The 215,000-nt window shown below is 40.3% G+C and overlaps 1 protein-coding gene across 4 annotated transcripts; it reads left to right on the top strand.

Annotated features, from left to right (window-relative positions):
- Positions 1 to 67,838: 67,838 nt before the first annotated feature.
- Positions 67,839 to 210,002, top strand: PRUNE2 (prune homolog 2 with BCH domain). 4 transcript variants are annotated; one of them, XM_034774233.1, is made up of 19 exons: positions 67,839 to 67,937; positions 68,923 to 69,125; positions 73,393 to 73,556; positions 85,200 to 85,352; positions 89,111 to 89,205; positions 141,021 to 141,179; positions 143,157 to 149,802; positions 150,275 to 151,109; positions 177,117 to 177,196; positions 178,389 to 178,589; positions 186,070 to 186,246; positions 192,137 to 192,239; positions 196,883 to 197,014; positions 197,177 to 197,263; positions 199,296 to 199,394; positions 201,425 to 201,460; positions 202,010 to 202,048; positions 204,385 to 204,432; positions 208,933 to 210,002. In XM_034774233.1, the coding sequence occupies exons 2-19, from the start codon at positions 69,115 to 69,117 to the stop codon at positions 208,964 to 208,966; spliced, it is 9,099 nt and encodes a 3,032-aa protein (XP_034630124.1). In that variant the 5' UTR covers positions 67,839 to 67,937; positions 68,923 to 69,114; the 3' UTR covers positions 208,967 to 210,002. The 4 variants fall into 4 exon arrangements, with proteins under 4 accessions (XP_034630124.1, XP_034630121.1, XP_034630120.1 ...); XM_034774229.1 differs by lacking the exons at positions 67,839 to 67,937; positions 68,923 to 69,125; positions 73,393 to 73,556; ... (2 more) ...; positions 141,021 to 141,179; positions 202,010 to 202,048 and having other exon boundaries at positions 143,288 to 149,802; XM_034774230.1 differs by lacking the exons at positions 67,839 to 67,937; positions 68,923 to 69,125; positions 73,393 to 73,556; ... (3 more) ...; positions 201,425 to 201,460; positions 202,010 to 202,048 and having other exon boundaries at positions 143,287 to 149,802.
- The last annotated feature ends 4,998 nt before the right edge of the window (positions 210,003 to 215,000 follow it).

Below are 215,000 nucleotides of genomic sequence, written 5' to 3'. Positions count from 1 at the left end.
AAGTTTGCCTTTTAAAAGCCTAGGAAATTACACACAAGAAACTATGTTAAAAGAACATTAAGTTTGCAAAGTGACACACTCAAAAGTAAGGAAATGCCAGAATTAAAAGTTCCTGTGCAATGTGAATTCAGCTCTTGTGTGTATGCATTAGGATACGGACTTTATTTATATAACCACATAATGTGGTGTTTTTATTTTTTAAGCAGCTCAGGCATTTTAGGCTTATGGTTTTAGATTCCGAGGTCTTGCATTTGATCCCCACTGCTGATGACTCACCATAGTGAGCACTTTATAAGTGCTGACCTGTAGAAGGATTTAATCTCAGTGGACTGACCCACACAAAGAATGGTATTACACAAGAACAAGAAAAATAAACAGCTTCTTCCAAAAATATCAAGTACTTTTCAAATAATTAACCAACCAAAAGGTCCCCCAAATCCCATAGTATCAAGGTTTTGGGACTTGTAGGCAGAAAGCAAAGTCAAAACTTACTATTGGGATCAGTGCTCTGTCTTAAATCATTTAGTTTCATGAAATATCTTCTAGATAAGGGAAATGTACATCACATAATTTACATGGCTAGTCAGAAATTACACTGAAAGTTCATTAAATCTCATCTAGGGAATTTAAGTGAACTCAAGTAAGTAAATTAAGTGCTGAGTTAATTAAGTTGTTAATTAGTTAATTAACTGCTATAGTTTTAAGAGCTGCCATTAACAAACTGACAAATTTCAGTTTAATTTCCTATATATAGCAAGTCTTTATGAAACTGTAAAGCTTGGGGGCTTAATTCCTTCTACAGAGTTTAGAACCAAACACTAACATATTCATAATAGGATTTTTATTATTCAGTGGCAAGGGTAGTTTTTAAAACCATTTAACTAATTGCTTTTTTTTTTTTTAATAATGCCCTTTTGTAGTGCACTATTTTATTCAAAAATAGAGCTTCAGACAAATAAAAAATGAATACAAGATAGTAAAATTTCACCGTTGAACTTCATTAGATATGTACAGAAGAATTTGCTTCTTTAGAATGAGATCGCAGCAGACACTTAAGGAAAATTCTGCTTTTTGAGTGCTGACAGTGCATGGTCATTATGTACTTTTATGGATTGAGCACCTGTGCAAACTACTATTGTTTGAAGAGCTAGACATCCAGGATTTGTTACTCCTAGCTCAAGCTCACGTGATATAGCAAACCTTTCCCCAGGCATATATTGTTTTTATAAATGATTGATGACCTGGCCATGATCAAAAAATGATGGCTAGGCTAGGACTGCCTTAATGTGGTGGTGACCCATTCACAAAGAAGTTATAATATCCCATAATATAATGGTTTGAGTTAAAAAAAATGTAGAAATTAATGCAACCATGACCACCACATTTGAACTTTGGGGAAGTTTGGCTTTAAAACCAAATTTAGATCCCAACCCTGCAGCTTGGGCCTATTGCTAAAGTTTCATTTCAAAACAAAAGAAAATCCTACCCTACTGACAGGCAGAGATGTTAGAACAGGGGTCGGCAATCTTTCAGAAGTGGTGTGTCGACTCTTCATTTATTCACTCTAATTTAAGGTTTCACGTGCCGGTAATACATTTTAACGTTTATAGACTTAGAGAAAGAGACCTTCTAAAATCTATAACTAAACTGCCATTGTATGTAAAGCAAATAAGGTTTTTAAAATGTTTAAGAAGCTTCATTGAAAATTAAATTAAAATGCAGAGGCCCCTGGATCGGTGGCCAGGACCTGGGCAGTATGAGTGCCACTGACAATCAGCTCGTGTGCCACCTTCGGCACACAGGCCATAGGTTGCCTACCCCTGTGTTAGAAGCATGATTTTTAAGCACAAGATGCTGGGGCAGCCTGAAAATCTTCCGTTGTTTGGTTAAAAGTGTAAGACAGTGAAGCACTGCAAGTGTGGGGGCAATGTTTTAATATCCGTGGCACATATGTGACTTTTTTGGGTGGGAGATGAATGATCTCTCAGTACATTCATGCCCGCACTCTTTCCACCTTGCTTCGTTTGGTGAGTGCCCCAAAGGCCAGCTCTGACATGACAAACATGGAGAAAGGCTCACAAGTGAGGTCACCATTCTGGGTAAAACTTAGATTTAAGGTAGCACAGAGTTAGATCCATTTGTCTGGGATCTAACAGCATGCTCTACATCACAATATCCTCAGCCAGCAGACTGACAGCCATATTTCACTATAGTATATACCTTGAAATGGGCTTGGACACTAAACAGGATATTTGATTGCACATACTGTTGCCTATGTCACACTATAAGACATTCAACTCACTCAAAGAATAACTGCATGAACTCCTGAGCCTGTATAGGATTAACTGGTTTGAATTTTCTATACATTGTTATGTCCAAACTCTGGAAATCACACACATTGGAAATAGAAAGACCTATTAGGTTTACCACCTGACCAATGCAGATTGTTTCCTACAATACATTTTCAAGTGTTTTCTCCAGTCTAATTTAAATGCCTTAAGTAGCAGGACTCCCATTACCTCCTTTAGAGGCTATTCTAAATTGTATAGATCTCACTGTCCGAAAGATTTTCTTGATATTCAGCCTAAGCTTCCTTTTATTTTATCGCACTACTCCAGGCTGTTCCCCCTTCTACCATACTAAAAAATTCTTTACAGTATTTGGTGCTTATACCCTTCAAATATTTGTAGATGGTTATCATGTAGCACCCCTTTAGCCAGGATATTAAAATACCCAAATATAGGTTTTTTTTCTCACAAGTCATTTCCTCCATCCCCCTGATCACTTTGGCTGCTTTTTCTAAGTTGCATCCAGTTAGTCTACACCTTGCTGGTAATGAGTTGTACAGAGCTGAATAGAGTAGCCTCTGTGTGGTCATCAGAGCAATTTATGGGGGAACTACTACCTCTCGACTCCATAATGAAGTCTTTGCAAATCAAAGCACTGAATTATTTTCTGATATGATATCATTGCCATAAAAGTACACTTATTTTCTTTAGTACTTATACTCCTATAAGCACAGGTTAAAAAGTGACTAGCTCGTCATTAGTAATGACATGTCTTTGATTCTTATACATTGGGCAAAGTAAGATTTGCTGCTAGCTTTTAGGACTGCAGAAATACTCACTCATTTATACCTTAGATTCTGTTCAAGAAAAAGAAATCCATTCTAACTTTAACTAATCTGACAAACTCTCTTCCCATCTGGAATAGCTATTTATTTTATCATCCAAAACCAAACCAAAAAACAACCTCCCTACCCACAATCCCTTAAAAATAGTTGCCCATTCCTTATTGCAATAGTTTTGGGTGCAGCTGCTGTTCGTAATGCAGCCAGCAGAGGAAGCACAAGTTAACTGACAAACCTTGTTCCTGGAAATTCATTAACATCATTAGTGTACTGACAATCACTGTTGTTCCAGTCTTCTCCATTTTGTTTTGAAGTTTAATACAAGATAAAAATGTTAAATAACTCTTGATTCTGGATATGGGGAGCAGTTTCTCTTTTTAAGAAGCTGTATGTGTTTATTTGCAGGTAAATATACACATAGAATACAAAGGTATGCATATAGGTTTTAAGTGCAGTATTGTGATCTATAAGGAAAAAGGCACGTATTTGGTTCTACCTAATATACACAATATTTGGTGCTATATTTTTATATGCAAGTGTTTAGTGTAATATTGTTGTATGCTGTTAGGTCCACAAGTAACTGCTGTATAGTTTTTATACATAGATAGTTACGCAGACAGGAAATTGCTATGCAATCTTGCAGGTATTGTTTAGCTAACTTCATCATGATTTTCAGAGGTGCTAGGAACACACAGCTTCCTTTAGTTTTAATGTTTTTTGTAGTGTTGGAAAAGTGCATCCTAGAACACGATAGATTGGGTTTTTCATCAAAACTCTTATTCATGTGTGACCAAAATGTCTCTCTCGCTTTCTGGGAAATCCCAGAAAATAGATACATGGTGCTGTAATAGATCAGATGAGTAAAGCCCAGTAAGGCTATAGCGCTGACTGGTAAGGCCAGTCAAAAACAACATAAAGGTGGTGGCAATGTGTTTTGGAGGATGCCTGGCCAGATGTCAGATATAGTACCTTGCAATTCTGCTTCCTTTTAAAAAAGCAAACAAAAACAGTATGTGCTGCCCATTATTCAGAGCTGCACAGATCATGACATTTGTCCTTTAGACATGCCTGCTTTTCTGAAGCATTTCAAAGTCTTCGATTTCAGAGAGTGTTTACTGAATAGGACAGAGAAGAATAGATATGCAGTTTCTTTATTATGTACTTCCAAACAGTTGATGTGGTTTTGGGCCATTGTGAATTTGTGTATTTACCTTTGTGGAATCTACAAAGGCCAGTATGGTCAGGGAAGGGCTGACTTTTATATATACCCAAGCTCTCTGTGTGGTACAAGGATATATCCAGTCTATTAGGTAATCTGCCTGATAGAAGTTGATGTTTGGTAGAATCAATCCCCGAGTCCTTTGCCGCCCAAAGCGTTTTGTATTTGATTCTTTGCTATTTCTCTCTCTCAGTGAAAATGGAAATGTATGAATCAAAAGATCAGAACAAGTCTGTTGGGAGTATCAGGGATAGGTAGTGGAAAAGGCATTTTAATTGCTGATATTATATGTTCTTAATGTTGGCAGGAGAACTGACAATCAATCTGTGAAAGTTTGTTCAAATAATGGGGGCAGTTGTATCACAGAGTCATTATGTCCATGTGCATTATTGTTCCTCCCTGCAAACTCAGATCTGCAGTAATCTGCACGGATCTTTCTCAGCATAAAGGAACAAAATCTATGGAGTGCTACGCAGGAAGTTCATGCTTGTCAGCAATACAATTGGTTCTGACTGCAGACTGTCTTCAAAGCCACACTGCGCCCACTCTGCTCAGCCCTGATCGTTCTTAAAACAGTAGCTCCACACTGGCCTGACAACTCTGTGGAACTAAGGAGTTAACATTCCCATTATTCGGGGGGAATAAACAGAACAGGACAATTATTGTGTGATCCATCCCCTGTCATTCAGTCCCAACATCTGGGATTATATTTCCCTTTCTCAAATGCTGCTGAATGTATCTAACTGGTTTCCATTTTAAATACATTTCAAACATTCTTGCTTCTCTGATTTATTTTAAACTAAGATGTTTATCTGTAAGCAAAATAGGGACAAAACCCTATGATTCTGAGGTGTGCAGTGTAGTAGAAGTTGGTCCAATAAAATATATTACCTCGCCCACCTTGTCTTTCTAATGATTCTGAGGTAAACTTTCTAGAAAGGTACCTTAGGGGTACAGAGGTGAGACTTACCACCAGGCACCGCCTCAAACCAGGACACAGCATTGCAGGGGTTCTTCTATGCTAGCACCCATCATTGTCTGCCATTTTGGGTTTGCAGCAGCCTATAGTCTCTGCAGTCCAAGCCTCTGGCCAGGTCACCTTTTAAGTTTAATCCACATCCAGACAGGGGGAAAAAAAATGTCTAAGCCTTTATACCAGGCTTTCAGCCCCCTTCTGGGACTCATCAGCCTCATTGAGTCCCAAAGCTTGTACTTCACCTCTTGCTGGTGGAGGGCCAAAGGAACCCAGGCTCACTCTCTTCTCTGGGTTCCAGTCCAGTACTCATTTGTGAGCAGCTAAGGAAAGCAGCTTACAATCCTGACTGCTTCCCTAGCCTGCTCTTACCTCTCCCATGCTTGTCAGCATCTCTCACAGGTCTGTGGCCTCCACTATTCCTGCTCTGGAGTTCTGTCCTCTCATATAGCTTCTTCTCCTAGGCACTTCCTCAGGGCCACTCCCAGCTGCTCAAGAGCTCCAGACTCTCCACCCTACTTTACTGTGGGCCCTCCTTTATGGAGCTCCACCCTTCTACTCAGCAAGGCCCAGTACTAAAGTGGGCCTGATTCCCCACACACTCAGGTGCAACCTAGTAGGCTAATTAGGCCCCAAGACTCCTGTTAACTCTTTATTTGCCAGTGTGGAGCACATGCCCCATCTCAGGTACAAATGTTGTCTCCTTCCATGTGCTGCTGAAGAGAAAGAGAGAGATTTGAGTATGAACCTTTCCTGTTTGTTGTTCTCGTTGAGGTCACATTATTTCATTCCTGTCTAGCTGCAAATACAATGCACATATTTTTTTATGGTTAAAAGAGTGAGTTAACTTTTTAAGATTGATTTTCAAAAGAAAAATACCACAGACAAATGATACAACATATACATCCCTACATCCATGAGCTCTCTCTGACTTCTATACCTTCTAATGTAGTAAAACCAAAGTAAAAAGATTTGGGACTAAGACTTGCGGGATCTAGTAAAACACGTACAAATATAAAGACAAAAATATTCCAATCCGGGAGATGGAGAAAACATTTCTTGGGATGCCTCTAAATAAATTCAAGTCAGATTCATGTCTAAAGAATTACCAGAACTCATAAAAGACATCCTCAAGTAGTCAGAGTGTTAAGGCCCAGGGAATTATAGATGAAATCTCCACGGTATTTGCCAGAGCAATAACTATATAAAAAAGTTTTTTTTGTTACCATGTATCCAGTTAGGTCACACACACACAAATAGACCAATAGTGCTGGTGGAAGAATGCAAAATATTTTTATTTTGTTTATAATTTATTTTTCACTGAAATTTTGAATTTTTGAACAACTTTGAACACTAACAGATGGTAAAAGAAAAAATCCACAAAAAATTAAGGATATTTTTGTAAAAAGTTTGTTAAAATTTCAAAACTTTTAACATATTCGCCCAGCTCAGATAGTCAAATATCAACTCACTCTTCCTCCTACTGACAGTTTAAGCAGCTTGGCCATGAAGAAAGTAGTGGGTGCAGCCTCCCAGCCAAATGGAGTCAAGGGATCTGCATGGAAGAGGTGCTCTAGTCCCTACCAGGTCAGCCCCTTTTGTTCTCTGGCAGCCTGGCTTTTTCAGGAACTATGTCAACATTGGGCACCCACTCATATTTGTGGAGAAAAGCTCTCTCTGTGGGAGTGCAGGCAATGGGCTTAAGTTAATGTTGCTTCTAGCACCAATACGTTAGGCGATGATACTTGCCACAAATAAGTGTGTGGGGATGTCACAGGCAGTGGCTGCTACAAAGTTCTGAAAACCTTGAGTCTCAAGCCCTGAGCATTCCAGCAAAGGACCTTTTTGTAGGGTCTCAGCAAGGTGGGGCAGAGGGTGATGTTTCAGAACTGGCACTCCACCACTTCTGTCATCCTGTCCTGCCTCGCCAGATGTGCCGGATCTTTGTCCCTTCTACTCACGGAAATGGAGGAAACAATCAGGCCCTAAACAATTAATCTGGCAACGTCACTTGTAATGCTGATGCCAAATGCTGGCTTAAAAAAAATCCCAGAAATTCTAGTTTTAAGATGTTCAGCCTGTGCCTTTGAATCAGACTCTAGATGTGAACTTTGTGGCTTAGGCCCATGACTATTTTATTACTCCAAAGAAAAAATCAGCACTATATGTAGTTAGGTGAATAGTCCCAGGATTGCTCTCTATGGTTTTTCTTTCTCACCATATAATACTGTGATATACGGTATCTGTCCATTTTTCCCAGGTGTGGATTGTTCATCCAAGTCTACTGCAATGGAAAATAAACGCCATAGGATGTGAGATGAGAGCTGTGATGATTTGGAAAGTCCAGTGCTCCTAGAAATCTGCAGCCCAGAGTGGATTCTGCAGGTGCAGAAATATAAAGAGTTATACAGTGGTACTGCAACAAAAGTGCCTCAGAACTAAACTGTGCCATAGAATTCTCTACTGCCCTCCTCTAATATAGTGTTCCCTTACAACAATTAGAAGCTTTGAAATTCTGCAGTTTCAGGGGGCCTTATGATTTATTGATCTCTTCTGCTTGGGAGGGAGATTGAGCTGCTGTTTCTGTGAAAGACATTCATGCTGCTCTTTGACCAGACACTTGAGGGCATTCCATCTTTAAAAGATTAGACTAGCTCCCTTCTGGCTAAAGAGTGGGTCCCTTTCTGTATTTCAGGACCCTCCTCTTTTATTGCAATTAAAGGAGTTTTTGCTGAAAAATATTGGGAAGAGGATTGGGCCTAAAATGTCTATGGCCCACTTTCTGCACACTTACAGTGGTATATAGCAGGCATTAACTCAATTTACACCTGTGAACTTGATAGGGTTGGCAACTTTCCACTCGCATAAAACCAAACTCCTTTGCCCTGTCCCAGCCCCACCCCTGCCCTGCCCCTTCTCCAAGCCCCCACCCCTGCTCACTCTATCTCCACTCCTGTCGCTTACTCTCCCCACCCTCACTCACTCGCTTGCTTGCTCATTTTCACCAGGCTGGGGAAGAGTATTGGGGTGCAAGATGGGGTGAGGGTTCTGACTGGGGGTGCGGGCTATGGGAGGGGCCAGAAATGAGGAGTTCAGGATGGGGATCGGGCTCTGGGCTGGTGGGTAGAGCTGAGGGGTTCAGAGTATGGGAGGGGCTCCAGGCTGAGGAAGGGGGTTGGAGTGGGGAGGGGGTATGGGCTCTGGGCTGGGGTTGCGGGTTCCAGGGTAGGGCCAGAAATGAGGAGTTCAGAGTGTGGGAGGGGTCTCTGGGCTGGAGGGTGAGGGCTGTGGTGTGGGGCTGGGGATAAGGGATTTGGGGTGGGGATGGGGCTCTGGGCTGAGGGGTTTGGATTGTGGGAGCGGGCTCGGGGATGGGGCAGGAGGGTTAGGGTGCAGGGGGTTTGAGGGCTCCAGCTGGGGTGCAGACTCTGGGATGGGATGGGGATGAGCGGTTTGGGGTGTAGGAGAGTGCTTTGGGCTAGGACCAAGGGGTTCAGAGGGTGGGAGGGGAGCAGAACTGGGGCAGGGGATTGGGGCATGGGAGGGGGTCAGGGGTGCAGGCTCCGGGTAGCACTTAACTCAGGCAGCTCTTGGAAGCAGCGGATGTCCCCCCTCCGGCTCCTATGTAGAGGCATGGCCAGGCGTCTGTGTGTGCTGCCTCATCTGGAGGCACCACCCCTGCAGCTCCCATTGACTGTGGTTCCCGTCAATGGGTGCTACAGAGCTGGTGCTTGGGGGCGGGTGCAGCGTGTGGAGCCCCCTGGCTGCCCCTACACGTAGGAGTCGGACGGGGGGCATGCTGCTGTTTCCGGGAGCTGTGCGGAGCCATGGCAGGCAGGGATCCTGCCTTAGCCCCACTGTACCGCCCACGGACTTTAATGGCTTGGTCAGTGGTGCTAACCGAAGCTACCAGGGTCCCTTTTCAACAGGGCATTCCGGTCAAAAACTGGACACCTAGCAAGTTGAACTAGTGTAAAACCAGTGTGAATGAGAGGAAATCTTTGATCAGTTTCTTGTAAACAGAGGGGCAAGTAAATTTGTCTCTTCTTCCAGCTAATATTCCCACCGGTAGAAGAACTCTTGAGTATAGCTTCTAAAAGGGAGAGAGAAGAACAAAAACTTCTTCCCCTGGAATTGATATTCTAACTACATTAAAAACCTTAGATTTCGATCATAAATTAGGTTTTGTTTGTATAATTGTGAAGTGCAAATTAATCTGAATCAGCAAAATACACACATTTTCTGTTCATATTCATTCTCAGAAAGAAGGGAAATAAGCTCAGGCATATCCAGACTTAGTTAATGTGTAAAAGAATAAAAATTCTTTTGAGTCTTAAAAAGCAAATGTGTTTGCAGTTGCGGCTTTGAGGAGATAGCTTTGGGGCGGTTATCTTTTTGCTGTGGGACCTGGGTAGAAATCTCACTAACCAAGAACTCCTGATTTGGGACACTATTTATTTTGTTTGGTTGAGTTGAAAGAGCTTTAACAGCCTTGCAACAGTCTTCCTAGTGAAATTAAAAGGAATATTTGCCTATTTTGCAAAGTGCTTTGTCCTATACAGAGATATGGGGGATAACATCAGGGGAGAAATGTTCCTTACCATCACAAGTGGGTTGGGGGAAATAAGGTCCTTCTTGTCTGACAGACAATTGCCAGTGGTGGAGACGATTCATAGATTTCAAGGCCAAAAGGGACCATTAAGATCATCTAGACTGATCACCCGCATACCAGGTCATAGCATAGGGCCCATCAGGTGGAAGAACACTTCCTAGAGCAAGCAGATAGGAATGGCTGAGGCATAGTAACACCAAGCCCCCCCAGCAACCCGCCACCTTAGTTGAAAGGTAGGAAACACAAAACTTAAAACACTTGTTTAAGTGATTTGGTGGATCAGGGTGAGAGTACTCAGTACCTTACAGGATGAAGCCCTGAGTGGGAAGCATGTAGCACTAGGAATTAACTCTGAAATTGAAAATGCTTTAATTTTAAATAAAATGCTTATTTGAGTCTGCTACGAATGGCAGACACTGTTGAATAGTGACATCACTGGTGCGACTCCAGAGGTAGTGAAGAGAGATAGAAGAGATTCAAAATCAGATTCCATTATTATGCTGTAATATCAGTAGACTGTCATTGTTAAGGCCCAAAAATGTGGAGTGATGCATAATACTGCACTGACATTGTAAAAGCATGTGTGACATTTGAATAATATATTTACACCAAATATTAAAACACCACCCAACGCTCATAATATCACTGCCCAGAAACAGCCTGGCACGCTGTTTTGTATAGTGACTTAAAAAGCACAGTAGACATTAGTAAACATTATATGTTTTGTTTAAATATTAAATTTTAAAGTGCACCATCCATTTTTAATGAACCAATTAACAAACCATTTCTTTCTGTGCAAATGTAAGGATAACAAGGAAGTCAGCAACCAGGATGTCAGTGGCAAGGAAAAGAAAGGCTAACATTATAAAACAGAAACAGAGCCTCTCAAAAAAAAAAAAGAAAAAGCTTCTAATTAAGTCTGAATATCATTTTATAGAACAGAAGCCAGAGATGGTTCAGTATGATTTAAAACCTCTCCATTTCTGAAATGTCTCTGAGCATTTAAATGCTCAAAGAAGTGCCACAGAGAGGTTGCCCCCTCAATCACAAGTGTTGTGACTTAGATGCTTGTCTTTTGCAAAAAGATGAGAATTATAGAAAAAAAATCTAGTACATTATAGAGATTTAGCTTTCCCAAATAAAGTGACTTTCCAAAAGGAGAGTTGTCACAGATACAGTTTTGTAAAGATGTTGTTCCAGACTGTAGTTTCTGACAATGTATTAGGCCACTCTGTATAACTTTATAATATAAGGTTGTCATCAGTATGCCATTGAATTCTCTGCTCAATCTGCAAAGATCTGGAAGTTCACTTCTGGAGATATTCAATACAATGGAAAGGCAGCACATTTAAAACTAATATATATATTTTATTTACACAACATAATTAACCTGGAAACCGACTGCCTCCAGATGTTGTTGAGACCAAGAAGTTGACATGTTTTTAAAAAAGAATTAGATATTTACATGTATAAGAACATCCACGTACATCAGATGTGGAACAAGAGAGACTGGACATAAACCCTCATGGTTCAAGGCATATCTCAGCTGCTAAATGACATGGGTTACCAATAGAGCTGGTTAGGAAATGGGAATTTTGGTGAAATTATGTGGGATTCGTTAATCTAAAAAAAATTGAACTTGAAAATGTTCAAGCAGCTCTAGTAAGCTTCCTCTATGGACTAGTTATTCTGTAATCATCTAATCTCCAGTGGCATTTCTTACAGCATCCTCTGAAGTACCTGATGCTTACCACTATCAGAGACAATAGTGGACTAGATGGCCATCTGCTTCCCGCACTTCTTGTCATCATCTATTTCTACTGGCTAGTGCAGAAGGAGGATGGGGCAATAATATCATGGTCATTACATGTCTTCCCTTGAGGGGCACCTAGTACAACTGTGGGAGCAAGATTCTCCTGGTTTCTGCACAACAGGAGCACAAGGATCTTTGAAAGCTATGGCTTTTTTTAAAAAAAAATAAAGTTAGCCAGTGTAGCAAAAGATACTAGAGAGTGTTGTTTATGCTGTGAGTACCCCCCACAAAATGGCTCTGAGAAAGCAGGGAGAATGAGCTGTTCCATCTTGCCACCTGAATCCTGCCTAGACTGCCATCTTTCTCTGAACTTCACCATCATTTTACTGGTTCTTCTCAATTCCTCTGAGTCTAGGTATCATTAAAACCCTGGCCACACAGAAGGCTCATCTCCCATAATCTAGGTACTCTTTCATCCCATGTCATTATTTATTACAGGTGTCTAGCACTTTACAGACATGCTGGAAGACGAAGTTTCTGCACAGAAAAGCTTGCACTATAAATGAGACAAAAGACAAAGTGGGAATTTTTTGACTCTATTAGTTGAATTTAATTTAAAGAGGAAAAGACAGAAAGAAAAAAAACTTCCAAAACCTTACACATCTGCCTTTAGAAAAATTGTACAAATGTTACTGTAATTAAATGGGCAGTGTTCCCATCTGGTTTAGTGTTTTGTTTATAGGGGCCGTGAGAAAGTTCTCACTACTTCTTTTCATTGTCTTTTGTCTCTATAGGGCAATGTCTCTGCTAAGAGTTATCCTCTCTAATGCAGACACAATTAAGTATATGTGAAGAAAGATGTTATGCCACTAGAGCCCTCCCTACAATTGAAATGGTTTGGCTGACCACGCTTTGTTATGATGCAGATTACAGCTGAAGTGGATGCTAACATGTTGAATAGAAATCAATAGCTGGATACAGTATCATTATTATATTACAAGATCAAATAAGTCAGTTACATCTTCAATACATTTCAGTTATTATTAAGTCAATGAGCATGTTAATAGAAGAACAGAACTGGAATGAAAGAAGGAAACTTGTTAGTAAAACTAAGCGAATAATTCACAAGGAATTTGTTAGATTATTTAGTCTCTCTCATCAAAAAATATCCATGCGTAAATTGTGATTTCCTCAAATTATCTCATTTGAATTTATTCAAGAAAAATCTCTATGAATTTTAATTTAAGGATTTTTCATGACTGTTTGAGAGAGTTGTGATTGGTCAAATAATGTTGTTATGGCAAGAATCACTATGGTGCTGCTATACATAGTCTTACAAGATCCTCTTAGTGGGCTAGTTTGTTTTTTGTCTTGGAAGCGTGTTAGTTTTCTGATGTAGTATTGTTTGAGGAGAGCTGTGGCAAGCAACCAGGGAGTTCTCTCTGCCTTACTCTCTATAATTGAGTCAATTCTTGTGACAGAGTTGCTCCCTGGGAACTGGTCTTTGGGTTAAGATCCCTGAAAGAAGGGATTGCCTGTTTGCTATTTGTGACTACCTCTGTTCCAGGATTAATGTGTAAATAAGACAAGCTGCAGTAAGATTGCCAGACTCCACATCGCTTTCAATGGGAAGGTCACCTGTAAGGCCCTGACTTCTACTATCACTTGGTAGTGTTGAAATTAATGTAATTGGAGAGCAAAACAAGAGTACCAAAGTGAATGTATGCAGCTTTAAAATAGAAGGTGTGCATACTTGTACAGCAACTCCTCACTTAAGGTCATCCTGGTTAACATTGTTATGTTGCTGATCAATTACAGAACATGCTTGTTTAAAGTTGCGCAATGCTCCCTTCTAACGTTGTTTGGCAGCAGCCTGCTTTGTCCACTGCTTGCAGGAAGAGCAGCTGTTGGAACCAGAGTGGACTGGTAGCCCCCCATCAACTCCCCTAAGTTCCCTGTGCAGCAGCCGCCCAGCAGGCTATCAATTGCTGGGCAGTTCAGGTGTCCCTCCCCCCACTGCCATGTGCTGCTCCTGCCCTCTGCCTTGGAGCTGCTTCCAGGAGCCTCCTGCTTGCTGTACAGAGGGGAGGGCGGTGCTAATGTCAGGGTGTCCCTCTCCCCGCTCCTCCACCTTATCCCCACAGAGCCGGGGGGGGGAGGGTAGGGGACATGACAGGGTTCATGAGGGAGGGAGATTGCTGGCAGCAGCTGTTGTCTCAACTTGATGATCTATTTAAAAAGGCAGTGTACTTAGAGTGGGGTCCGCGTACTTAAAGGGGCAAAGCGCGTCTCTTTCATACACACATGGTGTGTGTCTATGTCTCTCTCTGTCATGCTGTGTCTCCTCCCTCCATTCCTGCTGCCTTGTAGAGTGGGAGGCTACATTAACAACAAATGTATTAACCCTTGAGGGCTCAGCCGAGTGTTAGTTCTGCATTTAGCAGTAAGCCATTCCCTGAGAAATATCCCACCCTCTGACTCCACCACGTCAACCAAGCTTTACAATCATCATTGCTGTGTACAGTTTGTGTACAATTGTTAGTTTAAAACTTATACTGTGTGTGTGTTTATGTATATATAAATATATGAAAAAATATAGTCTTATCTGGCGAAAAAAATCCCCTCCCCCCACCCTTTACATTAATTCTTATGGGGAAATTGGATTTGCTTAACATCGTTTCACTTAAAGTAGCATTTTTCAGGAACATAGCTACAATGCTAAGCGAGGAGTTACTGTACATGCAGCTTTGAAGTTGGCTTTCCACAATTTTGTTGTTGCTTTGTTTGGCTAGTAAAATTAAACAACTTGAAGCTCATAGAAAGTGAAGGTGGGCATGAAGGTGGCCAGTGAAAAATTAAAAGTTCAAATATTACATTCACTCAACTCTTCGGATAAGGACTGAGGCAGCAGGGCCTTTAAAAAGAATTATCAAAGTTGTTAAATCCCCATAGTTGCCACAAACAGAGTGCAATGAGATCATTTGTATATTTTCAGCTCCTACATTGCACACAAGTACGGTATGAAACGGATCAGAAATAGTGGTGTAGCAGTTAGAGCAAGAGACTGGGGGCCAGAACTCCTTGGTTTTATTCCTGATTCATCCATTGACTCATTGTGGTTACATCTACACTTCGAGCTAAGGGTATGATGCCCCGCTCATGTACACATACTCACGCCAATCCTGATAGAGCTAGTGCAAGTAGAAGTAGAAGTGTAGCCATGGTAGCACCAGCAGCAGCAGAGGCATGGCTTAGCTGTGTTGAGTACAAACCTTCCTGAAGCTGGTGGCTACGTGCACAGCCCAGCTAAGGAGTACCTCCACTGCCTGTCCTACTGTGGCTACACTTTTACTTGCAGTAGCTTGAGTATGGGTACACAAGCAAGGGAAAATCACCCCCCCAAGTCTGTAGTGCAATTGTAATCTTTGAGCAAGTCATTTCACTGTGTATCATTTTAACCATGTGTAAAATGGATAGAATACTTGCCTGTCTCACATGGTCTTGTGAGGCTTAAGAAATTAATATTTCTACCGCAATTTGAGAACTTCAGATAAAAGGTGTTATAGAAATATTTTCTTCTTAGATAATGTATCTAAAAGGAAATGGGGGGAGGGGGAACATTAGCTGAGTGGTGCCATACACCGATAAGAGGTACTATATATTTTATATGGAAGGTATTACCACTACATTAGAAAGGAAAAACATATTAGTTGAGTGGTTTGACAATTTCTAGTACTAGATCCTTCCCCCCTTTAAAAAAAATAGGAGAAAAAATTTATAAGTAAACATTATGCAGCGTTATTGCTAATTTAGGCCCTGATCCAGCAAGCCTATTCTTCACTTTAATCAAATGAATAGTTGCTATACATGTGAGTAAATGTAGGCATATGCTTATGTGCTTGCAGGATCAGAGCCTTAATGAGGATTTAAGAGGCATCATCAGTAATCAAGCTAATGTAAGAAACTAAGATGCAAGTCTCCAAAGTGAGTTCAGGAAAACTAGACAACTGATTTTAACAGCCAAATTTTCTGTATCTTAAATGTATAATGTCTGTGGTGCAATGACAGTGGAAGCAAGTTACCACCTAATAACAGCAGAAGCAAGTTACTATATGAACAGAAGTAAAACAGAGTTTTGATTGGCAGGTAAATTAGAAAATTCTGACTTTTGACAGAAATAACACCACCTCTTTATTTGAATTACATTTTTTTGTGTAGAACACTTGCAAACAGCATTTTGCTAGAAAATAAGTTAGCTCTAGTGCTCTGTGGACAGCTTAAAGCTCTAGGCAATTTCTGTTTAATTGGCTCTCCAAGGTAGAAAATGAGCATTGATGGGGAGATCCCTGAACACAATGTCCTCCATCCCTACCTTGGACAGATCCATGTGAAGGAGAGATAGAGGAGAAGAAAATACAGTCTAACCACAGAAGTGGATAGATTAATTGCCAAGCAAATTCCTTCTGGGTTTCTTGAAGAGGTTGCTGAGAAAAAAACCTCAATAATGCATTTTTTTTGGTATTGTACTATACTACATTTGCAACAAACAATGCTAGTCATGTACCATTGCTAAAGGGGGGAAAAGTTCTGTTAAACCCCTCATACAGCTGTAGCATTTCAGGCAGCTCTAATTTCTACTTTTCCCTAGTGGTTAGTCTCACTTTCCGTTAACAATGGTTCAAATGACACAAAAATGCATTTCCACAAGGATTTATTAACTACGAGAAAATCAGAAAGAAGGAGGAGGAGTCAGTGAAAGCTAACCTTCCTGAATATCGTGATCTAGGGACTCACCTTGCACCCAATACAGAATGTGCTGTAGAGTAGAGCACAGAATCAGTTTATTTGTGACAACACAATCCAGGTAATCTCTGTTCTTCCACTATTATTCTCTGTTTTCAAGGGAAAGTACTCTTTATGAGAAAGTATTTTTTGTAAAATTTTAATCAAAATTGGTTTGGACATTGACTTAACCAAAACAGAAGATGGACAGCTTTTAATGGCTTCTGTAATGGTTTTAGCTGTCTTTTAGCAAAATAAAAAAGCCTGGTTTTAACTAAACTCAGAGGTCACAAATGTAACCATGATGAAGAGATGAGCCTTTAAATTTAACTATTTCTTACATCAACTAGACCTGCTTCACCACTGAAATCAATAGAATTAGTCTAGTTCCAAAATGGATTAAGGCAGAGGAAAATCAAGCCAATTGAGTGTAGCTGAGAGATAGGGTTCCAGAGGTCAGCATGGACATATGGGGATTACTTACAATAGGCTGTGGGGGGAGGGGGAGAGACTAAAGAGGTAGATGAATTTTAGAAGTACCTAAACAGCATCAGCTAAAATATAAGTTTTATACAGCACAAATATACAAAGATAGAATATTATGAGGACCAGATCATGAAGAATTTGTTGTGAATATTGCGATAGCACGAGAAAAGGTATCAGATGCCATACACTGTGCTTCTGATATTAATCTGGTTATTGCTGGATCATAAATCTGGATCATTTGTAAGAGTTCATTTGTTCCTGCTGCTTCCTGGTTCTCCTGTAAGATGGCACAAAAGAGAGCTTTTGTTAAACTAAAACTTCTGCTGAGAGCCTATTTTGACTGCTCTAGAGTGATGTCTACACTTGGAGCTAGGGAGGCAAATCCCAACTCATGCAGACACACTCATGCTAGCTGTCATAGGCGAGTGCGCTAAAAACAGTAGTGTAGCTGTGGTAACATGGCCAGTGGCGCACGTCGACATGAGCTAGCTGTCTCAAGTACATGCACACAGGGCCCAGGGGGGTTTGTACTCAGGATGGCTAGGCCATGCCACTGTTCGCCACTGCCCCTGCTACACTACTATTTTTAGTGTACTAGCTCGATGAGAGCTAGTGCTAATATGTCTGCATAAGCTGGCAATCACACCCATAGCTCTAAAGTGTAGCTGTAGCCTCAGAACTGCTTCCTGTGTTGGTGTTCTTCCATCTAACAACAGCAACAAAAAAGGCCCTCAAAAATACTTTCTACTATTACTACATAGAAAAATGTATTGGTTTCTAATCAAGAGGCTTAATTCTAAGCCCAAATTTTGCTGTTGGGCATCACACACAGCTCCCATTGACTTCTGGCCCATTGCTTCAGCTCTTATCCATGCAAAACTACCAGTGACTCAATACATACAAAGGTAGAGAATTGGCTCTTTAACACAAAGAGTCAGAGTCCAGTCTCCTCCTTTAAAAATAGCAGTGCCTTCAGCTGAAGAATGATGGCATTTCCAGTGCTGCATGGGGAAGCTCCTACAACAGCTGCCTGCACTGTATTTGTACTGTGTGTAAGTAGGGGAATCTGAGTAAATATTGTAATTAGGAACGTAATAGCACATTTTGATTGCCTTTAATAAGTAATACCAACATGAATCTTTTCATAGTAGTGACACTAATGATCATTAATAGCCAAGACTGTTAGCTTTACACCATGAATTCTTCGCTGAAGAGCCTTATGAGTGCAGAATACACTGCTATTGAAGCAGAAAATAAATGGAAAAAAAATATCAGCAACACTCATTATCCTGCAATAATCTCCAGAAATCTATATCATAAATGAAAAAACCTGTTGTCTCTTTTGGTCTTTAAACAACAATAATATGAAGAAACCACATGGGCACAGTAGGCTTTCACGTAACCATGTTTACTTTCTATATGCAGACATGCAAGGCCTAGCAATATATTATAGCTCTGGCTAGTTTCTAAAACAAGGAACAGTGAATGCCACTAGGCAGCTCAACTTTTTAAAGAGATACTACCAAATCCCTCCCTGGCACGGTGGCACGTGCCTGTAATCTCAGCGACTTGGGAGGCTGAGGCTGGCAGATCACTCAGGGGTTCTGGGTTGCGGTGTGCTATGCCGATCAGGTGTCCGGTACCACTGACAGCCTGGCCAGCGGAGTGGCTGAAGGACTGGCTAGAACAGTGCTCTTTCTGTGAGGGCTGATGGACCGATAGATCAAGGTAACTACCCAATTCCTATAAATGGCATACACTTTCCCCTTTAAAGTGAGAGAACATAAAAATATTACAAATGTTTTATCATTAATTATACAACATGCTCCAAATTAATTCTGAGGGGTAGATTATGACTTCTCTCTGGATAACGTCTTGTAGGCATCACAGCAGTATCTGGATCAGAGTCTGTATTTTCTGGGGTAGCTGTATCAGGAACATCTTCCTGTTCTGTAGTGTTATGGTCACTTGTGTTACCCCCACCTACTTTTACTAGGACTCAAGGCATAACCGAGTTGATTTAGGTACCCCTACCCTTTCCCAGTTCTTAGGGCTCTGAGCGAAGGGCACCTTCCCTTACCCAGTTCCTAGGGCTCAGGGCGTACTCACACAGTAATATCCTGAGCCTCTATTTATTAACAGTTACCAAAACAGAATACACACACTAAAGCATACAATACTCACCACTCCCAACAAGGTAGATGAACTTTTCCTGCTGGCCAGTCAAGATCAGGTCATCCAGGGACTCCAGCTTCTCAACGGTGTAATTGGCCGGGTGTTAAATCAATCAGCTGTGATCTTGGGACTGTGTCCTTTTTCCAAAGGACTTCCTTTGGGATCCCAGGTTAGTCAAACTTGAGTCCTGCTTAGCTGTACCTTAACCAATCGTTTTACTAAAGTGCTACAAGACAGTATTTTTCACCAATCCTAGCCCATTATGAAACAATCTTTACCCTATCAGAATCCACCACGTTAGTTAATTTACACCTTGCAAAATTGTTTCTGTCTGTTGCATAACTAATCAAAGAACCAGACAGAGACCATACAGATAAACAATCGATTAATAGGGATTATAAAGCAAAACAATAAAGTAGAGATTTCACCTCTAAAACTGTTGATAAGTGATTCCTTGCAAGACAGACAGACGGCTATCAAACAAAGTTTTCTTTAAACATCTTAAGAGTCCTTTCTTTATCTGCTGGTAATGGGTACTATTAGGACAGGATCTCCTCCTTAACAGACTGATATTATGTTATTTTAAATGTAATTTAGTTGGAATATGAGGATGTGACTTTCTGCTTCTTGGCTCATGGCTGTTGCTCTCCTAATATGGCTGCATAAAAAAGGCCTCAAATGCGTTAATCATTAATTATACAACATGCTCCAAATTAAGTTTGAGAGGTAGATTATGACTTCTCTGGCGAACATCTTGTAGGCATCACAGCAGTATCTGGATCAGCATCTGTATTTTCTGGGGTAGCTGTATCAGGAACATCTTCCTGTTTGTAGTGTTAGGGTCACTTGTAGTAGAAACAGGGACATGAGGCTCACTGGTACTGTCACATATCACTGCCTGTGGTGGTATTGTAGGCTCACTAGTTTCAACAAGCATCTCTGGTGTAGAACATCCTGAGGAACTTGTGCTCAAAATCTGGTTTTATGTCTTTTCCAGGACATTTAGTGCCACTCAGTTTATGGAATCCTGGAGTGATTACATCACAGTCTCACTGCTCTATTACAGATCAAAGTGTATGCATACTTTTGTAGGTTAAAATTTCAGCTTGAGGAGACATATCTGCATTAGCTCTTATTGAGATATCACACTAAAGATGAGCATAGCTGCTGTGATGCAAGCGAAGAAGTGGGCTGTAGTCCACGAAAGCTTATGCTCTAATAAATTTGTTAGTCTCTAAGGTGCCACAAGTACTCCTGTTCTTTTTGCGGATACAGACTAACACGGCTGCTACTCTGATAAGCGGTAGGAGGGGGTAGCCAGACTGAGTACATAGCCATCCAAGATACTAGGTATGTACTTGGCCTGCTAGCTCCTCATCTTGCTTGTGCCACAGTGGCTACATTCTATATTTAGACTAATAGCTCAATAAAAGCTAATGCAGGTATGTCTCCTCATGCTGGAATTTATACCTCCAGCAAAATGTGTAGACATATGCAAAGACATTTTCTCCTAAGTGAAAACTGCACAGCTGGGTGTAACTATCTGATCACACTGTTTCTTAATGTCCCTCTGTAGATTGGACATTACCAAGTCCAAGTCTTGGATTACATCCTAGAATCATCATCACTGCTGTCCAATTTGTAACGCCATACACTGCATTCCTGGAGGACAATAGAAAGTTTGCAATCTTGTGTTCTAGGCTGCCTTTATACAGAGCCATAGCACAAATTGCTTATTTGAATGTCTGGATAAATCTTTACACTATTTCAATTGCAGCAGGCTGATAGCTAGTGGATGTAATATGTCTGACATCATTTCTCTTGACAAACACTTGAAGATCTTCAGATGTCAACTGAGTTCTATTGTCACAATCTTTCAGGAACTCCATTCCTTGAAAACAAGTCTTAATACTTTCAACACTATGCTGAATTAGCTGAATTCATGCAGAATGAGCATCTATTGCAAGAGTGGCCAACCTGAGCCTGAGAAGGAGCCAGAATTTACCAATGCACATTGCCAAAGAGCCAAAGTAATACATCATCAGCCCCCACATCCCCTCCCACCCACTGGCAGCCCTGCCAATCAGCGTCTCCTCCTCCCTCCCGATCAGCTGTTTTGTGGCATGCAGGAGGCTCTGGGGGGAGCGGGGGAGAACGAGGGCACGGCAGGCTAATCAGGGCTGGCTTTGCCCCAGACTCTCCAGGCCATAGCGCAAACTACCCTGTTACAAAAACACTCACCTGTTCTCTCTTGTCTTAAGTAAGAGTGTAAGGTCTATAAGGCAGGTGTAAGCTTTGGGTGGGCTAGAGTTCACTTCATTGCCCTTTTCCAGTGCTTAAAAAAACCCCAACTCCCATAGAAAAGCAGCAGAAGATCCAGAATTCAATCTTTAAGGATTGCACAGGGTCAACCTCCCCACATTCAAGTCCTAAAAGGAATGAAAAGTACCAACTTTATAAATCTTAGGATAAAGAAACATAACAATAATAGTTAATTTTTACAACATAACATGGCTATTTTTATAATCTACATTCAGTAGCTTCACAATTATACATGAGCATAAATAAAGAAAAAAATTAAATCTAAACAGGACAGTCCCCACAGAAACACAGTGAGAAGAAACTCAGAGCTCCCAAAAGCTTTAGGTTGAGTTCACCTGAGTTTAGAGTCTTTGATCACCAAATCTAGACAGTCTGCTGAGTCAAAAGCAACATCGTCCCTCCACTTGCTTTTAGGAATCTTCAGTTGGAATCCATGCAGACTCTTCCTCTGCTGAAATCACTGTTAGCCAGTCAGCTAACTGATTAACCAAGCTCAGTTAAATAAATAGATTTTTAAAAAATCCTGTTACAAGAAAATACAAAACTGAGAATAGCAAAATATAAACAACTCTTTCCCCATTATCACATTTAAAGAGAAGTTGGTGAATCATATTAGTTGAGACAATTTAACTAAATCAGTTTTGCTAAAATCAAACATTTGAAGTATACAATTAAAATAAAATAAAAGTATTTTCCCTTCCCATTTCCCCTTTCTATAATTAACACTGTCAGGGCTTCCCTGTTGCAGGGTTAACAATATCACTAACCTGCTGCATAATGCTTCAGAATTTGGAAAACAGCCTCCTTTCTGCGCCTGGGCTCAGCTTCTCCCAACCCACACAGGGCACATGGCCCTTTGTGAAGCAGCTGCCCTGACTACTTGCTCGCATGTAGTCTGAGGCCAGCTAGAGGGAACCTATTGAGCATACCTAAAACTACCGCACCCAATTCCAGAAACTTCTGGATGTGGACTGCTAATTGTGCATCAGCCTAGCAACAATGACCCAGATACAACTCATTCCTACCTACAGGAGCGCCACCAGCTTTTCTGCTGCCCTAGGTGGCGGAAGGTCCCGCCCAGAAATGCCGCCCCCCACAGAGGCAGCAGAAGGTCCCACCGCCAAAATACTGCCACGGTCGCTGCCCCCCAAATTGTAGCGCCCTAGGCGATCACCTCAGTCATCTAATGGGTTGCGCCAGCCCTGCCTACCTACCCCCCAATAGATCGCTTAAGGAGATATCTCTCTATAAGGCATGTGGATAACACAGGCATTGTACTGTCCCATGTATTTGTGGAGCAACCATTACAATATGGTCTCAGTCCATATTGTATCCCTGACTGGGCCTTGAAACACTATAACAATACAAATTAAAACTCATACTCAAATGTTTACTTATGTTGACATATGCTTACAATGGAATTGCCCAGTGGATTTCCACATGAATGTTACCACCTCTCCAACACCCCTGGGAATTAGTAAGGATAAGAGTTAGGCCCCAGATACAAAGCTCAAATATGAATCTAAACTTTCTCAAGGTTTGAATAACTAAGAAATGGGGTTCCTGTTTGTGCTCATCTCTAATAAGGAATCAAAACAGATCCCAAATATTTTCTTATGTAGGAAATAAGGAGGACTAGATTATGGAAACAATGGAAAATAACAAAGACCAACATGAAGTGTTTGTAACGTCCTGTACCATGTAGTATATCTGGGAATATAATTCTAAATATACTTTATGTACTTTCGACTGGAAAATTACAGTGGTGATGCAAGAAGCTTTTTACAAGATCATAATGTCTAGGCATTCCATTTCTACATAATCACTAGGGCTATAATTCTCTAGGACACAGACAGTAAATGTTATTGCAGTCATTGTAAATCCTTGCATTGTTTTAGTTACAGCTAAAGTTTAAAACAGAACCTTTTCCCAAGACCTATGAGAAAAGAAGGCATGCCCTTCTGACTTGCTTTCACTTGGAAGCAAGTCATCATTTATATTTGCACATTCAGAAGCACAAAAGCATAAAAAAAATATACCCATTGATCTTAGTTTCTCTCTCTGCTTGATTACAGGATATTTTGTGAACAAATCTGTTATACTTTGAATGTAAACTCAGCATTACAAAAGAGACTGTTATAATAATTTAAATAAATCAATGAATGAGATTCAGGGGTAAATTCTCATTTTGATTCATCCACATAATTCCCATTGATGTCAATGGGAATTATGCATACATATCAAGGGGAGACTATATCCCTTAGGATGGGCCTATGAAAGGATTACTAATTTACTTTGTTTAGGTACATCAGAAAGATGAATGAATAACTAGAAATAATAAGAGGCCTGGTTCTCCTCTCATTTACTTCACTATAAATCAGGAGTAACTCCATGGCCATCAATGGTGTTGTATTAGTGTACATGAGAGGAGAATCAGGCCTAGGCTCTCCATCAAATACTATCTATGTGCAAACTTCAGTACACAATGAATAATTAATAGAATTGTTTGCATAAATGCATCATTTAAAATGCAGTTTCAAGAGATTTACATATTCAGAGTATATGTTTACAAATATTTTCCTTCAGTTCTCTGTCTGGTCAGTGCTCTACCCTGGCAATCTACAGCAATTCACTAACAAGCCAGGACTCACACACCTACACATTAGAATAAAGCAACATAGAGTGTATCAGGGCCATCTGTGGTCTGCAAGTAGGAGGATATGAAGAATGTTTTTGCAGTACCTTTTGAGAGACCACTAAGGGAGCCAGTGGGAGACAAAAAGGGTAGGGAGTAAAAATGTGTTCACCTGCTACATCCACAAACCCCTCACATTCAAACAAGTCTCTTAATGATGCGTGCAAACAGATATCTGCAAAATTATTTAATCTGAAAGTGCAAGCAAATGGGAGGTTTGCGGACAATGTAAAAATGCAGCTTTGCATCCTCTGAGAAAATTCAGTCTTCATTGTCTAGTAAATCTTCAATCAAGTACTATATGCCTCCCCAAACCTGCATTCTATCTCATGTTTTGAAGTACTCATGAGACAGATTTCTACTTTAAGCATTCATTCCACAAACTTCAGTTTTCCTGCTAAACTACATTGAATATTTTCATTGGTTTTGTTGAAAGGAAATGTTTGTGTTACGCTCAGCCTCAGTTTCCACAAGACAGTATTGATTACATATTGAGACAAAGTTTTAAACAGACCTCAAACTGCTAGGTCTCAAATTATGCAGCCATCTCTATGTTGCAGTTAAATCTGTTTCAAGTGTAAGACACAACTGTAACAGTAAGATTATATTTTGCAAAATATATAATCACTTAAAAGGTCTATACTTTCTAAGTGGCAAGTGAAAATCTAGAGCCAAAGACAGGGTCATTAAAGTAATGGGTTTCAAATTAAAAAAAAAACCAAACACCACTAATAAATGTAGTAATATCCCCTCTATTCTACTGTGAAATTTTGTAGTATGAAGTATGTTTTTTCTTGAATACTCTGTCCTTTTCAGTGATTGTTTCTGAGAGTCATGCTCTTTGGCCTATACTACAAACCATTAAATATTTTAATGTTGATTTATCTTTAAAATTTGTGTGGTTGGGGTGCAGTTCAGTTTTTCTGTTCCACACAACAAATTAGAATAGGAGCATATTACCATGTAGGATATATAATTTGTGACAGACAGATCAATAATATCATCTGCAAAATATCATGAAAGAACTATTAAACCAGGTGGTAGTGAAGTAGAGCCCACAGAAAAGGTTCATGTTAATGAGGAATTGGATGCCGTTGGATTTTACTGAAATATTTTCAATAGGCTCTAAAATAATAAAAGGGAGAAAAATTCCCAGACCTCAGAGTACCAAATTTATTAATAATCACCACTTACTAACTCTACAGATGAAGCACAATTGATTGGGCGTAATAATTGTGATGACTTCATATTCAGGTTAGTTACCTATAGTAAGGGATATAAGCCAAGGGGTACTAGTGGTCAGAGCAGTAGAGTCAGCCAGGACTTCTGGGTTTTATTCTCAGCTTTGCTATTGACTCACTTTGTAACCTTGAATTAGCAATGTCCATTGACTTCAGTGGGCCCTGGATAGGGCCCTCAATCCCTTTGCATTTCAGTTTGTCCCTCTGTAAAATGGGGGCAGAACCATAGGTGCTGGTGCTGGGGGTGCTACGACCTCCCTGGCTTGAAGTGGTTTACATCAAATACACTGTTTACCCTTTGGTTCAATGGCTCTCAGCACCCCCACTATACAAATTGTTCCAGTACCTCTGGGCAGAACTATTAAGCTACCACACATGAATTAGGCTGAATTAATTAACCTTTGTACATTGACTGAGGGCGCCACCTGAGAGATGCGGTATAAGTAATTATTATAAGGAAAGGATGCTCTTGTATTTAAAGCACAGGACTGGAAGTTTGGAGTAGTAACCACAATGTCCTTAGATGTCAAGTATCAGAGGGGTAGCCGTGTTAGTCTGGATCTGTAAAAAGCGACAAAGAGTCCTGTGGCACCTTATAGACTAACAGACGTATTGGAGCATAAGCTTTCATGGGTGAATACCCACTTCGTCAGATCTGACAAAGTGGGTATTCACCCACGAAAGCTTATGCTCCAATACATCTGTTAGTCTATAAGGTGCCACAGGATGCTTTTTGTCCTTAGATGGTTACCCATTTAAATCCCCATGTCTCTTATCAGACTAAATCCTTGTAGGCTCTAATCTATTGTTCCTCACTGAGGTAAGTTTATTGTAATGTAGTGGCCACGAGGCAACGTGTGTGTCAGGGGCACAGCAACACTTCTGTGTAATTCTGTTTTAAATCACTCCTCTGGAGCAGGCACATCCGACTATGAGCTATTTGAGTGCATTGCCTTGTCCAGACAGCACTTCCATTCCTTACCCAGCCAATAAAACCCACTGCAGTGCCAGCCAGGCGCTGGAGACACACACACACACACACAGTTTCCTCAATGCATCTTTGCTGCAGAGTTCCCTGCATCCCCTCACTTTGTCCTCACTTTTGGGCGCTGTCCATGGTTGCAGCACTTGTCTGCTTGACGTCAGCCAGCCGGAGACGCCCGTGCTATTGGCAGAGGAGCCAGGCCGACCTTTGGAATTGTGCGCGCCTCCCGCCCCTCTCAGTCCCGGGCACCCCTGTCTTTTCCTCCCACTTTCCAGAATAGGGAGAGGAGTTGGCCGGGCAGCGCTGCGCTGCACTGAGGGGGCGGGGGAGGACGCAGACAGCAGCAGGAGCAGCCCAGGCAGTCGCAGCTGGAAGGAGACGCCCCAGTCAGCCCAGAGGCTCTGTGCGTGGAACTTTGCCCTGTCTGCTAGGATTCCTTATGACAACATGGAAGAATTTTTGCAGCGCACCAAATCCAAGCTGGTAAGGTATGGAGGAGAGTTAAAAAGGGAGGGCAACAGAGGGTCTTGTGGCATCTTTAATTCTAACAGAAGTATTGGAGCATAAGCTTTCCTGGGTAAATGCCCACTTCATCAGACGCAAGACTGAAAAAAGAAAAAAGGGAGGGGGCAGCAAAGCTTTAGGTGACTGTTACTCTGCGGGTCTGTTTGCATTTGTGCGCTGCACACAAAATCCCTCTGGGCAGCTTTTTAGTCCATGCAAAAGGGTAATCTGCTAATAACAGTTAATCAGCAACCTGAGCAGCTGGGGCAAGACATAACGTGTGATCTTTGACTGGATCACATGTTTTGTTTTTCTTTTGTTGTCTCACCTAAAATAAACGAATTGTAACCCTGCAGTTAGCACTCTTTCATCATTTTATGGCGTGTTCTAAACCATATTTGATTTGCATATGGAGAATAACAGTAAATGGGACACTTCAGGAGGTTATTTATGAGTTTGTAAAGTGTCTTTCATATGCATCAAGTTGCCGTAAAAATGACCAACACATAGAAATATATCGAAAGTAGAGGAGAAAACATTCTATCTACTGTGCAACCTCTATGATCTGAATGTCATTTGGAACACGGAATAAGTTTGGGTAATCAAGATTTCAAATAATCAAAGGAATTTGCAAGGTAGTCAGGGGGTGTGACCACCTTGGGTAATAGTGTTTTAGATACCTGAGGTTGTTTATACACATGAGCTCATATACATAGGGTCAGATCCTTAGCTGGTGTTAACGGATGTCACTCTATTGAAATCAGGCAGTGGAGCTGCACCAGTTGATGATCTGGCCCCAGATATGTACTATATATGCATCCCCTTCTTCAGACTGTTCACATGCAGGTAAGGATAATGTTACCCATTGGGCCGCTAATACTGGCGTCCTTGCTCAGGCAAAATTCCCATTGAAGTCATGGGAGTTTTGCCTCAGTAATTTATTGAAATCAGGCCCTGCAGGCTTGTATATTTTTCCTGGACTGTTATCATAAAAGAACAATAAACTTCAATGTTGATACTTCCAGTAGCAGCAATTTCCTGATTTCCAGACATGTTTTGAAGCTTTGGAGAGAGAGAGGGGCACTATGACTGGAGAAAACCTCCCTTCCTACGCCCACCACACCCTACTTGTAATAACTTGGATGTTGTTAAACTGTCTTTTGCTGTCATGTATCTAGTTAAAAACAATGCTTTAATTTGACAATGAAGGCTCCTTCTAGGAGGTGTAGCAAAGCACAAGAGGAAATTCTTAACTACTGATCCCCTTAACCTTAAGCACGGTGTGCAGGCAAGCACTAAAGTCTACATCAGGAGTGTCTACTTGATCACATGGCAGAAAATGTGCAGTTGTATTATCATAACTCTGCCTGTTAAAAGGTTGTTTAAGTGTTCTCCTTGTTATGCTTTTGGGATGCATTCTAACCATCAGAGAAGTGAAGTTCTGGAACAGCTTTCCAAGGGGAGCAGGGGGCAAAAACCCAACTGGTTTCAAGAATGAGCATGATAAATTGGTGGAGGGCATGGTATGATGAGATTCCCTGCCATGGCATATGGCCCATCTGCAACTGCTATTAGCAAATATCTCCAGCTGCCAGAGATAGGAGACTGGATGGGGAGGGTTCTAAGTTACTACCAAGAATTCTTTCCTAGGAACCTGACTGGCGGGTCTTGCTGACATGCTTAGGGTCTAACTGATCATCATATTTGGAGTCGGGAAGGAATTTTCCCGCAAGTCAGATTGGTGGAGACCCTGGTTGTTATTTTTTTACCTTCCTCTGCACTATGGAGGATGGGCCAATTGCTGGTTTAAAGTAGAGTAAATGGTGGAGTAACCTGAAGTCTTTATTGATTTGAGGACTTCACTAACTCAGCCAGAGGCTATGGGCCTATTACAGGAGTGGATGGGTGAGGTTCTGTGTCCTGCAATGTGCAGGAGGTCAGACTAGCTCATCATGATGGTCCCTTCTGGCCTTAAAGTCTGAGTCTATGAGCTCCTCACTCCAGTGCACCTGTGTTTTGCTTAGATACAGTGGAGATTCAAGTGCTATATATTTACTTTAAGGGTCAGATTGTGCAATCCTTACTTACAGTGAGTAGTACCTTAGGCCATAACAGTCCCATTGTTTTAAAGTGATTACAGTAGAATGGCTTGCAGAGTACCACTCAGTTAGTGTAAGAGTGGCAGAATCTGTCTTTAAATGAACAATTGCTTCAGATTATACAGGAAAGCTTATTACCGTGAGCGCTTCATCGTTCATTTGTATCTGACACCAACCACAACATTAGTCAATGCTGGTTTTCTTTCATGGCAGAAGTTCTAGCCTGTATGATACGATTTAGTCACAGAGGTCATGGCAGTCATGGATTTTGTGACTTTACCGGACCTCCGTGACTTCTTCAGCTTCAGCTGTCAGTGGCTGCCGTCAGGGCTGGAGCCAAGGCGTGCGCTCCCCCCTTGAGGCTGCTGCTGGGGCTGCGTTCCCCCCCCCTTGGTTTCCACTGTAGCTGGGGCTATTCACACCTACCCTGGGGCTGGAGCCAGGACTGTGTATCTCCCGCTTCTCCCCCAACCCCCGCCTGAGCCTACGACTGGAGTTGGAGCTGGAACCGTGTGCCTCTGCCCTGCAGCTGCCACCCCTCCCAGGGCCGCGGCTGGGGCTGGAACTAGGGCTCTGCCCCCGTCCCCATGGCAATGGAGCTCAGGCTGTCAGTCCCCCAATGGGCCTCCAGCTGTCTTCCCCCTCCACAGCCCTGCTCCCTGGTTATTTTTAGTAAAATCACACACAGGTCACAAGTTCCTGTGAATTTTTGTTTATTGCCTGCGACCCGTCCATGACTTTTACTAAAAATAATCATGACAAAATCTTAATCATGGACAGGACTGTCCTATTTCATGTTTTCAAATAATATAGTATTATGTAGCACTCTATAACTGCCAAAAAGTAAAAATCTCTACACAGCATCCAATTATATTAAAATCTCCATTAATATGTACTTTTAAAGAAAATAAATTTTACTGTTCTTATTTGATATGCAGTGTCCGATTATTCTCAGTAATGCTCAGTGCAGAATTTTTAGTTACAAAAATGCAATCCAGGGATATGTTTATGTAGGATTACAAGACAACCTGTTACTCTAAGGCTGAAGGAAAAAAATACTAGTGAAAAAAATATTAAGGGCTGGGACAGTAATGATCCTGAAATGATCCACATTTATGGTCCAGTCCTGCAATTCTTTCTCAGGCAAAATTCCACTTGAAATCAATGAACATTTTGCTTAAGTGAGTGCTGAGTATGTCAATGGCCCTGGTCTAGGACAAATTCTGGAGGTGGGGCTGAGGGGAGGGGATCAGAGGTGGGGAATAAGTGACATATGCTGCTACAGTGGTGCTGGGCTTCATCAGAGGCAGATTAGGAGTTTTTGGACTCTCAAACGGTCTTGAATCCACAGTGCAGAAAGGTGGCAAAAAGCCACAATTTACCCTTTCCTGTCCCGTGGCTGTCCTTCTATGATCTGGCTCCTGGAAGGGCAGTACTGAATTCAAACTGCTAGTTTTGCTTTCTCTTTAAGGATTATTATATTATGGAAAAAAGAACCTCAAAAATACACAAGTGAAGGTCTCCAACTAGAGAACAAGTTAAAACTAGTCACACCACTTAACTTAGGGGGGGATTTGAACTCTACTGCAACACAGATATTGGTAATGGGCCAAACCATCCCCCTACATGTGGACGGATTCTCTGTAAGTGGATCACCCCTACCAGATGCAAAAGAATGACTCAGGTGCTGCTGAGGAACTATTTCTTCCTTATTCAGACACTATAGAGGGCTGTCCACATTGTGTGGAGTCCATTTTGGAGAGTGGGAGTATGGAGTTTCAATAGACCAAGAGAGGAGTGAGGGGATGGAAGACAAGACTGAGGCTGGGTCTACACTACCCGCCTGAATCGGCGGGTAGAAATCGACCTCTCAGGGATCGATTTATCGCGTCCCGTTGGGATGCGACAATCGATCCCCGAATCGACGCTCTTACTCCACCAGCGGAGGTGGGAGTAAGCGCCGTCGACGGGAAGCCGCAGAGGTCGATTTTGCCGCCGTCCCTACAGCGGGGTAAGTCGGCTGCGATAGGTCGAATTCAGCTACACTATTCGCGTAGCTGAATTTGCGTATCTTAAATCGAACCCCCCCCCCCGTAGTGTAGATGTAGCCTGAGGAATAGTTTCCTAAAGGAAGTAGTGGAAGCCCTGTCCTTTGACGCTTTTTAAAACTAAACTAGACAGAACACTATACACTTAACTATACTCTTCTATAATGTGGAGTAGAGAACAATTTTGCATTGGCTAGGAGATCGATTATGCAGTCTATTAGCCTTCTGTGTTTCTAAGCAAAGCCACACAGAATGCCAGTATGTAGCACTAAGATAAAAATAAAAAAAGTACTGTATTTCCCTATTGATTTTCCTCCTTTGTAGATAGCACCGATAAATGTTTTCTTTTTTGTTATAACTAATATGTCTTGCACTTGTCAACTGCTTGCACTGGCATTTTCAAATAAATAACATTCTTCTGTTCACACAAAAATGAATGGAAAGGGAAAAGGTACTATGAAAATCTTTGTGCACTCTCCCTTTGAAGTGGAAGGGTGAAGTGCATCAGAACAGTTGGAGCCTGAGAATGCACGAGAAATCCTAGCTCCCAGCCTCTCGATATTGGGACATCTGCATGGTTAGCCTGCTTCACTTATCATTATTTTGCAAGAGCAACATGAATGTCCAAAGGGATTTCAACTGCATCAGAGCCCAGTTTGCTAGGGGAGCATGCTAGCACTAGCAACTCATTCTTGGTTCTGCCCCCACTGCCAGCCAGTTATATCCCTGAAATACCAGGATACAAAGGACATAGAGGCCTGCTCCTGGCTTAAGAGAATCCATTTGTGTACATGCTTTTTTTGTAGCCTCTGGTTCCTTCTTTCAGTGCTCATAAGCCACATTTGACCTGTATTTGTTGGTAAGGCTTTTGCAGTTGTCATGCAACACAGGAGGCATAGAGGCCTTTATCAGTGGGAATATGTATGGTTGTAGGGATACTGTTCAATATGGCATTTCTGCTGGAAGACAGCTGGGGTTGCTCACATATGGTTCATGGGTGTGCCACAGAAAAGTAAATTTTTCTTAGTGGCAGGAAGTTTGATTTGCAGCATAATTTATATATATGCAAATGTGTGCACACACACACACACACATATTGAAGTGGGAGGACAAATTCAAAGTCTAAACTACCTGTCATTGTGAAAAGGTACAGAGTCTTGTGCCAATAATATTAGAATGATTGTTAAGCATTTGAAGGATGTCATATGTCCTAATGAGAGTTTAATGTAAGACTGCAGCACCAGAAATGCAGTGGAAAGAGTGGCAGTGAAAGGTTTAAGGACTTTTTAAAAAATGACATCTGGAAGATGTCAAACAATGTTCTCTTTTCATTTTGTTCATAACCATGTTTTGTTTACTTTGTCATTTGATGATAAACATACAGTATGTAATAGCTCCACTGTGCTGGCCCTGTTCTTGTCTGTGCAATTACATCCTGGCTACAGTATATAAATTCCCCTGAAGTTTTAGTTCAGTATTCTTAAACTTCCTGTCCTAAACTGCTGTTAAAGAGCTGTTATGTTCCACCCAAGAGGTAGCCACATTTCAATGATTCCTGTAAAAAAAACTTTGAATGCTGTGGTATGAAAGATTTGTAATGATTGATGCAAAGCTGACAGATTGGGTTATTCTGAATAGAAATTATAAATGTTTGAAAAAATATATTGGAGTTCAGTGAAGGTGGTTAATTGTTTGTTCAAATGCTTTAATTTTCAGTACTTTTAAAGGGCAATGTTACATACACATAATCAGGACACCAATGCTTTTAAATGCATTAATATTTGTACAGTGTTTTCAAAATGTAACAACTATATAGTGCCATGTAATGTTTATTGATAGTGCAGTTCCTTCTCAGACAGAAATAAGTAATTTTCCAGAAGTTAATAAATACTATTAATTTACTTTGTCCCTGTAAAATTACCGTAATAAGTCTCCAATTCAGCAGTGTACTTAAGCATGTGCCTCACTTCAAGCAGTAGTCCCCTTGAAGTCAATGCCAAATGCTTCAATTGCTGAATCAGGGCCTAAAATTCTAGCAAAATCTACAAGAAACTGAACCTTGCCCTATCCTGGGTCTTGGGCAGAGGAAGTTTGGGGGAAGAAGATTTTAGCTTTGGGGCAGAGGAAGGAAAGAAGAAACATTTCTCTGGTAGTATAAATAAATAAAAAAATCCAGTCATTTGAATTTGCTCTCTCTGGCCCAATGAATGCTGAATTATTTATATAAAGTGGAACAGCTTCAACAAGAGACATTGAGCATCAGAGAGAGTGGCTGTATAGCTAAATGGTTGGGGCACTCACCTAGGATGTAGGAGACCCCCCCATTCTAGTCCCTCCTACAATCAGGCAGAGCCAGGCCTTGAATTCGAGTCTCCTGCAGCTCAAATAAGTACTGTAGCCACTAGTTTATTGGCTGCTTTAGGGTGGACCGGGTCTCTGTCTCCCTCAAAATTCCATCCTGGACCTGCGAAAACCTTCCTAACAAAAGTTTTGTCAAAAATAATATATTTTTGCAAAAAGTTTTAGGTCCAACAAATTGGCATTTTTTGACATAAGCATTTTGTTGAAAAATTCCTGACCAGGTACAAGTAGAAAGTATTGAGGCAGATGAATTGGTGGGCAGAGGAAAGGAGAGGTTTATTCATTGCATGGATCTGCCATTTATTACATGGATGTCATCTTCATACATGTGTATATTTTAATTCCTGTCCATATTGAAATCATAATGCTATCTTAAAAGTGTTCCTTAATTCAATTGTTACACTCAATTGTTTCCTGTAAGCAGTATACACAGTGATTTTTGTCTGAGAACTGTATTAGCCAAACCATCCTATAGACCACCTCCAAAAGCTAAAGTGACTATCAGGACAGTTCTGGGTTTCCATGTAATGACCCATTGTTCTGGGAACTTCTTTTGGAACAACTGAAGTGGCCTAGTGTTTCATTTCAATCAAAACATTTGAGTTTTTTATAACTACAATTTTTTTAGAATTTGCTCTGTGTTTACAAAAAACAGTCCAGTGGAATGAATAGTCATGTAATAAACAACTTTTGGTGTGAAGAGAAAGCATTGATACTATTTGTACTCATTTAAGGTGTTCAAAGTGAATTTCTATGAGTCTTGTTCAGTGTTACATGACAAACACATTCAGAAAACTAAGTTATTGGAAACATTCTCGATTCCAAGAAATATCCAAGTGTCATTAATTGGTCAAAAACTGGCAGCAGAAACACTATAATACATTAAAAAAAATTATGATTATTTTGCTACCTTAAAAATGTTGCCACAAAAATATCTTGGGATCTTGATTTTGAAAATATGGTCTCCTTATGTGGAGCAGTTCTATAGCACAGCTCTCAGACTAAGCCTCCCTGTCCATAATGATCGGAGAAATGCAGCTAGATCTTTCTAGAAACAGCTGTGTTTAAATGTTGTTGTTGTAATCAGCACAGTTCTGATCCCTATGTGGGAAAGTCTTATTTTTTCCTGCAGTGATTGGCACTCTCTAAAAAACTAATCTAGACTGGCTACCTCTCTGACTAGGCAGTAGACCATCACATTGTAATAAGTCTCTTTCTTTCTAATAGCTAATCTCATTGTATAATGATTTATTACTGAACAACAACAACGAAAGTATAGCCACCTGAGAAGTTTAATACATGCTTGAGTTTTGCCAGGTAGCAGTTGGAAAAAAAACAAACCTCAGCAGTGCTGAGGTTTTATGTAGGGATCCTCTGAGTCACCTGATTAGCTACTATTATGCTTTTGTGTTCAATAGAAATCAGTCAATTTTTTTTCCTAGAGAAATTTGAATCATACTATTCAAATCCAGATTTTATTCCCCGCCCCCTCCCCGCCCCAATCTCAAAGTTATTTAGATTCATTATTCTGGCTTACTTTTGTTTTCTGGGTTTTTTTAATTCAGGCAGCAGAAAAGAAAATATTTTCATCTGACTTCGACCGTTTGGTGTTGAGAAAATAAGCAAAATTTCCTTCTTCTGTAAAGTTTGACGTATTTGTTCTTTCACTGGACTTGGTCTTAATAACAGATGAGATGGTCATTATGATGGACAGTTCATTTGCTAAGCCAAAATACAGTAATTAGTTCTCAAAGTTTACCTGTTATAGAAAAAAAATAAAGTTTTACTTTAAAAATGAAGAAGTTCTGTTTACTTCACAAAAGGATTATGATGTAGACTGTGCCATTCAGGCCCAGTCTAGAGTAGGGGCTGGTCCACTATTGTCCTGAGGAGTGCAGAATCTCTGCCACCCCTTAGCAGGATGCAGTGTGTTCCCCTCTACCTGTCAAAGGGTATTTACAATAGAAAAACAAGAGAATTTGCGTCCAGTGTTTGACTGGTTTCAGCCGAACAAATGGAGAACTGTTCATTAGAGTACTCACTGTATGGTCTTACATACATAACACATCATTAAGTAACTGGACCTGAACTCTTAAGCGCCTTTCCCCTTCACCATACAGCTTGCAAGGTATGGAAAGTAGAGAAATAGGAGAAATTTGAAACATCTTCTATTTCCTAGTGTAAGCCAGGTTAGTGGGAGGAAAAGAAAAGAGAAACATCCGACCCTGCCATCCAAGCAGCCAGAGTAGGATGGGAAGGAGGGAGTAGGTAGTGTGTTGAAAGTCATAGAAAGCCACTAATAATCATGATGTCACACTGTTTCATGATCGTGAGTGCCAACCTCAGAGCAGACTGTCAAAAAGCAGCGCAGAGATCCCAAACTGGCTGTATGTTCCCTAATTAGATTTCACCAATTCAGTAACAAATGTGAACTCCTGAAGCACTGCCTTACCATGGAACCACAGATAGTCCTTGGGTGTTCCAATCTAACTTGCCACCCAGGAAAACTGGATTTAGTGATAGCTGGTTGCTATACACCAAAAAAAATCACAAAATATTCAGGTTGCTTCCAGTCCCAAGAGACCAGTCACTAGCCCCAGGTCAATTTGTACCTTAGATCTCTCACCAGAGAGAATGCTTGCAGTCAATCCTGTAATAAACCAACTAAAGATTTATTAATTAGGAAAAAGAAATGAGAGAGTTATTATAAGGTGGACACATATACACAAAAGAGTTGTAATAATCTGTCTGATCTGAATGTCTTTTAGGCCTAACCCAGGTTGACCCTGGGGATCTCTGCTTCTGTTTCATGGCTCCGGCCCTGACAGAATCCAAACAACAAATGAGAAATGAAAACTTTTCTTTTCAGCTATAATTTCCTTCTTTCAGAATTCAAGCTGATGGGAAAAGCCCTTTTGTACGTAGCCCCTTCATGGATGTGAAAGGGAAATTAACAAAGTCTTTGTATTGTGATGTCCCACAATGGCCCCTTTAGTTTTGATAGTCTTCTTGATGAGCAGGGAAATATCCCCCCAACAGGTTCACAGCAAACACTTTTTTTACAGTTATAAAGCAAAAACTTAAATATTACCTTGTAGTAGGTGATGAAGATATTATAAGTGAGATTATGAATTTCTTATAAACTGCTGCATGCATCAAAGTCTAAACACTGTAAACACATTGTTTTAAGTTCAATACTCATCTTAACCATCCAAACACATAGGTGAAACAAGCTGCTTTCCAGCAATGAATTTGTCCGTGCTCAGCCGAGATCTAAAGCCTTGTCAAGTGCTGGCACCTTGTTTGCCAGCGTCACACATGACATCACATTGCTGTGTGTTTTCATCATGTGTGATAATCTCACACTGCTAACTTCATAACACTATCTCAGGACCCTATAGCACAATTATTTTGTGAGCATCTGCAACTTCATATAATGGGCCAGCTTTTCCAGGCAGATTATTGCTACTATGCCAAAAAGAGTGGCATAGATAGATTTATCTGTCTGAAAACCATCCACCCAGTGGTTCCACATAGAACCAGAGTTCCCCCCCATGCTAGAAACGTGTGTGTGTGTGTGCATGCTCATGGAGTGTTTGGGGGGAAGAAAGAAAGGTGGGGGCATTACTGTCTGCCCTTGGATTCTATATTCCCATGAGGTTGTCCCTGATTGCATTCCAGGAGTGTAGCAAAATGCAATCAAGGAAGGAGAATGGCATTCTAGACCTTTCAAACCCACATTAATCACTGTATCCTCCAACTGAAATTCATAAATTTAAGTTGCAATTTTTAAATGTACAAAAATCTCCATTTCCAGTGTTCAGACTGAGACCATTTGGTGGTGGCCTGATCACCACATTTCCCTAAAAATGTCATTAAAAATCAAACCTAGTCATTGCTTCTTTAAACAAATATAGCAACTCCTTGCTTAACGTTGTAGTTATGTTTCTGAAAAATGCGACTGTGACGTTGTGCAGTCTATATGGTTTTATAAAAACACAATAATAAGTGAATATAATGTAAATGGAATAGTTTTATAAAAACATGATAATAAGTGAATATAATGTAACTGGAATATGCTTCATGCAAAAGGTCTCTTGTAAGGTATCATTACAAAGCTTATAATCTACTGAGTGTGATCATCCTATTTGTATAAATGTACCACTCTTGTATCTAAAACTAGAAATATGAAATATAACTCTGAGGGCCTATTGTAATTATGCAAAGTGTGGGCCATTAATGGTGGTTTGGAATCTTGATGACTCCCATTAACCAGGACCATTGTCTGCAGATGGCTCTGTTTACCTGTGAGTCTTCCTGTATATGTGTGTGCCGGCAAGTGGGTAATGAAGTCTTGCAGTGACATGTGATCATGTCACCTGATCTGGAATCCATCTTTAACCTGGTGCTTTTCCAGTGAGGGCGGGTGGAAACCCAGAGGGACAAAGGGTTCCTGCCTTATGCAAAAGATATATAAAGGGGTGGAAGAGAGCCATCATGAAGAATCCCCTAGCTACCACCTAAGCTAGAACAAGAACTGTACCAGGGGAAAGAATTATGCCCAGGCCTGGAAGGTGTCCAGTCTGAGAAAAAAAAAACTTACTGAAGCCTCTCTGAGGGTGAGATTATCTGTATTCAGTTTGATTAGACATAGATTTGTGCATTTTATTTTATTTTGCTTGGTGACTTACTTTATTCTGTCTGTTACTACTTGGAATCACTTAAATCCTACTTTCTGTATTTAATAAAATCACTTTTTACTTAGTAATTAACTCAGAGTATATATTAATACCTGGGGGAGCAAACAACTGTGCATATCTCTCTATCAGTGTTATAGAGGGGAAACAATTTATGAGTTTACCCTGTATAAGCTTTATACAGGGTAAAATGGATTTATTTGGGTTTGGACCCCATTGGGAGTTGGGCATCTAAGTGCTAAAGACAAGCACACTTCTGTGAGCTGTTTTCAGGTAAACCTGCAGCTTTGGGACAAGTGATTCAGACCCTGGGTCTGTGTTGGAGCAGACGGGAGTGTCTGGCTCAGCAAGACAGGGAGCTGGCGGGGAAAACAGGAGTAGGGGTAGTCCTGGCACATCAGGTGGCAGCTCCAAAGGGGGTTTCTGTGATCCAACCCGTCTCAGCAACTTTAAGCAAAACAATGTTCAGTGAATCCAATTTCCCCATAAGAATTAATATAAATAGGGGGGTTAGGTTCCAGGGAAATTTTTTTCACCAGACAAAAGACTATATTATATATATACACAGTATAAGTTTTAAACAAACAATTTAATACTATATACAGCAATGATTATTGTGAAGCTTGGTTGAGGTGGTGGAGTCAGAGGGTGGGATATTTCCCAGGGAATGCCTTACTGCTAAATGATGAACTAGAACTCAGCTGAGCCCTCAAAGGTTAACACGTTGTTAATGTAGCCTCACACTCTACAAGGCAGCATGGATGGACGGAGGGGAGACAGCATGGCAGACAGAGACAGAGACACACACCTTGTGTGTGTGTGAGAGAGAGAGATGTGCATTGCCCCTTTCAGTATGCTGAACCACTCTAAGTACACTGCTTTTTTAAGTAGATCAGGAAGTTGAGACAGCAGCTGCTGCCAGCAAACTCCCTCCGTCCTGAGCCCTGTCGTGTCCCCCCTGTTCTGTGGAGATGGGGTAAGCAGGGGGCAGGAGCAGAGGGGAGAGGGATACCCTGATAGCCCCCCTCTCCTCCTTCCCCTGCACAGCAAACAGGAGGCTCCTGGGAGCAGCTCCAAGGCAGAGGGCAGGAGCAGCACATGGCAGTGGGAGGAGGGACCGCTGAACTGCCGGCAATTAATAGCTTGCTGGGTGGCTGCCGCACAAGGAATTTAGGGGAGCGGGGAACTGATAGGGGGTCTGTTGGTCCACCCTGGTTCCAGGCCCCCACCAGCCAGCTCCAACGGGCTGCTCTTTTTGCAAGCAGTGGACAAAGCAGGCAGCTGCCAAACAACGTTATAAGGGAGCATTGCGCAACTTTAAATGAGCATGTTCGCTAATTGATCAGCAAAGTAACAATGAAACAAGGTTAACCAGGCTGATGTTAAGTCAGGAGTTACTGTAGTCATTAAAACCTAGATACTTCTTTGCAGACCAGCTAATAATTACCAATCTGGACTTAACAAGGAGCTGTAAGAACAGACTCTGCATGTGTGCTCTTTGCTTCCCCTCAATCAGGAGAAGTTATATAGTGACAGAAGTGTATAGTAACCTATAACAAACTCTGTTTAAGAAATATTAGGGTTGTGGCAGAAACCAAGGAAATTAAGTTAAACTTTCATCCTTAACCCAACCCATAGTAATAAGCCATAGCAGCACCAGTGAGAGTCACATGAGCCCTCCTGGTGCAACAAGAGAAGTTAAGGATGGATTTCTTTGCTTTTTATAGTTTGTGTCTCATCTTTGAAGATATTGTAGGCTGTTGTTTGCATTCAAGGCATTTTAAAGTGAAAACATCCTGCACGGAGATTTTAAATGTATGTTATTGACTGATTATACTGTAAGAGCTCTGGGCTCTTTTTAAGTGCAGATTATTGAACTAATGGATTGTAATAGCTCCAAATTGGATAAATAGTGCCCTAAGCTTCCTTCAGACAGACAACGTGGATCCTTGTGTGTCTTGGCTTTGCTCACAGGATTATTTTGTGAAGCCAGTAGGAATTTTGGTGTCTGTAAGGATTGGTATTGGGGTATAGACCCTTTCATACACATGTGATCAGATCACAGTCAGACCACACAAGTAAAGTGTTGTTATCATCTGATGGCTGTTTTGCACATGAATTGAGTTTAGTGGTTTCATTTCAGTTCCTAGTAGGCAAGAGACCATACCTCAGATACTAGCAAAATTGCACCACTGTTGTCAATTTAAATAAGAGGTCACAGACTCAAGACTGATCTAGAAATGGAGATTCTGGCCCCTGCTCCCCTTTCTCTTGGCACAAAGGGGCAGTAAAGCTGGCCTAAGTGGACAGCTGAAGATTTCCCAAGCATGGGTGAAGCCCTGGGGTAGAACCAGCATAGCAGGCTTTGTGCCATCTTTCCCTTGCAGCCACTAGTATAAGGGATATAAGGGGAGGATGGCTGCTGGGAGGGGGTATGGTCATGAGGTTGCTCTAAATTGTTTCAGGCAAGCCCCAGCTGGCCACAGGACCAGGAATTGCTCACATAGCATAAAGTCATCTTTGCCCCCCTCTGCAGGTTTTGTTTGGTATAACATATGGACATTTTGTAGGCATTCTGTTGCTAACATGAATATTCAGATATTTTAAATAGGGCTGTTTTACATTTTTTCCAAATTCCCCTTCCCTCTGCCCCTTATTTTCAGCCAACTCTAGTTTTAAAAGTATTGATGCTGTAAGATGTGGAGTTCACAGTCTGCAAAGGGGAATCAGTGGACTTGTAGATTAACGCTATCGAGTTTATTCTCCTCCTGATATATGTGGGTTCGATTATAAACCAAAGAGAGAGTACTCTGGTTGCAATGCGTAGATAATGGATCAAGTTATGGACATAAAGTCTTTCTACGCCCCATATGATTGTGACTGACAAGGACTGCCATCTGGGGCGTCCCCTGGTGGCCTATGTAAATGAGTTTGTTGGTTTCTGCCCTTAGTGGCAATTGGCACTAATTGTCACCTTTGTTGAGACTTAGCCAAGGGCTGAATGGAGATGAAGTGTGACTTTCCTAATCAACTTCATAGACTCAGATTTTAAAGCCAGAAGGGACCATCATGATAATCTAGTCTGACTTCCTGGAAATTGTAGGCCACAGAACCTCACCTACCTACTCCTGTAAATAGGCCCATAACCTCTCTCTGAGTTACTGAAGCTCTCATAGCTTACTGTAAAGAAGTTACACAGAATTCACCATTTACACCAGTTCAACCAGCAAGTGACCCATGGTCCATGCTGCAGCAGAAGATGAAACCCCCCCACCCCAGGGTTTCTACCAATTTGTCTGTACAGGGTGCTCTACTCACTGCTGGTATGGCACCTCCTCCTGGCCATTCTGGGGAATAGCTCATCACAGGTCAACACCCCTTCCTGCGGTTGCACGCTGTCCTTCCAGCCTCAGTCTCTTTGTCTGTACCCCTCTCACATCTCAGGAGGTGCTGTGGCCTCTTAGTGAGAGCTTTCTGGCTAGGTCACTATTGTGGTTTCCCCTTCTGGGGTTGGAAAGTCTCTTTTTACACACAGGCTCAGGCAGTCTCCCTACCCACTGTCCTTCTGGTGCCACTTCCTCAGTGGTTGGTTGGGGAACCCGGGCCCACCCTCTACTTTGGCTTCCTGCTCAGGGACCCTCTAGCTAGCAATCAAAGTGTGTTCCACCCTGTACCTTGCTCCATTTCCCTGAGTCCTTTCCTAGCCATCTGGCTTTCCTTTCCTTCTCTGGGTCTGCTAGCTTCACCACTCCTTCCTCCCAAGAGCTGCTTCAGGGTATACATCTCTGCAGCCTCCAAATACTCCTCCCTTTTCCCAGGGAGTGACTGCAGCCTTTTCGCATAGCCCCCTCTGTTGTCAGCTTCCTGGCTTATTCCTGCACAGGTGAGCTTCTTCTAATTAAGGCTTCTCTCAGTCTTAATTCCTAATAGATTAATTATCCCACGTGGCCTCCATTAACCCCTGCAGGGTGAGTGTGAGGTGGACACCTCATCACACTGACCTGGGTAAAATTCCTTCTTAACCCAAAATATGGCGATCAGTTAGACCCTGAGCATATGGACCCAGAATCAGTCACCTGGGAAAGAATTCTCTGTAGTTATGCAGAGTCCTCCCCTTCTAGTGTCCCATCACCGGCTGTTGAAGATTTTTGCTACTATCAGTCACAGATCGGCTACCTGCCATTGTAGGCAGTCTCGTCATACCATCCCTGCCACAAACTTATGAAGCTCATCGTACCATACCCTCCATAAACTTATCAAGTCTTGAAGCCAGTTAGATTTTTTGCCCCCAACTACTCCCCTTGGAAGGCTGTTCCAGAACTTCATTCCTCTGATGGTTAGAAACCTTCATCTAATGTAAAACCTAAATTTATTGATGGATAGTTTATATCCATTTGTTCTTGTGTCAACACTGGTGCTTAACTTAAATAATGCCCCCGCCCCCCCGTATTTATTCCTCTGATGTTTTTATAGAGAGCAATCAGCCTTCTTTTGGTTAGCCTAACAAACAAGCCCACCTCTTTGAATCTCTGCTCATCAGATAGGTTTTCCATTCCTCTGATCATCCTAGTAGCCCTTCTGTGCACCTGTTTCAGTTTGAATTAATCTTTCTTAAATATGGGAGACCAGAATTGCCCACAGTATTCCAGATGAGGTTTCACCAGTGCCTTGCATATTGGTACTATCACTTCCCTGTCTACTGGAAATACTTCTCCTGATGCATCCTAGAACTGCCTTAGCCTTTTTCACGGTTGCATTGCATTGGTGGCTCATAGTCATCCTGTGATCAACCAATACACGAATCTTTCTCCTCCTCTGTTGCTTCCAGAGAGGGATTCTCCAAGAAAGGATTGAGGCATGCAGTGCAGGGAAGCCCTCTGCACTTTCTGTTCTGTGGATGAGAAGACTTCAATCTCCAGGTCTGTCAATACAGCATCTTTCATCAGGACTAAACACATACTCAAAAGTAAAAGGTAGAATAAACTAGACCCTACATCTCTGCCCTTTCAGACATGGGCTTTGCATTTCAGAGAAAGGGCCTTATATTAAGAGGTAAGGAAATAAATGCAGTCTTTTAAATTATTTTTTAATTTGGTTTGGAAGAACCTTTTATTGCTTACCCTCAAAATGAGCTAAATGCTGAAATAAATGTACAACAGTTAAATTTCTGCAAGCTCTTCTCCCATAACAAAATTAGGTCTAATATTCTATGAAGTCATCATTTGACATGCTCTGATATGTATTTTCAAAGTTGGAGATTAATGAGTATGTCATTAGTAGAGATATTCAGAGCCTCACGGGTACCTGATAACACATTTAAAGTCAACTGACTGTCACTTAACAGGAAGTAGAGCCTGGCTACATCCCCCAGGGATCCATAAAGAATACACATCTGTGACTAATATAACAGATGACTGGGTGTCACCAGTACTTTATACAGCAACAGTTGAAAGATCATTTATCTTGAAGTAAAAAAGTCAACCTTCATGATAAGCAGGTCAGATATGACAGTCTTGGGTAGCTAGACAGTGAAATACTTCCTGGCCCAGACGGACTATGTGGCATATTGTTTTGAAGCATGTCACATGGTCATGCTTGTCTTGTGAGGTGCCTAGCACATTTCAGAGTGCTTGAAAAATAACAGCAGTAGTAATACATGTTGGTAAGTTGGTATAAGTGTGACTTGTGTGCCAAAGGGGTAGAAGGGTGGGATTGTAGCAGTAAAAGCAATCAATATGGAATAAGAATGTAACACAGAAGTGCAGCGGAAGGGGGTCAGGGGAAGGACTGCTTTATCTTACATTTCTTGATGTTCCTATTTATAGAATCCCTACTTTCCATCCATTCTGCATGAATGTTACACTCATACTTACTCATATAACACGTTTGGCACCTCTGAATTTGGCTCAGTGCACCAGATTCATCCTGATGTACTTCAACTGACAATTGGAATTACACAAGGATTAATAAATCCCTATGTATCGATTTTAAGCTCCCTAGAGTTGGGATTGAGTCTTTTTATTATATAGCACAATTTCATTGAAAATCTGGGTGCAGGATCCTATTTCTCATAATTTTTCTCCTAACACAGGTGGGCAAGAAATATTCACATCGCTAGTTAATAAAAATAAATACAAGGGAAAGAAAACAATCAGTCTCGTTAGTGATTATTTCTCTAAGGGACTTGTTCTGTCAAAACAATCACATAATCCAAAATACTTCTTAGGAATGATGGGCCTGATTCCGATCTCACACCTGTGAAAATAAAGAGCAGCTCACTTAAAGTCAATGGAACTATTCTAGTGCAAAACAAATGTGAATGAGATCAGAATCAGGCCTACTGTATGAAAATAAATAAAAAGAAGACGTGGCAAATAGCAGGATAGTATGTGGGAAATGACACTAAAATGATTTGCTGAATCTGGAACAAGCATCTTGTTTCGTGTGGGGTTCCTGGTTCTTGCAAGAGCCGAAGTAAACTGGGAAAAGGCCATCAAGAGTATCTCCTTCTCGCTCTCTATCTGGATTCTATCTGTGATTGCCCGCTTTGCATTCTGCTATCGTTGGAGAGAGATTAATTTTGACAACCAAGGTTTATATAATTGCAAATGTTTCTGAGGGCATTTAATTAACTAAAATCAACATGCAGAAAAAGTTTAAAATGGCTCAAACCCATTAAGGTTTAATAATTAGGCTTTTTCCTAGCAATGTTTTGCAAACACACCTATAAAGCATGAATACTTCTAATGGGAGACCACAAAGAAATGTAAATCAAGGAAACCAAAATGTGTGTTGAAAAGGGGATTGTGTTTCCTAATATCCTGGGGTGCAGTTCTTTCTTCTCTTCCTTCTCTTTTATAATCCTTTTTCTTCTTTTTAGCTTCTGTTATTGTGCATAGGCTGAAAAATGGATTTCGCACTTGGCTCTGCAGGAGGCAAGATTGGGTCACATTTTGATTTCTTTTCATAAGGTATTCCTTAGTTTAGCACCTAACACTAAACGTTTCTGCTCTCTGTCTCAGAAAAATCCCAGACTGGTATAGTGTCAGCATCCTCTCTGAGTGCAGTGTCCTGGAGTGTCACTATAGGAGAGATGATCACTAAGGTAGTCTGATCCTAGCCATATTGAGGGCTTTAAAGATTAGGACCAGAATGTTGAACTGGACCTACTAGTGAATGGGGAGCCAATGGAGGACACAGAGCGCTGGTGTGATGTGCTCACTGTGGCTAATTTCACTTTACAGGTTTGCTGATATGCATTGTACAAGCTGAAGTTTGTGGGTGGCCTTGACTGATAACCCAAGAAAAGAGCATTACAGGAGACAAGGAAATTAGTTTTCTCCTCCCCACTGTCAGCAGATGGGTGGCAGGGCTAGAAAGAGGAATGGGTGTGTCATGTCCTTTCTGTCTCCTACCCCAGGCGTGTGCACTTCTGGATCAGGAACCAATTGGGGGGTGGGAATGGGGCAGGGTGGAGTTAACTCTTTTTCTCCAATAATGGCAATACAGAGAACCAGAGGAAGATTAGACACCAAAAGACTGTTGGCACACATTGTAAGTTCTTTGGGGGCAGGGAACATCTTTCTGTTATGTGTTTGAGCAGTACCTGGCACATAGGGCCCTGATCCCTAATTAGGAAACCCTAAGCACTACCACAATACAAATAACATTAAAACCTTTTAAACTACAGCAGAAATAGTCCTTTTATTTTCTAGAATAATAAACAAGGGCTCCATAAATGGACAGACTCCCACCCCATTCAACATAGCAACCATACATACACCCCCCACACACAGTTGATTGGTCCATAGTTCGTAGACCTTCCTGGCCTTTTCTCTATTCATAATTTAACAAAACTCACAAACCTTGGCCTTAGCTATATCCTGGGCTCCACGCAGGGCCTTACATCCAGACACTTTAAGCTTATTTACAGTGTTTACTAATGAGTAATGTCTAAATTCTCAGAGGCACAAAAATATTACTTGTAGAAATGTTCTATATCCTCTTTAATGTATTGAAAGACATGAGTAGTCCATCGATACATCACTCAATCTTGTCTGACCTTTCTGTTCACAAACGTCAGAAAAAAGAAACCGTATACGTATCAGGCAACTTTGGAACTGTTTAAAGTCATAATAGTCAGGGCCGGTTCCAGGGTTTTTGCCGCCCCAAGCAGTGCGCAAAAAAAAAAAAAAAAAAAAAAGCCGCGATTGCTCCAAGCGGGAGTGAGGGACCGTCCGCCGAATTGCCGCCAAATAGCTGGACGTGCTGCCCTTCTCCGGAGTGGCTGCCCCAAGCACCTGCTTGGCAAGCTGGTGCCTGGAGCCGGCCCTGATAATAGTGCTAGATTATTGCTGAAAAAAAAGTCTTGACTCTTAATACTGTTTTGTTTCTTCTTCCCTGGTCCTTTTAGTATTTTTCTGTCAACAATTGCTCTGTCAGTGTCATTGTTTGTGTCCATTTCTCTGTGTATTCATGTGTTTGTTTCTGTCTGTTTTTAATGGCCATGTAAAATTGTTTCTCTTTCAGTCCCATTCCTTTGTCCTTAAATCTTTTTTCCCTTTTGTCTCATTTTAGTTAGTACCTCATTTTCTGTCTCCTTGCTTTCTTTTCCCCACTTTATCAATCCTTCCCATCATTATCTTCTTCTTTCTTTCCCAACATGTTTAGAGACACATTGCTGCAGTTAAAGCAGCTTGACTCTCATGACTTTAAATTTCTGTTGTGATCACAGGGCAGCAATAGGAACATCAAGGCTTGCTCACTTGAACCCCTTTAGTAGTAACACAAGACTTTGTTTTCCTTTGCTTGGTGGTCATTAAAGAGATACTTGTCAGCAGATATCATTACTGGGGAATAGGCTCTTTTCCAGTCTTATTTAGAACACTTTGTTTTGCAATTTAATTTTGATAAGGTTTTGTAAACAAAATTTAAAATGTCTATCATTTTATTATTAGAATAGGTCACTCCAAAGTATGTGGAAATACAGGTTTATGCTATAGCCACTTGCCAAGTGCTAAAGTTACTTAGTTTCCTCTGTTGTGCTTCACATAAGGTTTGAAAACTCAACACCTACAAATATTGTAATATTCTGTTATTCCTTGATCAGTTTCTTAAACAACACTCGAGTGCCTGTGTTAGGGCTGGATTTTGGAGTTGAGTTGAAATGTTCTTCTGAAGTCTCAAGAATATAACTTGTTGCTTCTTGTTTGCAGAAACAGGCTGCCCCTTCCCAGCAATCAGTGGGGAAGGAGCTTAGGGGAAGGCCACAGCCCTCAGCTGGCAGGTGTGGGTGTCAGGGCCAATGCAAGGGAGTGTGTATGGCTGGGATGGGGGCTGCTGTGCCTCTCAGGTCTGCCACCTTTCCATTGGGTGGAGGTGGGGGAACAAGCTAACAGATTGGATTTTGCTGGCCCTCCCCTTGTCTATTTAAGCGTACCTGGGCGTTTCAAAAGCCTCTTATTCAGGCCATCAAACCCCCACCCCCCTTTGTATAGCATTGTGTTTTGTGTTATTTATGACACTGCAGATCTGACTGATTGCCTGCTTGGGGATCAGGAAGAAATTTTTCCCAATAGAGCAAGCTAACATGTGGTCTGGTGGGGTTATTTTGCCTTCTTCACAGCATCATGGAGGCAGTTAGATCATAACATTAAGACTGAGAAAGGATTAATATTAAGAAAAATGATACTGTTTTAGCATGTTGCTGCTTGAGGCCAGTGTCCAGTGCAGATAAGGATAAAAGGGACCAGCTCCTGGTGGTAGATGAGACCTGAGATTGTACTGGTTGTCCTGAAGTCTTTGAGGGACTGAGGTGCTCCCTTGGGAACCTCTACCCCTCCATGCAGGGGAGGTGAAGAAGATTCAGAAGTGAGCTGAGTCCTAGGGATGGGCCCAAGCAGGTCTACTCCAAGTTACCGGTAGTATGGTGGGAATCCTGAACATTGCACTGGACCCAATGAAATGCCTGTCATGAGAGACTGCTCGGTGAGGCATATATTGCCCCTTCAGTATTTAATATATAAATAAAATTGCAGCCTGCTGCTTAAATTTATCCTATGTGTCTGTCATTCATTCACCTGCATATACTGATAAATAGCTTGGTGATTGTCATTAGCCATGCACAAAATTGTTGTAAATTAGAGATTTTTACTGGTTAAGCAGCCTCTTTAGTATTCTTTAGAGGTGGAGTTCACCGGAGTAATCACTTGAACAACAAAGCTGGTGAGAGAGGAAAGGACATAGTATCTTTTCCAACAGAGAAGAGACAAGAGTTGCATAAATAAATAGGATGTTTGTCCTATTATTTCCACTAACATGACTCACTGTTCTGGTGCAAGATTGAAAATATCTTAGAGGAATCAGAGAAAACCTAATACTGCTACTTCTAAAAGCTGTCAACATTTCTGCTGTGTTCTTGTCATGAATTTATCTAATGCAAGGTTCAATATGAGCTGTAATTTGTATTAAGATCAATATTGTGGTAAGTTGAGAATCCACTGCACTTAATATGTCACCATAAGAGAAATTTGAAAAATCTGTGGACAATAATACAAGCAACTAGCACCTGATAAACTGATTCTATACTGGCACTGTTTTTTGTTTTGTTTGTTTGTTTTTTTGCTGTGGGGAAAATTTGTGCAGGGTCTCTAGACTTTTGTCTTTTACAGTAATTAAACTGAAGCCTCTGATGGTTTAATTAGTCTTGGACACTGTCATGTTTTAGTTAATGCATAGCAATAATTGGTGAAGAACCTGTTGTTTAGACTTGAATTCTATTTGTATTAGACATCCTATTATTCAGATCCCTAAATCTGATTAGCATCTGTTCCTGAGATATGTCTTTATTAAGAAAATTTGCCATTTAAGTGGCTCCACTGTATTCTCCAAATGCTGTTTCTTCGGTGGAGCATTATTGAAAAGGTGACATTAAGGAAAAAAGAATCTACACCTGATTCTGTTTAAACTATGATGCAAAGATCTCCTTGTCCTTGGGTATTTCAAAGTGACATTTAAAGCCAGGATTTATTTTGGTGCTAAGCACAAGTATCACTTTGCATCCCTGATGTTAATTGATTGCGCAATCCAGAAGTCAGGAAATTAAAATTTAAGCTCCTTATGGTAATGTTAACTCAGACACATTGCACATCCCATATATTTCAAGGTATGCACTTAATAACAAAAACTTTAATATGCTAATGTACACATTGTACTTTAGAGATTTTTTTTAAATTGGAAACTTTCCATGTAGATATTATAATGCTAATATAGCACTACAGTTAGTATCATAGCTCCCTAATATTGGCAAAAAGTACTATAATGCATGTGTGTGGGCTCTTAAAAATGTATTGTAGCAATGGCCTGGATCTACAAAAGGAGTTAGGTGCTGAAGTCCTTGTTTCAGGCATCTAAGTGCTAGTTTTGGTTCCACTGTGATGCACAAAACTTCTGCCTAACCCCTGTAGCCACCTAAACTCACTTGACACTTACATTTTCAGAGTAAAAGTTTCCTCAGTTTCTACGTCTGGGCATGTGTCCTGCTGCCTCCCTCTAGGCACCCAGGCACCTATTTCCTAAGCCCCAGAGTGATTCACAAACTGGGGATGGGAAGAGAGGTGTTCAGCCATCTAGACTGTCCACTGGATCAGGCCCCATTTAAAAAAAAAAAGGCAAGCAGAAGGAGGAGGTGCCCATGTGTCAGCTCCTGCCAGGAGCTGGTAGATTGGAAGCTGGTAGGAGCTGCCTGGCCTGCTTGGGCCCCTGGCTCTCCACGCTGTCTTCCATGAGTTTTCGAAGAGAATTGGCCATGGCTCAGATATCTCCCCAGTCAGGTCCTTGAGTATTCTAGGATGTATTTCATCAGCTGACCTGAAGATATCTAACTTATCTAAAGCTATGTCTACACTACATTTTATGTCAGCATAATTTATGTTTTTCAGGGGGTGTAAATAAACCACCCCCCTGAGCAACATACGTTACACCGACATATGCGCTCATGTGCACAATGGTATGTTGGTGGGAGAGCTTCTCCCATCGACATAACTTCTGCCATTCGCAGAAGTGGTTTTATTATGCCCATGGGAGAGCTCTCTCCCATGGGCATAGAGCATCTTCACCAGACATGCTGCAGGAGCGCAGCTGCATCAGTACAGCTGTGCTGTTGCAGCACTGTACACGGAGACAGGCCCTAAGTAATTTTTTACTTGTTCCTTCCCTATTTTAGCCTCTGATCCTACCTCATTTTCACTGGCATTCATTGTGTAGGACGTCCAATCACTACTAACCTATTTGGTGAAAACTGAAACAAAAAGGACATTTAGAACTTCCTCCATTTCCACATTTTCTGTTATTGTCTCTCCCCCTCATTGAGTAATGGGCCTATTCTCTCCTTGGTCGTCTTCTTGCCTCTAATGTATTTTGTAGAATGTTTTCTTGTTCCCCTTTATGTCTCTAGCTAATTGAATCTCATTTTGTCCCTGGCCTTTCTAATTTTGCCCCTACATGCTTGTGTTGTTTTTTTATATATTCATCCTTCGTAATTTGACCTACTTTCCACTTTTTGTAGGACTCTTTTTTGAGTTTCAGATCATTGAAGATCTCCTGGTTAACTCATGTCTTCCTATGCAGTGAGATAATTTGCTCTTGTGCCCTTAATAATGTCTCTTTGAAAAAACACCAGCTCTCTCAAACTGTTTTCCCTTTAGACTTCCTTCCCACGGGATCTCACCTACCAACTCCCTGAGTTTGTTGAAGTTTCCTGAAATCCATTATCTTTATTCTGCAGTTTTCTCTCCTACCATTTTTTAGAATCATGACAACTATCCTTTTATAATCACTTTCACCCAAGCTGCCTTCTGCTTTCAAATTCTCAACCAGTTCCTCCCTATTTGCCAAAATCAAATCTAGAACCGCCTCGCCCCTAGTTGTTTTCTCCACCTTAGGTATGCAGGGTTAAGTATGCTTCTTTCTGTGAATATGGCCAGCTCTGGCCAGTGCAGAGGAGACAGCCAGCGATGGCTCCGCTTACTCACTCTCTCTCTCCTCCCTGCTCCCTTTGGGACACCTGTCTCTGGGGATGCTGGGGGGTACTTAGAGAGCAAGGATGTCAATTCTTTCAACTCAGAATGCCAACTACACTAGGCAGAATCTAATCCTCAGTAAGAACTATTGTCTTGATTTTCCACCATGGCACTGCAATAAGTTACTAGACCCTCTTCGTCTACATGGGCTGCTAAGATGCCAGACACACACATCTTTTTAGACAGAAGCATCATATACTCTTAGCCACATTTCTGACCAAAAGTTGCCCTGTTTTAGTCTCCCACCCCTCTGCCTTTGTGTGTTGCAATAGAAAAATCTCTAGTAAATTAATTCCCATATTGTGTTCCTGTTGTGAGCACATGTGAACATTTTTGTTGATATTATTGTTTTTACAATAGTGGCTTTACTTTTTCATCTCATTAATATTAAAATCACCACAGACAAAAGTTTTAGATTGCCACTGTATATTACCTTTCAGTGAATTTAATTAAAGTAATGTGTATTTGTCCTACAATATTATCATTCCCTAATCATTGTACTGAGCAAGCAGTGCAGTGACAAGGTAAGTTCCTTTGTTTTGTTCCATATGTCTGTGTTCCAAATTTTCCAGAGTTTTAATTGGTTCCCTGTTGAATAACATTTACCAGCATACGGTATGGAAAATGCTGACTGTATTTGTTATCCTATATTTTAGTACATTAGTGGCAATGGATCACTTTGCCTCTAAATGTGATTATGAGATTATTTAATGCAACTACAGTGAACTTAAAAAAACACACCCCATAGTGTGCCAAATGGTATTAAAGTCCATTTTTAATAGTGTAAGGATGTTGCAGGAGTGGGGGGGCAAAGTCTGGTTCCTAAAAGCTTTTACCTAGTATTTATGTTGAAATATATTTTGTATGCAGTGTTGTTGCAGCTGTGTTGTCCAGTTGGTTAGTCTTCATAAATTGATGATGTGGTGTTGTATAGTGTCCATGTGGTGGGTTACGGTGCCACGGCAAAATATATTTTGTTAGTTGGGAGCAGTTTGGAAAACACTGTAGAGGCTTGCTTGTGGTTACAATGAGAGGAATGTGTACTGCTGGGAACATGCAGGGCCGTCTTTAGGATTTATGGGACCCTACGCAGTATTATTAAACTGGTGCTCCTATGCCCAACTTGCTCTTAGCAACACAAACATAAGCTTACAGTATTGGAAAACTTACCAAATGCACTTTATTAAAACCAGTTTAAACAAATTAAGCACATTATAATGCTGATGGATATGTCCCTCTCCCCATCCCCCCAATTGCTGGCACACACCAAGCTTTGTATGGAGCAGATGCTGTGGCAGCCCGGGTTCGCAGTCCAGAGTGGAGGGACGAGGCAGCAAAGGATACCGAGCCGCCCTGCTGGTGGGGGGGATAGGGCAGGGGGAACTGGATGTTTCCCAGGGGTGCTGGTGGAGGGGATGGAGCAGGGGGAACTGGGTGTCCCCCAGGGGTGCTGGTGGCGCGGGATGGGGCGGGGAAACTGGGTGTCTCCCAGGGGTGCAGGTGGGGAGAGGGAGGATGGGGCAGGGAGAACTGGGTCTCTAGTTGCTCTGTGGGGCCAGGGCCAAGGTGGCTTATCTGGAACAAGGAGCACCCACTGGTTGGGGTGTCCGTCCACTGGGTGCCGGTGCCACCTCCTGCCGAGCATGGTCCGGGAACCCCGTGCTCTCAAGCCTCTGCATTTGAATACTGGTGGGACTGGGACGGGCACACGGGGTGAGGGGGGAGCTGGATGCACAGGACCCTTGCACCAGTGCTGCCCCAGGCCTGGCAGGGGCACGAGAGCGTAGGGAGGAGGCGGCCGCATCCCGGGGAACCCAGCTGTCCGTGGCGTGCGGTGGCGCAGCAACCAGAAACCCCTGGGCCTGCCACTGAGCCTCCCTGTCACACCGCCAAGTGGTACGAGCCTCTGGGGGGAGGGGGTGGGGCCGGAGCCCTCAAACTGGCAGCCGGCTGGCCAAGAGGAGCAAGTGGGCAGGGGGAGGGGAGAGGGAGAAGGCAGCCCAGGGCTTGCCGTCCGAAAGCAGCCAGGGGTAGGGGCTGGGCTGGAAAGGAACCAGTGCTGTGGCCACTTGGCTGCGGTGCGCATGGAGCATCGGGCCAGCGCACAGCACCCTCTTTGGTGTGCTGCCCTGGGCACCCGCCCTAGCTGCCCAGCCCTGGTCCCGGTGGTGCCCCAAATTTTCTGGTGCCCTACGCAGCCATGTATGCCTAAGCACAGCCCTAGGAACATGAAAAGCAAAGAAGACAAAATATATGGTGCCTAATCCTTTATGCCAGTGTTATGTTATCAGCATTAACTCCACTGACTACAGAGGAGTTATTCTGGTGTTATGCTTTGTAAGGGAGTAGAGTATCAGGTCCTAAATCTGTGGTGTCCCACTTTTGATACACCAGCTCCAACACTGTTTTGATAAGGGACTTCTAGTACAAAAGAAAACTGGGCTGACTGAAAAAGAGAGCGTCCTGTCAGATGTAGTGTAAGCTAAATTAGTGGTGACTGAAGGAGTGTGGGCTACACACTTGTCACAGTTAGACCATTACATTCTAGGGTTTGAGTTAGGGCTCACCTGTGCTCCTGTCAGTGTGGGAAATGTGTTTCCTTTTTCCAACACATTCCTAAGTCAAAAACAAAATAGTACAGGTAAAGCTCTAATTCTCCAAAGGGAAGGGGGAACTACCAGAAAATTTTTGGGTGCAGACCAACCACGAAAAGCTTTATCCAAAAAGATGAAATTTTCAGATGCGTGTGAGCGTGTAAAAACAGACATAGTATTTTTGTGTTCAGGGGCAGTGGTTTTACATGCATATGGATTGCTTATATATTTGTCATTTTTAAATGGTTATAAAGCATCCAGGGGTTATGAATATATAAGTGCAGAATGTTCTGTCTTTCTGTTTGTGCATCCTTTATTTATGAAGACGGACATTTCATTACAAGAATGAAACACACGGACAAGTGGACAGAGTTATAAAAAACACAGCACTCGGGATTAGTTTATCAGTTCCAATATATTTCCTATTAATATTAACAGTAGTGATTTTATACATATATTATTAATTCATTTGGAGAATTAGATTATTACCTGCTCTACAGATGTTTTGGTTTAGTAATTTGTTGGAAAAAAGAAACCTCTTTCTTACAGCAAAGAGTCCTGTGGCACCTTATAGACTCAGACGTATTGGAGCAAGAGCTTTCGTGAGTGAATACCCCACAGTTACTCTTCTGTGCAAAAGGTGGAGGCAGCAAATGGAGGCTAAGCACTCTTTAGTTATTGATAAATAATATAACATATTTTATTAAAATAATGGCATTCATGACTGCAGTTTTGGAAAAGCAGTAATTACCTATCTTTTCCAGTACAGCATTTTCTAGTATACCATAATTTCATTAATGTTGCCATGGTTGGAAGCCTATTTTCTTTTTCATACATGCCCAGTTTCCATGGGATATCACCCTGACATACAACTCTCACAAAGACACTTGCACTCAAGAGTATTACAATATATCTCCCCAGTGAAAAAGAAAAGTTGCCTATGGTAAAGAGAGTCTTTTGGGAAAATCCTTCCAGGAAGTGGGGTTTCTAGCGGGCCTAAAGGGAGTTAGGGGAGTCATGCTAATTAATTTCTACATTTTTTCAACCAGGAAAAAAGAAATTATTAATAAAATAATATTAATATAAGATAATATTGGACATATCCAGAGCCATCCATGCTACAGACAAAAAAGGGAGGGAATTTTAAAAATTAAATTATGTTAAAATGTTCTTTTTAAAAAAAAAGCAAATTTAAAAATTGACTTCAACAGCTCAGTCATTTGCTCTACCAACAACAATGATTTTTGCCCTCATCTATAAGTAATATGTTCTGGTTCATTATATTTCACCTCAATTCATTCACAGGTATGGGGAAGCAAACCTGAAACCCAAGCTGGGGTCAGTGCAATTACTGATAATCCCTTTTCACTCCACTATGCATCCAACATAATTTTGAGTATTGTTAATGATGAATATGAGACAGAAGCTCACATAGAAAATCTGTAGCAAAATGAAATGTAACCATGCATATTATCTAATTGTGTGTGCGCATGCATGCAAAATATGCAATTTCGCACACATATATATTCCAAACAACACACACACACACACACACACAGAGTACATATATTCAAATAAAAAAAAATACATTAAAAATCTTAAGATTGCCAGGTAAAGCACTCAGATCAGAAAATGACAATGTTAATACTGCCTGTACAATCTTAACTTTGCTCCCCAGTACAAATACATTACAATATAGTCTAATTACATGGTTACATACTATTTTTTCCCAAGGACCCTGGCCTCAGTTCTGTGTGTGACCACATGTTTCATGTACTACATACCATCCAAACCATGACTGAATAAGAAATGTTTGTTTGCTATAGGCTTTATTATGGCTCTCAGGCATGCAATGTCTGAGTCTTGATACATTTATCATTTTATTATTTATATATCTTGATATTTTATTTTTAGATGTTAAGTGACTATCTCCATTTTAGAGTTAGAGAACTGAGGCACACAGTACCTTGCTCAAGGTGGGGAATCTGTGGCATAGGCAGGAAGAGAACTTGTACTTACTGCATCCAAAACCAGTACCTCTTTGATAGAGTCCTCTTGACTCTGAAGTATTACTGATTCAGGCTTAAATAATAGTTCTACTGAGAACATTTTCCTTGTTCAGTCATAGAAAATATATCCTGCTTTTGTCTTGCCAGGGAAAGCAGTTAGATATCTTTATTTGGCCTGAGATCATTTAAATGGATTTTTCTTTTCTCTTCTGTTGTCACAAAAGTTTTTTTTTTTCCTTTTTGGCTAAAATCAAGTTAGGTTAATAGCTGACTGACTTCAGTGGGAGTTGTTCCCAGGTGTAAGTGCAGAATTGGGCTCTAAGAGACAACTTTTCAGACACTGGTGCCAAAGTTGCGCCCACAAAATTTGTACACACACCTACAACGTGATCAAAATATGCAGTTGCATATATATGTCCCTGTTTTCTTGAGAAATGAGCAGTTTTGGATGTCAGGTGGTATTAGACACATGATGGGTATACATGCCAAGTCCATAAGCAGCACCAGGTCTGAAAATCTGTCCTGAATAGTAAATTATGGAAACACTCGGCAATTGAACATTTCACATTTAAAGATTAGAAAATATCAAGGAAAATCTGTGCCAAACCAATTGATGGAATAGATCTGATTTTAAAGGAGCAGACAAAGTTTTTGAGGAATGTTGTTAGTTCTATGGCAGTTCTCTTGATATTTAAATAGTTTCTGTGCTTTATTTGTGCTTTCAAGCATCCTTTTTAGGGGGGAATGGCATGCAGAGATCATTTTTTAAAATCTATTTTTTCACAATGTGGGTAGTTGCCGTGGTGAATAAGTTAGACTGCATAGAGGTAGAATCCAGAAATAGGAAGAGCTGATTAGCATGTAAACAAACTCATCAATCACTTCAAATGCATATTTTAAATCTTTGGAAACTATTTCTTGCATGGAAGTGAAATTTACTCTTGTGCAGAGGGCCAGAACAGGGCCTACGTGTAATGCTGATTCCTTGGATGGACTGTCGGCAGTGGGACCTGAACCTGGGGATTAGAGCGGACCAGGAAAGGGAATTTCCATTTTTCAGGAAATTCCAGGTTGTCAAAGTTTTGCTTTGATCTGCATGGGGATGTAATGTTGACATCACAGAATTTCCAGCAAAATGGAACAATTTAATTGAGCTCCACCAGCCAGGCAGTCAGGGGTTGGCTGACTCCCCAACTGCTCTGCCAGCCAGCCAGCCAGCCTGGTTTCATTAATGAAAATTCAACAGACTAGATGGAAAACTGTTCCATCAGAAATTTTTCAACCAGTTCTACTCTGGATTTTAAAGTATGAGCCTTTACTGTCTGGGCTAACTGACCCAGATCTGCTAACAAAGCCTATAGCAGGCTCATCAACTTTTTGCATGTAGTCCAGCCACTACTAAAGGGAGACAGAACTCCGCACTGAATGTGTTTGTTACATATTCACCACTTAAGCCCAACATAAGTCCTCTTTTCATGGCCAGTGGCACACAGGCCTTGTACTAGGCTCAACTCAAAAGCCCTCAGGCCAATGGAGTCATGCTGGCTGACTGCTATTCTGAGACAAATTCAGAGAATATTCTGAAATTACTGCTCAGGGTTGTGCTCATGGATCAGAAGGTAGAACTGAGCCCTTAATATCCAGTGGACAAATTCTCTGTTGAATGGTTTAAAGTCACATTCTGTTCACATCGCTTCCTGGCTCTTTGAGCTGTGGCGCAAATGTTGTATTAATACCCTGTTCCCAAAGGGACAAATCCTGTTCCAAGCTCCCAGCAGAGGCAGCCAGGTTTAGCGCTGAGGATTCTTCCATGGGGGCAGAATTCAATTATCTGGGCCATACTGTGGCAGTAGAACTGCTCCATGATCACTACTCCAGCATCAGGACTGGAGTAGTCTTCACAGACACATCACCCGCCATGTGGTTGCCAGTGGGCAGTGACTGTGCAGTATCTCACCTACTGGCCATATTCCCATCATCCCATGCACTTTCCTCTTCCAAAGAACTACTGCATAGAGACATGCAGAGAATCCTCATAAGGCTGCCCTCTGTACTCTCTAAATCTTGCCCCTGTCCCAGGGAGCATATGTTGCAGTGGTTCTATTGCAGGCAGGGTCCACCACATGCACAGAGTGCAGAGTAAGATTTGGGCCAATGGGGATGAAAAACTCCTAATTCAAAATGCGAGGTTATGGTATTTTTTTTTTGTTGGGGAGAGAGTGAGAGGAACTTGGGCAAGAGTACAGGTCTGGAGATTGTGAACATAATATATGATTTTCTTTTTATAGTAGAGGAAGTCAGCTCACAGCAGCCCCTTCTATGTAGGAGCATTTCAACCTTGTATTAATACAGTAAGGAGGAAAGGAAGATGACGTCTTGATTGTAATTGAGATATCATGATGTGATTAGCCATTGTTACAGTATATATTAGCTGAAGTTATTGCAAGCCTGATTCAAAGCATATGTAGGACATATGAATGAGTCAGCGGCTTGCTATAGATAAGAATGAATAAAAAAGGTTTCTTACCACAGTTGTCTAATGTCTTATTTGCAGAGGACAAAGCTGAGTCGAAAAAGAAGTGTTACAGTAAAATACCAGAGTGCATCTTCTATTTGGGTACCAGATTGCAGGGACAGTTTATTATTTAATAATATACATAAATCTCAAACTGTGTTGTACTTTTTGATCAAGATGGGCTTAATCCTCAGCTGATGTAAATCGGTGTAGCTCTGTTGGCTTAAATTGAGCTATACTGATTTACACCAGCTGAGAATGTGACCCTGTGTCTAATTAATTTCATATTTCACACCTGGAATACCAAGAGTCAGTCTTTTAAAAGTGAGTACGTTGTTACAGTGTGACTATTGCACAGAATATATCTTTTATAAAGCCGTATAGAAACTCATTAATTATAACAGAAATCTGTGGGCTCCACTCAGAGGGACAGAGATTTGTTTAGAAATGCAGATCTCACTCATCTAACTAAGCTGCTTTCAGGTTCTCAGAATTACTAACAATTGAGTATGGGTCTGCATTATTACAAGGGGGCTCTGCTAGGCAGAATGGATTCCTTTACAAATTTTGCTGAGCTGGAAGAGGAAGCTTCACATTTGACCTCCTTACTTTTCTTCTAGCTAATTGACTAGCCCCAGGACATTGCAGGCTAGATTTGTATGTGGAGGAAGAGCTGCTGTTCTCTGAAAGTATGTCTACACTGCAATGTAAGCCTAGGGTTCAAACTCAGGCTCAAGCCTAACTCTTCTTCCACCTACATACAAATTGTGCTAAACCAGGGCTCAGACCCCGGGTCCCAGGACCGCATAGGAGTAGAGAGTCTGAGAGCCTGAATCAAGTCAGGACCCAGGGTTCAAGCCCTATTGCTTTGCACTGTAGATGCACACCCACCAGACTCATGCTCTGGGAGTCCACCAAAAGTATCCCACAATTCCACAGGTGGACTTTCTTTGCCCTCTGGACAGTCAAGTTTGGTGAACAATCAAGTTTTCCTACACTGCACCATGTACAAAGGGCTAGAGTGATCACATTTTAGGAGGGCGGTAGGAAGTCTGGGATATGGACAGTTGGACTCAGGACCACATAATGCAGCGTAGATTCTGGAGGTTGGGACACAGCGTTCAATAATTCCGAACCTGGGGTTACAAATGAGTGTAGACACTCCCGCCCTAGGTTAACAAACTCAGTGTCTGCTAATTCAAGTTCTACTAACCCTGGGCCTATGGCACTGTAAAGCACATCGGGTATTCTTATTGAGAATACAATGGCAGTTCAGCAACTCCTGACTAAAGAGTAAGCACTGAAGCAGCCTTTCAGAGGAGCTGTACTCAGGAGAGAAAATGCTGATGAAAGCAAGCACTGGGGCTCTGCAGGAAGAGCAAAGGCACTTCTTAGCGCATCATAAGAGAAGAGAGCATGATCATTCCTATCAAAACAGCAGACGTGAGGAGAGGTAGGCAGGACTGTGTAGCTAAACTCCCCAAGGAGTATAGGCCTTGTGGAGTCTTCCTGTTAATGAGGAGTGATCCTCTGAAAGCCAAGAAGCTAGCTAAATCACATCAAAAGTGAACACAGGCTGGCTGTATCATGTTGATTGTTGACCTGGAGTATCTGCTAGTTTCTGAAGAGGCTGTGACAAATTAACAGAATGGATTTCTCAGAAAAATCTTTGGCAGCAGATTGAGGTGTTACCAGTGACAAGTAATACCGCAGGTATGGTATGGTTCTGAGTGCATTAATACAAATTTTGACCACTACTATTTGACCGTGATGCTCCAAAGGGATAGTATCTCTTTGTTTACAATGTACTGAAAATGCAGTATGAAGTTGTCTTAGGGAAGCAGTACCTTGTGCATTGATTCTATTGTCACAGACATATTAGAAGATTAGGCCCTAAATGCTAAATTTTGAAGATAAAATTATATTTTTAAATTTTGCAATCAGAAAAAATAACATAGTCTCTTTACTATAATCTCAAACCTATTTGTATCATTTTTTTTTCCAGATTTTAATTGCCTATTAACATCTTTTCTTGAAACCAGCAGAATATAATTTAGCTTTAAACAGTGAAAATTTGGCTATTTCTGGAACTATGTTTGATAATTTATAATCTGTCATGAATTCATGTTACTTCCCTAAGTAACCCAGGGATGATATTGCATTATTTGTCAATAATCATTTGCTAAGACAGTGATGTCATTCCAGGAAATACTGCCTTTTAGAGATTGTGTTTCAAACACTGCATCCTCAGCAGAACAGATCCAAGGTTAGAAACAGCTGACTGAATGATCACCAGCTAAATTGTACACATGCAGAATTGGAGAAAACCCCCAGGATTTTTGGCTCCAAACCACAAACTTTTCCCACTTGAACTAAAGAAAAAGTGTTTTGTCACTTAGCGCTAAATAGTAAGTTGATAAGCACCGAGTAGCACTAAAGCTTATATTGTACCATTTACAAAATGCTGCTGCTAGAGGTCTAGGTGATCACGTACATGTGAACAGGTCTGATATTCCATACATCAGAGGACAGTATGAAACAAATTCTAACTAATATATCACACTGATAACATGCTTTGTGTTCTGGGAAATCAAATGAAATAACAAAGGGTCATTGTGTTTCTGTTGCCTGTATGTTATTGGTTACACTGGAGAATGTGCTACTAAGAATTATTTTTGTATATGCAAATGGCGCAGTGAGTTACCTGCTCAGTTTTGTATCACATATGAGTAATTTTTGTTTGTTTTGGCATGAAGCAGCATTTGACATTTTATGGGAGGGATTAGGAATTAACTCCCTAAGTCAAAGCAGCCTTACTTGCTAGAATTTAGATGCTGCTGGAGGGAGCATGGGAGCAGGCAGAAACCTGACTCCCCATATGAGCTATAAGGTGTTATGCTAATTTGTGATTTGATTGATAGAAAACTATTTAAATGGCCTTGTGATTGTTCCTTATATTTTACTGTTCTTTTCTCTCCCCTTTAATCCTTTTAAAAATGTAAAAAAAAATGTTTATAGGAACCTTTCTTGGTTCTTCAGTGGAATATCCCTGCCTCTCAGTTTGCAGCATTGACTGGGGCCTCCTTTCCTCTGGGCTCTGCCTGATCCTCATATGCGGTGAGGTGCAGGCTGAAAGGCTACAAACTCAGGCTGCAGTCTGGACCCCAGCCCAGAGCTCGGACTCTCAGCCTGCTAGGTCCTAACAGCAGCTGCTACTACAGCCTATGCAGATGTAGTTGCACATCCTCCTCTAATCCAGGAGCAGGAAAGCGCAGATCACAGCAGGAAATAGGGGTGGGATTTTGTGCCAGATCTCTAGCCAGTCAGAGCTCTGTGTGGGTGAGGGGCCAGCTTCTTCTCCTGCCAGCCAGGGCTCTGGGGCCAGCGCCAAATTTCACAGCACCACTGTTGGTCTGGGGAGTAGGGCTCCACACTCTGCAAGAGCATCATGTGACCCAAAGTTTCTAATCTTTGTATTTGCTTCAGTTCCAAAGATTTGATTCTTTTGCATTTTGCTTGGATGTATTTAAATGTGTGGCCTTAAATACAGAAAGTTACCTGTGGAGTGGGTATTAGTGGTGAGTTCTCATAGTTACCTTTAGTGCAGCTGGTATATGTATCTACTAATTGTCTGATATACAGTATCTAATGCGCTTCTATAAGCTTGTGGAGGTAGCCAGGAAGAACTATTACAAATCAGTGCTGCTGCTTTTTTCCAAGAGCATCTTGGCCTACTGAGATCAGGATGCTTTAATGGATAAGGATATTTATTCTGAAAATGGAGAATTTCATATAGGAACATAAAAATTAACTTAGCTTTAGGTTAAGATCTACCTTTTAACAATAATTAAAGATGACTTGTTTTTTAATGATTTTTATAGGGGACATTGACAGGCAGAACTTTTATTCCTATAAAGTAACATTTTAATATCTATTTACTGGACTTTTCATTAATAATTAGTTTGATCATGCATAATTCAGCTAATACAGAGTGCCTCTTTAAAACTACTGCAGACACACTATTTTGCAATAAATAATCTTTAGGATGGAGAAACAAGATGAGGTCTCAAGCCTTCTTCTCAGAGTCATTGTCTTTTTACACTTTTAGAAAAAATGAAGTCATATGATAATTGGCTCTCCATAACTGAGAATAGGCTCAAACTATGAATGGGGAGTTATACACCAGGTCAGACTAGTTGATCTAATGGTTTCTTCTGGCCTTAAATGCTATAAATCTATAAAATAACATTGGAAGGTCTTTTGGATATACATTTTTAAAGGAATGTTTTCTGATCAAATGTGATAAAAATATAGGTTTTGTGAAAACAACTCTTTTGCAGACCCCCAGGGCAATTAGAATGTTTTCATAAAATAAAAAAATAAAAATAAAAAATGGAATGGAAATGGTTTTAAAAGTCAACTGCCATATTTCTGGACACTGCAGCATTGTTTTAAAGTATGGGAGCCTGAAAGTTAAAGTGAAACCTACTAGTCTATTCTCTGTGGTTCATGAAAGTGAAACAAATGGTGAACAAGCAGCAAAAATAGTGAAAGTTATTTTTTAAACATTCTTTCATTTTTAATAGTTTGGGGTGTTATGAAAAACATAAATAAGGACATTTTAATGTAATTATTTATTAAATATAGGACTTTTAACCTGACTTTGTCCTTTAAAAATCTGGAGGTATGTTCAGGACAGTGCCTGAGTTTGTTTAGGAACATTTCTTTACATGGGATTCTTGGTTCTTCTGGCACACAATGAGGGGCAGTGAAATTCCCACATAAGTGGCAGTATGGAAGAGGATTAGAGAATGGGAATTTAGGAAGGAGATGTTACCGTTAACTGCATCTCAAGTCTTAACCCTTCTTGTCTGTTCAAGTGGATCCTCTCCCAGGTCTCGGGCCTGTAGCCATCACCTCAAGGTAGAGTCATGCAATTCTTCCACACTCAGACTGGGCTGCAGTCCCCTGTGATCAACTGTGATTACTTAGCTGTCCTGGTTTGTCTTCAGCTCCTCCAGTTGCATCCCCTCCAGGACAATGACAATGGTAGCCAGTGACTACATTGCCTTCTTAAAGCAAAGCATTATTTATTTAGAACAAAAGCATTTAGGAGAAAACAGATCTTAAAACAATACACAGTCTACATGCTTGTCTGTCTTTCTCTAAGGCATACCATTCCTGGTCTTTTCTCCCTCTGCAGAGCCTCTCTTTCTGTCAGCATGTCCCCCTTGACAGCAGTTGATGTCCCCTCCCCCCCCCCCCCCCCGCTTTCTCTCCCGAGAAGAGAATTTTACAACTGTTTAAAGTCTGAGAGAGACAAGGTGGGTGAGGCAATATCTTTTATTGGACCAACTTCTGTTGGTGAAAGAGACTCGCTTTGGCACTCCACAGAGCTCTTCTTCAGATCTGAAGTTCTTTCGATCTCTTTGTTCCCAGCATTCCCAGCAGAACAGCTGTGTCACTTAGTTGGAGACAGGATATAGTCTGCTTGAAGCGAATACTTTTCTCATTGTCTTGTAACTGCCCCTGAAGTGTTGTTCCAAGGTTGCTTATCTGGGGTCATTGTGTTGCTTCCCTGCTTGTTTTTCCCATTGGCCGCTACTGAGTTATATCAATACATTCCTACAGGAAATTCTAATAGCCCACCATAGTTGTACAATAATTTTATCTCCCTACCCAAGTCATGTATAAGGTTCACAAAATTATTACATCTCAGTATTCTTAGACTATTACATAGTAATACTATGTCAGTCACAAGAGTGTTGAGGAGAAGATGGGTAGATAATGGGATCGGGAAATAAAAGCAGAGTAAATGTGGGCATGTGAAGAAGGCAAATGTTGGTTTAGAAATTTGAACTCTCCTTGTCCTTTAAAGCAACTACAAAGACAAAGGATTATTGGAAGCTGCTATATTTAGGTTTTTATCTCACCTCCCCAATCTGTTTCTCTTTGGAACTGCAGCATATCTTTATAGTAAAGCCACTGCTAACTAGTAACATGGTATTTTGTGTGAATTTTAGTGCACAGGAAAGGTGCCACGTTGACAATGCTGAAGTTCTCTCTCTCTTTATTTTATTTTTATTTAAGAAAACACGATGGTGTCTGAGCAATCATATGGAGCTGAAGTTGGAGCTGGAGTTTAATCTCTGTGCCAATTCAAACCTAGGCCTTTCTGCTGGGACCGCCACTGTGGTTGCTTGCTTGCTAGTGTCACATTTTTAGGATGTGGTCGTGTGTTCACTGGAAAATAGACCAGATCAAGAAACTCATTTTATAGAGGCCCATGGCTGCCATTAGATGGTAGCAATTTCAGATACTACTGGTTGGATTGGATTCTAAGAGGTGACGGGCTCAATATCCAATTATCAACTCCCCGATCCATTCAATCTCTTATTGTTTTTGTAGAATACACAAATGGCACAAAAAGAACCCAAAGGCCAGTATAACACATTTGTCAAGGAGCTAAAGAAAAAGAATTTCAATACATTTCAGTTTGTATTAAAGAAGCCATGAACTCATGCGTTTTTATTTAGTCATTAGGACGGCACTGAAATTGGCATTATTTGGTCATCCTAAAAATATTTTGAGCAAGGGCAGTTTGAGAAAGGGGATAAGTTAAAAATTGGGTGTGACACTGGTAGACCAGGTGCCAGCTCATGCCAAGGCCCCTAGGCCTCACCAAACACTGACAAATGCATAGCTGGAAACCAGTCTAGTTCAGCTGTGCGTTAGCATTGATAAAATAGATGTTAAGCTAATAAGAATGTGTTTAGTGTTTAGACCTGATAAAATGTTTGTAGAATGCTGCATGCATTGATCTCACTTATATCTTCTGTAGCCCATGGTAAAAAGTTATATTGAGTGTTTGCATTGTAAACCTCTGTAGTTGTGTAACTCACCAGACAGAAAGAAGAATTAATGTAAAATGCTGGTCCACTGTTCCATTGTGAAACATCAAAGGACAAAGACTTTGTTGATTGCCTTTCCACCAACTCCCAGAAGAGGAGACAGGCACCAATACTTGTTCCATCAGTTTGAACTCTGGAGAAAGGGAATAAAAATCCCTGGCCAGACGAACTGTATTATGTTGCTTGGAATTTGGAGAGGGCAATATTTCTAAGCATAAAGAAGGGATTACCAAGCTGCTTAGCTTGGGTTATCTCTGAAGTACATAGAAAGCTTGCATATCGCAGGAACTTATTACCTTTTGGAACCTTCTATTACCTTTTAGCTTATGCCAACCTAAATATGTAAGTGTCAACACTAAAATTTCACTCCTGCTGCCGTAACTGTCCTGCTACACTGACTTAGGCAATGTCTACACTACCACTTGTGTCAGCAAAATGTATGTTGCTCAGCGGTGTGAAAAAACACACCTCCTGAATGACCTAAGAAGTTTAGCTGGCATAAGTGGTAGTGTGCGCAGCACTATGTTGACAGGAGAGCTTCTCCCACCGCCACTGGGTGGTTTAATTATGTCAATTGGAGAGCTCCCTTCTGTTGGCATAGAGTAGCTACACAAGAGATCTTACAGTGGCGCAGCTCCATCAGTACAGTTGTGCTACTTAAGCTCTCTAGTGTAGACATAGCCTTAATAATGCCACCTCCACAAGAGACAGAGAGTCCGTGTTGATGAAGTTAGGTCGGTGCAGTGTTAGTGTTGCTTACATTGACAATTACTGGCTTTTACAAGCCATCCCACAATACCCCACACAGACAGTATAATTGGTACAAGCACTCCTGGTGAGGAAGTACACTGCTGACACAAGGATCAAAATGTGGACACGCACAAGTGATGTAATTACTGTGCGATGCCATACATTAGCTTAACATAGTTTTGTACTGTAGACATGCCCTAAGATCGTGACTCATTTGTGTGTGTATGTTTACCCGCTTTAACCTTGTAAATAACTCTTATTTCTTTTTCTTAGTAAGTTTTTAGTTAGTTTATTATAGGTTTGGCTACAAGCATTGTCTTTGGTGAGAGATCTAAGGGACAATTGAGCTGAGGGTGAGTCACTAGTCCTTTGGGACTGGGAGTAACCTGAATATTGTGGGTTTTTTTGGCATAAGGGACCATCTATCACAAAGATAGGGGGCAAGATAGACCGGAGTACCCTAGGGGACTGTCTGTGACTCTATATTAAGGCTATTGTAGTGCTTGAGGAGTTCACACTTGATACTTGGTTGGTGAAATCTAAGTATAGAACACACAGCCAGTTTGGGGTTTGTGCCCGGTTTCTTCACAGTCTGCCCTGAGGTTGGCACTCATGCTCATGAGCAGCTCTAGACAGCTTGACATAGAGAAATATTGATGATAGAAAAGATGTATATTTAATTCATAGGTGTCTGTACTAGACAGTTTTTACAACTGCATTGTTCAGAAAGGTATCTTGCTTAAGTAGTTTCCTTCCAAGTGCATAGGAGATTGGGAACAATTGACCTGGTTTTATTACCCAAGGGTATTTTGAATCATTGTGTTCTACATAATGAAAAAAGAGCTGTACCTCTTTTTTCTGTCCTGGTAGAGTGAAGATTAGACATTTGTATTTTTTTATTAAGAGGTAATTGAGGCAAGTATGCTAATTATAGCCCTTTATACGAAGATTAGTTTTCACTTGAGAAAGTGTAGAAAATTAACTCAAAATAACAAAATGCACTTCAACCTTCAGACATGGAAAAGAACCTGTTTAATTGTGTATGTTTGGATGTGAGACACATACCTTAGTGTCAGTCAGATTTGTTTCTCAAATTAAGATGCACAGCTCATTAAAAGCAATAGGCTAGAATGTTTCTGTACAGTTGGCATCTCATTAATGATGTGTTCAAGGAAAAGCATAATTCACAATCATCTGATGTGTGTGGGGGTGTGTGTATGAATTGTGCATGAACCTCTCTGAAATACTTTGCATTTACACAGCATGTTTGGCATTTCCCTGTCTATTGTTTGGAAGGGACCCGACTTTACCTGATATTGAATGCCTTTAATTCCTATCGCTGTCAGTGGGAATTAAAGACATGCAGCACCTCACAGAGGTGTGCTCATCTTCTTGCAGGATCATTGCTTAAGGCTAGTTTCATGTTTTAAGTTGTAAATATCAGGCCAAGTGGCAGAGGAAAACAGCTACAACCAGAAGAACTTACCATGCTTTGTGATTCAGGAGTCTGTCAAGTAGGTCTTCACCCCTTGCCCCGATGCTGCTTTTCTCACTAGGTATGTGTAGTGTTTTTAGCATCTCCCCACTCACACTGGAAGCTGCTTTTCCCATTATTCTACCTACACCATTAATTTTAGTGGGAACTGACTCTTGTGATTTCAGTCCATAGGGTCTAAACCTGGGTCCCCTATGCACTCCAAGCTTATATTGACTTCATTGGGAATTATGAGTGCATGGGGATTGGACTGACCCCATAATGAGCACATTTATTATGCTGATTGAGAAGTTTTACAATTAAGCAAAACATTTAGATATTTCAATTGGTAAGTTAAATGTCTGCATTCCTTGCTGTTTTTCACAGTCACCTTTTAAAACAGTCTTATATGTTTCAGAACCGGAGCAAACGCCTTGGGAGAGTCCATGTTGTTCTTGGGAATAAACCATGTGATTTGGATTCTCTCATTTCTGCATTAACGTATGCCTACTTCCTAGACAAGGTAAAAAGAAAAATGAGATCCTGACTTATTTGTTATAGATGTAATAATGTTCAGCAAATAAAAACATGCATGTACAAAATTAGGATCTTCTCCCTTTGCAGTCAAAGACAAGACTCCCTTTGAGTTAAGTGGGAGCAGATGGCAGCCCTTTGTTATACCTAAGTAATGATCTAGAGATTATCTACATACAAGAGACGAATGGAAATAGTGAAAACCCGAAGAACATCTTAATGCAGTTTAGGTGAAATTCATTGCCAGCCCATGGCCTATTCATTGCTAAAATCTGATTTAAGTGATGCATATAACTCATGCAAATCCTAATCCTTTGCACAGGGTTGAGTTTCATATTAAAATCTTTGATACAAATAACATATCCATTGTTATTCTTTTTGTTCATTAGACTGTTGATTCACAGGAAACAGAGGACAGATTACTGTTATTTACTTACTACTTGTGTCACAGTTGCACCTATAAGACCCCTTTGCTCTAAGCACTGTACATATGCATAGTAAAAGTCAGTCACCACAGAAAGTGAAATCTTGACCCCTCTGAAGTCAATGGAATTTTATGGGGTCAGAATTTTTTCTCTTGACTTTAGTGGGATCACAATTTCACCAAGAGTGATTAAGTAACTTTTCTATGGTTATACAAGATATGTGTCATAGCTGGGAATCGAACTAAGATTTCTTGATTTTTAGTGCAACGGTTTAACCATGAGACCAAACTAAGTTTGAAAGGTAAACATTGACTGCAGGGGATGGGGATTTAGGCACATGCTGAAAAAACAGAAATAGAATTTTTAGCAATTCCCCCCACTCATTTTTCCAACATCTCTACTACAGCTACATAAAGAGGAATCAGCAAAAAGGAATTAGCTGGGGGAAAATAAGGTTTATTGATGGGCAAAAATTCAGACAAAATTGTCCCAGTGAAAGTCAGTTATTGTTTTACACCATTCTGACAGATACACATTCTCCTGTTACAGGTCAGTCCCCCGGATGTTCTATGCTTGCCCGTGCTGAACATACCAAGAAGAGAATTCAGCTACTACCCAGAAACAAGGTTTATTTTGGAAGAGCTGAATATCCCAGAATCATTCCATATCTTCCAAGATGAAATCAATTTGCATCAGCTGAATGATGAAGGGAAATTGTCTTTAACGCTTGTTAACAGCAACATGCTGGCAAGGTATAGTGTTCTGTGTACGATAAAGTGGCCATGTTAGATTGAGCTGTTTTAAAGGTTATATTTTAAGTAGTTTTATGACTATAAATGCTGTCTTAACATTTTCTGTTCTATATCTGTGACACAGTGTGGAATCACAGAAGAGATAGAAGACCCAACATTATTTTCCCTTCATTATGACCATGGAATACAACATGCTACACGTGTTAATCTGTTTGTTTCACTTTTCTGATGGACCATTTTATGTATTTTGCTAAAAGCCTTGGATGTACCTTCACAGATCTCAGTTTAGACACTACTGAATTAGATTTATAATCCCAGAGTTTTATGTAAGGTCTGTAAACAGCAGGTCACACTTTCACTGCCGGTTAGCCTTCTTCCTTTAGCAAGGGCTAACTATCACGTTCCTTCAGAGATAGCCAAATACTTGCTCAGTTGCTTTTAACATTCCTCTAAGAACAGATTAGAATTTAAGAACAAGGGGAATTTTCAGTCTAGAAAATGAGGTATCTAAAACAGGCTAACCCTTAAACACAATACATGCTCTAAATGCAAGTTACAATAAGCCAAATTCTCCCCTCAGTATCGATGCAGCCCCACTTACTTGTGTGTGAGTATCTGAGGGCAGAAATTGGCTCAGTATTCTTAAATTATAAATGCAATAATAAAGACAGTAGCAGAAAAAACACAGTTACAAAGCCCATTTTTGCCTTTTTTTTTTGGTCTAAAATAGATTACCCCACCTTTCTGATGGATTTTTCTGGCCCTACTGAAGTCAAAGAGAGTTGCCATTGACTTCAGTGGGGTCAGGATTTTCACCTGATTCATCTGTAAGGCTCCCAGCTCTATTTTCATTTTTTTGGGACTTTAGCCTTTTGTTGTAGTTGACTAAAAAATCTGTAAGACTAGTGTTCTTAATTGTTTTAGCTAATTGACTTTTCATTAAAACATATCTTATATTCCCTCCAAGCTTCAGAAATACTTCATATCCTGGATATATTAAGAACAGATCCATAGAAACAGAAACTTCCCAGTACGGCACTCAGATTCTAAGTGAGGAGGCCATATAAGCACGTAGAGAGATAGGGCATTAAACACAGCATGCTTAGTTCTGCCCACACTTGCATCAGTACAGATGGGACAGATTGTACCGTCAGTTTGGTTATTCATTTGGCATATACATTCCAGTCAAGCGAAACCACGGTGTTCTTATCAACGATGTTCATTGTTGCTTATTGACAATGATGTTCGTTTGGTTATGGACAACTATGAAATGGGACACTGCGTAGCACCTAGGAGAAATGAAAAAAGTTTGTGGGAATTTTTCCAAACAAAGATTTAATTAATATGTAAATACATGCCTTGTGAAAAGTGCAGCTCCTTTGTCTTGACCCTTTATAGATCAGGAGAATTAGACATCAGTTCTAAAGTGTAAGAACATAGACTCTTGTGTTACTGAATCAAAATTTCAGATTTGTATGCACACGGCTGGAGCACATGCGATGCCTGATGCATGCAGTTTGGAACACTAGGTTTGTGACCAGTGGGCCCTTGGTATCACCTGAACATAGAGCACCCACTTCTTTATGGATAAGGTTGGCAGTTTCATACCTCTACAGTCTCTACTGGTTGTCAGTGAGTTTGGTAATGTGAAAAGCAACCCTGGCTAATATAGAGGCTTCCCCTTTCATCTTTGATAAACTGTCCATCAATTTTAATAATATCAATAAGGTACATGTACACAAGGCTTTTCATCCCAAAGGATTCTAAACTGCTGTACAAACTTATCCCTATATATAGTTTTTATATAAGTTTAATTTCCCCCCCAAACGTTAGGCATGGTAAATCCACAGGCAGCATTTATTTAACACTACACGGAAGCACTACACAATCATTTGGGACAGGAAGTGAAAAAGATTATTGTATCTAGTTGAAACTGTAGGGGGAACTACCCAAGTTGGGTTTGGCCAGGGCACAAGGATTAACACATCATGTTACAAAAAAGTGCCCCGGGCTCCTTAATGATTAGATGTGCTCAGGAGCTCAGGTTGACATCTCATCCGAAAACATGGCCTCTCTGCAACACACAGATCCTTAATATCTTTGGTCCAGTATAAACTCAGAGGATGCCCAGGGAAGGTTATAGTGACTTTAGGCCACCTTTGCATCTTCCCAATTCTGGGATGGTTAGTGGCCCCAGCATAATGCAGACAGCCGTGGGGCCTGTCTGTTACAACAGCCTGTCCCTGACTGCCTAAGGGCCAGAAACTCGGCAGCCCTATATGCTGCAGCCTGTATGCCAGGGTTTGGGAGAATGGTTCCTTGGAAAATGGCATTATTCCTGTTCCGGGTAAATCCTCCCCCCAGACCAAAGTGGAGCTTTTAGAGCTCCTTGGCGCAGCTCTGGCCCTTGTAAAGTGGCTGGAGTTAGGGTGAGGCTCTCAGAGTGAAAAATGCCACTTACCGGGTCACCAGCCTCTCTTCTTCGCACCTTCACCAGTGCATTTTTCCTCTTGCTTTAAGATAAACAATATTGTATCTGTGTTAGTGAGAGGAAAAAAACAATCCCTTTAAATATGGAAAGCCTGCTAAAATGTGAATTAAAAATTTTACATAAAACTCCAACTTCTTTAACTTCGTGGCTGTCAAGTCTTTGCATCATGAATGGGCCACCCAAATACCCAGAGAGAGCCTGCTTCAATACAGAAATAAAATCCCCTCCGACCACACATCCCTAGTTGTCACCTACCACCCCAAACTGGAACTCATACAGGGTATCATCAAACAACTACAACCCTTACTCAATGGAGACCCCATCCTGAAGAATCTTTCCTGAACCTCCTCTTCTGGCCTTCAAACAACCCCCCAGCCTCTCCAAGGTCATCATCAGAAGCCAGGTCCCCACAGACCAGGACACACCAATTCAAAGCAGCACCAGACCCTACCAGAACAACCAATGCAAAACCTGCAGACATATCTCCATTGCTACAATGATAAACACCCCCCACAACACACCTGTCAAAATCCATGAGTCCTACACAACATGTGTTGTAGCTCATCCAGTGCACTACTTGCCCCAGTAACAACTATGTGGTTGAAACCAGACAATCACTACGTGTGGTGACGATGCAGGAAAGGAAACAGAACGCTAGGTTTGTGGTAGCTGAAAAGCTTTTTTACTTTTAGGAATTTTTTTGGGGTTTTTATTTTTTATATTTTTTTGTTTACAACGCTTCTCATTGGTACAAATTTTGCGCATAGAAAAGCTAGGCAGTATACATGTACATAAGATAACGAACTTATTTTTTGAGCGCATGAACACTAGCTGCGAGGGTACAATTAAATTAGCTAAATAAGTTTTTTAAACACAAACGCTGGATTGAAGGTCACTTTTGCTTCGTAGCTATGGGAGCAGTTTGCCGCGCTTGTGGACTGGCGATTTGGGAGCTATGCATCTCTACAACTACGCTTTTGACTGAACTCACAGAGGAAAATGATGAAAGACAAAAACACCCTATCCTTGGGTGAAAATTTTCCCAAACCGATCACACTATATCTGACCTATCAGTCCTCATCTTCAAAGGAAACCTGCACAGCACTTTCAAAAGACGAGCATGGGAGCTTAAATTCATAACTTTGCTAGACACTAAAAATCATGATCTTAATAAAAAGACTGGATTTAGGGGTTATTACAACAATCTGTAACCCTTTAAACCCCATCCCTTTTTTTCCTGTGACTACAGGGCTGTTAATGGGTCACTTCACTTTGAACAGTCTCTTAGAATACATACTAACTACTTATGCTAAACTATCTGTTTGACCTTGTATTTAGCTGTGACATTCTAAAAGTACCTTTCCCAGACATGAGGAAGAGCTCTGTATATCTCAATTGCTTGTCTCTCTCACCAACAGAAGTTGGTCCAATAAAAGATATTATCTCACCCACCTTGTCTCTTACAAGCATTCAAGTCTGAGTACATACTAAATATGAACCAGTAGTTATTTTAAAGAAGCTAAGAATCTATCACTCTACAATGGTGACTTAAGGACATTGTGGTCAAGGAGTTAATGAATTTTTTTTATTGTTTCATTCACAGTAGAATTTGAATAAGAATGACTAGAATGTAGCATTGTGATAGCAGCTGTTATTTAAAAAAATAATTTGTACTATTAACCATAGCAAAGTAACTGAAAAAGCTACACTGGTGTGTTTACAGATCAAATAATTAGAATTTTTGTAATTTGTATTTTTTTAAAATTTGTGTGATAGTGATGATAAAAGTTTGGAATCAGCAGTTGTCAAAGTCATCAATCCAGATGAGCGATGTGATGCCAACTTGGGGTTACAGGCGTCTTCTTCCTCTTTAGTAGTAAAAGAAATTCTTCAAGAGGCACCAGAGTTAATCACTCAGCAACTGGCTCATCTCCTCAGAGGTGAGAGATTACTCTTTATATTAAATACTGAAAGATTTAATGGAGTGTTGCAGAATTTGATCATGCAGAAAGAGTGCGATCCATTCTTTGGTTAACAATCCCTTTAAAGACCACGGGAAGCTCCATAAAAGAAGCAGGGAGTAAAGAGTTTGTTAAAGAGTAACATTATATTTAATATTAAAAATGTGCATTTAAAAACAGGCATGAGGGGTCTTTACTGTATCACTAGAGAGGAATATTAAATGGAGCTATCTGAATATCAGTTGGGTAGATGGAATAGCTCTTATAGTTCTAACTTTGTTTCCAGGGATTGTGTGGTATTGGCAATGAAGATACTCCTACCCTGTGGTGTACAATGAATATGGCTCAAGATCCCATGGTTGCATGTTAAAACTTCTCCTAATCAAAGCCATGTTTATTTAATCTTGTTTTGGTGGTATAATGTGTAACTTTCATGATCTAAGAATGCCATAATCAAATTGCCATGACACTTTCTTCTCAGTTTGCCTCATTTGTGCACCACAGTATTAAACAGTGGGGCTTCAGTATAGTCACAAATGTGTCTCAGTTTTTCTTTTTAGCTTGTTACATTTGTCAGCATCTTCAGTTTTTGCAGTCACTGCATTTAAATTTGTGATATCTGTTAGATAGAAAGGTGAAGCTGTAAAAGAACTGACTGTTTCCCATAAGTTAGTTATGTAATTTTATCATTCCGGCTTCAGAACATATTTTAAAAAATAAGTAGTTTAAATTGTGAACTCATAGTTGCTACATTTTTTTTTCCTGAAAAATTAACTTAGACAAATGTCAGAACTCCAGTGCTGAATTTTTGCATACACCTAAGTTTAAGAAAAGATAGGAGTTTATTTTACTCTGTTCTGTTCTGGACCTCATAACATGCCCTTCACCATAGTATCTGAGTTATTGAATTTATACTGAGACACTACAAAATTGGTATTTTTATAAGGCTTGTTCATGTTTTCATGAGGAGAGGGTGTTACCAGTAATACAGAATTTGGCCAAAGCTCTTTACATGTTTCATAACTAATGGTCCCCAGTAAAGCTGCCATTAAATATTTCGCTGTCTGCAGATCTCTGTAGAATAGCTCTATGGGAAACTGTGCCCTCAACTAACCAAGTAAGCATAATCATTTATCTTTGTGACAGAACCAAAAAAAAAGGCATTTGGGGGATTTATGTCAAGAGGCCTCTGTGACAATGCAAAGTGACTGGAGCTAGTAGGATATTACAGATAATAAAGCCTTTATGTAGTTCATTATTTAGAGGTAGAATTATAGCTTATTATTCAAACACTTTAAATATATTTGCTATAAAAGCTAAACATAGACAAGATTTTTCTTTTGATGCAACCATAAGGGCCCAATCCTGCAGATACTTGTTACTGTGTGTAGTGATTAACACCATAATTAGTGCTGTTGAAATCAGGAGAATTATTCATGATTGTAAACATTATTATTTGGTAGTAAGTGTTTGCGGAATTGGGCCCATGCCTAGTAGAATTACAGTTATCTATCATATTAATACAGCTTCAACAACCATGGTATCTAGTTACTCTGTAGCTAGTTAATGGTATAAAAAATCGTAAGGTACTGAATTAAACAGTACAATAAGCTCTGATGTGATTTTTAAAAAAAAAAAGTTTTTAGCAGTTAGGAAACCACATTTACAAATTCAGGAAAAATTAGTAAATACCAACATCTCTTAATTTTAATTTTTAATACATTGTCCAAGCTGTTAAGACTATAAATATTTACAGATAGTAGACGAAACTCTGTCCTTACAACTTACCCAAATCCTAAATATACAGCTGTACTGTTATGAGAGTCTTGCCTTTTGCAAGAGGACTGTTAAATTCTGGGATCTCAAATCACTGTTGGGAGTAGCCATGGAGAACAAGTCAATCAATTACAGTACTGAAAATGTAGAAGATTTCCTACTCATATACAGATACCAAAATGATTTGCTCTTCATGGCCATTCTGACTTTGTAGCTACCACCAAAGGACCATATTCTGGGGTGAGGAATGGCTGTTTTGTGCTGCACCGCCAGTGGATATATGCTGTAAAGCTGACATATCTCACTCTAGCAGGATTGCCCCAGGGCATAGGTGATATTCCAGTGGTATAAAGCCAGTATAGAAGTACCAACACTACTATTCCTCTCTTTTTATACTATAGCGTAAAATAATTGTATAATTTACATGGAGCAATTTTTGTTGGAGTTTAGGTTCAGAGAGCTAACGTGAAAGTCAAAGTGCTATGAATTTGGATTTGATTTCATAAAATTGCTGAGCAGAAATATCAGCACTGAAGTCAATGGGAGCTTTGACATTTACTTTAGTGGGCACTGATTCAGGCCTTTAGAATGCATGGAGGGGTGATTTTGCAAGGTTAGTAACATGATTCAAATGCGTAGGTTTAGAGATATCTTTTCAGTTGTGCTGTGCCAGTTGTGACAGTTTCATTAGGTGCCATCTCAACAGACTTCTTTGGAATTCTGAAACTTTGGCTCACAGCCTGTTAGCACTATTTATTAATTTTAATAATAGCTGAAAGTATTTAAAAATACTCTGATGTGTACTATTATAAGTTTGAACAAATTAGACATGCTTTTGAATGGAAAAAAGTGAGAAGGGAAGAAAAGGCATATCCATGCAAAACTCAACATCATTAATGTAGGCAGCATTAATATTTAAGGTCTTTTTTAAGCTGTATGCTTTCCTGATATCTTTGTCTCTTCTTCAGACACACTGTAAGTTAATTCTACCCTTGGGTCGTAATCAGAACCTGCTCCAATAGTCAAAGTACTGCACAATCATATCTGCCTTAAGTCAGTGCTTGTTCTGACTCTGGATTTGTGCCAGAAGCAAACAATTATAAAATCTGCCAGAGTCTTGGGCCTGTATTACTTTATTTCCCCAGAGATGTTTACTAGGGGACTGTTGCCAAACTCAAGATCCATTAAATTGCTGAATCATTACATTTTTTGTTAGAGCCAGCTGGCAAGGAGTGGTTCAAAACACTGATTGTCAGGTACCTTGAGTCAATGCATTCTCGAAAATGCCTCCTTCTGTTTGTTTGTATAAGGCCTTGAAGGATGCCACAAGATGCAGATTGCAACATGTAACTACTGGCAATTTTTGACCAAGATGAACAACAATATTTATGGATACTTAATTTGATTTTTCTGGATATGAGCTGACGAATTAATACTTTTCAGTGCAGTGCTGATGCAGTTTGGCTTTCAAAATTTGTTTGTTATTTTAGCAACTCACACCAGTAACATTTTTTTTAAAAGGTCCTTTTTGGGAGTTTGGGAAAGGTGCCAGCATTTATCAGATGGATGACTCACACTTTTCTTAAATGGTCATGAAGTCCAAGTGAATTGCATCCCTTATTATACATATAATATGAAAGAAAAAGGGGAACATTTTCAGCTCCACCAAACAATGATTTTTTGGCCTGATAAGATGTTTTTCCTACTGTGTCTAGAAACAAAGCATTTTCTGGAAGGCAACTATTTTTGCCAGCAAGATTGTGTAACATTTCAGCTATGAATCTTTTTTATTAACTGCTGATCATCAATAAGGGCTGCTTTTTTGCTCTATGTCCAGTTTTCATGAAAGGTTGCTTCTTTCCCCACCCCCCTACCATCCTTTCTTTTTCAGCTTAAAGATCAAAACCTAGGTGAAAAAGGGAGGCTTCTGTATTTTCACTGCACTGTTCTTTTCAGCCACAAACTTATCATGCAGGAGATGCCTGTGCTGTTTTTAATGTTTTCCCAAAACAACTTCTGCCTTCATTAGATCATGTTGAATATTAATGCACAGCAATTGCTTTTGGCAAAAGTGGTACTTTTGAACTGCTTTGCAAAAAGAATAAAATGCCCATCATTTTTTTAAAGTGGCATAGCATATTATCCAATGTCCTCTCCCCTCACCCCACCCCCAAAACCCAGTAATGCCGTGTGATGCACATAGTAAGTAATATTAACCCTTGGATTATATATTGTATTTTATTTTGTTTGTGTGTCAGTGGACAGAAGAGCTTCTGGAGTCCTTTCAGGAATCCAGTGGGAGTTGCACTAGCTCTCAGTAAAAACAAGTTGTTGGCAGGAGGTGTTCTTAGCTGATGGATCTCCTTCACAACAGATACTTAAAAGAGTACATGACTAAATGGACTGCTGACTTGTCTCAGTCTGGGAAAGCGATATACTGGGGTCCCACTGAGCCCACCCATTCCACCAGCCTGGGCTCCCTCACTCTGTCCTGAAGTGCCAAGCTCTCAAGCCTCCTCCAGCACACAAATAGGTAGGGCCACACCCAGCTGCAAAAGATACAGACACTGAGATCAGCTCTGCATGGGAAGACAGCTCGGGGATTGCTCAGCACTCCAGTGCACACTCCCTCTGGAGCGTAAACCCAAAATTGTATTGTCTTGCGCTGTACAGAAATCTGTACAGCGTAAGCTCATGAAAATTGCCCCCTCCCTCAATGTGGAGGAAGATATGCACAGCTTCCCCCCGCCATTATGAATTGCACAAACTGGATTTTAGGGGAAAAAAGGCAAGTGTATTAACTACAAAGGATAGATTTTAAGTGATTATAAGGGATAGCAAACAGATCAAAGCAGATTAGTGAGCAAATAAAACAAACATGCAAACTAAGCTCAAAACACTAAAGAAACTGGTTAGAAGTAGTAATTTCTCACCCTAAATATTGTTTTAGGCATTTCTTTCACAGGCCAGACACCTTTTCTGGTCCAGGCTCAGCTCTTCTCCCCCTGCTCAGTCCTTGTTTCTTAGATCTTCTCAGCAGTCATCCTGGGCAGGGATTCAGTGAAGAAGGAGCCCTGATTAACTATTGCTTGCCTGCCTTAAATAGGATTTACATATGGTGGGAATCCTTTGTTTCCCAGTTTGGTCTCCACCCCTTTTGTGGAAAAATAGTAGCAGTCCAAGATGGGGTCCAGTACCAGGTGACATAATCACCTGACCTGGCAGTGTCAAAGCAGCATCCCAGAAAGCTTCTCAGGAAGGAGGGAGATTAGCATCTTCAAAGTCCTAATGGCCCATCCAGGCTGATTGCCTATTGTGTGGTGGGCATTCCCCAGGTGCAAACTCTTTAGTAATTTATACACAGTCAATATTCCTAACTTCAGATACAGAAATGATACATGCATACAAATAGGATAATCATAGTCAGTTCATCATAACCTTTCCAATGATACCTCACATGACCCATCTTGCATAAAACATATCTTAGTTATATCATATTCACATCAAAATATCTCTATGAAGAATATGGGGCCTAGTGTGCCACAGTGTTTTTAGCTGATGGATATCCTTTACAACAGATACTTAAAAGAGTACATGACTTAAATGGACTGCTGACCTGACTCAGTCTGGGAAAGTGGTAATGAAAATGCCTACGATGAAGAGAAATGAGGTGATGCAATGTTACTTAGGACAAACTCTGAGTTCATTGTTTTTCCAAACTGTGGAATCTTAAACCCCGTAAAGAAATTGAGGGATCCATATCCCACTAATATGCAGGGATTTTGTGTGTATGTCCTATTCATGCTAACAATCACATTGTCTACATTGAAGGAAGAATACAGCCCTGTGTTGACACTGGGAATTGCAAATGTTCCTACCTTAGTTTAGAAGACTCTTTCTCTCTTCCTTTTTTCTTAGCAGAAGAGTTAAACAACAGATGACTATGACAAAAAAGCTTTTAAAATTGGGTGCCTGTTCGATTAATTACTCCATTAATGCTATAAGGCCTACATTTCATGTTGGGATGAGAATGCTTATTCCTCTTAAAACCAAAAGTGGGTTTCCGATCAGAATGTTTTGCACACAACCAGAATATCTCAAGTTGCAACTATTGAGAGGAACCTAGCAATCAAGTGTTCAAGGCTGCTTTCAAATAGCCAGGTGAAATGCATATCTGTACTCTTTCTTGCACCCATGTTCAAACTCTGATTTTAAAAATATGCAATAACTCACATGTGTGTATCCTAATGAGGGTCTAATCAAATTCTAAGAGAGCTTTCCCAATGGAAATTCATAAGAATATATCATGCCAGTGAAAACCAGATAGAGGGACATAGCAGTATAGAATCATAGAATATCAGGGTTGGAAGGCACCTCAGGAGGTCATCTAGTCCAACCCCCTGCTCAAAGCAGGACTAATCCCCAAACAGATTTTTGCCCCAGATCCCTAAATGAACTCACAACCGTGGGTTTAGCAGGCCAATGCTCAAACCACTGAGCTATCCCTCCCCCATTATATGTAGTGTTATCGTCAAACAATCCTTCAAGCTCTTTTAATTTGGGAGCTAAAGGTAAAAACGTTTAGAAACATTAGAAGTCCCTATTTTAAAATATATTTCTAAGGATTGGCAGATTAATTTAAACTAGCTTCATGAATGTTCAGAAAATCATTTTTACAATGCTCTATAATAAAACTGTTCTTGAACTGAAAAATGGAATTGTCACTGATAAGAATTTTTATTATGAAGATTCGTTCTGATTTAAGGGGCTTGATTCTCCTTTCCCTCACACATGTGTGTATCAGGAGTAATTTAGTTAAAGTCAAGGGATTTATGCCAGCATAAGGCTGGTGTGAGATTAGAATCCAGCTGCCGTAGTGTCTTGAGGTCAGATCTTCAAAAGCCCCTAGGTCCCATTGATGTCAGTGGGCATTAGGGGCCTAATTATTTTGAAACTCTGGGCCCTAGATTTTCATTTACCTGAACTCCACTATTTATTTAAAAGAAATAGAAATTGACTGTGTGAGAAACACAGAAAAAATATTTTGCTCAAATTGCAAGAATCAAAATTTATTTCCCTTTTACTGTTTCTGTATTGCCTTTGCCTTCATCTTTTTTTTTAGAATTACATAATCCTGCACTTATCTCCTAGTTTAACTGAAAACCTGGATTGATTAGACAAAAGCTGTAGTATAATTATTGCTCAATCTGTAATCAATTGTAATTAGACTATGTGATATATTAAAAGAAAATTAGTAAGATGATGTAATTGTACTGAAGCATAACTTGCTTGATCTTAGTTCTTTCTATACAATTAGGTACACAAATCTGGGTTGACTTTCTAGCAATCTTTAATTCTGAATTGATGAGCTTGTATGGTTTTATATCTAATACCTGTTACTTTATTGCACTTTCCAGTACTTTGTGCTCTGATTTCCTCTGCTTCTTAAGTATTATTTTTTAAATCCATTGGTTAATGTTTCAGATGACACATATAATAATAACTATTCCATTTCTTATATTAAAAAACCCCAACCAACTGAACCATCACTAAAGATACAGGCCTACATTTTGAAAAATGAATAAAGCTTGTGGGTGCTTCAGCTTTTGGATACCCAACTTTACATACCTGAAAATCAGACCCCTTAAGGTGTCCAAAAATTGGGATGCCTAAATCACTAGCAACTTGTGAAAATGTGGGCCGCAGTATATACACCTCTACCCCGATATAACGTGACCCGATATAAAACAGATTCGGATACAATGTGGTAAAGCAACACTTCGGGGGGGGGGAGTGGGGTTGCACACTCCGGCGGATCAAAGCAAGTTCAATACAACGCGGTTTCACCTATAATGCGGCAAGATTTTTTGGCTCCCGAGGTCAGCGTTATATAAGGGTAGAGGTGTATTTTTCTATACAGTCTGTTTCTTTTATGATTTTTAATACTACCACACAGAGAGGAATATTTAAAATAATGAGACTGACATAAACCCAAGAAAAGTAAGGGTATTAAGACATAAGAGAGAAATTCTGGAAATTCTGAGATAAGAAAGAAATTCCATCCTGGATTCACCCTACAATAAATATTATAAGTGTCTGCAGTCTCTCCAGGGAGTTGTAAGTTACAATAATTTTTATGGCCCTGCGTATTTTCAGGTTATATGTCTCCATATTAACGTTAGGCCATATTCATCCCTTGAACTAATATGTGAACTAATCTGTTTCTCAGAGAGATTCACGCCCTACTTCAGAGTACTACTCCCACACCAGCATTTGCCTGCTAGTGAGGCCTAAACTTAAAGTTGCAAAATTGTTTCCAGTAGCAGATCATCCTGCTTTCATTCACTTATAACTTTTTGAAGAAAGTTACTATTGAAAATAAAACATTAATCTATCCAAAGGTGATGGTTGTAAAGTTTGAGGAAAATCCTTTCATTGATCAAAGGGTGGAACCCCCCGCCACACACACACACTTTTCCAATTTAAAAACATTCAAACTATACTTTTTTGACAGGACTAGGCCAAAAACAACCAAAATTTGAAATTTCAAAGAATTTGACATGCAAATAGTCCTTGAGGAGAGGAGTGTATTTGCTAGGTTGGAAAAATCTTTGCTGCTTCACAGGGACTTGAATCCCCCTGCCCCCATACGGCACTTACCCAGCTCTGCAGACTTTTACATTGAAGTGGGGGGGGGGGGGGGGGGAATTCCACCCATTTTACAGGCTTGTGGTCTAATGAACAGGGTACTGGAGTGGGGGTCAGGAGACCTGGATTCAATTCCTAGCTCTGCCATTAACCTGCTTTGTGATGCTATGTAAGTCACTTAGCTCTCTGTGCATCTTGTCTAGTTAGATTATAAACTCTTTGGGATAGGGACTAAGGCCTGGATCCACAAAGGGACTTAAATGTTGCAATGCATTTCAAGCACCTAGAGAATCACAGGAACAGCACAGCTATCCACAAGTCTGAGTTAGGTGCTTAGGCTTCCTGTACAATGGCTGGGGAGAAATTGGCGCTTAAGAATGTGATCCACAAAGCCAGCAATGCTAGGCAGGGACCCCCTAAGCTAGCCAATGGGAGATGCTGATGAGAGGTGTGCGGCCTAAGCCTTTCCCAGAGATGGGCACCAGAGTCTGGGCCGCTAGCAATCCACAATCAGGAACTCCTTTTCCAGAATCAGATGGCTTAAATACCTACGTGGGTTTTTGTGAGAATGGGTTAGGTGCCTGATTCACTGCACACTACCAGCGCTGGAACTGAGGGGTTGGAGAGGATCAGACCTCCCACTTTTTAACCAAAGAAATATATGTGCTGTGGGAAAAACATAATCGTATTGCTAAAGGCCAACCTGCACTATGTACTCCTGAGGGAATTCTGTGCCGCTGCACAAGTACAGAATTCGTGTGCCCTGCAGATTCTCCCCCCCCCACCCCTGCCCCGCATAATAATAGATTCTGCTGGAGAGGCACTGCAATTACACCTTTTGCCCACTAGGGGCTGCTGTGATGCCAGAAGTGAGGGCAGCTGGCTCACCACTGGAGCAGCCCGCCGTGGAGAGGGAGGGGGCACTTTGGCCTTGTCCTCCCACTTCTACAAAGATTCTGGTGCCCTTGCTGCACACACAACAGCCAGAGAAAGAGGAGGTGGTGGTAGTCCACTGGTTAGAGCACTAATCTAGGATGAGGTTCCATTCCCCCTCTACCTGATGGGAAGAATGGATTTGAATAAGGGACACTCACGTCTCAGGAGGGTGCCCTAACCACAGAGCTATGGGACAGTCTAACGTTGGGCTCCCTCAGTCTCTCCTGTTGAAGTTGTTCCACTATGTATAAATAATTAAAGAGTCATTGAGCCCGAGAGAGAGTGAGAATGACCCTATGAGTCTGGTTAGAGCACCCACCTGAGAGGTGGGAGACTCAAAGTCCAGTCCCCCAACTCCAATGACTAATTATTTATACACAGGGGCACTCTGAGCACACCTACTTGATTGAGCCCTGCATACAAGATAGGCAGGCGAATGTATGTCTTCCCCTGTTTTGTGGATTGCTCAGGGGCTTAGGTGGGAGATAGGTGTCTAGATGTCTAGAGTGAGGCAGCAGTTTGCAAGCCAGGAAGAAACTTAGGCGCCAAGTGAGTTCAGGTGCTACGGGGTTAGGCAGGAGTTTTGTGAATCGCAGTGGAGCCTAAAACTGGGATTTAGATGCTTAAATCTGGGGGTTAGGTGCCTACGTATCTTTGTGGATCTGGGTCTAACTGTCTCTTCCTATGGGTTTGTACATGTCCTAGCATAATGGAGCCCTGATCTTGGTTGGGGTCTCTATGAGCTACCGTAATATAAATAATAATGCTGAAGCATAAGATTTTATTATTCTTAATTTAGCATGAATAATTGGCAATGAATGTTTTCTTTGGGCATATTAGCAAATGGAACAAAGCCTTCTGGGAGTTAAAGGATGACCTTGAATCCTTACCCCGCCAGCAATAACTGTCACATCAAGGATGGAATTTGGAAGATGGTATGCACTATGTAATCCTCTGAAAATACATCAACTCTATTTAGGTGTTGTAACAGAGTGCCAATTGTGCTGCAATTATTTAATGGACTCATTTTTTTAACTTTGAAATTAATGTGTCGTATTTGGCTGAACGTGCTGTGCTTTCATCTAGAAATACATTGGCATGGAGTCATCTAGAGTCGATTACACTGGAATGACTACTGACTGACTTAAATCATAAGTTTAAGGTTATCCTCAAAGTCCTTTGTGAAGTTGTTACTTGTGTGCTGTATTTGGGAAGAGTTTTGTGTTGTATTGGTAATAAGAAGGGCCATTAGAATTCCTTGGGCATAGAAATAATGGAGTCAATAAATATGATAAAATCAATCATTTGCTTAAAATGCTTAATCTAGATTTGCTTAATTGTGGTTTGGGTGATATTGTGTACGTATTTGTGTACTTATTTCAAGGTTCTGCTTGCTGTATTTTAGCAGTCACACTCTATGTCCATTGATACTGACATCCTGTGTGGGGAAAAAGAAGGGAGATCAGCTACCAGACAGGATGGATTTGTAAACAGGTGGCTCCTGGAAAAAGCAATTACTTGTACTTAAAGAGATGTTCACTTCAAAAAACTTCATGCTCATATTTGGGACCTATCATGAAGTCAATGGGAATGTTGCCGTTGGCTTCCTGGGACAAGATTGGGATTGTTATGGTTTAAATATAACAAAATCCTATAGAAATAGAAATCATATGATAAATTGAAGTAGCTTTTCCTAATATGCTAGATTTATCAAAATAACAAATTAACAGTGTAGATTTTTAAAGAATTTGATATTTTGGCTGCTTAGAAAATGGAAATTTGGCATGTCAGTTTGTACTGGTCCTTGTAACAAATATATGAAGGCTATATCTTCACTGCAGCGTAAGCTTGAGTTATCTACACTTGAATTAAAGCATCTTGAGTAAGTGTAGCTCTAGTGAGAGTGACCACACTGGGAAATAACACTTGAGCTACACAAGAGTGACTGGATTACTTGATGGGGTGATTGTTAGCAGCTGATGCATTATGCTAAGTCTAGCTGTAACCTACAAATCTATATCCCCGGACAGGCCAGCCAACTCAAATTAAAAAAAAGCACCAACACATGCCAGTTAAGGCTCTGTGTGTGCAGAGAGCACTCAAGTTATAATTTGAGTTAACTCTACAGTGAAGACAAGCCCAAAGGAGGAAAGGGCTTTAAAGGGGGAAGGGGGAACAAGGGTACAAGTAAAGAATTGTAGTTTCTCTAGTACCTTTTCACTGTTGTACAGAAGAGGTTGACTTTGCTGTTTCACATTTCAGGAAGCATTCTCTTCAAATGTATGTCTGTGGAACCCGAAAGAATTACAGAACAACAGGAAGAAATACTGTCAATTCTAGAAGAAAAATTTCCAGAGCTGCCGCCTCGAGAAGACATTATCTCTGTTTTCCAGAAGACCCCATTTAAGGCTCAAGGTAATGCAGTTTACTTCCATTCCTCAGGCAGCTTGGCATTTTTGTCATGTGGCTACATCTAGACAAAATGGTTCATTATGTGAGATGACGGTAGTTGAAATAAAAAATGTCTTCATTTGTATTAACATGATGGTTACTTTTAAGTTAAATGACTGACTTAAGGTGGAGCATTGTCAGCGCTACCTGAGGTTCTGAACGAGAAAATTAATATTGTCTAGTGGGCCCCAACACAACATGGTGGGCTATAGCCACCGCTCCAGCCATAGGGAGGATACTCAGCTACAGCTCAATGCCATCTTGGGGGTGGATTTTACCTTCTGAACCTACTTCACCTGCATAAAGCTCAGTTTCTTGGGCTCTATGCTGGTGAAGTGACTTTAACCCTAAATAAAGCTTGAAATAGCAAGAAGTTATTTTAATAATGGAAAAGTATATTTCTTTTTCATTGTCACTCAGAAATGAGACTGAACCATTTTTACTCCATGCCTCCAAAAACATTCACTATCTGGGTTTCAAGGTGCTTTAAAGCTGGGCTTGCTACCCTGGCCGGGGTATAGGCTAGTGCTCCCCGGTGCTGCTTTCAGGCAGGTTGGTAATCCACCCACTTTGTAATGAAGACACAGGCTAATTCACTTGAGCACTGATAGTCCTTCAGTGCTTTCCTTCAGTTCCTGCCATGTGCCCAGGTCTACAGAGAAGTTCTCCCACAATCCAGAAAAGCATGGAGGCTGGGAGAAAAAAGTCTTTTCCCAGCTGGATTAGAGAGTGCAAGTCAATGCAGCCTCTCTGTGAGAAACTAAGTAAAAATGGCTCCTGCTGAGCGGGCTGACCTCTCTGATTGCATGAGCTAGGTTCAGCCAGTCAGGGGCAAAGGAGGAAGAATGTGTGATATCCACCATATGGCGTGGCTCAAGTGATCTGCCCTAATATTCAATATCAAACTTGAAATACATTGTAAACAGCAGTGGGATAGAATTTCTGAACGTTGGGCCTGGTTTTCCTAAACACACTGGTATAAATCAGTAGCAGTGCCATTGAAATCAGTGGAGCTATATTGAAGTGAAACTGGAATAAGTGAGGGCAGAATCAGGCTCATTGTTCCTTATGTGTTATTAGCTGTGCTCCAACATCTAGGTAAAGCAATATACAAAACAAAAGACACATACAAAAAGCTTCTATTAAGAGTTCATGCATATGAACAAAATTCAGTGAAACGTTGTCACTTCATTGATACAATATAAAAGCGAATAAAGCTTGTTTTCAGTGGTTTCTGCAGCTTGACTAAAGCAGCTGACATGGTTCTAGTGCTTCCCAGCTCTGTCACGTACAGTCTCTGTATACACTTTAAGAATGTCAATAGCCTTTTTTTGTTGCCATGTCGCATTGCAAACTCATGTCCACTTTGCTTTTCATTATTACCCCGAAATCCCTTTAATCATCACTGCTTCCCTAGGACATCTCCCTCCGATTGAGTTAAAAAAAATTTTGGATTATTCCTCCCAGATGTGTTAGCTTTCTGTTTGCACAGTTGAAATAAACTGAATTTTATTTTCATATTTCTGGTCCCTTTAGGTGCCTGATGAGTGTTGCCAGTTTAGACCAATATGCTCTTAGATCCTCTTTTAGATCATTAATGAAAATGTTAAATTATATTTAAAAGGCCATATACTGCCTGTGATCACGAGCACTATTCATATTTGACATTCATGGCCCCGATTCTACAAAGACTAATAAATGTGCTTAACTTTGCTCATTGTGTGTAGGCTTATTGACTTCAATGTACTGAAGTCAGTGGCAAAACTCCCATTGACTTCAGTAAGGCCAGGATTTTACCTAACAGGATTACTAACAACAATGTATCAAGTGAAGTCTGCGTGTGTGTCTATTTAGGATTGGGATCCATGGAGTTTCATGCACAGAGATAAGACCATAGTTGGCTGTTAATGAAACTACACTGTAAAAAAAAAAAAATTAGCCACTTTGCTACTACTCTTGGAAGCAGCTTTAGTATGGCCACGGATGCATCATAATTTTAAGTGCCTCTGAACAGGGACATAGCATACCAGCTACATTGTTCTGTGTTTTATCAATATTGTTTATGATTTTATTACAAATTACATAGTTAGCATTGCTATGTTTTGTGCTCTATGTGCAGATAGGTGGGGATGAGATTCTGAAGTCCTTTGCAAATCAGATGAAAGTTTTGCCTTTTATAGGGGGCAGGGCCAGCTCCAGGCACCAGCGCAGCAAGCAGGTGCTTGGGGTGGCCAACGGAAAGGGGCAGCACATCCGGCTCTTCGGTGGCGGGTCTCTCAGTCCCTCTCGGAGGGAAGGACCTGCCGCCGAAGAAAGAAGCTGTGGTGATAGAGCTGCCGCCGAAGTGCCGCCGATTGTGGCTCTTTTTTTCCACCACTAGGGGTGGCAAAAACACTGGCACTGGCCCTGATGGGGGAGGGATAGCTCAGTGGTTTGAGCATTGGCCTGCTAAACGCAGGGTTACGAGCTCAATCCTTGAGGGGGCCATTTAGAGATCTGGGGCAAAATCAGTACTTGGTCCTGCTAGTAAAGGCAGGAGACTGGACTCAATGACCTTTCAAGGTCCCTTTGAGTTCTATGAGATAGGTATATCTCCATATATTTTTATATTTGTATCTAGTTTGTTAGGCAGAAGTGGAACAATTCAACAAAATAGCAGTTCCAGGTTTCATCTAAGAAGCAGCACTCATTTACAAACCTGAATCCATAGGTGTACTGGTTATTTTGGGCACAATGAGGAGAATAGATATTCTGCTTATTAAAGACTCTACTGTCTATATATAATTATTTTTTAAATGAAAATATCAAAGATTTTGAATACACATGAGAAACTGCCAGTTCATCTTGTCAATAGATTTCTAATTGAAGAGAATCTAGCTACTGCATTCATTGATGAGCAGTTATGATTTATATGGCTGTTTCACTCATGAGTGGCTATTTGGCTACATTATCTGAGTTATCAGTAGGGATCAACTGACCATGTTCCTGTGCATCATGAATTATTTAAATATAGTTTAGAGAATGTTGCAGCCTTGTAGCTGGACATCTCCCATTACAGTAAATGAAAGCTATATGGTTAAATGAAATATTTTGAAAATTCACAACATTCCTGGCTCCTATATAGAGGAATCCAGATCCCACAATTAGTCACCCACTAGATGATGATGATAAAATCTCCTGTGTCAACAATACACATGTTAATCTGTTCCTGAGGGTTATATTAATCTTTAATCCCACACAGAAACATCCATTGGTACAATGTTAGTTTAAGGAAGGTCAATGGTAGAATGCAATCTGAAGTTTGTATTTACAACATGTACCTTAATTGCTTCAGCTCTGAATGATTTGTTACAACAATTCTATATTAGTGCCAAAAGTCTTATATCCATGATCTGAAGATTAAAGATTATGTGCACTCGTTGACAAGTAGTATTCAATATGCGTCCAGATCAGAGCCTTTACAACTTCATCAAGGGAAACTGAATATATGAGTATCTTTGTCTTTTAATTCTTTTGAACTTTGTTTGCTCTGATATTAAAGTAGTAGTGCCATACTATTAATATTAATTTAAATTACAAAATAATGTTAATTTTCTGATGTGAACCCATAAAAGCCAGAAGAGTTAACATTAAGGCTAAAATTCTGGTCTTAACTCATCTTGTTGCATTTGACTAGCTCTGAAACTTGTATGTATTGAACAGTTTTTCTGTATCTCAAACAGGTTTAAATATCGAGGAGGCTCTGTTGAAGGATCTCAAGGAGCTGTCAGATGGAGAAATTAAAGTTGCAGTTAGCACGGTGTACATGACCCTTGAGGTAAGAGGAAACATAAATAGAATATAGCTGCTAAACCACCAAGCTGCAGAAGGGGGCCTGTTCTTTCACATAGATTTTCAGTTACTTGTTTTCTCAGGATAGAGTATAAGCAGATTTTGTCAATGATGTAATTAATTTTTATGAATGCCGTAGTTATTTGTGGTCTGACTTTCATTACTATGCATCTGAATATCTTTTCAAATAAAAGTAATTTACCAGGATGCTTTAGAGCGACAGCTGCAGAAAATTGCAATGCTTGGATCATAACCCACCCTTCCATGCAGTGGGGTTAATAGTCTCTTCACTCCTTGAGAAAAGTGTCCCCTTGTTTTTTTACTTTTATGTACCTGCTTTGAATGTTGTGAAAACAGTCACGTTGGTCATAAATTATAGAAGTTCCAGGATTGATAAGAAATCCTTTCAATTTGTTTATTAGATGGCTGCTTGTCTGAGGCATTTCCTGTGTTAGCAGTACGGGTGAAAGTCATTTTTTTGATTGCTGGTTTTCAGTGTCACACTTCTGAACTGACCCCATTTAAGCTGGAGTGCTCTTAGTTAAATGTGTGCATAACTATTAGCTGTTCAGTGTTATGCATATTTTACAGATGTTCTTTCCCCTCTAGTGTACTGTTTTTAATGAATATTGTGCTGATATCACTTTAGATTTAGCTGTTATATGTGTAGAAGTACAGATCAGAATCATTCAGGGCCAGGTTGAGGCTGGCTCTTCACAGGTGGGAGAGAACAAAGGGACACGCGAGGAACCTCCTTCCCCGTAAGCCCCTGTTCAGGGACTAGCCACTATGTGGGTGGGAAGTGCAGCAACTGAGCGTGACTAGTCCTGCAAGTGGCATTAGTCACCTCAAAAGGAGTGGGGTAAGACACGAGCCTAAGGCAGCTGTTACATTTGCTCCTATTTCTCCTGGGGGCTTTTACTACATTGCAGTTCCTTCACGTACCCCATCAGTGCAGGTGGTCACTTTTAGTCCCAGCTCAGTCCTCACACACTGAGCAGGTGCATATAAAGCACACCTCATCCAACAGCATTGTGTTTTGTATTACTGACTCCTCTATCTGGTGTTAGCCAAAATGATCCTTTACATGCAGATAGGGTGACCAGATAGCAGGAGTGAAAAATCAGGAGACTTCCCCTCCACTCCCAGGAGGATAGTTGCCTATATAAAACAAAGCCGCTAATATTGGGACGGTCCCACTACTGGGACATCTGGTCACCCTACATACAGAGGGCCAATCTGGCCAAACACCCAAGACTGTATTTATGCTGCATCACCAACTCAAACAAGTAAAAACGAGCGTTATGGGTACCAGTGAATGAGCCCCCTATGTACCACAAAGATTGACTCTCAAACTCTGCAAACTTCACGCCTCGCTGACTATGAGACAAGCAGAGTTAAGCTGGAGGGAAGTGGGGAACAGATGTTTTATGATTCGGTCATGTTTTATTCTTTCTCCCTTCCTTTGTTATTTTAAATAGGCTGCCTGGGAGTAGCCGTCATGGCTCTCTTATTGGTAGATGAATGTTGCAAGTAGATGATGGGGTTTTACCCCTCCCCAATCACCAAGGACTTGATTTATGAGCTCCCACAACTCCACTGAACTCAATAGGAGCTGAGGTGCTGGGCATCTTTCTTTCTGTTGCCAAGCTTCTTGGGTGCCATGAAGTATGAATTAATCTTTGGCCTTTCAATTTTGTGGTCTTCTTCATGCTCTCATTGTAGTGACACTGTCAGAAAGGGAAGAGCCTAGTGTCTTAATGGTGTGAGCCCTTCAAACGTGTCCCTCACTGAGTGATGTTTAGTCAGTTGGAGTTAGGACATGTTGGGCATTAAGTGTGCTTAGGTACAGAGTATTTTGGTATAATATCAAATAACCTAATTTACTCTAATTATGGCAGTTGGGCAGTATAGAATGGGAGAGTCCATGAAACACAGCATTTTGGGGTACAAGAGAGGGATCGTTCCCCTTGAAAATAGAGGTTAGTCTTCATCTTTGCAAACACCACAAAGCCTATGGAAATTCCAGGGATAGCAGTTCCAGAGGCTTTGGTCTGCTGGATCTAGTCTGTAGCTTTGTACTGTTGAATATCATCCTGGTGTATTTAAAATGTCAGACTTGGATTTTCTTTCCTGACTTATTCAAAACACTTAAATTTTTGACATACTAGCCAGTACAATTAATATCTAGTATGATTCAAGGTATGTAGCTTTGAAATCTCTTCACAGAAGATATCTTGATACAAAACATGCTAAAACATGCTTCTCTGAGCAATTATAATGTCTAGCTTACTAAATAAGTGATAGAATGTCAGTAGTGTCAGTGATAGTAATTTACATGCTGGCACAGTATTCAATCAGTTTAAAAAACTACATGTTAGAAAGTCAAGAAATGAACAGTTAAAGGGTCCAGCCACTTTCTCACTGCCATACAATCCTCCATCATCCTCCATCACTCCACCAAACTTGCATGGCCTACTCAACTTTAACTTTGGTCCCTAAAATTTGCAAAAATATACAAATGTCAAAATAACCAACAACAAGATGGTTGGAAATGCATTCTTTGAATAAGAAATGGGATTTTATAATCTTCTAATAATTTATTTTAACCGTTGTCTATCATTTTGCTAATTTAGACGAGTGGTACAAATTAGGCTTATAATGAGTAGCTAGCTTCAGTATTAAATTAAGAGGCTTTTGTTACTTCCTGAAAGAGTATGTGGAATGCAGTTTCTGTGCTCTACGCAGGACCCAGATCTAACATCCAGGTAGCACTAACGCAGCTCAGATGGGAGATGGAGGATCTTTACTTCTACTTTGCACAACTATATTAAGGCTAGTCACATTCTAGCCTATAATTTGTATCCCTTTCTTCTACTACCTACAAAAGACATTTGACCGCAGCAATGTTTTTATAGTTCTAAAAGCAGACAAGTTTCAGAGCTGGCCTCAGTGAATATATTGTATCACATTTGACTTTAGAATACTGTTGTTCAGGGAACACCAAGATTTGATTCTCAAGCAGTGAAGTGGTTCACAAGACCATTGTTTGAGGCATAACTAAATGGAACTATCGAGGGGAAGGAGATTCAACTGCATATGCCCAAAACAATCAATTCTTAGTGATTTCCATGAGTTAAATGATCTTTAATCTGAATCCATCAAGTCACTGATATTACCAGATTTTTTGACTGAAGTTACCTGGAAGTGATTCCTGGAAGTCATTCCTTCTAGTTCTTCTCTTTTCAAAAGAAACATGCTGTAACTGAAGTGGCATTGCTCCAGCCTCTCTGGCTGGAGATTAATTTTTGCGGTGCTGAGTTACTACACTCTGTTCAAATACTTCCAGAACTCGATCTGGCTTACAGAAGCACACAGGACAGTTGTTGGCTTGTTCAGATTCACAGCCTTGTCAGGTATAGAGCAATCTGCAACAGCACCAGTAGAGACGGGGATGGATTTGCAAAACCATAGTGTACTGCTCTGCCTGCCACACCTCCAGCAAGCAGAACTCTGTGTCACATAAAATAGGAATAATAATTAACAATAGGCAAAAATCGGAAAACCTGAGTCTTTTACTTCAGGCCAAATCCTGAAGACATGAGTCTTTACTCAGGTAAAACTCATGTTCACCTTCCTGTGAGTTTTGCTTGTATAAATACTTCCAGATTTGCTCCAGTAATAATGATGATAATTCCTACTACTTAGCACTTATGCAGTGCTTTCTGTGTTCTAAGTGCTGTACAGACATTAACTAATTAAATATCAATGAGGACATGAGACACAGCGTTTGCTTTGCTTTAATGCCACAGATGTTGCATCTATAATGTGTTTGCTTCTTTAGAAAACTAACAGGGTCAAACTGTTCTTCCAGCCAACAGATACATAAGAGCATCTTTTGATGAAGAGTTTTCTTAGGCCTGATTATTTGCTTTGGTTTCATGATCTCTCCTGATCTGTTAGGATTTGTTGATTCTGATGGTTACACAGCTGCTGCTGCTATTGCTACTAATAGTGATAATAACATGATTATATCTACTGCAACCCGTCAGGAATAGTGTGTCATTCACAGACGCATGTTTATTGCTATAGTTGCGAAGTGTCATGAAGAATGAAAATGTCACACCTGAAACACTCAGGCTTTAAATGGGTTAAATGAGTATTTAAGAATGATAAAATCTTTTTAAAATCAATATATCAAGTGACGTTGATATTCTAATAAATGAAATACCTTACATAGTCTTTCATATACCCATAAAAAGTGTGCTATCTTTTATTATTGGTTTTACAGATCTATAATGAAATTAGGGTCTGTCTCAGCTCCTGTGTTTCTGAAAGGAAGGATGGTTTTATGGATAGGCACTGGGCTGGAACTCAGGATGTTTGAGTTCATATCCCAACTCTGCTATTGACATCCTGTGCAATCTTGAATAGGTCACTCTGCCTCAGTAAAATGGGGATAATAATACTTCTTTACCTCCTAGATGAGTTGTGAAGATAAATTCCGCAATATTTGTGAACTGTTCAGCTACTATGGAGTTAAACCCTGATTTTTCTATTAAAAATATAGATGCTAATATCCCTTGTTAGCGAAAATGTTCTTTGGTTTAGGAGGAAGGTAACAGTGGCAATAATTCAATAATTCCTTCAGTTACCAACTAATTCACTATTAGTATCACTTGTCAATATTTACATTGCAGTAACACTGAGAGGCCTGAAAAGTATCAAGGTCTATGATTCTTGGTGCTATACGAACACATAGGAAGGCACAATCTCTGCTCCAATATGTTTACAATTTGGGAAGACAAGGGACATATGAGGGGTATGAGGGGTTGGAATACAATCAAATATATGCATTTTATGTATATGTGAGTATATTTACCGCTGGTATTATATTAATAAAGTGTTACGTATCCCCATCTGCCCAGCATCAATTTTCTGATCTCTTATAGGCATCTTGGCAGAGATGGATCTTGAGGAGAGTTTTAAAGAAATACAGGGTAGTATTAAAGGAATAGTGGGCCTTACTGATCAATTCAGGGAAGGCATTTCATGCATACAAATCAGGATTTGTGTGGGGAGCTGGATGTACACAGCTTTGCATTTTTCAGATAATGTTCTTTGTGTTTGGGGTTTTATAGATTTAAATTACAGTGAAGTTCTAGGTTAAAACAAGAAATGAACAGAGCCATATCACACACAAACTAAATCCTATTTACATGCATGGCAGCATTTGTTCAAGATAGTGGCAACAGAGAAGTAACATGGCCCAAGTGGCTGTTGTTTTCATTATTTTTACTGGGAAGTTTCTCCAAGTCATGTTGGAGATTATTCATAGGGTATTGTAGCAAAACTGAGTGCTTGCACTGCTGTTAATTTCTGTTTTATTATGTTATACCCCGAGAGTATATTTTGCTTGTTCTCTGTTGGAATTCCCTTGGAAATGAGAAGCATCTTCTCAATGTGACTTTCCGGGAAAGTCATTTTTTTCTGAGAGATGAATAATACTTTGTGAATTGAACTTTCCATTCTCCTCTTTCCTCAAGATGCAATATAGTGAAGAAGACATGCAGCTTTCATGGAACCCCCCTTTCTTTATAGTTTCTTATGAAAGCTTGATGACATTTTTGCTGGAGTCTGTGGTCCAACCGTTTCAAAGCTGTGGGCCGGATGCTAGTTTGGACTGGAGGCACCTCCATAGGCCCATTACCAAAACAGAATTCCAGAGAGATGACTCTGAGGATCATCATTGCTCGCTGGCTACCTCATCAGCTACCTTTACCTTCCTGCTGCTGGAGAGAAGTGCTGCATGTGCTGGAGGGAGACTGGCTCTATAAGATGGCCTCTTCCGCATGGCGTGACCTCACATGCAGGACACCATTTTGTCTCCACATGTGGATTGTGCAGCATTTCACTCACTGCAATACTCTCTATGTTCTGGGCAGCTGCTGTGGGAGTGGATGCCACAGGAGTTCTGGGGCTGGATGGAACTGTCCTGCAGGCCAGGTTCAGCCCGCAGGCAGTCAGTTGAACCACTTAATGATAACACAACTAGCAATATCTTTAAAGAGAAGAAAAATAACATAAATAGAGATTCCTAGAGGAGACTTAAGGAAGCCAATTAAAAAATATGGCCAACAGGTATATGAGTATCTGGTCTTGATCAGTATATGTGAGAGAAACTGAATGCTGATTGACTGATGAGATAGTTGTCTATTAAGGTTCTTATATCACATTCCTCACCCTGATATCTGAGCACACTTATAATTTTGTAAAGTGTTCTTTACATAGGGCAATCCCCACATGATAGTGTAGCTGACTCTATACTTCCCGCTGCTGGCCCTCCTGGTCAGGGTGGGGTGTGTCCCAGGAACGGAAGAGGGGGTGGACACAGCACTTTGTGCTCTGCTGATCTTGGGCTGGTGGAACAACTCCCTAAGAGGCTGTTACAGCCAGTATAAGTTAGAGCAGCCTGGAGGCTCTTATAAATTTCACCTGGATTTGAAACAGCCCTCAGTTGTCTCAAGGATTGGAAAGGGGAAGGACAGAAAGGTGGCATAACATCACCTATGCCTCCCCTCCTTTGATTCTGCCAAACGTTGGCCAGACTCAAGGATCTAGCCCTAGATTTTGATCTCCTAACCAGCCCAACTTGTGTCCAAGAGAAGGAAAACCTCTTGGTTAAATTTCAAAATATTTTTTCAAAATAGCATTAGTAGTAGTACAGTGTATACATTTGCAAATTTTTTCTGGCAGATTTGTATGGTGTTTTGTGTATTAGGAAGACAGATTTTTATTTAAGTATTACACAATATACCTTTATAAAAATCAGTAACTCTCTGAGCTGTAGCATGGCAGGCATTTTCAAACAACTTTTAAACTAGTTGGTTACTACATAAATTATAATATATTCTAATTTTATTTTATTTGAAGGATTGAACTTCCATTGTCTGTTTTTGATGATCACATCACAGACTTGGCAAACTTTTATTTTCCAGTATAAATATACACATTATGTTTTTGAAATGGTGTCAGATTGGTACATGGATTTGTTTTTGATGCTAAAAAAGCAAGTAAACATGTTAACATTTAATCTTCCAGTAATGGAATTGGAAACAAAATTCTCAGCAACTTACAATGCTGTTCAGAGATATTTTTCTGATGCCTGTTGTGAGAAGTTAGGGTATGTAAAATAAATGATGTATGGAGCTGTAGGAATGCGACTTTTGCAGGCTACCTTATGTCTAAGGAACATTAAACATAGGGTTCTCGTTTAGCAAATAAATAACCATTCATTTCAATGGCTGCATAGTCTGGACTTTTGTGCATATTTTTACAAAGATGAGGAGAGGCCATTAGGGATTTAATATAAAATAAATCGCCAAGGGGTCTTCTTGTAGTCATAGTCTTTCTGCCACATGGTGTGTTACTAATGTGCATAAATGGGCTTAAATGAATTTGTTATCTGTATTACATTTGCAGTATGTATATATTTATATATTATTTTTTAATTGTGTTTAAAAATAAAACATTAAATACATCTTTTGTGTGTATTGAAAACATTGCATTTGTAAATAAATCAACCTTAATTAAGTTTTTTTTTAAATGTCAGTGTGTGAGATCTGCCTATAGGTGTACGTATATACGTGTATATAGATACACACATACAGAGCTAAATGTACTTTAATTTTCTATTCCAGAAGTATTCAGAGAGTTAAGTCATTACATTACAAGAATGAATAGAACAGTCAAAGATCCATTAATGAAAATACCATAATTACGCAACTCTACCATTCTGGAGGATGGTGCCTGTGCTATTGATGCCCCAGGTTGGATGAAGAATCCCAGTTGTAATGAATACAGATTGGTTCTAGATGCTGACCAGCTAGGCAAAGCATGTGGATTTTCTTTTGTGGTTGTCTATCCTGCTCTACAAGTGCAGAAGGGAAACAGGTGGGAATGTGTATGGGTCATCCCAGATTGTTTATTTATGACCTTAACTGATTATTAATTGAGTGTAGGAAAGCAAAAAGTGTCATCAGTAATGGTTATAGTGATTAACTCCATCCCTTCTAGTCTTTAAATCAGGATTAGATAGCCTTTTACAAAACATACGATAGCCAAGACAAAAGTTATGGGCTTGATGTGGAAATTACTGGGTGAAATATTATGGCCTATGTTAAGTAGGAGGTCAGACTAGGTGATCATATTTGTCCCTTCTAGCCTTAAAATCTATGAATAACAATGACCAGTCTCAGGGAACGTACTAGTAAATTCAAGTCATGTTGAGCTTGAAGATGGTGCATAGTATTTTGTAAGGTATATTTGCTTATTTTATTCTACAGCTACCACCATTATACACAGTATAAGCTGGAAAAACAAAAACAAGATTTGTACTGCTGGTGTCATTTAAGAATGCACTTGGTATACTATAATGTCATTCATAATAATATTTTCTTTGTTTTCCCCGTTTCTTTCAGTAGCAGTTTATATTAAATGAAGTTTCAGTGACCTGCGCTATATTTTGTTTGGTATCAGATCTAAATCTGTTTCTGGCATATGCTGTAATTAAGGGAGTTTTGCCCATACTATTTCTTTGCTAGTCAATCTCAGTTTAAAATTCAGATAGCTGGTATGAATTGGTTAAATAAATAAATAAATTTAAAAAAGATATAATCTTATAAGTGTCCCCTTACATTAGCTGGCTCTAATCTAGTTTTCTACAATAGGCAAATATTTTTTGTTTTTAAATATATCTGCCATTTAAGAAAGTTAGTAGGTTTTTCCTTTCATTAGAAGTTTACAAGAATATTTGTTTCTAGGGGTGTAAAGAAAATAATACTGTTTGCTTATAGAATATGAACTCTTGATTGTATGATGTTGAGCAAGTGTCTCTCTCATACATACATAGTTTCTTCAGTTTCATTTCGGTGGCAAAGAAAAGGCTCATTATTGGACTTCATTCCTGACTTGTATAAATTTGACTAATTTATCATTTTTGTACCCTTCTTGCTTTTGTCAGTAGCACTTCAGCTCAGCTGTTCATGGGGCATAGACATTGACAGCGAGAGGTGCTATTTTGAGAAATGTTTAGCATAAAAATATGTTCATATGATGTATCATACACTTTTCTTATCCCTATAGAAATCTATAGCCTGGATATTCAATACAAAAGCAATTTTAATATGTGAAAATACATTGTTTGAACATATTGACTGAGAACCTATTAACAAAAGTTGTTGTAGATTTAAATTTGATCTTGTACTACATAGTATTCATTTTGTTTCTTGATATTTTGTGGGAGATCATCTAGGCAGGATGTTAAACTGTTAACCCACCAATGTTACTAAATACCAAATTTAAATAAAAAAGTAGAGTCACTTTCTTGTATTATAAGTTGCTGAAATGTTTGGATATGCATGTGGTGTAATATAAAATTACTAATGAAGACAAATACATATGCTATTTATTCTAGCTATAAAAAGTTACAGAACCTCTAACTGAAGTAGAATATTACCAAAAGGAACTGATTGGTCACTAAAAATTCTAATCCATGATTTCCAACTTTTTATTAAGACCTAATTTACAAAAATCCTCTTACACCATGCAATAGTTATTTAAAATAGAGATATTTTGTTGGGGATTAAGGCCCCCCATTCAGCAAAGCAATTAAACATGTTCTTACCATGTTCTTAAGTCCATCCCTATTTACCAATGCATGTTCAAAAGTGCTTTGCTGAATCCGAACTTAAATAGATGGCAGTTCACTTGTAATATATACAGTAACCTGAATGATAACACACTACTTATACACCTTCTGCTAAATCTTAGGGGCCTAATCTGCAATCCATATTCTATCCTTAGACATAGGAACATAGGAATTTTCAAACTGTTCAAACCAATTGTCCTATGTAGGTTAGTGATGTACTCCCAAAATCCGACGACAACTTTAATTCTGATTTACAGGAAACACTTGTCAATTCTTTCATCATTAACATAAGGATACGTCTGACTATTTAAAGTTTATAATGCATGTATATATTTCAGGGTTCCCCTCATGGATCCCTTAAAAGGTGCAGGGAGAATTATCTCAACATCTGTTGTTGTAGTTTCTTCTCATCTGCAGCCGCCTGCTTTCAGGCAAAACACTGAAGCACCAGTCAGTAAAAGCTTTCTCTGATAGCATCTTTTCTGTGTTGGCTTCAGTGATGGAGACTCAGACATAGTTTTTTCAATAAATAATGCTATTTATGAATGATATATTATTTTCTTTTTGGTCCTGAATATTATCCTGTGTACGAGGTAATTATCCCTAGTCAGTTGTGTAGTACAATTTGGATCTGTTCACTAGATCTGGAGATATGAAGGAACTATGGGCACTTTTCAAAGTTTCAAGGACTCTTAATATTTCTTTTTTCTGAAAACTAATTGCTCTGATTCCTTAACATTCATGAAAAATACTTGTCATTGAAGGTTAGCCTGAAAATTTTGAATGTCCCTAATTTTCTTCTTTGCGGAAGTTGGTTGGTATCAAAAGCATCCTTGGGCTTTAACATTGGAGAGACTGTCCACCTTTCTACAAGGTGGTTCTTGCCACATTAGACAATACCACCAGACCCTGTTGTTTCTTACTTCTTCATTCTTACTTACAAGTGAAAATCACAGGGCCATCCTCAGATATAAATGTGCAGTTCCCGTTTACTTAAATGGAGTTTTATGTGTGTATTTGATGACTTATGGGAATCAACTGCATAGGTATTTCTCTTTCTAGGTACTTCTATGGCCCCCTTCATCTTCATACCTAAACACCTCTCATTTGCACTGGTGTAAATCAGAAGTAACTCCATTGATGTCAATGGGATTACACCCATGTAAAGCCAGAGTGAGTGGGGAATAGGAGTCAATGAATTTATCCTTAAAACACTCCTGTGAGGTAGGGAAATCTTATCTGCATTTTACAGATGAGGTATTGAGACACAGAGAGACGTAGGATGAGATTGTGCAACTTTTACTCACATGGGTGAATGCTCAGTCTAGGTTGTGTGAAAAAGTGCTCGTGGAGCATGAATAAGAGTTGCTCAGTGGAGCAGGTCAGTCTGATAGCCAGCTGGCCTACTGGTCAGGCAGTGGCTTTTCAGTATGCCCATCCTGGACAGAGCCCTGTCAGGTCCTATACAGCAGGCCTCAGTCTCTCCTATGTGTCCCTTCTTCCCCCCTTCAGGTTCCTTCACAACAGAGGGGAAGGGGAGCAGGAGATGAGGACGCATTCCACTCCACCAGATCCCAACATAGGGCCCTAAAGGGATGTTGCAGTGTCCGGACCACTTGTTGGTCCATCCCAAGTTACATTCCCCCAGGGTCACTTCCTATCAGGTGTGGCTCCTCCATTTAGGGTGTGGTCACAGTTTTAGTAATATTTGCTTCACCTGCGGGGTACAATATCCCGTTTTTCAGGGCCTCTTGAGGGTTCACAGCTCTGGTACAGCCTGTAACACCTTCCCCCCTGTCACTGGCCTACCACTGCCCTTTTAAATTGTCATATCACCTGGAGCATACCTTGCAGCTGTTGAGGATTGGGGGCTCCCTGGCCCAATACTGCTCCATGTCTTGCTTGGTTTTGCATAGGGTTTGTAAACCCCTCACCCTCAGTCCAACCCTTTTGTCCAGCATCACACGAGATGTCTGTGCTAAAACAGGAAACAGAACCCAGTTCCCTGAGGGCCTGACTTGTGCCTTGATCACAAGACCATGCTTCCTCTTCTGGGGCTTGGTTCCAGCCAGGCCTTAATGGGTGGGATTTTCACAGTGCTCAGTATTGGCCTAACTCTTCTCACACTGAAGGCTATAGGAGTGTTAATACTGTCTTCATTAGGAACAGAATTAGGTCAATGCTGAGCACTTTTGAAAATTGGAACCTGAATTCTAATTTTGCCATCAAAAACCAGTAACTGGGTGTCTATTTGCTACTATTTGTGCTTACATTTGTAATGGGTGCAAAATTACAGAAATAAGTAATTGGAGGCATGAAACTGCAAATACAAAATGAAAAAGCCCTTTTGGAAGTTTAAACCTTGGTGTTCAGAAAGAGAGAGACTTACATACATTGTATAATTTTGACTATGGTCACATTTGACAATTTAAAAATTGCTTTGTATTTTTTTTTAGTGAGGTTTCCAATTAATTAATCTTCAGAAATGACAAAACCACCAGTAAAATTCTTAATCTTCTATTTCCATATGACTGAGCAGCACCAGGAAATTCACTCTCCACTCTATTACTAGCTTCACAGAGGGCCCTAACCTGCAAAAAATATGCTTGGCATCTTTGTACAAAAGTTGATTTTTTTCAGATTTTTTTTTTCTGAATTGTTCTCTACAGCATGTAGAGTACTAGGCAGAAAAGATGGTAGAATAGATTACCTGAAGTGGGAATCATTGTATCATATCCTCAGCTGCTATACATTTGCATAGCATCACTGATTTCAATGGCTCTATGCTGATTTTCCCGACCTGAAGATTACTTTATCTAATAAAAAAATGCAGTTATGTGTTTGAATGAACTCTGATTATAATAGTGAACTACTGTTCCTTGAAACGAAAGAACTGTGCTTTATAGCCTGAAAGTCCTAGTACTGAGCCTGATGCAAAATCCATTCTAGGTATTTGGTTATGCCCTGTATGGACTTGCCTTTTTTTTTTTTTTTACTTAATTTTTTTTTTCATTAGCCATTTCCTTTTGTATTTAGAAACTTCACTAGCAGTATTGTTTCTCTGCACTTGTGGCTTAAAGTGACATTCCACGTAAAGGGAAAAGAATGAATTCAAGAATAAAAAAGTGATTTCTCTTTCACATCTCTCAGTTCAATATTTGCCATATGGAAGGCTCAGCATCAGTCTCTCAGCAGGCCTAATTTATGGCAAACTCACATAGACTGAACAGAAGTAAAGATGATACAAAGAAAATACCACAAAATTAATATTTTATCTTATTTTACTGTCCCAAATATATTCAGGGTAAGTCCATACAGTTGGGATATGCAGCTGTAGTATATACCATAAAATACAGAGTTTCTAAAGACTAAGGTCTCACACAGAAGTGCCGCCAGCTTTTCTGCCGCCCTAGGCGGCAGAAGGTCCCGCCCCGAAATGCCGCCCCCGACAGAGGCGGCTGAAGATCCCGCCGCCGAAATACCGCCACCGTCGCCGCCCCCCAAATTGTAGTGCCCTAGGCGACCGCCTAGGTCGCCTAATGGGTTACGCCGGCCCTGGTCTCACACATATTTCTTGCCATGGGACTGACTAAAGCTGGTGTGACAATGTGTGAATTATACTTCACTGTGCCAGTTCGGCACACTGCCAGGCCTGCATTTAGGGGAATAGTTACACCATAGAGAGTAGGTGGTAGGAGATGGTACCACTTTCCTTGTGGAAAGGGGAGCTTTATTTTTTGACTGGGGTACCACCAGCTGAACAGATGAGCTGATTCTGTCATCCTCTGCCAGGATCTACAACAGCAGAAGCCAGAATAAACCCCAGGTGGTTTTTTTCTCCTATTTTAAAACAGAAAAGCTATATCATTGACATTTTCAAAGGGTCCTATTTTCTTTGAGATTCTGCTGCCTTCTGCAGATCCTGTGATGTCTCTGTACAAAAATTCCCACCATACATGTACCTCTCTGCACTGGGGGCCTTTGTTGGGGCTACTATCCTTCAGACAGAGGAGAAGCGGAATCCCATTGCAGCTTTGTCAATACCATTCTTCAGTCTATCAATGGGGCAGACTACTGTGGACCAACAAGAAGCACTCCCTCCTCCAAAAGGCTGCATGTTTTTCCTCAGTGTCCCCAGCACAGTGAGCCGGAGAAGGGGAGAGGGAAATGACGTAGGGTTAACCACATGGGATATCAGAACAGTATCACTACACACTGCGCTGGCAACTTGCCTTAAAGTTTCAAGCTTTTAAAAAAAAAAAATCTAGGAGCAGTTAAGAAATATGTACATTCAACTGTACAAAGAAACTTGCTTCTACTTGAGTGCTTTCAGTTTTGCTACATAAATGGACACATCTATTTGACGTAGACCTATGTCCCTGTAAAGTTACAAAAATAAAATACAAAACTAGGCATGGCTTGGGCTCCCTCTTTATTGGTTCTGCAGCAACAACAGTTTACGAACTCCCTTTCCAGAGGTGTTCTGACCAGTGCTGGTTAGGAACTTAGGCATCTCCATGCCAGATCAGACCAGTGGTCCATCTAGTCAGGTATCTTGCTTCTTTGTGTCCATGTGCTTCAGAAGAAGGTGCAAGATAATCGTGTATTGGCCAATGATAGAAAATTTGAATCTTGGTCAATTAGGAGTTGTCTTGTACCCAGAAGCATGGAGGTTTGTATCCCTTAACATTTAAGTGTTTTAGAAAAATCTCATTCTAAATCCATAAATGAATTGGACTCAATTGTCCCATCAAATCCTACAGACACATTCAATAATAGTTTAATTTCAACCTATTAAAAACTCTACTTGCAGCTTCATCTGCCAACTGGAAAAGAGTTAGGGTTTCTTATATATTAAGGGATAAGACATCTCACATGTAATAGACACTCATTTATTGCATTTGAAACCAGTGAGCAAGTACTAGGTGCTAAATCCAGAATATATCTTCGACCCATTATTACAGATTCAAAAGGCAAGCATGTTTTCAAATGACACTGTGCGCTGCCAATGATGTATCAACACTCTATGCCATTATTCTTCTCTAAATGTGATAATAATGTGATGTGTTAACATAAAAAAAAAGTTTGACTCCACAAAAGCAGCTGGAAGTGGACAACCGCAATATGCATAAATCTAATTCCTGCCATTAGTTGCACACTGATATATATTGTTAAAAGTTCCTCATAGTTAGGATTCCTTTTAAGCAAAATACTTGCACTGGAATGCAGTTGGTGTGGTACGTGAATAAAATTGGGAATATTCGTTTTTCAGTTGCAATCCAGAATTTGTATTTTTTTTCATCTCTCTGAGACATTGAATGGGTTTTGGAACATATTGATGAGAAGGAGCATACATTTCAGGTGATAATCAAGTCCAAAAGCTTTTTATGCCAATGATTTCATAATCTTTCCTTGTGTTTTATTGGTAAGGAAAGGCCAAATCCTGCACTAGCCAGTATTGTGATGGGGAACAGGAACACAGCTCCCCAGTGCATAATATGCTACAGGGACCATGACATCCTGGGTAAGATTCCAAAGGGGTTGGTTAAGGGTTCTACATTGGGGTGTGGATTACTGCTCCTCTGAAAAGGAACAGCGTACATCATGGCCAGTGCCTGCTGTTGACACCACCATGCACACTAGCTAACTTTGCAGCTGTCCATATCCTCTAACCATCAGACCACACCTACTTGGGGCTGTGCTGTGCAGGCCACCCTGATATCACGTTTCTCCTCTCTCTCACTATCTGTCCAGTTGCTGCATAGTGGGAGAAACTTTCTATGCCCTTTGCCTCACTACTGCACCCAGTGGTGGGTTAATGCACAGGCTCATGCCCAGAGGCCCCAGCCAATTTGGGGGTTCCCCCAGGAGCACTTGAACCTGTGTAGAAATGGAGGTTCACCGGTGCTAGAACTGTGGCCCCACCCTCTGCTCCTCCTCTTCCCCCCAAGGTCCCACCCCCTGACCAGGCTGGAAGCCGGAGCTGGGCCATAGTAAGAGCAGCCACTGTGGGGAGCCCTGGCCCTCCGCCTGCTCTGGGCGGGGTGCCCGAGAGCAGCCCTCAACCCATGTCCTCAGCCCCGAGGGCACTCTGACCCAGGCTCCCCACAGCAGCTCGCCCTCCCCCCCGGGGGGGCTCTTACTACTGCCTGGCTCCAGCTTCTGGCCTGGCCAGGGGATGGGGCCTTGGGGAGGAAGAGGAGGAGCAGGGGTCAGGGCCTCCTGGTGAGGGAGGGTTAAGGCCCACCTCAGCCTCCTACTGGGAAGAGGTTGGCACCACTAACAGGGGCTGCGCTTCATGGCAGGGGAGTTTATCACCTTATCAGCTCTCCTGCCGTGAAGCGCAGCCCCTGCCACCGCCACTCCGCGCCTACCTTAAGCTACTACACCCATGTTAAAATGTGGGCAGACATGGCGCTCACACTTTTAAAAGTGAGGGGGTTCCTGGGCTCCCTGGGCTCCTGGGGTGTGGAGGGTCCAAATGTTCTTTGTGCCCAGGGGCCCAATAAATCTTAATCTGTCTTAATTGCACCCCAGTGTATGCTTGCCACAAGGTGCGTAATGAGCATAGTTTAATTAGTATAACAAATATTCTTTTTTAAATGTTATATATGTTGGTTTTTAAAACCAAATATATTTAACAATAACTCCAGGGAGGGCATGTGCAAGGCATGAGATAAGCTGATTGTTGCACACCATCCACTGCATGTTAGTCTGGTGTTTTAAAAATATATTACTATTTCGACAGTGAGTCAGGAAAAGAGTCCATGGTGGAAGTCAGTGATGACTGGTAACTGAAGGGAGTGAGCTTTATGCAGGAGAGTGAGTTTGCAGCGTCTGCAAGGACAGGGAGGCCATTTTAGAGGTAGGGGACAACATGAGACAAGGCACAGAGTCCCCTGTGAGAAAGGAAAGCAGAGGAGCATCAAGGCAGGCTGAAATGGCAGAACATAGCACCAGGGGAAGAGTGAGGGGTAACAAGAGATGAGGTATGACCCAGAATAGACACAAAGAGCAGACTTATGGACTAAGAAGGTACCATTTTTACATTGACACTTTCTCAACATAATTAGATATTAAATTGCACTTGCGAAAATATTAGTATTTGCACATCAAACTGTGCCACTGAATTGTCCCTCAATGCATGATTAAAATCTTGGTTTGAAACTCTATCCCTTGTACTGTAAATGAACGTGATCTAAATAAAAAAAGATGAGGAACAGTAAAATGTAGAAAACCACTACTTTTAGAGATAGGATGACTAGTTCTGAACACTGTATGTGAGGTAAAGAGACATCTATATTGATAGAGATAGATGGATATGTAATGCCTTGTATAGGCAGTGTCTTTTCTCACAATGCTTTGATTTGTTTCCATGAAAAATGTTGGACTGTCTCACTTAAATGTCACCTACATATCTGGATAAACAGGACATTCTGCAATGTGAAGTGTACAGAGGTGTTTGCTCCATTTTCTTTTTGTCTTCGATTCCCTCTCCCGCCCTTTTTCTTTTTAATCCTAATAGGTTGGTACTTATTAACCCTATGCACTTGTCTGTTTGTGAGCCTTCTCCTGTGGTGGTTTTGAGCTTTCTCGGAAATGGGTTCAGTCTCTAAATGGTTTTTGTGTTGCAAGTGAGTTTTGAAAGGACTAAAAGAACCTGGGGTGCCCAACAAAAAAACATTTTGCCTTCTGGAGAAAGTGGGATGTCTATTATGGTCATATGGTATGTAAAATTAATGACAATTCCACAGATTAAAGAAAACTGGAGGAAAACACCCACTATCCAAATGCAGAAGGGAGTTTTATACTGAATCTGAACTGCATGCAATAGTATTTGAGACATAAGCACAGGAAATACTGTTGAAGCTCTTCATAAAAGTTTAACTGAGAACTTTTTGCTTGTTGCTGTTTAATTAGGCCAAGCTACACAAAAATCTTTGGAAAATGCTCTTTTTTGGTCAAAAGATTAGAGTAACTTTTTCTTGAGGAAAAAATCTTAGTAGTTATGCAGTATCTCTGCAGTGCTGCTTCAGTCCTGCTCTCTTGTTAAGTTTTGTAGCTACTTCTGAGGTTATATTTTGTAAAAATGTTTCTCTTCAGCTAGTGAAAGTTTGTTATTTGGAATGTTAAGTGCAATTATATTGACATATGGTGATAATGTGATAAAGCATAAGGGTTAAAGGTTGAAGGAACCATGGCTTGGCAATTAGCAATGTAAATGAAACATTCATTATCTAACATGCTGAGAAGTTGATGAACTGTACAATAAATCTGAGCCCAAGTCACTACTGAGATAAGTCATTTCAGACATTACAGTATTTATGAGTATCCTGGACAGTGTTTTGAATTTCCTGATGAAATATCTTGTCGTATGGAAATATTTTATCCATTAGTTTAGAGTAACTCTACAGTAAAAAGTCACAAGACCCTAAGCTATGCTGCAAGCAATACAATGTGGAACAGGAAGAAATATGAGCGACATTAAAGCTCGCATTGTCTAGACAATTTTCAGGATAAAGTTATTGGGAAAGATTCTGAACTCAACTACTGCAGTGTAAATTGTCTCAAATGACTTAAATTGACTTAACTGAAGTTATTTCATATTACAGTGGTGTAAGTGAGATCAGAATCTGACCCATTGTGTGACGTGTCGTAAATGTTCAAAAAAGTTACATATACTGCACATAAAATAATTTTCAATAATCACACAGGAGGCAAGCTAGTTCAAGGGAAGGCACTATAAAGATGAGACTGACTGCCTTCCAAAGTTGGCAGTAGTTAACAATTTATTTATGCCTTTTAAAATATTGTACAGGAACTAGAAACTATGGGTGCCTCTTCAGTGTAGCTATTCCCATTTACCAGGGCTGCATTTGGCTGTATATAAATGGCACAATACAATAAATAATATTCCAAGAAATGCATAGATATATTTAGTAGAAATAGCCTACAAGGACAGGGAGACCTGTGAACACAAAATTAGAGTGAGTTTTCTTTGCAATGAGTTACATAAATGCGCTTGATTAAAAATAAAATGGGTGAAAAGAGAAAATATATTTGGCTCAAAATTATTGAAGAACAGTTAATCTCCTTTCCATGGCAACATTAAACAGGTAGCCTTTAAAGTTATACACTGTCTATACTGCTTCATATGTTTTATATCTATGTTGGACTGCAACTTGTTTATTTGGACAGTTTGCCCATTCTGTAGTAGCCATATTTCTCATTATCTGGACAAAGTGTTTGAGTGGGTGAATATTAATTTCTTTGAGGAAGAGCCATGTTCCACACACTCTTCATTTTAGTTGTTTGAAATACATTAATAATAAATAATGATAATAAATGATCAACTTTATATTTATATAGCACTTAGAATTCTAAACCAAATCCTGAAGTTCTTACTTAGTACTTACTCAAACACCCTTCCCTCACATCTAGGTCTGTATTTAATCTATGTCACTCTCACTTCATTCATCAACAATACCTCTTTGTAGAAGGGTGACAGCTGTTTAACAATACAAAGAGACCTGATGCAATATTTCAGATTAGGAAGTGAGGAATACAACTGAAAATGCAAGGAGCACATAGGCAGTCTATGGGTATCCCCATTAAAATTTAGCTGGGAAAAGAGGGCTAAGAGAGACAAGTCTCTTTAGATCTGAACCTGTAAAAGTACTTTATCCTTTCTATTGATTGCTTCTGAAGCCAATTTTCCTTTTTTCTTATGCTTCTTTATAGGTTCTCTTTTGTATTGAAAACGGTTTTCAATTTATAAATAAGACCAAATGAAAGTGTTGGAAACTGTAAAAGACTTTGTTGGTGACCGTACCTTGTCATGCTGATCAGTATCATCTCAGTTACACTGTGCTCTCTCCATCTTTCTACCTGTAGTCTCTTGTGCTTTATTTACAATGATAGTTCTTTAGGGGCAGGGACCATCTCTTTGTTATATGGTGATAGTATCCCTAGCACAATGGGGCTGGTACTTTTAGGCATTACTGGTAATAAAAATAATAAATCATCATAATATATACAAGTAGATAAGAATTGCTTAGTTTGGACACCCTCCACATTACAGTCACTAATGTGTTCGTCCTCACAACTAACCCTGTGAGATAGGGAAGTACTAATATCCCCATTTTACAGATGGGAAACTGAGGCACAAAGAGATTAAGGGTCTCATCTAAGCATCAGAAGTCAATGGAAAGACTCCCCTTGACTACAGTGGGCATTTAATCAGGCCCCCCAGTTACTTGTCTAAGGTCACCCCAAAAGTCTTTAACAGATCCAGGAAATGAATCCAATCTCCTCCTGTAATCTCAAGACCATCCCTCCTCCTTTCTGTTGGCTGAGCTATTTTGGATAACCAACTGTATGATATGTTTTAGCAAATATAGTCTAAGTAAACTGTGTTTGGAAGAAGAAATGCTTGATCTGTCACTCATGGGCTAGATCCTGATCCCTGCTGTGGTCACGTGAATGGCCAGAGAACTGCTGTGCTCCAGCAGTCATTAATTTCTGGAATACCCCTTGGGGCCCATTGCAGCTGGACACAAGTTAGAGCCAGTCCTAGTACCAGGCGGTTAAAGGTGCTCTTCCCCCACCTTGGGTCCTGCACTGAGCAGAACAAAGCCAGATCTGAGGATATGGCCTATGTTACTTTATGGGTCATTTTGAAATCATGATTAAAAATGGGGGAGAAAACAATTCTGCTGTAACTTATCACATTTATGTGATGCACTTTTTCTTTAATTGACTTGGAATTTTTTACTCAGGGCAAGATCCTACACGGTGCTTGGCATTCATTCCACTGACTTAAATGGGAGTTGAGGGTGCTGAGCATCTCGAAGGAGAACTCAACTCCTCACAGCATCAAGCCCTTAGAGATACCTTGAAGAATAGGACTTTAGAGTGTTGCCCTTATATAAATAGATTTGTTTAGACTGGTTCCCCTAAAAGGCTCATAATTGTAGGGAAAAGTATTGCCCTCAAGTCTGAATGTTGTGCTCGCTAAGTTTATAGGCTCTTCCTTTCAGCCCCTGGCGTTGATTTCTGTCAGTTTCCTCATCTTAGAACGTAGCTTGTGACTTACTGTGGGGAGAAGTGCAGAGTGCTTTCCACTCTCACCAGACCCTCCCTTTTCATTCCTTATGCGTTCTTGCTTCTGATTCACTTGAGCTTGAAATTTCCTTTTGATTGTGGACGCAAACTTCCAATTCTTCTACTCTGGGTATTGTGGCAGCTTGATTAAAATGTGATTACAGCGGGACAGAGTTTCAGTCAATGGACTGGCCAACACTGAAGCCATGAGAAGCTTAACCTCAGTTTAGAAGTCAGCCGCTTCCCTTCTTCTGTTTGTTATCAGCATATCATGTTATCTAATTTCGTGAAAAGTCCCTGAGCACACATCTAGTGAGAACTAGAACGAACTGTCAAGTAAAAGGCAAATAAGATATAAGCGGTAAGATTTATTATCTCAGTTTGTGAGGAATCTGTCTATTCAGCAGCTCACCTAAATGTTATTCATGAAATAATATTTTTAATTAAAGTGTCTTCAAATGTAAAGACATTGTAAAGTGTAACTACTCTTAGTTAATTTTTATTGCGTTTGTTCACTTGTAAAATTGTGAATTATCTTGAATCCCACACATGGGTTTTGTTTATTAGGTATAATAATAAATCTGAGTGTCATGCTGTTAGTATTGTGCTTATATAAAGGCTACCCTGTACTCCCCCCACACAAAGCTTTTTAATCAAATTGGGGGAGCAGCCTCACATATTCTTTATTTTACTACACACATGGTAATTGATCCCATATTTTGACATTTCTATGGCTTGTAAAAGCCATAAAAAGCCAAGTTCTATGCTCTTAATACTGTTTCCAGTGACTTTTGATAGTGCCTTAGATAAATCAATAACTTTTCCTTCATATTTACAGTATGTAAAATACTGTAAGCAGGGCTCCATTAAAGCAAGTCAGGCCTGCCCCATGAAACATCCCACATGGGGGTTACCCTAAACCTTGCCCTGCCTGGGTGGTAGTGGAAAAAGCCACCCAAACACAAATAATTTGCAGGGTTGGTTCAGCCCCATCATCATACTTCTTTGGACAGATGCACCCCAGACTATCACTCCCTGTCTATTCTGGAGGAGAAATGTCATCCCAAGTACTCTTCTAGTAACTTAACCTTTTAACAGCCCAATAAGATGAATGGGGCAGATCAGATCTCTTAGAGCTTTTTGTTTCATGTCATCTGCAGACTTGACATCACATGAGCCATCTTTTCAAGGTGTTCTTCACAATGATGACAGCTAGAAACAATCTTTTGTAAATGAAAGCTGAACTTCTCATGTAATCACATGAGCATAGGGGCTGGGACCCCGGGCTCATGACTGTGAAGCCTGTGCATTAATCGAGAATTAAGTTTAGATAATAGAGTTTCCTTAGGAAATGAAGTATCTGTTTCTTATAGGAAAAATTGACAACCTTTTAAGGGTAGCAACTATAGGCCCTGCAATCTGATCTAACTGGTGCATTTGTCTTTGTTGCATTTCATTTTGTTGTCCATAGCCCAGTTCTCCAACTTACCAAGATCCCTTTGAATTTTATTTCTCTCCTCCATAGTGTTTGCAACCTCCCCTAGCTTTGTGTCATCTGAAAATTTGATCTGTGTGCTCTCTATTCCTACTTCCAGGTCATTAATAAAGATGTTAAATAACACAGGACCCAGAACATATCCTTGTGGAACCCCACATGAGACTTCCTTTCAATCTGACATCATTCTATTAATAGTTACGCTTTGTTTGCAGTTGTGTAACCAGTTATTTAATGGTACTTCCACCAAGCCCATGTTTCTCCACCTTAATTATGAGAATGTCATGTGGGATTGTGTAAAAAGCCTTGCTAAAATCCAGGTATATTATGTCCACTGCATTCGCCCATCCACCAAACCAGTTATCTTATCAAGGAAGGAAATCAAGCTGGTTTGGCATGATTTGTTCTTGGTAAATCCTTGCTAGCTGCTTGTTATCACCCCTTCTTCCTCCAGGTATTTGCAAATTGAATGTTTTATACATTGCTCTAATAGCTTCCCAGGTATCGAGGTCAGGCTGACTGGTCTATAGTTTCCTCAGCTCCTCCTTTTTCCCATTTTTAAAGATGGGCATATAAGTGATATATTCTTTACTTACATGACATTTAGATTTTGTGTTCCAATTTCTTTCTTATTATCATCTACATGGACCAGAGGCTGCTTCTGGTGTAAAACTTGTGTGACTCTATTACTTTTAATGGAAGAGGCAAATGCTTTTAGTTAATTCAAGTGTTTAGGAAGAAAGGGTGTTGTTGATCTTTTTAGCCCTGCTTCATACAAAGCAAACCCCCTCAAAATGTCTAACTTCTATGATGCTTATATGAAAAATTGCAATAAGGCAAGTGCAGGATAGTGGGAAAGAGAGTTGATGTCTCACATGAAAGATGTGCACGGAGGGTTGCTCTGGAATCTCCACAGGCTAACCTCAGACTGTCTGCAGTTCCCAGGAGGAAACCCTTGAAACTAACTCCACAGGTGAGCCATGGTAAAATTGTCATGAAATACAGTCTCTGTGCCTATAGATGGAGAAAAGCAAATTTAGCAGCACAATATCCTTGACTATGGGTGCATGTGGGACAGAACATCAGCAAACCTTTGAGTCTGCGTTTCTGTGTCAAACCCGGGCGTTTGTTCTCCAGTGCTGGTGGCCCACAGAAGGATGGCTGGCCCTCCCTAATTCAAGATGCTTCTAAACGTATACATGGCAAAGAAGAGCCCAGAGGTCTGTCCATAAGTGAAAGAGCAAGACTAGCTGCCTTTACTAAGGGCTGCTGCTTCATAAGACACATAATCTGTTCTCTGAGATTGGAGCTACTGCTGAGAGAAGAACATTGGAGAGAGCAGGAGGAGAAGAGGACTAGCAGGGTGGGTGGCATGTTCAGGGGAGTAAGGACCCAAGCAATATGGGAGAGCAAGAGGAACAGGACCGATGTGAAACAGAGATACAATAGTAAAAAAACCCCCTAATTATATTAAAGGCCATTAAAAATACCTACATACTTTCCTAATGTTATTTTTCCATGTAAGAAATTGCTGAAGTTATGTGAGCAACTGCAGTAAAGACTTTGTTTTGTAATCATGAATGGGAGGGAGAGGTGGTCTGCAAAGCTAGGAGTGAAATAGGAGGTGAACTACGATCAAGCAAAGAGGACAGGCCCACAGACAAGCTCTTTACACAGGTTTGTTCCACTCTGAAAAAGTTTGAGAATCCTTGTTTTAAAGTGTCAGGTATTTCCCTGTGACCTGAGAAAACTAAGTCATTGTCACGGCTGAGAATTTTAGACAAGTCTTCTTTTCTCTGGAAAGTCAGAGCCACCTAGTGTCTAAGAGAAAAAATATCTAAAGCAGTAAAATGTACACTTATTTTTTCCAGTTTGGTCACATCCTGAAAGACCCTCAAATGTTATAAATAAGAAGTTGTATGCAATATTAATTAGATCTGGATGTTTCTGGAAATAACTTGTCCATGAACATATATAGTAAAATAAAGACCATTAGCCAGAGTGCACCATTAATTTTTATTTACAAATTTATTCCATACACACAGTGCTTAAGAGGCAGAGGGAAGATTGGGTAAAACAATGGCTCTTTCTGGGCCTTCCTCAAGAAGTGTTTCCTATTCTTAAAAATCCTCAATATAATTACCAAATCTCTCCCTCTCAATTAATAGTTAACTTTCTTTCCCAATTATCTACTCAATTACTACCTAAAAAAAAAAAAAAAAATCACTTGTATTAAAGTGTGGTTCTACTCTGAAAAGTGACTCCATGAAAATGGCAAGGTGGGGTTCCATGTTTGTCCTATCAGTGATTTCAGGTCAAGTATGTTCAGTTTTTAAGTTAATTTTTTTTCTTTAACTGCCAACTTGCTAATTCAGTTCAGGTTCTGAAAGGCAAGCAGGATACTTTCTATCTAATGCTTCCCCGCTATTGATAAAGGTTCTGCAGGCCAGATGACCTCACTGATTTCTAGTTATGCCCTGGTGATACTTGTGTTATTTCATTGTCTTCAAAAGTCTTGGACAGATGTACCTATTTGAAACTTAGTCATGTCTGAGATAAAAAATGCAATAGAATTTAGCCTGCTGTCTTTTACCTGTAGTGGGTGTTCAGGGCTAACTGGAGGATAAAAACCAACAAAACCTTCCTTTTGTCAGTCAAGAGATATTAACTAATGAATTTAGCTTGTAATGTTCACTGTCAATTTAATTGAAGTGGAAGTTGGTCAAGTCTCTTACACACAATGTGAATAAGACAGCATTTATTTGTAAGTTGAAGCAAATGATTATAAATGAATTGAGAAATATCTCCTGGGATTGGACATAAAGGTCTTGTAAACTGAAATTTTTATAAACAAACAGCTGTTGGGAAAATACCATTATGCTGTAATAGCTGCTATTAAAATCCATTAGCAATCTTGATGGCCTCTTTGAATTTGATGCATCATTTGCTCTGAACAGCATTTCTTTCTAAATATTTTTTACCAAAAATCTTTAGATTAAATAAAACAGTGGCAACAGACTAGGAGATTAATACCAATTATGTACTTTGCTTGCACCAGCCAATCAAGCTTTGAAGAATGCTGCATATTCTCCAGTTTAAATGTCACTGGGCAAATATAAACAAATTGATTCGAATAAGTGTAAGGTTTTCTCCATCACTGTGGGGCTACTGGCAAAAATATAACTTCCTACATAGATCAAATATTTCCATATTAAAACTGAGTTTGTAATTTAAGGGGCAAAAAACAAACAAAAAGCAAATAATCCTATTATTTTTAAATTATTGCAATTTACTCAGAACTGTCACCTATTCCTGCCTACAGATTCAGATAACATATAGGATGCCAACTGCTTTCAGGGAGGGGCAGGCTACAGTTCATGTTTATGCCGGAATTAGTCAGATTTCTAATGAGATTTTGAAAAATGTGCAGTCAAATATAATACAGCAACGCTCCTCTTACAGGAACAATTGAAATATTAGAGTTAAATCTAGACTATCTCCAGAAGCAGTTATATATTGTTTATCATTCACTGATGCTTCAAGATCACCATCTGGTGGATGAGAAAGTGTAGCAGCCTAAACCTTAATTTCAACATTTTAAACATGGGATAATCAGTTCTTGCTGAGTGTACTATTTACTTCCTGTCTCTATGAGTATATGATGTTTTATTTTATTTTAATTTTATTTGATAGTTTTATAATGTTTATTCTACTGCTCTACAGTGCTCTGAATACCTTGTCAGAGAGTTCTTTATAAATAATGTTTGTACTTACGGACATTCGCATGTATAGACACACACACTATATTTCTCATCTGTTCATTTTTCTCTAATACTATCCTTCTTTCCAGAATAGTTTTTGCTTTCTCATTCTGCCTCATTTTCTTAGTTCTCTATCTACTCATTTTCTCCCCTCAGTATTTTCTGTCTTTAACTTGGCCCTTTCTCCTTTCTCTTTCCTTTCCTCTTCTCTTTTCCACTGCTACCTTCCTATTTCCTTTGTTTCCTACACCTGTTGTATCCTATATTTCCTTCTTTTCTTCCTTTCCATTTCAGACTTCTTCAATTGCTCCTTGTACCCCATGCTCCAATAACTTAACTCTCCCCCCTGTCTGTGCTCTAAACTACCTCCAACAATTTCTATTCCCTGGCCCAAACCCAGTCTTTGACCAAACTCTCCCCTCCATTTCCCTAAAACTCTTTTTCTTGACTCCCCACCCATTTCTCTATTACTCCCCTCAACAATAATGGAATACCATGGTCATGAGGGAGAAGAGTCTCCCTCCTGCCCTAGTAGTGGCTCATTCTTCCATGGAAGAGAAGGAGGGGACTTCATAGTATTCAGACTGCAAGTTCCTCAGGGCAGGGACTGTCTCTTACTACTATGTATATGTACAGTGTCTTGCACAAAAGGCTGAGGAGTTACTATAATACAAATAACTTATGATAATTAATACTATGTCCTCTTCCTCCTGCATTCCCATGGTCCATTCTGGAGAGGCAGTGAGGGGTCAAAGTATATCCTCACCCAGTTGCCCAGATGAAAGGGAGACTAATATATCTTCCTTCCCCTGCCTGTCAGTAGGGCTGCCAGATGTTCTTTACTATTGGGTACCCCTATTATCATGCAAAGAAAATCCAGAATGGCAACAGCACAGAGCACATTCCTGGGGGTGGGAGTGAGTAGGAGAGAAATCAGTATTGTTTTAACATCTTAAATAGCTTAGCACTGCTGAAGCAGCTGCCAATACATTGTGATTTCCCCTCCTAGCAGAGGTCCCACACTATTGCTGGTATTTTTGGTCTCTTCTGGTTGGCATTGAAGTTGGCCAGCTGGGTGATAAGGAGGCAGCTGCTCTAAACAGCACTGCGGAGCTGCCTGAAGCTGGAAAGTACTTCATGTTAAGTTATTTCAATATTTTTCAGGATGTTGGGGTGGGAAGAATACGGAGGAAGATACTTGGAAATTACTTGCTGTGCCAGTTGTTCACTTTTAAAGAAAATAAGCAGTAATATTTTTATCATGAATTGCTTAAATAATGTACATCTTTAATATATATAAATATGGCTATAATTCTATCATGTGACCCTGAATTTCACCCTTATTGTGATAAGTGTAATTACAATATATATCCACTTAGAAAAGCTACCTTAAAGACTGATAAGATGCATTCAGAAGCCAGGAAGTACCAAACATTTCACATATCTTTTATTTTAAAATCCTTAGGATTTAGATGGTGTACAATTAAAAAACCCACAAACTGAATGACAAGAACACAAAAATATTCACTGAACATCATCCATGTTGTCCACTGAATGAGGCAGGGGTTCTGAGACAAATATAGCATGTAGTTATGTAGTTAGGCTATGGGTCTGATTCACTATTGCTTTACTCCAGTTTTGTGCTGGCGTAAATCAGTGGAATTGCCTCACTGTGAAACCAGAGGAACACAATGGTGATTTAGGCCACCTCTCATAATGTATACACATAAGGGTGCAGAGTTAAGGTTGTACAGCCTTAACATTTTTATTTTCTGGCTTCTTAGTGCTTTGCTTTGCAGCAGTGTAACTTTCAGGTATGGAATTTCCTGCGTCTTTTAAGAAGTAAAAATGAAAAATAAAAGAAATTCCCCCACGCACATGTAACTCTTTGGTAGAAAGCAATAGAACGCTCTGTACTATGGTCCTAATTTAGAAAACACTGAAACACCTTTGTAACTTTAGGCCGGCATTTAAGCACTATTGCCTTCAATGGGATTTAAGCACACATTGAAGTGATTTGCTGTATCAGGAGCTACAAGTGTTGCTACCTGTTATGAACACATTCCTGCTTTGTGCACTGATCCCTCTATTTTTGCTTAGCCTTGTTACTATTTATGCATGAAAACAATTTTAGAATTTGAAAAATTATATTTAAATATTTGGGGTTAAATTCTCATCTGGCTCCATTGAAGTCAATGGAGGTCCATCAGAAGAGCATTTGGCTCTTTACTTTGTTTAGTGAAACTTTCCATTTGATTCATTCACAAAATATTCTAGCCTTTTCCTTAGATCAAGAAAAGGTTTGAAGGATAACTTTATATACAGCATCAGAGTGTATTGTGTATGGCTATGTACTGCAGGTGCACTTTAAAAGTTACCGTATATACTCGATCATAAGCCAGCTCGTTTATAAGCCGACCCCCCCCCCCAAGATGGATAAGTAAAAATGGAAATTTTTTATCACCCATTCATAAGCCGACCCTATAATTCAGGGGTCAGCAAACTTTGGCTCCCGGGCCATCAGGATAAGCCACTGGTGGTCCGAGATGGTTTGTTTACCTCAAGCGTCCACAGGCACGGAGGTAAACCTAAGTAAACAAAGTGTCCCGGCATGCCAGCTGCTTACCCTGATGGGCCGGGACAGCAACTAGTGGGGAAATTTTTTTGGGGGGAGAAGCTGGGAGTCAGGGGAGTAACCCCTGTGACTACCCCCCCACATAACCCCATCCCTAGCTCAGGACCTCCACACTCTCCCCATCCCATCCCTTCCCACCTTAGCTGGGGCAGGCCAGGGGAGGATGTCTCTGGCCTGGCCGGAGCTGCTCCGGAAGGCTGGGCAGCACAGCCGCAGCCTGCTCCGGCAGGCCGGGCCGGGTGGCGCGGCTGCAGCATGTTCCGGCGGGACAGGATGGGTGGCGCGGCTGCAGCATGTTCCAGCAGGCTGGGCCAGGCGGCACAGCCACATCGTGCTCCGGCACCCGGGCGGCACGGCCACAGCCTGCTCTGGGGGGTGGGGCTGAGCGGCACGGCTGCAGCCTGCAAGCCCCAGAGTTGCAGCTGCTTCGGAGGCTGGGGGGAGAGCAGTGTGGCCAGAAGCGGAGAGACTCTGGCCCTGACTCTTCCCTTCTGTCTCTGTTGGCTGTTCTGCCTTTCCTTGCTCCCTCTGTTGGGGGGAAGGGCTGTGTCCTATCTCTCCCTCTCTATACCCGTTCATAAGCCGACGCCCATCTCTGGTGCCTCCCTTTTTTACTAAAAAAATTTGGCTTATGAACAAGTATATACGGTAATCTCTGTGTTAAGAGATATTACAGGTTTGAGTGGTATTCTCTATGTTTAAATTGGGAAATGATGCTATACATGATACTAACTGTAGAATGGGAATGAACTTTATAAATGTTCTCTGTATAGTGTGCCTACACATTTATTCATGTAGGAAATGATCCTTGGGACCAGCCAGACAGCACTTGACTCAGGACCTAAACAGTATGAGAGGTTGGCTTTAAGATGTTCTAATCTATGCCAGCTAGTAAAGAGCCCCTGTAATGATGCGGCATCTGGCGAGACACTACTGAGAGTATCAATTCAGGACAAATTGCTTAGAGCAGGGCAGTCACAGCCCAAAGCTGGGTGTCCTTTATTACTAAGGCACACCAAACCAGCCAAACAGAGAGGACTTTGGTCTCACCCCACTGGCTAACCATAAGTCATACAAGCAATTCCCTTAGACACTCCAATTTCCCAGTATCACCACCAGTACCACTCGTTATGGGGACGAATGGTTATGAAAACCAATACCTCAGTAAAAGAAAAAAGGTTCTCCCGATCCCAAAAGACCAAGCCCCAGACCCAGGTCAATATACAAGTCAGATCTTACCCACAAATCACACTGTTGCCAATCCTTTAGAATCTAAAATCTAAAGGATTATTTATAAAAAGAAAGAAATATAGATGAGAGTTAAAATTGGTTAAATGGAATCAATTACATACAATAATGGCAAAGTTCTTGGTTCAGGCTTATAGCAGTGATGGAATAAATTGCAGGCTAAAATCAAGTCTCTGGAGTATATCCACAGCTTGGATGAGTCATTCAGTCCTTTGTTCAGAGCTTCAGTGTAGCAAGGTTCCTCCAGAGGTAAGAAGCAGGATTGAAGATAAAATGGAGGGGTTTCCAGGACCTTTTATATTCTCTCATGGGCAGAAGCCCCTTTGTTCTCCTGTGCAAAATCACAGCAACAAGATGGAGTTTGTAGCCATCTGGGCAAGTCACATGTCCAGTCATGACTTAGTTTGCAGGCGGCAGCCATTGCTTACATGCTACCTTGAACATCTCAGGAAGACTTTGCATATGTGGATTGGAGTCTTCTAGTTGTTTCTTGATTGGGCACTTAATCTGCAAATTCCTTTCTCAAGAAACTGACCAAATGCTTCACTAATGCTATTTAGAATCAAACACATTGAGATACAACTACATAGCCAATATTCATAATTTCAACTACAAAAATGATACACATACAGATAGCATAATCATAACCAGCAAATCATAACCTTTTTATAGACAACTCACACGACAACCTTTGTACAATATTTGCTGCAAATATATAACAGCGGTTGCAACAATGATCTATACAGTCACAGTTTATGTCAATAGCGTCACAGCCCCTAAAGGCTGTTAGATCATCTAACGACTGCTGGAGCAGTCACCCTTGACATGAACACCCCCCCTTACGCTGGTGGAAGTTTCCACCAGCCACGTAAGCCAGCTTTAGATCTGCTTTGTGCTGTTGTGGAAATACCAAGTGGACCTAACATGTACCAAGATCAGTGTAGTATCATCCTTGGAAGCTGAATGGATTGGATGTTGAGCCTATTTGGAGGTAAATATTTTGTAAGCCACTCTAGTAAAGAAGTTAAATCTTGAGCTTGCTTGTAAGTTTCCATAAATAGCTAAACTCCCATTGGGCTACTATCATTCTTTAGCAGAGAAAGAGGGATATTCTCCCCTAGCCACCCACATACACATTCTCAGTTATAACCATTGGGTGTTACATACAAGCAGCAAGTGGCGAATATGGGCCAGATTCACCAGTACACTCCAGCTACTTTGTGCCACAGTGATAGCTGGTCAGGTAAGCCAGGTTTATCACTTTAATGCCACTAGAGCAGTGTATCTGGCCCTGAATCTCAAATAAGTTATCTTAGAAACTCTGGGACTTAGACACATTGTTTTGCACGTTGTGTATCCATTTATACCTGTGCATAGTGAGTGCAAAACCATACCGTTATAAAATATACAGTTGAATAAGTTGTAGAACAGTGGAAAATTAGGCTTTGCATGTTGATAGCTTTCAGTTCAGTACGATTGAGCCAGATTCTCTCCTTATTAATACCTGTGCAATTCACTCATTAAGTGACTCCGCTTATATTTTGTTTGTAGAACCGTTGATTATTTCAACATTTATTCTTTCTGCGTTGGTCACTTTCACCGTATAAAACAAACCCATATGTCATTGCTGAGCTTTCACCAAGTGTAGCTGAGTGCATGGCATAGGATAAGCATCTGCAAAGAACTTTTTTTCTTGCTTGGGTAGATAATGACTTTTATATCTCATCTGAAGGAACTGACTGTTTAACAAATGAGTTGCTGAAGGCATATCTTAACTCGCGTAACCATGAGTGCTTATTAGTATCCTTATCAAAACTTCAGTGAATTACAAAGAACTGCTAGCTATAATCCTTGTAAACAGATTGGAACTTTTTTGGTGGCTGATCCAAAATATTTGGTAGTCTCTGTCCAGTTCCTAATGGACAGGTGCCCACATCACTGAAACAGTCATCATAGCCCTTTTAGACTAGATCCAACTCCATTGAAGTTAATGGAAAGATTCTCCTTAACTTTAGTGGGAACTGGATCAGAACCTTGGACAGCCTCAGCAGAGAGGTCAAGAACTGAATGAGCATGGAGAATGAACTACTCTTTCACCTCAGAAGTTTTCCAGGTCAAGGTGCCTGTACATTGACAAGAAAATGTGATGATGTCTATTTTGCTGCTGCCCATGCTGAATCTATAATAGTAGGGTTCAGTTCAGTGATGCCAGTTCAGCTCATTTTACGGGAGGCAAATGTGCTAAAAAAGAAGATATACTATAATTATATTTCTCTCTCTTTTGGATAGTGTGAGTGGAACATTGTTTTGACTATCTGGTACTAAGGGTTGAGATAATATATTGAGGTAAATTACACACCCACTCTGCTTCATGGATTAAGAATTTATTTATGGGATCTCACCTTGTGAAAGTTTGTGGGGTTGGTGTTCCATAAAAGTGGTATATTTTGCTAGTCGCAGGCCTCCAGAAATGGTATGGCTACTGACAATTTTTAGCTGAGTGAGCTGATCATGGCAAGAAGTACTTAAATAGTAATATGGACCTGTTCCAAAGCCCATTGATACTAATGAGTCTTTCCATTAACTTCTATGGGCTTTGGATCAGGCTGTATTTGCCTAGGAATGCAACATGAGTAAGTAATGGATTCAGGGAGATTCAGACAGATGGGGCAAGTAATGATTATTTGCATTGCAGTAATGCCAGAGACCCTAGTGAGGTCTGGGCCCCATTTTGTTGGATACTGTGCACACAAGTAGAAGAATATGGTCCCTGTCCTGAAGATCTTACAGTATAATTTAAGAGAAGACAGTATGAACACAAGGACAGAATAGGGAAGATAGGAGAAAGATAACAGTGACGGACAGGAGCACATAGAATCATAAAATGTCAGGGTTGGAAGGGACCTCAGGAGGTCATCTATTCCAACCCCCTGCTCAAAGCAGGACCAATTCCCAACTAAATCATCCCAGCCAGGGCTTTGTCAAGTCTGACCTTAAAAACCTCTAAGGAAGGAGATTCCACCACCTCCCTAGGTAACCCATTCCAGTGCTTCACCACCCTTCTAGTGAAAAAGTTTTTCCTCATATCCAACCTAAACCTCCCCCACTGCAACTTGAGACCATTACTCCTTGTTCTGTCATCAGGTACCACTGAGAACAGTCTAGATCCATCCTCTTGGAACCCCCTTTCAGGTAGTTGAAAGCAGCTATCAAATCCCCCCTCATTCTTCTCTTCTGCAGACTAAACAATCCCAGTTCCCTCAGCCTCTCCTCATAAGTCATGTGCTCCAGTCCCCTAATCATTTTTGTTGCTCTCTGCTGGACTCTTTCCAATTTTTCCACATCCTTCTTGTAGTGTGGGGTCCAAAACTGGACACACATGGTTGTGTAGACTAGCTATATGCACAACCTGAGGATTCAGAGACTTTCAAATGGTTAAATATTAGATATAATTAACCAAATAAATAGAATGGGTATCAGCAATTCCAGCTGGCCATCCAGTAACAGGGAGAGTGACAAATTTGGAAATGGTGATATGAAACTTGTGAGCATTACCAGGTGTCCAAAGGAGAGAATATGTACTGGGAAGTGGCAGCATTACTGGAGTGGAGAAAGAGACTGTAGAAGAAGAAAGGCTATGTCTACACTTGATACTAAGCACAGGCACTGACTCAGATTTGAGTGTAAGTCCCTGTTCCATCCACACACAAATCAGTTTGACTCAGGTCAGCAAGAACTCAGAACCTGGGTTGTACAACCTTGCTGGGGCTGGAGGAGTCAGAGCCAGAGTCCCACTTTGACTAGGGTTTAAGCCCTGTTGTTTTGCAGTGTGGATGCAGCTAAAACCATAGACCTGAGCCAGAAGGTCTGTGTAGTGCAATATGGGTGTGCTAGCATGACTGAGAGACACAGGTCTAGCAATTGTACATCCAGTTTACAATGCAGTGTGGACACTTAAGTGTGGGCTTGAAAACACTGAGTCCACAAGCCTGGTCTTGCAGACCGGGTTTACAATGCAGTTCTGGAGGAGAATGTGTGATTGGAGGAATGAAAGATTGTGGGAAGGAGTCAAACAAAATGTGAGATAGAGTGAGGAGAGAGAAGGAAGCAGCAGTTCCTTGAAGATAGGGACTGGAAGGAAGGTTGCCAGAAGAAGTAAGAAAGTGTGAGGGGCTGAGATTGGGGAAACATTGATGGCAAAATTGTCAAAAAATACCCTGTTAAGCAAAGAACCTTGAGAGCAGAACCTCTTCCCGACCTACCATTATTGCCCTGAGTAACTTCTTTCAGGTAAATGCCAGCTGATAATTTAATGAAGGAAATATGACATTGTTAGATACAATCCCCAGTTTGGTTCTTTTAGGAGGGATTTTAAATTGACATTTTGGGACAAATTCTGAGATTAATTCTAAATTGGTGTAATTTAAATGCAGACTGAGCCAAAAGAATGTGAAAGGTATGTAAATCTGCACCCTTACAGTTGGCTTTACATTTGGCACTGTGGCTGCATTTCTCTATAGGAAACAGCATAATTGATAATGAAAAATTTGTCAACCACAGTTGTTTCCTTTGTTCCATTTTTTCTGGATATCCAACCATTTCATGCTAAGTGAAGTGATGTACATTTACATGTTGTTTATTCTTATCACTTAACTATACAGAAACTCTCATATCCTAGATGTTTATTTGCTGAACTTTCTGCTCTCTTTCCCTGAGTTCCCTCCTTCCCTCTCTAATGCCCAGAGGGTAGCTGCAGACTGCCTCACTGCAACCATTTCTGTTGCCCGCATCCTGGTTTTATACTAGCCCAGCCGCTACTGCTCAGCTGAGCTCCATCTTCCAATCAGGGGTTGCTACTCCAGTCTAAACCCGGCATGTGTGGTCATCTCACTAATTGGCCCCTTTCTCAGCTTCCTTCATCCTTTCCGGACTGGTATGGGGTGAACACCCCATCATACTACAGAATAAATGTCTTCAGAGGTAAATGCAATTGCATTTTTTATAAATATGCTCTTTGCTCAGAAATGAACTGATGTTTTATTAACTTGAATGAGCATGTTTTTCAAAGATTTGAAGACACACTCGATGTACATCATTTTTCTGGCAATGTATGTCCGATGGCACCCATTGTGCAAAGAACTTCATCCATAGTATATCTAGCTTCCTCCTGCCAAAAATATTTCTGCAGTGGTCCAGTCCTGCTGTTCTCAGGTAAATGTCCCACTGAAGTTAAGGGGGAACTGCATCCCTAGTATGATGATGATGATCTGTGAGATATAGCACTTTAAAAAAAGAAAACTACAGATATTTGCATTATCATTTTTGTAACTACCCTCCAATTGCAGCCTAGGGGAGAAAATTAAAAGTGTCTGTAAGAATCCGTATTAAAACAGAGCATTTTTAAACAGTCATGCCCTGCATTTCTTGGTTATGTTTAGGAAGAATTAATGTTTCGAGATAATGTCTGTTCTTTCACGGGTTTGCAGTGGTTAAATCAATAGTTAATGAGGTTCATGATGTAATTCGAGACTCTAGTTTGTTTATGCTAGACCAACTTTATACATACTCCAAACAAATTATCTCTTATAATCACCAGCCTGAAGATAAATCTCTAAATGTTTTTCTGATGATAGTGCTGTGGTTGGCAGGTGTTAAAAGTGCCTCCCAGGGACAAAGATTGAAGATGGGCTTGTTCCCACAAATCCTTCAGGCGAGGATGTTTAGCTCTCTATCCTGTCATCTGCGGAGGAGCCTTGTATGGTGCCCTGCTAATGAAATCTAATAGGCAAAGGTCATATATCTTTGTGAAGAAAAATGCAAAGCTGGTGAGTGATGAATGTGCTCTGTGGGGTTCAGTGGACGAGGCTCAGGGATAAAATCCATGTTTAAATAGTATTGCAGGCTGTTTGGCATATCTGTATTCTTTAGGGTTTAAGTACCCTTTATAATCATCCTCTTTACCTGGTGATATGTCTGAAATAAATATGAAAATAACTTTAGCTTGCATGCAACTTATTTGCTTAAATGAAAAAAAATAAAACAGCCCCCCTAAGCGATTGAAGAACTGTGAGTTTTTAGAGTGATAATGAACATGGGAAACTACAGTATGTAAAGTACCTCACGTAAATGAAATAAACAATTTTAATTTGTCCTGTTTATAAAACATTGAATTAAAATGTAATGTCTCTGCAGACAAACTAACTGTAGAACTGCACTATTTAGTGTAAAGATACTAGGCTGATACTAGGTTCAGCCATCTGTAAATCAAAACCATCAGATCACTAAGAAATTGAATTTAAATGAAATATTCAGTATCAGGTTGCATATAGAGCTGTGGAAGAATGCATGTCAGGCCCTTTAAGAAATCTTTAATCTGAAGTTAGAAGGAATTAAATAAACCAGATATTGTTGAATCACGACTGTTTTTGGAAAAGTTACCAGTTCATTTGCCGTAGTTATACTGCTGAGCTAAGAGACAGTTCAATAAATCAACTCAAGCTTGATGGATTCTACAAACCATTGCAATGAGTGTGTGGAAGAGGAAAGAAATGTCTTACTATTCCCTCTTTGACAAAAGGGTATGCAAAGAGCCTGAATGGATGAATGGTTGATTAATTTTGCCAGAAATTTTCTTGACAGCTAGAAATGTGTTTTTTTATTACCATATTTGCATGCAAGTTATTTTGTAAGGTATGAATTATTGCATATGCATTTACATCTGAGTGTTATCTGGTTAAAATGTACAACTCCTGGTCAGTATGTATATTAGTGATGTCTCTGTACAGCTTTGTACACCACACCCGGAAGGATGGCCCATGCTAATTTTGCCTATTATCTCTTGCTACTCTGTCAACAATGAAATCAAATATTACACTTGATTCAGCACCTGTCAGGTTTGTGTTTTCTCAATAATATTTTAAGTGGATTTCCTGTAATAAAAGAACTGAAAATTTGGATACAAGTTCTTAGCATATTATATAGCAAGAAAAATGTAATATAAAGAATACTGACAAGGGTATAAACAGATATAATTGCTCTTTTCAATGGCAGGTGGGCCTGTACAGTGCTTTAGCAAATCCCTGACATACACTTTCTTCTATTATATCTTTATGTCCTGGATGTATAGAGCTAGATTTTCAAAAGAGTTACTTCTTTTTTTCCATATCCAATTTGCCCCCGTACAATTTGTACCCATTTTTTGTGCCCTCAATATGAATGGTGAGTGCAAATCTGAGTACTTGTGATTACAGTTCCGTGATATAGACACAAATCAGGCAGTTAGCAGTGAAAATTCTCTGGTTTGCTCCTGTAATTTATTTTTCAAGGACAAAGTTATACACACAAATTTTACAGGCCCAAAATGCACCTGAAAAAGGGAAGCTGGGCTTCAGCCTATGGGGAAGTGTAAACCTTAAAAACTTAAAGCTACAAAAACATTTGTAGTCAAAGTGGCAGTTTCATTTATTAGTGTAGGAATAGATACAATGTGTTGATTAAAAAGGAACAGCCTAAAGTCATTAACAAGTGGAAGATTTACCAGCTCTTGGGCAAATCAATTTTTTTTTTTAAATGTGGCAAGCAAATATACAGCAAACAGAGTTTCCCCTCTAGCTCACCAGTTCAGAATCATACCCATCCCTACCTTAACTCCTGAACTTGTACCCAACTTTGCCTCTGCTGGACTTAATGATGCCAGTCAGTAAGTGCCATCGTGTTATACCAGTGCATACCATCTCAGTCTGTATACCACTGACAAATGTCAGTTGCTGTTTATTTAATATTAGATGGAGTAATCATTTCTTGTTTGTAGTGTTGTTGTAACAGTGTTGGTCCCAAGATCTGAGAGAGACAAGGTGGGTGAGGTAACGGAAGGGACGAGCTTTTGGCCTTCACAGTGTTCTTCCTCACATCTGGGGTAACATTTTGGTTACCTTCTCCAATCCTGAGGAATAGTTCTGTGAAGGTCAAAAAATTGTCCCTTCCACCAACAGAAGTTGGTCCAGTAAAATATATAACCTCACCCACTTTGTCTCTTTTAATCATTTCTTATCTGTCTTGCAGTAACAATAGGAGTTAACCAATTATTTCTGCTTCTGCGTTTCCGCTCTAGCAAAATTCTTTGAGCATGTTAAGTTAATTTGTGTAGACTTTCAAAAAGCCTTTAACAAAGTTTCTCACAGGAAGCTATGAAACTACTCATATTAGTAAACTTTCTGTACTGTAATGTTTCAAGGATTGGGCTTTAGGACTCTGAAAAGGGTAATCAGTCAATGTTCTAGTCTAGCGTATATGTTGCCTACCCATAACAGAAGGATTCCTTCCTACCTCTGGAAGAAAATGCACAATTTATGTAAGTCTATTATGGTGGAGGATGAGTCACTTCTGAATTGTCAGGCGTGGACCACTGCTGAAGGCAGGATGTTCCACTGGATGGATCAGTGGCCTGAACCAATATAACAGTTCTTATTTTCTTCTAACATATGGAAAGGCTCTACTCCTATTACCAAATCCAAAGCATGGCCAAAATATGCTGGCTGCCCCAGACAACTTTGAAAATGCTAGTTGATATAACTGAGATTAGGTTTTTTTACCCGTATTACTTTTTTTTCAGAATTTTGAAACTTTTCAGCTTATGCACTCCCAGAACCTTTTCTCGGCTTGTGCTACATGCATATAAAGCACAGACATTTTAAATTAGTTACAATGATTTGTTAAAAAAGACAAATGGAAATAGACAAACCAGAGTTTTAATCCATACTCTGTGTGAACAAACAGGAAATGTATGTCTCATGTGGAGAATGTAATGCATCAGCGAAACTGTTCAGCCACACCTCCATTGAACACAATGTGATAATTCCATTGGTTATACTTGAATTCTTGGTTTACTTTCATTGTCTCATTTCCCCTATGCTTCTCTGAAAAATTATTCTGCCTTGCATAGGCAGGATGATTCTTGCTGAGCCATGTAACCATCACCAATCCACTTTATTCTTGCAACATAGCTCTGAATAGGAAGAGCAAGAATTTATCCTTACAATTAGTGTTCAGCAGAGACACTGGGGCATTGTGCTTTTTAATTGTTCTGTATCCAATTCAAATTCTACTTCAGGATATGGGACCTAACGTTTAAATTCCTTAATTGGTTAAGCTCAAGGTACAAGGTGCTCAGATTCTACAGTGAAGATTGTGCTATCGGAACTTATATAGAATAGAATAGAACAGAAGTAGCTTTCTCAGATACCACCTCTCTTTGCTTTAGCACCTTCACTTGATCTTTTCCTGGAAGCTTAGAACGGCAGCTATAAAAAGAGGAGCGGAGAATTTAGGTCCTTTTTTGGGGCAGACATATTACTTTTATTCATATACATGGTACTTGGATATTAGTGGTGGGAACAGCAAAACTGCATATAGGTAGATTGGTACATACGCCAGATGAACATAAACCTCTCTTACAGTCTCCAAAAGAGGAAAGGATTTTGTATTAAGCAGATGCACCAGTGGTGGATACCAAAGAGGGCTAGAACAACAAATGCATTTATGCACTTTAGATCTATTCCGATAAATATCTGTATTATTTCTCTATACTTTTTTTTTTTCAATTTCATGACCTTACCTGAAAACTTGTATAAAAATGGATTGTCTCTGTTTTCAGGAGGGGGCTTTCGGTAATTAGTCTGAATTTACAACAAATGGCACACAGACTGTTAGCTCTGCATGTGTGCTATAACATTGGTGTTTACCCTATTATATTGCAATTTAAGTATGTCGTAAAGTTTATCAGTGAGCACACAAAAAGAAACAAGAAAGCAGAAGTAGTGACCATGAAATACAAAGAGGGTCTAATGAGATAAAGCACGTCTCAACTTGTGGATCATTATGGTTAGAAATAATTGCTTTTATTGAGAAAATTATAATAGAGACACAATTATATTCCTCACTTTTACTTTGTGATGGTTGGGTATTTTTAGCAAATGAGTTGTCAGCAGAAAGGCTTCATTAGACTCATCAGGATATCTGCCCATGAATAACGAATCCCAAACTGTACTGACAGTTTCCTTGAGCCAAAATGATGGAGCACCTCTGACAAAAGCCATATTGTGCTCTCCATGTGAGAAGTGTGGAGAACAAAAGAGACAGTTTGTTCTTAATATGGTCAGGTTAATATTGACACAGTTAGCTCAGAAGACTCAGAAGTGTGTGTAATGTACATTTACGGTGATCACTTGGGTAATTGACTGTTGGATGTCATAAATCAGAAGGTGTTACTAGAGAGGGAGAAATTACAATTCACTTTTGAGTATTGTTCAGAGGTTTCTTGTCAAGTAAAATTGTTCAGATTTGCAAACATGACCACTGTTAAATAGACAATATTCCTATAACCACTGAAACATTACCTTGCACAGAGAAAAGATTGTTTAATGGTATTGGTAAAAATGAAACGTATGTAATCCACTTACTGTAAGTTAAAATAAAGACACCCAATTATTGAATTTGTTAAGCCTAGAAGTGCTTCAAAATTATTCAGATTTCTTATACTCCAATTTACTTTGGGGAATACATTCTAAATTACATTGGGTAAATGACCTGGAAAAGAAAACAAAATATTCTTTTTTAAAGTTGACAGTTCTCTTTTGTTATTCATGTCATTTCAACATGTTATAGTAATATGAACCTTCTTATATATACATTATGTATACAACCTGATATGACTCACAACTCACACTTTGAAGGAAATGGTTTGGAGTTTGTTGTAGGAATGTTAAGATATTGGCTTTTCTTGCAAAGATCTGATCACTACACCACATAGTTTGGGACACTTATTTAAAATTATACTGTACCTGTTCACAATAGTTTTGCCTTTGTTACAGGAGTAAATAAAGGACAGCATGAAAACTAATAAAACATATACATAGTGCTTTACAAGCTGCAGAGCGCTGTGCAAACAATTAATTTTTAAACAAAAGCTAAAATACTAAAGTAAAATTTTTTTACCAAAAAGTAATAGGTAATTGACCTTACCCATTGTTTCATTGTGTCCTCATTGTATTTCTTATAATGCTATTTCATTAACTCAATTAGCATATTTTTACAGTGTTTATAATGAATTTTGAATGTGACAGTTAATCTTGTGAAATCATTGGTAGTCTTCCATTTCTGCAGGAAATAATATATTCCCAGTTAACATTTGCAATAAATGCAGTATTCTACTGATGATTATTTACTCAGCTATAGAAAATTTGTTCTTAAAGGTTCCATAGTTCCAATCTGCCATGAATTGTCTAAATTTTGTGATACTCTGCCATTTGGAAGAACCTGACTCTTATGATGATGAGTAGTAGAAAATCTTTTTTTTAAGAGGATATTTATCTTGCTCGTCACAAATGAAGCCTATATTTTATGTTAGCTGGAATAATTACAGAAATCTATCTCAGAGCACAACATGTTGTTTTAGCGACTTTATGGACACACTTCACTGAAGTGACTATTCAAAAGCACTTTGTGAAACATATATCATTATTGATATACCAGCATTATACAGGAAACTTTAGAAACTTTTATGTACTAGCAAGCAGCCTTTATTAAATATTTGAAATAATGTTAGCTACTGTCTGGTAATACTAATGTGAGCGATGTTGTCATTTTGTTGGCCATATGGTTTAAATCTTCCTGACAACACAGAGTGAATAAGGAGACATTGGTTTTATGTCTACTCTGAAGAATGACACTATCAGCAGCACAGCATCCCAGAGACATCCTTGGGTAATATTCGAGGGAGCATGGCTGGGTTCCTCAGCTGGTATTTGAACTTGAAGCCCTCTGACTCAGAAATAAGAGAACTGCATCATGCTGAGCTACCATACAGAGTACTAGTCGTATTTGGCTGTTACATGACAAATTTTCTTCATGAGGCAGGAATCTCTTTGTCTTGCCTCAATCACCATGGAATCTATTGGAACGAGGGTTGCAGGTTTACTTTGCGAGGGATTCTTTATTTTGTGAGATGGGAGTGACACTGGTGGTTGGGGAAAGTATTCTGAGGAAATGAATGAGGTTATGACTGTTCACTATTGAATAGGTGTCCCTTCCCTTTGTCTCAGTGGGTTTTAAATCTCAGGAACTTGTTGTATCCATCAGTGTTCTCAGATTTTTGAATAGCAGCCATAGCCAGAAATTCTTTTTCCTCTTATCAGCTCAGCTGTCACAGAGATTGTGCCCTTTCCTCTCTGATGCAGACTTTGTCTGAGTTTTCTATGTCTTTATCATCTCCAGGCTAAACTAATGTAACCCACTACCCAACCCCCCCTGAAAGCTTCAACTAGCACAGACTGTGGCTGCTTACCACATCAGAGGGACAGTGAGAAGTGAGCATATTACTCCTCTTTACTCTACACTGGCTGCCAGTCCACCCTGGGTGTAATTCAAAATGTTAACTACAGAGCTGGCTGTTCCTCATTCCTTGTATACTGCTGTGGTAGGGAGAGATGCTATGCTGCTCTCTGAATTGAATCAGGATACCGCACTGGTGGTTTCAATATAAAAAGCCAACTGCATCTCCTTTGTCAAAGCCAACTTCTGAACAGCAAATCGTGATATGAAGGCTGACTTGGGAAAATACTTAGAGGTATATACTCTTAGGAAATATTCACTCAGTTCATGACACATCCCCAAATACCTTATTAGCTTTACTCTCTGGGTTGTATCCTCCATCTCTTCATGTTCACCATCACCAGGTACTGAAGACTTGGAGGAAGATTCTCAACAGGGAGTTTGGCACTCTTGAAAATCCCACCTTGTGTGTCTAAGCATGTTAGGTACTTAACTCCAGTTGACTTTCAGTGGGAGCTGAGCACCTAGCTCCTCTTTGTGCCTTTGAAAATCTTCCCCTTAGACTATGCAGTCACACACACACACAAATCAAGGTTAAGCCCTAGATAACATAGCCACAACTCAGACATTTCCTCCTGATATCTTCTAGGAGATCATGGAGAATGGAATGAAAGGAAGGCATGTAAAATGAGCCACTATTTCTATCTTGTCCCAAGATAAGAATCCCTGGCTGTCACAACTCCACCAAGCAGCACCTCTCGGCCACTCAGCAGATTGCTGTGAGAGGATCCAGTCATTGGATGCCATGTGTATTAAGCCTCCACAGTCTGAATAAAGTCCAGGCCCTCCTACTGTCTTAGGGCCTCTGGGCACACTCTTGGGGTACAGATCTTCTATATGGCAACCTCTCCTGGGAGCTGTGACCATATGGTTCCTTGCCCAGCCCTGAAAAGCAGTGCTGACCACTCAGGTTCTCCCATTACTTAAACACACCCTCTCCTATAACTCCACTAGATGGTGAGTGCCTCTTGGTTTACCTCTTAAAGAGAGCACTTGGTAGGTGTAACACACTTAACACACACAGGCACTTCTAAAACCCTATTGCTCTTTCTTTAATAGCATGAGAAATACACACAGCTACACAAAAATAATAAACCCAACACGTGTTTCCCTCCCTCTGTTTCCTCACCACTCTTCTAGAGTGTTCTTTGGGGTTGGGCAAGAGTAATGGGTAGTCATCCAGGGTCCTTCTGCTTTAGTGCACTGCTTGGATTCTGAAACATTGGGCCTTCTCCCACAAGCTTGCCTTCCCTGAGCTTAGTCAGACCATCCTCTTCCCCAAAATTCCTGTGTGTTTCCATGGGTCTTACTCCTGTGAGTCATTTTTACAAGGTAGTATCATCACCTTGGTATCTTTGTTCTGCCCTTGGTAAGGTTCCACACTCTGAGTTCCCAACTACCTGTTGAAGGAAAATTGGTTACTCCCTAGGAGACAGTTACTCTTTTGTTCTCCCCAAGGAAGGCCTATTCAGGCCCTGATAGTCTTTAACTATGAGCTATTGTCTCTGGTTTGGGAGGTATATAGCTTAAAGGCTAACCAGCAGAGGTGGATCCTCAGAGACAGAGAGGCCTTCCATGATACAGCAATTTTATAGTATGAACCAGAATACATAAATGGTACAGTCAGACTTCCCAAAATTGCCAGACTGGCTACAACAGGGGCAGGCAAACTTTTTGGCCCAATGGCCACATCTAGGTATGGAAATTGTATGGCAGGCCATAAATGCTCACAAAATTGGGGGTTGGTGTGCGGGAGGGGGTGAGGGCTCCGGCTGACACTGTAGGCCAGAAATGAGGAGTTCATGGTGTGGGAGGGGACTCAGGGCTGGGGCAGGGGGTTGGGGTGCGGGTGTGCATGTCTGAGGGCTCCGGCCAGGGGTGCAGGCTCTGGGGTGCAGGAGGGTGGGACCGAGGGGTTCAGAGGGCAGGAGGGGGATGAGGGCTGGGGCAGGGGGTTGGGGTATTGGAGGGGGTCAGGGGTGCAGGCTCCGGGTGGCGCTTACCTCAAGCAGCTCCTGGAAGCAGCAGCATGTCTCCCCTCTGGCTCCTACGTGGAGGCACGGCCAGGCGGCTCTGCACCCTACCCTGTCCGCAGGCTCCGCCCCTGCAGCTCAATGTTGCCAGCCAATGGGAGCTGTGGGGGTGGCGCTTGGGGTTGGGGCAGCGTGTGGAGCCCCCCTGGCTGCCCCTACACATAGGAGCCAGAGGGGGGACATGCTGCTGCTTCGGGGAGCCACGCAGAGCCACGGCACATGTGGAGCGGGGCAAACAGACTGATCCCTGGGAGGAGCTCGAGGGTCAGATTAAAATGTAGTAGTTGGCCCACCCCGGGCTACACTCATATCATACAACATATGAAAGTTGAAGAAATGTAAGTTTATTATAGTACAGAACCCTAACAGAACCATATACAAAAAAGCTCTCGGGGCAGTGTAATTAGCTAGATCCATTTAGTAAAAACACCTTTGAAGTTGCAAAAATGAGTATTTCCATTTCCATTTTTGCTGCTCCCCTGCAGTAACAATTTCACAACTTTTAGTCTTCCTCTCAGATGGAATTAATGTCTTTTGTGATTGACAATCTTAGTTTCAGACCGTGTTGGAATGGTAGAATTCAGAATAGGAACGTACTGAGGCAAAAAATAATTTATATGCACTTTAAGACCTCCTTTACACTGCCAGGTAGGTACAAAGAGGATCTAATGTAAATGAGAATCAGGCCCTAAATAATAAATCCCACAAGTTCCGTGGATGCCTGATGAAAATAAATAGAAAACCAATTTGTGGCAAAAATGGAGAAACATCTTTGTTTACCAGTTATAGAGTGAATGACAAAAAGTGAATAAATAACATGTATAATTTATGCATTTTATGTTCTCATAAATCATTTGCCTGTCAACATTTCCATAATTTATTAATACTGAATCTTTTAAACATAATAATGGGAATTGGCTAGCATAAATCATAAAGGTTTCAGTTAGAATATTTGTGTTTATATTAGGGCCATGTGAACAGTTTGCATGGAATGCAGAACCCATTTGAAATCAAGAGGGGATTGGAGTTCACTTCTATTAGAAATGTGCCATGGTTCCCAAACCTAGGCTCAGTCTATTACACAGCCTTACCCCAGTCCTCCCATAGATGCTCCTGACCTTGGAAGCTTGTGTTCAATCTGGCACCCTTTGGCCAATTCTGTCCTCAGTCTCACTGATATAAATCCGTTCATTTATTTTAAATCAGTTGCACTGGTATCTACAAACAATTTGACAATGGATAGGTTGTGCTTAGATCACAGCCTATCATGCTGGCCAATATTGTCTCATTGTATCTTTGTACTCTCCTATCTGCTTGTCTGTATTCACCTGTTGTCTCTTGTTTTATACTTAGATTGTAAACTCTTTGGGACTGAGGCTGTTTTTTGATCTGTGTTTGTACAGTGCCTAGCACACCAGGGTCCTGGTGCATGAATAGGGCTCCTAGTCATATGGTAATACAAATAAATAATAATAAGTTGCATCAGGGCCAAAACTTATCCCAGGAATCAAGGAGCTGAATCCAGGTGTCTGGTTGCACTCCACTCCCCACAACCTTTCCTGTGCTGAGGGAAAAAAAGTATGACTAGACTATTATTTTCTGACTCAAGATATCCAACTTCTGTATTTTGTATTTTAAAACGTATTTAGTGCCATTTAAAATAATTAAAGTTGCCATATTGATATTCCTAAATCGTGCCTGGAAAGACAGAAATAATCCCAGTCAGCTGATACAATCATCTCTTTATATGCACAAGAGGTTGAGAGCAAATGGTGGGCACACTGACCTCCTGGTGTTGCTCATCCCTGAACTGGAGAGAAAAAATGTCTAGGGATAGTATCTTTATGGTTCATCCTCATACTTCTTTCAATCCTTGGCACCTCTGGTGACACTGTCAACAAGGAATGCTCGACTCCAGACTTCAGAGCATGAAGCATGAATCTAACGTATAGCATGAATCTAACGTAAAATCTGGCCAATTTTGGTCAGAGCATCTGTAATGACATGTATAATATTGACCATTCACTGTTCGTAGTAATGTGGTTCAGTCTAAAGCCTGTTGACAATTCTGCTGTCTACTCTTGCTGCCCCAATGGAGATAGGAATTCTGACAATCAAATCCATCTTCGTTTAGCTTCTTGTTAAACTGGATCATTTATTCTCTAAAGAATGTTTAATAACTCCTTTACAACTGCTGTAAGAAAAATCCAATATAAAAACTAAAAAGGAGTGTTAGTATGAGGTCCAGGATTGAAACATAATTTAGTGCCCTAATTAACTAATGTTACTTTGTATGGCCAACAAACAGGCTGCAGGCCAGATTCTGGCCCATGTTAAATCCCCTTTATGCTGTTCCAGTAGCATAAAGGCAGCGGGGGCAGGGGAGGTACTATACACTGAAAAGTCCCTGCTGTGGGAGAATCCTTAGATGATTTTGAGTCTGCATAGCCAGCTCTTTGTCAGGACCTTCCAGGTGCCCCTTGGCATAGGATGCATGACTGCAGTCATAGACTGTATACAATCCTCTAGGAGATTTTTATGAACCCGTGTGACTGATGTGGTATTGAGGCTGCTCTAAGTTATGCTAGAGACTGCAGTGGCCCCTCGCTGCCCCTAGGAGCAAAAAGGTGACAGACGGCCATGCTCTCCCCGTAGATGCACGCTGGGCTTTTTCAGCACATGTGCCAAGTTGGCCCTCAGAAAGGATAATAGATGTGCAATGTGTTTATTTTGGAAATTCAGACCATTTCACCACAGTCTCTCATGGCTTTTTGCCATTATGCACTATTTGTGATGTAAGTCTATTGGAACCTGATATGGATGCCCAACAATAGGATGCTTTTTTTGGGTGTAGCAATCCCAGTGACACTCATTGTTCTGACACTCAGTGTTCATTGTGTAGCAATCCTAACACTCATTGAATCTCATTGTTACATACCACACAAATAGCAAGATGGACATGCATCTTTAATGTAGAAAAACAATATTTTTACTTTGTAAACAGTTGACAAAAAGAGGTTTTTGTTTTAATTTTAACTTAAGGGAAGATGAAACACATTTTTGGACATGTTTGGGCAGATTAATAAATAGTATTTGTATACATGTAACTAAAACAGCAATTTATCAGGTAGAAGTCCGATGGGGGTTGGGGAATTGGGAGTGGGAATAAAATGCCAACCTGTATATACAGTTGTGCTGTACTGATGATGAACTACTGTTTATTCAGGGACAGCATAGTTTAGCAGCAACAGAAGAACCATCACAGCATATGACATTGTGCTTAGCTAGAAGACAACAATAAATTATCTCAAATACAAATAGCACAAGCATAAGGGAAGAATACAAATATTTTCTCAGACTTTGCTCATTATTTCACTGGGTGGCTGTCAGAACTGAGAACTAAAGAAAGACAGAGATCATAAGTACTGCATGTGTATCTGTTACCAAAACTTGAAAGAGATACACCTGGTTTATGTTGGAAAATCTAAGGTCTGGTCTACACTACAGAGTTAGGTTGACATAAGGCAACTAAATCCATTCAGATACCCTAGTTAGGACACTCACCGCTGACACAAGGAGAGTAGTGTGGACGTGCAAAAGCGATTTAATTACTGCAGTGGCTTTACGGTGCCGTAAATTAGGTCAACATAATTTTGTACTGTAATTTTGTATATTTAGACCCTCTTTAAAGCCCATTTACAGTGTCAATGATGGTTTAGAGGGGTCTTAAGTAAATGAGAATCTAGCCCAACAGTATTTGGTGCAATTTTCTTCTTCTTAATTATGTGTATTTGTTATTCAGTGAATTATGAATTTTGAAACTACATTGTTTCATATCTATTTCTTGTAGGACCTGTTAATATATCTCTATTGTTGGAGATTACAACCTGTCACTATTTTGGAAAGAATTGCATGACTTCAAAGAGCATTGGTTTAGGTACTGAATGAGGCAGGAAGTCTGTGAATAAAATAGTATGTGATAATATAATTAAAGCCTATATCGTAATGCATATGTAAAAGGGACATTAGGGGGTTAGTTAAACAGAAGTTAAAAGGTACAGTGACTAAAGTGAAATCCCTGCAAGCTGCATGGGTGCTTTTTAAAGACACCATAATAGAGGCCAGGGCCTGCTCCAGCATTTCTGCCGCCCCAAGCAAAAAAAAAAGCCGCGATCACAATCACGACCGGTGGCGGCAATTGGGGAAAAAGAAAAAAAAAAGCCGCGATCGGCGGCAGCAGGTCCTTCGCTCCTAGAGGGAGTGAAGGACCTGCCGCCCCCGAATTGCTGCAGGAGCCGCCCCCTCCCTTGGCCGCCCCAAGCACCTGCTTGTTAAGCTGGTGCCTGGAGCTGGCCCTGATAGAGGCCCAACTTCAATGTATACCCCAAATTAAGAAACACAGTAAAAGAACTGAAAAATAGCCACCGTGGCTTAACAACCATGTAAAAGAAGCAGTGAGAGATAAAAAGACTTTCTTTAAAAAGTGGAAGTCAAACCCTAGTGAGGCAAATAGAAAGGAGCATAAACAATGCCAAATTAAGTGCAAGAATGTAATAAAAAAAGCCAAAGAGGAGTTTGAAGAATGGTTAGCCAAAAACTCCAAAGGTAATAACAAAATGTTTTTTAAGTACATCAGAAGCAAGAAGCCTGCTAAACAACCAGTGGGGACCCTTGATGATCGAGATACAAAAGGAGCTCTTAAAGACGATAAAGTCATTGCGGAGAAACTAAATGGATTCTTAGCTTCAGTCTTCACGGCTGAGGATGTTAGAGAGATTCCCAAACCTGAGCTGGCTTTTGTAGGTGACAAATCTGAGGAACTGTCACAGATTGAAGTGTCACGAGAGGAGGTTTTGGAATTAATTGATAAACTTAACATTAACAAGTCACCGGGACCAGATGGCATTCATCCAAGAGTTCTGAAAGAACTCAAATGTGAAGTTGCGGAACTGTTAACTAAGGTTTGTAACCTGTCCTTTAAATCAGCTTCTGTACCCAATGACTGGAAGTTAGCTAATGTAACGCCAATATTTAAAAAGGGCTCTAGAGGTTATCCCGGCAATTACAGACCGGTAAGTCTAACATCTGTACCGGGCAAATTAGTCGAAACAATAGTTAAGAATAAAATTGTCCGACACATAGAAAAACAAACTGTTGAGCAATAGTCAACATGGTTTCTGTAAAGGGAAATCGTGTCTTACTAATCTATTAGAATTCTTTGAAGGGGTCAACAAACATGTGGACAAGGGGGATCCAGTGGACATAGTGTACTTAGATTTCCAGAAAGCCTTTGACAAGGTCCCTCACCAAAGGCTCTTATGCAAATTAAGCTGCCCTGGGATAAAAGGGAAGGTCCTTTCATGGACTGAGAATTGGTTAAAAAACAGGGAACAAAGGGTAGGAACTAATGGTAAATTCTCAGAATGGAGAGGGGTAACTAGTGGTGTTCCCCAAAGGTCAGTCCTCGGACCGATCCTATTCAACTTATTCATAAATGATCTGGAGAAAGGGGTAAACAGTGAGGTGGCAAAGTTTGCAGATGATACTAAACTGCTAAAGATAGTTAAGACCAAAGCAGACTGTGAAGAACTTCAAAAATATCTCACAAAACTAAGTGATTGGGCAACAAAATGGCAAATGAAATTTAATGTGGATAAATGTAAAGTAATGCACATTGGAAAAAATCACCCCAACTATCCATACAATATGATGGGGGCTAATTTAGCTACAAGTCAGGAAAAAAATCTTAGAGTTATCATGGATAGTTCTCTGAAAATGTCCACGCAGTGTGCAGAGGCGGTCAAAAAAGCAAACAGGATGATAGGAATCATTAAAAAGGGGATAGAGAATAAGACTGAGAATATATTATTGCCCTTATATAAATTGATGGTACGCCCTCATCTCGAATACGGCATACAGATGTGGTCTCCTCATCTCAAAAAAGATATATTGGCACTAGAAAAGGTTCAGAAAAGGGCAACTAAAATTATTAAGGGTTTGGAATGGGTCCCATATATGAGGAGATTAAAGAGATTAAAGAGGCTAGGACTCTTCAGCTTGGAAAAGAGGAGACTAAGGGGGGATATGATAGAGGTATATAAAATCATGAGTGATGTGGAGAAAGTGGATAAGGAAAAGTTATTTACTTATTCCCATAATACAAGAACTAGGGGTCATCAAATGAAATTAATAGGCAGCAAGTTTAAAACAAATAAAAGGAAGTTCTTCTTCACGCAGCGCACAGTCAACTTGTGGAACTCCTTACCTGAGGAGGTTGTGAAGGCTAGGACTATAACAGCATTTAAAAGAGAACTGGATAAATTTGTGGTGGTTAAGTCCATTAATGGCTATTAGCCAGGATGGGTAAGGGATGGTGTCCCTAGGCTGTGTCTGTCAGAGGGTGGAGATGGATGGCAGGAGAGAGATCACTTGATCATTGCCTGTTAGGTTCACTCCCTCTGGGGCACCTGGCATTGGCCACTGTTGGTAGACAGGATACTGGGCTAGATGGACCTTTGGTATGACCCGGTACGGCCTTTCTTATGTTCTTATGACAAAATCAAAGTTGCACAGGCAACTTGAATGTGGCTTTTCCTAATTTTTCAGTGTTTGACTTTGCAACCTTAATAACATTCTATTAGCATAGTTATTTTAAATGTAACATTATGACAAAAATCTATAAATCCTTTATATCTAAATTTTTCGGAAACGTTTGTTTCATTCTGGACATTGTACCAGCCCATTGCTCATAAGCAGCCCTACAATAACAAATCAGATTAATAGGTAAGGTAAGGCAAGGGTAATTGCAAACTTCTAAGAGGGTAGATATACTGCAAATGGTGAATAAAAATTATGAAAAGTAATGTGTCTTTTAATTGTGCTGTGAGGATGGTTCTTGAAATCACAACAGTTATTTGACTTTATTAAGGCTGGTGATAGTTGTTAAAACGATTAGGATATGTTTCTGCTCTCAGTTATACCCATGCTATCACACTGACTTGTACTTTAACATGGTTGATTGCTTGCCCAAACATTCAACTCTAAAGAGCAAGGGAAACAAATAGAGTTGCCCGGAGGATGACAATTCCATTTTATGAAAACTTCCAGGGTTTCAGAATTTGTTTTCATTCCAGTGCAGAACAAAACCAAAACCTCTCAAATATTTTCACAAAAAAGGACTTGTGCATGTGTGCACAGGTACCCTGGTGGTTAAGGCACTGATGTGAGAGACCCAGAGTCAAGTCTCTGTTGTTCTTGATGTTGAGTGCTGTAGGATGAAAAATTCAGTTCTAAATCAGAAAGAACAGAGAATGTCTCTCACCCCAGAACCTTCTTAACAAAAGTTTTGTGGAAACCAATATATCTTTGATGATGAGTTCTAGGAATAAGCTATCAAATCCTTTAATATATAATTTCTTGTCATATTCCAGGATTGCATATTTCATAGGAATATCACTGGTGACCTGAAAGCATTTATAGATAAATACAGTTTTGATGTTCTTGTGATTTTGGCCAACTATTTATCAGAGGACGAGCAGACTAAGCGACAGATAGTGGTGTACTCAGAAAATTTAGAGCTATGCAATCAAGTAAGTACTATAAAGAAAGAATGAAACATTGTCCTTCCTGAACTGAGTGTGCTTGAAAATAGTTGTTGTATAATTAAATGGGTTAAACACTGAATAACCATTTAACATGTGATTGTGTGGGTGCTACAACACTTTATTGTCATGGATATGGAATGACTGCATTATTTATGTATGAGAGGGATAGCTGTGTTAGTCTGGATCTGTAAAAAGCGACAAAGAGTCTTGTGACACCTTATAGACCAGGGGTCGGCAACGTTCGGCATGCAGCTCGCCAGGGTAAGCACCCTAGCGAGCCGGGCCAGTTTATTTACCTGCTGACGTGGCAGGTTCGGCCGATCGCGGCCCCCACTGGCCGCGGTTTGCCGTCCGGGGCCAATGGGGGCGGCGAGAAGCCGCGGCCAGCACAACGCTCGCCCGTGCCGCTTCCCGCCACCCCCATCGGCTAGGGATGGCGAACCGCTGCCAGTGGGGGCTGCGATCGGCTGAACCTGCCGCGTCAGCAGGTAAATAAACTGGCCCGGCCCGCTAGGGTGCTTACCCTGGCGAGCCGCATGCCAAACATTGCCGACCCCTGTTATAGACTAACAGACGTATTGGAGCATAAGCTTTTGGTTAGTCTATAAGGTGCCATAGGACTCTTTGTCACTTTTTGCATTATTTATGTTTTGCATTATTATGTTTCAGTATTGCTGAAGCTATGTTGGGCCCAGCATATGAGAGAGTTAAAGTAGGTGATGCAGTATCTTTTATTAGACCATCTTCTGTTTATGAAAGAATGGAGAAAGATGCTTTTAAGCTTCACAGAGCTCTTCCCCAGATTTGAGCTTGTTCCTTCTTCCAGCAAAAGTTGGTCAAATAAAATATATTACCGCATCCACTTTATCTCTTGCATTATTTATGTATTGCATAACAAAACACTACTGTATTTGTCAGTGTTCCAAAGCAGTCATGAAGCAAGATCCAGTGGTCAAAAGAAAGAGAAAGGGGATATACAGATGACTTTTCATTAAAAAATGTTCAGAACATTTTTGTGTTGGTTTAACTTGATTGTGTGTTTCATTGTGGCCTATGCATGGCAATCTGATCACTGGGTTGTGAACACATATACAATATAAATGAGAGAAAAAACAAAGGGACCGTTTTCATGTTTAGATTTGGATTAGATTTAAGATAAAGTTCGGATTCTGATTTGAGTTTAGGTTTTAACAGCAACAAAAATTTTGGTCGAAAATGGAGGAAGTGCTTCTGAGCTCCACTCTGAGCCCATGTTGTAAGATTTTCTTCATCTTAGGTGAAAATCTCACGAGGTAATTTTGGCCACATCCAATCCAGAAATGGAAGAAACAAATTTCTAGTTTTGGTTCCAACCTGTAAACCAGACTATGGGAATTGGTTGAGATCCAGGAATTTAAATCAGACTCCTGCTATCTATTCAAAATGTGAAAGGGTTCTGATTCAAGGTTTTGATTTGATGTTATGAATAGTATAAATATTTCACTGGATCTTTGAGCACCATATAGTTGTTACTATTACATGAAAATGATTTTTAGTATTCTAGACTTGTTTTTAAATGATTTTAAGTGCAGTGCACACTGAGGTGCTAATCCTGCAAATGGATCTGCCTGGGCAGAGCCTTGTACCAGGGTGGAGCCCACTTGACGTTGAGGAGACTTTGTACCATCCCAGGAGCTCACAGACATTGATCTGATTGCAAGACAGTGGCTTAAATAAGTACTTCCCCCATTGGGAATAGAATACAAACAAAAATCTGAGTTTATTTATTAATTAAATAATAAATGTTATGCAATGATCTTCTTGAGTTTAAGGGGATTAGTGTGTTCAAAGTTCATTAAGAAGATAGGTAAAGCAAGATAGCTGAGAAATCAGCCAACAAGAATAGGTGGGGGATAATACTATTAGTGTACATTTGTAACTATCCTTACAATGACTTTTTGAAACCACTGTATTTTCCAACAGATTTGCTGTGAATTAGAAGAATGTCAGAATCCTTGCCTGGAGCTGGATCCTTTAGAATGTGGATGTGACCAATTCCTCGTTTATCACCAAGACAATACTTTAGTGACTGGTGATCAAATTTTTCTAATAATTAAAGAAGTTATTAACAGGAGACAGCCAGAAATGGTACCAAACAGCAGAACTTCTTCTACTGAAGCTGTGGCTGGGAGTGCTCCACTTTCACAGGGATCTTCTGGTATCATGGAGCTATATGGTTCTGACATAGAACCACAGCCCAGTTCTGTCAACTTTATAGAAAATCCTCAAGATCTCAATGGCTCTATCCAAGCCCATGTTGATGTTAATATAGACCTTGTGAGTCCAGACAGTGGATTGGCTACCATTAGAAGCAGCCGGTCTTCCAAGGAGAGCTCAGTTTTTCTCAGTGATGATAGTCCAGTTGCAGAAGGTGCTCATCACAGTGTCCTTCCAGGCTTTGATTCCTATAGCCCCATTCCTGAAGGGGCAATACCAGAAGAACAACAACCTCAATCTAGAAACAACAGTGATAATTTTGATCTTTTCAGTTTTGATCTAGCACCTATGGTTACAATTCGATCTGAATCTACTTCTCATTCTGTTGATTATTCCCCAGCAGATGACTTCTTCCTGAATAGTGATTCATCAGAAGGACAACCACCTATTGTGCAGAAAGAACTTGATGAAACAAATCTATCAGAAAATGACATGGCTAATTATTCAACCGATTTACTAATGACTACAAATGAAGAAGACAATTTAGTAGAATTTGATGATGAATTTAGGCAAGAAAATCCTGGAGATTTGTCTGAAAAAACTTCAAGTTTGACAGATTTAGTGGAAGATGATGATTCTTCGCCTGGGGTGTTGAAAAATGTTGAAACAAGAATTCCACCAACTCCTATGAACAGTCTTGTAGAAAGCTCACCATTAGATAATGGACCACCTTTGTTTTTTCCACAAGATGTAATTACAAAAATTAATGAAATAGATAGTGCAAGCTATTCTCAGTCACGTGCTAGGTACGGAAGCTGGTGGGATGGTTTTGAATTAGATTCTAAAAATGCTGATGCGTGGAGTTCAAGTGAACAGGAATCTGTATTTCAAAGCCCTGACTCATGGAAAGATCGTAAAGCAAGCCCATTACTTCGGGAGCACTTTGATAGAAGAGCCTCAGATTCTGTATTCCTGCAAAAACAACCAAGGCAGATGGAATATTCAAGAACAGGTCTGTGGGAGAATCAGTTTAACCCTGTCCTAGATAAACATAGCTTAGAGCTACAGAAGAAAACCACTGAACACTCACACGGGCAAAGTGCATCTTTAAAGGAGACAAAAAAACAAATGGAAGCATTTACTGATTTGTGGAAGTCCAGTCAACTGACCCCAGTGATATCAGCTCCATGGTGTAACAGTGTAGGTGAAAGTGGACAACTCGATGCAGAATCTTATGATGTCTGGACAGAGTTTGATCAAGAAGATGGCACTAACCCCTCAGAAAATGTATGGAGTATGCCAAAACTGGACACTGATCAAACTTCCGTGAGGAGTCTTGAAGCCTGGGCCATGTCCAAAACTAATCTTTCATATTCTTCAGACATCACTGCAGAAAATGAGTCTGAAAACCCAAACAATGAAGTATCTTCAGAAGCCTGGAACAAAGGGAGAGCTTATCCAGTGGAAGAATACAGCACATTTGAAAATACAAAGTCCAGTATTGATAATGTGCAGAACAATTCAAATCTAGCCATAGAAAATAAAAATGTATTAGGTGACACTAAATGTAGACCAAAACAATTTGAAAATATGGATGTCTGGGATCCGTATGAAAAAGACATAGAGAAAGACGTACTAGAAACTCTGGTTCCATGGGAAGATTCTGTCTTGTCATATAGATACTCAGACTTTAGTTCATCAAATGCAGGTGACGATTTAGTTGTTTCTCCACCAGATACCAATTATTCAACATCTGATTCATACATATCACCTACATTTATAGGGGACGAAAGGGAAAATGAGGACAAGCATTTTGACAGAGAAACAATTTTTGATGAAGTGATTAACTCAAATTCAGATGAACCTAAAATATTGGAGGAAACAGATAAGGCATCATTACCACAACCATCCACTAGAAGCATGCCTTTTCTAAGCTCAGGAAACACAGAAATGTGGAATGTGTCTCTTAATAATGTCAGTCAGTTAAAAGCAGAAAACTTTGAAATTACTGCTCTTCCAAACACTTGTACAGTTTCACTGAATTCAGAACAAATAGCTACTAAGTATTTTTCAGGTGATGAGAATATCAGTGAAAGTTATTCTAGTTCTGAGGACACTGGAGTCATGCAGGTTTATAATCAAACAATCAACCACTTATCTCAGCCACATGGTGGATTGAATACCAGACCAACTGCAGCTGAAAAAAATGTAGAAATATGGAACAGGGTCATCCTTGGGGATACACAGTTATCTGCAAGAACTTCAGAGATGGGTAATGGTTTGGACTTGAAAGCAAGTGACTTAGAAAATGAGGTTTCAGTTAATGGGCAAGTACAAGGAAGCATTAATAAAGATTCAGAGGTGAGAACTCAGCTTTCAGAGCCACAGTTGAATCTGTGGAGTGTACACCTTCAGCAGAATCATCAGGCAGGATGGGAGAATAATGGTATCTCTGGTACTTCTCAACAAGGAATAGATGAATATAAAAGAATGGATGAGATGAGTGGACAGCTAACCATTAGCAATGTTTGGAATACAACCATGCAAGATAACAGAGTGTCACCATCAGTGTTATCTAAACTATCATGTATAACAGATTCAGAAGAAAGTACCTCAACATCTGAAATTCCTAACTCACCAGAAAAAATAAGGAACAGTGACATTTACAAGGCTTTAGAAACAGAGAAATCAGAAATAAATATGCCCTTCTCTTGTTCGTCTAACCCTGCCAATCAGCAGCAGAGGAAAGGACCTTTGCAGAACAATGCAGAATCTTCTGCAACAAGTCCTGAGGAAGAAAGACATTCTGGGCATTTAGATTTCTGTCATCCACAAAATTACAGCCATAGTAATATATCACAGTCACTTCCTCCAAGTACTGATAAGGAAAGTGTCGCTACAGAGGGTGCAACAAGTCCCGAGATGAAAAGTGCCTCTAAAAGTTATAACAGAGACGAGGATAGCCAAGAAAATCATTCTCCTACAGTGCCTGAAAATCTAGATATCTGGAATGAGTCTGTGAAGAGTAGCTCTCAATCAGTTGCATCAAGTCCTTTGATAAATGAAGCACCAGAGGTGTTAAGAGCGACTCAAGAGAGTTTATCTGAGGAAGTTCCTAGTAATTTAGACATCTGCAGTTTTGAATTAGGTTTTTCTGAACATAGTCCAGAGATAAGTGATGCTCATGAAACACCTTTCATGAGTGAGACTCAGCAGATTAAAATTCAAGTGAATCCCTCTTCTGAATCTGCTGAAGTGCCTGACATTACAAATATGTCTATTATGGATAATTCATTATCACATGAAATGGATTCTGGGGGAAGTGATGCTTCTGAAGGTTTAGAATCTGTGAATAAACTTCCAGATGAGGAATATGTTGACATCACATCTCATCATGATTTCCCCCAAATTCTAGGTGTTTGGAATTCACACACATGTGAAGATACACAGTCTCCTGGAACAAGTCCTGAGACAAGTGAGGTTCTTGAAATGACAAACACCATGAGTAGTCTTCCAGGAGATACACAAATCAAAAGTGTTTGTGAAGAGGATAATGTATGGAGTGGTTCAACAAATGATTATACACAGTCCAGTGCCACAAGCCCTGATATAAGTGATGCCTCTGCAAATGTGCATGTTTGGGGAAGCATGCCAGCTACCTATGATAGAGAAAGTGAAGACATTTGGAATATCACCAATGATAAATTAGAAAAAGCTCCTGAAAAAGGGGGCTTTGAGAATAAAAGTCAGGAAGAATCTGAAGAGAGCAATGATCACAGAGTTCCTAAAAATTTAGATCTTTGGAATGCACACGTAGATGATGATACAGTGTCTTCTATATCAAGTCCTGAAGCAAATGAGGATTCTGAAAATTCAGAGGCACCTCAGGCAGTGATAGAGATAGATTCCAACTATCAAGCAAATGAGCATAAAGTTTCTGAAACTAAAGAACATGATTATGCACAATCCAATGCAGTGAGTTCTGAAGACAGTTTAGATGCTGAAACTGAACTGGAGAAAGAGGTTCAGATGGCCATCTTAAATAAAAACTCTGAAAATGTAAAACCTTGGAATATATCAATGGAACAGGATATTATACACTTAAACACAACTAACAATGATACATGTGAAGCTTCTGAATATTTAGATGGTTGGGAAACAAGTCAGGGAGAATTTCAAGTGAATACTTTCCATGAAAATCCAGACCACCCACATGTTTGGAATTCATGTACAATGGATTACTATATTGCCCCAACTTCTGCAGCAGGACATAACAAAGAATATTCTTCAAAGAATTCAGATACATGGAATATATCATTGCAAGCTGATTCTGAAATAAATCAAAGGTCCACCATTGAAACATTTGGATTTCCGGATGACAATTCAGAATGGTGGAATTCACAACCGCATAAAGACAAACCAATAGAAGGGCAATATTCTAATTCAGATGATGGTTTAGAAATTAATCAATTAGCAAACATGAAGTTTGATGCCTGGGGAGCACCAGTACAAAGTGGAGAACTAAAAGATGCATATCCTGCTTATCCAGGTAGCCACGCAAATCAGTCTCCCCCTCTGTACTTTAATGAAGAGAAATATGAAAGTATAGTGCATTCCGAGAATATTCACGAGAGTCAAATTGATCCAGATATTGTACAGCTTAAACTGTCTGATCCACTGGCACTGGGTAAGAAAGAAAAGGATTTAAAAGAGCAACCTTTTGTTACAATTGATGGAGATCAAGATACTTCTAAAAATCCATTTTCAGAAAAGTGGCAACCAGATATGCCAAACACATTTGCCCAGGAAAACCTAATACTTGATCTTTCAAGAGATAATGTGGATGTAATACTGAACACTTCAAATAAAGATCTATTTGTTCAAGAACAATGGAATACCAGTGGAACTTTAGAAGTCTGCAGCTCCCCCAAAAATGCTTTCATTGCAAATGTCTCATCCCAAAAACTGATAGAAAAGTCAAGCCTGAGATGGAATGAATTAGCTGAAGTTCCCCAAATTACATGTTCCCCATATACTTTACAGGACAAGACTCCAGAAAGTAATCAGCTATTCTCAGTAGATCCTGATTTGTGGACTGATGCTGAACAGCTTTTCATTTTGAAAGCTGATGGTGAAAATCCTGATATATTAAGTCACTGTGACCAAGACAGCAGTTCACAGGCCTCAAACAGGCCTGATGTTTGCCATGAATATGTAGCTAAGCATGCATCTTCACAATCTACTCATATGTTGGCTGAGGCTGGAGGAGAAGTTAGTCAGTTGGTTCTCACAATGTCAAATATAAGCAAAGACGCAGACTGTGATTTTAAACAGCAATTAGTAACTCACAAAGTAGAGACATATCCTGATAGAAATAGTCCAGAAAATAATGATGGAACACAGGTTGATCAGCTAATATCTCCGAAAGCTTTTGAAGCTTCTGAATTCAGAAAGGAAAATATCTTGAAAAAATCTGATTTAGAAAAGAAACCAGTTGTTGAACTAATAGATTCAGCAGGCGCCTCTGCTGAAGATTTGGGAATGGCTTCCTTAAATCTTAAAGATACTTGCTATGAAAATAATAATCTTGCAGCTTCAGTCAATGTAGTTCGCTCCCAGAGACATTTAGTTGCCACTGCTTTCTTTCCCCTTGATAATTCAGAAGAAAGCATAAAAGATCTGAGTGTCTCAGCTGAAACTGGCCAAATTCCTGCTATTGACCATAGAGCAGTGACTACTGATAAAGTAGAAATATCAGACATGTGTGTTGATGGGAATGAGACTGGTATAGAAAATAGCTCCAATACCTCAATCACTAACATCCAGTCATTAGGTGAAGTGAGCAAACTGACAATATTAGACAGTAAACACAAAGTAGCAGTAGAAAGGGATGCAACTGACGAACAAACACTCTTCTTAAAAACCTCATTGGATGATAATGATAGAGATGCTGCAGTTAGTCAGCATGCTGACAATGTAGTAAAAGCACCTGAAAATTTGCTTGATAGTCATAATCCTTGGTTTAAAGAATCACCTAATGAACAGTCACCAGTGGTGTACTCTTCTCCAGCTGATGTATCGTTTACTACAGAAGCCACTGGCAGCAGAGAGAGAGGAAAGGAGATTTCATTAAAGCAGCAGTTTTCTGGCAATGTTTCGGTGGAAATGCCATTATCTCCTCTTACTCCTCAAAAAGATAAAATGGGCTTTTTAGAGACCAAAGACAGCATTACCAAAGATCCGTCATTTGACACATTTGCAGAATGCCACCAGGAAGACCATGCATTGGGATCTTTACCAGTAGAATCTGAAGTGATGCCTGAATCCTCTGATACCTTGAAAGGATTAGAACATGAAGCAGAAACAAGTAATACTGGTTCACCAGCAGGTGGAGTCACAGGATCACCCAATGGTAAGAAATTATGCACTGTCTAATAAAATAAGTTAATGGGACAAAGTAGTAAATGTCTGAGAAAGAGTATTGCTACTGAACAGTAAGATTCAATATAGTTACTGAATGGTGAGACTTTAACTGAATGACATTTGGAATACATGTGTCTTCCTGAAACTCTGGACCTTGGAAAGACCTATATTCTCTTCATTGTAGCTAGATCAAAAACTGAAACTTTGAAGGAGGGAGAGTCATTTACCACATATTTGTGTAATGCCTAGCATAAAGGACCCCAGCCCCACTGGCCTCTAGGCACTACCACAAAATAAATAAATAAATAAATAAATAAATAATAAATATAAAATTCAAGACTAAATTAACACAGAACATAGACTATCAAAAACAAATAAAAATGGGTTTACTTTACAGGACTCACTTGAAAAACAATAATTGCTAACTGCTAAACTAAAATTTTGTTTGTTTTTCATTTTAGAAGCTGCCAGTGATTCCCTTTATACTGAGGGGAATGGAAGAAATTCCACTGAGAGCCCTGAACTGACAAGTACAGAGAGTAAGGAAGATATGAGGACATGGGTGAACAAAGATCAGACTGCACTAGAGATGGATTACATCCTTGTTACTGCTGAAGAAAATGGATCTGTGAAGAAGGATATCCTTGAAACAAAGGAAAGTGATTTTGCATTTCAAGAAGCTAATGTGGCTGAACAAACAGAGTCTCATGAAGCCTTTTCAGCAGGCTCCTCGGATACGTTTCAGTCAATCTCCATAATAAATGAAAGTAAAGAGCAATCTTTTTTGAGTAGTGAATGGGGTTCTTTTCATTTAGCAGAGAAAAGTCCTTCTGTTTTGCCTCAAAGACGGGGTGATGAAAAGAGATCCCCTGAAAGCCCTGTGCAAGACCACGGTTGGACAGTGCTGGGCAAAAATGAAACCAGTGATATATCACCTGAAGAAATTTCAAGCAGGACAGAAACAATGGACTCAGGGTCTGGACATTCTGTCAAAGAACTGGAAACAGTTTTAGACCAGGAGTTGATCCATGACAAACAGTCTGGAGTTCAGCTAAAAAAAACCCCTCACAAATCATTTGAACAAGAGGAATATTCTCCCTTAGACAGTCTGATGATGGAGGACAAGAATTCAAGCATCATAAGGACAGATGCTCTTTTATTGCAGGTTGTTGGTGGTCATGGTATATGGGAAGTGCATTCACAGCAGCATCCTGGAGATGGCATGGTAACTGAACAAGAAATGGAGGAGGAAACAGAATTTCTCAACAGTGAAAGAGAACTAAATCGAGTATCAGGGTAAGGAAATGCCCACACACTCTCTTTATGAGAAACTTCTAGGAAACTATGGTCAGTGTTATTTAAATAGATGGGGGTCATACAAAGGTGACAACATTCAAAAATAAAGTATTAGTTGTATTTATAGGATTTCTCTCTCTCCTTTTGTAACAAACAGACCCTAGGTTAGTGATACCCCAAAGTGGGTCCATTTAAAATTGTTTCATAATTTTGAAGGAGATTATAGGAACCCCAGAGATTACCTTTCCCTCACAGGAATAATTCCAATCCCAGTCTATGGGCTTGTCTACACCACACAGCTTTTAGCAACAAGGCTGTGTACCTTGTTGTTAAAAGTCAGCGTGTGTAAACGCTCTTTGTCGGTACTTTGTCGGCACTTTTGCCGACAAAAAACTTCCAGCTTTGCGAGCAGCATTAGCTTTGTCGGCAGCACAAAGCCGCATTCACACTGCCATTTGCATCAACAAAACTTTTGTCTTTCGCGGGGTGGTGGGAGATGAGGGGCTTTTTTAAGTACCAGTGAAAGACAAAAGTTTTGTCGACAACTTCGCGGTGTAGACATACCCTATGTCTCAGAGAAAGTCTCCCCAAGGTAGACTGAATCTGAAGCAGCTGTGATGGGGAGGGTAGAAGAGGGTAAACAAGAGTAGGATCTGCTACAGCCAGCAGAGAGCTGGGAGGACAGCATCAAGCCCCACCTGACTGCAAGGTGCTGCAATAAAGATGGGATTTGGAGGGAAGGATTATTTCCATAATTCTGTCAAGAGGGAGGAGAGACTGGAGGAAAATATGGGGGCTAGTCAGACACAATTCCTTCATTTCTTCTGCCTTTCTGGCAGTAAGCAAAGGGCTGCCCTCCTGTAGGAAGTGAAAAAGCAATCCTCCTTACATGCAGAGGAAAGAGAGTGAGGGAGTTCAAAGCTCACGTGGGCGATTCCAAGAGCCAGTGAAAGCAGCTGCAGTGCTCTTTTCCTGCATCTCTTCTCACTCTAACTAGAGTGATAGCTGAGGAAATCTGAAAATGATGTTTGTTGCACACAGCTCTTTGTGTCTACTACTGATGCCTGCTCCCTCCTTGCTGAGTATCTCTAGGGAGAGATGGAGTTGCTGGTGACTACCCTCCTCTGCACCAACTATTGCAGTATTTTGGGGGTGGAGGTACTTCCTCTGTCTTCCATCTGCTCCACAACTGTCTTCAGGGTGTTTGTGCCTACTCCCCTGCCTCACAGCTACCGAAGAATCTGCTTTCCTCCTGCTCCTGCCGGGATGGACTCCTAGGGGGCTCCCTTTCTGATGTCACAGGAGTGGGCCGGGCTTATTCCTGTTAGGGTCCCCTTCCTACTCCACCATTTTAAAACAATATTCCTGTAACTAAACCCGTCCCTCACTTTGTTTTTCAAACTAAGGATCCTGGGACGTGTGAGGGAAGCTTCTTTTTGGGAATCAAATAAAAGGATTTAATTGGCTTGTTGTTGCTTTGCCCCTTTACAGCTGCAGTTTGGTGGCATTTTTTTTTTTTTAATGGGGAAGTTGTTCATATGAAATGCTAGATACTGCCCCTGTGAGGGATATTTCTTATTGCATACCAGCATTGGGACTTAATTGGAAACAGAGTGCTTGATGACGTTTAGAACTTCCATTACCCCGCTATAATTGGCTCACAGGTTGTTTTAGGCATCCTGAAAATGTCACTAACAAGCAGCAGTGTCGACAGGCAGCCTATTTTCAAGAAGCACTGCATGCGTTACTGCGGCAGCGTACACTGATAATTGCATGTACTGACAGCATATAATATACCAAACAACTACAATTTGCTGGCCAAAAACAAATCACATTTGAATAAGATTAGTGTTGTACACAGTGTTTTTGTAGCCATGTTGATCCCAAGCTATTGGAGAGACAAGGCTTGTACATAGCGGTGACGCCTCTCTGAGTATGGTTCCCAGACCCGAAGAAGAGCTCTGTGTAAACTCAAAAATTTGTCTATCTCACCAACAGAAGTTGGTCCAATCAAAGGTATAATCTCACCCACCTCGTCTGTCTAAGATTAATGTTGGCAATCTCAGAACCTCAATAGTTCCCTAACTGATATTTTTCCCTCCAGACAAGTTAAAGAAACCTCCCTCTCCTGTTCTGTTTCAATCCACACATGGTTAAAAAAACCTTCTGTAGAATACTTCAGCTATTTTGTTTTTTATCTCAGATAAACATTGGTTTCATTTTAAGTGTAGGACCTGATCCTGCACACATTTGACTTCAATGGTACTACTTGCATGCTGAAAGTTAAGCACCTGCATAAATTTTTGGCAGGCTTGGCGCCTTAGTTTTTTGAAGAACAAACATTGTTTGTTGCTGTACAAAACATAAAGGAAGAAGACACTGTCCCTATCTCAAATTATTTATAGTCTATAGATGGACAGCACAAGAATGTATTGAGGATGATGGTAGTTTAACTGATACCAGTTAGCATTTATTGCCATAGAGGAAGAAGCAAATCTTCAGAAGGGGTTTGAAGGCAGAGAAGGTCGGTGTTTATCAATTTCTGTTCAGTAAAAAAGTAAAGCAATGGAAACTCTGTCCCAGTGCTTGACCTTGAGACTTTCATAACAGATGTCCAAATGGGACAACAAATTGGAAGGGTTACTTAAGAAAGGTATGGGTTTGTTAGCTTCACAAGCTCAAGTCAGCTGTAGGCTCTTTAGCCTCCCACTAAAAGCATTTTCAATTAAAAGCTGCCAGATGCTGGCCCTGCTTAAGTCACCCTGATTAATTACATGGAGACAGCATCCCAGGCTTCTCGCATGCCATGCCTGCACAACTCAGTGGTGTTAATGTCTTCACACAGGAAGTGAGAATAATTCTAAATATCCATTTTTAATTGTTATTTTTATGTCTCCACTGTGGATCTGAGAAAATTTTTGAAGAAGCAAACACTAAACAGCTAACTTTTTGGTGAGATTCCTCAAAATATGGGGGCTGATTCTGGTCTTACACAGATACTAGAAAAATGAGTCCCTGTAGGTCTGAATTTATCAAAGTGCTCAGCACCCTCTGTTGGAACCCAATTTTCAGAAGGTCTCAGTCCTGTTTAGGATCCCAAGGGGCCAGATTTCCAAAGAAATGCAGCATATTGGATGCTGAGCTCGTTTGTAAGTCTAGCCCAATTGTGGGTTCTGAGTATTTGAAAATCTGGCCCTCTGTTACAGCAACTACTACCAGTGGTAGCAATGGGGTAAGTGCTAATAGGGGCAAGGCTCAGGCTTTTCAGAACATGTTTGTGTGGCACAGGGTATGTCTAGACTGCAATCAAAGGGTGGGATTGTAGCTTGAACCAACATACTTGAGCTAGCTTTAATCTAGTTATCTTTGGTCCTGGAGCAGTGAAGTTGTAGCAGCATGTGCTTTAGTGTGGGTTGTACTAGCCCGTCTGGAGCCCTGGGTAATTACAGGGTGAGCCAATGCTGAAGTTCACGCTGCAGTGGCTTTACTATTCTTGGATCTGAGCTAGCTGAATTAGTTAGCTCAGGTATGTCAGCTCAAGCTGCAATCACACTTAGGGATTGCAGTCTAACTAGACATACCCATAGCCATAGGTGCTGGAACTAGGGGTGCTGCCGCACTGCCTGACAAAGTGGTTTCCATCATATAGAGGGTTTACAGTTTGGTTCAATGGCTCTCAGCTCCCCCACTATACAAATTGTTCCAGCACCCCTGCCCACGGTGGTAAAACTACCTGAGTTCTGTCTACAGTAGCAACTTGAACCTTCACTGATGCTAGCTCTTGATATAATATGACTATCATCAAATTTTTCTAGTGTGGCCACCCCCATTATATGGGTCTACTCTCCCCCTCTGGCTTTGCAGTCACAGCTAAATACCAAGTGCCTTTCCCACAGCTCCGGGTATTTCTGTTCTCTGTATTAATGTTGAGGCCCAAAGAAGTAAAGGAAAGTGAGCCAGTTAGGCTGCTGCTGTATTAAAAACACATATACATGTATTTGCCGAATGGAAAGGGACAAAACACATATGGGAACAATTATTTACAAAATCCTATAGTCATTTTATTAAGCCTGTTGTATAAATTGAGCAATCAGCAACTTGGGAACTACTCTCATTTGGCGTGTGTCATTAGGGACTCTTTTATATGCATTTTGGTGACACATTAAAAAAGAAAAAATATTTCTTTAATTTGCTCCAGCATGAAGTCCCAATGGGGGCTGCTCCTTTGTCTGAAATAAATATCCTGTTTAGAGGATAAAGTTTAAAGCAGCAGAGAAGCACAAATTTCTCAGACCAATGACTGGTTGGTTAGCACAAGATACTGCCACAAGAACATCCATGTACTCATATACAGGAACAACCTACGGATATTCTCTTTTTGGTCGATTGCTGAATCAAGGCCTTGAATTAGTAGAATGAGGGGAAGGAGAAAATGCAGCTTACATAATTGTCTGCCCTCCTCCAGTAACTGTCTGACAGTTCAGCTATGAAAATTCAATGTAGTCAGTTTGACTGTTTTGTTGGGGAAGAAATTATGAATGACAATAAATAAAAACAAGACATAAAAACTTGAAGTCCCCCTTCCTTGAATCAGTCACTGTCCTGTCACTTCCTAATGGCAGATGAACAAATTCCTTGACAAGAGTTGGTAGAAGGGGTCAAGCAGGTTGCAAGAGGGTCTGTAGTAGGCCATGAAGGTCCTCTCCCTACTGCCTTGCCTTGAGACACCCACAATAATATCAGAAAAACAGAAGCAATAAAAAATGTAATAACACAGGGAGGACTGACCTCATTCACAGAATCTTTTAAAAAAATTATTTCTGGCATTAAAATATGTAAGAAAGACCATAAACCAATGTCAATAAGACCTGAACACTAGAAATAATAAGTGCTGGCATTTATTTGGCCTCATTTAAAATGCAAAAAGATCTGATAGCACATTATTAATGTCGCTCTCATTGGAAAGAAAATAGGTTTTTGAATGGCTTTTCTTACGTGAACAGCCAAGAATGACTAATTTCAAAAGAAAAAATTCATGGAGTACTGTACAGGTCTAGGATGTCTAGAATAACATCTTTCTCTGCTAGTGCTGATATGATGCCAACAGTAAAATTTCCTGAGTCTGAAGGTCATTTTTTTGTGGCAGAGTAACTCATCTTACATAACTATATGAAACTGGATAGTGCCACAGTAATTAAGGACTGGGGCACAATAGATGGTGGTATTAGCTTACATATAACCACTCTTTTCTGTGCATGTTTGAGGTAATATTTGTAAAATATGTCATTTTTAGAAAGGCTGTAAAATATTGTTGAAAGTATATTCCTGCCCCCATCTGTGTTTTGGGGTTGGGCCTTCCCCTCCCACTTCTCCTCTGGAGGCAGCAGCAATCATTGGAAGAGGCTCTGTAGGCTGGAGCTGAGAGAAAAATTGATTTTCCAGTTTGGTGGCTAAACTGAAAAAATAAAAAACAATTAAAAAAAAACCTGTTAGTTTTGAACTGAAACTGGAAAAAAAAATGTTTTCTTGCCAAAACAAACAAAAATATTTTGGATCAAACAAAACATTTTCTTTAAAACAAAAAATGGAAACATAACAAAATAAAACAAAAAATGGAAAAATAATTGGTTTTGTTGAATTTGTTATGTTTTCAGGTGTTTATTACTCTTTCAAAAAAATACATCTAGCTAAATTGCAAAACAAAAAGTCAAAATATTTCATTTAAAAATATCAAAACAAAACATTTCACCTTTTTCTATTTTTTTTCCCATTTTTTATTCGGACGAAACTATGTGCCTAATTTGATTTACATTTTTCAGCAAATGTACTGTTCAACCAAAAAAATTTGCCCAGCTCTACTGTAGGCATCATCCCAGGTATGTTTGCATGTATGGTAGATAGTGGTGGTGGGAAATTATAAGAGTATTTCTCGAGGAAAGAGGTTTCATCTCACAAGCACTGGAATTATAGGTACTGGAACAATATATAGAAGCATGGAGACCCTCCCAGTGATAGCCCTGCACCTGTTTGTCCCGGTGGGCTCTGCCCTCACATTGTCTCTGTTCCCCCTTCATGTTTTTGTGTCATAAACTCCTTGCATCCGCCTCCTCCCCTTACCACATGTCAGGATAGTTGAGGATTAGAAGTAGATTTAAGAATAAGAACCCATTGGGTAAAAGAATTTATGCAGCTCAAAGGTCAGGGTAGACATGGACCTCAAGAGGGCTGTCTGGTGGAACAGAAGAGGTGGAGCAAAAAAAGCTAAAGGATGGGGATGATGTAAAAAAATCCAAAAACAAACAAACCAAAAAGGCTGAGGCAGAATGGAAGGGTGAAGGGGGAGGAGATGTAGGGGTAGGAATAAAAGCATGGTTCAGTCTAGGGAACAAGGAGAATTGAGTAAGAGGTAAGGAAGCTAGAATGGCTGCTGGAGAGGCAGGCAGATAGGAAGATGAATTGTGGGAGGTGGAAAAAAGGGGTAGAATGACCTGGAGAAGGGATCGTGAACACCAGGAAGGGGCTGTTTGAGGAGTCAGGAATGGTGAGACCAGTAATAGAATCAGGTGTATATGGGAAGGGGAGCAGGACAGAAGGGGTGCTGGGCAAAATAATAGATATTTTTAGTTCTTTAGCAATTCTGAAAAAGAAAAATAATCATTTTGGGTCAAATAAAACATTTTGTTTGGCCCAAAACAAAACACTTTGTTTTGATTTAAAACATTTTTTAATGTTTAGGAAGAATTTAAAAAGTTAAAGGAAATTTCAAAATGTAAAGTGGTTTTGAATTGAGAAATCAAAATGTTTCATTCTGAAAATGTGAAAACAAAACATTTCAATTTTGAGGGGAGTTTTGGTGTGTTTTTCCCCAGAAATGAGAAGTTGACAAAGTTGATACAAATTTGGAAAACATTCCAGTGTTACTGAATCTGCATTTTCTCCTGAAATGTTTTTTTGCATTCTCCACAGGGGAGGCTTCAGCTCCTTCTCTACTCCAAAGCACAGTACTCTGCAGGGAGGAGGATTCCAGGCCCTCCTCTCATTTGTAACATGATTCCTGGGGAAGGGTTTTTTTTGCCCTCCTCCAGTCACCATCATCACTCTTCAGAGAAAGGGTCAAATTGTTATGCTATGTAAACAGTACAGGAAATCTTGACTGAGAGAGGCTGTGTTTATATTAGCAGAGAACAGAGATCGTAAAATACCGAGGAGGAAAAAAATTGTGACTATTTCATGAATAATAGGGCTTTGGGTCAATTCTGCCCTTCTGAGCCCTTTACGGTAGACAAATTCAAGAAACTTTGAAAATGGGCTGTGATTATTTAGTCAAATGCACATGATATAATGTCAAAGCCATTAGTGACTTAGGCCACCCATTTTAAAGTTCAGATACCAAAATCCAACATTAAGGTGAAACACTGATCCCAAAGAAGTCTATAGCAAAACTCCAAGTGACTTCAGGATTTCACCGCAGATATTTTTCTTCAGGCTGCTCTAGTGTGAACCCAAGGCCAGGGTCGGGCAGAGAATCAGGAAGGCCAGCAGGACCCTTGGTGTCCCGTCTCTGCTGTGTCAGCACAATCTGGGCCCAACAGACGATCTGGCCCATTATGTTTATTAAGCAAAAAAATATTTTTTTACATTTGTTGTAATCATAAACAGTTGGATTCTTCAGTATTCTGCATAGTAGTCCTCTTCCTCCATGCTGCTTTATAGGCCAGCCTCTCCCTAGGGAGATCTCAAAGCCATCATCTTGAAACCTGAGGAGAAGTGGACAGGACTTTATTCACTCCTACCACAATTGTTCCTTAATTGATCAATGTCACTCTACAGCAATGCTAGGCACTCTGGGGACTGAGCATATTGCGTTAGTAGAACTTCCAGTCCGTGCTGAAATAGGATTAGAGACTTGAACTGAGATTTGAACCCAGGTCTGACACATGATAGAGCACATTATTACTACTGGCATTGTTATTCATTATTATTTAAACAGCACTGTGGGTGTGCATGGTGCTTTACAAGTACGAAATCTGGCAAAGTCCCAGACCCTTGTACCTTACTGTATTAATTGCCATTAGGATGCCACAATGGACTTGTCATAAAAACTGGTCCAGAATTGTTCTCTCAAAAATGCCGATTCAGCAAAACACAAAGTGTGCATGGGAAAGGGTAAGTTTTGACAAATTCCTGTGTTGAAAAACTTTTGAATAAGACAAACTTTTGAATTTGTCAAAACATCCCATCTGGACATTTAAAAAAAAAAGTCAATGTTTTGATTCAAAATAACTTTTTGTTTTGAAATATAAATTAATTTATAGTATTTGCTGTTTTTTAAATCAAAATTAAATGTTTCAGAATTATCAAAATGAAATATTTCAACTGACCCAAACTGATTTTTCCCCCCAGATTATTGGTTCTCAATTTTTGTTTTTTGAGATTTGGACATTTCACCCCTATTTGAGACAGGAAAATGTTTCAAAACCTCAATTTTTCCCAGGATGGGAAAACTGTTCCTACCCAGCTTTATTCATTGTAGGTTTTTTAATGATATTTCATCATTTGCAAAGATACTATCATCATTTGCAAGTTACTTCTATGAAAGTAGAAGAATGAAACAGGCATACTCAGCCTGGATGCATTTTAGGGCACTTTAGTAAATACATAATTGACCTCATTCAAGCATTTCCTTTTTCCAATATTTTCTGCATCACTCCAATTTAATAACAGTGAATTAAATTATTGAAGTTTTAACTTGATGGAAATAATTAAACTTACTTTTCACACTTAGCTTTCTTAACATCCTTTATTCCCCCACACTTCCTGTGACCCAGCAAGCCATGCCAACTATCTTTTTGTTGCCAGTTTTGGGGTGATACTATATTTTCCACTAACATTTGGATGCTGGAAAATAATTAAAATTTTATGCCAGTTTTGCATCGAAGAGTCATATTTTAAAAAATAGCAGAAGCCAATGTGGTGATAATCCCATTTTTGTAAAAAACAGCTTTATTATTTACTGCATGCCACACAACAACTATTTTATAACCAGCTTTTAATAAGACTGGACAGCTATTCTGTTACTAACTCACTTTGTGAATTGTACCTTTTATTTAATTCAGGAAACACAGATAGTAGATAATAGATCTTCTAAAGTAAAAACAATAAAATTATTCTGAATGTAAGTTGTTGCTAAAGCGCATCTGTTATACAAAAAACTCCCCCTCCTATCCAACCCTAGTTTTTCTGAGTAAATGTACTACATTCTGTTCACTGTAGATCAGCTGTACTCAATTTCAGCTCAAAGCATTAACAATGCTGACCCCATTCTTGCAATCTGATCCACATGGGTTGACCCTCACTCTGGCAGTGAGTCCCAGTAAAGTCAGTGGGGCTCGGCACAGGGGATTTAATTAATTGTAGTATTGGAGACTTGGCTTTTATTACATTTCTAATTTCACTGTGGTATGTGATTATCAGGTTAATAATGACATAATTGCACAAGTTGTATGCAGTGTAGTTGTAGCCATGTTGGTCCCAGGATATTAGAGAGACAGTGTGGGTGAGGTAATCTTAGAGTACCTTTCCCAGACCTGAAGAGCTCTGTGTGGCTCAAAAGCTTGTCTCACCAACAGAAGTTTGGGCCAATAAAAGATATTACCTCACTCACCTTGTCTATCATTGCAGAAGCATAATTTTGTATTTTTTACTATGGATATTTTTTCCCTAAGTGCCCAGCATAACATGAGATTAAAATTTCAGACACATTGGAAGTCTGCTAACAAAACCAAACCAAACCAATACAAAACCCAACAATCCCACCAACAATCAAAAAGGAACTTGATTTTCAGAACTGTTACACTGGCTGCAGCACTACTAATCACATTTCTACAGCAACATCTTTGAGAGGGAGCATGTTTTATATCTCTTTAAAAGCTCAGTAGTTGTCTGCTATCTTTAAAAGGTAAGTGAGGAGGGCTGATTACTCAAGAGATGGATAATGGAATCCAAGATCTTTCACTGCTGGAATACTGATTCAAATGCAGCACAAGATGACAATGTCTGAATCTTTTTTCATGAAGTGCTGTAGGCGTGCAAGGAATTTATAGACAAATTAAAAAAAACAGCAGGCCTGTGCCCCAAGATGCTTGCGGTCTAGGGGCTTGATCGTGCAAACACCCCTAAATACTTACAATCTGGCCAAAAGGGGAGTTTCACAAGCCAGCTGAAGTTAATACAGCCTCAGGGGCTACTGACTTCCAGTGTCCCCCCTCTCTCCAGGACTGTGAGGGAAAAATCCAGAAAAGCTCAGCCCACTCCCCTCTTTTTCTCCTTCTCTGTAATACTGGAAGCACAAGGAGACCATGCCCCCAATGGGGCTTTCACAGAACCAGGCTCACAATGCTCCAGGGGAAGAATTCCGTTTCCTGCAAGTGCAGGTTCCCCACCTCCTGTGCTCTCAGAGGAGAGCATAGTAAAGCCCCTGAGATATTGTTTTATTGAGCACATCCTGCTCCATATGATGGTTTTAATAATATTTACATTTTTATAACTAAACTATTAAACTGAAACAAGTCATCTAAAGCATGCTTGAATCTGTGTGTGTTATATAACCACAAGAGGCAAACAAAAATGAGGGCTGGAATGAGCTGAATCCATATGAACTTTTGTCTCATCTCTCATTGCAAGCTTTCCTCAGGCTCTGAAATGAAACAGCGAGCAGCTTTTCACAACAGACAGCTGACTCCCCATATAAAAGTTTGGGGATACTGTGACAGAGCTCCACAGGACCATTACAAAAATATTTTCCACAGATAAAGCTCCGTTCAGCTCTCTCTCATTCACCCAACCAGAGTGGCTGTGGTTTCTGGTACATACAGCAGGCTATCCGAAGGCAGGTGATCATCCTTATTTAGAAGTACCACTAGTCATGTGACCAGAAAATGGTGGAGGATCTGTATTACCAGTAAACTGCTACAGGAAGAGGGATGCTGAAGTGCAGCAATAAAGCATCTGTATTATTTTCCCTCTTAAAAAGACCCTCCTCAAGTCTTTAGAAGGTAAGCATCTCTTTGCATTATGAGAATGATATGCAAAGTGCTTTTCTGGTTAACAGTTCTATTGTTGCAGTTCATTCAGAGAAAAAAGAAGGGATGAGAGGAATGTTTGTTAGCAGGATGCAAAGCATCTAGTTCCTCATTACTGAAAATCAGGCAGCTGTATTTTAATTATGTTGTAACTCTTTCTGAGAGGAGCTTACATCCATTCGATGGACTTGTTTTGTCAGGGAGCAGACGTGGTATTTATAATTAGGGAACAAAACTTCAGTGTACAATCAATCACCTAACACTTCTGATCACAGTGTATTTTCAGTTAATTTGCATAGCTTTCAGGGCATGGGGGGGAGAGAAAACCGAGGCATTGTCATTGTGTTTTTAAAGGATTGCTTCACTACTGGCATAGCAAGAATTTGAGATAGCACGAACAGTGCAGTACTTGACAGTCTATTGTTTTTGGTCCTTTGCTATCAACTGAAGCATGTAACATTTCCTGCCCCCTCCCTTGCAACACCCTTTTAAATTATTGTAGTATGAAGAGTCTTGTAACCTTGTGAGAGAGCAAGGCATCTTTTGCTCTCTCTCACAAGGTTACAAGGATTAAGGTTACAAGGTTAAGAATGTCAACTGATATGAGTGCTGAAGAACTACTGCAAAAGTTGCTTTGTACAGGAATTACTTCCATTCCTTTTCAGTGTCAGGAGCTTACCGGTTTCATTAGCTCATTTGCATTTTTTTATCTGTGAAGAGAGAATGAAAATTATTCTTGTGGAGGAATTTTTGTAAACAAATGCTTTTATCTAGTCCAGAGAAATGACATTGGTGCAGAAGAACTTGCAGAATATATATAGAATATCTAACTATGACATACTTAAAACAGAGTGGGGAGGAAATGTGTTGTGTTGGTAGTTAAGTACCATTTTGAGTAAATGAGGGGTTGCAATTTGGACTCATTTATACTTCTTAAGAAGCAGAGCTGTGCTAGGGGAGGGGGAGGAGGCGCACAGCAGTGCCAGGAGGCATCATGCCTTTCTTAGTCATTCTGCCTCCTGGGGGAGCACATTGGGCTGTGAAAAGAAAAGTACCATACATCAAGCCAGAACAGCCAGCCAGCCACATGCGGGGAGGAGCCCTTCCCTTCCCTCACCCTTTCCAGACACATCCTTTTGAGGCCACTAATGTTCCCCATAGTACTAGCTACCTTCACTCATTTCTTCAGACCACACTCTCCTGTCCAGCCATCCAGAGTGTGGTTTCTCCCTGCATGGGAACACTGAGGATAAAAATTTCCTTTACATCCTCTCCATGACTGGCCTGGCCCTAATTTAGCACTGAGTGTATCAGGGCAGAGCTACAGAAAGTCCATATAGTTACATCTATTTACAGTGTTAGCCAGTGGTTACTGCTAGTCCATCTCCAACCTAATAACAGGAGTTCATTGTAGTTTTACAGCATGCCCTTAACATCTAGCTCTAACAGCAGAGACAAACTGGGAAAAGATGACAGATAAGAGCTGGAAAAAGCAATTACAGTGCAGAGCAAATACATTTTAAGAGCCTGTGATATATTGGCACTCTTATCTGAGCAGCTACTCTAGTAAGGAAAAGTCACTGTTTAAGTCAAATCCCTGTGTTCAGATAAATGTGTGGGCTTAAAAAATCAGTAAGATATGGGTCCTAGGTGGTAAAGAATGCAATTCTGTCAGCACAAGTAAATATGATTCGGATTATTTATATCACAGTAGCACCCAAAGGTCCCAGGAATGGGGCCCTATTGTATTAGATGCTGTACAAACACATAGACACAGTCATGCAATATGATGCAAAAATAAATAAGAAGAGTGAAGCAGAGGAGAATGAGAGTGATGGTAATGTCATGTGGTTGAACCAACTGTTCTCTCTTGAATATTGAAAAAAATGGCTTAGTTGTTAATGGACTTTATGACAGCACATTAACTGATTAAAATATTGTTACGCAAATTCAGTGCTGCAAAAGATGGATAATTCTGGAGACAGAGGCCCTTTATCTATGGGGTAAATGCAAATTGTCAGCAAGAGTGCAAGCTTCCCTATTTCGTCTCACCAGTACAGGGCTGGCTCTCTCATAGAGGATGAAGAGTGTTTGCTATAGCAGGAAAATATTATAGACACAAAATGTATAGAAATGGTCTTTGTGTGAGCAACTGCCGGCTAGTGTGGCTCAAACATTTGCCAGCTTATCTAAAGCAGCAGGACCTATAGCCAACACCACACCAAAGTGCACCAAGATTTCGATCTACAAGGATAAACTCCTGGTGAAACAGGGGAGCTCAGTGTCTATTCTATCCCAGGCCTCTGTGTTTTCTGCCCAAAATTATGATGGTGCTTTTTCTGATGTGGAAACCTGCCCAGTAGGATGTGGATTGACTCCATCAACTCTCATTTCACAATAGACATCAAATAGCTATCGCATATGCTAATGACTTTCATACACTGCTGATGTGGAACAGATTCAATCCAAATATCTAGAGGCAAAAGGCACATTTACTTTTCAATAGTAAAACAAATTCTTCAGTATTTGTTCCCAGTGAAAGAGGAAGTTAGTCCTTAGTGTTAGAAATTTTAGTGCTTTCAGTTCTGAAATATAAGGAATAAGTATTACACTGTGAAATTCCCTTCAAAAAGAGTCAGCTGTCAACTCCCCATGTGCTGAATGCCACATTGTCCTTTCTGGAGGATCACATGAGATGTGTTACTTACGGAAATAATATTCCTGCTCCGGAAATGCCAATGAGATGGCAATGAAATGTCATTCCCAGAAATATCAATTCCTGGAGGGGAAGCTTCTCAACATATATTCAGTACAGGAGATAATGTTGGAGAAAACTCTGGGGCATAATTAGTGAACATTATATTTCACACTCATCTGCACAGATAGCACAAGTTGTTGCGTGGAGTACATGGATACAGTGTAGCTACCCAACCAGCTGCCATGAGAGTCATTGTGAGGTTCATGGCAAAACATGTGGCTGTAGATACATGGTATTGTACTGGGTATGCCACAGACTCAGCAGGTGTTTCGAACAGGAGACCCTATATGCTGTAGCACATGATGTGAGACACTATTATATGTCTGACAGGAAAGGAGTCTTTATTAAGAATGGCAGAAAGGAAAGGGGGCAAGCACAGTAGGTGCACACACTTTGTTGTTGGTTATGAAATAAATAAAGCCATGAAACTACTAGTTAAAGTGCCACAGGGCAATCCAACCAGATTGGAATAAGGCTATAGAGAGCATACTCTCCAAGATGTCCATTTAAGATCTGATTGAGGAAAACATCCCTGTTCAGGAAAGTACTTAAGTATGTGTTGAACTTTAACTAAACGGGACCTAGCATGTGCTGAAGTTTTCCTGAATTGTGGACTTAAATCCATCTTCCCTTGTAAAGTCTTTGTATCATATTCAATCCTGGTGTAACTCCATTGATGTCAGCTGCACCCTCTTACATCAGAACTGACCTTGATCCTTTGTTCTTTGATCTCACAGACATGATGTTTTAATTTCCACACCCTATATCTGATGCCCTGCACATCATTAATGCTCTTTCTGGGGCCATTCTGCATTGTGCCCTTACTGGATAATTGTATCAGTAGCCCAGCATGCTCTGCTCAAGGGTCTCTCCTGTAGGGATGACACTGGATTATGAACCCCTTGCCTAACTCCTCCCCTTGGGTTTGCCACACCTAGTGTCTCCTGTATGCTACTTCTCCTACTGGCTCTATTCCCAACCTTTCAATTTTCTTCCTTTTTCTGCTGGGACTGGAAACTGCCCCAACTAGGAGCCCCTAACATGGGATCCTGTCCCTTTTAGGCAATGCATCCTGATCTGGTCATTGTCATTTTAAGCACAGCTAAGGCCCCTCCAGCATGGGCCTGTGGCATGGTTTATTCATGCTTGTCTTCAGTGAGGTTAGGCCACATTGCCTTGGGAACATTTGCCTATAGAAGGGTATTTTGAGCAGTTTGAATAAAACATCTTTGGATCAGTTCTCACAAGCCCTCTCTATGCAGCTCTTTGGCTGCATTCCAACGGCTTTCTCTTTCAGTCTCAGTGCTCCCCTTCTTCCCTGGTTCCAATCCAGCTGTTATCAGCCATGCATTCCCTGACACACTGGCTCTGGCACTTTCACAGTATCCCTCTGTCTGACTAATGTTTCCTTCTGTGTCCAGATTTGGCTGGTCTGCAGCCTCTTACTGGCTCCAGGGGCCCCACTGATTTATCATAGCGGTCTTCTTCTTAGGGTAGTTGGTGGTGATTCTCTGCCCAGCCTGTCCCCCACTCCCACATGTATTTACAGGCCTGGCCACTTCCCATGCTTCAGAGACTCCCTCAGTCGAACACCTTCCTCCCACAAGTAGGCGGTAGGAGTAGGCTGCTTGGTGCCAGCTTTCTCCTCAGCTAGCTCTCATTTGTCTTGGTCAGAAGACCTCCTTTGGCTCCTGTATGGACCTGCCCCACATTGTTCCTGGCTGCACCTTACAATGGCTTGCTGTTGCCTGTCCTCAGCAGCTCCTTTCTACAGCCATTGGGCTGTTTCCCGCTAACGCCACCTGCAGGACCAGCTTGTGAGTGGCGTGATCTCTCACATTCCCCTGTTCTCTCATCTCTGTGATGCACACATTGCATCTGTAAGACAATCTGAGGCCTTCAGATGAGACTCAGGGGGCAAATCTTCCCTGCTTCTTACATCAGATGTCTTCTGGGATCCAGTTCTTAAAAGGTCCCAAAGTATCCATTCACCCACCTGTTCTTCTAAAGCTGTGGTATTGCTCTGCGTCCCTGCCTTTCTCCTCAGTTGACCTGTGGCTGGCCCTTCAAGTCCAGATGGGGGAATTTTAGTCTTAACTTTGAATTTCTGTGATTTCATAGTTCAGGTTAGAACTTCAGTATAAATTTATATCTTAACCCGCATGAACTGCAGGCTCACTACAGCAATTTAAGAGATACATTTATATTGAAGTCCTAACCCGAACTATGAAATTACAGAAATTCAAAATCAAGACTAAAATTTTAGGTAGAATGATGCAAAAGGGAAAAAAAGCTAGATATTGTAGGAAAGGGAAAAAATAGATAAAAATGCAAAATAAGGGAGAAGTATAGCAATAGCAAGAGAATAAAAGGGAAAGCAATACAACAGACAAAAGGAGCAAAAAGGGGTAAGAAAATCATGAATTCAGGGTTATGTAGAAAATTATATGTTAGACTAAAGGTGCAATTGCACAGTGTAGAAATAATACATAGGAAAAAAGGTAAAAACAAATATCACATGGAGACAGATATGGTGACAATCAGAAGGCATCTGTAGCATAAGAAATTTGTATGCACATACCCCTTTAAAAGTATCAATATACTGCAAATCGTGCCAATTCTGAACTTGGCAGCAACAAAGGAACTGAATTCAGATCCCTGTGTTCTGATAAACCGATTTACAGAAGTGCTGAGTATCTGCAGTGCCTATTGATTTCAGCTAGAGTTGTGGATGCTTAACACCTCTGAAAATCAGGCCCAAAAGCCTCTATCACTTGTGTTAAAGAGGAATATTTTCTGAGAAGAAGGAGGGTGTATTTGTTAGTAGAATAGGACCTTTGACCCACTGTTGACAGATCTGATTCCATCCAATAGAGGACAGTGGTAGACATCACTACCTAGAGAGGCAAATGTGTTAAGCAGTGCAAAAGGTAGACAATGAAAAACAAAAAAAAGATTTAATTAAAAAAAATAACACTGGAGAAAGCCAACAAAGTTGCAGAGACAAACAGATCAGTTGTACAGGAATAACACTAGTTGTATTTTAAAATTGTCAAGGCCATTGTGAATTTCTTCATCAGAACTATTTAAAGAAATTTTAGTCTTATAGGTGAAGGGGAATTCTCATAGTGCCAAGTATATTGGAAGTCCTTGTATGGAGCACAACATATACCTTCCTGAAGATTTTCTGCTTCTTCTATTATGGCAAAAACAGACAGAAATAAGATAAACAGTACAAATACTAAAGCTAATTGAAAAATAGGAAAACTTCTTCAAGATTTCTTTTGTGAACAATCCATCCCTTTTTGTCAAAATTAAAGTTTCAACAAAACTTTTCACTGAAATTTTGAAATTCAGAAAATTTCAGCCATCTAGCATATATCTAGTTGAAAAACGTGATGCATTTTTAGGGGGAAATTTTTACAACAAAACCAATCACTTTTCTGATCTAACTTTGAAATTTCAGTGAAAAATTGACTAAAAGAATTGAAATTCAGAAAATTTCAACCGGCTCTAATGTTCACTGTCAAACAACTTTTAGATCTGAGGCACACAGGACAGGGACCTAGGAAGTCATGAGTTTGAATCCTAGTTCTGAAAATGACTACCTTCCTCTAAGGACTCTGGTAAGTCACCTAACTTCTGTATCTCAGTATCTCCATCTATAAAATGGGAATAATGGCACTTGCATACCTTTTGTGCAGCAGTGTTGTGAAAAACGATTAGTTGATGTTTGCACAGCACATTGCACTGTGTATTATAATATGGTTATTAAAATATATAGCTCAGCAGAGGCCCATTGTCCAATATTGTATAGTATGTAACTAGAAAGATGAGTCAAGGTTTTTTAGCGATGAATAAATTCCAACGTTCAGGATATAGATTTTTTTTCTACCTTAATTTTATTAACTCCCAAGATTTAAATTTAGTAACCATGTGGACATATTCTGTACTACATGATTAAATCAACCCTGCACTTATTTCTTCTTAATTTGCAGATCTTAATTAGAAATAATTAATCAGCTTACACTAGTCACTTTTGATCAGGATTAAACAAAGACTCTGAATGGCTAACCAACTACAAAAGCAGTTTCTCCTCCCTTGGTGTTCACACCTCAACTGCTAGAAGAGGGCCTCACCCTCCCTGATTGAACTAACCTCGTTATCTCCAGACTGATTCTCGCCTGCATATTTATACCTGCCTCTGGAAATTTCCATTACTTGTGTCTGATGAAGTGGGCATTAACCCACGAAAGCTTATGCTCCTATACATCTGTTAGTCTTTAAGATGCCACAGGACTCTTTGTTGCTTTTTACAGATCCAGACTAACATGGCTACCCCTCTGATACTTTTCATCAGATGTGTGACTGACTAAACCATAAAAAGGGAATGTAAAAGAGTTCAGCTGTGAGTCAGCTTTCCCCACCCTCAACCCCTCTCATACAAATCTGATATCTGGCTCTGAACAACCTTTAAGAAATACACATTTTTGGACTTACTTTTGTGCAAGTCTGCAGGCCTTATATATCAAAGTTAGTGTCCCGTAACCTGACTCCTAATGCAGCTGATCCTTGAATGACTGGTCTGTGTACCACACAAAAGAAGTCATTTAGGACTCAAAGAGTTTAATTTACTTTGACCTCAGTTTCAGGAGAAAACATCTTTCTATCAATCCATTAAATCATGCATGACTATAATGGAGCCTCTAATGCAAGTGAGTAGTCCTTCAACAAGAAGCATTCACCGGAAAGAAAAAATATTCTCTCTTTTCCTAATATTGTGGTCAACATCATCTTGTGTGCCAGGAAATTCTTCAAGCATGGATGTAAGGGGTGTCTGATGTACTAACGCTTCCCTCTGTGGGTGAAGGAATGGGAAGGGTTTCCCCACTGTAGAATGGTGTTCCTGCATTACCAGAGGATTCTGCTTACATCTGTGCAGGCTAGGGTGACCAGATTACCAGTATAAAATATCGGGACGGGGCGGAGCCAAAAAGCAGGGGCGGAGCCAAAAAGGGGGACGGATCAAAAAAAAAAGTTTTAAGGGGCCTGGGGCATTAGCAGGCCCCGCACGCTGCCCTCCCCGCGGAGCCTCCCGCCCCCTGGCCCGCCACGGGCATATGCAGGGCGCAGTGGGTCCGGGTGGGGGCAGCACGGAGCGGGCAGGAGCCGGGTGGGCGGCAGGGGCTGAATCCCCGCTGCTGCCGGGGAGCCCCGCGCCTCTCCTTCCCGCTCGCGGCTGTGGCTCCTTCCCGGCGGGACACGCCCCCCGCTGCCCCGGGCACATGCGGAGCGCATCCCCCACGTCTAGTCTCCCTCCCACCGGGAAGGAGCCGCAGCCACGAGCGGGAGGGAGAGGCGCGGGGCTCCCCGGTGGCGGCAGCAGCAGGGATTCGGCCCACGCCCCCGTGCCGCCCACCTGGCCCCTGCCCGCTCCACGCTGCCCCGCGGGCTGCCGGGCTGGAGCAGCCTCCAGGCTGCGCTCCCGGCCCTGGGCAGAAGCCCTCTGGCGCGGCGGGGGCTCACAGCTGAGCCCCCCCCGTCTCCCTCCCTTGCCAACCTCCATTTGCCCGTCCGGTGCCGGGGTGCCGGAGCTGACATTGGTCGGGACGCGGGACAAAGAAGCAAATATCGGGACAGTCCCGATAAAATCGGGACGTCTGGTCACCCTAGTGCAGGCCCAGTGCCTGTAAGTGGGCTTCCAGCCTCCGCTCTGCCAAGGATTTTTCTATTATCTGCTGCCTCCAGAATTCCCTTCAGAACATGAAGGAGGAACCCAAGTCCGTTAATGCAGAGAACGTCAGGTTTTACAAAAATCCTGCAAGATTTGGGGTGATAGTGCTGCAGGGAGTCAACATGTGGCCACCTCACCCATTTCTGCCCTGCTGGGGAGTTTGAGGAAGTGTACAATACAGTAGAAGCAGTACTTGTTCATTCCATGCCCTTCCCCCAGTCCACCAGGTTTTTACCCATTCTGGCTGTGAAAGGGGAAGTGAAAACAGTAGTCATTTGAGAGTAACTAAGGCTAGTTCCTGTCTCTTTTTTTAAATGTCTGCTTTGCATATTAATTAATAATAGGGTTACCATACGTCCGGATTTTCCCAGACATGTCCGGCTTTTTGGGCCTCAAATCCCCGTCCCGGGGGAAATCCCAAAAAGCCGGACATGTCCGGGAAAAAAGGGAGGGAGGGCCCGGTGGTGCTCGGCCGGAGCCGCTGGAGCTGGGGCTGGCGGTGCTGGGCCGGGCCGGGGCCGGCGGTGCTCGGTAGGGGCTGGGGCCGGCACGATGCTCGGCAGGGGCTGGGGCCGGGGGCGCGGTGCTCGGCCGGAGCCGGGGCCGGGGGTGCGGGCACTTGGCTGGGCCGGGGGCTGGCGCAGTCCTGGGCCGGGGCCGGGACAATGCTCGGCTGGGGGCAAGCGCGGTGCTCGGCCGGGGCTGGGGGCGTGGGCACTTGGCCGGGGGCCGGCGCCCCAGGACCCGAGCCGAGCCGGACGGGAGACGCCGGGGCCAGAGCCTCTTGGCCTCAGCCGGCTGGCCGCCAGAGGGAGCCGCTCGGCCAGGGGGGCCGGACTGGGCCGCACCACACCCCACCCCAGCCCCAGCTTACCTGCTGCCTCCCTGTTTCAGGCTTCCCGCGAACATTTGATTTGCGGGAAGCAGGGGAGGGGGAGGAGCAGGGGGCGGAGCGTTCAGGGGAGGGGGCAGAGTTGGGGCGGGGCCGGGACCTGATAGAGTGTCCTCCTTTTTAAAAATTAAAATATGGTAACCCTAATTAATAAGTTAAAACATATTAATCATGTCTTCATTTTATAAAAACTTTATTTTTACTGACCATATTAGAGCTCATGTTTCCAGCATGACATGTTTGGTCGGTCAGTCTAGGCAGAGGTGGGCAAACTACGACCCGTGGGACCATTCAGGGGACGGGGAACAGGAGTGTGGATAGGGGTTGGGGCAGTCAGTGGACAGGGAGCAGGGGGGATTGGATAGGGGGTGGGTCCCGGGGGAGTAGTTAGGGTCGGGGGGTCCCGGGAGTGGGCGGTTGGATGGGTCGGGGATTCTGAGGGGGGCAGTCAGGAGACGGGAAGTGGGAGGGGGGAGGGGCCAGGCTGTTTGGAGAGGCACAGCCTTCCCTACCTGGCCCTCCATACAGTTTTGCAACTTTGATGTGGCCCTCGGGCCAAAAAGTTTGCCCACCACTGGTCTAGGGCATATATAAGGGCTCTAAAAATATCATCGTTCTCAGGACATATTTTTCTCAAGTGCTGTTCATTGTTTATTTAATAGAAAAAGGGAACTTGACACTGAAGAAAAAAAAGCATTATTTCAGCAAAAACTGCTTAGATATTTACATTCAGCTTTGCTGTAAGGCCATAATATGTGCCCCGCTTCGATTTGAAATGCAGGAGACGATCTTATATCAACAAGGCTGTTTATGATAATATTTTAAATTATTTTTTACATACCAGCAGTGTCCCAGATCTGTCAAGTCTCCATCTGGAGGAGGGTCCCCTCTTGCTTATACAGCTGTCACACAACAAATATCCCATGTTGAATATTGTATTTTAATTACATACAAAATGCTGTTCCATCAAATTGAGCTTAGAGATTTTTGGCCAAATTCTGTTCTCAGTTACTGAATATCACTGCTATTGAAATCAATGGGCTAGTTCAACCTCTGAAGAGGATGTAGTTTACAGGGGTAGGGGTAGCTGCACTGCAATGGAGATTCAATTCACACTTAGGGGGTAAAACTTTAACAGCCCATTAATAACAAATTATTAACTCAGTTTAATTCATTTCAGAAAATTGCTTTTTTAGCTATTATTTTAATAGCAGTAGTGCCTAGGAAACCAATCAGAGATCAGGACCCCATTGCTCTAGGCATGGTACAAACACAGATCAAAAAGATGGTCCCTCCCTCAAAGAGCTTACAATAGTATCTTAGGTTGGTCTTTTGTTTTGCTACAGAAAATTTTTAATTAAAATGGACACAATTGGGATAAAACTCATTTTAAACTTATCTGTACACTTGAGATTATGAAACAAAGTATTTTTTAAATTTACTGTTCACCACTTATGTTGCCTGTTTTATTTTTGCTTTTTGCACATTATAAGGAATAAAAATTACCTAGTGACCTTCACTTCTCTTTATAATCACTTTGTGCTGACTGTTACTTTCTGATACTTGTGCAATAACAGAATGTTTTTCTGTTTCACAGAACAATAAGGGAAATTTAAATTTAAAACCAAACCCTATTTTAGGGACATTTTTAAAATATCAAGAAAACATATCTATTCATATTGGCCAACCTTTTCAAAATGGTGCCTATAGTTAGACACCTAAATAAGTGGCCTGATTTTTCAGAAGTGCCAACTCCTGCAGTTCTCATGCTTAGATTTAGGCACCTAAATTTTAAAATGTTAATAAAACACATTTTAAATAAAACCTGAATGTGGACACTAAAGCGAATATATTCACAAATATATTCACTCCCCCTCTGATGTTTGCATACAGTATCTTATTTAGCTTTACTGGGACATCTAAATGTCATTATAAAACTCAAGCTTCATTTCATGTTAGTTTAAAAGGATGAGTTAGTTTTAATAAAAGAATTTTACTATGTATTGGTCAAAGCATTTAAATCTTTAATCATTTATTTACATTTTGTAAGGAAACAGTGATGACATTCAAAGTGTCAGTTTTCTGTAGAGCTCCTGTGCACAGAAAACATTTATTTTGATTCTACTGTTTAGTGTTAACATTTACAAACAATTTAATGCCTTTTATTTTATCCATTATCAGGGTGCTTTGATGAGACTTTTTCATTTATTCTACTGTTGTCCAAAACAAGAAAGAAAAATACAAAGCCTGTTTGACAACCACCAGACATGTTTCAAAATGGTGTGATTTGTAGATGAAATTAAGTAGTTAAAACAATTCCTTTTTTTCAGTACTCAAGTTATTCGACTTTGCATAGGAAATTCATTGTGCAATAAATCTAGTGAGATGATGACAAAGCTTTTCATTTAGGGAGAAGGCCTGCCCATGCATCATCCAGAATGTACAAGCCTTTGGCCCTCTTTACAATTCCCAGGCTCCATAGTCACAGAGCAGAGATTGAATCCTAAAATGGAAACTTGCCCACCTAGCTCTGGCCCATGCAGAGTCTAGACAAGGCATTGTTGCATGAGACTAGATAATAAGGTGCTTCCTCTGATGTTCCTTCATGGGCATAGGTTTTCTCTAGGAAGATTGTACAGGCCACCAATTCTCAGAGCTCATTGAAAGGAGCTGGGTGACACTCTGTCAGAGGAAAGCTAATCTTATGGTAAAAGAATTGGACTGGAATCAGGAATTTGGGGCTCAATTCCTTCCTGTGCCACAGTCTTCCTCTGTGACCTTGTGCAAGTCACTAAGGCCTGATCCAAAGCCCATTGAAATCAGTGGAATTTTTCTGTTGACATCATTGAGCTTTGGATAGGGCCCTTAAACGTTCTGTGGCTTAGTTCCCTATCTGTAAACTGGCAGTAATAGTTCCCTTCTCTCACCCTTTGTCTGGCATGTCTATTTAGATTGTAAGCTGTTCAGGACAGGGACTGTCTCTTACTGTGTGTTTGCATAGTGTTTAGCACAATGGGGCCCAGATATTGGTTGGGGTCTCTACACCAACATCATACGATAAATACATAATAATAATAAATAACCAAAGAAGGCCATGCTCTGACACTGCTCCCAGGATGCCAAACAGCCAGATAGGATTTTTTTTTTTTCCCAGCAAAGTAGATTGAAAGAATGTACAGTCAGGAAAGCTGTAACAAAGAACTAAGGCAAGCTGGATTAATTAGGCTCCCCATCAGTTCAAAAGAGTCTGCTGGAAGAGTCTCTGCTGAAGATATGTCAGAGGAAAATACTTACTACTTTGCCCTTATCACAGCTCCAGCATAGGAATGTTAAAATTTTCTATACTGCAACTGATCTGCCTCATACTCTCTTTCCCACAACCATTACTTTAACCTCCTTCTTTGCCAATTCTTAATTCCAAGATTGTTTCCATTGGTGCCCTGTGATGATGATGATGTGTACAGGAGACATCGAGGTGGCAACCAATTGTTATTATATTCTCCTAAACCATTAGAAGAGCTGTTCAGTGGATAAGCAAAGCCTCGTATAGATACAACTGAATGGAAACTGGCTTCATCAAAACAGGTCCTCCCATCTGGACAGGACAGGCTATAACATCATTCTACATATGGTCATAATCTCACGATGATGCAGATGATATTTCCATAACTAGAATATCCAGTCCCAGCCCCAAAATAAGATTTAGAGTGTGATTTTTTTGGGGGTGGGTGGGGGAAGGAGAGAAGCCTCATACAAATCCATTTAGCCCGTTTTGTGTGATCCAGATGTGAAAACAAAATTATTTTTCTGCTGCTAAAAAAAGCAAAAAAAAGTCAGACTATTTTTTAAATATTGCTACTGTAAAAATATGCCTGAGGCTACATATTTTTTATGTCAGACTATTTTTTAAATTGCTACTGTAAAAATATGCCTGAGGCTACATATTTGCATATTCACTATAATGAAGTTTAAAAGTTATATGAATACTATGTGTTTTGTGTGTCCTTGCCTTCCATAAGAACGCATATTTCACAATGTAATCAATAAAAAGTTTTTTGAGTGAGCAAGGAAAGCAGGATCAGGTCTGCTGATGGTATTAGAAACTCCCCTGTTACATTGACACCTTTGATCTTGTATTTTTTTACAATAATTAATTAGTAGTTATTTTCAACATTCCAGTTGGATGTTTATAGAGAGTTGGTTGCCTATTCTCAAACAGCTATTTAGCCATCGCGTTTTGGGGTTTTTTTCAGTTCACAAACTATCTGCAAACAAAACTATGTTTTCCACAATTTTTTTTTCTTTTTTAAAGTTATTCAGCTAAATTTTTATGTGAAGATATTTCACTCTGGATTTCCTATGAAATGTTTCCTGCAAATATTGCTTTGTGTAATCAGTATTCATAATTTCAAATTGAGCTGTTTGGAAAGGACACATAGGTCACGCAATATGTTTATTCTGATTGATTTAGTGTAACTTTTCAGAATAAGGTTTATGGTGTAAATACTCACAGTTATGAAATTGAAATTCACTTTCAATTAATATTGTCACATTCATTTCAAATTTGCTGTTTCTGTGAACATTCCTACTAGCAAACTTATTTGTCAAATTTTTATAGAACGTGAATACAAAAGGGGAATCAACACAGCTGAAATGATTTATTTTAAAAAATTCTAACATTTGCAATTTCCCCCCAGTATTTGCTATACATTATCCCAATTAATAGTAATTTTTAGGTATAATTATTAGTATAGTTCCCTAATATTTTCCTAACTAATATTACTGGATATGAAAGTTAAACTTTGGTAGAAGTTTTTGCAACATAGAAAATCTGTCACAAAATTCCAGGATATTATTTTTGTACTTCTGAGTTCTTTCAGTCCTATACATGCCTTTCTGAAATTCCATGACAGAATGAGACACTTCAGCTGATTCACATGCATATTCAACCTTCTCTAAAGGTGTGAAATGATGGATTTTCATGCAAAATAGCCCTAAAATATGAATAAAATCAAAATAATTTAATATCCTTTTAGTCTTAATGTTGATATACAGCAAATGTGATTATGGTAATTAGATTATTATGGAGTCTTGCTAAGATATGTGATTTGTGTGCAGTGGCTCAGGATAGCCACAACTGTCTGCCACCTAATGCTGCACTGGCAACTTGAGAGAAGCCCAAAAGCTGCACTTAATTTGCATACAATCGAAACAACTGCAGTCTGCTGAAGTGTGGTTACACAATGCTCCGCCCTAATCCAAACTCAAGTGCGTGATTATGTGGTAGGGTTTACAGTCTCGAGGGGCCACATCTCCATATCAACGATAGGGGTAACTAAGAGCTACCTAGACATGTTCCATCAGCCACATTTTGGTCACCTCTTTATTACTGTAGCCTGTTTGCAAATCAAATATTAAAATTAGACATGTCTGAGGAAAGACAGTGCTCCAAATTAGATCAAATTATTATCTTTTGATCTTGGTCATCTTGCACATAAAATATGTCAGTTTAAGGTGTTGCCTTTTTTTTTTTCTCTCCCAGATTGGTACCAGATGATGTGGGAATGGACATCCCCTTTGAGGAGGGTGTACTAAGTCCTGATGCTACAGAGATCAGGCCTGGTAAGAGAAACGTTTATTCATTCATTCATTCATTCAGTTATGTCTGATTTCCATGACATTTAATTATTCAGTGAGAAGGATGTTTCTGTGCTGATAAGGCATCATTTCAGTGTTAGAAAAAAAGTGTTAAGTTTGCTTTATTTAGTTAATTCTGTACTTCACTTGACAAATGATAATAATTAGCAATGTGCCACATATTTTCCCTGGTGCCCTGGTGTCAGCTGTCTGTTAATTATTACAAGAACTAAATGCATTAAGTATTCTGCCTTAAGTATGCTAAATTTGACTTCAGTCTAAATGGGGTAAGTAAATTCAGATATTAAAATACACTAATCCAAAGAAAAGAGCTTAAAATATTGCATAAAATGCAATAGCAGGAAAGAAACCATGCCCAACTTGTATTTTAATTAACTGATAATACCTTTATTTACACCCAACTATGAGGAACAAGGTTATGTTACATATTTATAACTACTACCATAGAGAATTTGACATTATATAATCAGAAAAAATACAGCGCAGCATATTTGCAAAATAATACTACAGGAATGGTACCAAACACATACTACAATAGATACCTAGAAGTGAATTCATTCTTTCTGGATTCAAAGGTACCTTGGTTCAACATTGAAATGAATTGTGTGATCCACATATACTTTCAGAAGCACATCTGAACTTTGCTTTTGGCCCATAACTTTGTAATAAGAAAAAAGTGCACCCGTATCTAAACCAGATCTGAACTTTCTCGCTCAGGCCTGTCTTCAAAGGAGATAGATCCCATTTTGAACAACTGAAGAGAAAGTGAATATGATTAATAATGGTGTTACTATTAGAGTTTGGAACATGGCAATACAAATCCTTCAATTGTTATTTAAATATAATGATAATTTTTACTAAATTTATAGGGCCAAATTCTGTCCTGGGATGCTTCTATATGTATCTCACTGAGGTCATTGGGACTTCATGTAATTTAGAGCTTCTAGCTACAGTTGACATTTCTGAAGACATAATTCTATTTTGGTTTCGGTTTCTTGTAAACTTTTTTTTACAATTGATTTTATATATTATACAATTTTAAATGACTGATTGGTAGAAAATCTCATTGTTAAATGTGTTTGACGTTATTCAAAAGCATTCGATAGAGCAATTTTATCTAATACAGATGCTCTTCTCTTTCTTCATATTTATTTAGAGCCACCTAATTCTCTGGATCTTAATGGCTCCCATCCCAGAAGAATAAAGCTCACTGCTCCAAACATCAACCTTTCTTTGGATCGAAGTGAAGGGTCTGTCCTTTCTGATGATAATCTGGATACACCAGATGAAATTGACATCAATGTAGATGACCTTGACACACCTGATGAAGCAGATTCTTTTGAATACACTGGAAATGGTAATGAACTAGACTGGAAGACATTATGCAGAAATAAAGTAGGCTTTTCCCCATTGTGTTAGATGGGCTTAGGTCTGTCTCTTGTGTGTCAGACTTTAGGCAGTGTAAGTAAATCTAATATTTCAGACTGGAGGCAAGGTTTCCAAATAGTTCTATTTTCCGTTTATAAGGAACATCTATCTCTTCCCCCATGGAAAATAATCAGTGGAGTCTACTTCTTTAGGGCCACACGGAGAATTAGCTTAATTGATTAGCTGATTATCCTGGAGGTAAGAACAGCTAGCCATAGAAATGTAGACGTTTAGACTCCTCTCGCTCCCCAGCACTACTATGGGACTTGTCCTGAGAAGAATTCCTCTTTGGTTAGTAGCATATCTTAGAATTTATCAGTTCTTTGACAGTCAGTACTGGGTTAGTTACAGTTATAGGTATTACTACTTTGGTTTTCAGTATGTTTATGTTGCATAACTAGGAAGTACATTGGCAGTTTAGAAAATTTGATCCTAAGTCTCTCTTGACATTATTCATTTCCAGATTTCTCCTTCCCAGTTAATATCTTTGTTTCAGATTATTTTTGCTGATATCATAGCTTGCATTTTAGCAAGATGAATCTTATTTTGTTATTTTCTGTCCATTAGTCTAATCTCCCTAGGTTCCTTTGTGTTCTCTTTGTCCTCATCAGTGTTTGGGATAACAACATTTATGTGTTTCATAAAAGTTCTCTTTACCTCTTTTTCTAGAATCTAGATCATTAATGAAGATATTACATAAAACTCAATCTAACACACTTCCTGGCAATACCTAGTAGACAACTTCCTCAACCAAAAGTTAATGTTTTGTCATAACCCTTTGTGGACCTTCAGCCAGTTTTTATACTGTGGGACTGTTCACGTCCAAGTCGGGTTGAATTAATATTGAGAGAAATTTCATGATATACTGTAGTAAATGCTTTACTAAAATCCTAATTATTTTATCTACTCCTTTTCATTCATTTACTAATTATTAATTTAGTAATTCTCTTTAAAAATAAAACATTTGAATTTATTTGGCAAGATCAGTTCTTAATAACCAATGCTTCTTACTGCACATGGTTCCATTATCCTTTACACGTTTAGTGATTTTTTTTTTCTCTCCATATTTGTTCATTGTGTTCCTGGAGACAGAAGTGAGACTTACAAAAGAATTATTGTCAGGATCGCTCTTACTTATTTCTTGGGCAATACTCTCTCTAGGTACTTAGTTGGTCCTCATCACTGTTTGAGGATCTGAGATACCAATCAGTAATGGATTTTATCCTCTCAACTCCTCTGTGAGTTAGGGAATTATCCCCATTTTACAGAGAAGGAACTGAGGTGGAAGGTAAATTATGTAACTTGCCCAAGGTCACACACAGAGTCTGCAGTTGAGCTGGGATTTGAATACACATCTCCCAAGTCCCCAGGCAGTGCCTTACTAGACTAGACCATCCTTACTACTTTTGGTACAAGCCCACTTTTCCATGCCTTTTTAAAAATAAGGGTCTCATCGTAAAAAATATGAAAAGCTCATTGTTCTTAGAGATAAAGGGATAATTTCAGTAAGGGATATTCTGGTATGTGCCAGCAATGGAATGTACAGGACCACTGCAGTTCCAAAAGAGTGCATCACTGACAGGGAGGGCTCAGGACAGAAGGGGAAGTGTTGATTCAGTGCATTGACTAAGCACCTGTGCTGGCAGAGCTCCTGTTGAGCTCCAGGCAGAAATTAAAGCTGTCTTTCCCCTGAGAGGTGGTGTCAGTGCAAACACCACCAACCCTCCACAGCAGTTATCCCCATGTGGTGCAGTGGGCCAAACTACTACCCCATCCTGTACTAGTGGAAATTAATCTGGCCCTAATTATGTTATAGAGTACTGTGCATTTTATTAAGATGAAAGCTGATTCAGCATTTAAATTATTGGCCATTAGGCCCTAATCCAACAATGCATTTAGGACCTTGGAGTCAATGGGACTACTACAAACTTAAGCACATGCTTATGTGTTCACTTGGCCAAAGCCTTAATTCTGTATATGAAATGCTTCTTCAGCTGGATGTAGTGTCTGCAATAGAATATAGAGTTCCAATGAATTCAGCATTCTTCCTTGATTAAGTTAAAGCAAGACAGATTTTGTGTTGCTAGCAAATAAATGGACATCATTGTTAGAGTCAGTATTTGGACTGCAAGTTTTTATAATAAAATATCAGTTAATATTAATCTCTCTTCCCATTTTAGAGAAAATGCTGCAAAACTACATGCAGTTAATGAAGCATGTGCACCTGTAATCGCAGTTCTGCAAAGAAAAAACACGGTATAATGAAAATCCTTATGGGACATATTACAGCAGAAAAAAGTCTCCCTGTTACAAAATTTCTGTGAACACCTGGCCAAATCTTGATAGTCATCAGATAAGGAGACAGAATTTTTTGTTCTGCTCATATTAATTCTAGATAGATATTATATCTGAATAAAAGTCAGTTCAGACTTTGAAATTTACCTGAACAAATCTACTGTGCATGTTGCATTGATCAGCAGTATTCTGAAAGTCAGCGGTGAAACTTAACATGTTTCACGATGAATGTATTATTGTTATTTGTGTTACAGTATTGCCTAGAAGCCGCAACCAATTCTTGTGCTCTGATATGCTAGGCACAGCAGTCCCTGCAATGAAGACTATACAGTCTAAATAGACAAGTTAAAGTGTTGGATGAAGGAAGTAGTATTAGCCCTGTTTCACAAAGGACACAAAGATAAAGGGACTTGTCCAAGGTCATATAAGTTTGCATATGGCAGAACCAAATAACTGAACCATGATCAACTGAATCTAATTCTAGTGCCTTAACCCAGATACCATTCTCTCTCTCATACTACTTATGTAAAACAATTTATAGTATTGCTTAACTCAACTGTTCTGATGGTGGGAGGGATCTGGTTATTGTGCTAATTCTTTTTTGGTGCATAATTGGCCTTATATATAATTTGTGTAAATGAATAATAATTATAATTTGTTTCTATGTGGGGAACCACACATTCACAACCAACAACAGAGGACAACTTTTTAATACATTTAAACTAAATCCTTCCTTGAATATAAATGTTCTGTTACATTGTAACAGAGGACATTGTAAATTAAAAGTACTTGGAATGATCATTTAAACATGCAAGGAACAGTAATGTCAGCTTAAGTTGTTATAGCTAAAGGGGATATCACTGTGTACTCAGCCATCCATAAGCATTTCTCATGTCACCTCCGGTTAGAGGATAGAGCTTGTTATGGGCAGATGTGGAGAGTGATGATGAGCTGACTAGATGGTTGAAATGTAGAGAGGTTTTCAGAATTTGACTATATTGAATACTGCATGATTGCTAACTATTTCTGAATATAAGAAAAGGGGGGGGAGGAAATCAGCTGGATGCAAAATGGATGCAAATGCCAAAGATTTCAATGGGAATTGTTCCCATTTACTCCAGGTCTGAATTTGGCCCAATGTTTTTATGTCACTTTCTAAATCAGACAGTTCATCATTTACCCACTAAATATGAGCCATTTGCCAAATACCATTAACTTAAAGAGTTCAAGGTGTCCATTCCTATTATTTCTTATACTTGGAGGGTTATGTCCTGGATTGGACCTGAAATGTCTATGTGAACTGACAGAACTCTGCTTAGGGAATTTATTCCATTACTCAGATTAGCAAAAAACAGCTTCAAGTTGATTTAAGTGCTCCATGTACCTCATGTGAAAAAAAACCCTTAAAATCAGAAAACAGACTGGCTGAGTAGGAAGAAAATCTTCCTTGGGGATTCGTGTCTTTACAAAGCTGTGTGTAGTGAGAAAATAGGTCTGAATCAAATTATTTGATTTACCTCTGTCATAAACATAGAAAGAAGGGTAGGATAAAAATCCCTTCTTGGCAGCTGTACTAAATTGCTTTACCTGTAAGGGGTTAAGAAGCTCAAATAACCTAGTTGGCACCTAACTGGAAGGACCAATAAGAAAGAAGATACTTTCAAATCTGGGGGAAGGTGGGGTTGTTTGTGGCTCTCTTTCTTGTTCCCTCTCTGGATGGAGGGACAGACCAAGCAACATCTCCTGAAAATATACCTGGAATGATCCATCTAAAATTACAGAAATTGTAAGTAGGCAAAGAGATGCATTAGGTTATCTTTTGTTTTAGCTTGTGAATTTTCCCTACGCTAAAGAGGTAGTTTCATTCCTATTTTGTAACTGTGAAGCTGATCCAGAGGGGAATCCTCTGTGTTTTAAATCTTTTTATTTACCCTGTAAAGTTACCTTCCATCCTGATTTTGCAGGTGTGATTCTTTTACTTTTTCTTTATAAATAAAGTTCTTCTTTTAAGAACCTGATTGATTTTCAGTGTCCTAAAGACAAAGAGTTCGGTCTGTGCTCACATTGCTAACCAATTGGTTGGTATAATATTCTCAAGCCTCCCCAGGAAAGAGAGTGAAGGGGTTTGGGGGGAGGGTGGGGATAGGGACTCCAAGTGACCCTTTCCTGAATTTTTGTGTAAATCACTTGGTGGTGGCAGCAATACCATCCAAGGACAAGGAAAGGAATTTGTGCCTTGGGGAAGTTTTTAACCTAAGCTGGTAGACATAAGCTTAGGGGGTCTTTCATGTGGGTCCCCACATCTGTATCCCAGAGTTCAGAGTCAGGGGGTAACTCTGACAACCTCTATAGCCAATCACAGTGTCAACAAGTTCTGTGTCAAGTACCCAAATCCGAAGAGCAAGACTCCAGATCCTTCTCAATAAAGTTGAAGTTTGATCTTGGAAGTTCAGGAAGGAGCAGAGCCATTATCATTCTGGTACAGCACAAGTGACATAGACAAGCCCAGTTTGTGCAAATGGTGGTTAATGACAACTCCAGCTCCCTTGTTTTTCATTGCTATCAACTTATCAAGTAAGGGTATGGCTGGAGTGGGATCTACTGTCTCTGAGCATCTCTGATACTAGACCTGAATTTTGTATCCTAAAGAACTAGTCATCTTCTTTTTCTGGACCATGAGATTAAACAAGTAATTTAAACATAGAAATGGGAACTGTTGCAAAAGAGCTTGTATATAAAATACTAATACATACTTCTTTTTCCCCCAGGGTGGTAAGTACCAGAAGATTCAGCATTTCATTAATTCAAAAGATTACAGCAATAATCTGATTTATTCATGAATATTTTTTTAGTAGTAATACAAGAAATACTGGCCTTTTTCTCCTAGAAGGCTTAAGGCCTTGTCTGCACTGGAGAATTTGATAAGAACACTTTGGGCTTCTTAGCATGCTTGTAAAACACCTTGAAAACAGTGAAGCTAGTCCGATTTACATGAGCTGAGGAGCTGGCCCCTTTAGTCCATACACAGAAGTGCTCCAAGTGAGTTACATGTGGGCCAAAGCCCTTCTTTCAGTAGGGCTCAGTATTAGTTCAGTTGGAGCTGTTTCAGCCTGCACTGGTTTAGAACCAGTACAGACATCACTAAACAGTTCAGACTGAAGTGTTTCAGATAATGTTCCCCTTACTGCCCCACAGTACACTTGTGGCTTTTCAAACCCCCATGCCCAGAAACCACTGATTCTGGGAAGTTGTGACAAGAACTGCAGGACAAATACCCAGGGGACAATGCTAGCATGGACACAGGGCAAAACTACAGTGGTTCAGTACATGGGTATGCATGGCTAATGTGGACACTATTTGTATTAAAATAGTGTGTCTTCATCACCTCAGTTAGGAATGCTGCATTAAACAGAACAGATATGTCAACATAAACACAAAATATAAATCTATTTGGCAATTCAGCCAAACTAATTAGATTCTTGGTTTTTTTTGTTAGGATTTAAAATGCTTGTCCATTTCCCCCCAAATTTTCTTGCTATATTTAGTCTTTTCACTTAAGACTGAGCTTGCTATTTATGTGTGTCATGCACTGAAAAAAATTCTCTGCTTCTCTGCCATATCTGCCTTCAGGGCTGTTTTCTCTCTTTCTGATGAGGAGATGTTTGCTCAGACTGCCTGCTTATTCGTGGTGTGTGTTCACCATGCTAAAATGCTCCAGGAAGATTATTAAAAAATAGATGGAACAGAGGAACAGATTCACTCAAAAATCCTATATTCTAGTCAATAGCTAGGGAAAGAAATTAAGTAATTCCAACTACAAATGAAGTTAATACCTTATGTTAATTTTTATGTAGCCAGCCACTAAATCTCACAACCGGCGATATAATTAGACATAGATTAGCAGCCATGCTTTTCAATGCAGAATGGATATATGTGTTTTGCTAATTACTTGACATACTCGCAGGAGTATCAGAAGCCAACTCTGGTCCCTTGTTACTCCGTTAATCTATTTACTCCTAACTTAGAACTAAATTCTACAGCATCTTTTGTCACTATGCAACTCCCGAAATGCAGCAGAACTACAGTGACATCCTGCATGGGCTGGGGGGACTGGGAAACAGAGGGGCTGTGCTGAGGGACTCCATAGTCCTCTGTGGGCTTTGGATCTGAGTGTAGGGTGACCAGACAGCAAATGTGAAAAATCAGGACGGGGGTGGGAGGTAATAGGAGCCTATATAAGAAAAAGACCCCAAAATCGGGACTGTCCCTATAAAATCGGGACATCTGGTCACCCTATCTGAGTGTGACTGCTGAGTGCCTGAATTTTATGTACCAGTGCCTCACAATCCCTGCTCCACACTTTACATCCAGGAAGGGAGTTTGTAGTTCCCCCATCCATGCTTTTATCTGATCTTTTTAGCAGGGGACAAAGATTTCATCCTTAGATGAAAGGGATTACAAGGAATAAAATCCACACCCTGAAAATTTTGTTTAATATATTGGAGCAGCCAGCCATGTGGAGTCTGATGTTTTTGGATGTGAAGTAGTACTCTGAATGTTGTTTGGTTTAATCAGATATTTCTCAATTTCAGACCTCTTTGACGTCCACCAAAAAATAAAAAAGAGGAGGAAGACTTGATAAAAGGGAAAAAATTGAGAACAATGCAGCCCTATTGTTTTCCTTCTCTTCCCTCCCACCCCCTTCCCCCGACAAGCACTGGTATGACCAAGGGATTAATTTTTCCATTTTAACTTTGTACTTTACATTTGTGGTACAGTTATCACACCAGCAGCCCATATCATTGAAGAACTGCAGTTCAATAGCCACTGCAAGTTGCTGATCAGAATGTTACATTCCCTTTTGTTACCTGCAAAACAAAGGCCATTCTGCACTGTGATTGTTTACTATTATCATGTTCAAAATGGTGAAAAGAGAGGCAGATCTGACCAAGTGGCTGTTACAGGGTCAAATTCTGTTCTCATTTATAGCGCTGTAAATCCAGACTAACTCTAATGGCTTTAAAGGGACAGTTGAGTTCACTGAGTTACCACAAATTTGGACCACTCTAATTATGAAGATACTATAGTAATATGTGCTGTTTTATTTTTTTCAGAAGACCAAGCAGCTGTTAGGGATGTTTTCCAAGAAGAGTCTGAATCCATTCCGGAGTATACTGCTGAGGAAGAGCGACAAGACAACAGGTTATGGAGAACGGTAGTGATTGGAGAACAAGAGCAGAGGATTGATATGAAAGTCATTGAGCCTTACAAAAAAGTTATTTCCCATGGAGGTAGGGAACTCCTAAAAGCTGTGAAAAACCATGCTTCATCAGCCAGTGAGAAAACTGAGTTAATTTTTCAGTCACACATATAAACAACATGTTGGCTCAGACTCACATTACAGTAAATACTAGGGGGCCAGATTCATGCCTGGGCTGTTGTTGCTGAAGACCCAGGTGCAGAGCCCCATTTGCCAAAAGTCCACTGTGATGGCAAAAAAGCAGCTGCAAACTCCTGTCCATCAAACGGCCAGCGGGCCACTGGCTTAGACCCAAAACTGAGTGGTATTGTCAGCAAGGGGACATGAACAGTTTAACCATAGGATGCCCTGACTCAGCACATTTCCTGAGCAGCCTTTGCCAGTGGAACTGAAAACCACTCATCTGTGGCAGAAACCCCATAGGAGAATAATTGTATAGAACTGCCACATACCTTCCCTGTAGGGTGAATCTTTCTGGAGATACAGGGAGATCAGCTGGTTCAAGGAGCTATCATTTTCATGTTTCTGTTCCATGGGTGAATTTAACCCACAGAGTTTGGAAGTTCACTTGGAAAGACTGGATTACCTCCAAACATGGGGTATGGGTTACATCCCTCAGCAGTATTCCTTGCTGTGCTGAATTATTTCTGGGAGAGGCAATGGGCCTGATTCTGTTCTAACTTACACTGGGGCAAATCAGAAGTAATGAAGTAAATTGACTTCCGCCAGTGTAAAACTGGTGTAAAAGGAGATCTACCTAAGTCAGGCCTAATGTTTGATTCAACCTGGCAAAGGTAGAAGTGAGATGATCATAGAATCATAGGACTGGAAGGGAATTCAAGAGGTCATCTAGTCCAATCCCCTGCACTCATGGAAGGACTAAGTATTATCTAGACCATTCCTGTTAGGTGTTTGTCTGACTGCTCTTAAAAATCTCCAATGATAGCTACTTTAAATATCTGAGCATCTCAAACAATAGCAAATATACTAATATAGATGCCTTATTAGCAGCATGATACTCATAGCATAAAATTCCCTTTCAGTAAACAGGGAATGCTTTGGTTTTTCTATAGCCAGCAGTACTGAAAAATCTACTCTGTAGGCTATAGATGTAATAGTTTTTGCCTCATGAAGTATGCTGTTCTATGAGTCATTAAACTACTTTTATTCTGTGCATGACTGCAACCATTTTCCAGAGCAAGGGTGTACAGTTCCAAATAGGAGGTGCGGTTAAAGGAAAAACTGCCCGTAATGTAAGCAGTGCTTCCCTGGGGCTTCAGCATATGTGCTCTTGATTAACCTGGAACATTGCTAAAGTTATTTTATGCCATTCATGAGCATCAATCAGCCTTTCACCAGCAATCCGAGCAAATATTTGATTCTGTGTTCCTTGCATACTTGGTAATTATTAGACAATCCATCAAATATAACTAAGAAAGTGACCTCATTTAAGCTGTGTACTTGTAGTATTGGAAAGGCAAATTGGGTGAGATAATATCTTTTATTGGATCAACGTCTGTTGGTGAGAGAAACAAGCTATCAAGCCATACAGACTCCACTTCAGGTCCAGTCAGGTCTTCCTCAATCCTTCTGGTCACATCAATGTTACATCAATCACTCATAGACCATAGACTTAAAGGTCAGAAGGCATCATCGTGATCCTCTAGTGTGACCTCCTGCAGACCTATGTTACAGCCTGCAGAGACTCACATCACCCAGTGCACAAAAGGATTAATCATACGCTAATAAAATCATTTTAACAGCCAGAAAAAACAGTTTTCAACCATAACAACACAATTAAAGACCCTGGAGGTATTTCATAAAATGGACGGTATAATTAAGGAAGAAAAACAAAGAATTGCAACATTGCTAGTGGTAATTATTTACATTTTAATGTATGTGCCGAATAAACACTCTAGATGCATATTCTATGAAAACATTTACACAACTTTCCAGATAAGTGCCCTTACGTATGCATTTACAATGGTTTCTGTTCAGATGAAAATGAGTTAATGATATGACTGTCACGTGATTTCAGTGGCAGCAGGAACAGGCTCTTTATCACCCAATCCTACTGTTAAAATTACTTTTGTGCTGAACTCTGCCTTATCCTCTGATGGCTTTGTAAACATGGACAGTTTTCCCATTGGGGACCAGACCACTCAATTCAGTTTTATGTATGAACTAATTAGGATTTAAATTCAGTTCTCCGGGAGTGAAAGCCAAGTGGTCTAACCCATTCCCCACCATTTAGGTGCTCTGGGTCTGATTCTTCATGGCATTACACCAGGTTTACATCAATGCAATTCTACTGAACAAATGTAACAGAAATGATGACTTAACTTTAATGAAAAAAGAGGAGTATTGTGCAGCTCTATAACAAGTGTGAATTGTCTCATACCTGTTTGACACATGCTTTCAACTTTATTGTTCAACCTCTTCTCGCATGAAAGAGCCAGTTAAATTAGGTGACACTAGCTGAATCTGGCAAGCTGCCAAAAGTAGAAATGAAGCTGTCTACTGTGACAGGCATTTATGGTAATACTGTTTCCAAGAGAAGTGGTCCTGCCTCACCTCTAGCACTCATTTTGGAAGTGGTGACCATTTTCTTCAGGATAACCACCTGTTAAACTGACCCCCTTATTTTGCTGCTGCAGTCTTCCTTCTCTCCAGGCTGTTGCGTGCTAAGAGATAGTGAGCAGCTCATCTTTGACATGACTGATGTTTTATCAGCAATATGTGCATGACATGTTCACCCACAACAGCAAGCTGCAGGCTATTTGGTGATTTTTTTTCTGGCATCTTCTTATTCTTCAGACAGGAAAGTGTGACAAATGTACTCATTCCTGTGCAAAGTTTTGTAAAGAACCACACAAGTCTGAGCTGGAAACCTCTACTAAGTCTTCTAGCCCATCGCCTTGAAACTGCATGATTTGCTTTCAAAACTACTGCAGCTAGAATTTAACAGTTTAATTCTCATAAAGGAAACATAATAATCAGCAATACACACCAACACTACACTGCCCAACTTAGAAACATTGGGTGAAATCCTGACCCCATTGAAGTCAATGGGATTACAGCCTTTATTTATCAAGAGTCAGATCCTTCCCTCCCCCAGGTGTGGATGTGGAAATGATGCAATTTCATTGCATATGCATGGGGCAGGATGTGGAGAGCCTGAGCAATTGATATGGCATTACTACAAAGTCCACCTCCATCAGAGTCCTTTGCATAGATATTCAGGAGCAGCAGTGGGGCTGGTGGAGCCTGTCTGCTTAGGCCTTGGCTACACTGGCGGTGTACAGCGCTGCAACTTGCTGCGCTCAGGGGTGTGAAAAAACACCTCCCTGAGCGCAGCGAGTACAGCGCTGTAAAGCGCCAGTGTAATCAGAGACTGCAGCGCTGCACGCTCGCTCGCAGTGCTGCAAGCTACTCCCCTCGGCAAGGTGGAGTACATACAGCGCTGCGAGAGAGCTGGCGGCACGACTACACTCGCGCTTCACAGCGCTGCCGCGGCAGCGCTATGAAGTCCCGAGTGTATCCAAGGCCTTAGATAGCAAAGAAAGGTGTTTGAGAAATAAATTAACTAGAGTTTAGATAGATCCACCACTATATTGATTCACTGGCCATACTCCTGAGAGGGATGGTGGTGTTCAGAATCTGAGTGGTGGCCAGAATGTGAGTGAGGAGGAATGGATAGTAGATACAGCTCTAACGCCTAGGGAGGAGGTTTCCTTCCACACCAGCCCCTGGGGAAATTCCTCAATGATCCATCTGGCTGCTTCCGCTGAGCTATGGGCAAGGAATTTGTGCCAACTCTTGTTAGCGTCTTCTGGTGAAGGATTAAAAAGCACCACTGTCGCGCATGAACATTGCTTGTCCATAAGAGAGCATAAAATAATATGTGTTAGTTTGATCCATGGAATCTTTTTTTCTAGGTGGTTAGGTGCACATTATCTTTTTGGGTTTATGTGGAACTGCAAGATAAGGCCCTTAGCAGCGCTGTATAAAATACTGGACACACCTCTCACTGTGTCCTGGTAAGGCCAAGTTCCTGGGCCAATTGAAAGGATTGGCTCTTGATTTCACTGTGTTAGTTGTATAGGGAATCCCTGGAGATTTCCTAATTTATATAAGTAAGGAAATCCCATCCCAACTTTCAAAGAAGAGGAGAAAAATACTGCCTTATTCTTGAATATATGGACTTAATATAGCCCATTATTTAAGACAGCTAATGTTATTGGTTAGCTGAAGGCTATGTTGTCTCTTTCACCAACAGAAACTGGTCCAAGAGAAGCTATTATCTCACCCACCTTGTCTCAGTTGAAGGCTGTATCAGTTGCTGCTCTCCCTTTTGAGATTGGTACTTAAGTCTGGAAAAAAAGGAAGAATAAAAACAGGGGAGTTCAATGTTCTCCTCTAATTCCTGTTTAGAAAACTGGGTTATTCCTTCATGTGAAGGCCTCTGAGTATGAAGCTCTTACAAACATGAGAGTCGGCTGTCCTTTTTTCTCCTGCTTACTCCAAGTTCAGGAAAAAGCACATTTAATTGTTGGTTTGAAATAATGCAAGCTGCTGTCTGACTCTGAAAACTTCTCTGTGATTAACATTGTTAATTGGATAATTGCACATGTAATTATATGCTAATTCTTCCAATCGTCTTATTCAGATCAATTATATTTTATCAAATATGACATGTTTCAATTGTAAAAATTCAGGAGAACAAAACTGAAATCCTTCTGCAGACTACTTTCCAAAGTGAGGATTTGAAGCAATGTGATTCAATGGATAAACCGTGGCACTAAGACAGGAGACTGACTCAGGTCACAGACTTGATATGAACCTTTTTCTTCTCAGTCACTGATCCTCTCTCTGTATCAGTGTGCCCATTTGTAACATCAGGATAATTATATTTTCTGTCCTTTATAAAACATTTGCCATCCTTGAATGAGAGGTGGTGTATGTATGTGTGACCAATCCTATCACCACCTCGGTTGTTCAGCACTTGGGCACACACCTTGCTGGGAGAGGACACCTTTGCCCATGCCCTTTTGACTGAGACTGGGTGGGAATTAATCTCCAGAAATCCTTTTGCCTCCTGTTCCTTAGATGTTGAAAACTTTGCTCCCTTGAGGAGTGGTCTACTTGAAATACCCACCCAGCAGCAGATTTTCTTAAAACAAGATTGAAAACAGAGAGAAAAGGGAATTAACGCATAAGGAACAGTTTGACTAATACAGCTATCTCTCGCTTACCTTCTTACTAGCTAAATTATGAAAGACATTTTCATCTTAGTTCTAGAGACAAAAGAATGCTCTTACTCTTACTTGTCTAAAAAGCTAGTCCTCTCTGATCTTCCTTGATCAGCCTGTCAGCTGCTTTTGCTGCACTAGAGAATTCCTCTTTTGCTCCTACACCCAACCTGTTTATCAGGTGTTCATTACTAGATTCAGGAGGGTCACCTCTACATTTCCATAGGAATGTTTTTGCATGACTCCTGTCCAGGGAAAAGTTCAGTCAGGGTTGCCCTTACCAGGATCGTTTTCTAACTACCTCTCCCCAACAACTAAATTTCTCTCAGCCTTCTAATTGTCAAGCTGATATGTCAAAAGCTCTGGTGATTTCCATTTCTTTAGATTAAGTACAGCAATGTTTGGCCTGAGCTAGTGTTCCTTTCTATGGGAGCCAACTCATGCCCCCTTTGTGAATATACCAAGTCTCCATCTCTGCTGGGGCAGAGGTAGCTGGCATTTTAAAAACTGGGCTTTAAAAAAACAAGGATTTACTTGATCTCTATTAGGCTTAAAAAATTAGATTAAAAAATCACCATGTTCCAGGCCTACCATAATTATTCTCTTTTTAAGATGATCTTGTTAAGAGCCCTTTACTGAGAGACAAATGCCTTTTTGTTTGTTCCACAGGATACTATGGTGATGGTCTAAATGCCATCATTGTGTTTGCTGCATGTTTCCTGCCAGACAGCAGTCGAGCTGATTACAACTATGTCATGGAAAATCTTTTCCTGTGAGTGATATGTGTGAACAATGTGACAGTCTTTTGCGTTAATACGTATAATTACATACTGAGAGAACCTGTCTTTAATTAAGAGATAATTTAGGATATTAAAGGGGGTGACTTGAATGCTACGGGAAAAAACTGCCTTAGGTACAATGCTCAGTGAAACACTCCTTGGCTCTAAAATCCTTAAACCACTTCACCAGTGAATGCCAGTCCTACTTGTAGGGGAGAGCAGCCTTCCCTGCTTTTAACCCTCAGTTCGTTTTTCAAATATTATTTGTATTGCGTAGCACCTAGGACTCCCAGTCTTGGACCAGGGCCCCGTTGTCCTAGGTGCTGCATAGACACAGAACAAAAAGATGGTCACACAGGGGCACCATTTCAGATGCGGGGGAGGGTGAACTTTAATCATGATTCCAAGGGTTACTTAGAAACCTGGAAACTCTAGGTTTTTTGCAGATAAAAGGGGGGGCACAACCAAAAATTATAACTCAAGGAGGGGGTGCCTCAGCTCAAAAAGTTTGAAAACCGCTTAGGGTGAAGGCAGGGGATATCTAGGGGCTGTGTACTGGGAGGAGAAAACCGCTCAGGGTGCAGGGACACAGGTAGCTAAGGGCATGCAGGCAGGGGTGGAGCTCAAGGTGCAGGGAGGGTCTGTATCCAAAGTGGTGCTGCTGCTGTTGCTGGGCCAGCTGTGTGCTCAGTCCCTAGTTGGCACAGTGGGGGCAGATCCACGGGGCAGGAGCTGGGGTGAGGGGCGTGCTCTGCCCACCTGGGTACACATACACGATGGGCAGGAGGAGGGGAACTCCCCAACATCAGCCTGCGGCCAGCTCTGCATAGCAGATCAGGAGGCAAGCTCCCAGTCCCAAACGGCATGGCCAGTGGGAGCTCCGTGGTGGGGAGGCAGGGGCAGCGCGGCAGCTGCAGACTGCAGTGGAGCAGGGCAGCATCTTCCCTCCTACTGCAAACTTCACCCAAATGTGGTACAAAACTCAGGGGAGGAAGCAGGTGCCACCCTCCCCCACCTTCCCTAAATGGCACCCCTGCAGTCACTGCCCCAAAAAGTTTAGGACGTTTCCCGACTCCAGCTGCTTCTGAGTCAGTCACTACGAATGGCAATTGCTAGTGAGGAAGGACATACGAATTTGACCGAGTGAACCCAACTTTGTTTTAATTTTTAACAACAAAGGTAACTCCTAATGGCAAGTATCAGAGGGGTAGCCGTGTTAGTCTGAATCTGTAAAAAGCAACAGAGGATCCTGTGGCACCTTAAAGACTAACAGAAGTATTGGAGCATAAGCTTTCATGGGTGAATGCCCACTTGCGTCTGATGAAGTGGGCATTCACCCACGAAAGTTATGCTCCAATACTTCTGTTAGTCTTAAAGGTGTCACAGGACCCTCTGTTGCTTCCTAATGGCAACTTGTTCTGACAGCAAATAGATGGAGAAGGCAATGCCTGCCCTGAGCTGTCTCCAGTCTGCCTCTCTTTGCTGCTGAAATCCTAATCTGCCTGACCCTCCAAGGCCCACAAGCCTGTTTAAAATGAAAGTCATAGAATCATAGGACTGGAAGGGACCTCGAGACGTCGTCTAGTCCAGTCCCCTGCTCTCATGGCAGGACTAAGAATTATCTTTATCCTCAGAGGTGCAGGATAGTGAAACTACAGAGGAAGTATCTGGCCACCCATTTATTTTGTGGGGAAGAAGGGGTATATGCACTGAACTAAAGAGATGTCAGTATACTGATCCCTAAAACATCAGGCTATGAATATATGTGCATAAATTCTTCCTAGTTAATCGTATGAGGAATCTCGGGGAGTCCTGCACTCTCTCTTTTTATTATCTAGCACTTCTTGGCCTTAAGAAAAGTACTTTGCATAGATAATCCCACAACTGCAATGCTGTATTCTCCAGATGTCAGCTCCATATCAGTGATTTTTCAATCTATGACCAGCAATTGTGCATTTAGTTGTTTACATGTTTTACCTACTGCGGTTACGATGCCCTGTGGGTCATCAAAGCTTTCTGTCATCAATTTGTCACCTTGACAAATCCAGTTGGCTAGTGAGAGTCTGGGCCAAGATCCAAAGCACAGGAGACAGCAGCTGCTGATGCCCTTCCCTGCGATGCTGCAGACCCAGACTGAAGTGCCTGCTGTCTCAACTGCAGTTGCTTAATCCTCAGCATGTTCGAGGCAAACAATTACAAGTTCCACACAAGAATCAGTCCACAACCTGCTAAAATTATTTGCTGAAGCCTGAAGAGAGAGTTTGTGCTTTCAAACTCAAGTAGAGCATTGCAGAAGAATCTCTCCAGTCACTAAGACATTTTCTTTCACCCACAATTTATTTTATTAAAAAGAAAAAAAAAAAAAGAAAAAACAAATCTTTCATTCTCACGAGGTAGATGTAGAGCCAGGCATCATAAGGGTGGCTATTTTTTGCCTAAAATGGCAATTGCTGTAATTCAGCCATGTTACTGATCTCAGTAGCGTTCACTTATGGAAACAGGGAGGAATCAGTCTCTCCACTTCAGGAAATACTAGGTGAAATTCTATGGCTTGTGTTATGCAGAAGGTCAGATTAGATGATCATAATGGTCATCTCTAGTCTTAAAATCTATAAATCACTCTCTTTTTATTCTTGATGTTTATTATGATTGACTATTTGTATAGCACCCACCAACCCTCTGCATTTTATACACATAAAAAGACTTGCTCCCTTCTTCATGTTCCCAGTCCCACAAAGACTTACCTCACATGCTTAACCTTTTGCATTGTGAGTAATCCCGCTGATGATTCACTGCAATGAGAGAGCAGCTTTAAATTCCACAGGATTACTCACAGTGCATAAAGTTCAACATCTGTATGAGTCTTTGCAGGATCGAGGCCTAAGTAGACAACATACAAATGCAAAAGGAAAGAGAAGCAATAAAAATTACTGTGAATCAGTAATGAAGTCTGAGGCTTTGGCTACACTGGTGCTGCACAGCGCTGCAACTTGCTGCGCTCAGGGGTGTGAAAAAACACACCCCTGAGCGCAGCGAGTACAACGCTGTAAAGCACCAATGTAATCAGTGCCTGCACCGCTGCACGCTTGCTTGCAGCGCTGCAAGCTACTCCCCTCGGCGAGGTGGAGTACATACAGCGCTGCGAGAGCTCTCTCGCAGTGCTGGCGGCGCGACTACACTTGCGCTTAAGTCCCGAGTGTAGCCAAGCTCTTACACTAGTCTGGATAGTTCCATGCATTTAATTTAATTAATGTATCCTTACATTTATTTAAAATGGGATTACAAGCACTTCCTGGAGGTGAGAACTGGGCTTCAGATTCCTGTTTGGAAGAACAATATTTTAAGAAAGGATTTAAAGTAGGAGAGTAGACTGTGAGGTGCTCAAAAACAATAGTGATGAGGCCCATTAAATACACAGGTAGAGGTTCCCCTGCCATTGTTGTACAGAAACAGCCCTGGGGCTGGATGGTGGAGTCCAAAAGTTTTTGGGGATATTAAACTTCATGCTTCAGGGTATAAGCCAATTTCTAACTATTTCAGACCAAAGTTGCTGTGTTCTGCTAATGTCTACAGGCTTCTAACAAACATTTCAGCAGATTGCCCAGGCTTTAGGCTGTTCTGGTGATAACAAGGCCTTTCATGGAAGATGCTATGTTTAGGCACAACACACATCCCATTTCTGAAGGTCGTTCATCAACTTTTTCCTCTCTCAAAGGCAAAGACTCTGAAAATGTGCTCAGCCTTTCTACCAGTGGCATCAATGTTGCAGAGCTGGATGAGACCTAATGGGGTCGGGGGTGGGAGGGGATGGGGGGAAGAGAGGTGATCATCTGCTTCTGTGGAGACAAGACCAGAATTTAAATTGCCCTGTTAGTGGCTACTCCCATGGGGGTGAATCTGGCCAAGAAAGAGTGCAGTCCTGTCATAAACTATTGCAGTGTTGGGAATTCATATTAGTATTATGTATGCCTCAAGGATTTTTATGTTAAAAAAAAGACCCTATAGTTAGAAGTACTGAGGGGTATTCTATCCCCTCAGCAGGAACAGGTAGGTTCACACTGCCTCCTAGCTGGTTTAATAGTTTTGGAATTCAAAAGCTTGGTAATACCCGTCACTCTCAGACTCAGGAGATGGGATCTGTTGCATCTTCTAAGAACAAGAATTACAACTAAGTGTCTTTATGTTCCTTTTTTTTGGTCTTATTTTCCCTCGTAAACATGCCAATGACTAATGATGAAGCTAAGTTTCTCTTTGTCTCCCCTTGTTAGATCTCAGCACCACTTGGAATTTAATTATCATGGTCTCCCTTGTTGACTCTATTGGCATAATGCACTTAAATGGGGTAAAAACCCCACCGATAATGTTGGAAGTGTTTCAGACTCACTTTCTGAAAGGAAGTTTTCCTAAGGAAACTACATTTTTCTGAAGCTGAAGATATGTTTATAGCTTGCAGGATAAGCTGCCACAAACTAGCTTTGAGTCAGTTGTCAATGTCTGCTTTTAATGTAAAGCAAAATGAAATGCTGTTTTATTCTAAGTGTACTTGTATTAATTAATTTATGCCTTATTATGTGGTTTTGATTAGGGATAAATGGATAAAAGATTGTTTACTCACAGGCTTTTATTCTCCAATCAGATATGTAATAAGTACCTTAGAGCTGATGGTAGCTGAAGATTATATGATTGTTTACTTGAATGGAGCAACACCACGAAGAAAGATGCCTGGATTTGGCTGGATGAAAAAATGTTATCAGATGATTGATCGACGGTGAGCACTGTATATTTTCCTCCTTGACCACACACACTGTTTTAAATGCCATCCTTTAACACTTCTTATTATCGAGCCTGCTTTTATATTATTGATTGCATATAGTCTTTCTATGTGACATTTTTATTTTAAGAAGCTGAAGCATTTTTCTTTCCAATTTAGGTTAAGGAAGAATTTGAAATCATTTATAATCGTTCACCCTTCTTGGTTTATCAGAACTATTCTAGCAGTGACGCGACCTTTTATAAGGTATGTAATACATGTCAGTTTTATTTTCACTCAGTGTCCTTCAAAACATAGAAGCCCATGAATGGTCAGAAATGGCTTTAGCACAGGACTTGCTTGATCCTGCACATCACTTCCCAGGGTTTGAAAGATGAAATATGTATTGGGGTATTTGCAAAAACTTTATACACATGAACAACTGGAGTAATAAATTGCATACATCAGAAGCACACAATTGGACATCTGTATTTGTGTGTACAAGTGGGATGCTCATTTTTTTAAATGTTAAGGGTATCTTGGATCACCCCTGCACAAAGCCCAAGTGTGTTTTATTGAAATTTCTTAGTAAGAAAACTCCTGATGTAGATTACTTAATAACTTATTGTACAGTGGTCAAGCTCCTGATTGGCACTTAAAAAAAGCCAGAGAGCAATGACTGAGCAGCACATTCAGCCTGAAGATGAAAATGAAAACAGGCCTTTATCCTCAGTTTCCTTGTAAATGCTGGTTGAAACTATAGTAAAGAACAACATTGTCAGACACATAGAAGAACATAATTTGTTGGGGAAGAGTCAACATGGTTTTTGTAAAGGGAAATCATGCTTCACCAATCTACTAGAATTCTTTGAGGGGGTCAACAAGCATGTGGACAAGGGGGATCCAGTGGATATAGTGTATTTAGATTTTCAGACAGCCTTTGACAAGGTCCCTCATCAAACGCTCTTAAGCAAAGTAAGCAGTCATTGGATAAAAGGGAAGGTTCTCTCATGGATTGGTAACTGGCTAAAAGATAGGAAACAAAGGATAGGAATAAATGGTCAGTTTTCAGAATGGAGAGAGGTAAATAGTGGTGTCCTGCTGGGGTCTACTGGGCCCAGTCCTATTCAACATATTCATAAATGATCTGGAAAAAGGAGTAAACAGTGAGGTGGCAAAATTTGCAGATGATACAAAACTACTCAAGATAGTTAAATCCCAGGCAGATTGCGAAGAGCTACAAAAGTATCTCTCAAAACTGGGTGACTGGGCAACAACATGGCAGAAGCATTCAATGTTGATAAATGCAAAGTAATGCATATTAGAAAACATAATCCCAACTACACATATAAAATGATGGGGTCTAAATTTGCTGTTACCACTCAAGAAAGAGATCTTGGCATCATTGTGAATAGTCCCCTGAAAACATCCAATCCATATGCAGAGGCAGTCAAAAAAAGCAAACAGAATGTTGGGAAGATAGATAATAAGACAGAAAATATAATACTGCCTCTATATAAAGCCATGGTACAGTACGCCCACATCTTGAATACTGCATGCACATATGGGTCGCCTCATCTCAAAAAAGATATACTGGAATTGGAAAAGGTTCAGAAAAGGGCAATGAAAATTATTAGGGGTATGGAATGGCTGCCGTATGAGGAGAGATTAATAAGACTGGAACTTTTCAGCTTGGAAAAAGAGATGACTAAGGGAGGATATGATAGAGGTCTATAAAATCATAATTGGTGTTGAGAAAGTAAATAAGGAAGCGTTATTTATTTCTTCTCATAACACAAGAAATAGGGATTACCCAGTGAAATTAATAGGCAGCAGGTTTAAAACAAATAAAAGGAAGTATTTTTTCACACAATGCACATTCAACCTGTGGAACTCCTTGCCAGAGGATGTTATGAAGGCCAAGACTATAACAGGGTTCAAAAAAGAACTAGATAAATTCATAGAGGATAGGTCCATCAATGGCTATTAGGCAGGATGGGCAGGGATGGTGTCCCTAGCCTCTGTTTGCCAGAAGCTGGGAATGGGTGAAAGGGGATGGATCACTTGATGATTACCTCTTCTGTTCATTCCCTGTGGGGCACCTGGCATTGGCCACTGTTGGAAGACAGGATACTGGGCTAGATGGAGCTTTGGTTTGAGCCGGTATGGCCATGTTATAATCAGGTAATCCCTCAGTGAGCACTCACAACAGAAGGGGAGGCTCCACCCCCTGTGTTTTCTTTAAGAGTGAGATTGTGAAGGGGGAAATGAAATCATCTGTGGCATTTCTGTGTTTCAGTTCGAAATTCAGCAGCAAGATCCAGTATGTTGGCACATTGGCAGAACTCAGTGATCTGATTCCAATGGAATATGTACACATACCAGAGAGTATTGTCAAGTAAGTGAAGCATAATAAGAAAGAATGTACTTATACGGGAGAAAAATGTTACCATCATCCAAGCAAGGTATTGTTATTTGGAAGCCTGAACTGTAACCAGATTTTGCTTCTAAATCCCATTTCACATGGAGTGACATGATTATTTATGATGTTTGGATTGGAGGGCTAATATTCAAAAGTCTATATGGGAGTTAGAAAACTTTTAATTTTATTAAGAATTAGTAAGAGTCAGCACTAATTCAGCTGCACGAGCAGGAGTGAGCCAATTCCAGTTTTGCCTGGTTCCACAAGAACTCCATCCCACTCTGAAGCAGTAAAGCATTCAGTCAAACACAAGAAAGAGTTATTATCTAATCAGAACAAACTCTTCATTCACTAATCATAACCTGAACACAGGACAGGAAAGCTTAATCCTTTAATGAGTATCACAGTACATTTTGAACGATTGCTCTGCAGTTAAGTCTTACTGTGCTTTTTGTCTTTAATCTTACTGCATTTAGGATGGAAGCAATAATTCAAAGATAGCCAATTGATAAGATCACTATCTTTTGCACAGTGAAAGCCCTGGGGCTCACCTATTATCTTTTGTCAAATCATTGAAAATGGGAAACCGCAATTAGCCTGGCGAGGAAACCATATTGCTTCCATAAGTAGTAGTGGGGCAAGCAAGGAAATAACTGCCCTGGTTAGAGGTGCTTGTGACATCTCTTTAAAAAAAAAAAAAAAAAAAAAAAAAAAGGGTTCTTCACACTGGGGTGTACATACACTTCCCTTTGTGAAGATTTATTTTGCAAAGAAGGGGTCTTAGCACACTTCCTTTGCCTTGTTCAAAACTGGGTATGTCTGACACACAGAATTAAAAAATAATGCATGTCAGAGATAATGTAACTTTGCAATAATGATCCATAAAGAAACTATGATTGACTTCCAAGTTTTTTAATCTTACTAAATAATTTCAGCCTCTCCCTCATTTTCAGTTCTGCAGTAGGTGACAATCTGAGATGAGTATGGATGCTGTCCTATATTTTACAAGCTATTCAGTGTAGATGTCAGAGATGCATACAAAAATGCCTCAATCTATACCATAGATTTAACAAACAGCTTTCAATTGCATTTATAAAACATATGGATGCAGGGGGCAGGAAATGAGATATTTTGAGACATGCAAGCGCCTCAGATTCAATAGCTCTGGAAAGCATAGTGATACTGGTAAAGACAGTTCAGTGCTATTGAGGAAGGATGTTCTGGGGAGTAAGATTATGCACAGATAGAGGATATTTCATTGTCTGTGCAACTACTTTACTGACAGGATAAATGTGTTGATGCGGAGTAGTTATAATAATACTCAGCTGGCAGTTTTTGATCTGAAAAAGTTGAAATGGATTAATATCCTAGAAATGCAAATGCTCTCTACAAATGTCCTCAACCCTTTCTCTTTTATTTTTTCTTTCTTTCCTTTCTCCTTCTGTACTTCATGGCATCTTTCTTGTCCCTCCCTCTTTGATCCTTTTTTAAGTCGTTGTCATTCCCCTTATCTTTTTTTCCCCCTCCCCACTTTTCCTGTACATGTTTCTGTAGCTGTACAAGGGGTGTGATCTGAGGGGCCAGGAGATGTATCTTGCATCCCAGGCTGTGAGTGCATATGCTGCTATCAGCAGCAAAAAGAGCAGTATACTGTGCTCCAGTTTGCTTCTTCCCTGCCTGCCATGAATAATCCTGCTCTGATTAGAAGAATTAATATAGCAGAGAATGCAACAGTTAGCATCCTGGTTCCTTTGTTGACTAGTGCAGGGTTTGCCCCTTAACCAATAACAAGTCTGCTGGATCCATGGACAAAAGATGGATTCATGCCAGGTTTTTTCTTGTTTTCTTTTTAATTAGGAGGTGTTCAAAATAGATTAGGTTATTGTTTTGGGGTTTGGTTTGGTTTTTAATTGAGGACAACAGTGAAATAAAGTTTGCTCATTTTTCTACTTCTATATTATCTGAATTTATAGATGTTTCCCCTTCATTCACTTTTATCTTGTAAGGTATGATGAAGAGAAGTGTTTTAAGAGAAGAATGAGGTAAAACTCTTACTCTGCAGCTCATGCTACTGTCCATAATGGAGTGAACATGTGTGAAACAGCCTTTCACACATAGGTGACCTCAACAGCTGATTGAGAGAGGTTTCCTGTGCATTTGCTTGTATGTAATTTCCTGTCTTACTTCCCCCTTCGAGCTGTTGAGATCAGCCTCCCTTGCAACTAAAACCTACTAAACTGGAAAAATCCTTGACTTGACCGAGGCTGCAGCTAATTTAACTGTATCTGGTAAAGCAATGGAATGTTTTCGGCTTCATACAGAGAGCATGCCTCAAACCCCTGCTACTTGTATGTGTCTGCCTCCAGATGAGCTCAACAAGGAGTTACAGAGTAAAAGAGGGTAAAACTGAACAGGCAGAAATGACGCAATATTGAATAGAAGAACGCTAGGGACAGTGCAGAAAATGGAGGGACTATTTTAGGAGCATGTACCTTACTTGTTCTTGGCTTTGCTATTGCTCTGCTTCTCTCTTATGCTCTGCTTGCTTCTTCTTTGTTTCTTCTCGACATCAATAACTTTTACTCACGCAGACTGGATGAAGAGCTGAGGGAAGCATCAGAAACAGCTAAGTAAGACAGTTTTCAGCTAGCTGCTGGCATTACGTTCATTTGCTTTACAGGAATGGATTGGGTGAAACCACATTATGTTTGCCACTGCAATGAGATCATCAGTGCTTCAGGGCTGAGCCCTGGTACCTCTAGGTTTGGCAGTTGATAGCCCCAGCACCTCTGGGCTTGGTGCATCAGTTATGAATGTAAAAAAAATAGCTTGAGCCCTGGCACCTAATTACTTGAGCCCCAGCATCTCTTTCATTACAAATTAAGCACTGCAAATCATAATCTGAATTACTGTATAAGGATGCCACATTTGAGAATCCATTTCCTCCTCTCTCACAAAGATTTTGCTGTTGACGTCAGTGAGTGCCTGACCAGCAGGGACCTAGTTTTCTGTGATTAAAAAAAACAAAACAGTTTCTCCAATAAAAAAACCCATAAAACCCCACATTTTTCTGTGATTAAAATGAAATGCTGAAGTTTAGTTTCCCTAAACACAATATATATAGGTATCAGTTGAACACAATGGTTTATTGAACCCCGTTTATCTGATCTAATTGGGACCAGGGTCAGCCCCAGATGGCGGGGCTCAAGCTGTCAGCCCCGGTTTGGTTAATATGGAGAACTGGATCATGGAACCTCAGATAAACAGGGTTCTGCTGTATATGTTTTTAGTTTTTCACAAAACGTAAAAACTAAAAGATTCTCTGTGAAAACGCAAATTCCACATTTTTCTGTGGCAAACTGATTTCTAGGATCCCTGCTGATCAGTCCTTTAGAGTAGTTCCTTAAGCACTCCACCTACCCCACTCATTAGATGACTTACTCCATTTACAGTATCCAGTGTGGACACTTTTCAGAAACAAAAAATTACACTGATTTACTCAGTTAAACTGGGCCATGATGTAGTCAAATTGCCAGATGGGTTGACTGACATACCTTCAACGGGGTACACAGTAAATCAGTGGTTCAGCTGGGGATCAGACCCTAGTATCCTTCTGGTTCCCATGCCTTTGCTTTGACCCTAAGACACACTCAGACAGTATGGAAGAAGAGCACTGTAGAAATCCCTAGATAGAGACACACAACACTTCACTTTCACCAAGTTATGGGTAATGAGAGTGGATACTATGATGACAAAAACTTTTAAAATGTGGCCAGTTCCAGATTTTATCTGGGATAAAGCAATTTTGCAGTGTTATGGGGCAAATGAGTCTTGAATTAACTGCATGAGCTTTAGCCAGCACAGCCTTAAAATACAATCCTGGTTTTCCATTTCAGATTCATAACTATAGATGGCTCAACACTGCCATTTTTGAAGAAGTTAAAATTTATCAAAGACATTAATTCAAATTGCCCTTTAGATGATTAAACTGTTATTCCAGTGCTACACCAAAAGATAGATTATAGTGTATTTTTTTTGTAAAGTATATTTTTTCTGTGCACATTAGTCATAAGGTCTCTGAAGAAGGGGGTTGCATCTGCAGGTCCTATCTGACTTCTTTCCCTACTTTTTTGGAACCAGCCACTGTTTTTGAAGATTCTCTTCAGTCTCCTTCTTTTGCTTTATGCAGTTTACATTTTCAGCCATGCAGTTTTGTGTCTGTTGTATTGATTCCTGATGCCTCCTCATTTGTGGTCAGACATTCCCATCAAATTCTTTTGAGAATTCAGCCTATGTAGCCACAAAAGAGAAAGGAGATGTAAAAAATCCAAAATACTTGTATTCACCTTCTATACACCAACTGTTAGTCCTGGAGAAACTTGACTGACTCACATTTAAATCTCCCTTGTAAAAAGCAAATATCTGACATTTGTGGGCATGTGACATCAGGGATTTACCTAGACACCTAAAAACAGGGACAGAAGAAGAACACGGTGAGACGTGGGACTGCATCCATTCTATTCAAAACATCCTTCTGTGGGCTGTCAGCATTCTGTATGTGCCAAATAAATCAGGATACCTGAGAAGGAACACTGCATAGGAGAAAATTCCTATCTTGTTAATAACCTTTCCTGTGTAGGTTGCAAATTATAGCACAGGAAGTGCAGGGTGGGACTGGAGAGGCACATGGGGACATTATTGTTAGGTGTACAGAGTCTGTTTGTAGTACGTCCCATCCAGAGTCAAATATGTTCTAAGGAAATAGCCATAAAAAGACTCCTTTGCATTAATCAGTGTAATGTCATACACACTGAACTGTTACATTCATGTTAACATTGTTTTATGTTATTGCCCAATCACCAGTACTCACTACAGTTAGTTACATCCCAAAATATAATTTCATATTTTAAAAGAGAGAGAAATGCAGAGAAAATGTTTACTGCTGCCTATTTTCTCTTGAACCCAGAACTAGCTGCCTCTCAAATGAGCCGGAAATGACTTCTATGGAGCAGGAGTAAGAATTCACAACTAATGACAATTATATTGTAATGTTATGACCATGCAGTTTGATTTTGAGGGCTAGGTAAACTCCATATAGTTTTTTGCAAGACCAAATGCTTTTCAATTTTCTTTTCAAGAGCCTAATCCAGGGCGTTCAAACAGAAAAAATGGTGTTTCATTGCTGCACTCAAGATGATTGAATTGTATGTATTTATAATGCAGTGGAGTTTTAAATGTTCTAGCTGCTTTCCAACCAGAGGCAAACACAGTCCTTGTCCTGATGACTGTACAGGTTAAAAAACAAAGACATATGGCGGGTGGGGTGGGGGGGAAAGATATAAAGTGATCAGAGCGATGGAGGGCACATGTCTCACTGGTTACAAGTTTGTTTTTCAGTGGCACATTCCAAGCTTCTGCTTCAAAGCTTATTGAAGTAAATGAGAGTCATTCCATTTATTTTAATGAGCTCTGGATCAAGCTCTAAATTCCCTTCTTTTCTTCATGTCCTTCACAGCAATCCCTAACTTCATTTCCAGTGTGTTTATGCCCCTCCTTCCCAAAATTGGACTTTGGGTAATGGGAGTAATGGGAGCAGTTCAATAATCAGTCACAGTTGTTAACATTGAGGCAGTATTTTGGCACATGGCTCCTAAAGCCACCTCATAACCGAAGCAGGTGAGCAGAGGGTAAGACTGCCTATCCTGTGTTGCTGCAAAAGTGTGTAAGGCATGTAAGGTTCTTTCTTGCATTACCAATTCCTGTCATTGATAGCAGCCAGTGATGGACAGCAGGTTCCGCAGAGCTGCTATGTGCCCCACCTGCACAGGTGGGTGGGAAGGGGTGCATTATGAGTACACCCTTGGCTATACCCACCCAGTGCACTGGGCTGTGTAGCAGTGTGTTATAATACTGCACCAAGGATAGACCCAGCACAGTTTAATACCTTCCCCAGAGCACAGGGAAGACCAGGATGGAGGTTGGGACACTCAGGGTCACAATGTCCCCTTCAGACTGCTCCAGGGGCAGCACAACAGCTGCTGCCCAGTACTTAAGGCGAATTATAACATCATGATCTTGTCTAGAACGAGTTGGAAATGTGCCAAAACAGGGAATAATGGGACTTTTCATTATTGTCACTGAGTTTTTTTATTCAGCTGTATAATTCGGGGAAAATATAGATTCTACTTTTAAAATAACCACTTGGGCCATGCAAGAATTTTTTGTGTGAAATTTCAGTTAAAATTCTGCAAATTTATTTTGGGCAGCTTCATGGTCCCACAATGTTGCTTTTCAATGAAGTTTTACAATGTTTCATTGTGAAAACCAATCTTTATTGAAAGAAAATTCCAAATTTTAAATGGTTTTCCCCCAAAAATGTCAATTTTAAAAATTAAAATCAAGAAAATGGAAAATTTTTCCAAAATTAAAAAAAATGCAAAAAAAAATTATGAAGATGTTAGTGTAGATATAAATACTTTGTACAGTTCCATTGACTTCCAGTACCTATCAGCTGTTGAACCATTTACCCCAACATTGCTTTCACTGTTTCACTTTGGACTAATTATACATATCAAAATATTGTATTAAGCTGATTTTAAATCACATAAAAAAAAATGGGTCTCTACTGTACAAAACAGCACTCCCTAGGTGTTAATTCCTAATTCTGGAAGCAGAGTAGCATTACTGATTCATTGAAAAATTCTGTTCTGGTAGTAGCACAATTATAAATAAGCAAGCAGATAGGACTCTGACTTCCCATGGAGAACTGATATGTGGAATAAGGAGGAAGCATTTTTATATAGTCGCTTTTCAGAATAAAACTGTACTTTAAACTGTCTCAAGATCATACCTGGTATCTGTGGCAGAACCAAGAATAGAACCCTGGCATGCAGGCCTGTCCACCTATTAAAATGCATGCACATATTTTTTTCTCCCCCAGGCATAGGATACCTCGTTAAGACTTAGACTTTGTCTATACTACCACTTTTGTCAGTAAAACTTTTGTCGGCCATGGATGAGAAAAAACACCTCCCTGACCGACATACGTTTCACCGGTGAAAGTGCTGGTGTGGACAGTGCTATGGTGGCAGGAGAGGGTCTCCTGCTGACATAGCTAACACTGCTCATTGGGTGTGGTTTAAGTATGCTGGCAGGAGAGCTCTCTCCTGCCAGCAAAGAGCGGCTACACTGGAGATCTTACAGCGACACAACTGTAGCAGTATAGCTGTGCCGCTGTAAGGTCCGTAGTGTAGACATAGCCTCAGTCTTGAAGCTCTGTGGAAGGGGAAAAAAAAAAAAAGTGTACCACTACCAAAACAGATTTTAAAAATAATCATGGGGTTTGACAAAAAAAGCAAAAAATGCTATGGCATCACCAATTTTTCTGTTTTCCACAAAAGCAAAAGATTGTTTTTGCAGCAAAAAATGACAGTTCATCAATGAGAACATCGAATTTTCATTGGGTCTAAGGTGTGAACATTTGGGATGAATTCTGAGCTGAACTCTTGCTATTTCTCATGCCAAAAAAATGTGTGTCCATTTTCCAAAATGGCAAAAATTCACCCTTGTTCATAATCATAAATTCTTGCAAAAATCAGTTTTCACCTATAAACACCCTCTCATTGACATTGATAGGATATTGAACAGATTTGTGCAAAGCTTTCTGCTGAAACCTCTCTGGAGTCTGCCCAGACCCTTAGCTTGTTGTGGTTTTTTTCTTTATATCCATTTGCAAGGCTTTTGTCTGGTGGTGTGCTCTCATGTTTTCTGTTTTGTGGTTTGAATGACAACTTTCTTTTTTTTTTTTTTCTTTAAACCAAGTATTCAGTACGCTGAAGCATTTTGCATGTTTTAAAAACAATACTGATCCTGTGGGAACATAAATATGCAATATGCCTCCAGGAGAGTTTTACAGCAGCTCTGTATTCTACAAAGAAAAATAATGATCTAATGTGGCTCCTTATTCTAAAGAATACCAGTGAAACTGGGGGATGGATTCATTGAAGGCATAATGGGGAGATATTTTCCAGATTTTTAATTTTAACTAATAAATGCTACTCTTATTACAATTAGAAACAGCATCGCTTACAGACAGGTGTGTTGCTGATTACTGGTGCCCTGATTTTCTTCTCCATTTGTAAAGATAGAGGGGAGCAAAGCTGTGTGGGATGGAAACAGGGACATGGAAGGAATGAACAAGAGCTTCACAAAATACTTCTCACATTCCAAATCTATGAGGCTCCCTTCCTAAAGAACACTGCAGGGCCAGGGCACAACCAGAGGTTGGGCAGGGGGCACATTCAGGGGGTAGGAGGATGGGTTGGATATGGGGAACTTCTGCTGTCCATGGTAGGTCTCTCAGGGACCCAAGGGAATTCTCATTCACCAGCCATACAGGAGTTAATGGTGGTAGAAGCATCCATTCCAGGGGTTCTGTGCCTGCCTTTCAAAGGAAGAAATGTATACAAAGGGCGTAGCCAAAGGCTGCAGCAGAAAGCATGGCAGGGGGAAGTCCACCCTTGCAATGAACCTTGCTGTATTTTTAGAGATCAATGCCTTTTAAAAATATATTTATGGAAAATGGCCCATAGAGGTACAGTAGACATTAATGCATTTCAGCATGGAGAAAACACTGGCCTTCTACAAATATTGACATTTGGGAATAACCATTAGTCTAGACATTTCTTCATTTTCATGGCAGAAACTTCCATAAATAATGTCTCCATATTATTCCTTTAAGGAATCTAGCTCTCTGCTTTAAAATGATATAGTGCAAATACACCTCTACCCCAATAGAATGCTGTCCTCGGGAACCAAAAAATCTTATTGCGTTATAGCTGAATCCGTGTTATATCGAACTTGCTTTGATCCACCAGAGTGCGCGGCTCCGCCACACCCCAGAGCACTGCTTTACCATGTTATATCTGAATTAGTGTTATATCGGGTCACGTTATATCGAGGTAGAGGTGTATAAATCTACATTCATTTCCATTTTTAAGTATATAATTAACTCCACATAGTATATCTAAGATTTCAGTAATCAATGTGCTCGAGCAAATGGATGAGTTGCCCATCTGTGCTGGCAGGATATTGTGTGTCTGCATTGCAAGTTTATTTTAAATTCCAGTAAATATGACCACATTGCTGCCAGTGCCTCTTTGAGATGGATGGCAAAAATGTGTTTCTGGATACAGCCTTAATGAAGCCATTGTGTAGCCTAGTTCCCACTCTCTCCTCCCCCCCACACACACACTTTGGGCCCAATTCTACTCCTACCTCAATCAAAGAGAATTTGGCAATTGACAACAAAGGGAGCAGCATCAGGCCTTTAATTTTTCCATATTAAGTAGAAGCAAGAGAGGGCCCAAAGGGACTGTCTAAACTAAGTATTTAACACTGGAGCATTGAAGTCAATGAGAGTGCTCAGCACACTGCAGGACTGGAACCTCAAGACTGGGAAAAGAAGTAGCAATGTGTTGCATAGCATTGACTTATTGTTTTGTTTATTTTAAAGACTTGATGTGACGCTGCAAAAAGAAAAACCTTAACTTCCAGGCACTTGAAGAAGAGGGGTTGTCTGGATCTGTCTCCCTGACACAGAAGGCCATGGAGGAAGGGACAGTTTGGTTCATTTCCTTTAGTTTTATGATTAGCTCTGTGCTGTTCAGAATTTCTGAAGAAAGCTAAGGGCCCGACCCTGTTGCCATAGAGGCTGCAGGCTTTGGTTCTCACTTTGTAGATTATCTTCAGAAGTATCATTTGCAATAAGAAAATAGATTTAATTTAGCATTGTTTTATGTAACTGTGTATATTTTTAATTTAAAAATATCAGAGTTAACCAACAATGTGTGCCTCATGGGTAATTCAGTGGAACCCTCACAATGGAGTAGTTATGTTTTGTCTTCAGTATTTTAACATTTACGCCTAGCTTAACAAAGTGGTATTATTACAATAAACACTTAGCTTAGTTTGTTTCACAGACTAGCTATAACACTACTGTTTAAAATACTTCTAGAGATGCTGCATATTTTTCTCTGACTGTGTTGATACCTCTTGCTGTCTGTGAAACGCTACTTGTTCAGGTTGTGCTACTGATAACATTACATAATAATTTGCTTGGCCAGAGAGAAGTCTAATTTTTTAATAAATATTTGAGTCATTAAAGAGATTTCTCAGAGAAAATAACTAATTGAAAATTTGATTTTAGTAATTGAGTTCAGTGTTTTTATTTTTTAATGTCAGTCTTTTTTTAAAAGTGATTAATCCTCTAAATGATTATCTCATGACCTAACAGTGTTGAAAAAATGAAAAAACGCAAACTCAGTATATCTAAAACTGTGATAATTCAAAATGGCATCTTTAGCTCAAGTAATACAGGCTGATTATTCCATGTTTGTAGTATTAACATAGAAAATCCTCAAAGTGCTAGATAAAATATACAAATCCATAGCGTGGTGCCATGATCATTAAATGCTGATATCAAAATATTCTGAGAGTATATTTTATATCAGTAAAATAATGATTGAAAAGCAATTTGAGTTATGTAGCAAGAGTACTCGCCAGAAAATAACCCTTCCCCCCACCCCCCAAATAACATTTATTCACAGCTGCTATGCCACATTCTGGTATGTAAGACACTACAGCATGGCCGTGTGCTAAACATGGGAAATACTTGGTGTGGTGGTTATGGGTAAGTTTTGATTTTTTCTAATGGTGACCACTGTATTTGCATAACAGAATGCAGGGCCATCCTTAGGATTTATGGGGTCCTATGCAGTATTATTAAACTAGTGCCCCTATGCCCGACGGTAGCCCGGGCTCGTATGTGTATTTTAGGTAAGGGTGGTCTTTTGAAGGATTTATTTAAAAAACTGTATGTCTGAAGATCCAAGTATTTAAGCCTAAAGATGAATACTCAGACTGTGCATCTAAAAATCTATGCAAGGATTTTTTAGAGATGTGATTTTATAATCTTCAGCAACACACTAATGAACTATTTTTAAAACAAATTTTAAACTAAAGTCCTATAGACTAACATGTTCTGAGTAAAGTAAATATTACAGTAATGCACAACTGTTTTTGTCAGTAAATTCAGAAACTGATAGTATATACCTGGAGGTTGGCAAATTCCTGTTAAATGGCTTCATTACCACTTGAATGGCTCTTTAACAGTTTCGATGTTGTGCTAATAGGTCTGGCAGGCTTTTTCACTTTTAAGTACTAGATCCCCTCTGGAGGAAGTATCAGAGGGGTAGCCGTGTTAGTCTGGATCTGTAAAAAGCAACAGAGAGTCCTGTGGCACCTTTAAGACTAACAGAAGTATTGGAGCATAAGCTTTCATGGGTGAATGCCCACTTCGTCGGATGCATGTAATGGAAATTTCCAGGGGCAGGTATAAATATGCTGGCAAGAATCAGTCTGGAGATGATGAGGTTAGTTCAATCAGGGAGTTAAACTAACCTCAGTTGAACTAACCTTGTTATCTCCAGACTGATTCTTGCCAGCATATTTATACCTGCCCCTGGAAATTTCCATTACATGCATCCGACGAAGTGGGCATTCACCCACGAAAGCTTATGCTCCAATACATCTGTTAGTCTTAAAGGTGCCACAGGACTCTGTGTTGCTTTCCTCTGGAGGAAGACTCACCAGGCTGCAGCAGCCAGCAGTGGTGGGAGCCTGCAGGAAGGGTCAGAACAGGGATAGGAAGAGGCGCGAGGGAGGACACTAAGACCCGGGGGTGCCCCAAATTTTCGGGCGCCCTACGCAGCTGCGTATGCTGGTTATGCCTGAAGGAGGGCCTGACAGAATGTAATTGATAACCAAATTCATTTTACTTCTCTTTCAAACATGAGAGTCTGGTAGTAGATGTATAGATCTTTTGGGGTGCCTGTAGGAAACACACAGTTTGGAATAAACATGGTTCACCACTAAGAGTCACTGTTATGCCCCAAAATTACAGCTACACTGATTTGGCTGAAAACAATTCTGGATGCTTTGTTCATCTCACAGCTTTTATGTGAATTAATTCTCAGCATCCTGTATTACTAATTAACAGAAGAGAGGATCACTAGACAAAGAGAGCAAACAAGTTAGTCAGGACAGAAATGATGTGAGAATTGTTCTTAGTAAAATCTAAAGTGAGAACAGAATCTGATTTGTTTTTGTCCTATAGCAAAATAAAATCTACCTTTTTGTTTTAAAGTGAGCACATCTCAGTCTCTGTAGATTATTCTCTTGTATCAATAATGAGTCATACTGCAAACAAGAGACTGAATATCATTGTGTGCCCATTTGTTCAGCTACTCTAATGCAGACTAAGTGGCAGAAGGACAAGAAGTTGCCAAAACCTTACTTATATACCGTCAAGCAAACCTGAAATGTCATCCCATTTATAGTTCTTGATTTGTCCTGCCACTTGTGCAGTGCAACTCTGTTACACCAGATAATATATTTTATCTCTGCTTTCTATCAAGTCCTGTGAATTTTCACAGGGAAAGGGCCCAATCCTACGAGGTGCTGATCATCAATTCCTGTTAACTTCACAGTGACGAGCCCAAAATTAGTATCTGGTTGTTTGCCCAATCTTCCAGATATTCGAGTCCTGGCTTTGATATGGCTTACAGAAGTAATACCACTTAAAATACTGGAGATAAATGCTTTCTTTAGGAATTAATATTTGTGTTAACTTCTAGATGCTAATTAAGATTGTTCTGGATATGAATAATTAAAAATGCATAACAGCATGAACTCATATCATCTGTAATCCTGCAGTTAAAGCAACCTAGAATGAGCTGGATCACCTATATTACACTCTGGAGGATGGAAATGTTCATGGAGGGTGAAATTTACTCCTATGCAGGGCCCCAATAGAAATCCGATGCACCTATTTTCAGAGCCCGATTGGGGCTTAAGTGCCACATAGTCTCGCACTGGCCCTTTGCATAGGAGGTGAATTTCACTCTAGAGGCACTTTCATGCAAAAGGATTTGATCAGTTGGAGCAGACTAATTTGATAACGGCATCTGGTGATGGAAAGGACACATTTAAACCAAATGTCATGTAAAAAAAAAAAATAGGACTGCCAATACGATGGTGTAAAAAAGATCACTGTGGCTTAAAGAAAAGGTGTGGTTATCTTTGCTCATTAAAAATATATTTTTAAAATATATTAATGTTCTGATATAGCAACAATATATTATACTAACACTTATATACAATATCTAACCAAAAATCAGTGGTTTGTTCAAAGAGGAATATTGTATTAGAATTGCACAAATGTACTCTTTTGTACACAGATTTTTTCCCTACCATGTATCAGTGCTCAGAGCAAGATATAAATTAACTTACGATTTGTTTTGTTTAAAAAAAAAACAAAAACCTATGCTCACTAAATTGTAGACTAAGCAATACAAGGATATGTAATATCACTGTATGTACAATATGTATGTATGATTCAGAAATAAAAAGCTGCAATCCAGCATTAAAAGTGCCTCATTTCAGCACTGCTCCAAATTTTTTGTAGCTCACAATGTTAAAGGTTATTCTGATAGCTCTGATGCTTTCCCTCCATCATTCCCCATAGTCCATGAAAGCATTAGCCATTTCACTCATTATATTATTGTAAGTCATTACAAATAACTTACCTTTCTCCCCCATCTTCCTTTTCTCCCTCTGGCTATCTCACTTTCCCCACAAACTCCTTGCAAAATATTCATGTTTGGGTTAAATAAAATTTCAGGTGCTCATCCAACTCTCCTCCCACATCTGTCCAAATCTTCGTTCTACTGAAGGTAATAACATTTATTCCCAAAGACTTGGCCAACAAAGAAAACAGGACTATCTCTGCTAAACTAACTTCAATTGCTGTTGCTCCTTAAGACTGACAGAGGAGCACAGAAGGTAAAGAAATTGGCAATTAAGGTCCCCTCTTACATGTAACTAAAATATGGCAAACCTTGGGGATGTACAGTTATGCCTTAGGATTCCTTTGCTTTGAATGGTCCTTCTCCAGAATCTTAACTCTTGTTAGTATTACTGTTGTAGTTTAAATACTTTGTTTCCAATTAATTATTGAGATGTGGTAATTATGGACCAGTTACAGACTAAATGTTATAGAGAGAACCCAGATATAGTTTCTGTAATAAAACACTCTGCAAATACTTCAAAATGCATGATGACTGTTTATAATAATTGATAGTACATGTATATATGGTAGTAAGAAAGGTATCAGAACTCTAAACTTTTTCTTTCCCTTTTCTTTTCTTCTCCTCAATATCTGATATTTTACTGTTCCTAATAATTTTCCTAGTGTCAGGCCACCGATTGATGGATTTAGTATCTGTGGACATTAGTGCAGTGATAACGTCTATTTGTGCATGGATGCCAGAGAGAAGTAGAGCAGAATCCTGATTATCCAAACCTCCCGCTAATTCACTGCTAAAGTGTGTCCCTTTTCTATGAATCCCCAGTTATCCAGACATACTTTGTGATGTTCAAGCAGCTCAGATATTTGGGATTCTTTGGTTTATTCCCTCCTAAAGCCTGATGTGAATCTAGCACGAAATTTGTTATACTGTTAAAATGTGAACACCATCTATTCTCATTCCTTTGTTTTTTTCAGAAGCTGAAAAAGCATGTTTTCCTTTACCACAAACTTTGCTTTGAATGGAGGTTTCTTGTGAATTAAGTTTGTAGTCCAGTTCAATGGCATAAAATAAAACCTGTTGGTTGAAAGGGAAATATATCATGGTGAGTGTAGTGGATTTAACATTGCTATGCTCTTTCCCTGACTGCATTCATTTTCTGCCTCCAATCAAGACTGATCTCAGTTTTCATTAAAAATAAAAGTAAGTTTCTAACCCTTCATTGTGGAGATAGCTTCAGAGTTGACAAATCTTGTGATTTTAGTGCAAGTCACATGATAGATTTTTGTTACACAGTAAAGCTCAACAACAAACTGTAAACTCTCAAAAAACAAAGGCAAATAAAAAGCCCAAAACGTTACAGGAGTGCCATGATTTTTAAGACACTTGTGATTTTGTTTGGACTCTACTCATGATTTTTGAATGCCTACGTTTGCAATACTGCAACTTTAAAAACATGAGCTAATTGACTAGTGCAGGGCTGCTCTTTTACACCTACAAAATGCATGGCCCAGTTTTCCAAATTCCATACCCAGTTCAGTTGGTCACTGAGAGCAATGTTTCCTAGTCCACTACTGATGACACTACAATCTCTATCCCAGACAACTATCTCTAGTTGTGGAGCCAACATGGCTTTTTGCACAGAGTGGGTAGTGTAAGAAGCAGCCTAGCATGATACATTAAGGCCAGGGCTGAGAGCAAGGGAGTCCTACATTCTAATCCTGGCTCTTCCTAGGACCCTAATTAAGTCACTTATCCTTAGTTTCCCAGCTGTAAAATGCAAATTACTACTCCTGGATCTTACTTTTTACTCCCCTACCTCACAGAGTGATTGACAATTGCCTAATTAACATTTAGGAAGCAATAAGAACTTAACTCCATCAGCATACATCTAAACATCTCTACTGACTAGAGGAGTAACAGGTTTATTTGGAAA

The sequence above is a fragment of the Trachemys scripta genome, chromosome 6, assembly GCF_013100865.1.
Source record: "Trachemys scripta elegans isolate TJP31775 chromosome 6, CAS_Tse_1.0, whole genome shotgun sequence".
In the NCBI taxonomy this organism is placed as follows: Eukaryota; Metazoa; Chordata; order Testudines; family Emydidae; genus Trachemys; species Trachemys scripta.
The sequence above is the reverse complement of the archived record's forward strand: the minus strand, read 5'-3'. Positions and strand labels throughout refer to the sequence as shown.

What these genes read in the sequence shown, in the direction of transcription:
- PRUNE2 (XM_034774233.1), top strand. An exon ending in AGTCACAGGATCACCCAATG is followed by an intron (nt 149,803 to 150,274) that starts GTAAGAAATTAT and finishes TTTTCATTTTAG; the next exon opens with AAGCTGCCAGTGATTCCCTT. An exon ending in AAAAGTTATTTCCCATGGAG is followed by an intron (nt 186,247 to 192,136) that starts GTAGGGAACTCC and finishes TTTGTTCCACAG; the next exon opens with GATACTATGGTGATGGTCTA.